The 287110-nt window shown below is 35.8% G+C and overlaps 25 protein-coding genes, 5 long non-coding RNA genes, 1 other non-coding gene and 5 pseudogenes across 60 annotated transcripts; 8 read left to right on the top strand and 28 right to left on the bottom strand.

Moving 5' to 3' along the window:
• Positions 1 to 1971: 1971 nt before the first annotated feature.
• On the bottom strand, positions 1972 to 3634 carry LOC122309787 (actin-depolymerizing factor 5-like). The gene is made up of 3 exons (XM_043123442.1): positions 3481 to 3634; positions 3104 to 3363; positions 1972 to 2306 (listed from the first exon to the last, which is right to left on the bottom strand). The coding sequence occupies exons 1-3, from the start codon at positions 3586 to 3588 to the stop codon at positions 2156 to 2158; spliced, it is 519 nt and encodes a 172-aa protein (XP_042979376.1). The 5' UTR covers positions 3589 to 3634; the 3' UTR covers positions 1972 to 2155.
• A 1548-nt stretch (positions 3635 to 5182) lies between these two features.
• On the bottom strand, positions 5183 to 10494 carry LOC122309788. Of its 11 annotated transcripts, none has more exons than XR_006242524.1 (8): positions 9779 to 10238; positions 8717 to 8801; positions 7421 to 7603; positions 7164 to 7324; positions 6990 to 7074; positions 6368 to 6471; positions 6216 to 6279; positions 5183 to 6048 (listed from the first exon to the last, which is right to left on the bottom strand). It is a non-coding gene; the product is annotated as an uncharacterized LOC122309788 (long non-coding RNA). The 11 variants fall into 11 exon arrangements; XR_006242525.1 differs by having other exon boundaries at positions 7164 to 7309; XR_006242521.1 differs by lacking the exons at positions 6990 to 7074; positions 7164 to 7324 and adding an exon at positions 10245 to 10494 and having other exon boundaries at positions 9779 to 10076.
• A 381-nt stretch (positions 10495 to 10875) lies between these two features.
• LOC122309786 (CTL-like protein DDB_G0274487) lies at positions 10876 to 14377 on the bottom strand. Its single transcript, XM_043123441.1, has 3 exons — positions 13130 to 14377; positions 12022 to 12367; positions 10876 to 11300 (listed from the first exon to the last, which is right to left on the bottom strand). The coding sequence occupies exons 1-3, from the start codon at positions 14185 to 14187 to the stop codon at positions 11043 to 11045; spliced, it is 1662 nt and encodes a 553-aa protein (XP_042979375.1). The 5' UTR covers positions 14188 to 14377; the 3' UTR covers positions 10876 to 11042.
• A 1673-nt stretch (positions 14378 to 16050) lies between these two features.
• Positions 16051 to 18050, top strand: LOC122311361 (protein HIGH ARSENIC CONTENT 1, mitochondrial). Its single transcript, XM_043125910.1, has 6 exons — positions 16051 to 16250; positions 16444 to 16521; positions 16632 to 16705; positions 16961 to 17031; positions 17493 to 17546; positions 17723 to 18050. The coding sequence occupies exons 1-6, from the start codon at positions 16234 to 16236 to the stop codon at positions 17837 to 17839; spliced, it is 411 nt and encodes a 136-aa protein (XP_042981844.1). The 5' UTR covers positions 16051 to 16233; the 3' UTR covers positions 17840 to 18050.
• Positions 18034 to 23007, bottom strand: LOC122311360 (peptidyl-prolyl cis-trans isomerase CYP21-1-like). Of its 2 annotated transcripts, none has more exons than XM_043125909.1 (7): positions 22708 to 23007; positions 21545 to 21623; positions 19715 to 19762; positions 19521 to 19544; positions 19335 to 19421; positions 19055 to 19130; positions 18034 to 18526 (listed from the first exon to the last, which is right to left on the bottom strand). In XM_043125909.1, exons 1-7 carry the CDS (start codon positions 22822 to 22824, stop codon positions 18364 to 18366), a joined length of 594 nt encoding a protein of 197 aa, XP_042981843.1. In that variant the 5' UTR covers positions 22825 to 23007; the 3' UTR covers positions 18034 to 18363. The 2 variants fall into 2 exon arrangements, with proteins under 2 accessions (XP_042981843.1, XP_042981842.1); XM_043125908.1 differs by having other exon boundaries at positions 19239 to 19421; positions 22708 to 23005.
• Positions 23008 to 46330: 23323 nt separating this feature from the next.
• On the top strand, positions 46331 to 50747 carry LOC122310001 (protein NUCLEAR FUSION DEFECTIVE 4-like). The gene is made up of 3 exons (XM_043123886.1): positions 46331 to 46746; positions 47228 to 48048; positions 49824 to 50747. The coding sequence occupies exons 1-3, from the start codon at positions 46411 to 46413 to the stop codon at positions 50311 to 50313; spliced, it is 1647 nt and encodes a 548-aa protein (XP_042979820.1). The 5' UTR covers positions 46331 to 46410; the 3' UTR covers positions 50314 to 50747.
• An 832-nt stretch (positions 50748 to 51579) lies between these two features.
• On the top strand, positions 51580 to 60748 carry LOC122310061 (endo-1,4-beta-xylanase 5-like). The gene is made up of 9 exons (XM_043123946.1): positions 51580 to 51947; positions 52058 to 52092; positions 52269 to 52416; positions 54298 to 54470; positions 54610 to 54711; positions 54923 to 55007; positions 59614 to 59673; positions 59726 to 59931; positions 60097 to 60748. Exons 1-9 carry the CDS (start codon positions 51827 to 51829, stop codon positions 60430 to 60432), a joined length of 1266 nt encoding a protein of 421 aa, XP_042979880.1. The 5' UTR covers positions 51580 to 51826; the 3' UTR covers positions 60433 to 60748.
• TRNAE-CUC lies at positions 52528 to 52600 on the bottom strand. Its single transcript has one exon. It is a non-coding gene; the product is annotated as a tRNA-Glu (tRNA).
• Positions 60749 to 62213: 1465 nt separating the features above from the next.
• Positions 62214 to 64860, bottom strand: LOC122311841 (thaumatin-like protein 1). The gene is made up of 3 exons (XM_043126578.1): positions 64501 to 64860; positions 63687 to 64356; positions 62214 to 62849 (listed from the first exon to the last, which is right to left on the bottom strand). The coding sequence occupies exons 1-3, from the start codon at positions 64574 to 64576 to the stop codon at positions 62549 to 62551; spliced, it is 1047 nt and encodes a 348-aa protein (XP_042982512.1). The 5' UTR covers positions 64577 to 64860; the 3' UTR covers positions 62214 to 62548.
• A 5473-nt stretch (positions 64861 to 70333) lies between these two features.
• Positions 70334 to 73637, bottom strand: LOC122309954 (thaumatin-like protein 1b). 4 transcript variants are annotated; one of them, XR_006242573.1, is made up of 5 exons: positions 73384 to 73637; positions 72563 to 73256; positions 71185 to 71997; positions 70800 to 70894; positions 70334 to 70704 (listed from the first exon to the last, which is right to left on the bottom strand). XR_006242573.1 is itself a non-coding variant. In XM_043123774.1 (4 exons), exons 1-4 carry the CDS (start codon positions 73445 to 73447, stop codon positions 70697 to 70699), a joined length of 861 nt encoding a protein of 286 aa, XP_042979708.1. In that variant the 5' UTR covers positions 73448 to 73633; the 3' UTR covers positions 70334 to 70696. The 4 variants fall into 4 exon arrangements, 2 of the variants coding, with proteins under 2 accessions (XP_042979708.1, XP_042979707.1); XR_006242572.1 differs by lacking the exon at positions 71185 to 71997 and having other exon boundaries at positions 70334 to 70558; positions 70592 to 70704; positions 73384 to 73633; XM_043123774.1 differs by lacking the exon at positions 71185 to 71997 and having other exon boundaries at positions 73384 to 73633.
• A 526-nt stretch (positions 73638 to 74163) lies between these two features.
• On the bottom strand, positions 74164 to 76962 carry LOC122309952 (uncharacterized protein At2g29880-like). Of its 6 annotated transcripts, XM_043123770.1 has the most exons (4): positions 76710 to 76954; positions 75083 to 75416; positions 74923 to 74995; positions 74164 to 74856 (listed from the first exon to the last, which is right to left on the bottom strand). In XM_043123770.1, exons 1-4 carry the CDS (start codon positions 76805 to 76807, stop codon positions 74363 to 74365), a joined length of 999 nt encoding a protein of 332 aa, XP_042979704.1. In that variant the 5' UTR covers positions 76808 to 76954; the 3' UTR covers positions 74164 to 74362. The 6 variants fall into 6 exon arrangements, with proteins under 6 accessions (XP_042979704.1, XP_042979702.1, XP_042979701.1 ...); XM_043123768.1 differs by having other exon boundaries at positions 74164 to 74995; positions 75083 to 75423; positions 76720 to 76962; XM_043123767.1 differs by having other exon boundaries at positions 74164 to 74995; positions 76710 to 76961.
• Positions 76963 to 80540: 3578 nt separating this feature from the next.
• Positions 80541 to 85031, top strand: LOC122310664 (auxin transporter-like protein 5). Its single transcript, XM_043124756.1, has 8 exons — positions 80541 to 80887; positions 81004 to 81189; positions 81299 to 81411; positions 81548 to 81731; positions 82150 to 82247; positions 83104 to 83311; positions 83449 to 83706; positions 84425 to 85031. Exons 1-8 carry the CDS (start codon positions 80726 to 80728, stop codon positions 84683 to 84685), a joined length of 1470 nt encoding a protein of 489 aa, XP_042980690.1. The 5' UTR covers positions 80541 to 80725; the 3' UTR covers positions 84686 to 85031.
• Positions 85032 to 89152: 4121 nt separating this feature from the next.
• On the bottom strand, positions 89153 to 90194 carry LOC122310665 (glycine-rich protein 2-like). The gene has a single exon (XM_043124757.1). It carries the CDS (start codon positions 90099 to 90101, stop codon positions 89496 to 89498), a length of 606 nt encoding a protein of 201 aa, XP_042980691.1. The 5' UTR covers positions 90102 to 90194; the 3' UTR covers positions 89153 to 89495.
• Positions 90195 to 125228: 35034 nt separating this feature from the next.
• Positions 125229 to 127630, bottom strand: LOC122309598. The gene has a single exon (XM_043123123.1). It carries the CDS (start codon positions 127356 to 127358, stop codon positions 125376 to 125378), a length of 1983 nt encoding a protein of 660 aa, XP_042979057.1. The 5' UTR covers positions 127359 to 127630; the 3' UTR covers positions 125229 to 125375.
• Positions 127631 to 134456: 6826 nt separating this feature from the next.
• LOC122311576 lies at positions 134457 to 136238 on the top strand. Its single transcript, XR_006242815.1, has 2 exons — positions 134457 to 135825; positions 135997 to 136238. It is a non-coding gene; the product is annotated as an uncharacterized LOC122311576 (long non-coding RNA).
• Positions 136239 to 138407: 2169 nt separating this feature from the next.
• On the bottom strand, positions 138408 to 139258 carry LOC122309237 (chaperone protein dnaJ 11, chloroplastic-like). The gene has a single exon (XM_043122633.1). It carries the CDS (start codon positions 139183 to 139185, stop codon positions 138655 to 138657), a length of 531 nt encoding a protein of 176 aa, XP_042978567.1. The 5' UTR covers positions 139186 to 139258; the 3' UTR covers positions 138408 to 138654.
• Positions 139259 to 148115: 8857 nt separating this feature from the next.
• On the top strand, positions 148116 to 160067 carry LOC122310857. 2 transcript variants are annotated; one of them, XR_006242693.1, is made up of 5 exons: positions 148116 to 148490; positions 156129 to 156262; positions 156626 to 156825; positions 157637 to 157772; positions 157861 to 160067. It is a non-coding gene; the product is annotated as an uncharacterized LOC122310857 (long non-coding RNA). The 2 variants fall into 2 exon arrangements; XR_006242694.1 differs by lacking the exon at positions 156129 to 156262.
• A 331-nt stretch (positions 160068 to 160398) lies between these two features.
• On the bottom strand, positions 160399 to 161750 carry LOC122310856 (PI-PLC X-box domain-containing protein DDB_G0293730). Its single transcript, XM_043125059.1, has one exon. It carries the CDS (start codon positions 161574 to 161576, stop codon positions 160620 to 160622), a length of 957 nt encoding a protein of 318 aa, XP_042980993.1. The 5' UTR covers positions 161577 to 161750; the 3' UTR covers positions 160399 to 160619.
• A 3451-nt stretch (positions 161751 to 165201) lies between these two features.
• On the bottom strand, positions 165202 to 167130 carry LOC122310060 (annotated as a pseudogene).
• A 4532-nt stretch (positions 167131 to 171662) lies between these two features.
• On the bottom strand, positions 171663 to 173844 carry LOC122311099 (pentatricopeptide repeat-containing protein At2g21090-like). Its single transcript, XM_043125485.1, has one exon. The coding sequence runs from the start codon at positions 173694 to 173696 to the stop codon at positions 171843 to 171845; it is 1854 nt and encodes a 617-aa protein (XP_042981419.1). The 5' UTR covers positions 173697 to 173844; the 3' UTR covers positions 171663 to 171842.
• An 8886-nt stretch (positions 173845 to 182730) lies between these two features.
• On the top strand, positions 182731 to 188006 carry LOC122309247 (translocase of chloroplast 120, chloroplastic-like). Of its 5 annotated transcripts, none has more exons than XR_006242389.1 (4): positions 182731 to 182907; positions 183246 to 186938; positions 187505 to 187622; positions 187789 to 188006. XR_006242389.1 is itself a non-coding variant. In XM_043122643.1 (2 exons), the coding sequence occupies exon 2, from the start codon at positions 183276 to 183278 to the stop codon at positions 186855 to 186857; it is 3582 nt and encodes a 1193-aa protein (XP_042978577.1). In that variant the 5' UTR covers positions 182731 to 182907; positions 183246 to 183275; the 3' UTR covers positions 186858 to 187266. The 5 variants fall into 5 exon arrangements, 1 of the variants encoding a protein (XP_042978577.1); XR_006242387.1 differs by having other exon boundaries at positions 187748 to 188006; XR_006242388.1 differs by having other exon boundaries at positions 187744 to 188006.
• Positions 188007 to 189668: 1662 nt separating this feature from the next.
• LOC122311563 lies at positions 189669 to 191567 on the bottom strand (annotated as a pseudogene).
• A 235-nt stretch (positions 191568 to 191802) lies between these two features.
• On the bottom strand, positions 191803 to 193107 carry LOC122311564 (dirigent protein 23-like). Its single transcript, XM_043126157.1, has one exon. The coding sequence runs from the start codon at positions 192480 to 192482 to the stop codon at positions 191925 to 191927; it is 558 nt and encodes a 185-aa protein (XP_042982091.1). The 5' UTR covers positions 192483 to 193107; the 3' UTR covers positions 191803 to 191924.
• A 448-nt stretch (positions 193108 to 193555) lies between these two features.
• LOC122311557 (probable amidase At4g34880) lies at positions 193556 to 196360 on the bottom strand. The gene is made up of 5 exons (XM_043126153.1): positions 195707 to 196360; positions 195164 to 195375; positions 194722 to 194958; positions 194399 to 194594; positions 193556 to 193971 (listed from the first exon to the last, which is right to left on the bottom strand). The coding sequence occupies exons 1-5, from the start codon at positions 196271 to 196273 to the stop codon at positions 193624 to 193626; spliced, it is 1560 nt and encodes a 519-aa protein (XP_042982087.1). The 5' UTR covers positions 196274 to 196360; the 3' UTR covers positions 193556 to 193623.
• Positions 196361 to 202776: 6416 nt separating this feature from the next.
• LOC122311553 (probable amidase At4g34880) lies at positions 202777 to 205277 on the bottom strand. Of its 4 annotated transcripts, none has more exons than XM_043126144.1 (5): positions 204657 to 205275; positions 204228 to 204487; positions 203799 to 204035; positions 203476 to 203671; positions 202777 to 203268 (listed from the first exon to the last, which is right to left on the bottom strand). In XM_043126144.1, the coding sequence occupies exons 1-5, from the start codon at positions 205221 to 205223 to the stop codon at positions 202921 to 202923; spliced, it is 1608 nt and encodes a 535-aa protein (XP_042982078.1). In that variant the 5' UTR covers positions 205224 to 205275; the 3' UTR covers positions 202777 to 202920. The 4 variants fall into 4 exon arrangements, with proteins under 4 accessions (XP_042982078.1, XP_042982079.1, XP_042982080.1 ...); XM_043126145.1 differs by having other exon boundaries at positions 204228 to 204439; positions 204657 to 205273; XM_043126146.1 differs by having other exon boundaries at positions 203144 to 203314; positions 204657 to 205277.
• A 10747-nt stretch (positions 205278 to 216024) lies between these two features.
• Positions 216025 to 218636, bottom strand: LOC122311556 (probable amidase At4g34880). 2 transcript variants are annotated; one of them, XM_043126151.1, is made up of 5 exons: positions 218014 to 218636; positions 217469 to 217680; positions 217028 to 217264; positions 216705 to 216900; positions 216025 to 216496 (listed from the first exon to the last, which is right to left on the bottom strand). In XM_043126151.1, exons 1-5 carry the CDS (start codon positions 218578 to 218580, stop codon positions 216149 to 216151), a joined length of 1560 nt encoding a protein of 519 aa, XP_042982085.1. In that variant the 5' UTR covers positions 218581 to 218636; the 3' UTR covers positions 216025 to 216148. The 2 variants fall into 2 exon arrangements, with proteins under 2 accessions (XP_042982085.1, XP_042982086.1); XM_043126152.1 differs by having other exon boundaries at positions 216352 to 216542.
• A 3181-nt stretch (positions 218637 to 221817) lies between these two features.
• Positions 221818 to 224605, bottom strand: LOC122311561 (annotated as a pseudogene).
• Positions 223527 to 227429, bottom strand: LOC122310059 (probable amidase At4g34880). The gene is made up of 2 exons (XM_043123945.1): positions 227416 to 227429; positions 223527 to 223878 (listed from the first exon to the last, which is right to left on the bottom strand). Exons 1-2 carry the CDS (start codon positions 227427 to 227429, stop codon positions 223527 to 223529), a joined length of 366 nt encoding a protein of 121 aa, XP_042979879.1.
• On the bottom strand, positions 226008 to 230403 carry LOC122310058 (annotated as a pseudogene).
• Positions 230404 to 240515: 10112 nt separating this feature from the next.
• LOC122311555 (probable amidase At4g34880) lies at positions 240516 to 243131 on the bottom strand. The gene is made up of 5 exons (XM_043126150.1): positions 242472 to 243131; positions 241926 to 242137; positions 241472 to 241708; positions 241149 to 241344; positions 240516 to 240939 (listed from the first exon to the last, which is right to left on the bottom strand). Exons 1-5 carry the CDS (start codon positions 243036 to 243038, stop codon positions 240592 to 240594), a joined length of 1560 nt encoding a protein of 519 aa, XP_042982084.1. The 5' UTR covers positions 243039 to 243131; the 3' UTR covers positions 240516 to 240591.
• Positions 243132 to 246857: 3726 nt separating this feature from the next.
• On the bottom strand, positions 246858 to 249220 carry LOC122311554 (probable amidase At4g34880). The gene is made up of 5 exons (XM_043126149.1): positions 248556 to 249220; positions 248235 to 248449; positions 247865 to 248107; positions 247563 to 247761; positions 246858 to 247354 (listed from the first exon to the last, which is right to left on the bottom strand). The coding sequence occupies exons 1-5, from the start codon at positions 249069 to 249071 to the stop codon at positions 246962 to 246964; spliced, it is 1566 nt and encodes a 521-aa protein (XP_042982083.1). The 5' UTR covers positions 249072 to 249220; the 3' UTR covers positions 246858 to 246961.
• Positions 249221 to 249578: 358 nt separating this feature from the next.
• LOC122311558 lies at positions 249579 to 273071 on the bottom strand (annotated as a pseudogene).
• LOC122311565 lies at positions 252917 to 255182 on the bottom strand. The gene is made up of 3 exons (XR_006242809.1): positions 255057 to 255182; positions 253092 to 253140; positions 252917 to 252969 (listed from the first exon to the last, which is right to left on the bottom strand). It is a non-coding gene; the product is annotated as an uncharacterized LOC122311565 (long non-coding RNA).
• Positions 268005 to 270430, bottom strand: LOC122311562. Its single transcript, XM_043126155.1, has 3 exons — positions 270096 to 270430; positions 269308 to 269761; positions 268005 to 268570 (listed from the first exon to the last, which is right to left on the bottom strand). Exons 1-3 carry the CDS (start codon positions 270244 to 270246, stop codon positions 268219 to 268221), a joined length of 957 nt encoding a protein of 318 aa, XP_042982089.1. The 5' UTR covers positions 270247 to 270430; the 3' UTR covers positions 268005 to 268218.
• A 240-nt stretch (positions 273072 to 273311) lies between the features above and the next one.
• Positions 273312 to 276881, bottom strand: LOC122311560 (eukaryotic translation initiation factor 4B3-like). Its single transcript, XM_043126154.1, has 2 exons — positions 275680 to 276881; positions 273312 to 273617 (listed from the first exon to the last, which is right to left on the bottom strand). The coding sequence occupies exons 1-2, from the start codon at positions 276783 to 276785 to the stop codon at positions 273548 to 273550; spliced, it is 1176 nt and encodes a 391-aa protein (XP_042982088.1). The 5' UTR covers positions 276786 to 276881; the 3' UTR covers positions 273312 to 273547.
• A 2517-nt stretch (positions 276882 to 279398) lies between these two features.
• On the top strand, positions 279399 to 280558 carry LOC122309065. Of its 2 annotated transcripts, none has more exons than XR_006242328.1 (3): positions 279399 to 279741; positions 279863 to 280163; positions 280265 to 280558. It is a non-coding gene; the product is annotated as an uncharacterized LOC122309065 (long non-coding RNA). The 2 variants fall into 2 exon arrangements; XR_006242327.1 differs by having other exon boundaries at positions 279429 to 279741; positions 279863 to 279997.
• The last annotated feature ends 6552 nt before the right edge of the window (positions 280559 to 287110 follow it).

The raw sequence follows: 287110 nt of genomic DNA, 5'->3' as shown, positions 1-287110 counted from the left end.
AGATTAGGGTGTAACCGGTCCGGTTTTATACAAATTTTAAAACCGAATCGGTATACACTGATTTTACATTTTCAAAAACCGATCCCGGACCGGTTACTCTCCTAAACCAGTACTTCCAATTCGGTTTGATGAGCTTTTCTGATTTTAATCAAGTGTATATAAAAATTCTATATATATTTAAGTTTAAAATTTTATGTTATAAATTATAATGTAATATTATTTCATATATAATTATATATAGTATATATAAAAATTTCATATATAATTATATATTATATATAAAAGTTATATATACATATATATAATATTTTATATAATATTAAAAATTATATATATATATATATTTTAAAAACTAGTCCGGTGAAAAAAGTCAAGAATAGATTCTAGATTGAATTTAACCGATTTTTAAAACGTTAGAACTGACTCCGGACTTGACCGATTCAAAACTGAGCCAACCGGTTTGGTCCAGTCCAGTTCTCCAATTTTTCAGTTTAAACTTTCACCTCTAATTAAGATGAGTTAAGTTTAGTTCAATAATTAAATACAATCTGAGATTTTTGCTCACACTGCACAACTTTGAGTACCTTTGTATCAACTAATGTTAGAGGAGAAACGTGGGAGTGGGAGAAGTTAAAATACTTAAAAATAATCTTGTTTCATACATGATTAAGGGAAGGTGTGGTAAGTGGGATGAGACACAAAATTCTTATTTCAACATTACAAATGTTTTAAATTTCTACATAAAATATAAGAAACTCAAATCTCAAAACAATAATAGTTTTAAAATATAATATTTTAAACTTTCATCTAATACAAATAATTCTCATCTTACTATCGAAACCTATCCTAAGTAATATAGAATCAATATAAAAAATCATTACATCTATAAATAGATTTTATAAAAATAAACTCATATATTAATATAATTTTATAATGATATATTAAATCTACTTTACATTTAAAGAAATTTTATAATCTCACGTATTTCATCGTCAAATCCCGTCAAATATTTATGATTTACTTTTATAAAATTCTTCTATCAGTTAGGCATTTCTTATTAGGATGTTATAAAGACAACATCTACACCTCACCTCATGTTGATCGCGAGAGGTTGAATTCCACATGGTACATCAAATAATACTATAACACATGTAAACGATTATTGCAACATAATTGATCAACTTAAACTGACATGCTTGACTACTCAAGTCAAAAGGGCTCGTGTAATTATACCTTAAATCATATCCAATTTATTACATTTTCTGTTCTCTTTGTTTCAATTCAAAGGCTCCAGTTACTAGGGCTTTCTAAATGATCCAACGGTTGAGAATGGAGCTAGGTCATGCACATGAACGTGAGTAAAGTGGAATTCAACTGGTTCTACGAAAATTGGAAACGAAGATTACAATTTGGAGTTAAGTCTAAGACAGTAGTAGGCTCGAGTTCATGTAATTATTTTATAAAAATTTTATATATAGTCATTTTTTCATATTTTTTTATATATTTTATTAAAAAATTTATTAGGAAGCAGTTACTATTAATGTTACACACCACATATTTATAAGTTTTTATAGGATATAAAGATGTTTTTTATAGAATATATAGATATTTTTTATAGGATGTGTAGTGTATAATAGTGAATAGTGGCTGCTTTCAATATTTTTTCTTTTATTAATTTGATAGGTTATTTTAATTTTTAAATATAAAATAATCATTTTAATGATTAATAAAACGTATAAAAATTACGTAAAATTAATTATATATAATAAAATTTATTATTTTATATAATAAATGTTTGACCAAGTCAAAGCCAGACGTTTTTACGTACTTATCAGGTTAATTGTCCCATCACAATCGTGACTGTTTTGACAAGGGATCCTACTAGTGGTAGTAAAAGCCGATGCATGAGGCCCATTTAGCATTCAAATGTCACATTGATTCGCCTATTTGACCTTTCAATTATAAAAGGGATGGCATCAAAAGGTGCTTTTGTCATTAAATAAATAACACACGAAGACATACTAAATATTATTACAAATTAGAGGATGAGGTTACATTAGTCCCAATTATCGAGAAAGTAACAAGGCTCGTGATCATATGGTTGGAGTTATTAAATATATAAAAAGCAAAGATGCCACAAAAATTTGGGCATCATCTATTTGGCCCTGTCCTTGATGACATCAAACCCCATCTCGGTTGGGTCGGTTGCTTGGACTTCATAGTGGATGCCATCCAGCACTCTCCTCAGCCCATCTTTGGAAGTTGCATACAGCATTTTTGCTCTTATTCTTGATGCTGTTGGTGACCTGAAAAACCCCCCCAAAAAATAAGTCATGATTCATTAGCAATTTCTTCTAATGCAAATCGTTTCATTCAAATCCAGTGGTTGCAAACTTGTATACTGTTTCATCCTTTTATGCAAAAATTATAATAATAAAGAAAAATAACACAAGAGAAGTGAAGGAGAAATTGTTCTTTTAATTGGTTTGGAGTGAGATAGATTTTGCTAAACTTTAAGAGTCTAAGTAGAGATAGAGATATGAAATAGACAATATTTATTGGACATTGTACTACAATATTTGCAGTTAGTATGATTTTTTAGATAATATCAAATGCTCAATAATTATTGTAAGACTCAATTCATGTACGTAACTTTATTTCATTAACCCTGCACAATAAAAAGGTGTTCTTTTTTTTTTTTAATTTTTCTTTTCTTTTAGTATAAAATACCTAATAATGGGAAATTACCTAAAGCAATTAGGAGATATCTAATAAAAATTATATCATAATTGATATATGCCAAAGGCCGCCAGTACAATTCCTAGGATTCCACTAATTTATCATATTAATCTCATAATTTTAAGTACAATGATTAAAAAAACGTACTAGTTTGGCAGGCTGGTGGGTTGGTTGTACCATATATTTTGCTTATAAATGTAGCAATCAAGATTCCGTGCCGACGTTTCCATACTTACTCTATGTTTTTTTTATTTTTTATTTAAACGAATAGAAATAAAGTAAACTTAGATTAAATATTTATATATAACAAGTACTGTGATCCAGAGCATTGATCATATAGAAAAATAAAAATCAGGAGACGGACCATGCTATGAAGAAGATCTTGCTCTTCCGGCAGTTATCAACCGTGACAAAGTCGAAATCAAACACGGCATATCGGCAATCATCGTCTGGCAAGGATGCAGCAAGCTCATCATAGCCTTCACCGGGGCCGCCAACCTTGTCGACGGTGACCAGCCTTGACCCCTCATCGATCTTGAACACTATGAACCTATGCACCTTCTTCCATTTCATCTCCATGAACGAGCTCTTGCACTCCTCAGTCACCCACATTCCAGTCGTCGCCTGCCATTATCATATACCCAGACAGCAACAACAAATTATCAGCTAAAACATATTCTCATGAAAACCTTTTCATTGGCAAAAAGAATGAAAGAAAAAAGTGTAAACAAGAGATTATACCATCTTGAATGCCATCGCCATGGTGAATATTGTGGTTAAAGGTGGTCTGATGTTAAGGGTGCGGTACTCAAGTCTTCTTATATAAAGATTGGAACTTTGAAATGACATCGATATTCGTTTATATTACAAGTTTGACCATATACTAGATCTAAGGATGTGTATAGCTGATGTCAATGACTAAGGTGAGTTTGAGTGTTGAGAAGAGTTGTGAATAGTAATAAAAAGTAGGTGAAAAATAATAATAAAATAATAAATAGTAATAAAAAATAGGTAAAAAATAATAAATAGTAATAAAAGTAAGTGGAAAGTAATAATAAAGTAATAAATAGTAGTAAGAAGTGTTGAGAGTACTCTCAATACCCAAACACAGACTTAAGTTGTCCTCGTTTCAGTAGATCATTTGGTTTGTCCTTGTAGTTTTCAGTGAATTTACCGAAGTAAGGAAATGGAAACTGTAAATGAATTGGCTTAATGTATGTACATTCCATTGTATTTATGATTGTCCCTTTGAATTTAAATATCTTATAATAAATTAAAATGGATATGATGGATATGCATGCCACGTCAAAAGTCTTTTAATGTAGAAGACATTCTTGCTTCATAAAAATAGAGTATATTAATAAAATTTAAATACCGTCGCCTTCTTAAAAAAGACGACATGCACCTATATAAATCATAGATGTTCGTGTTGCCAACAAGTTAAAATATTGAAAGAAAGTGATGCAATTGACAATGAGATTCATGGCAAAAATCTACACGCCAAGGACTGTTATCGCTGGTTTTGAACCATCTTTTAATGAGTGTATAATATAAAGTGAGAATAGGAAATGAGCATTGTAAGGTGGGGAAAGAAAGTGATGGTATGCAGAAGAGTAGGAAGTAAAACAATGACAGTACTGCAAGAAAAGAAAAGAAAAATGGGCGCATCATTGATTCACCTCCTCGATCGAAAAAACACCATTTTTGACGTGTATACAAGCTAAAATCTCATACGGTGGTCCCATCTCGGATCGCACACCCACATCTCTCCACTTCTATATCTTTGTGTTCCTCAAAAGTCTTTGCGTAAAAGCAAAGGAGAAAGGAGGATGAGGGAGTAAAAGATTAAAGAAAGGAAAAGCTTCTCGGTAAAAACGAGTCAATGAATGTGCCACCAATCACCATTAATTAGGCCCATTCAGGTTCTTTTCCCATCTTCGTTTATCTTTATTTATTTTAATACCCAAAAATAATCTAAAGCAGATATAACTTTCTAGATTTCATTCTCCTATAAGGTTGAGATTTCCAACAAATTTGTCTGAGAAACTGTAGTAGATAGGGGTAACATCCCAACACTTATTCCATAAAATAATGAGCAGATAGCTAACCATTGTTGAAGATAAAGATGAGTGGTTGGACATGAGTAAGTGAGAGAGAGATCACAAACGCTAAATTCCATCATAATAGCAAGAAAGAGAATGTACATGGAGAGTCATGTCCCTCATGTGCGGTGGCTAGCCCCTTGACAAAATGCTCAATTAGGCCCACACCTTGTTGGCATGGCTCATTTGTTTCCATAATCGGAGTTTAGAATACGCACAAAAACGGTGACTAGAAATTGTTGTCATGGATGATTTGTACATTGCTCTGGGATCAAAACCCAGAATCCCGCCGGTAGCTCCTAGCTTCTTTCTAATGGAATTACTCATATTGGTAGTGCAGATTGATCCACATAAAGTTGAAAAAGATGCATTTCTGAGTACCATAATTGATATTACATGATAGGCAAACTGGCCCGCCCTAATAGTTGAGTATTATTCTTTCCTAAGGAATGGATGATTGAGATAATCTGACTCTGACTTGCAGCAATATTCATCGAGCATCATTTTCTTTATTTTGGGGGCAAATTGGAATAGGTGATAAGCATCAAAATGTTTTTGGTGCAGTTTAGTCAACCAGATTTTAGAGTGGCAACTTAATCGCGCATTTGGAGTATCCTGCGAGCTTGATAGTAGATTGTATCAGCCTTTTCTGATTAGCTGTATTAAGAAGACAGCATCTCACATCGACAATCAGCCAAATATTTCTGTGGGTGCTTTACTGCATGGGATTCCTCTTGACTTCACAGTCTTTGGTACCTCACGTACGCGGTAGGCAGCATGAGTCACAGGCGACTGATCAGGGCTAACCGTTGTGCATATATTGACTGGCAAACCAACACTAAACGGAGCCAAAACCTCGAAGCATTGCCTTATCACATAGGTTGGATTGCGAAATTAGTCCTAACTAATAAGATAGTGGACCAACTAAAACCATTAATTCATGAATAAAAAAAACAGCCATCATCCCTTATTGATTTTTTTTTTTAAAAGCCTTTTTTTTTTTTTTTTTTTGGAGAGAGAGAGAGAGAGAGAGAGGTCCGGAAAAGAATGCATGTAAGATAAACTATTAATGTTAAAAACAAACAAGGCATCGCTCACTCCTAAGACTTAGAATTCGGATCAGAGATTAATCTTGCCTTCACAGAGTCAGCAGCAGTAACCATTTTCATCTTTACTTGTCCACGTTTGGTTGCTCATTTTCATCCTTCTTTTGTTGTGCCTGGTAACCACAACAATTAAAAATGAGTTGAAAAAAAAAAAAAAAACATAAAATTTATACAGTAAACACATGTTGACTCTTGGTGACATGAAAACAAAAACAGGTATATTTAGTCACCCATGCAGGTTTTATCGTGTAAAGTTTTATAAACTCACCTCATACTTCCAAAGATGCCCGCATTTCTCGTACTGAAGGATCATTGGGGTCAACTCCAAGTAGCTGTAAGATAAATACTGTCAGGAAAATGGTAGCATATGCAGAACTGACTATTCTATAAGTTCGTCGGCACGGGCTCAAGTAAACATACTGAAGAAGGGATAGATGACACAAAAGCCTAATCCTCCAACACCTTGCTTTCAAGAGACTGGGTCAATTTTGCCTTCACATTTTCCTGCAAGGACATTTCAGGAGCTGCATGCAGCAAAATTAGGGTAATTGATCAGTTCAAATGAATAGTTTAATAGTAAATAACTAAATTCATAACAGGATCTCTGTCAAGGTTCAAAACCTCATAAAGTCAAATGCCAAATCAACTGGATCAAAAAAAGAAAACTAGCTTGACTAGTGTTCTTAGTCCTACACACCACCTTGCCTTTTTGGTAAATATTAACGTCAACTTCAAAGTTATTTAAGCCTGAGTTAAGATGAAAACTACAACAGCAAGCAAGACCATTAATGCACCTCTTAATATTTGCAAGCATACAACTAGAAAAAAAGAAAAGAAAAAGAGAGTATTGCTTCATTTTTTGGGTGCAGTCAAGTGTCTTAGACTAGTATTTGTAATTTTGTACATAATTCTTAGAATGCAGCAATCCATGCAAGTCTCAGATATAAAAGGAATATAAAAAAGTTGTGTGATAGACAGTGGACAATCACTTTTATGTCTTCACAGTCAATTGCATGTGTGCATAATGTAGAGAGTGCTTTACCAAAACTAAAGGGGAGCAAACTTGGAATATCAACCCAAGTCTTCGAAGAACCAGAGGATGATATGGTCAAGTTCCTTTCAAACTACTGAGAAAACACAGAAATGTTCCACATGTGAAAAATGAAAGAAAGAAAGAACGAAACCTCAATACACCACCCTAAATAAATGCAATTACCTAAGGCCATCTCCTGATCATCAATAATTGCCTCTGTCATCTCAGCATCACCCATGGAGTGCTCAGATCCAGAGATATTCAGACATAGTAAGAGTCTGCTCTAGCAAGGGATTCTCATCATCCCATCACCATGTCATTTGTCAAAGCTAAGTCATATTAAACTATCTTTGTATTACCTGATGATCACAAATAACATCCAAGCAAACAAGTCCATAAAACATGCATGTGTTCAGATGGAAGTTGAGAGTGATACCAACCATGCATCGGTAACTTTTCTTGGTTCACACAGACACACACAAATGGCAAAGGCAGAAGTTGAAATGAAGACACTGATCATCTCATCAACAGTTTCCTTGTTTTCTTTAGGGAGTGTAATGTTAACACATTCTGTCATGGTTGCATATTCTGCACTGGATGATGATTCCTCTCCCTTCTTCTTCCTACATGACACAATCAATTTGACCTTTCAATTAGTAAGGCCCGCCATCTAGAGAGATAGAAAGGGAAAGGGAAAGGACTGAAAGCGCTTGTCCAGCCTATTTATATTAACCAATTCCGATTTTCCTTCTTTCAATAGAGCTACTTCTAGTCGAATACTTTCATAAAGACCTTTCTATTCTAGAAGATTCTTCAATAGCTCTTTTTGCAGCAGCTTCTTGCCTCGCCGTCTCTCCTCTTCTAAATAAACTCTAAGGGCAAGAGCTAGCTCAGGATCTAGATGGGATCAACACCAAAATCAAAACTGGGAGCACCACCAGCTACACCAAATCCACCTGTTCCTTCCCCATCTCCAGTGAAAACAGGTGTACTACCATCTAAGTCATACATGAAACACTGAGCTTTGTTCTTTGAGTAATATTACCCAAATTAAGAACAACAAGTGTGCAAAGGAAGAACAGAAACAGAAATTTATACCCTCATCTATACAATTTGCTGCAAATTAAAATTGGTGGAGTAATAAAGTCACACATTGGACTTGGCAACTGTGGGGCAGATTGTTCAGACTCCTACTACCCCTTTCCACTCCCATTCTTTCTTCTTTGTTTCTTCCTTTCTGTTGATGCCATTGTTCTTCAAAATGACTTCGCAAACTTTATTTATTCTGGTATGCATTGCCTTTGGCTTCTTAAATCATTTTCCATTCTCAATATGTTTTTTTAATAATATATTGTAATATTAAAACTTCAGTCCATAATTCTAGGTTATTCCAATCATGAGGCTAAAAACTAAAATGTGATGCAAAAAGTTAAAACAAAACAAGATCACATCTAGTAAGCACATCAGAGAAGGCATTTGGACCAGGAGGAACATGAACTATATAACTGCCGTCATTATTGTTAACAGCAGCAGGAAGGGCTCCCAACTTCTCGGGCTTCCCATTATCCTCTTCACCAAAGACAATGATATCAAGAGCTACACTATTCCTTTTCAATTTCTTTCCATTCATCTCCAACACTTTCTTGTCATATTTGAGTGGACTGAATATGGGTCAGAAAGGAAAGGGTTAAATTCATAAATAAGAATGAGCAAACACTCAAAGCTCCACTATTTACCTTCTAGCAAAAACAATAATCCTCTATTGCCGATGCTTGTTTTGGCAATGCTTAAGAACCAACTGAGCTACCAGGACTCCAGCAGCTATGTCCCCCCCCCCCCCCCCCCCAAAAAAAAAAAAAAAAACCAACAACCAAAAACAATTTCAGGACCTACACAAAAGGAAGTCAAAATTTATAAAAGATAGAATGATGCACTTCAACATGATAAAAGCAGAAAAGCAGCTGGAAGCCTTTCAATTGATTAATTTATCACCGCTTTGCGTTCACAATGTTCTGCAGAATCCAATATAACCAAGGTCTGCTCGAAAAGAAAAAAGAGGGGAAATAAACAAGTGTCTTCTGATGGGTCATCAAGTATCTGACACTGCAAGAACAAAAACTTTTCCCCATCTAATCTATAATGTCTGAAACCAGAGTCATAATTTAAAACTGAGTGTTCCCTTGCAAGTATTAAACATAGTAGCAAGCTATTGAATATCTATAACTCGTTCTAAACATGCTATCTTTAGAAACTGAAATTTGGACAGTTTATTACCTTCTAATACCAAAGGACAGATCCTCCACGCTCAATTTTATGATCTAACTATGAATAACCAGCACACATCAAAATTCCATGCTTGAAATCGGTCTCACACTAAACCAATAACTAATCAGTTATGACAAACGTTTTTAAATGTAATTGTTCTTAATTTTGCATCAACAGTCAATCCCGATATTGTCCCATAATTTTTCACCACACAAATTCTGCAATTATACGTCCCCAAAAAAATACTCAAAAAATATCCTAGTCCAGATGAAAAAACCAATCACAGAGCATATCGAAACATCGACATGCACGCAAACAATACTAAATATTTCTTACTCGCATTTAACGAGCTCAAAATCTAAATTTGCCTCAACAGGCAAATCCCAGATAATGTCACGAACTTTGATCATACTAAATCCCATAACTAGTGTATATCAGATTCTATTGACGCCACAAAAATATCTCATTCTATTACCAAACCCAAAACGAAGAAAACCAATCATGGACTCATAGAGGACGTAGGAATAGAATACCATGCATGCAAGCCAAAATCTTGCCAAGATCAGAGGTGGGAGTGGCCAATACACGAACCCCTATGCCCGCCATTGTCAAAATCCCCACTGTATTTTCCGGATTAGAGTAATCTACGGCTTCCCATCAGTTTAAGTTTTGACACAAACGGTGATTTCACCTATTAAATCTAAGTGCGCGTGCGATGGGAGGTTTTGCACCAGAAACGAGATTGACAGAGTCGGATTGGGCTTGGAAACGGGACGGAGAGTAATCGCCGTTCTGCATCCATTCTGAATTATCCATGTATATCATTGTCACCTCGTTTTAATCAAAAAAGAAATGTAAAGACAGGTTTAACCATTGCAAACACATGATCTGACATAAACAATAATTTTCTCTGAATTTTCTTGTTTTTTTTTTTTTTTTTTTTTTTGGGACTTGGGTTGAGGAAGAAGGAGGAGTTGAAGGGATTTTCTCAAGGCTAACCTCAAGGACCTTCGCCGGCGAACTTGTGTGCAAGTGGACAAGTAGAGAGAGACGAGAGTCGGAGACAGAGCAGAGCTCGCTTTGTTATCGACGCTGCACGTGGACGGTACCTTCAGCCATCAAGGCCACTATTCTTCTTTTAGGGGGCTAAAAAAGCCGCCCCCAACAAGTTTAAGATTTGTCGTTTTAACTAGAATTGCAAAATGATTTCTTGAAGGCCACCTTTGTTTCCCAGTGGCGCGTAATCCGACTAAATAAATCTTCAAACAATCTTATAAATGTCTGTTTTTTTTTTGTTTAATATATATATTTTGCTGACATATTACGCCGTAAAGCATATTTATTTACAGAAAATGATATAACTTTCTCACTTGTTAAACTAATAACATTGTCCCAAGAAGCTCTTGCCATGGATAATTCATCGTATCAGAAGATTATTAGAACAAGAGTACAAATGTCTTATTTCGTCTCATTTTTAGATCTCATAGTCCCATGCGTATTAAACATGAACCTTAAGAGTGCTCGAGGATGGAACATATGTTTCATCCTTAAAGAATCTGAGTGAAATGCAAATGCCCAGCTCGAACGCCTGTTAAATAGCACAAATCCATGGATTTCACTGTTCAAGTTGTTACCTGAAAATAAAAATCCACCTCTTTATTGAAGAAATCTCAAAATTGTATAAGGTAACACTGGAGGGTATGGCACAATTTTGCCGACTGGAATGTTTATAACTTAATTAATTACACAACAAATGACTGATCAAGCACGACAGGTAACCTAAATTCAGGGGGTCGTTTATACAACCAGAGTTGGGGCAAGTGATTGTCTATGGTTTCTACTAATGGGTAGTTGAACATAAACTTCGTGAACCTCCCGTTTACAAACATCTCCGCTGTCCCTGTCCATGGCATAACAAACATACACGGTATCAATCACATTCTCCAGCACATGAACAAAGAAGCTCAGCACCACAATTAGTAGCACCCAAGCCAGAGCAGCCACATAGTATGCTTCCGCCTTGAGATGGCTCACAGCCTTTAGTATAGCACAGACCTGCTTATGCACATCCATTAACCTCAAACATTAGAAGCAGAAAGGGGGGCAAAAAGTTAAAAAACAAAAAAACAAAAACAAAAACAAAAACAGGCTTCAAAGTTCAAACAAATGTAAAAGTGCAGTGAGTTACAAAGAATAACAAAGGGAAAAGAAACCATCCATGTTGGTCTGATGATACTGGAAGCATCTCAAATTACTAGCGTCAGATGTTGGCAACTCAACCTAGCCATATTTTGGTAAGGTAGAGTGGCAGTGTAACTGTCGTCTTTCTGATTATATTCTATGCATACTAGTTATAAAGGTATGCTGATACAAAAATACTCTACTTTGAAATCCAAGGTACAGTATAGGAAAATACCAAACTCTACACCAACAGTAGCCAGCAACCACCCCTCACGCAGGTGCGGCCTGGTTTGATTCCATTTTTGTCAGTCTCTTGTCTTTTTTATGGGCCAGACACACATACACCAAAAGAGAAGGTTACACTTGAAATGATTATTGTCATCAAAGTGCTAAGGAGACATATGAGTAAAAGAACTGGAGATATATGCAGGGTAACCTGGCCTGTTAAGATGCAACAAGTGCAAAACAGAGATAGCTTCCTCATATTATCGAGATCCAGTTATAAAATAATAATAATAATAAAAAGATTGAAAATCTACTTGAACCAGCAATTAAGGGCAAGAGAAAAGATTAGGGAGTTGGTAAGACTACGTACCACAATTGCATATATTGCTGAGAGGACAAAAACAATTCCAGCCAATAGACGGGTGGAGATGGTCTCAACAAATACAGCTGACAGAAGATTCCGTTTTAGAAGCTCATATGTCATTCTCGCAGATGTGCAGTAAGTTTCCCCAGTTATTGCCACGAAATTGATAGTAAACTTGTTAAGAAAATCAATTGCTGACAGGAAAACATTGGCACAGCAACGTAGTATAAGGTTCACTATCCCTGGAACGTCTTCTTGTCTTGCGGTATCAACAGTAGCACGCACCACTCGCACAACACCAATAAGTAGACCAGATAAACATATTGTGCCCAAGGAGGGGCCAAATGCATTTCTGCAAATGTTTGCGACAAAAATATGAGAAAGGAAACCATATCAATCACTGTTGAGATTTCTCTGATTTGGAAAACATTCATCAAGGTATAGTTAATTCTTTCTTCTTCATTTTTTTTTTCTTTTTTGGCATCCTTTTTTAACTTTTCCTTGCACTAGCAGACCTGGAAACGTGCTGAAAGATTTGGTCATACAACTAGAAATGAGGGGAAAAAACGAATGACATGAGAAGCAATGCCTGTTTTCAAAAAGTGATTACATAAACTTATTACCATATATGAAAGCACTTGATTGACCACATGATAAACGAAATGATTAATAAATGGAGATTGATTGACTGATTGAGCTAGAAGTGCATAGTTAAGACCAAAAAATCGCTGACTTAATCTGCAATAGACATAATGAAATTCCAAAATTCTACATCTCAAAGGCCCGAGCTGGACATCTTCAAAATTAAGAGAATTAGGAAGCTATGCCTTCTCTGAGGAAATGATCTCCATATTAAACTTGTTTCTAGCTCATCCATTTTTTAGATCACGATTCACCACCACCACGCAGTATTTGTGTTTACTGACACCATATTCTGAACAACAATCCCAGTCTCCAACAACTGATCTTCTAATTTCATTCCCCCCTCAGGTATAATACGAATCTAACCACAGAATATCTCAGCGTATAGAAATGCAGTCACGCCACAAAAGACTAATTATAAGAAAAGAAATATTTCGGCCAAACAGAGAATGATATAACGATGGAATTTCACCTCAAAGAACTTCTTATACTTCGCCTAGGTGTCTCATCCTCCTTGGAGAAATACCACTGCGAAACAGTCCCACTAATCACATAAACCTGCACTTCCACCATGACCGCCGCGGACCAGAACATCGCAAGTATCGCCAGCGCATAGTACGCGGGCACCCAACCATCTTGCTTCCATACACAAGTGTACTCTCCACTGGTTTCCCTCGGCACAATCTTCCCATTCTGCCTCGCAAACACCAAGAAAACCACAATCGGCACGTAATAGACCACTAACCCGAGTGTCAAACACGGTAGGACCCAAACCAAGCCCAGGTTATTCCACAGCGCGTCCGAGGCAACCCCAATTATGCTCACGGTAAGCTCGATTCGGTGCCAGTGGACCACGAAGATCCAGACAATCACGCCTATGACCAGGAAGACGAAAACAAGGACCAGAATCCGATAGGCCAAAGGGAACGCGTCACTGCAAGAGGAGCTAACCGTGCAGGCGACGAACCAGTAGACGTTTAAGAAGATGGGGATGACAATAAAGAAAGGAAGGGACGCGTAGACGATTTGTTTGGTGTAATGTTTGAGTAACAGAAGCAAAAGCAAGCAAATGGGTATGCTCAAAATGAAGGTAACCACGAGGCTCCATATCAAACTTTCCAATATACTGGAAGATAAAAATGAATACAAGCGAAACCAATTGGGGTGTGTCTCTGAGAGTGAGCTTTCGATACAAGAGGTGGAGTTGGAATCGTAAGAGAAGGAGGAGAGGTCGTAGTAGTAGGTGTTGCTGTGGAAGATGGAGAAGATGCCGAAGGCAAAGGTGGAGAGGACGAAGAGGAGAAAGAGGAGGAGGAAAGGGAGGTCCTTGAAGGGCCTGGGCCCGTAGTTGTAGGAAATCTGAAGGAACTGTGTCGGGTCCGGTTCCGGTTCTATTGGTTTTTCGTCGAGTAGAGGAGGAGGAGGAGGAGAAGAAGAAGGAAAGGGGTGTTTGGAGAGGAGAGGACGGGTGGGAGAGGAGGAAGAATCGTAGAGAGATATGGGTTTTTCGGGTTCCTCTACGCTACCCATTACACACACAGATGATCATAGGAAGCAACGCTGCTGTGTGTTTGACCTATATATGCGAGTGAGTAGCAAGAGAAGATGAAAGCTTAGTTGGGTTTGGCGCTTGGTGCGTGCAACTGTACAGCATAGCAACTCTGATTTCTGGATCAGACCAAAAAGCACCAAGGCTTTGTTGGTTTGGCGATTTTATGTGTATGAGAATCATTTTGTGGGTCTCAAAAGTCTATCCAAAATTAATCAAACGTTCATTCTCAGATTGATGTATGAAACAAAATATATATGCAAATCGGAATGATTCAAAAGGCTGCACCAAAAACACAAGTTATTAAGAAGACGTTTCTTTTTAACAATTAATAATCATTGTTTTAGCAGTTTTGATGTGAGCTTTTGATCCAAAGGGAATCTGAGTTGGATGTTGGGGCATCAATAACCGAGCTGCACCAATTTCATTGTTTAATTGTATTGTGCAGCCCAATAACAAAGGCTGTGTGCATAATGCGCTTTTAGAGTAATAGTATGCTCAAACAAAAGGGCAAGTCAAAATCCCAACTCAGACGCACATTCCAACCTCATCATGACAGCTTTTTCAAAAAAATAAAAACCATAGCGTATCAACATGCAGATTGCGGTGGGGGCTTTTGGAATCACACATGATTATGTGTTAGTTTGGTCGGTCGGTCCACGAATGATAATTGTAGAATCAACCTCCATTGTTTTTTCGATCCACCGATAAGTTTTACTCCCTCTTTTTATTGCTATAGGAAGGTACACGACCCCCTCCCTATATGCAATTTGGATGAGTTTCTTCCTGTCCCTGACCAAACCATCAAGTGTGGTGGTGCAATGTTCTTTAGGTTACTTTCAAATGATTTAGCATTGACTAGATTTTGGATTTGAGTTTGAATATAGATTCACTTTAAACTATTAGTATTAACCATTTTGAGAATTTATTAAATTTTCTTATTAGAACAGGGATCGATGCTATAGCTTAAACCCAACTTGAGAAAATGTCTATAATTTACTACTGTTTGAATCCCTCTTGTCCAATTTTTAAAGAATAATTACTTACAGTCTTCTTCTCGTATTATTTTCTTAAAACACATCTATTCTAGATATACAGTAATTGAAAGGAAAAATAATAGTATAATTCTTAAATCGTATATTTTATTTCTTTTTTTTAATTTTTGTTTCTTAATGATTATCGATAAATTTATATTTTTTTATTTTAATAATTAAGAATGTTTAAAAAAAATCATTTACACTTACGTGCATATTTGAAATGCACAATTGAAGGTCCGTGTACGATAGGAAAGACAGTTCGAGGCTCTACTCGTAGGAATGTGTGAGGGCCCATAGTCAGCAGAAGGGATAGTGGGCTAGCTACACCTTAGGATCCAATGTTAAGCTTATAGCCTATTTAGGAATATATCTTTGGACATTTGAAAGTCAAGCCCAGATTAGATCATATCATGACTTTGCATCGCAAAATAGAAAGTATCATTTAAATGGATAATCGACGGGAATAGAAACTAAGAAGGGATTACCATGAATATGGTAGTACTGGATCCCTTTCTTTTTTTTTTCTTTGGCATTTCATTTTGCGAGTAAAATGCATATATCACAAACAGAATTTTCACTGATCAATTACAACAACAGATGCAGGTGATCTGGAAGAACTGGGTTATCCTAGAAAGATATGGATTTGTTAGATTGTGGTACCCATTACACACGCAGGAAAAAAATAAAAAAATAAATAAAAAATTACGACTTTTCAGAGTCAACCCTTATCAGATCTTGATCATTGCTTCCATATAATGTACATTTGTCAAGGTTCAATGATCCAATTATATTGCTAAAAAACTAAAACTTGTATATAAAATGATTATGCTCTCCAACTTGTTTAAAAATGGGCTTTTTCTCAGGTTCATTCTGTATAACCTACTATCACCAAGGGATCATCTTTATATTCCTTGAAAATGTATTCCTTGAAAGCCTGAGACCTTGCACAGTTCTTGGAGAGGAAACCTGCCCTTTTGTTCAAAAGCACTCATGGATGCCACCAAGGGGTAAGATTCTCACCATGTCGATTCTTTCTTCTCTTTTCTATGTTTTTTTTACTCCTCTTCAAATATTCTTTTCAATAATGGCCGATGATAACAATCCGAAGTTCCCATATTCCTTTAAAATAGCAACAGGACAAACTTTGGTTGTAAGCTTGTGAAAGTCTTGAGTTAGGCTTGTCTTGTTTATCTTTTGTAGGCCTGAAGATGTTGCGACTGTAGATGTGCATGCGGCCAAAGATCTTCTGGGTTCAGGTCACAATTATTTAGATGTGAGGTGGGATTATCATCATCATTTTGACATCATAAGATGCAAAAATGGCATACAATGTTTGATAAGGATTTACGATAATAACGTGTCGAAGCATATTAATATAATTCTGACAGGACGGTCGAGGAGTTCAACAAGAGCCACATAGAAAAGGCACTGAATGTCCCTTACATGTTCATCACCCAACAAGGTAATACTGAATTTTGTTCATCACAGTATTCAATGTTCATACTGTCCAGTTTTATATGCAGAAAAATATCGCCTCGACCTTAAAACAGCATAGATATTAGAAAGGCTACTTGAAAAAATTTCTTAAACTTTAGCAGCTGTGAACTTGAAAGTCAGGCAAAATCATTGCACCCAGATTTTCTGCATACCATGAGACTATTTCTCTTCCAATATTTTAATTACATTGCTTGAGCTTCTTGGTGCTATGGATAAACAGGTAGAGTTAAAAACCCCCACTTTCTCGCACAAGTAGAGGACATTTGCCAGAAGGATGATCATTTAGTCGTGGTAACCTATTCCTTGCCCTTTTTTTTTCTTTTTTGTTCATTATTTTCCAAGCGGGTGGGATGTGGTATATATGATGTGATTCATGTGAATATGTTCATAGTTTGAATAAGTTTTTTTTTTTTTTTAAAAAAGAAAAACAAAAACAAAAATTCTATTTGCAAGTCTGTTTATTGACACACTAACACATTAATATAGAAGTCTGAAATATCAATTAGAATATAAAAATGTGTTTTGAATTTTTTTTATGAATATTCTTGTTCTCAGTAAATGATGTGTTTATACAAGTAGCATGATTATATATATATATATATATACATAAAATAAAATACGTCGCATTAATATACAATAAAAGATGACAACATAGAAAATACAAGACCTGGTTGAGGCTAATTAGGAGGGAAACTCAAGGAACACCCCCCCAATATAGGTTTTTAACTATTAGTTTTCTTACTGTTATGAAGGGTTGCAATAGCGGAGGCAGATCACTGCGTGCTAGTGTTGATCTTCTTAAGGCTGTAAGTTTGTTTCAAAGCTCTTTGGTGCTAAAATTATAGTTTTAAATTCTTGTGCAAGTGGGTAACTTTGAATTCTTTTGAAAGCCAAATAGGCTAGCTATTTAGTTTAACTCTTTATGTTTATCGTTTAAAGAAAAAACTGAACAAAATGCAACATAAAAATTCGGCGGCTGCAGGGCTACGAGCATGTGACCAATATGGGAGGGGGTTATTCAGCATGGGTGGACAGTGGCCTTGCCGGCGGTGACAAACCAGCAGAGGAGCTCAAAACGGCTTGCAAGTTCCGCCCTTGAAAGGGTTATTATATGATAGTGTGCTGAAGTCAAAACCTAGGTGTGAATCTGTGATTAACCGACCAAGTATAATGGATCTGGAAAAGTTGTAGGAAAACAAGAGGGGAAAAGAATGAAGTTGGGACGATTTAGAATGATTGTATGCAGATTTTTACTGTATAATAAGATCCGGTTCCTGTCTTGGAGAATAAAGATTCCAAAATATTCTTTCCTTCTGCTTCTCTTTCGTTGGCATGTAAAACATTTCTATATACAGTTGCTTTCAAACCAATTCAAAACAGCAGTCTGATGTACAGAGTAAAATGGAAACAAGTTCAGTTCTTGATTCCTCTACAACAAGCATGCTATGTTAACAAGAGTTGCCTAATACAATATTTTCCAAGAGGACCTAAGGCTATCGGATCTGGGAGGACCAGGCAAATTTCATGGATGTTACAAGGGGAAGAGAATGTGAATGATATATGTGAACCAAGTTTGCAAACTTGAAACAGAAAAACTCGCTTTTGTTCCTGAAGAGAGGGGACTTAACTTTCCTCATCCCACTTGCTCTTGGGTATCTCTCCAGACTCAGCAATTACAACCTTCTTTCTAGGCTTCCCACTGTAGGTTCCCGCCCCACCTTCAATTGCAAACACAATGTCCATGCCTTGAATAACCTTGCCAAAGACAACATGTTCCCCATCCAACCTGGATGCACATGTATAAAAGCACACATTATATGCATGAATCTGCTTTGGGCGTATGATATGCATTATCAGTCACAGACCCAGTGAGGAAAAAGATCTTTTAGATCTCATTCCTGTTTTTTCACTTCCCTGTTTGTTGCAACTACCTAATATCTCTAAGATCTTAAGCTTTTTTTACTATTCCTCTCTAGATTGTATATATCTTATTTATATTATAGAATATGTTATATAATTTGTTTTGCTGGAGTTGATATATTAAGAAGATTGTCTATCTAATATGAAGACTCACTTTTGGCAACCACAGCTGCCCCCAGTTTCATCAAACAACAAAACCCGCAGAAACAATTAGATCTAGATGGTAATATTGTTAATCCAGAAAAAACAAAGTGAGTTTTGGATGGTCCTAGAAAATATATATGCATGACTATCAGAAAGGATTTAAAAAAAGCTGTTTCTGAAACCAAAAACTGTTTAGGATTTCTACATTTTTCTTAATATTCAACACAGCAAAACCTAGATAATAGCTTACCAGCTCGTTTTAACCGTAGTGATAAAAAATTGAGCGCCATTTGAATTAGGCCCGGAATTTACCATGGAAACAACGCCTACAACAATAAACATCATTTCAGAGAAAGGATGGTAAGAACAAACCAGCCACAAGTCATACATAAACTATTACAGCCCAACCACTAAAAGGTTTTGAAGTTAAAAACCTGCATGTGAATGTTTTATCTTGAAATTCTCATCTGCAAAGGTGACACCATATATAGATTCATACCCCCTACCATCACCATAAATGATATCCCCACCTTGAATCATGAACCCAGAGACTATACGATGAAATGGTGTTCCTTTGTAGTAGAGCTTCTTTCCACTGGCACCCTTACCTTTCTCCCCTACATTAAAGGTGAGCAAGTTGGTATAATCATAAACCAAGAACAACAGCAACCATCAGGTTCACTACCACATAACATAAGTAAGAATACCCCAAGTACCTGTGCACAAAGCCCTAAAGTTTTCTGCCAAAAGAAAAGGCAAGAAATCGAGCATTAGGCAATTCAATTAACATGTCATAGCATGTAAAGGGTAAAAAATAATTAATACAATTTACGAATTGGCCACTAGTTGAGATGATTTAGGCAACTAAAATACAGGATGTACCAGATTAGACACAAGCTCGAGAACATACCAACGGTTTTTGGTACAACTTGGCCATATAATCCAATCACGATTCTACCTGTAATAATACATAAGTAGATTGGCAGTTGAACATATAAAAGGCAAAAGAAAGATAATACATTGGGGTATTATATAATTTCCAACACTAGAGTTTAGGGTTTAGACGACAGATCTTTTCCATCTAATAGCTTATTGTGAGAACTTGGATTGGTCCAGCAGCATAAAAGTTATCATATTTCCAAAATTTAGATTTTAACGATAAAAGCAGCAAGTCCCAGTTTTGAAAGAACTGAGATTGTAAATTACTTCATTATGCCCAAATGAAGCTGTGCACTGATATCCGTTAGGAATATTGTACATGAGCACTGCTACATAGCAGCCCCACACCCAACACACCAGTGTAAAATAATAGAGGATAAAATAGTAAATTTACATTTTTTAATGGTGTGAAAAAGTGTGAGGCTGCTGTGTAGATTTATTCTATTGCACATACCTAAGCCTCTTTTGTGGTCTCCAGACCACCAAATAATAGACCATGTCCTTGGAAGTACCATTTAGAAAGACTCTTAAGAATCAATCATAAGCCATCAGTATTTTGATTCAAATGCCAAATAAAGCACATGTGATTGGCAATTGATCACTGGAAGACTCGAGGGGGAAAAGAAAAAGAAAAAGAAAAATTTGAGGAAAATTCATAAAAATGAAAAAAAAAATGAAGACGAAGATTTTGCAGCACAGTATCATGGAAGACTCCAACGGAGTGTTTTCATTACCACAATCATATGTACACAAAAGTAACACAAGAGGTTAAGGAGGAGTGATGAATTGGGATTGAACTTTATTAACAACTAGGGCTACAAATGAACAGAGAAACTTGTGAACAGCTCGAGCTCGGCTCGTGTATACTCGATTTGAACGCGGTTCATTTAATAAATGAGATGTTCGTAAACACTTATATAGGTTCGAATATTAAACAAGCAAAACTCGTATAAACTCAGCTCGTCTCAGTTTAGACTCGTGAACAAAACTCGTATAAGCTTGGCTTGACTTGTTTGAGCATTTGAAGCTCGTAATATGTTTTATATACATGTGTGTTATATATATTACATTTTAGTTATATTTTATACTTAATTATATATTATTAATTTATTTATAGTTTACCTTATTTAATATAGATATGTTATGTTCCCAAAATGTGCATAGGATAATTTGTATAATAATATATCATACAACTACAACTATTGATTTATTATCTTATCTTTATGTATTAGATAGTTTAGTTTATTACATTTATCTTGTGTATTATTCTTTTAATTTATAACTATAAGTTATTTTTAGAAAAAAAAAAAAAAGTTATACCATAAGAACTTTGAATCAAAATTATTAGGTTGAATAGTTAAATGGTTTGAGTTTTTTTTTTTTTGTAAAATTTAAAAGTTTTTTATTAATCAAAAGATAAGATTAGAAATTTCAAAATAAAAAATCGAGTTCGAGCTCGAGTAGCTTGACCTTGAGTTGTTTGTTTATTTTTAGTCAAACTCGAGTCGAATTCGAACAACATTAATGGTTAACAAACCGAGTTCAAGCAAGGATATTCGAGTTTTATTCAAATTCGAGCCGAGTTCAAGCGAGTAAATATGTCAATTGAGCTTGAGTACCCTTGCTTGAATTCAACTCGATTCGGTTCATTTGCAAGCCTATTAACAAAATAATGCTATTGCTCCTTTACTTTCAGTTATGATGAACTAAGAAGGACATATCCATCTGTAGATGTATAATCAAGAGCAGCCATGTCCTTGTTGCTACAGTTAAAATCACAGCTTTAATGTGAAAGCTGTACCTTGACGCTGTTTATCAATATTAACATCCAAGTAAACTCTGTGGGTAATTTCAGGCACCTCTTCTGCTTTCTCTTCAACCTACACATTATAGGAAGCAATTTAATACATTTATTAATATTGCCATTAGACAACGATAATGGTACATAGCAGTCACCCAAGGAATCCACATATCAAAAGGTAACAAAAGGCATGAGAAAATAATGTCAAAAGTGTAGCAAAAATAATTTTTTTTATGCTCAAGTAGACAGGTAAAGTCGCTACTCCTCATAGATGAGTTACCAGATGTGAAAAGTTTTTTTTTTTTTCCCAAAAGTGACAGACTCCCGGGACCTCATCAGGAGGTAGTAGCTACAAAAATAGACCACGAAGTTATAATCTGGCCCTTTTTAACCAATCACCCTTAACCTCATTCCAGTCTTATGTACACGGATAACTAGGAACCATATTTCACAAATCCATTTATCACTCTCCGTATAGAACGATATAACACCAAATCTTTGAAAAGAAAGTAGGTCCAACGGTTCTGATGAAAATTATAATCCTACCAGAATCCTCATTGAATGCCTCAGCAATGCATCTTCTCATGACATTACCCAAACGAAATAGACTCTTTCTCGCCCTGATTTCAAGTTGTAGTGCATTATGGCAATGCCACAGAAACAATTGAAGTCTATGACGAACTCTTCCTTCCGTACATTTTGTAAATTGTCAAGTTGATCAGAAACTACTACTTTTAATAATTCTTAGCAATTACCCCATACTTACCCTCAATCTTTCGCGATTCAACTATATTCTACCCATTTTTACCAAACCTAAGTCTTGAAATCCTCTAACCCACATATTCCACCTTAACCCAAACGCCCTTCGCATTACTTTCGAGTATATTGAAATGTTAAATGAAAAATGCATTCACATGTGAGATTACAACACTAAATAAGTTTGGGTGCCTCCCACTCCTCCTCAAACCCATAACGGAAAGTCGAAACCACTTCATCCATACATTCAGGTAACATAAACCACAACCAAACAACAACCCATCATGACAAATCCAATCCCAGGTCAGTTTCGCAGCAGATACAGTTCAATACTCAATCCCACTCCCACAATCAGATCTACACAGACGAAAAGAGATGAGTTGGTAAGCAAACAAGAACAAGCGTACCTGCTTGGTCTTGGTTTTGGTCTTGGGCTTCGAGAACGCTAAGATGAGGAAAAAAAAGAGGACGAGGTAGAGGAGGAGGCACCGTGGCTGGACCAAAACCGATATCGTTCGACACATCGTTTTTGCACCCCCTTTATCCTTCTCTGAGTTCTCTCAGTGTGTCTCGGATCAACGACTATACCCACTGGTTTCGTGATCCTCCATGTAAGATAACACAGACACCACTCGCTCTCGCGTGCGCTCTCTCTCTCTCTCTCTCTCTGCCTACAAGGACCAAAATGCACCACTGTCCTGTCAGTATAAAAAAGCTATAATAAACTTAAGAAAAGTAAACTTGAAAAAAAAAATTAAAAATAAATATTATGCGTGACGGTTGAGAATATTATCCGTCCGTTCTAGAATAATTTTCAATATTTTTTATTATTATTTATTATTAATTTTTATCTATTTTTTTATTATTATTCACAATTCTTTTCAACATTCATTCTGTAGAGAGAGAAGCTCTCAACCGGACGGTACCATTTTTGTTTTCACACCAACGAATCAGAAAGAGCCACGTAGCATCTCACCAAATTTAGAGTTGAACCTACATACAGGTGATTTGCTCTTATTCTCTCTCCCTCTCATTCTTTCTTTCCCTCTCCCTTCGAATCAACGAATGTTGCCCCAAACATTTGTCTCCCTCTCCCTTTGAATCGACGAATGGATGCCCCAAAAAAAGAGATCAGATCCCAAATGTGATCTAACTGAATGGATGAACGAACGTTCCTAACATAAAAGTGAAAACAGATCCCAAACATGATCTACCATCTCCCTCTGATCTGTGAATACCGACGATAAGAGAAACAAAAGAACCTTACATTAAATCTTGAAATGATAAGACTTCATGTTTGTCTAAATATGATTTTTCATGGATGATTGTGATCTGCAATAGAAATTATGACTTAGAGAGTTTCAGATTGCATCTTTGTTGTAATTAGTGGTATTGCAATTAGGTCTTCGCTCTTCGAATTTAGCGCACACACAATGGTTGCTCTAAAGCATTAGGTAGTTTTAGATCTGTAAAGGTGAAGAAGAAATTGGGGGAAGAAGAGAATAAGTTTTTTGGAGAAGAAGGTTTACAGGGTTCCAATCGAAGAAGTGATTTGCGATAAAAATTGACTATGGGGTTCCAGTCGAAGAAGTGCATCGTAAATATGAAGGTCTATGGGTTTTTCTCTGGTGGGTGTAAAAGGGAAACTTACACCCGACCAGCTTAAAGGTTTTTCTACTGGAAGGGAAAAAATGCCTTCGGGATTTCCCACCCATTTTCTATAGCGGATGCCTTTTTCAGATTAATTTTATCTAGGAAAAATTTAATTGTAAATACAATTACGTACTAATTTATACATCAATTTTATGTGATTAGTTAAAAAATAAATTTTATTAAAAATAATGCTAATTTAAATTTTGAATATAAAAAAATTAATATTGATACGCTGATTAGTATGTAATTTTACTTATACGTAGTAAAACTCTTTTATCTAATCCGACCGTAATAATGATTAATGAAAATATTTATTTATTTTTACCTTCAATCATTTGATGTTCTGTTCAAAAAATATTATAAAAAATTATTTTACTGATTTTACATTAATACATCATATTATAAAATCAAAATATTTAATATATCATATAAAATTATCTCACTCTGCAAGTTCATGACAAATATATTTTTTTAAAGAACATCATTCTTATTCCCAGTGTAATAAATAATTTATCTTTTTTGAGAAAAAATGTCATATATAATTAATCATGTTCATACGTGTTTATGGCAACCAATTCGTATGATATCTCGAGTACCATGGTAACTTTATTTCGGTAAATATTTATTTTTTAAATAAAATGTTAGGTATTTTCACATAAGTATATTTTCGCAAACACAACATTTGCTACCTTCATATTTAATGTATTTAACGTGTTTTGGTAACTAATAATGATAATGAGAGTTGTTTATGAGCGCGAGAGAGGCCCAAGTAGACAAACAGATGGCCCTATCCGAAATGAGATATTAAAGTAGGCTTGAAACCTAGAAATTGTCAATCCAGTACAATACTGGCAAAGCCTGGCCCAGCGAAAACAGCGTTAAATCGGTGAAAGAGAATGAACAAAATAAATGAATTGTTGCATGTAGATTTGCAAATGATTTTTCTAGTTTCTTCATTTTTCCTATCATTGGGCAATTAACCAAACCCTCCCCCCCCCCCCCCCCCCCGCCCCCCGGGCAGGGCAAAAGGGCGGCGGAGTCTTTCTTTTTTTTTAAATCAAAAGAAAATCTCGTTTATTTATCTATCAAATGTTGCACTAGTACAATTTAACTCCATACAAACTTGTAAAGAAATAAATTCTAAACACTCATCTATCCAATTTGATCATGCTCAACTAATAAAGCTTTTTTTGCTATCGGATTATTGATTAGAGGTTTTTCCTATTTTTAACTCTTGTTTAATTTTTCTTCATTCATTTTTCTATTTGGTTGTAGAGAGCTAGTTTTATAAATCTTATTTTTACGACAAATACCATACAACCATGCCGTACATGCTCTCTCGACTCTCACTGCACCCTTTTGCCATCAGTTTTTTATCTCTTTTGTCAGTTTTTACTCTGATTTTGTTGCATCTTAATTTCTATTTAGTTGTTGAGAAAATGTCGGAGAGATTTTTGTTTGGATGCTAAGAAAATGTGGGATCAATTTCTGTTTGAGTGAGGTTAGTCTATAATTTTGATGTAGTCCTTTCGAACCTCACAGTTGTAACGCTCTAATGGAAGGCCCAATTCACATAGCTTATACTCCAAAATGACTAGTCAATGATACAATTAGAACCATATTAAAACCTTATAAAGAGCAAAAACTTCTCTTTCCAAAATAATATAGGATCACATACACCACCTACTCTTATCCTTATCATATGTGGTATCACAATCTATCCACCTTTAATAGGTTTAATTAATCTGCCATTTTTATTAGAAGATTCTAAACTCTTTATTTCTATTAAAATATGTACTATTTAGGAAATGATTTTTGCATTGCATAAAAATATTAGAGCATCTCAAAATAAATTATTGTATCATGAAATATGTGACTAGAGCCTAAACTTTTATGTGAGATGTTATGATATATTTATACAAACTTTATGTGCATTATAATTACATGAAATGTTATATGGGTTATATGATAGTATGGTACTGTTACTAATTTTTATATTGTGATACCCTATATGATAAGGATAAAGGTAAGTAGTATATGGGATCTCACATTACTTAAAAAGAAGAAGTTCTTACATTTTATAAAGTTTCAATATAGTTCCAATTGTATCATTAACTAGTCATTTTGAAGTATATATTATGTGGTTTGAGTATTTGATTGAAGCGTTATAACGATATCCCTGCAATACTAGAGTATAGTATTAATTTTTAAAGAACAAAGTAATATTTCTCCTTCAAGTTTAAGAAGGTGTTTCTCCGCTTAGAATTCATTGGCATGAGAATTCTTCCAGGAACGTCAGAATCAACTAGGCTCTTTTTAGAGCAAAAGTTACTCTATGAATTGGTGAAGGTCTAAATGCCAAAATAAAACAATAAAAATTTTATATAGGTTATGTAATATGTGTGGCAATACATTTCATTCACTGTTTGTTTTTTATTTTAATTACTAATGAATTTACTATGTGATTAAGTGTTATGAAGACCTTGTGGCTCAATCTCATTCCCTAAAGCTCTAAATTAGCATTAAAGGCACGTGAGGAACATGTGCCATGAACCTAAAGGGAGATGCTGAGCTACTAGATGTAATACATGTGTTGCAGATATGTTATACCGTATATATACTCTCTTATCTGATGTAACCCTAAGCGTGAGACCTCATTTGTGTATCGGCAGAAATCAGAGAGGCAGAGAGGAGAGGAAAGGGCGATTCTCTAGGGTTTTTCTAGGGTTTGTTTTTCAGAGAAGAAATCCGTGCGATTTCTATGTAAGAGATGAGAGGGTTCTATAATACTATGAACTAAGGTTTCTCTGTGATTTATTGATTTATCAATAAATATCTCTGAGGCCATTCCTGCCTTGGATGTAGACCGATAGGGTCGAACCACGTATCTCGGTGTGTTTTTTCCTTGCTTTCTTATTTTTATTGTTCATATCTGTTTCTTATAATCTTCTGATATATCTATTCTTGTTTATCTTGTTGATTCGTGCTTTATATTTGATATGAAATGTGTTGTATATTACTAGTTGGATCTGTCTTGGTATACTGTTGGTTTTGTGAACATAGCTGATGTGACGCCCCCAAATTTCCGTTTGGGATCGGACGGACATTTAAAGCGTTGAGACATGCAACACAAGGTTACCTACTCCCGTTCATGACATATAAGATGCAATGTTCCTAACATGCATCTAACAATATGCAATATTCACAGCAGATAAATTTTTTCTTTAGCAATACTATGCACCAAATTGAAAATATCTCAAATGCTTAAAACATACTTCATACATAAAAACCCATTGAACAACTAAGATCAGAACACTAGTCCAAAATGGTTATGATCCAAAAAGTACTAGAGATGCAACTCAATCGTACAAGTAGTAATTTACGTTAATTACTATATTAACATTGATGTCACAACGTCGCTTAGTCAACTGTGTCTAGTTGATCAGCTCCTGATTCTCTTTCAGGTCCTGTAACAAGATCTACCATTCGGGGGAAATGGTAATTGGGACTACCAAAGTGAGATTTGATTACAAATCTCAGTAAGTTAACAAAAAACTTATACACAAGCTAATGATGCATGGATGACAGTAAAAGCATAAATGCATAATCAAATTCATAAGTAATTAAAGTATAACTTAGCGTACAACATAGCATAATTGACATAACTTAAATTGAAACATGAACTGAACTTGACTTGACATGAACTTGATTTGAAACTTGACTTAGCATGAACTTGCTCTGAAACTTGAATTAACATGAACATGATATGAAACTTAACTTATCATGAACTTGTTCTGAAACTTGACTTAACATGAACGTGATATGAAACTTGACTTATCATGAACTTGTTCTGAAACTTGACTTAACATGAAAAATACATACTCCACAGTTGTTGTGGCCCCATGTATTATACGTGTAAATACATACTCCACAGTTGTTGTGGTCCCATGTATTCTATACAAACTTGACTTAACATGAAAAATACATACTCCACAGTTGTTGTGGCCCCATATATTCTACGTGTAAATACATACTCCACAGTTGTTGTCGCCCTATGTATTCTACGTGTAAATACATACTTCACAGTTGTTGTGGCCCCATGTATTCTACACAAACTTGACTTAACATGAAAAATACATACTCCACAGTTGTTGTGGCCCCATGTATTCTACGTGTAAATACATACTTCACAGTTGTTGTGGCCCCATGTATTCTACGGAAACTTATTCTTTAACTGCTTAAATACACACTCCACAGTTGTTGTGGCCCCATGTATTCTATGTGTCACAATTGTTGTGTCTCATGTAGTGTATGCATCACAATTGTTGTGACCCCATACATAAGTAATCAAGATGAAATGTGACTGGAATACGAAAGGACTGAAACCTTGACGTAACATAACGTGATTTCAACATAACTTGAAATACATGACCAACTTGAGATAGAAATATTTCGTAACATGGCATAACATATAATAGACAACATATTTAACATGACATACTTGCAACAGTGAATATTACATGACTTGACATACATGTAATAGATGGCATACTTAGCATGATGTACTTGTAATGTACAGCAATACATGACAGAATATATTATATAACAGATAAAAACTGATGACAGAATAAATTCTGTATAACAAATAATTACGTGATGACTTGACATGTCATGACATATATTATAACACACATACATATACTGTAGTTCATTTACTTAGCACACATACACAATAGACTGCTAGTAAGTTAAAAACTAACTTACCTCGATTTCCGCGTTTCTTATAAAACCTTAAGCGCGATCACGAGGAACTGTAATTAGTGATTTTAAAAGTTAGCACTAAATCACTAATAAATTGAAATATGAAAAATACTAACTTAAAGAGTAAAATTTCTATTTTACGCTCTGCATGTAGGAAAATGACCGTTTTACCCATAACTTAAGGATTTTGCATACTAACTCCAAAAGTCACCAAAATTTACATGCCTCATGTAAATTTTATCCTCAATTCATATATCAATTTAGAAAAATTTAAAACTAATCACAACTATTGAAACTCCATAGGGCCGAAATTCTCATATGCTATTTCTATTGATTTTTGTTTCCAACTTGTTTTGATCAACCTTTTGATCTATGACTTATAAATATGTGATTTTTAAACCAAACCATCACATGGTTTAAAAAGATGTCCTAAAACATATATAAGCTTCTAATTTAAGATCACATGGTTAAAAATTAACCAAAACATAAATTTAGCCAAGAACATCCACACTTTAGCTTATTTGAATATCTCTTTACATAAAATTTCATATCTTTGAAACTAATATCAAATATATTCAAAATAATAATATAACATGTATATAAGATGCTTAGGATCCTCCAATAAAATTATCAAAGTCATTGGAATAGGTTTAGACCACCAAAGAGTTAAACTTTCTCAAAACAGAAACTGTTTTTCCTCTTCCAGTTTCTAAGTTTTTAAATCTAAGAAAATATATCATCAAAAGCTTTAGTCATGTAACAAAGCCTCAATGAAAACTCTTAAACACATGCTAAGAACACTCCATAAAATTTTCAGACCAAGATATATCCATTAGATTGGTCAAAAACTCCAAAACATAATATACTTTCTAGATTCACGCCCAGAATGACCTTTCCATGGTTAAAAATACTTTTGACTGACCAAATGACCATGGAATGATACAAAAAATATATCTACGGAAACTAAACTCAAAGAGAAACAACTTTTATGTAGGAGTTATCGTGTAAAAATACTTACAAATGGTTGAAAATCTCCACACAAAAAGACCCATAAATCTGTCCGAGAGCTCTTTTGCGTTTCTCTCTAACAATGGGATGAAGAAATTATTAAAGTGAAGTAAAAGTGTCTTGCACGACTCAAGACTTCTGTAGGGGGATTATTTGGACCTTAATGATCATTGAGTGGAGGTATACGTGTGACATGAAGTGAAGGATAGTGGGGGGACAAGGACAAAAACTATGGGGCATGGTGCTTGATGGGGTGGGTTCCTCCATACTATTGAGTGCAGCTTGTGGCAATGAATGATCTGCCAAGTGGGGGAGGAAACTTCTCCAAGAAGCCTTGCCAAGGTGGCCAAATTCATGGGCCTTAGTGGGCCTCAATTTGGTTGATCAGATAAAAAAGATTTTGCTTAGATGTTATGATCTCACACCTTGATTTCCTTCACAATTTCATCTAATGGTTTCTTTTTGTGCCAAGTATCTAATACTATTAATTATGTGTGGTTAAGATCTTGCCAAGTGTCCAAATAAAATTTCGCTAACCTAATTTGGACATTACACACTGTGATTTTGAAAACACTGCGCTTAGTATGTTTACCGAGATTACTATTCACTCCAAAAATAAACGTAATAAACTTAGTACTGAAAAATTTTAAATATTCAATTAAGTCTAGTGGTGTAGATTATAATGTATTCTGACACTTCTAACTATCTCAAATAATTAAAATCGTATTTCTGACACCAAAATGAGTGATAACACTAACTATGTTGACAAGTTAAAACTTATGCGATTAGTCGATTCGTGAAAACTTATGGGGTCTTCACGAGGTTTCTAAAGCTAATAGAAATTTCACAATTAAATTTATAGCGGGCTGTTACAGTTGATATATATTGTGACTGCTATAATCTTGAGCATTCTGTTTTGAGTCACAAACAAAAAGATATACTTGTTGTTTTTCTGTAAACAAATCTTATATATAGAATTGTTAAAACAGTGGATTTCATTATTAATAAATCTTGGCAATTTTTGTAACTATAAAACATAAGTTTTATAACAGGTTCTTCAATGTTTCTCCTTTTATTTGTTTGTGTGAAATATGCCTCAAAGTCATCGAAATGAGATCAATTCCTATTCATGAGCAATAAAAGAAAAGAGGAGAGGATAGAGGATAATGCGCGTGGGGAGAGGGGAAAGAAATTAAAAAAAGGTTGATTCAATACATTAGCATAAATAATAAATCATGTAAATTTATATTTGTCAATATCTTATTGGCCGGTGTAAAAGGAAGGGATCAGACACCCGACCGGTCGTGAACATTTCTCAAAAAACTTTACCTTTATCCCGCTATCAGTAGCATTTATCGGTACCCGTAGCCGGCTCTAAGGCTCTTTCAAATTTGATCATCAATACCATCATTTTGATTAAAACTAATAAAACTTGCCAAATCCATTAATTATCATACAATACTTCTACAGACAGTCGTCAATTACAAGCGAGGTGCAGTCGGCCAGGCCACGTCAGATAATTAAAAAAAAAAAGAAAAAAGAAAAAACATAAACGGAGGCAAAAGTTAAAAATAAAACAGAGCTGCATTCAAAACAAAAAACAAAACAGAGCTGGATTCCCGCTTCTGCTTTGTTTTGCAATGTCCCTCACAGAAGTTTCATGGCGTCGTGGTGCTCTGATCTGAAGTTTGGGTCTTTGTGGTCACAGAAGCTTCGTGGCGTTGTCTTCTTCTTGAGCTCGTGTTCAGTGTTGTGGTGTCGTCTTCTATTCAAGCTCGTCCTTGGCACCGAGATATTCAAGTCTTGAAGTGGATTTGTGCAGGTATTTTCGTGGGCCACAGATCTTCGTGTGGGTTGTCTTCAAGAGGTTGTTGGTTGGCTGTTTGGTTGGTTTCTTCTTCTTCGTGGGGGTAAACCTCTCTTATGGTAAAGCTTTTTTCTTCTTCTTCGTTGGTGAGCTGTTTGGTTGGAGCTCTTGTTTTGGAAAGTTGGTTCCTTTGAGTGATTTGCTTGGACTTGGTTAGGAAACATGATTCTGCCATTGTAGCCTCTTAGTTGACCAGATTTTATTTTATTTTCAATACTTTGGAACCCAAAAAAGAATAGAAAATATGCAGTTAATGTTGACTCACCCATCTTTATTTTCTAATCAGAGAAAAATGATGTGCTAATAGCAATCACATTTCGACTACTTTTACTGAAGTGGGAAATTTTTTTTGGCATGCCATATTCTTGTTCACACTCGGCAATCACAACTTGAAATATATTTACTTGTATTTTGCATGAAAATTTCAAGAAGCAGAGAAATTATCTTCTTTTTGCTACTCATGCCCTAAACTTTCAACAAATGTGGTTCTTTTTTCTTAGTTTTGTTTCATATTGTTTTAGTTCATTGTTGAGCTAATTTATTGTACTGTGTTGCAGAAGCATGGAAGTCTCTAAATAAGGATTCCTTTTTTTGTTAATTTATCTGCAAACTACTACAAGTTGCCAGCCTCGAAATTACATTATTCTTGCACTCCAAAAACAGGAAATGGAATGGTGGCAAATCTTTTCTAGAAGTCTTTTATGGAGTAGTACTACTGCTACAAGAGAACATGCATTTTCATTCAAGTTTATCATCTGCACTACCTCCATAGTTTTTCTCATAAGCTTGTTTGTGTGGTGAATGAAAACAATGTCAAAAAATCCAGTTTATATAATGAAGGCTTTGGTTGAGCATATAGGAAGGCAGTTGCTATCATTTTCACAACTCTATTTTAAAATTGAACTCTGTTTTACCTTTTTCATTTAATTAAAAAGATCATTATTTATTGAATCATTTATTGTGCGGGTACATATAAGTTCACTGTCATATGTTGATAGAATCCAACACATTTTACTTCGATGATGCAGGGAAGATGGCTGTAGTGTGAAAGGGTAAATTGCATGGTCTTTATTGGATAACTGTGAGTGTGCAGCTGGATTCACTTCCAGATTTGGTCTTTATAGTTTATTTAACAACTGGATCATAATTGGCACAATTATATGTTCAATTGTTTAATGTAATTTAGCTTCAATGGAAAGTAGCCATAGTTTGTATAAAATGTCGAGTCATGTGGTTTTGTATGTTCATCTTGGAAAATTGTAAAGCAATTGACGTGCATATATGAGAAATGTAAGAAGGTGGTTTTATTGACCCATTTCTGGAATGTTTTTATTCAACTAAAACCATATTTGTACAATATAGGAATTGGGACAACATGCTTCCAAGTGCACGACAATTTGCACGTCAACTAAACTACCGAGTTCTCAATTTAGCCATATAGCACAACCATGATAGTCCAATTTTATTTGATGGTGCAAAGAATCTCAATTGTACAAGTTGGGGAAGAACAACCAACATACCCATGCCATTTCCGTTCTTCATCACCATCCATGACAGGGTTATCAAGATAAATCTAAATAACACCATCTGGAAAAGGTAATCAACATTCCTAAGACAGATCAATAAAATTCTAATATAATTGCATTCTACAAAGCTTAACAAACATCAAATCCAACTATTACATTGCATTTACATTACATTCTAAATAACCTTCTAACACTTGAACTACAAACACCAACTACACCACTAACAAGTCACTAAGTAACAAAAAAAACCAATTACAAAAGCCCAATACACACGGAGTAACGTGCGACCAAGAATTTCAGCAAAAATGTAAGGGTGTTGGAGTGTCTCAGTGAAAATTGCATCCCCCTTGAAAAGGGCAGTGATTTGATGAACTTCTAGGCCTTGGGATTGTCAATGAATTCAATATCAGCTTGGCAATCACGCTGCCAAGAACATTAATAATCAGTTTCAGCTGGTTGAGGCACTTTGTTCCTGTGAAGATTGGTTTCTGACCAAGAATTTCAGCAGAAATGCATCCCACAGACCAAGACCAATAGTCCTCAGAGCATATTGAGTAAGATGCATAGAGGAGAATGCAAGAGGAAAACTAGGAAGCACTCAAGTATTGCTTGTTTGCATCATATTGGACACTAGCATTACTACTAGACGAAGCCACTCTAGGAGCAGAGGAGCACTTGTTAATTAGTCTCCCTGAAAAAAAAAAAAAAAAAAAAAAAAAAAAACAAGTGAATCACAAAAAAATCTGGTCGTTACAATGAAACTAGGAACAAGAACAGTAAAAATAGCACACCTTTATAAACAAGGCTGAATTGTGGAATTATGTTTGCGGTCTCACTTTCTCTTCGGTTTTTTTTCCCTTACTTTATACTAAAAATGATAACTTTTAACTTTTTCCCACCAAGAAAACATTCTCAGATTACAAATATGAAAAGCATTCGAGACACGAACCATTCTTGAAGCCAGTTTTTCGGCAACGAAGCTCAGGATTTTATGCAATCCACGAATCACTGGATCTGAAGCAAATTCACCCACCCTCCAAAAATGACTTTCTTTTTCATTAAAAAAAAAAACCGAAAAAAAATCTGGGAAAGAAAAAGATGGACCTTTTAGGAACTGGTGATGAGCTTGGATGCAAATAGATCAGATGGGTCTGAGAATTAGGAATGGTGGAATGGGGTGAGAGAGAGGCAAGGAAAAGATGAAAAAGAAGACGAGATGGGTTTGTAAGAAGGGTTTAGGGGAAGGAAATAGTAGAGAGTACCGTAGTGGTGTGAAGAGCCATTGAGGGAGAGGAGAGGAGAGGAGAGAAGCGCAGCTCAGTTATGGGTCTTCCTTTGCTGTTTTTCAGACTTGAGAGAAGAGAGCAGAGATGGAGGGAATTATCAGGGGGAAATGGATTTTGAGTGGCGTGGTCTGGAAACGAAAGGATGAAAGCAGCTGATATTGAAACGGTGCGTATTCAACTTTTGCCACATCATCAGCCGTTTGTGCGCCGTTTGCACCGTGCGACTGCATTTAGCATTTTTCATTATCATATTGCTGATAAATATTATTGAGCTGAGTGTTCTTCTCTTTTGAAATAATTAACTTTTTTTCATTTTTAAACTATTAAGAGCATCTTTAATGGATTATTTAAAGTTAAAGGACAATTTTAATAAATGTAAGATGAATTTAACTTTTAGCTATTTCATTCACATAAGTTTCTACATTTGAATAATTATTTTTTCATTATATAATAATAAAATAATATATTATAAATTTGATTTTGACTATTCACGTCAATTCTCCATATTGGATTATCCATATATTTATTATATAGTAATGAGTAATTAGTAATTAAAAAATTATTTAATTTTCTTAATTATTAATTTATTTAATTTTATCATATTTTACTATTCTACCTATCATATGTTAATTAGTAATTATATTCTAATTAAATTAGGAATTAGGAGTAATATAAAGTAAGAAAATAAATATTTGTTCCTTAAACCATAACAATTTAATTTTATATTTACCAATACTGTAGTTAAAAGTTAAATAGTTAGAGTTTAACTAATTCATTACAAGCCTCTTTTCATCTCTAAAAGTTAAAAGTTACTTTATTGTTATTTATGCATAATTCATTAACAATGCTCTTAGCCCTTAGGGAATGTTTGGAGAATTGGAAGAAATGATAAATCTATTAATAATAATAAAATAGCTTGAGTTAAAATGTTTTATTGAGTTTTTAAAAATGAAATAAAAAAAGTTAAATAAAAATGTCATGAAGTTAAAATACTATTATAATATTTTTTTTAATATAATTTTTATTTTGATAACTGTAAAATTATTTTATTTTTTTATGTTTAGTTTAAAAATTAATAAAATTGTAGTGATAAGATAATAATTAGATGAAAGAATTAAATATTTGAAATTAAAAATTAATATCTTCTTTTGAATAATGTTTTAAAAAAATTATAAAAAAAATTGAGATTGGTTAAGATTTATTTTTTAAACAACCATTAGGTTTGGATTAAGAGGTAATCTCATATAATCTCAACTCATCTTATTTTATCATTATAACTTTTTTAAATTTTCACACAAAATATAATAAACAATTCAATTTTTTTAAATCTCAAAACAATAATAACAATACTTTATTTTACTTTTATCTTTTCTAAAACTATCTCATCTCATCTCCTAATCTAAACTGGAGATGATTTCACCTCATTTCAACTCATTTTATCTTATTATTATAATTTTTTTAAATTTTTATACAAAATATAATAAACAATTTAACTTTTTTAAATTTTAAAATAATAATAATAATAATATTTTATTTTATTTTACCTAAAACTATCTTCTTTTACCTTTTTCTTATTCTAAATCAAATCAGGCCTGTATATCGTTCACAAAACGATAAAACAGAAGTAACACGACAGTTATTGAGTTGACATTAGACAAAATCAGTGATCGAACAAGTTAATAATAAAGTTTATATCATTCACAAAACAATAAAATAGAAGTAATACGACAGTAGATTTTTTTTTTAAGTCGTTATTGAGTTGACCTTTGAGAAGGGTGATACAGCAAGCTAATAACAAAATCTGAAATAATTAAGTAGAGAGGTACGTAGGTCTTAAGAGCTACGCTTACATATATACACACACATATATATATATATAAATATATATTTATATGTATGCAGGGCCCATATATATTGTCTCATCCTTTACTCTGTAGCATTTCCATTCTGTTACTATAATTCTCTTTTAAAACATTTTATTCATATTTAAAAAGCTTCAATATCTTTCATTCTCTATTATTTTTATATTTTATTAAAATAATTTTTTATTTTTTATTTCTTTATCTTTAACTACTCTCTATAATATATATATATAAAGTGATTTAAGAGGTAAATAGTAACCTTTTAAATATAGAGAGTCACTATTCACATTCTAAACATTTTCTTTAAAATAAGATACCGAATAAAATATATATTTAGTGAAAATTCTAAATATAATCTCTAAAATTTAAGAAAAATAATGCTGGAACTGGATGGGAATTCTATTAGCACTAATCATATTGTGCCCAAATAAATGACGGCCACAAGTTTATTCTCATAAAAAAATATCTATCTTATCTCTATGCTGCAACCGGGTATTTCGATAATTAATGTTTTTAAAAAATATAAATTAAATTCTTCCAACAGTAAAGACTTGATAAATTACATACATGCTTAATTAGCATGAACCTAGCTACCAATTTATAACGACAATACTTCTTGGTCAATTATTAAATCTTGTCTTTTGATTAGATCTCAATCAAGATTATATTATTACTACTAAAGAAGAACAAAAAAATGTAAAACGTGAAAAAATCTTGTATGCAGGAAGTACCCGCCTTCAGATCCAGATCTCGCATAAAGGGAAAAAATAGGAACTGAAAAGAGCATACCAACACGACACTGCGAAGAGTAACAAATTTATTTGAATGATGAGATGAGATGGTTTTAGATAAAAGTTAAATAAAATATTATCAAAATATTATTTTTTAATATTATTATTATTTGAAAATTTGAAAAAATTAAAGTAAAATTTAAGAAAGTTGAATTGTTTATTATATTTTGTATTAAATTTTGATAAAATTATAATAATAAGATAAGATGAGATATAAGTGATAGAGTGTTTTTCAATCTAAATGACCTCTAAAAATGAACCAAGATACACCCATCAGTAAATGGAAGTCTTTCTTCAACACTTTACCTTTGAGATTCGTTTGATCAATGGCCAAAACGAGTGTTGGGGGGTTTTTCCCCATGCCCATAACACCTAGAAGTCGAGCCCAGTATCTAGAGACAGGTACCCATCAGGCCATTAAGTGGTGGCCTGATCAAGGGCTCTTGACCCATATAAGTCGGTTTTGAGACTTCAGGGTAGAGGACAGTCCACTATTCTTGGATTACGAGAAAGCTGCCTCGGCGAAAAGAGAAGAAGAACACGCCATCTCGACGGGACTGAATCTAAGACGAAACAAGTGATCACACCGCATTAAATCCATTTATCAAAGGGTCACGCAACATTAATTGGGTATGGTGAATGGGACTTCGGGAGGATATCCCTCCCTCTAGCTTCATGGCATGGCTACCTGGCCTTCGAGATAAGGTATAAAAGGGAATCCCCAGCTATCGAATGGGGCTCACACTCTACGCATTCCATACATATTCTGAATTTTTTGTTTCTTCCTACTCTCCTGCATACTTTCTAAGTATTTTATTGATTTAGGTATCAGAGACTCCCTCGGCCACCTCCTACCAATATCTTTTCTGTGTTCACAAGCTGCGAAGAACGAAAACCCACATTGTTGATAGCTCGGCCCATAGGTGTACGAAATACAATGTCAACATCGAGAATTGAAAACCCTTGCCTCCACTATGTCAGAACAGACCAAATGCAAAATAAGTAAAAAGCAAATCTTACCACTGGTCCATTGCTATCACTAAAATAACAACCCTCCAAGACCCCACCCTCCACCTCTCCCATTGACCATCAACAAATTATCATCACTCAGAAATATCAATTTAGGTGGAAGAAGAGGAACATACACAGAAGGCTTCCAAACCCAAGTTCTAAAAAAAAAAAAAAAAAATCATTGATAAAATGGTAACGCAACCACCAGGTTATAGATTGCCCAATGTTCTCTTCATTCTTGACCCTTTCCAAAAGCTTTCCCAAAAACGGAAGCAAGCTTTTACTCATGTTATCAGCATCCACGAATTGTATGCTCTTAGTATGATACAAATAATCCAGCAATGCAGCTTGGGCTTCTTTTCTCATGGCACGATGAACTTTACCAATATTTTTGCTATTCGTAGAAAAAGCTTCACCCAAGTCTTCACATATTTCAATTTGAAGAGTTACTTTTGTTTTATAATACTTAGGGTTTTGGGCAAAGAAGAAAGCCATTGTTGGCCAAAATGAGGCTTTTAATGATCCAATGAGACTTTTCACTTATACATAAAGAAACCAATTTGAGAATAGATAGTATTCTCTATTCTAGAGATTCAATGGCAGCCATATCTATAAAACTCTGGTGCAGAACAATAAAGTCCCAAACTCCCAGATAAGGGTTTTCAACAAAATTAATTGAAAATGACCAGAAGCTTCTTCAGGTTCGAGGCTTGAAAAGTACAGAATTAAGGAGAAAATGAAATCCAGAGTTCGTATTCAAGAAAAAACATAAAGAGAAAATCTCGACGGTATTGTCCAGTTGTGACGGCGACATACTTGATTTGATGCGGCGGCAATCTGATTCTTGGGTAGACTGTGGCCGTATAGATTTTATAGCATTTATTTGGGACTCGTTTCTCTTCTGAGTTTAGACCTTCGTCAGTTTAATAAGATGAAATCATATTTATTGTGTTTAGTATAAAACTTAATACGTGGATTATTTTGATTAGGGGCTGTTAAACGCCTCATTTTAACCCGACCGTCACAAAGAGTAACTGATAACCAAATCCAAGGCCAAAAACGTACATAAACGATGAAAACAGCGTCAAAAACGTATAAAATCAGGAAACAGGGGGACGGAAACGGAAAGCAAAAATCGACCAGGCAAGGGCAGAAACGTACATGTGCAATCAAAGATGGGTAGAAACGTAAACAAACGAGACCAAAGTAGGACAAATAAGGGCTGAAAGGTAAAAAATTGAGACACAGAGGGACAAAAACGGAAAGAAAAGATACCTGGAAAAATAATATTCAATTCTGGATAGTCAGTCCCTTTTATAATAGGACCAGTAGATATATCCAGGGCCCATATATCTTGTCCCATCCTGATCTCCATGTGTACTTATCATTGTTTGCCCGAATAAATGACGACCACAAGTTTACTCTCATAAAAAATATCTATCTTATCTCTATGCTGTAACCGGGTATTTCCATAATTAATGTTTTAAAAAAAATATTAATTAAATCCTTGATAAATTACATGCATGCTTGATTAATTAGCATGAACCAACCTACCTATATATAGGATAGGTTTAGGGAAATTAAGGTATGGTAATTGTGTCGCATTTTGGCATATTAATTCCTGGAAGAAATTACTCTAATCTTGCAGTAATTAAATTGATCCTTATATGATCACGTTGTTGACTGGCCGGAATGCATGTGGTAGCTACAAGCTGGGCAAGCATCTATCTCACATAAAATGGCACACATGCTTGTCAGCTAGGCCTAGCTAGCTGTGGGCCATGTGGGAGTCGACTCCAGGATTACTCAAGATTAAGCAAGGCTTTCTTGAACATGTTTACCCAAAAAAGCACATGGTTATCCGAACTAGCTTATTCTTTTTTTGGAAGCTATACAACCACGCTAGGAAATTAATGAATATTTCTTACCAAGTACTTGGTACTGCAACTTGTGGCACCCCGGCCATGATCGATATTCCCGACCTCATGATGAATCCACCATGCAACACATTTTCCTTCGCTTTTTATTAATATGAAACGGGTCTAATTGAGTACTGCATCTAATATAATTTGAACACCAATTTTTATTTGAGGTGGAATCGTGTAATGATACAATGACATGATGGCCCATATATGCAGATGGATGATCAAACAATATCGATCATGCAACAGGAATGTGACAAATTTGCGTCGGCCACATGGTGCGCATGATATATGTGGAGAAATATATATAGTAGGGTCATGCTGCGACATGCCTGCCTGCATGCAACCTAGATCAGTCATCCTCCATACTGCACCGACCAGAAGAAATATCTGCACACAAGAACAAGAAATATTTGTATTAATATAGATATTGTCGCATACAACATTGGAAAATTGCTTTTGAATTTTTTCCGTTTGAACCTAATTTTTGTGGTCCCTGGGAATTTATCGGCTTGGATTTCTGATCAGACTAGCGTGCAAATCTTAGACCGATCGAATAATCTTTGGATACCTTTGGTCACCAATTATTTTGTTTTGTTCTTCATTAATACCGTAATTCTAACGGACGTGCATGCATAGAATTGTAAAACCACGTACGTGTGTACGTTGAGACCAAAACTGATCTCTCTCCCTCTCTCACCCAATCTGATCAGATCAATTAGAAAAGTACAAGTCGCATTTGGGAAATTGGAAGCCGTGCATAGCCGGCTGGAAAAACGCGCGTCGAACAGTCTTAAATCGATTCATGAACTTGTGCAGCACTAGCTAGCATGTACACTAATTCGAACCGTCCACAAGGAAATGGTGGTCGTTGTCAACCAGCCAGCAATTTTCAGGATTGGATGTTCGATATGATACAGCCCTTTTGACGATTTGCATATATTGCTGCCCATACGGTAATTAAGTAGCCATTAATGCTGATTTCAAGACGGTAGGGCCCCCCTAGGTAAATCCTTGAAAAAACGATGCAAGTTGGGCTACCATCGGAGAAGACGTACAGGACAACTTGCAGATCGATTGATCATTACAGCGTAGCTAGCTGTCATAATTTGTACCCATCACGCAGAAGATTATTATTATTTTTTAATTAATTTTAAAAAATTTAATACACCACATTATTATTTTATTATCATTCTATTATATAAAATAATATTTATATATATATATATATATATATTATATTTTACATATCTAAAATATAGAAGGACGTTGCTACGTCCACAGAAAATTTCTACAGAAATCTTCTACCGATCAGTGCATTTCTCTTTTTTTTTTTTTTCAATTTTTCTTTCAACATTTTTTTAAACTATTTAAATATTTTTTAAAAATAAAAAAAATTACATATTCATTTAAAAACACTTACTTAATCACTAAGCAAAAAAAAAAAATTAAAAAAAAATCAAAACAGTTTTCGGTAAAAAATTTCGGTAATCCCTTTCTGTGGGATTAGTGTTTTCCAATATAGAATATATCATTACTCCTTACCTTTTTCTTTGATTTGTTTTGAAAACCAAATTGGTTTTTTGGGAATCAATTAACGAATGATTCCCTGCAAGATTGATAACTATGTCTGCTTTTCAGATAAGATCGTGGCTTCTTTTCCCGTCGCTGGCCCATAGCTTTTTCATCTTTGTCGTATGTTCGCTACGACAGGTTGTATACTGACCGTACCTACCACGATTATTGTACGGTCTTATTGCAATTGGCCTTACCTTCTGAAGAGCCATTTTCCTGTCCCTCGATGTTGATGGGATCCAAATGCAACACGCTAACAAATTCTGTAAAAGAAAATTTATTGAGGATTTATCTTCGATTCGTGAGGTATATCTTATAATAAAAATAATCTTAAATTTATGGGTAAAATATTTATCTTTAAATAATAATAGTTGTTATATACTTTGTATGTATCAAGTGACATTATTCACTGTCTATAGCTACTTAACTATTATTTTATTAAAATTTAATATGCAAACTATTTTTTTCATGATATATATGATACTCTATAATAGCATAAGAGTATATTTTTTTTTCTCTAATACAACTTCTTAAGTTAGGATAAAACAAGGATAGATTGCATCAATAATAACACTCGTGTAACATAATTAATGTACGTGGTATATTACACATATCAGAGTTTATAGTTCGAGATTTTAATCTTTTTAATTTCAAGGATAGGGCTATTATGTTGTCCAACGTTTATTGCTAGCTGTGCTGTCTAGTTATTAAAAAAAAATTCCATTTTTTTCATTTTTTTTAAATTTAAATATTTTTAAAAAATTAAAAAATACTGATATATTTAAAATTATTTTCTTAATTATAAAATAAATATATATATTTTTTCCCGAAATATACTCTTGAACGGTACCGTGGACAACAGCATTTTTCTAATTTCAAATATATCCACCGTATTAATAGCTTTACCTAAATTATGCTATTAATGATGCGCCAAGTACTGAGTAAAGTAGCTATTTATAATTAGATTGATGATATGAGTTGAAACAGTGACAGCATGACACGACTCGCATAACATCATTTTGATGTGGTGGCAAATATCAATTGGTCATAAAAAAGAAAAAATTAATCCATTAACCTTTTAACACATCCGCCACATCGATTAGTGATGATCGTGATTATTACAATATTGATGTTATAAATACCAATGGCTCTAATTCTCATAGTTAATTAAAAGATAAATATTAGTATGCCGTTTGTTTCATTATTTTAAATATTTATGTATTTAATTTGTTTAATTTTTTTATTTAATATTTTAAAAAGTAAGTTTTAATATATTGATATATTTTTTAATTTTTAAAAATATTTAAATATGTTTAAAAATATAACAAAAATTAAAAGTAAAATTTATATCAATAGACACATTCAACAATCAACACTGAGCGATATACTGGCACCATCCTAACTCAAATAGTCAAATATTGATAGGAAACGATGGTGATATTCTTTTATCATCTGATTTGATTTTTACCGACACTAATTAGGTGGGATCAAAAGTAAAGTGGTATGAATTTTTATTGGAACATGTTTATCCATAATTTTTAGTTAATTTTCTGCGTAAACATTCTTTAATTTAAATGTCTTTATTTATAAAAAAAATCAATGTTTCTGAAAAAAAAAATTATTATTTTGTATGAACTTGGATGCCATTAGGTAAGTTAGAGTATTGACATTGGTTTAGCTAAACTTACTTTTTAATTTGATTAATATAAACACTTTTTTGTATTTATCTATTCCATTTAAATTCAATCTCTATTTTGGATTAGTCATTTATTCTTTATATAATAATAAAATATTATTAAATTAATAATTTTTTTATTTAATTTATTTTATCACATTTTGTAATTCTACCAATTAAATATTAATAATAATTATATTATAATGAAATTAATATTAGAAAAAAATATTATTAAATGTTAATAATAATTATATTTTAAATTTTAAATGTTAATTATATTTTAATTAATTTAATTTATTTGTTTGAAATAAAAAGTTAATATTTTAATATTTAATGAATAAATAATGATATTTTATTTTTAATTAAATATTATAGTAAAAATTTAAATTATTTTAGATTTGTACAGAATTTTAAAATTTGATCAAGATACTCATGATGCCCTTATGCGCGGACGCGTGTGATAATGACATGGCTAACTTGAATGCAATGCAATCTAACGGCCATGAAACGTGCCGTCATCGATCACGCGCCCGGAGGATAGCGCTTGACAAATGCCACTAAATGAGCAGTTAACTTGTCGTGTCTCTGCTACAACACGCGGGATGCCTCTTCTCAACTTTATTGCACTTTCGGTTTCCGGTGTGCTTCCTAACCTTTCAGCTCAAAAACTTTTCTCGGAAATTGTGAACTTTTCAAGAGAGAATATTTTATGTGTATATATATTTGGGTGGTGATTGTGTGCCGCGTACTAATACAATTTTTTTAACATATTTTAAAAATTAAAAAAAATACCTCAATACATTATAAATTATTTTTTTAATTATAAAATAAAATTAAAAATTAAATATATAAACAGTCAAAATAAAAAGACAAACTCAAATGACATTCTTGTATTTTTCCATAAATTTTAGACAATGACATCCGCCCTTTTTTTTTCTCTTTTTCATTTAATAGGGAATTTCATAATAAATCATTTTTGCATGATATTTTTTTAAAAATTAACCAAACAAAGTAATCACATAGTTTAATTAAAAATTTTTTTTAATTTTATAAAAATATCTTATATTTTAATATAAAATTATAAATTTAATATTCTCTTTATAATTTACAATATGTATATCACACATAAGTACACGAAAAGGAACCTTTTTCTTTAGACAATATTTTTTAAACTCAAAAGAGTAAAATATTGTTAATTGTTATAAAATTGAATCTATTTTAATTAAATTACGTGATTACATTGGTTAATTGAATTTATTTTCTTTTAAATTATCTAAAAATGTCATGTTTTGAAATTTTTAATTCAAATTCAAAAAAAAAAAAATAATAGTTGTATAGTAAAAGAATTGTAAGGGTATTATTACCCATATATTTTCTCAAAAACCCGAACTTTTTAATTTCCGTTGATTTAATATCTATCCAAATTCATTTGATTTACGCTAGACATTCTACATCTTCAATTGAAGAAATATGCATACCAAGATCAGAAGTCACAAGGCCTGATCTCCAAATAGGAGAATCAGGTTAGAACCCACACTCCATATGTCAAAAAATTGAAGAAATGCACAACGTTGCTGGCAGCTGCTAATCTATTTAGGATAGATAGAATGTTGTCACGGTCATCATGGTAGCGTCCAACGTTTAGATATGGAGGTTGTTTGCAATTGAATGACCATGATACCACGAGGTAAGGGTTGAGCATCCATGCAATCGTTCCAAAATATTTATATTTAAAATTTGAAAAGAAAAAAATATGTATGAAGCAAAATTTAAGTATATTTCCTAGTAAAGTATATTTCCTCGTTCCATTTTATTTCAACATTTTAATCTATTTCAGTCATTCTAAAACATGTTGGTTTAAGTGACACGAGAAGCACACATGTTCATTGTAGTAAAGTGCTAGTTCTTCGTCTTATAGATCGTCTCGACTTAAGCATTCGGCGATACAACGTTGTTGTTAGGAGAGGAGGAAGGGATTCCCTTCTAGGATCGGGCTTGTGTCTGTAAGGAATCTAGGCCTTGAACCAGACGCTTTTGGCCTTGCCCGATATCGTGAGGAGAATGCCCTAGCCGAAGTGACGCACAAGAGCCATGTCGACATGTAACACGAGTCAAGGATTTCTACGGAGTTCCTATTGCAGACAAGAGAATGCCCTATTAAATGCAGCAGTACGACAATCTGAATAGACAAGACTCCGATCAGGAGATTATAAATCACATAAAGTTAACTACTCTTAAAACGCTACATATTCTTACTTCCTTTCCAACGTTTAATGTATTCTGATTTTAGCATTGGAGGAGTCACAAACACATACGACCATCACACTCCTCTTTTACATGCATTCGGAGCTATTCGAGACTTGTGGTTGCAAAACACGTTTTAACAAGAAGGAAAAACACAAAAAAGCTCGACAATAATGATTAATAAGTCTTGGTAAAAGTTTATTTTTCAAGGGGACCTAAAAGTTTTGTCTGAAACTGCTAATTTTAAAAAATGCCTGACAAAATCTTATCTTATTGACAGTAGTGCCAGACTCGATAACACTGTTAAAAATAAGTTTTCTTACGTATAAATACAATTACGTATTAATTTATATACTAACACTAATTTATTCATATTTAAAATTTAAATTAACATTGTTTTCAATAAAATCTACTTTTTGACCAATTACATCACATTAATACACAGATTAATACATAATTATACTTGTAACTATACTTTTCCGCTAAAAATATATGCAAACTGGCTGTATTAGGCAGTCATTAAATTACTCTTAGAACATAAATTGTTTCTTAAAAAACTCCTAAATTCCTATTTGTAAACCTATTGAATCTGATTATAGAAAACACAATCAAATAAATTAATTTATTAATTAAATTGGGAATTATGGAACCGTATGAACCAAAAACTGAATTGCAAGAACTGCACAAATTCTTGGTCTCGACTCTCGTCAAAAAATGCATTGACCCCACCGCACCATAGAGATGCAACGGCGTTCGTCAAAAACAAATTAAAGTTGATGCCGGTGGTGACTTTTTAGGATTCCAGATATTTAAATTCCCAAAAATTCAACCATAAATATCGTAATGTTGCCTCTGCTTCAAACCCAAGCTCACCCAACTTTCAATCCTCTCTCTCTCTTTCTCTCTCTCTCTCTGAGACTGGTAGCTGAATGGGCTTCTTCGAGCGCTCTTCCCCTGTTTCCTCAACCGCCCTCAAATGGCTAGGCTTTGTAGCTGCCGTCTGGGTCCAATGCATCTCCGGCAACAACTACACCTTCTCCAACTACTCCGATGCCCTCAAGTCCCTAATGAATCTCACCCAGGTTGAGCTCAACAATCTGTCCGTGGCCAAGGATGTTGGCAAGGCTTTTGGGCTTCTTGCCGGCCTAGCTTCCGATAAATTCCCCACCTGGTTAATTCTGGTTATTGGGGCCGTCGAAGGGCTTGTCGGATATGGTGCGCAATGGCTTGTTGTCAGTGAGAAGATCACTCTTTCTTATTGGCAGGTAACATGTTAGAAGCAATAACCAAAATTGACTCTGTTTGCTTCTAGGGAAAACGTAGCGCTAGAAAAACAAACCGAATTTCGAACGAATTCTCTCGAGCATATTGAATGAATTATCTCGAGCAGAGCATGGTACTGCAAGTGGTATTGCACAACTTGGAAGCCACGGCTAGCAAAAAACATTACCATCTTTTGCTCCCTCACATTTGCAAACATTCACATTACATGATTACCGGTCGATTAGATATTGACATATTTAATTATCTGTATTTTAGAAAATAAATTAATGAACATCAAATGCATTAAAAACACGACTGTGAATTTTGTTCTTCCATTATTTTCGCTTACGTTTCTCTGTAAACAAACAAAACCAAAACCAAACAATATCAAGAAAAAACCAAGCGAATTGGAAAATCCATAAGGGCCTCCACGGCAACACCCTAGTCAAAACTGATTCTGCTAATGTTTTTGCGCGGCAACAGATGTGCATATTTCTGTGCATGGGAGGCAACAGCACGACGTGGATGAACACGGCGGTGTTAGTGACCTGCATAAGGAACTTCCGCAAGAACCGAGGGCCAGTCTCAGGCATACTCAAGGGCTACGTGGGCCTCAGCACCGCCATATTCACCGACCTATGTGCCGCTCTCTTCTACGACGATGCCGCCTCCTTCCTGCTCATGCTAGCCGTCGTCCCCTTAGGAGTCTGCGTCATCGCCGCCTTTTTCCTCCACGAATCCCCTCCCGTGGCCACATCCGCCGAAGAGCAGGAGGAGTCCCGTTACTTCTGGGTCTTCAACATCGTGGCCGTCGTCGTCGCGGTCTACCTCCTGGCCTACGACTTCATACCCAGCCCCAACACGGTGTTCTCTCAGGTCTTCGTGGCCGTACTATTGGTTCTCTTGACCTCCCCGCTGGGAATCCCGGTTTACTATTTCTTCAAGAACCGGTCAGGACAGGGTACGGACATCGAGGGACAGGTTCGAGAACATCTGTTGGTAAAGGAGGAGAAGGAAGCGACTGAGAGTCAGGATAAGGTGGAGAAGGTGGCGAACGAGGAGAAGACGATGCCAGTGATCGGAGAGGAGCACACGATTTTCGAGGCATTGAGGACCGCTGATTTCTGGGTAATGTTTATATCGTTTCTGTGTGGAGTGGGAACTGGCTTGGCGGTGATGAACAATATGGGACAGATTGGGTTGGCCCTTGGCTACACCGACGTGTCCATTTTCGTTTCGCTCACTAGCATTTGGGGGTTCTTCGGCCGAATCATTTCGGGTACCGTTTCGGAGCATTTCGTCAAGTAAGTACTACCCACCTACTTCGATGTGTTTTTTTCGTTTTGTTTTGTTAAATATATAGATTTTTTAAAGTATTTGGTGGGAGTGGCTTGAATGAGCTTGTCGTTACTTTGAAACAATATTGTGAATAGGCAGGGGCATTTTATATAGTTGGTGGTAACAGGTAAGTTTTCCAATTTCATTTATCTTCCTATGATTTATTTATTTATTTTTTCTAATCAAGAATATTATAGATATATAAAACAATTACAGGATATGAGAGATAACAGAGAGAGGCTCTAACATTCATGAAATATCTAAAGGACCGTTCTTATATATATTTAATGGAATATCTCGTATCCGATATTTACATTAAATACTCTTCTAACATGTTGGGCTTAGTGTTTTCGTTTCCGTGCCACGAACACTTCAAAAGGTTTTCATTCAAGTTTACTATGTAACAAGTTCCAAATTATAAGTGAAAATCACGGGGGCTAAGCTCATCTATACCTAGTAATTATTGGTAGGAGGATCTAACCTATTTGGATGGAATAAAGATATATATGATGTAATTTATTGTGCTGCAAATTGCTCATGTTGAATGGTATATTTTTTCATGTCGGCAGACTTGACTTCTTATTTTCTACTTACAGACGTGCAACTGGGTTAGCTCCCCCTTGTTTGTTGGCTAGATCTAAGCCTTAACTTCTGGACAGGGACGCACTTGTCCTTGGTTTTAACTGCATGGTATTACTGGTCAGGACCATCTTTTTCACCTTGGGTTTTAATATCTTGGCTTGTCTTTAAAGCGGTACTTTGAGGAGTCGTTGTACGAAGTCGTCCCTACTTGCCCTGAATAAGTACGAAGTCGTTATTCCAAGTCGTCCCTAATAGTCTAGGACACCTTTTTCAAAAGGATAATGCTTTATCAGAGAGGCCACCGATGAATTTTTTTTTTTTTTTTTTAATTTTTTAATTTTTACAAATTAGCGATTAAGAAAATGTTTTTAAATGATATTGTTATTATTGTGAATGTTTAAATATATATATATATATTTAAAAATAAGATATTAAAAAAAATGCATTTTGTCTGTTCAATGGCCTTTATATATGGATGTAGCAGCTCCCTTTTCAAATTATAGAGTTGAATTTACACACTACACTTTCTTTTTTTTAAAATTTGTTTTGGTTTTATTATTCTTAAACTAATTGAATTTTTTTACTCATTATCAATACACTGCACATTTAGTAAAAGAAAAAAATTAAAAATTAAAAAGTTATGTGCAGTGTGTAGTATAATTTTTCTTGAATTTAATCTCATAATGGGTTTGTCCATGCATAATGAATTTAGTTGAAGTTTTGAATATCAACTTTAAACAAACTTTTTCATGAACTTTCTAGTAATTTATCTCTTCCATTCTTTATGTTTTGATTCCATTTTATTGATATCTTTCAAAATTTTACTCTTCATCTAGATTTTATCATCTTCAACCACACATATTCTTGTAGCATATTTATATTAAGTGGTAGACATAAATCTACTTAAAAAGACATATAGGCATATAAAACTGCATAAAATGCGCTATATCAGCAAGTTGTGTTGGGGACAACAAAATTTAACATGAAGAACAATATTTTTTTTTCTTAGAAAAACTCTTCCGTTACACCCTCTTTCACGGGCGGAAATTAGCACACCATGTATATGTAGCTCCAAACACCTTACACCTTAGTTATAAATTTGAGCAGTGACTGAATAAACTTTTTCATGAACCTGTTTTGTCCGAATCCTTTCTTGCAGGAAAGCTGGTACACCAAGACCTCTTTGGAATGCAGCTTCTCAGATTGTAATGGCTGTTGGTTACGTTCTTATGGCCTTGGCTGTGCCTGGTTCGCTATACATTGGTTCAATCGTTGTTGGGATTTGCTACGGAGTCCGTCTGGCCATAACGGTCACGGTTGCATCCGAACTATTTGGCCTAAAGTATTATGGTCTCATCTACAACATTCTAATCCTCAACCTTCCTCTTGGGTCCTTTCTCTTTTCCGGGCTTCTTGCGGGCATATTATACGACATGGAGGCTACTGCCACTACTGGAGGTGGCAATACCTGTGTTGGAGCACATTGTTACAGGCTAGTGTTTGTGGTGATGGCTGTTGCTTGCATTGTTGGGTTTGGTTTAGACATTTTGTTGTCAGTTCGGTGCAAAGCTGTTTATGACAAGATTTTTGCCCGCAATAGGTCGAAGAAGTCCTTGTCCAATTCCCGAAGACGATCTGTTAAAGATTGAAAGGGCAAGAATTTGGAAGATTGTTAGGGCTTGTTTCTTCCCTACCTTTTTTTTTTCGTTGAAAGGCAAGCAATAATTCGCGCTGTCATTCTTTTGAAGCAAGATTATATCCCTACAGTTTGGTATGTGTCCCTTGCATGTCTGTAATTTCATTTTTAGGTTGTGTTAGGTCAACATTCGATCATTGAGAGTTCGGGCTCAATGGGTTCCTTTGGATACATTGGGCAGCGCAGAGCATGATCATAGTAATAATGGGCACTCCTCATTTTCTAGTAGCCCATAGTTGGGAGGATTTCTTACGATGTCTTATACGTGCAAGTGCAAAAAAGCTCCACGATGTTACTTACCAAGATCCGGGTATTAATTGGGCCCTGGTGGGGTGGGTCTTCTCAATCTTGAACTCTTATATCGGTTGAGCCTTTCTTCTTTCCGAATATTTTGTCAGTATTTATCCTTTTTTTTTTCAATGGATTTTATTGAATATCGAAAGAGCGTATTCGGAATAATTCTATAAGGGTACTTACTGTTCTTTTAAACAATAAGAGGGTGACATTTTTACAGTGCCTAGAAACTTAAAATCTGAACTGGAACAAATTTCATTTAATTTGAAATCTGTGACCGACAAACCTACAACATGGAGAACTAGATTTTGGGTTTTTTGTTTTTGGTTCAACATTTGTTTGGGGAGGGGTGTTGGCTAGCATAGGTCCAAAATGGTCGGTCCCTCCTACATTCCCGTATGATGTAGGCGTGAGAAGTTGAGTTATGGAAAGGTCTCAAGCAACTCGCCTGAGAATCTGAGACGCTGGCACGTACAGGCCATGGAGGGCTATTCCTATACTTTGGAAGGAAACATGCTTTCACGAGCATCCTTGCTTGGAGGTAATCTGTCCATGCCAATTCTCAACATTATAATGTCCATAATGGTTGTTAGTACAATTATATGGCAAAATTGGGGCCGCTTTTAAAGCCACACTGCTAAAAATAAAGAAACAGATTGGTATTTGGTAGGACTGGACACTTAGGTCGGCCATCTTATAATTAGGCATAAATACACCATCTACGTACGGATACGCTTTATTATGTATAGTTCTCCAAATACACCATCAACGTACTGGGGACTGCAGATTTGGTAAAGATCGACAAAGCCAAAATAATGATGAAGAAGATCATACAGATACTATTCATTAAATAAAAACGGAATATCCACCTGTTTCGTACGCAGTTGGGGCTGTTTTTAGTCACTTAACAGTTTGACCGGTTAGAAGATTTTTTCTATATAGATAGCAAGCGGTATAGGGAATTAGGAAGGGAGTAGGACACTGAAAATGCTAATTGCCACACACACAAGAAGCACGGCACGGGGTTCCTCAGAGCCTGCCACACTTCCCTTGTGAAACACTGAAACCGAACTCCCCAATCCTCAACTGGTACACTCTTCCTTTGCCTTGCTCTTGTAAATTGTAACCTCCGTTATTTAGGAAAGTCACTTAAACCACTCCATTCAAATTCCATGAATGCTAATACTGTCAGACCGCTTCAATTTCTAAGCAGAAACAGCGCAGGGGTTGCTCTTGCTTTTAGTCTCTGGGCTTGCCTCCTCGTCTTAGGCCCTCTCTTGGTTGCTTCATATGGTTGGTCCTCTCTCAAGAGTCACGATCCATTGCTTTTTATTGGTTGAAAATATCATAATTTTATTTTGGGTTCTCACTGAAATTCCCTTTCTGTGTATTCTGTACAACAGATGGGCCTTTATACAATCACACTGCTTATACCGAGGTAGGTATAAATATTGAACAAGACAAATTCCCAGTAAAATATTCATTTGCGTATTTGTTTGATACCCAAAAAACAAACTCCTAGGTTTTAAGGTTGGGTTGGGTGTAGGACTTTGGTGGTGTTTTTTTTTTCCACCCTTTTCGACGATGTTAACTACATGTTTCGTTGTTTGGCAGTGTAAAAGCCAGCCAGAGAAGGCGCTTTACAAGGGAGGGATTCTCAAAAGTCATGCCGTAAACCGCATTGGCGTTTCTGCAAGTAATGCTAATTCGCAGGCATTGATATTGAACGATCTCAGCCACGGCACAATTTATTCTTTCTCCAGTTGAGTTTTCCTTTCTCTCTATTTACCTTAAGTGCATGATTTAGAAGGATATTTGCATTAGTTTGTGTTTGGACCTTCTTTCCCAAAAGAAGAGTTCGGGCTGAAAAAGGTTCCGTTGCCGGGACTCGAACCCGGGTCTCTCGGGTGAGAGCCGAGTATCCTAACCAACTAGACTACAACGGATTGTTGAGATACGTCTTCTTCCGAAATTTTACATTACTGTTGTTTTTCTGGTCTCTTTATTCTCTACAGCTGTATGCCTTCATAAATACCATATTTATTTAGGGAAGTGATATCCGTACTATCCCATTCCTACCTATTTATTACTCAAATCTATGTGGCTTTATTTTTTTCTTCTTCAGCTTTGCCTTATGCCCTTATGTGATGGAGAGGAGGCTCAACCTGGTTCACCATGGAAAGGAGCGGTGTGAAAATGTTAGGGTCTCAGATTATAGTTATGAATTTTAAAAATCTCTGATAGTCGGATATAAAACTTATGACAGAAGGAAGAGAGAGTAGAGGGGCAGAAGATAGAATAGAAGGAAAAAAAAAAAAAAAAACAAACCACGTAAACTTGGATAGTAAACAAGTAGTAGTGAGGTAGCAAGGGTATCATTACCCATTTATTTATGGGAAGATTCTGCAGCATTGTTACAATGCGGGCTCTGACTTTTCAAACAGTATGCAACACAGTCACACGACAAAGCTCAGCTTACTAATTCTGAAAGATAAAATCGAATTGATTGATTCGATCTGGTTATATGATCAGCTTGGTTGATTGAACGGGATTTTTTTATAAATCGCTTCAGTCCTGATTAACATGTTTTGTGAATCCAATTAAATCGAACAAAACCGAATTATACATATATATTTTTTATATTATATATTATATGCTATCTATATAATACATATTATAAAATTAAAATTTATAACATATAATTTTAATCTTATTATTTATGCTTCGTTGATATAAACTCTTAAGCACGTATATTTATATTAAGTTATTATTTACCCTTGTATATATATTAAGTTTCATATTTATATATACAGCACGGTATACGTATAATATATATATATATATATGTATATTGTATAGTAGTTAGTGACTTTTACATATTATTTTTCAAACTTATCATAAGTACTTTTATGCATATATTAGGCTTTTATCCCTTGGATACGTTGTTATATCCATGTTTTTTTAATAGGTTTTTTAGGCATTGTTATATGCATGCATTAGACTAATTAGTGTATTTTGGCTAATTGTTTTTAGATTTTATTTGATTATATGCATGATATTTTGGGCTCTAAATTTTATATTTTGGCTAAAAAATTATATATTTGGGTAAAAAAACCAACCAACCAACCCAACGAAAATCCCAAAACTAAATTATTACCGTAAAATCAAACCGAATCGAGAACATCAAGATAACCAAAAGTACCACTTCCCTTGGTGAATTGGTTGGTTCCGATTTTGATAATTTCATTACCAATGAATCTGTTTGCTTTGTCAGTATTCCCAAAATTGAATCAAACCAAACCAAAAAAAAAAATGAAAAAAATCAAAATTACTGGTTCCCTTGCAGTTCCAATTCTGATAATTTCAAAATCGAATAAATCGGTTCGGTTAGTTAGTAAATCCAAAATAAGATCGAATCGAACTTATTACACCCTTACCTATGGAGCACATTCCTTGAGTCTGATAAATGTCAAATTACAGCAGCAGCTGTCGCAAGGGAAAAAGCTAGTAGAGAAGGTCAGGGAATGACCTTGATTTAAACAATTAGGAAGAGTTGAAATCATTGCTTATTCCAAAAGCCTAAACTGAATATGTAGATTATCACACACTGGTAGATAACTATATTATCTTTGGTGCTTAATAGGTTGGGTTAAGATCAAAGGTGCAGACTCGGCTCCCATAAGGGCAAGCCTGAAAACAGAGAATACGACCTATTACTGTATTGGGACTGTTTTGGCCCAGCGTGGATGCTGGTCATTTCTCAAGGGTAGATTTGTTTTGAGCTCACCATCTAATTTCTGTGTCCTGTTCCTTCAGGTAAATGTCCATTGAACAAGTTGTAACACTGCTCACAAGTTTTCTCTATTGGGTAGTAGCAAGTGCAACGTTAAGATAATTAAAGTGTAAAATCTGGTACCTCATGCAATCAACGTTTCTCTTTGTTTTGGTTCTACAGAATCCGGACAATAGAAATGTCAGTATAGAAATTGCAAGTACTTCAGTACAGCCATTTACCGAGGAACAATGGAGAACAAGGCAGCAGTACATGATTAACAGTGTGAGCAACTAAACAGAGCATTATTAGCTTACTTCATTAACCATTCCCTGTCATGTCTCACCAATTTTCCTTTATCAGTTATAAATTGATTTACTCGATTGATATGTTGTTGAAGCATAAAATGTGCCGATAGACTTTTGACTATAAAAAGGGTTCTCATTGATAGAATTAATTATGCTATCAATATTTATGGGTAACATCTATTTTGCAGCAAAGGAAGCGTACGGTAACAATCCATGTCTCAGATGGACATGGAGAAGGGTTGCGAGGGGCAACTATTGACATAAAGCAAGTGTCAAAAGACTAGGGGTGCTACCCCCCCGTATGGGGCGGATGGGGAAAATCCCCCCTGTCCCCCACCTCCGGTGTGCGGGGGCGGGGTACCCCGTCCCGCATGACGGGGTACGGGGTGGGGGGGCAGTCCGTCCGGCCCCCCGCACCTCCCTTCTGGGCCATTTTGGGCCCAGAAATCTCAGCAATGGGCCAAAATGGCCCACAAGTATGTATTTTTGGCCCAAAAATACCTTGTAGGCCATTTTCATTTTTTAGCCCATAAAATTATAAGTAAAAAAGAAAAAAAAATTTAAAACCCAGATTAAAAGAAAGAAAAAAGTGTTATGTCTAAGAGTCTAATACGTAATAAACTAATAATAATAACTAAGCTATTACAAAATTAAAAGGCTAAACAATTACAAAATTACAAACATAAAAGTGTCCAAAAGACATTGTATCAACATTACAAATTATTGAATACAAAATTTTTACAAATCATTAAAAATTGATCATTCTAAAGAGGCTTGTCAGCTGTGGCTTGTCTTTGAGTCAATGGGTGTGACAGTTGGGGCGGCCCGGGCTTGAGCACATTTTTATGTTACAGAGGTGTTAGACGTCTCATGTGTTACTACAAAAATTAATATTAAAATTAATAACGATGAAATGGAAATGAATATAAAAAAATTAAAATAATAAAATAAAAAATAATTACCAGGTAGTCCAAATCCAGACTGATCACCACCCTCATCGGTCTCCTTAAAATCTAAAATATCCGGAACATGAATATCCTTTCCTATCGTCCAACTCTGTGTGCATATCAATGCCTCTACAGTTGTAGGAGACAATGAACTAGAGAAAGGATCCAATATACGACCTCCGGTACTAAAGGCTGACTCTGACGCAACGGTGCTAATAGGGATGGCCAAAATACAGCGGGCAATCTCAGAAATGATGGGATATTTCTTTGAGGCATTCTTCCACCATCCTAATATATCGAAATGATCATCATCATCTTGGACCATATCCGCTGACAAATAGTTGTCTAACTCAGAAACGACCTCCGTAGATTGATGGACTAGTGTGGGATTCTGTGCGAGGGTCTTAGTCCACGGCATTCTGCGCTTCTTTGTAGGAGGCCCAGTCACGGTGTCTGTAGAAGGAGTTGGGGTCGGTGTATGTGTCTTCGATGTAGTACCACCCTTAATTGCCATAAACTCGTCATACAATTTTTTCAGAGTATCTCGGGCCAATTCACCAATAATGTCAGTCCATACCTGATCGTGAACAAGTCCCAACCCATATAACAAGCCTGAAACTTTCAGACGGGAATCAAGAATAACAGCCACATATAAGAAAATATTCATTCTAGTCAAATCTTCCCAATACTTGTCATATTTTAGCATCATGGAACTTGCCATCCCCCTCATCCTTTCATTGGAACCCCTACGCATATCTTCTAATTCTTCTTTTACCCTACATATTTGTTGACAAAACCCATGGGATGTAGGGTACAAAGAACCAGATATATTCAAAGTGACATCATAAAATAATCCAAGAAAATCAACGAAAGTAGAAACTACCACCCAATTATCATCATTAGGCTTTCGTGATCCCCCGTGCTCATCAAAGTATTTGACATATTGGATGTCTTCATCACCCAATAATTGAAAGACTGCCTTATATTCCTGGGCCGCCTCCAACATCAAGAAAGTTGAGTTTCATCTGGTAGGAATATCAGTACAAATACCCTTCTTCGATGTTATGCCCGCAGCTTTTGCAGCAACTTTGAATTTCTCCAATCTAGAAGGAGAAGACCTCACCCATTTCACAGCCATTCTAACTCGTGCAACTGAGTCATCAACATCTTTCAACCCCTCAGTCACAATTAAATTTAAAATATGTGTAGCACATCTAACATGCAAGTATTCACCACCTAAGAATGTCTTATTTGCATCTTTAAGATAATTCTTTAGATATCTCAATGCGACATCATTAGACGACGCATTATCAACTGACACAGACAAAACCTTTTCCAACCCCCACTCCTTTATTGCGGCCTCCAATGCATTCCCAATCGTCTCACCCTTATGATTAGTTATTTGACAAAATTTAATAATCTTTTTGTGCAGAACCCAATCAGCATCAACAAAATGCACAGTCAACGACATGTAATTCATATTTTGGATAGAAGTCCAAGTATCGGTAGTGAGGCAAACTACCAAACCCGCGAGTTGGCCCCTCAAAACATCTTTATCATGAAGGTACATCTTCTTAATATCTTTTGCCACGGTGTGACGAGAAGGAAGTACAAATCTGGGTTCCAACTCTTGGACAAATTCTTGGAACCCTTTACCCTCCACAAACTGAAAAGACAGCTCATCCATGATAATCATACGAGCTAACTTCCTTCTACACTCATCGGGGTTATACTTCGTACACCCCTTCAATGTTGGCCCTCCGGCCCCACTACTCCCATCAGCCATTTTAAAATCTAGTCTAGATTGGCCCTTCTCTACTAAAGATTTTAAAATTGGACTCTTCTTGCATTGTTCCTCTAGATGAACCTTCAGCTGGGATGTACCATGTTTCCTATAGTGACATCTATACATTTTCCCACAGTGATTACATTTAGCTTGTGGGTTGTTGGGGTCCCCACCCTCTAGTTTGGTAAGGTGTTGCCAAACTATAGATACAGGTTTCTTACCCTGTGTGGGCTTCGAAGCAGGGCAAGGTGTACTCGTTATAGGGGTAGGAGTAGGGTTAGTTTCTGGGATAGGGGTGTTGACTGGGGAAGGCGAGCTATCACTGAAATTCGAAGATATTTCTGATTTTCCAACAAAACAAAAAAAAATTCAAAGTGCAATCCAACACAATCAGCAAAAACTACATACATAACTATTATTGATGTATTAAGTACTTTTTATATATAATGATGATAATATGAATGGCTACACTATAATAAGTTTTTACACCTCATATAAGCAATTCCAAATAATTTAATTAGGAAGAGTCGAAGAGAGATACTTCATATTTTTAATAGGCATTATTTTAATAGGCCACTTTAATAGGCATTATTTTAATAGGCCACTTTAATAGACATTTTTTAATAGGCATTATATTCTTCTCTCTTTTCTCTTCTTTACCCTTTTTTAATCACCCAAAAATTATCATTGTCTTCATCACCCAATGATATCATTCAATTAAATGATATGTACTTAAATGATTGAATAAAAAAAGACATTCATGAAGGCCATATTTGATTTTATATAATTTTTAAATTGATTTTTTTTGAATTTTCATTATCTAATAGTTATAATTATTCAAAACTTTTAAATAAAACAAAAAGTGCTTGATAATATGCTTCATAGTTTTGTTCTCTCATTTTTACTTTTCATATATTTAATTTTATAAAATTATTTCTTAATAGTTACTGACATTAATATTAGTATATTGGTATATTTTTTAATTTTTTAAAATCTTGAAAGATGTTTAAAAAATATGAAAAATAAAAAAGATCAAAAAGTGCAAATTTGCCAAAAACTTAATTTCATACTTTCAAGAGCAAAAACCCTAGCCAAGAAAAGAAAGATGCCAAAAACCCTAATAAATCATACCGTGCATCCATGATGATTACTATCTCAAACAAGTTTCACAACTCCATAAATTTATATATATGTATATAAATATATATATATATATATATATGTATATGATTAATAAATATATATATATATTAGTATAAATAATTAGGGTTTCGGATTGGGGATTGGAACCCCAATCCGAAACCCTAAATTGATTTAGGTTGAAACCCCTAAATCAAAATTAGGGTTTCGGATTGGGACCCTAAATTCATTTAGGGTCCCAATCTGAAACCCTAACCCCTAAATTGATTTAGGGGTTTCAAATCTTGAAACCCCTAAATCAATTTAGGAGTTAGGATTTCAATGAAATTTACAACAAAAATGGGCAATCCGAAACATCCAAAATGCTTGAAATCCGAAACAATCACACAATTTGACAAATCAACGAATCCACAGCACACAATCCACAAATCCCATCCTCCATCTCTGATTCAACCCCATCCTTCCTCCAATCTCCGATCAAAACTCAAAATATATATATATATAATTTAACGGAGAAAAATTAAGAAAATAATATTGTGCGTCCGGCGTGCGTCCGGGAGGAGGGACTGCGTGCGGCACGGCGACTTAGGCTCGGAGGGGAGGGGATTGGGGGTTTCGGAGGGGAGGGGAGGGGAGGGGAGGGGAGGGAGTCGGGAGAAGGCTGGGTTTTGAACGCCCAGGGGGGGTGGGTGTTAAGGGTAAGGGGTATAACTTAAGTGAAACAGCGCCGTTTTGTCAATGACAAAACGGCGCTGTTTCACTTAAGTTATACTTAAACTTATATATATATAATATATAATATATATTATACATGATGCGGGGCGGGGCGGGGGAAAAACAGACCGGGGGGGGTCCGTCCCCGTCCCCCGCCTCCACTGGGGTTAGCCTTTCCGGGCCGGGGGGCCCCACCCCGGCCCTGACGGTGCGGATGACCCGCCCCGCCCTATGCGGGGGCAGGCCGAACGGGGCGGGGCAACGGGTAACGGGGCCTCGCTGCCCACCCCTACAAAAGACTTCCCATTAGGATCTGCAATAGCTCAGACCATTCTCGGAAATTTGCCGTATCAATTAAGATATTAATCCACTTCTGTAGCTTATTGATTATGTTCATCTAACAGAAAAACCCTCCGTTGATTTGTACATCTCAAGGCTGAGAGAACTCGAACGTGATGGTGTTTCAATGGATGGAATTGGGCTAGAGGGTCACTTTGATGTACCGAACTCTCCTCTAATGAGAGCTACCATAGACAGATTGGCCACACTTGGGCTCCCCATATGGCTTACAGAGGTGGATATTAGCAACACTTTCGATAAAGAACAACAGGTGAGCAAGTCTGTCTAATTCGTTAGCCTTTCTTGTTTTTGTTAAGGATAATTTTGATGCGGCTATACTTGCATGCTAGCTCTATACTTCAGTGTTTTTAAGCAATTGAAGAAACATCAATTACCTTTTCCATCATTGAATTTGGATTTATTTTTCCGTGTACAGGCTATTTACCTTGTGGAAGTATTGAGAGAAGGCTTTTCACATCCTTCTGTGAACGGGATAATGCTTTGGACGGCGCTCCATCCTAATGGGTGTTACCGAATGTGCTTGACAGATAATAATTTTCAAAATCTCCCGGCTGGAGATGTGGTTGACAAGCTTCTGAAAGAGTGGCAAACTGGGGAGATCGAGGGTGAGACAGATGTGCATGGTTCTTATAGCTTTCATGGCTTCTTAGGAGAGTACCAAATAAGTGTCAAATATGGAAATAGGACTGCAAATTCAACGATCTCACTCTGTCGAGGTGATGAAACTAAACATTATAACATTCAGATATAACTCTTGTATGCCCAGTACTCGCACCAACCCTGTATTCATGATAGAAATTGGTTTAGAAAACCTGTAGTTTCTGGGGATATAAAAAACTGTTATCGGCTATTGCATTTATGCGCAAATTATTCAATATACACTAGTTTCCTATTATTGTATAAACGGTGCCTTTTTCTGGCTGAGTAAGCAGAAAAATGTCCTCTCAAGGTGTTCAATCAACAATCCAACATAAACAGAGCATACCTGCCATTTGGACTTTTCAAGATGCATTCTTGTATCTCGAGACTTCTGCCTCTTTAAACTTCAATTAATTTAACTGCATATAGGGTACCTTTCACATTTGATTGATACAGATTGCAATGGACTTTCTTGTGAAACTCCATATTGTTCTAGACGCTGTCCAGTAGAAAATTATTGAGCAAACTTAGTAATGGGATTTTCTATTCAGCTTGATTTGTGTCTATGATGAAGATTGCAAGTGGGAAGGACCCACAAGGCAATGCAATCCTGCCTAACGGATTTGCATAATGAAACTTATTGTTCACTTAACTTATTGTTGCACTGTAATTGAGAATCCGAAGTTATTATCATTATTTTTTTTTTCTCGGCATCCGAAGTTATTATTTTGTCTATGACACCTGCTAAATATTGAACTAATATCACTTATTCCACCAACAAATCTGATCATCTCCATGATCTATTTTATGTTTCTCTAAATTGACGTATAATAGTCTCCAAGAACAAATTAGAATACTAGTAGTGTACTCAATAAAACTATATTTTATGTCTTGGTTAAAGTTTAATTAGATTGCATAAAAATTTATTGTATTGGACTCAACAAATCTACAGTATTTTTAATTTTAATCATTTTCACTAGCCAAATATTGTTTTTAACTTTAAAAATGACTATTGTAAAACAAGACAGTTAAAAAGTTTTATCCGTTGGAATAATATGAACGTTAAAAATTGTTTAAAAAATGTTTAATTTTTTAATGACAACTAAATATTCAAATTATAATCGAAATTAAAATTAATGAAAATGTGAAAATTAATATTTTAATAAAATAATGATAGATTTAAAGAGTTTATTATTTAAGATTATTAAAAATGACTGGCTAAATTAAATTTATAAAAGTGAATTTTTTAATTAAATTTTCGCCACCAAACTTTAACTGCCAATAATAATACTCTTCCCTTATCATGTCAGAAAACTGTTCTCATGTTTAATGGAGGTAATGGAGGCTGGCCATCCATGCCAGCTCATTGATTTAGAAAATCTTCTTGGGAGGCAAAGTTCAATGGCGTAATTGCATCGCAATTTAGAATCCGTATACCAACTTCTTATGGACATATCAACAAACGAATGATTCCAGTTTTTGACTTTATGGTTGTTTAACTACCAATATGTCGGGATTGTTCTGCCTTTCCTCCCCGACTCAACAATTGATTTGAAGTCATCTTCTTTGAGATTACGAAAAAGAATAAAAAGAAAAAAAATTACAATTTTAACATCATTGTCTTCCCATTCTTGATTCTTCAACCTACAATTTCACCAAACTGAACTGATGATCTGCCGCCAGCTTATAGTCTTCGAGAAATTCCTTCTTCAATAGCGGAAAGACAAAAGGGTAAGCGCAGCAAATACTTGCAACGCCCGCAAGGCCACAAAGTGATCCCTCTCAGACACGCACTGTCTTTTAATAGTCATCTCTCTCCCTTGCTTTCTCATTTCTTTACAACACAAAAATACATTACATACCCAACATATACCAAAACCAAAATCCAGCCCAAAATCGGAAATTTGTTCTCGGTTCTCATTTATTGCTTTTGCACTCCACTACGACGCAGAACCTTAAAAAGCTTGAGTCCGAGGTAAAAGCCAATGAAAATCTCAAAAATAAATATAAAAACAAACACTTTAAGTTATAATACACCGAATTTTTTTTTTTTAAAAAAGGGGGGGGGCCGAGGAGTGGATGGTTGGTTTACAATCTGCAGGAATCTACCAGCTTTCCAGGCAAAAGGCCAAAAAGCCCCAGTAGCCGCAAAGGCTGCAAGTCTTAACTGAAACGCACTCACAACACAGCAAAAAGGCCGTGATTTGAGGAAAGACATTAGGGAAGGGCTACAAATTATGGAATGCGAGAGCAAGCGACAAAGTTGCAAAGGCTATCAATGCAGACTGTACTGTTGAGGGAGAGTGTGTTCTTGATGAGTCTCCCATGGCCAAACCTGCCAACCATGACCCATCTGTCATCAAGGCTTCTCCGGCTCCTGACCCTGATTCTGATCCTGACCCAGGAACCGAATATCCTGAACCGCTTTCTGATCCTGAACCGGACCCTGAACCCGAAACAGAATATCCTGACCCGGATCCCTGCGGTGTGGTTGACGTCATTGGTGTTGGATCTTTCGTAGATTTCTGACTGCAAACCAGAGATTATTTCAGAAAACTCTAATCTAATCACGTTTTAATAATTATAATTTTTTCTAATATTCATATAAAATAAAATAAACAATTCAATTTTTTAAAAATTCAATACAAAAATAAAATAAAAAATCTAATTTTTTAAAATCTCAATATTCAAATAATATTTTATTAAATTTTTAACTTTAATCTCAACTCAACTTTTAATAACTATTTTAATTACATGAATTAAATTATTTCATCTTATATAATTATTATAATTTTTTTTAATTTTTATATTAAATATAATAAATAATTTAACCTTCAAATATTAAAATAAAATTAATATTAAAATATTTATTAATCTTCAACCAAAATTTCATCTATGCAACAATCGAGAACTTGTCAGCGAGGTTCTTGGGATAAGGACCATAGTGAATTTTTTTAAGTATTCACATTGAAAGAAACTCAACAACCTAAATTAAAGCCCAGATAAATCTCCTATATAACAACGAACTTAGAATACATGACAAACGGAAGAAAGCAAATCACTAAAAGGGTAATCTTTGCCATTATGGCATTAACACTATGCATCCCCCACCAAACCCAATCGAAAAAAGCCAAAAGACCGAACAAAGAGAAAGGAAATCAGATCCTGAGGTTGGGGAGGCATTGCCAACTAACTCCACCAGCTCCATATAACACACAAATCTACTTTCAGGAGTAACGGAGTTGCATACTAAACATATAATTGGAGATTAAAGTTAAGTAGACTTAAATAAAAACAACTCCAGAAAAAGGAAAAACAGAAGCTTGAGAAACACAGAAAACTTAGCAGAATGACAACATCTTATACCTGGGGGAGGAAGGGCAAAATGTCACAGTATAATCCGCACCGGAACACGTGAACGTACTCGTAGCGTCATCGTAGGCGTAGCTATACGATCTCGGACAAGCAGCCTTAAACATCTCAGAGTACACCGACGGCCTGCACGTGGCGGGTGTAGCATAAGAGCCGCTGCAACAGTACTCGGGGCTTCCAAACGCCTCGCACGCACTCTTGCACGCGTCCCCGCTTCCGACCCTCAGCTCCGATGGGCATTGTTGGTTCAGATCCGTGACGCAACCGGTGGAAGCGCAGACACCAGCCCCGCCGGTGCCTTCCACTATCATGGGAAGGTTGTATCCGTCCACCAAGCTAACGTCATAGAAGTCCTGCCCACCCGAACCAAGCGTGAACTCTGCGAGGGTGGCGGGTGGGGCGGCTCCCAGTCCGTTGCACTCGACTTGGCCGGAGCCACAGTCGCCCGTGAGGCACGACCCTGACCCGGATCCGTCGAAGTTGCACGCTGTCCGAGCCCAGAACCGACCAGACCAGCCGGTGGGAGCTTGGAAGGAACGTGAAGTTTCCTTTGGGAGCTCGAATCCGGTGCTATCGAGTCTAGGGCTGCCTGCATTAGCGAGAATGCCAGGCCATACAGTGTAGTCACATCTGTTCACAAAAGTGAATGTAGCAGCCGAAATACCTGGCAAGCAGGCAAACACACACACGTCGTAAATCTCGTTAGTGCAAAACTATATATAAAAATGTGAATGTGACACAGATCCAGTTGACAGAATGGAGAACCCATGAAGCAAGCAAAAGTGTTGTTTTCGATTTTTATGTATACCTCTAGTAGTGAGAAGTAGAACAAGAAGGCCCAGAATACTGGAAGTGGAGGAGGAGCAGCAAGGGAAGGGATACATGCTGTATTAACCGTTTGATTTGTTTTCCTTTTTGTCTATCAGTTTGGTTGGTTGGTTGGCCTTTGGGAAAAAGCTAGGAAGGTGGGTGTGTCTCAGGTTGTGGAAGTGGGTTAGACGGTGAGAGGATGATAGCGATGGTGCTAAGAGTTCTTGGAGTGACAAAGTAGAGATCAGTTAATGGTTGAGGATTCTTCAAGGGCCTGGACCGAGGTAGAATAGCCTGAGACTCTATGAGTAGGAGGGAGGGAGGGTTATCAATTGGTCGGTAAATTCAGGAAAGAAATCCAAATCGTCATGTTTATATCACAATTGCCTCTAATCTCTGTTTCTCTCTCTGTCTCTCTCCCTCGATGAATAGTTGGATTAATAATTTTAAAGTTTTGTTACGAATAAATAAGAGTACTAATATATATTAATATTAATTTTTTTATATTTAAAATTTAAATTAATATTATTTTTAATAAAATTTATTTTTTAAATAATCATAATAAATTATTATACATATTAATTCATAATTATACTTACAACTAAATTTTTTCATAATTTTATTATATCTCCCTCACATATTATTGTATGTTATAATTTAATTTAAAATTTAAGATAATATACACATATTTAAATATCAACAAATATTATTTCCATTAATCAATTCTGACTCAGTAATATAATATACTCCATTTTGCTAAGTGTCATTCTTTATTAATCTTTAGATAGATTTTTTTTTAAGAACAAAATTTAATGAAAATATGACATCCATGAATAAGAAATATAATATATTTAATTTTTGATATGACAGTTAATGCTCAATCAGCCTTATTGTTTTTTGGCTAGATGCTCATGTATCAACCTTGCTATTATGTTTTATTGTTTGTAACAAAATTATTTCCTTCAAGTTCACGCGAGAAATAAAATAGAGATAAATACACATATTAATATATATTATAATATCTACATCTCCTAAATTCTTATAAATATTAATTGGTTCGAAAAGTGATATAGTCACAAAAAATTTTTATAAATTGACATGATTTTTATATAATACATTAGATTTATTTTATAATAAAAATAATTTATAATTTAATATATCGTATTAATTTAATTTATTTTTATAAAATATTTTCTAATTATAGCATTTATTAAATATCAACATCTTTTGTTTTAAAGAGAATAAACTAATTAAATCGGAAATATTCCTTTCCATTGAAAGCTAGTGGATGATATTGTCTCATTCCTTGGATTTATGATCCTATTTAATTTAATATAAATAAGATTCCATCTCAGACCCATAATGAACATAAACAATTTTGGAAAGTGAAGTAGCAGATGCCGACGAATTTATTCACGAAGCTGCTCATCCAGACATCCTGTAACATAAACAGTAAACATCCATTCTGTGTAGGGCAGTGGGCATCCTCAACACACAGGAAAAGTCAAAAAGTAACCAAGCTTTAATTAAGAAATTCATTATTGTTACAAATATGGTACCCATCAATGGTACCCCACATGATATACACACTTTCCTGCTTGTTTAAATATAATAAGATCAACGTGTCTATTTCTTTTCAAAATTAAAATAAATAAATAAATAAAATCACGGCACCGTAGTGATGAAAAATGCCATTGTGGTGACCGTTGATGCATGGCATTGTGGTAAAAAATCAGGAGCGAATTAAGTCGCTGACAGCTGCGGGTTTGGGACGCAATTATGAGGGAAAAGCATTGGATTCCAGATATTGCGCTCTTCTTTTCATGGTTTTGAACTATTGGTCTGCCTCTAACTTGAATATTTTGATTGTTGAATTTCTTGGTTTTGAGGCGGAAAAAATTAAACTAAAATTATTCAGACTCTGACGCACTTGTCTTCTGCCTTGAGAGAAACAAACTACTTTCCCAGTAATATTAGACAGTCACTTTTGTACACTTGGACTCCACTCGTATGATTAATTAAATTAATTTTTTTTAATATATAGCTAATTATATTATTATAATATATAAAAAAATACATAAAAATATTATATATAAAATTTTTAAATTTTAATTCTCTTCTTATCATTTCCTTACTTTCCTATATAATTTACAATTATTTTTATTTTTTTACACAATTTATATTAATTTTAATTTTAAAAATATAGAATAATAATAAATATCCTCTAGCATGTACGTCACGCTCTCTTTTTATTAATCATATTTTCGAGTTTAAAAAAAAAAATTTATACTCTGTAATTATATTTAACAATACTTGATAATATATTTCACATTTAAGTGAATAATTACTTTTGGACTCCATCTTCATTTATGTACCATTAAAATTAAAATAACAATTTTATATACAGTCATTTTTATATATTATTTTGTGCACTCAAGTTATGTAATTAGTTATGTATTAAAAAAATTAATCCAATTAATCATATCAGTAGAGTATACAAAAAGTATATAAAAATAACTATACATAATATTAGTCAAATAAAATAAAAAATCGACAGAGGGAGAAAGACACCATGGCCGAGGTATTTGTTAGAGTTTTGCTATATATAAGCACAGTCGCGAACTAATCTTTATATCAATATTGATTCATTCATACTTAAAATTTAAATTAATATTGTTTTTAATAAAATTTACTTTTTAACCAATCTCATTGCTGAAACAAATGGTCTGTTTGGTTGCTGAGAAATGGGTGCATGGGATTCTTTTTTTTTATAAGTATAGGTATAGCTTTGTTGAATTGCTTTTGGAGACGATGCAGTTTTTTTTTTCCTCTAACTTCTTGGTGACTAAACAGAATTCGCGTTGTTGTTTCTCTAACTTACTATCATTGCCTTACTTATTGGAAGCTCTATTCAGGAGATGGATCATTTTGATCTTGGTTGAGGTGAGTGTGTGTGTTCTTACGATCCTCTACGTATTACACAAAGTTTGTTTGTACTTATGTTGAACGTATATGAATGTCTCTATGGCTAGCTGAAGGGACTTGAGAGATATTCTTCTTATGGGTGTAAAAAAGAATTGATATACATGTAAACCAGATTGAACAGGATAGAACTGGTGGGTTTGGTTAGGTACCTAGTTTGGTTTGATTTTTTACTAGTTTTATTTTTCTTAAAATCGTTTAAAATCAATCCGGTTCCTTTTTTTTATTTTTAACCATATCGGATTAGTTTATATATATTTTAATTTTTTATATTATATATAATTTTTATATATAAAATAGTTTAGTATTATATGATAAATTATTAATTAATATAATATTAAAGTTTAAAATCTTATATCACTATAGTTTATTGTATTAATAGTTATACTAATATTATATAATACATATTAATAGTTATATTAATACTATATCACTATATATTATAATATACATTAATATATCACTATAGTTTATAATACAATAATAATATATATTATTATATATTATCACTATAGTATTATATACTATAATATACTATATTATATAATATAGTATAATAAAACCAGACCGAACCGGTAAAACCTAACAAACTGGTTTAGGGGGGTAACTAGTACTAAATCGATTATTGAAAATATAAAATTAGACAAAACTAGACCAGTTACACCTCTAATTTTTATGCACAAAAAAAGGGAAAAACATATCTAGAAAATGCAGCTTTGAAGGGAAAAACATATCTAGAAAATGTCATTTAAAAAAAAAAAGGGTTGACCTGACTTGAGTCGAATCGGTCATTTGGGAGTCGAGCCCAGACACAGACTGGGTTGATTGGGTTGCAAGCCTAATAAATACATCAATTTTTTAAATTCAAGAAAAAATGCTACTCATCATTTATATATCACAAATCAATATATAATTTGTCATTTTTATCTTTCTATTTAAATACATATATTATATTTAAATAAAATAAAAAATCATATATTGATTTGTAGTGCTGGAATAATAAGTAGATTTTTTCTGAACGAAATCATATTTAAACAAGACTTTAATAAGTGATTGGCCCATATCACTAATTTTATGTTATAACAAAATTCGAAAGTTATATTATAAATTATAAAATTAATTTATGTTATATCATAAGCAAATCGTATATTAAGATTTATTAGATAAATTTTTTATTTTATCAAATCTTATATTAATTTTACTAGTATTGTTTTAATGATATTCATCAATATATATATTTTTTACTTCTATGTTGGAACCAGTTTTATCAGTAAATCTATAATACTACATGGAATACCGCCTGTGTAGATTCGTCTCTTAACCTAATAACCAAAAACAAAACTGACTTTTCATTTTCCGCCATTGAAGATTTAAAAAAATAAATAAAGAGAAAATTGAAAAGCAGAAGGAAGCATTATTCCCTCAAGTCAAGGGCCTCCACTGCTTTCCACCGTTTCGAGCCAAGAGATATATGATCCATTGCCAAACCCTTTACATCATTAGGGGGTCCACAGCACATGATTGCAGAGGCCATTCAAACCATTCTCCTAGGAATTTTTTTTTTTTTTTGAAGAAGTGAACGATTAATTTATAGCCTATTATAGAGAATCAAATTTTAAGGTAAAAAATATAAAATTAAAAAAAAAAATTAGAATTGAAAAATGGAAGTGACCCATCCAATATGCTTTTGCTTTTGCTTTTGAGGCTTTGTGTAAAAAGTGAAGTGAAATTGTTGCTTTTTCAAGAACAAAGTTAGCTTTACAAGTAATAAATGAAGGTAAAATTGTAGACAAATTAATTGCTTTTTGGATGAAATATGGAGATGGTAGGTAGGGTTAAATGGCTTGAAATGATGCATCGTGCAGCTAGCAGGACGTACTAGACAAGTGAGGCCTTCCTGCCAACATGTGACGTGCCTCCCATGTTCTTCTGTATTGTATTCATATGAGGGGGACAGCCTGTTCTTCGTATAACTTCCCACTTGTTCTAAAAATTTATATAAGTTTATATACAAGTTAGAAACACGAGGACATAAATAATCACCTTTAATATCAATGACCTCGTGTGTCAATATATGTATAATTAAATTTTTATTTAAATTTATTGAAACTTGTAATGTATATAATGTATCAACTTTCACAATTTATGAGAAACCATATTTGCAATATAAAATGTGTAAACGTTATGTATTTATTTTGATAAAACTAACTAAATAACAGATTTATATAAAAAAAATTTATTTTTTTAATAATGAACACTACTCTTTTTTCAACAAAATATATTACGTTTACACAACAATTCATGATTATATCTAATATTATTTTATCACTATTTGACCATAAAAATAGTGCTGAAAAATTTCACAGGCCCAAACAAAAGAACCCTGTTTACTTACATAAAATTTTTCATCTAATCTCATTTAATTATTATAACTTTTTTAAATTCATATATAAAATAAAATAAACAATTCAATTTTTTCAAATCTAAAAATAAAAATAACATTAAAAAATATATTATAGTAATATTTTATAAAATTTTCAATTTTTGTCTCAACTAATCTCATCTCATCTGCAAAAATAAATGAGATAACAATACTTATCCGAATAAAGAATAATTAAGAAAAACCTAGAGACTTCTCATACATTTATTTTAGAGAAGTAATCGAGTCAAGCACGATCGGTAGAGAGATCTAAGGGTTCTGTAACTTCTGTTCAGATACTGGTCAACGTTCTTTTTATAACCCTTCTTTAAACGGAGGATAGCTATGTAAAATCTGAAACCGAAATTTCAAAATATATATATGTATATATATATATATATATATATAAAATGACCTTCTCACATTGGCCTTTATAAAATAATTGAACGAACATCATTATTCAGTGAAGAAAGATACCTTACCACAGTTCAAGGCTTCTAACTACAATAATTTTCTTTATATAAAATGGTGGAATGGTGCTGGTATATATAAGATGTGGACAACCCCTATTATGGGCTATACAATCAAGCAAAGGAAGCTATATACAAAACTTTTTTAGCCATTTTGAGAAACCCTCCCTCCCCATACGGCCAATCTGTATCTTAGCCGCATGCCCCATACGGCCAATCTGCATCTTAGCCGCGTGATCTATTTACCCAACAACTGGAAGGAGTGGAAGACAAGCAGAAAGATTGCACGACAGAGAAGATGACACCACTTCTTTGGCGTGGTACTATCTGCCTGGAAAAAGCTCAGGCAGGCCAATGTTAGTTAAAGAGGTTGTATAAGGAGCCAAAAGAGGAAAATTGCCGCGATAAATTGCATTTGGACCAGACCTGAGGATGAAGCGTGTTGGCTTGCCATGTACATTGTGGTCTTGTTCACTAGTGGTAGCTGTGCCCCATCCTTTCGAGCTCCGAGCAACTTTTGGCTGCACATTTCCATACAAGATCCACATATGTTGAAATGAGAAGTTATACTCAAATGTAATATGTTCACCACATACTCAAAAGAAAGCAACCATGTGACCGGCAACCCGCTCGATACAACAGCTAAATGAATACGACTACATATTAAAATATATCCTTAGAGAAGGAAAATGCCCAGTTGTAAATTGACCACTGTTCAAAGCTTCTTCATTACCTGGAGTTTCTATGCAGCAGAAGCTTTTTAGAGTGTACTAAAGAATATAAGAGAGAAATTCAAACATTACAGAATTACCTCTATGGAAAATGTAAACATGCCAACTGTCCTCGTAATTCACTAGATTGACTACCATAGTTGTTGTAAGATTAAGCACAGCATTTGTTATGGTATTCAATTCTGTTAAAGAGATCAAATTCAAGCGAAGTTGAGTACATCCAATCCAAAGAATTGACCTTAAGTAGCTGATTGAGAGTAATCAGCATAGTGTTCATATATATACTCGCAGATGCCCACCTAAATGGAAAAACATTGTGCCATCTCACAAGCAATCAATTTTAGGATTCAGTTTCCAGATGATGAAATCAATTTAAATTTGCTGACAGATCCAACTTCACTGCTTCTTTTGGGTACTAATTCAGGTCTGCCTACATTGCAAGAAACTAATCCTGGTAATCTTTCTACAGGTTTTTTTAAGCCTAAACTGCATGAAACCACTTCAACACATAGGACACCCTTCCCGCTAAGTGTTCCAGTGTTTGTTTTATTACAACCTTATTTTCATGCTTCAAGAAAAAACACAGTTATAACTTTTTTTTATTGGCCTGGGTGTCCCGGAGCAGAGTTGAGGAAAAAAAAAAAACACAGTGATAACAAGGTGTTGAGATTGTCAATCTAAGCTTCTTAATTGAGTGACAAGTATTTCATTAGCACAGGGTCACCACCACATATGTATTTATATTATTCCTAATCTCAGCTGCTTAATTCATATGAGCCATATCTCTAACACAAGGTTTTACCAATTTCTTTTTCAATTTTTACCTTTAAAACAGGAAAATAAAAAAAAAAGAACAAAAAAAGCAAACCGGGATGGCGCACAAGCTGATGCATCTGCACAAAGGGGCAGGAAATATATATAAATAAATGATGTGAGATGCTATCATGCCCTTAAGCTTGATGATAAACAACAAAGAGAAAAAAAAAATATATATATTAATTGAGATATAATAAGTGGCCAATCGATACTTTATTATAAGAAAAGGATGGTTTTCTGCGAAGCCTTAAGTCAATAGTCATGGCCATTAAATATAATAATAAAGATAAAAGTCTAATGATTATGGACCAATCAGAAAGTAGGAAAATTAAATAATAAAAACATAATATTATTTGGTATTAAAGAGTGTCATTTATCAAGGACCTCCATGAAAGCCACCGAAAAGCTAGGAATTTCAGGTCCATCAAATTATTTGGTCCCATGGACCAAAGTGTGGAAAACAACTTCACGTTGATAAGGTCCACTCCAAACTGCTTAATAAAGATTCTCCACTTGGCGAAATTTCTGGAGCTTGCTACAGTGGCAATCATGCTTTCTAACGAAATGACTCTACTGACCCTAGATTTGGATAAGATGTTCATAAAAATAAATTGATATAATAAGGTTGATTGGTAATTTTACCTGGTATAAGGTGACGGGCAAAATATGATCATATAATCAGCGGAAGCGCAGGTGTAGGTACTAGTTTTGTCATCGTACGCGTAGCTATACGCGCGTGGGCAAGCGTACTTAAAAAACAACGAATAAATAGACGGCCCGCACGTATCGGGCGTAGAGTATGCCTCACTGCAACAAAATCTCGGATCAGCAAAGGTCTCGCACGCGCTCCTGCAAGCCACTGTACCCCTCCCGTTCTCACGCGCCACCCTTAAGGCCGACGGGCAAGCCCCGTTTAGGTCCACCAAGCACCCGGTGGCGCTGCATCCTCCGCCGGTACCTCCCCTGGGCACAACGAGCATCGGGAGGTTGTACCCATCGACCAAGCTGACGTCGTAGAAGTCTAACCCTCCATCCCCGTTCAGCGTGAACTCCGCAAGCGTCGCCGGTGGCTTAGCGCCACTCCCGGTGCACTCGACCTTCCCGGACCCGCAGTCCGCGGTCGTGCAAGAGAACTTCCCGGTGGAGTCCTCGCCGCATAGAGTCCGACCCCAAATCCGACCAGACCAATGCTTGGGTATGGATACGGTCTTGGATTTTCCACTCCTGAGTGAAAATCCGGTGGTGGGGAGCTGAGGCGTATTGGCGCCGGATAGAAACCCAGGCCATATCGTGCGCCGGCACTTGTTGACTATCTTGAATGAAGCAGAGTGTATCTCTGTGAGGACCAAAATTGAGAAAGAAAAAGAAAAAGGAAAACCGAACGGAGTGCGTTAGAATGGAATTGTGAGATTCAAATAAATCAATTGGTTCTTACATGGTGAGTGGGAAGTTTGCGTGATTACCTGAGAGAAAAGAGAAGGCGAGGAGAGTGAGAATGGTGCCGTAGAGGAGCAGACGACGATCCATCGAAGTGAAGATGATGAAGTAGAAGGTCAGGAAGTAAAGGTCAAAACTTTGAAGAAGAAGCAGAAGTAGTAGTAGTAGTGGTGCTGGTGGAGATTGAGTTGGGGAGGCGCAAAGAACTTTACTTTTCTTGCGAAGAGGAAAGGGGCAGCTCACTGTGCTGCTTCTTTTGCTTTTTTTTAATCAGTTTCTTTTAAAAAATCCTTTATTATCAAGTTTTTTTTTTTTTTTTTGGGTGTTTTCAGGGAATTTTAATTTATTATTTTTTGGGAATAAAACGGGGGGCTGTTGTACATGTAAACATCCTTAAAGAATAAAATTCCCCCCAACTTTATTAATAAACCAGAATAATTCTTTGTAAACACTCTTGAAGTTTAGATAAGATTTCTCCTAATTTCACAGACCAAACAAAAAAGCATACAAGCATTCTGAAAATTCAATTTAATTTAATTTTCACAAATGGGAGGGAGTACAAGGTTATATATAAACAAAGTTATTTATTATTTTTTGCATACATATAAATAATTTGATGTCACTACAATGAAATCAATCGTGATGCTTCAAAAGCTTACTAACAAATTTCTTTTCCATTTCAAAACAAACATAAAACATGTAATATATATATATAAAAGGAACAGAATGCAATTCTTTTGGGCATTTTTACTTTGTATGTTCTTGTTTTCCCACTCCTTTAAGGCACCAACACCTTAAACATGATCTGTTAAAAAAATATTTTTAATATCGATTCAGTTATATCAATCCCCCAAGGAGCAAAGCTTCGGTAGATTCGTAGAAAAACATAGCAACTTCTACAACAGAGGAAAATACAATCTCTTGAAACGTTGTATCCATTTTTCTTTTCTTCTTTTTTTCATTTTTTTTTTTTTTTTGAGAATAGCTATTTCATTTAGGAGGCAACTATGCTTGCCATAGAGACCTCAACCAGGTTAAACGCCGGGGCCCTTTTATTGTCATGAATGCAATTGCATTTTTGTCATCCCTAAGAACATTAACAGCCTTCGTAAACTCAGTGTCATCCAACTCTTCCAATTGCTGCAAATCTTCCAGGCACTTCTGATACAATGTGTTTTCATTCGATGCATTCCTTTGCATAGCTTTGAACTTGGCTGCCGAGAAAATCTCGTACAAGGCATTTTCAATCGTCTCCCCAGCTTTATAGGCATAGCATGCTCTTTTCTTACGACCTAGTGCTGTCATAGCAAAAGACTTGCGCTTCTTGTGTTGCATATCATTTACGTGAATGATTGAATCTGAATCAAGGGTGCCATCAACTACTTGAGTGGGTAGGTTACTGGGCTCTGAAGAACGCACGGTTTCTGTGTTGCTATTTCCCTCTTCAGTTGCCACAGGTACTCCACTTGGTAATTGGTATTTGCCGTTAGATCTCTCTCCTGCACCAGATGTGTCAACGATAGCTAGAACACTTACATGGTAGGGAGAAATAAAAGGGAACTTACCTTCAAAAATAACTGTCATTTGTTTATACAGAGGAAAGCTCTTTCGTCGAAATGGTCGTGCTTCGCTTCGTACCTGGAAATTATAAACCTAACAATGTATCCACGCTTCAAAGAAATTTTATGTGTTGCATAATTAAAATGGAAATCAAAATCTTCTTACCGCAATATAGTTATCCCAAACTTTATCATCAGCTACAACCATATGTCGAGTTTCATCCCAGCCAAACCCATCGTGACCAAGCAAGGTTTTTACCACACCATAATCTTTCTTCATAACATTGTAACGGTTCTTAATCTGGTTCTCTTCTAAATTCAAATCGAATTTCTTGTTGAAGTCACGTGTCACAGATCTAATTACTTCATTTTTAAATTCATTGTAAGCAGTCCTCCCACAATTGTGCTGCCCGATAAGAAGCTCAACCAAATAGGCATCACGAGAAGGCGTCCACTCTGCCTTGGCTCGACCTGTGACTCCATCGAGTCCAGCAGACATCCTGCCTTCTACCAAGGAACAAGTAAAGATAGTGGCTATGGACGACAAAGATTGATGAAGCAAAGAACAAATATCAAAAGAATGAATTCTAGCCCGAAAATGTTGGGCCTACGCCGTAAACTACATGTAGGTTTTCCGAATCAAGTTTCTCTTCAAAAGAATGTAAGAAAACCAAAAGCTTCTCCACATGCAGAACTTGTGGTAAGCAATTCTCAAAGAAGTCCATTGAGAAAAGCATAACCATAAGCATAAATAAAAGATGAACGCATTGGTATACTATTTCTGGCTTAATCCTGTACGCTCTTCTAAAATAAGATTTATGTCAAAACCAAATATCTAACCTTGATAAGCCTAAACTGATGACGAAAGAGTTAACATCAATATCTGCTTCAGTCACTGCCCTTTCGGCTTTCAGGAAAAAAGGGAATCTAGCGAAGCTCAATTTTCTCAATCAAAAAGATTTTTTTAATGTCATTTTATCAATCAAAAGTATTGACAAATTTGTAATCACCTATTTTCCACAGAATTCCTCAAATCCCCATCTGATGGATATAATTTTTCCCCAAAAAAGGAGGTGTCAGATTTGCATTCTAAAACTACCCTAATCTCTTTGGATCAATACTATCTTGCTTTCCTCTTAAACATGAGATCAAATTTACTTGCTGCTAGTAAACTTCTGCCACCTCAGCTTTCCTGATTATAAATCACACAAGCTTTTCTTATTATACCATCGCACAAAACTTACTCCGATAGCGAGTCTTTACAATTCAAACCCCATATAAATTTGAAAGGGATTGCTTAGGCTAGTTATTTTCCATATGTAAATTATGTTTTGCACAACGTGTTCAATCATGTTCCGGCAAGTGTCCCACAACTCCGAAAGCTCCAACCATTAATAGTACCATTAAAAAAATCTTCCATATAACAACCAAACACTCATCAATGATGAAAAAGATACCTTTGCGATTTTTTCGCAGATATACGAAAACAAAAATGAAATTAAGATTACATAGGGGTGAGACCTAAACGCATAAATATCATTCTCAGTTCCAGTGATTAAAAATTAGCTACTGTCAAACCCAGTAAAATTCCATCCCACCCACTGTTTGGCTAGTGAGAAAACCCATTAGAAAGCATACAAAATTGAGTCTTTATATTGGTTGTAGTTAAGAGTGGGATGGGACAAAAAAACAGACAGACACAGCCAAATATTAAATTTTCGACACTTTCTGGGTAACCAAACAGAGCATAACATTTTACTTATGCTAAGATACAAGAGATCTACAGCTTGTACCTGTACTCACTTGGACTAACAGTGATCGGAGATCGGTGACCGGGAAACCGCGAGGAGATGACGGGCCAACTTGCGCAAAGTGCTTGCGACAAGGGCATGAAGCTAAGATATGGGCGAAAAATGAAAAAGACAAAATGGAAAACAAATAGATACGACGTTTCGCGGGACCATTTTAACGTTATAAATTGGTCACAGGCTGCTCTCGAATCACACTTTGCCACTTCGGGAGATTTACCTGATGGATGATCCTAGCCGTCCGAGAAACTTCTTTCGTATTTGCGAAAGAAATAAATGTTTATAAGACAGGTGTGGTCACATCTAATAAAATGTTTATAGGTTATAATTTGAATTAAAATAAGAATTTTAAAAATTTTATTAGAAATCAACCAATATGAATGGTTTGCTTATGATTTAAGTAATACGAATAGTCTGTTTTATAAATCGATTTGATTTGAGAATAGAATAATTTTTTTAAAATATATATATAAATAAAACATAAGGAACAATTTTTTAGGTAATAATTATGTTCCTCAGAATTTAAACTTGGGATGTTCACTGTTTCTACATTTCAATAGACAACTATCATTGTTATGATCCTTTTCCTGTCAATTTATGATTGTGTCAACAAATTGTTTTTACTTTAGGCTTGAATCAAAGTTTCAAACTTTAGCCTAGTGTATGAATGGGCCCATCTTGTTTTGGATTTTCTGTAGCGTGTCAAGGTACACAGGTCCAATTCATAAATGGGCCAGTTGAGAGTGAATTTTTAATTTCTTTTAGAGTCCTAGCCATGGCCCATCATTTTTAGCCATATCAACATGTTTCTGTTTCAGAAATTTTGTAAAGCATTCCCATACAGTACTTTCTGCCCTTTTTCGTGTTTTGCATCGTCCAAATGCAGCTTTAATGGTTTTCTTTGGACCAGAAAATTGCTCTCAGCATGGTGGCCATAAAGGCGAAAGCAGCATGATGATGTTTGTGGATAAATTGCTCCCAAGTCAATTATACTGCATCACCAAAAATGGGCTCCCAAATCTTTATTAATGGAGTTGACAACCATGGATTGATGCGCGCATTGTGCAGGACCAAGGACCCACGTTTTGTATTTGCAATTCAAGTCAATACTGGGTTTCATTCCCATTATGCCACCGTAAAGAAAGTTGTTTCCTGATCAACACCAAACAAAAGTTGCACGAAATTAAACTGCTCGATCCGCATGATACGAGTCAAAGAACAGCAAAAGTTTGAACCAGTGTGGAACATTAATCATTGCCAAGTTAATCTGTATCAACGACTCTAAACAGATGATCTTTCACTAGATTTAGCTAGCTAAAAGCCTAAAAATAAAGGAGTGAGAGCAAGATAATGAGCAATTAAATTAGATGTCTGAATTCATTTGGTATTCAAATCATTGAGAGTGGATTTGAGTCTGATAAGTGATGAGCAGTATGATGCTCTTTCTGCTCCGAAGATAACAAGCTATTAACGTCAACATAGTTCTTGAATACCCACTCCAACTCAAAAAATATAATAATTTTTGTGGGGAATTATTGTTCATCATGGGATGAGTTAGCGTGATCCATGACAGATGTTCCACCTGCCGCAAGGGGGGCTGGCGTGCAAGAAACCTCTACCACGCTGGATCATTAGTTGCAGCTTGTCTCTGTATTTTTAATAAGTATGAATAGTAACCTTTGGTTTTTAGTACTTGGAAGTAAGCCTATGTCCCAATTTTATGATTTGGTTTTACATCCAATAATTCTTTATTGGCTATATTCTATTACAAAAGATGATTCCATCTGAAAAATCACAGGAAGTAAACCAATTTCCTCAACAGATCAATATGTCAAATATTCCTCAAGTGAATATCGATATATGCGTGTGTGTGTGTGTGTGTTCCTCACGATTTAAAACATGAATTTCAAACAAAAAAGCAAATCTGTTATAAAGAAAACCTGGACGGAACAACTTCAAGAACAGGGAACACAAAAACTTAAAAAGGAAGACAAGTATAAAGGTACTGTTTCATTCAGGGTGAACAAGGTGACCACTAACAACTTCAATGCCCTTAAGAAGCACGAACTTATAAAGCCATATTGCCGAGACAAATCCACTTTTCCCCCCCCCTTCGATGCTGACACACTTCTACCAACATTAGAGTCATTAAACTTTTTTTATGCTACAATAAGATCATCAAGGAGTAACAGCAGTAAAAAAAAATTTAAAAAAAAAAAATGTATATCAGTAGCTATAAGTTTATCTGATCTCACCATAGTCGATCAAGGGCGGGAAAAAGCTAATGTTATTTAAAAATTAAACATGCATGGTGCAATGGGGCTGCTGCAAGCAGAAAATGTGGTCAAGGAGACACGAGCTACAGTGAATGTTTCTGGTCCCGGAGACTAGAAAGCGTGACAATACAAGTAGGAGACGTAGGCCGCGTCCAACAAAACCCATGAATATGTTCCACTGCACCAAAACAAAAGCCTTTTAGAACCTGAACTCATGCTTTTCTCATAATATGATTATCAGTTATAGGTAGAGAGTTGTTTTCTTAATTTACAAGAAGACAAAGTCATGATTATGGTTTATCATCATGACATGAAATATATGGTCAATATAATCTTCCTATAGCTAGGCGACTTATTGCTCAAATTCAAAAAAGAAGACCCAGCTAGCGAGACAAAAATATCAATAAAAGATGGAATTAGAGACGTGTACCTGTTTGGCTGTCTAGAACTACTTTTATTGACATCGGTGCCCCCCTTCCCCATGTTTGAATTTAATTGTTCATGTTCTTAATTAGCATCTACTCTTTCACGTAATTTAATTAATTAACGAACGTTTTGCAGTACCACTTAGTATTTTGAACTATGAAAAAACTGACATGTTGTATTATAATTAGACTTCCAAAAACTCTGCCATTTCCAAGGGCACGGGTGTAACATCAACTGATCTAGCTATAAGCAGCTTCTTGGATTAATGTCCACATGACATCATGATCATCATCATGTTAATTTGTCTCTTAACAGAGTTGATGATCAGTAACTCCTCCATGTGAATAATAAATTAAATTATCTGAGAAAATTAATAATATAGTTGTGAATGTGGTTTTGGATGGGGGGTGGGGGGATTCTCGAGTCCACAAAGCTCAGGCCATGTGATAAAAGCAGCTTTCTTCTTTCTTGTAAAGCCAACACGCCCGTTTGGGTGCAATCATGTGGTCTACTTCGTTATAATTTCATTCACATCTTCCTTAGCTCCTCCCCCACTTTTTATTTTTATTTTGTTAATCTCCAGCTCGTTCTAGCTTCTACATAATTATTTGTTTAGAAACTGTTTGATAATTTGTACGTAGCTAGCTTCGTTCACTCTCATACATATACTATCTTTCCATCAACATATATGTATATATATATATCTTCCATGTAAATGGGATAAAAGTGAGTGATATTAGAAGCATGAGTAAGTGAAATAAATGTATGCATAGATGAGACAAGTACGTTACGGGGTAATTATATATGGCTTTGGCAGAAGAATGAATGTGGTAATGCTACGTATATCAGCTCGGGAAACGGGGAGACCCGCTCGTGCGACCGGAAGAACCCAGCCTCAGCTAGTACTCACCCTCCCTATTTATTTAATTATTCTTATCATAAATTAATCGTAATTAATTAAACTTTTTTAATTATTATAAGCTGAGCATCAACTTTTGTTTTCCTTAAATTACAGAAAAGGGCTCGAGGACCAGCGGATTTCCTCAAAGCTACCACCACGAAACAAAAAGTGGATTCTCTTCTCTTAAATAGCTTTCAAACACAGCCCCTTGGGAGCCCATCGCATGTCTTGTGTGTCGGTATATATATACCACCATAGCATTACCCTCTCTCCATCCCCTCTAATATCTCATACCTCAGTACTCCTTCATTGCATTGCAGAACACTCCTCACCATTGAAGACAAAGAAGATAGAACAGCAGTAGAGTCACAGAGAGAGAGAGAGAGAGAGTAAGGGGGATGAATATGGCATCAGATAAGGTGGTGGAGACTGTGATAGTAGGCAGCTATGTTGAAATGGAGACTGAAGGGAAGCCCAAGGATGTGAAAACCAAGCTATCTAAATTCTTTTGGCACGGTGGATCTGTATATGATGCATGGTTTAGCTGTGCTTCAAACCAGGTTCATTATCTTGCTTTCCCTTCGTCTTACCAAGACTGGCCCATTTCTGCGTTCTTGTTCTTGGCTTGGTAGTTCTCCCTAATGGTTTCGGGGGTCTGTTTCTTTCTTTGTTTCAGGTGGCTCAAGTTCTACTTACCTTGCCATACTCATTTTCCCAGCTGGGAATGCTCTCCGGCATACTTTTTCAGCTCTTCTATGGATTGTTGGGTAGCTGGACAGCATATCTCATTAGCGTACTCTACGTAGAATACAGAACCAGAAAAGAAAGAGAAAAAGTTGATTTCAGGAACCATGTCATCCAGGTTTCACTCGATCTTCAACAACTTGATAGAGAAAAGACAATTTATTCCCTCTTATTTAGCAATATGTTTATCGGCTTCTCACATGGGTTCCACGTTCTTAATCATGTAGTGGTTTGAGGTTCTTGATGGACTCCTGGGAAAACACTGGAGGAACGTGGGCTTGGCATTTAACTGCACTTTCCTTCTGTTTGGATCTGTCATTCAACTCATTGCCTGTGCGAGGTATACTTCTGACCAAAGCTTTTTAACTATATCTCAATTTTATATCTTCAAGTTTTCCTAATAAAGTAATAAACAAGTGCCACAAATCTGATCATCAATTTCTGCAAATTAACTGCGAATCTTTTTAATGTTTCAGCAACATCTATTACATAAATGATAATCTAGACAAGAGGACTTGGACTTACATCTTCGGAGCTTGCTGTGCCACGACTGTCTTTATCCCTTCCTTCCACAACTACAGAATTTGGTCCTTTTTAGGCCTCATAATGACCACCTACACTGCTTGGTACCTCACCATTGCCTCCCTCCTCCATGGCCAGGTAATCATTTCATTTCCAATTTAATGACAATCTTAACAACTCCATAAGATCAAACAGTTAACAAATTCGTATATAGAACTGTATGAATCATGAAGTTAAAAGTACTCAAGCCATTATGACTAATTGATTAATTTATGTACTCTCTTACAAGTTAGATAACAATGCTGCACTATGATACATACTTCATGATTAAAGAAGTCTTCCCTAGTGAAAGAGAACTAAGAAATAAAAAATGACAACATGTATTAATTATTCAACTCGTGTTACAGTACTTGACAGGTACATGAGTACTCTTCAAAAGCACAAAACTTTTGGAGCCATCAGCGTGTTCTTAGGCTTCTGGTTTATATTGTTATTTGTTGGCCTTTTAGTTTTACTCCTAATAATTAATGGTTTATGCGTGGTGACTTGTATATAGGTTGAGGGTGTTAAGCATTCGGGTCCAACCAAGCTGGTGCTGTACTTCACAGGGTCCACCAACATTCTCTACACATTCGGGGGACATGCTGTTACTGTGTAAGACAAAACCTGATTAAAGAAATGGTGTCTTTCACGTTTTTTAGGAATCTGCTCATGTAGCTTGCTCCTCATTTGCAATTTGCTTTTGACCTAGTCATAGATTGGGGAAGAAATAAAATAAACTAAACTATGCAACATTAAGGGTTTGAAACTTTTACGTCATTTTGAAAGTGACTAAACCTACATTTCGTTGGACATGATCTGACCACGGGATTTAGTGACCCATCTGAAAAAACTTTATTTACCTCCCGAATATTCTCAATTATCAAAAATATTTTTTATTCTAAATTGCACTTCTTTGGCGTGGGAGACAAAAAGTCTTTCTTCTTGGGACCCCCTCTCTCTTTCTTTTTCAGGTAAAAAGCCAATACCCTTTTCGCTCTTTGGCTTTTATCATGAGAAGAGGGTCTTTCAAGAATGATACATACAATCTTTAAATTTACAAGTTTTTACGAAAATCTTGACTTGTCATTTAGACTTCATTTATCGATCCCTAACATTACTCCGAAGTTAATAAGAGAAACTCAGATCAGCTCCAAAATAATAAGCTTAATATTAAAGTTTCCCAAAATTTTTGTTCATATTTATATATAACAGCAAAAAGAAAATCTCTATGGTCCCTACGTCAATGTGACTTTGCAGATCTGTCAAGTAGATGACAATGTTCTATAAATCTGTAGGATTATCTTAGCCCAGGTACACCTTTCCCATATTTGGAGGATATTGTTTTACGACATAGCCTAAGGTTGAACAATACTGTCTGAATAAAAAATTATGACCTATAAATTATACTTTGATTTTGTTTTTGCTTTTGTGCTCCTTTCGCGTGTACTGAGAAATGTTGGTGGGTCAGGGAAATCATGCATGCAATGTGGAAGCCTCAGAAGTTCAAGGCCATATACTTGTTTGCTACACTGTATGTCCTGACACTGACGCTTCCCTCCGCATCAGCAGTGTATTGGGCATTTGGAGACAGGCTCCTCAATCACTCCAACGCTTTTGCTCTGCTCCCAAGATCACCCTTCAGAGATATGGCGGTCATTTTAATGCTCATACATCAGGCATGCCCTCCATCCTCATGTTCATATGCATATTCATATGTATTACATGATTAATTTACACCTCCTTTTAATCAAGTTTTTATTTTTTAAGTTTTTAGAAGAACTATAATGATATTTTTTTAATCTGATTTTTGCAGTTTATAACATTTGGGTTTGCATGCACGCCCTTATACTTTGTATGGGAGAAGGCCATAGGTATGCATGAGTGCAAGAGTCTATGCAAGCGTGCAGCAGCCAGATTGCCTGTTGTCGTCCCCATATGGTTCCTGGCCATTATCTTCCCATTCTTTGGCCCCATCAACTCCGCCGTTGGATCACTTCTCGTTAGCTTCACAGTCTACATCATCCCCGCTATGGCCCACATTTTCACCTTCAAATCAGCCGCTGCCCGAGAGGTACCCTACCTTATAATCTTGCTCTGCATATGCACCATAACATTCTGTCCACCCAGTTGAAACATCTGAGGAAGTACTTTTTCAGGTTCGGCTAAGCGTCAGATGTTTGACTGAACAGTGAAACAATTCAATTGATAGTTAATACTCAATGTTTGTTATTATCATTTAAGAAAGCAAAGGGTAAAGATTAAGGAACACAGATCGGTAGCGTATGGTCACCGTCTAGCAGACCAGTCCCGGGCCGTTTTCCGAAACCGAAACTGTTTGGATTTTAATGCTCTTTACTTATCTCCAAGTTGCGTTTACTAAATGCACGAAAGAAAGTAATAGATAATTATTCTGGACAAACAATGCACAAAGGCACGGGATTCGTGCTGACCACTACGATCCAGAATATCTGTTCGTACCTGATTCCCCATGTCAGGGAAGCATCCGAAAAACCTCCACCTCTGCATCTCGTCTCTTATTATATCTACGTGCACACCCTTTCTTACAGTAGTAGCATTTGCCTTTTACTGCAGTATTAGCCGTTAGTATAAAGTAAATGTGGATTTGGTTTACTGTTATATCTTAAGCCAAAAATAATAATCAAATTTTAGAAGGTACAGCATGAAGAGCTGCTCGAAAGCTTGATGAAAAGTATTCTTTTTTTTTGGGTATGTGTTTATAAATTAATAGAATGCAGTGTAACAGTTTGTTATAAATGGTTGTGATGCAGAATGCAGTGGAGCAGCCACCAAAGTACATGGGCCGATGGGTTGGGGCTTACACGATGAATGTGTTTGTGGTGGTATGGGTGCTAGTGGTTGGGTTTGGGTTCGGTGGATGGGCGAGCGTGACGAACTTCGTACGCCAGATTGACACTTTTGGGCTATTCACAAAGTGTTATCAATGCCCTCCTCCACCTCTACCACCAACACCTCGCCTTGATCTCAATGCCACAGCACCTTCTCCTGTTCACTACCATCCCCACCCCTAAACTCGCCATGCCTCAGCCATTGATTTGTACCCCGTACCCTGTAGTTTGCTGATCAGTTTCCTCCAGTTGCTTTCACAATATTTCAGCTAGCCTAGTTATCTCGTTGCATCTTTGCCCGTTGGAACAACATGACAACAGAGAAAGGAGATAAATGTGGAGTTGAATTAGACCCAGAAAATATGTATTCGGCCAATAGCCATTTCCATCAATTAAAGCATATACCTTGTTCTACTATGTGTATCTTTCTGTCTCTTTTTTATTTAGTTTAGGGTCTTTGCTATGCCTTTCACAAAAAGAAGAATGAGTTGTATGCAATATTGAAGTATTCGGAATTTCCTACTTCTAAGACCCGTGCAGCCATATGCTTGCTACTCTTTCAAAATATAAACATAAAGTACTGATATTCATCTAATATCTCTCGTTATTTACCATATGTACGATCACCAGCAAGGGGACTGAGTGCCTATAAGATTGCAGTGTTGGTTTTTCCCAACAATACATGCATATAGAATAACCCCGAAAGAAAACACCCTAATGATTCTTTAGTACTTATTTTAAGCCTTGTATCTTGCGGAATGCAGTGTCCAACAACGTAACGTACAAGTTACCTCCTTTCCTTGAATGCATGGGTGAACAATCGGCCAATAGCAAGCAGATAATGGTGGTCCTGGCCCTCCAGGGTTATTCTTTTGACAGAGCTATGTTGTGAAGCGTAAATATCATAAGGCTGCATCCACTGCTCCTTGTTCGAGTTACGTACCTCAATGCTAATGCAGATCACGAACAAGCTAGAACTGGCTTTACGAAGAAGAGTATTGGAAAGACAAGTAGGGGCGGCGGCATTAATTCAATGCTGATCACTTTTATTCTTTTCTAAATCAAAAATTCTATGCGTAGTAATTTTTGTGCGCTCTTTTGTGGACTCAAATGATGTGATTGATTGAATATTAAAAAAAAATTAATACAACCAATCACATTAGTAGAGCGCAAAAAGAATACGCAAAAGAGAAGTATCTTAAGCATCACTCAGTTCTGCAGATATTACTAGAGACCAATCGTTTCATGGCTTCAGTTTTCCATTTAAAATTTTTGTAGCGAATCCCTGGTGCTCTCCCCGGCTTTGGCCTTCTGACTGATCAGGGCACAGACGTTTAGATCATGAAAATGATATCTCAAGAAATAAAGTTCATAAAAGCAGAGGAAAGAGCATTGTTTAAAGCTTCCGTGGATAAGAGACGCGAGTTGATGACAAAAGAATAGCCAGACATACCCCAATAATTAAAGAAAATGGAAAGCAGGAAAGTGATGACATACGGATTGGAGGGTATTGCTAAAATGTAAAGTGATAAGGCTGCTAGCTAGACATTGATGGAATATTGTGAGGGAATCTAATAATCTGCAATATTCCAACAAAGCCTTCTCGCACAAACTGGCAAATTAAGTTGCCCACAGTGTCCCGAAATGAAAAACCATGCAACTTTTGCAAGAGCATGCGAAGCCAGATGGGAAAAAATAAAGTCACCTATCTTTTCAGTTAATAAGCCCTTTTTCTGTCTGGTACCCCGTCTTTATTCTCTGCACAAGAAAATAATGATGTGAATGAGGGCGACATGCTTGGAAGTTGGAAGCTCAAAATCCACAATGTTTAGAACAATTTACCACAGAAAGTTGTATATGTAAGATGCATTTCTCAACTGTACCTAACTGCTATAAGTGATCCGATATTAGTTTCTTTTGCTTTTCTGTTGCTGATATTGATTGTAGACGACACAAATGTTGCCTTTCCCCTGAAAAGATCAATGGCTAACAATATATTGAGAGTATTAAGCAGAACCAGCATAATCTTTGACGGAATAATTACTCCCACTCAAACGTGTTTGTTGCCTAATTCATAATCCTTCAATAAAAAGTTATTTCTATATCGTAAAATCAGTATTATCTCATCACTCAAGTTTTGTGGGAGTAAACACCTACGGGCTACTGTACAATGCTCAACCAAATCATCTACAAAACCCAATTATCCAAATCATTTGCATATCTTTGAAGCATAGCAAATCAGATAATCAGCCACCAAACAACCTTTGACCTTTCTTGGAAGCTCATTGAAAACCAGAAACTTCTTAGAGTTACCCTTTGCTCCCCAACTTGGCTAGATGAACAATAATCCGGTTTGTCTCCCCATGTCTCTACCTTTAATTAACTTTATCTGTACAACTAATTTCCTTGACAAGAAATTAAAATCTGTTCCAGAAAACCAAGAACCGACGAACTTAGCTTTTCCCCGGCAACCAATTGATTCATACCATGGAATCGTATTCAATCTCTTTGTTATACAACTGCAAGGCTGAAGCGCAATCCATCCAAAATAGCTTTAATTTCAACCATATTATTGGAGCCAAAACCATAAGAAGTAGAGAATGCAGCCAAAAACTTGCCACTTTCATTAGATACCTTCATCTCCAATTCAACAATCTCATGTGAGCACAGACAACCTCGAATATTTGTCCTGTCTGAAACATCAGACACAAACACGTACAGTGGACACGTACGTGTGTGTGCACATGTAATTAGGCAAATATCTCATCCCTAAAGATCATTAGCATTTAGCGGTGAAGTTTAGCGACATCAATTCCTTTCTCCTTCCAGCCTTCCCCTGAGCCTAGTCCTGCAGTAACTATGTACAGCACTGATGTAATTAAAAGCCAGTGGCAATGTTGAAGGTTTTTTTTTTTTAATTTGTTATTTTCCATAAGAATGTCCCACAATGCCAACACTGTGTTCAGTGTTGTGTTCCTCTAGCATTTTAAGTCTTATATCTAAAAGGTTTCTCAAAAATAAGAAAATGGGTTCACCCTTGATTTTGACTGAAAGCAATTAATTAAATATTTTAACTCACCTCGTATTAGAACGAAAGTAATTTGAGTTACTCGCATATGGTGCGACTCATTTTTATTAATGGTTTTTCTGGGAGAGAAATAAAAACTATTTATTAGAACAATCACGTAACACAAAAGAAATGCTACTTGGAATGGCATTAAACTGGGTCCAGAGTTAAGAGGTGTAGTCTTGAAAAGTAAGAAAAGTGGGACTGGACAGCGAGAATAAGGAAGCCCGGACCCATGAACATAAATGTTGGGTCCTCGTCTCACACGTCCATCCGGCCTTTATTGATAGGGACCAAAGGTCCAAAACTTACCGTGTCGGCCGAGCTGAGTGAAAAAGAATGAAACTACCCTTGTTGGATCAGCTGGATGTTCTTAAAAAGGATTTCTGCTTTTATAACTGGAGCAGGTAATGACTTGTCTACAAGTTCCGTACATTCAAAAACACAGACCTAGGACCCACGCAGAAAATTCCTTTTTTTTTTTTTAAATAGAAAAATTGTGGACCTATTTTTCCAAAACAAAATACAAAAATTTGCGTAACTTTTTAATTGTGGTCCAATTTTTCAGAAAAGAAAAAATACACAAACCTTACATAACTAAGGCTGTATCTAACGTTAACATTTGATTAATCACTCGACAGTATACAGCTAGAACAAGGCAGTGATTACGAAACTTGACAGATTATTTTATGACATTCGTAGTAACATCATATTCTTTATCTACCCCAAAATTTAATCACATATCCACCAGTTATCCCGACTTAATTGCATACCAGCTTTAACCTAGCTAGCTGTCCTCATTCTCTTTCTTGGGACTGTACTGCCATCTTTCAAGGATTGCCGCTTGACTCGTTTCCATGTGCTCAGCTAACTCTTACCAACATCGTTTGAACAAGTCATACCTCTAAAATGGACGTAAAGCATCGGTGGGGAGCGATCGAATTGAATTTCGCAATCATAAAATTTCTCAATCATAATTAATGTGTGTTTGAGGCTTTGAGCCCTTACCCTCAAAGTCTCAAAATATTTGAAGGTCAAAACGTAGAAAATCAAGGCTGAGGAAGGTGATCAAAGCAGCATTTTCTCTTTCATTTTCCCTCTTTTTTTCTTTTTACAAGTTACCCTATTCCTTTTTCTTGTCATCCTGTTTCTTCTAACTTACTTTTGCCGAACACGTCATTTTATACCAAACAAGGTACAAGAACAAAGAACCACAAAAATGATTCCTCCTTAGGGATGTTCGTAGCTAACATTATTAATGTGGTGATGGACCAATTGGGCTCAACTTTTTCCTAAAGTGAAAAAAATAAAGCTCTTTCACCACCGCAAATCCCCCCCCCCCCCCCCCCCCCCCCCCCCCCCCCCCACCAAACAACCATCGTATAAAAAGAAAAGACATTATGTTCTAATTTCACCAATCAGACACTTCAATTGAAAGGTGATAGCTTTACTTCCCCAGAAGCCAATAAAATAGAAGGGACTGAAGATGTCCACCTAAAAATGTTCAATCTTCAGATCTACTGTATGCTTATATTGCCCACAATATAATAACAAACCAGAAACAAGATCTTGAGAAGCACTAGTGAATCTAAAAGCAGCAGTATTCATATAATGTGTATAGAAACTCAAATCAGAGAGAGTTAACACGAAACTGAGCATCTACTTCACCACTTCGCAGCCTCTACTCTGTCGCAGCCAAAACACACTATCACTGACAATAAAAAACATCAAAATAGAAGCAGCAACCCATCTGAGAAACTAATCAAATACTAATAAATCCAAACAGACTACTAATAAGAGCGACCCAGAAACATAAACACCAAACCAAAAGTGGGTCACCAAGAAACCACCCCGAAAGGGCAACTCCTATAATAAACCAGATAAAGCATTAAAATGTGTTCAGAAGAACACAATTACCCCAGCAGATCAACGAGCACCGTTAGGACACTCCCTAGCGAAATGCCCAGACTCGCCACAGTTGTAGCAATTCCCACCGCCACCGCCACCTCCTCCACCTGCTCCACCTCCACTCTGATAACAGTCCCTCGCAAAGTGCCCACTTTCGCCACACTTGTAGCAACTCCCGCCGCCGCCTCCACCACCGTACCCACCGCCATAACCACCACCCCCATAACCGCCGCCGCCGCCGCCTCTACCACCTGATCTCCCACTACCGTACCCCCCACCCCCACCGTATCCACCACCTCCCCCACCGTACCCACCGCCACCATATCCCCCGCCTCCTCCGCCACGTCCACTTCTCCCGCCGCCTCCGGCTCCGCCCCCGCCTCCGCGGCTGCCCTGCACAGGACCCTCAGATGGGCCGGTGACATCAACAGCCTTGGTGCGGCCGTCGTTACCCGACTCGATCTGGTACTCCACGGCCTCCCCTTCACCCAGACTCCGAAATCCCTCGGATCGGATCGAGGACTGGTGCACGAACACCTCCTCCCCGCCATCGTCCGGGGTTATGAACCCGAACCCCTTCTGGTCATTGAACCACTTCACCGTCCCGCTCAGCCTCTCGCCCATTTCCTTCGACACCACCGAACAAACCCTAAAAGAATCACACACCAACAACAAACCCTAGAAAACTTCAAGGGTGTGTGATTTTTGGCGTTACGGTTGTGGGAGTACTTATATACAAAGCCGGGGGAATCGTAATTTTCGGTGTGAGTGCCACGTCATCAGAATAATGTTATTCCACGCAAATTTTTTAAATTTTAAATTGGGTTAATTGTAAACTTCTGAAAATTCAAGTATTAATTTTGCAATTGTCAGTCAACAAACTCGTAATTCAAGGCCGCCTTTTTTTTTTTTTTTTTTTAATAAAAGTGATACTTGCATTTAAAAAAATAAAAATTCTATGTATATATATATATTTATATATTTTTTATACATTCTGTTAATGTAATTAATAACGTCATTTAACTGATTTAATTAAATATATAAATAAAATACGTAAAAATGATTATATAATTAGAATTTTTCTTAAATATATATGTTAATCTCAAGGTAGAAAATTAATGCGAGACCATGTACCAAAATTTGATTTGCTAAAATTCGTTATCAATATGCATCCCTAACTATAAAAGATTGACACATAATACATTAATGATAGATGACAATCCTATTGTTAATTTTATAAAAGAAGATCTACATATACTTAATTACGAATTCCATAAGATTTAGGTATAAATTTTGAAAAAATTAAAAATTCGTATATTTTATCATTAAAAAGTGCAAATTCAGATATTAAATTTGCAATTAACCATTTTCAATTACGCTTATGGTAATGAATATCTGTTTAAATAGTATATATGGGAAGTCACTTCATATAACAAAATATTAAATATCCTGAAATATAGATAACATCATATTCTTCTTCCATTAAAGCTTATATTATTAAAATTGTTATATAAATATTAATTTCTAATTAAATAATTTACTATCACCTATTTACTTTGGATTTGGAATTCTATTTTATTTCAAATTTTAAGATTTATAACACGAGATAAAATAATTATAACTTTATATATTCATCAAGTATTTAATACTGTTTGAAAATTTTACTTAAATAGCTATTAACACTATAAGACCTACTATATTTATCTCCCTAACATTAAATCTTAAATATCAAATAATAACACTACATCATATGAACTCATTCATACTTCTCATCTAATAACTACTCCTAAATTTAAAATGTTTTGTTTTCGTGAACAAGGAAGATAAAAATTTAGTTTTCGATCTAATAACTACTCCTAAATTTAAAATGTTTTGTTTTCGTGAACAAGGAAGATGAAAATTTAGTTTACGTTTAGACAGTGAGGTTGTTGCAGATATTCTATAAAAAAAATATTAAATTATAGTAAATAGTAATAAAAAATAATAAAAAATATGTAAAATATAATAATAAAATATTAAATAATAGTAGCCTTGACTAGACTACGTTAATGTTTTGACTGTTTATTAAAGGTTTTTAAGCCTTCACTTAGTTAAATACATGAAATAAGATAAATATTTTATACACTAATTTAAGAGAATAATAATTATTAAATAAGATGAAATGATATAATTTGCGTACCCAGACGAGATATTGGAGACTTTTGTTCCCTTGCTTTTGGGGAATCCAAGCGACGGCCAGTACTTCCTCGATGCGATCCAACGGTTTGGATGAATTTGTACTGAACGAATTTCAGACCGTTCGATTGGATGTGGTGAGACGATTAGTTTTGATGTTAATTGGACACGTGTTAGTACTTTTTTTAATTTATTTATTTATTGATGAGGTCTTTTGGGAATGGTCAAAAGGTCACTTGACGGTCAAACACATGTGGGGTGATGGGACGTAGATATCAATGTGTTGTCCCTCCCATCAAAAAGATTTGCAGCTCCTTCCCTCGCCCTTCTAAATAATTGAAGTGTTTCAATTATATTTAAAAATAAATAAAATTGTTTAAGTTAACTTACATCCGACATTTACTATTCTTGATGCCTTGGATTTTTTTAATTGAAATTTTATTTTTCTTAATTCTTTATATAATTATTTTATAAATCAAATATATTTTTATATATTATTTTATAGAATATCTTTTATATAAGATATGATTATATAATAAATTATAAAAGAAAAATTATATGTATATCATTACTCTCTTTTATTTATTTAAACTTAAGTGATAAAAAAAAAAAACCCCAAAACTCCCATTTAAATCATTAGAACCGTTTTAGAGCAATCCGGTTGTTTTTAAGGAAATACCAACCACTAGTTGTAAGCTGCGACGTCATCAATTCTACATAATTAACATGAGGACATCACATTTCCGAACACCCTCTTGACAGTTCTTTTGGAACAAAAATCTCATCTTGAAACTCAACCCAGTCACAGGAATGCAGGGACGCCCCCTTCACAAACTTTAAATCCGTCGAACGCTCCAATCCAGTGTCATTAGCCAATTGAATGCCCCAATGTTATCACACCCACCATCTGCTGAGTAGGCAAACTGTATGCTCAAATCAGCAGTACTGAAAAGGGCATTGTCCAAGAAAAGCTTGCTTAACAGCAGGAACTACAATCAGTACATGCTTAAACCTAGGCCATCATCACTCACAAGTAGTTTGAAAACAGCATTACTAGTTTGTTTTATGTAATTCTATGATGTGTTTGCATATATTTGTTTTCACAAAGTGAGTTAATTATGAACATGGTAACAAAATATAGAAAAACTGATTTTCCAATGGCTATGGTTTGTTTTATGTGATTCAATACTCAAGTGAAAATAAAAACTGCAATGGATACGGTTTATTGAACCTACCATTATGAACATGGAACCAAATTAATTGGCATGACTGTGGATCAAAAGAATAATGGTACCTATCCTATAAATTAAAGAGAAAAGAAAAATTTAGATATCAAAAAATTTATACTCCAACAATTCGATAAACTGTGTTCTCAAAAACATTACCAACCAAGAAACAAGCCAATACTATCTGAGATAACTTGAGACTACCAAAAGCACAAACCCACTAACTGAGATCACACAAGAGATGAGGGTTGAGCGAAGGAGATGGCCCAGAGATGAGAGTCTGTGTCATTGTATCTCCTACCATGCAGTCCCATATGTTTTGTTGAATCCAAGGTTTCAAGTTTCGTATAATTATAAATCTACATATGGATTTTGATGATAACAAATAAATTCAAAAAATAAATGAGTCTCAAACTCAAGTTGTCCACACAATGGAATCAAGCACATCAAAGAACTAAGCATGAGCAAGAGGGGAACGAGTTCACATTAAAGTCATAGAGTAATGTTGTAAATCTCTTAAAAATTTAAAATTAAGATTAAGACTCAAAATTAATATTTTATTGTTGAACCCAATGTTTCAAGTTTTGTGTAATTATATATCTACACATGGATTTTGATGATAACAAATGAATTCAAAGAATAAAGGAGTCTCAAGCTCAAGTTGTCTACACAATGAAGTCAAGCACATCAAGGAAACAAGCATGAGCAAGAAGGGAACAACTTCACATTAAAGTCATAGAGTAATGTTGTAAATCTCTTAAATTCGAAATTAGGATTAAGGCTCAAAATTAATATTTTATCATAAAGCATTAAAATACATTTTCAACATGTACATGAATTTTTTTGAAAATTAAATTTGAAAATTTTGAAAGATGATTGATTGTCATCTTTCACATGTGCATGTTTTATTTGAATATTTTCAAAAGTGATTGATGCTTTTTTTGACTTATACAAAAGGTAGATGATTTTGTTTGAAAAATTTGAAAAGTAAAGTGTGCTCCTTTTATCATATGCAAAAAGTAAAAGATTAGGTTTGAATCTTTTGAAAAGTAAAGTGTGCTCCTTTTGTCATATGCCAAAAGTAAAAGATTAGGTTTGAAGTTTTTGAAAAATGAATGATGTTGTCTTTGACAATTGAAAAAGAAGAACCTTTTATTTGAATTTTTTGAAAAAGTGAATGATGTTGTCTTTGACATGTGAATCTTTTTAAATTTGAATATGAAGTCTCATATGCCTATAAATAGATCATTTGAGAGTTTCACATTTACAACATCCAGAGCATACAACATTCATTCAAAGTTTTTATTCTCTCTTCTCTAAGCATTGAGTCTTAATTTTTGTTCATTTTGAGAGATATAGTTTGTGCTGTATTGTTCTTATTTCACTCATTGATGAGTGTTTTCTGATAACCTACCCACTATCAGCTCTTGTATCAGAAAAAGGGTGTGTATAACCCTTGTGCGTGTAGAAAGTGTTCTACACGGGAAATAGTTGAATCACCACGTGTAAGGTGATTGCAAGTGTAGAAGGTGTTCTACACGGATCCTTTGTAGCGGTGTTGTTCAAAGATGTAATAGGTTTCTACTCCACCTGAAGGAGATTGAATAGTAAATTCGGGAATCTTCAAGGAGTAGCTTGAGGCGAGGACGTAGGCAGTGGGGCCGAACCTCGTTAACATACTGAGTTTGCTTCTCTCTTACCTTTACTCTTTACATTTATTATTATTTCATATTTTGTTTATATTTTATATTATATATTTGATTTATAAGTGTTATTTTTTTAATACAACTCAATTCACCCCCCCTCTTCTGTTAGTCATCTGGGCAACAATTGGTATCAGAGCTAAGAGCTCTATTATAAGATTAACTATCTTTTGAGTTAAGATCTTATGGGTAACATTTCAGCTTCATTTGGTGAAGGTCAATCTAGCAGTCGGCATCCACTCTTTTGTGGAGATAATTACTCATTCTGGAAAGTTAGAATGAGAATATTTCTTCAGACTCAAGATTTAGAAATTTGGAAATGTATTGTAAATGGACCTTATATTTCAACAAAAGTGGTTGATGGAGTAAAGGTCAAAAAGGAAGAAGAAGAGTTTGATCGTGAAGACGATAGACTTTATACTTTGAATTTAACTGTTATGAATTTATTATTTAATGCTCTCAATGGAAATGAATTTAACAGAATAATGACTTGTGCTACGGCAAAAGAAATTTGGGATAACTTGGAAGTTACTTATGAAGGAATTTCGCAAGTCAAGGAATCAAAATTTTATATTCTTACTCATGAATATAAAATGTTTAAGATGAATGATGATGAATCTATTTATAGTATGCACATTCGTTTTACTAACATCATAAACAGTTTGACAGCTCTTGGCAAAATTTATTCCAAGGTGGAGATAGTAAGAAAAATTCTCAACTCTCTACCAAAACGCTGGGAATCAAAAGTGACAGCGATTCTTGAAGCTAGAGACCTCAAGAAGCTCGAAGTGAATAAACTCATCGGGTCACTTATCACCCATGAGTACACATTGAAAAGAGGAGAAGAAGAAGAAAAGCCAAAGAAAAGCTTGGCACTTAAAGCTGTTCCTCATGAAAGTGAAAGTGATGAAGATGAGGAAAATGAAGACAAAGATGAAGAAGTTGTGATGATAACAAGAAGAATTCAGAGGTTCTTAAAGAAAAATAAAATTCCTCCGAGGAAATCTTTCAAAAAAGTTTTTCAAGAAAGATTCAAGTAAAAATGACACTTTAATTTGTTATAAATGTAATAAGCCTGGTCATATCAAGCCAGATTGTCCTCTGCTAAAGAAAGATCGAAACAAGGGCAAGAAAGTAATGAAAGCTATATGGGATGATGATTCAAGTAACTCAGATAGTGAAGCAAGCAATGGAGAATCAGCAAATATTTGTCTTATGGCTAAAGATGACATTGAGGTAACAAATCTTGATAATATTGAAGATCATTCATATGAAGAATTGCAAAATGTTTTAGAAGAGGTTTATGAGGAATTTGAAAAATTGGGTATTAAATATACTGCTTTGAAAAAGAAAAATTTTTCTTTAACAAATGAAATTGATATTTTAAGAAAAGAAAATATCATTTTGAAAGATGAAAATCTTGAATTGAATAAGAAGAAAATTGATTTAGAAAATATTATTGAAAACTTTACGAATGGAAAAAGAAATTTTGAAAAACTTCTTGGTAGTCAAATATGTGTTTTTGACAAGGCAGGCTTGTGATATATGCCAAAACAAAAATACAAATCTTATAAAAATTTCTTTGATAATCCTTCTATATCAAAGACCAATAATCAAAATTATTTTCATAAAAATAATTTTCTCAAAAAAAGATATTATTATAATCATTCAAGTTCTTCATATATGTCACATGCTATTTGCAATTTCTGTAATAGAAATGGTCATAATTATCATACTTGTCCTATTAGAAGAAATCATACAATGACTGTTAGGGCCATATGGGTACCTAAAAATCTTGTTTCTTCTAATACTAATAAATAAAGGACCCAAAGAACTTGGGTACCAAGAAAAATCATTTTAATTGTTTTTATAGGTATGCATGAAGTCTTCCACAAGCAAAAATAAATAGTTTTTAGATAGTGGATGTTCAAGACACATGACAGGAGACAAGACTAAGTTCTTTGATCTTAGATCTAAAGAAGAAGGACACGTGACATTTAGAGACAACTCGAAAAGGAAGATTGTGGAAATAGGTAAAATTGGTAATGAATCTTCTCTCATAATTGAAGATGTTCTACTTGTTGAAGGTCTAAAATATAATCTTTTGAGTATAAGTCAATTATGTGATAAAAGATTTACAGTTACTTTCAAAATGGATAAGTGCATTATTTTGAATGAGAATATTTCTTCAGACTCAAGGTCGAGAAAATTGGAAATGTATTGTAAATGGACCTTATATTCCAACAAAAGTGGTTGATGGAGTAAATGTCAAAAAGGAAGAAGAAGAGTTTGATCGTGAAGACGATAGACTTTATACTTTGAATTTAACTGCTATGAATTTATTATTTAATGCTCTCAATGGAAATGAGTTTAACTGAATAATGACTTGTGCTACAGCAAAAGAAATTTGGGATAACTTGGAAGTTACTTATGAAGAAACTTCGCAAGTCAAGGAATCAAAAATTTATATTCTTACTCATGAATATAAAATGTTTAAGATGAATGATGATGAATCTATTTCTAGTATGCACATTCGTTTTACTAACATCATAAACAGCTTGACAGTTCTTGGCAAAGTTTATTTCAAGGTGGAGATAGTAAGAAAAATTCTCAACTCTCTACCAAAACGCTGGGAATCAAAAGTGACAGCGATTCTTGAAACTAGAGACCTCAAGAAGCTCGAAGTCAATGAACTCATCGGGTCACTTATCACCCATGAGTACACATTGAAAAGAGGAGAAGAAGAAGGAAAGCCAAAGAAGAGTTTAGCACTTAAAGCTGTTCCTCATGAAAGTGAAAGTGATGAAGATGAGGAAAATGAAGATAAAGATGAAGAAGTTGCGATGATAACAAGAAGAATTCAGAGGTTCTTGAAGAAAAATAGAACTCCTCCAAGGAAATCTTTCAAAAAGTTTTCCAAAAAAGATTCAGATAAAAATGACACTTTAATTTGTTATAAATGCAATAAACCTGGTCATATCAAATCAGATTGTCCTCTGCTAAAGAAATATCGAAACAAGGGCAATAAAGTAATGAAAGCTACATGGGATGATGATTCAAGTAGTTCAGATAGTGAAGTAAGCAATAGAGAATCAGCAAATCTTTGTCTTATGGCTAAAGATGACATTGAGGTAACAAATTTTGATAATATTGAAAATCTTTCATATGAAGAATTGCAAAATGTTTTAGAAGAGGTATATGAGGAATTTGAAAAATTGGGTATCAAGTATACTGCTTTGAAAAAAAAAATTCTTCTTTAACAAACGAAATTGAAATTTTAAGAAAAGAAAGTATCATTTTGAAAGATGAAAATCTTGAATTAAATAAGAAGAAAATCGATTTAGAAAATATTGTTGAAAATTTTACGAATGGAAAAAGAAATTTTGAAAAACTTCTTGGTAGTCAAAGATGTGTTTTTGACAAGGCGGGTTTGAGATATATGCCAAAACAAAAGTACAAACCTTATAAAAATTTCTTTGATAATCATTCTACATCAAAGACTAATATTCAAAATTTTTTTCATAAAAATAATTTTGTCAAAAAAGGATATTATTATAATCATTCAAGTTTTTCATATATGTCACATGCTATTTGCAATTTTTGTAATAGAAATGGTCATAATTATCATACTTGTCCTCTTAGAAGAAATCATACAATGACTATTAGGGCCATATGGGTACCTAAAAATCTTGTTTCTTCTAATACTAATAAATAAAGGACTCAAAGAACTTGGGTACCAAGAAAAATCATTTTAATTGTTTTTATAGGTATGCATGAAGTCTTCCACAAGCAAAAACAAATGGTTTTTAGATAGTGAATGTTCAAGACACATGATGAGAGACAAGACTAAGTTCTTTGATCTTAGATCTAAAGAAGAAGGACACGTGACATTTGAAGACAACTCGAAAGGGAAGATTGTGAGAATAGGTAAAATTGGTAATGAATCTTCTCTCATAATTGAAGATGTTCTACTTGTTGAAGGTCTAAAACATAATCTTTTTAGCATAAGTCAATTATGTGATAAACGATTTACAGTTACTTTCAAAATGGATAAGTGCATTATTTTGAATGATCATGATTGTAATATTTGTTTTATTGCTTTTAGAAACAATAATGTTTATACAATCGATTTTGAAGAAATTACCTTACAAGATGCTATTTGCTTTTCAGTTCAAAATGAAACTAGTTGGTTATGGCATAGAAGATTAGGTCATGCCAACATGGAACTTATTTCCAAACTTTCAAAAAATGATCTAGTGAGAGGTTTACTAAAAACAAATTTTCTTAAAGACAAAATTTGTGATGCGTGTCAATTTGGTAAACAAACAAAAACTTCTTTTAAAACTAAGAAACATATTTTCACTACTAGACCATGGCAACTGATACACATGGATCTTTTTGGACCAAATAGAGTTGCAAGTCTAGGAGGAAAATATTATGAATTTGTTATTGTTGATGATTTCTCTAGATATACTTGGGTCATCTTTCTTGCTCATAAAGATGAGGCACATAATGTCTTTACCAAGTTATACAAGAGAATTCAAAATGAAAAGGGCTATACTATTTCAAGTATCCGAAATGATAGGGAAAAGAGTTTGTTAATAAAAATATTGAAACATTTTGTGATGAAAATGGTTTTGTGCATAATTTTTCTGCTCCTCGAACTCCTCAACAAAATGGGGTAATAGAGAGGAAAAATAGATCTCTTCAAGAGATAGCAAAAATAATGCTCAATGAGAACAATTTGCCTAGTTATTTTTGGGCCGAAGCGATAAGTACTGCATGTTATGTTATAAATAGAGTTATGCTAAGGTCTAAGTTAGATAAAACCCCCTATGAGCTTTGAAATGAGAAAAAACTCAACATTGGTTACTTTCATGTATTTGGATGCAAATGTTTTATTTTGAATGACAGGGATAATTTAGGCAAATTTGATGCAAAATCTGATGAATGTATCTTTATCGGGTATTCTACTAATAGTAAAGCTTATAAAGTATTCAATAAAAAGACTTTGACTGTACAAGAATCTATGCATGTAGTATTTGATGAATCTAATTCTTCACTCTCCAAGAAATCTATTGATGAAGAAACAGGAGGTATAAATAACACGGAAAGTCTAAATCTCAACAAAGAGAATACAATAAAGGAAGTTCAACATGGATCCATCAGGAAAGATCATCAAAATTTAATACAAGACGCAACCAAACAGTGAAAATTTGTGAAAGATCATCCAGTGGAACAAATTTTGGGAGAACCTTCACGAGGTGTAAGTACTCGATCATCTCTTAGAAATATTTGCAATCATACTGTTTTTCTATCTCAGATTGAACCCAAAAATATTGATGAAGCACTTCTTGATGAATCTTGGATTCTAGCTATGCAAGAAGAGTTGAATCAATTTGAAAGAAATGATGTTTGGACACTTATTCCTAGACCCAAAAATCATACTATTATTGTAACAAAATGGGGTTTTAGAAACAAGAAAGATGAGTCTGGAATCATTACTAGAGATAAGGCTCGACTTGTAGCCCAAGGTTTTAATCAAGAAGAATGAATCGATTATGATGAGACATATGCACCAGTCGCAAAATTAGAAGCTATTCGAATGCTACTTGCATATGCTTGTTATAAAGATTTCAAACTTTTTCAAATGGATGTTAAAAGTGTTTTCTTAAATGGTTTTATAAATGAAGAGGTATATGTTGAGCAACCTTCAGGTTTTGAAAATCATATTTCCCCAAATCATGTTTTCAAACTCACAAAAGCACTGTATGGACTCAAACAAGCTTCTAGAGCTTGGTACGAGAGACTCAGTGGTTTCTTGATTGAAAAAGGTTTTTCAAGAGGAAAAATCGATACAACTCTTTTCGTTAAATATGAAAATAATGATATTCTTTTGATTCAGATTTATGTTGATGATATAATATTCGGTGCTACTAATGAAAATATGTGTCAAGTTTTTGCTAAGACTATGCAGGAAGAATTTGAGATGAGCATGATGGGAGAACTTACATTCTTTCTCGGATTGCAAATTAAGCAAGCAAAAAGTAAGACATTCATCAATCAATCAAAATATATTAAGGAATTACTGAAGAAGTTTGGGATGGAAAGTGTTAAGGAAATTGGAACACCAATGAGTCCATCAACTAAACTTGATAAAGATGAATCCGGTAAACCAGTTGACTCGAAAATATATCGAGGTATGATTGGTAGCTTATTATATTTAACAGCCAGTAGACCAGATATTATGTTTAGTGTGTGCTTATGTGCACACTTTCAATCATCTCCAAAAGAATCACATTTAATTGCAGTTAAGCGCATTCTTAGATATCTTAGTGGTACAATTAACTTAGGGTTATGGTACCCTAAGCACAAATCTTTTGATCTAATCAGCTACACAGATGCAGATTATGCTGGCTGTAAAATAGATCGAAAAAGCACTAGTGGAGCATGTCATTTCTTAGGTCATACACTAGTTTCCTGGTTTAGTAAAAAATAAAATTATGTTGCACTATCTACTGCTGAGGCAGAATATGTTGCTGCGGGTAGTTGTTATGCTCAAGTTCTCTACATGAAGCAACAACTCGAAGATTTTAAACTCATGTATAATCACATTCCAATCAAATGTGATAATACAAGTGTTATAAATCTTTCAAAGAACCCAATACAACATTCTAGAACTAAGCATATTGAAATAAGATATCATTTTCTTCGAGATCATGTGCAGAAAGGTGATATAGTACTAGAGTTCACAAACACACACGATCAGTTAGCAGATATTTTCACAAAACCTTTACCAGAAGATAGATTATGTATGATCAGAAGAGAAATAGGTATGATGCATACTATGAATATCTCTTAAAAGATAGACCAGAGTCAATAAAAATAGAGATAGATTTTTTAAATACTTTTACATAAACTTGAGATTCTTAGCCTCATGTTTGAGACGCTCATTCTCTTCATACAATATCATGTCATTCTTATCCATGGGAACCGGCAAGCGGAATGAAGAATCTAATAAAGATTTCAATTGTTTATTCTTCTTCCGAATGATTCTTTCCCTTGTGTGAGACTCTTGAACAATTTGTTGAAATACAACAATTTGTTTTTTGAGCTTTTCAACTTCATGATTTCTAACTTGTAGCCGCTGGGAAAAAGCAACAATAGAGGAAGAATAGTGAGTCCCAAGACTCACCAAGTCATAGATAGCATCAGAATCTGACTTATTAGCCAAATTACTATTTTCTTGCTGCAACATGGCACTAATGGCAGTTGCAGAAAGGACAGGAGGTTGAGGCGCAGAATGTCTCATGGATGGATCTAGAGAAATGTTAGAAGAATGAGCTATTGAGAAAAGAATAGAAAACTTAAAACGAGAATGTTGAAGGAATGCAGATGAGTTATAGAGATGAGAAGAAAACTTGATGCGGATTGGATGAACTTTAAGACTAATTTTATAGAGATAGCATAAAGAACCAGACGAGCTATCATCCAAGTCATGTGATTTTTTTTTTCCCCGATCGGTGAAAATGACATTTTTTAGAAACTCGGAACCTTCAATCTCGTTTGTCAACAACATCAGGCGTTTTTTTCAAATCTCCAGCCACACTTGTCGGGTCACGGACGGATCTAATTTTTTTTCAACTATATACAGTATCTACTAATGCACCGTTTTCTTCAGTCGATTTACTTGTTGCGGATCCTTTTTAATGATGCCAAAAGGGGGAGAAGTGTTAGACTGGAACATTAACATTGTTTGAATTGCTAAACTTGTTATATATGCTTGGAATTATATTCATACTTTTGCTTGAAAAAACTAACGCACATTCTCAGGGGGAGCTTAAGTATTAATACAGGCTTCAGGTTCTATCAAGTATTTGTCATCATCAAAAAGGGGGAGATTGTTGAACCCAAGGTTTCAAGTTTTGTGTAATTATATATCTACACATGGATTTTGATGATAACAAATGAATTCAAAGAATAAAGGAGTCTTAAGCTCAAGTTGTCTACACAATGAAGTCAAGCACATCAAGGAAACAAGCATGAGCAAGAAGGGAACAACTTCACATTAAAGTCATAGAGTAATGTTGTAAATCTCTTAAATTCGAAATTAGGATTAAGACTAAAAATTAATATTTTATCATAAAGCATTAAAATACATTTTCAACATGTGCATGAATTTTATTGAAAATTAAATTTGAAAATTTTGAAAGATGATTGATTGTCATCTTTCACATGTGCATGCCTTGATTAAAGGGTTGAATTTTGAAAATATTAAAGATGATTGATTGTCATCTTTCACATGTGCATGTTTTATTTGAATATTTTTAAAAGTGATTGATGTTTTTTTTTTACTTATACAAAAGGTAGATGATTTTGTTTGAAAAATTTGAAAAGTAAAGTGTGCTCCTTTTATCATATGCAAAAAGTAAAAGATTAGGTTTGAATCTTTTGAAAAGTAAAGTGTGCTCCTTTTGTCATATGCCAAAAGTAAAAGATTAGGTTTGAAGCTTTTGAAAAATAAATAATGTTGTCTTTGACAATTGAGAAAGAAGAACCTTTTATTTGAATTTTTTGAAAAAGTGAATGATGTTGTCTTTGACATGTGAATCTTTTTAAATTTGAATATGAAGTCTCATATGCCTATAAATAGATCATTTGAGAGCTTCACATTTACAACATCCAGAGCATACAACATTCATTCAAAGTTTTTATTCTCTCTTCTCTAAGCATTGAGTCTTAATTTTTGTTCATTTTGAGAGACATAGTTTGTGCTGTATTGTTCTTATTTCACTCATTGAGGAGTATTTTCTGATAACCTACCCACTATCAGCTCTTGTATCAGAAAAAGGGTGTGTATAACCCTTGTGCGTGTAGAAAGTGTTCTACACGGGAAATAGTTGAATTACCACGTGGAAGGTGATTGCAAGTGTAGAGGGTGTTCTACACGAATCCTTTGTAGCGGTGTTGTTCAAATGTGTAATAGATTTCTATCTCCACCTGAAGGAGATTGAATAGTAAATTCGGGAATCTTCAAGGAGTAGCTTGAGGCGAGGACGTAGGCAGTGGGGCCGAACCTCATTAACATACTGAGTTTGCTTCTCTCTTACCCTTACTCTTTACATTTATTGTTATTTTATATTTTGTTTATATTTTATATTATATATTTGATTTATAAGTGTTATTTTTTTAATACAACTCAATTCACCCCCCCTCTTGTGTTAGTCATCTGGGCAACATTTATCATAAAGTATTAAAATTCATTTTCCACATGTGCATGAATATTTTGATAATTAAATTTGAAAATTTTGAAAGATGATTGATTGTCATCTTCACATGTGCATTATATAATTAAAAGTTTGAACTTTGAAAATATTAAAAATGATTGATTGTCATATTTCACATGTGCATGTTTTATTTGAATATTTTCAAAAGTGCTTGATGCTTTTTTTGACTTATGCAAAAAGTAGATGATTTGTTTGAAAAATTTGAAAAGTAAAGTGTGCTCATTTTGTCGTATGCAAAAAGTAAAAATATTATGTTTGAAATTTTTGAAAAGTAAAGTGTACTCCTTTTGTCATATGTCAAAAGTAAAATATTAGTTTTGAATTTTTTAAAAAATGAATAATGTTGTATTTGATAATTGAAAAAAAAAAGAACCTTTTATTTGAATGTTTTGAAAAAAGTTAATGATGTTATATTTGACATGTGAATCTTTTTAAATTTAAATATTAAGTCTCATATGCCTATAAATAGATCATTTGAGAGCTTCAAATTTAAAACATCAAGAGCATATAACATTCATTCAAAGTTTTTATTATTTTTTCTTTAAACATTGAGCTTTAATCATTGTTCATTTTGAGAGAGATATAATTTGCGTTGTATTGTTCTTATTTCACTTATTGAATAGTGTTTTCTGATAATCTACCTACTATCAGCTCTTGTATCAGTAAAAGTATGTGTATAATCTCTGTGCGTGTAGAAAGTGTTTTACATAGGAAATAGTTGAATCACCACGTGTAAGGTGATTGCAAGTGTAGAGGGTATTCTACACAGATCTTTTGTAGCAGTATTGTTCAAAGGTATAATAGGTTTTTATCTCTACATGAAAGAGGTTGAATAGTGAATTTTGAGATTTTCAAGGGGTAGCTTGAGGCCAGAACGTAAGCAGTGGGGCCGAACCTCATTAACATACTGAGTTTACTTCTCTCTTACCCTTACTCTTTATATTTATTGTTGTTTCGTATTTTATTTATATTTTATATTGTATATTTGATTTATAATTGTTATTTTTTTAAATACAACTCAATTCACCTCCCCTCTTGTGTTAGTCATCTGGATAACAATTGGTATCAGAGTAAGGGTTCTGTTATAAGATTAAATATCTTTTGAGTTAAAATCTTATGGCTAACATTGTACCTTCATTTGGTTAAGGTCAATATAACAGTCGGCCTCCACTCTTTTGTAGAGACAATTACTCATTCTGAAAAGTTAGAATGAGAATATTCTTTCAGGCTCAATGTCGATAAATCTGGAAATGCATTGTAATGAACCTTATATTCCAACAAAAGTAATTGATGGAGTAAAGGTCAAAAAGGAAGAAAAAACGTTTGATCATGAAAATGATAGACTTTATACTTTGAATTTAACTGCTATGAATTTATTATTTAATGCTCTCAATGGAAATGAGTTTAATAAAATAATGACTTGCACTATGACAAATGAAATTTGGGATAATTTTGAAGTTACTTATGAAGGAACTTCGCAAGTTAAGGAATCAAAAATTTATATTCTTACTCATGAATATGAACTGTTTAAGATGAATGATGATGAATCTATTTCAAGTATGCACACCAGTTTTACTCATATCATAAACATCTTGACAGCTCTTGGCAAAATTTATTCCAAAGTGGAGATAGTAAGAAAAATTCTCAATTCTCTACCAAAATGTTGGGAATTAAAAGTGACAGCGATTCTTGAAACTAGAGACCTCAAGAAACTCGAAATGAATGAACTCATCGAGTCATTTATCACCCATGAGTACACATTGAAAAGAGGAGAAGAAGAAAGAAAGCCAAAAAAGACTTTGGCAGTTAAAACTGTTCCTAATGAAAGTGAAAGTGACAAAAATGAAGAAAATGACGACAAAGATGAAAAAGTTACGATGATAACAAGAAGAATTCAGATGTTCTTAAAGAAAAATAAAACTCATCTGAGAAAATTCTGTAAAAAGTATTTCAAGAAAGATTCAAGTAAAAATGACACTTTAATTTGTTATAAATGCAATAAGTCTGATCATATCAAGTCAGATTGTCCTCTTCTAAAGAAAAATCGAAATAAGGGTAAGAAAACAATGAAAAATATATGGGATGATGATTCGAGTAGCTCAGATAGTGAAACAAGTAATAAAAAATCAGCAAATCTTTATCTTATGACTAAATATGATATTGAGATAACAAATTTTGATAATATTGAAAATCTTTCATATGAAAAATTGTAAAATATTTTAAAAGAGGTATATAAGGAACTTAAAAAATTAGGTATCAAGTATACTGTTTTGAAAAGGAAAATTTTTTTTTTAACAAACGAAATTAATATTTTAGAGAGAAGAAAGTATCGTTTTGAAAGATGAAAATCTTGAGTTGAAGAAGAAAAAAAACTGATTTAAAAAATATTGTTGAAAATGGAAAAATAAAATTTGAAAAACTTATTGGTAGTCAAAAATGTGTTTTTGACAAAGCAAGATTGGAATATATGGCAAAACAAAAATACAAAATTTATAAAAACTTCTTTGATAATCATTATACATCAAAATCCAATATTTAAAATTCTTTTCATACAAATAATTTTGTCAAAAAAAGATATTATTATACTCACTCAATTCTTCATATATGTCACATATTATTTGCAACTTTTGTAATAGAAATTGTCATAATTATCATGATTGTCCTATTAGAAGAAAGCATACAATAACTATTAAAGCCATATGGGTACCTAAAAATCTTATTTCTTCTAATACTAATAAATAAATAACTCAAAGAACTTGGATATTAACAAAAATCATTTTAATTGTTTTCATAGGTATGCATGAAGTTCTCCATAAACAAAAACAAATAGTTTTTAGATAGTGGATGTTTAAGACACATGACGGGAGACAAGACTAAGTTTTTTGATCTTAGATCTAAAGAGGAAGGATATGTGATATTTGGAGACAACTCGAAAGGAAAGATTGTGGGAATATATAAAATTGGTAATAATCTTCTCTCATAACTGAAGATTTTCTACTTGTTGAAGGTCTAAAATATAATCTTTTGAGTATAAGTCAATTATGTAATAAATGATTTACAGTTACTTTCAAAATGGATAAGTGCATTATTTTGAATGATCATGATTGTAATATTTGTTTTATTACTTTTAGAAGCAACAATGTTTATACAATCAATTTTTAAGAAATTATCTTACAAAATGTTATTTGTTTTTCAGTTCAAAATGAAATTAGTTGGTTGTGGCATAGAAGACTAGGTCATACCAATATGAAACTTATTTCTAAACTTTTAAAAATGATCTTGTAAAAGGTTTACCAAAAATAAATTTTTTTAAAAACAAAATTTATTATGCATGCCAATTTGGTAAACAAACAAAAACTTATTTTGAAACCAAGAAATATATTTTCACTACAAGACCATTACAACTGATGCACATGGATCTTTTTGGACCAAATAGAATTGCAAGTCTAGGATAAAAATATTATGCATTTGTTATTGTTGATGATTTCTCTAAATATACTTAGGTCATCTTTCTTACTCATAAAGATGAGGCACATAATGCCTTTATCAAGTTATGTAAGAAAATTCAAAATGAAAATAGTTCTATTATTTCAAGTATTCGAAGTGATAAGGGAAAATAGTTTATTAATAAAAATATTGAAACATTTTATAATGAAAATAGTTTTGTTCATAATTTTTTTGCTCCTCGAACTCCTCAACAAAATGGGATACTAGAGAGGAAAAATATATCTCTTCAAGATATGACAAGAACAATGCTCAATGAAAACAACTTGCCTAATTATTTTTGGGCTGAAACGGTAAGTACTGCATGTTATGTTATAAATAAAGTTATGTTAAGGTCTAAATTAGATAAAACCCCATATGAGTTTTGGAATGAGAAAAAGTCCAACATTAGTCACTTTTATGTATTTGGATGCAAATATTTTATTTTGAATGACAGAAATAATTTAGACTAGTTTGATGTAAAATCTGATTAAGGTATTTTTTTCGGGTATTCTACTAATAGTAAATCTTATAGAGTATTTAATAAAAAGATTTTGACTGTACAATAATCTATGCATATAGTATTTGATGAATCTAATTCTATACTCTTCAAGAAATCTATTGATGAAGAAACATGAGATATAAATAATACGGAAAGTCTCAATCTCAATAAAGAGAAAACAATAGAAGAATTTTAACATGGAAACATCAAGAAGATAATCAAAATTTAATACAAAATGCAACTAAATAGTGGAAATTTATGAAAGATCATCCAGCGGAACAAATTTTGTAAAAACCTTCACGAGGTGTAAGTACTCGATCATCTCTTAAAAATATTTGCAATCATACTGCTTTTCTATCTCAGATTGAACCCAAAAATATTGATAAAATATTTCTTGATGAATCTTAGATTTTAGCTATGCAAGAAGAGTTAAATTAATTTGAAAGAAATGATATTTTGACACTTGTTCCTAGACCCAAAAATCATACTATTATTGGAACAAAATGGATTTTTAGAAATAAGAAAGATGAGTTCAGAGTCATTACTAGAAATAAGGCTCGACTTATAGCCTAATGTTTCAATCAAGAAGAATGAATCAATTATGATGAGACATATGCACCGGTCACTAGATTAGAAGTTATTCGAATGCTACTTGCATATGCTTGTTATAAAGATTTCAAATTTTTTCAAATGGATGTTAAAAGTGTTTTTTTAAATGATTTTATAAATGAAGAGGTATATGTTGAACAATTTCTAAGTTTTGAAAATTATATTTCTCTAAACCATGTTTTCAAACTCAAAAAAGCACTATATAGACTCAAACAAGCTTATAGAGGTACGAGAGACTCAATGGTTTCTTAATTGAAAAAGGTTTTTCAAAAGGAAAAATTGATACAATTCTTTTCATTAAATATGAAAATGATGATATTCTTTTGATTCAAATTTATGTTGATGATATAATATTCGGTGTTACTAATGAAAATATGTGCCAAATTTTTGCTAAAACTATGCAGAAAGAATTTGAAATGAGTATGATGAGAGAACTTACATTCTTTCTCGAATTTCAAATTTAGTGTGTGCTTATGTGCTCGCTTTCAATCATCTCAAAAAAAAATCTCATTTAATTGCCGTTAAGCGCATTCTTAAATATTTTAGTGGTACAATTAATTTAGGATTATGGTACACTAAACACACATTTTTCGATCTAATCATGTACACAAATGCTGATTATGCTGGTTGTAAAATAGATCAGAAAAGCACTAGTGGAGCATGCCGTTTCTAAGGTCATGCACTAGTTTCCTGATTTAGTAAAAGATAAAATTCTATTGCACTATCTAATGTTGAGGCAAAATATATTACTGCAGGTAGTTGTGATCAAGTTCTTTACATGAAGCAACAACTTGAAAATTATAAACTCATGTATAATCACATTCCAATCAAATGTGATGATACAAGTGCTATAAATATTTCAAAAAACCCAATACAACATTCTAAAACTAAGTATATTGAAATAAGATATCATTTTCTTCAAGATTATGTGTAGAAAGGCGATATAGTATTAGAGTTCACAAGCACACGATCAGTTAGCAGATATTTTCACAAAACCTTTACCAGATGATAGATTATGTATGATTAGAAGAGAAATAGGTATGATGCATGCTATGAATATCTCCTAAAAAATATACCAGAGTCAATAAAAATAGAGAGAGATTTTTTAAATACTTTTACATAAACTTGAGATTTTTAGCCTCATGTTTGAGATGCTCATTTTTTTCATACAATATTATATCATCCATATCCATGGGAACTGACAAACGGAATGTAGAATTTAATAAAGATTTCAACTGTTTATTCTTCTGCCAAATGATTCATTCATTTGTGTGAGACTTTTGAACAATTTGTTGAAGTATAACAATTTGTTCTTTAAGTTTTTCAACATCATGGTTTCTGACTTGTAGCTGCTAGAAAAAAACAACAATAGAGAAGGAGTAGCGAGTCCTAAGACTCACCAACTTGTAGATAGTATTGGAATCTGACTTATTAGCCAAATTATTATTTTTTTACTGCAACATGGCACCAATGGCAGCTGCAGAAAGAAAAGGAGGTTGAAGTACAGAATACCTCATGGATGGATGTAGAGAAATGCTAGAAGAATGAGCTATTGAGAAAAGAATTGAAAGCTTAAAACGAGAATGTTGAAGGAATACAGATGAGTTATAAAAATAAGAATAATATTTGATACGAATTGGATGAACCTTAAAACTGATTTTTATAGGATATCAGATGAGTGAAAATCATTTTTTTTTTTACTCAACCCTTAATCTTATTTGTCAACAACATTAGGCGATTGTTCAAATCTCCAGCCATACTTGTCGGATCACAGACAGTTCTAATTTTTCAACTATCTATAGTTTTTCTTACTAGCACATCGTTTTTTTTTTTTTTAGTCCATTTACTTGCTGCGGATCCTTTTTAATGATGCCAAAATGGGGAGAAATTTTAAACTAGAATATTAACATTATCTGAAGTGCTAAACTTGTTATATATATGTTTGGAATTATATTTATATTTTTAGTTGAAAAACTAACGCACATTCTCAATGGGAGCTTAAGTATTAATACATGCTTTAGGTTCTATCAAGTATTTGTCATCATCAGAAAGTGAGAGATTGTTGAACTTAAGGTTTCAAGTTTCGTGTAATTATAAATCTACACATAAATTTTGATGATAACAAATAAATTCAAACAATAAAGGAGTCTCAAGCTTAAGTTATCCACACAATAGAATCAAGCACATCAAAGAACCAAGTATGAGCAAGAAGGAAACAAGTTCACATTAAAGTAATAGAGTAATGTTGTAAATCTCTTAAAAATTCAAAATTAGGATTAAGGATCAAAATTAATATTTTATCATAAAACATTAAAATACATTTTCCACATGTGCATGAATATTTTGAAAATTAAATTTGAAAATTTTGAAAGATGATTGATTGTCATCTTTCACATGTGCATTATATGATTAAATGTTTGAATTTTGAAAATATTAAAAATGATTGATTGCCATTTTTCACATGTGCATATTTTATTTGAATATTTTCAAAAGTGATTGATGCTATTTTTGAGTTATGTAAAAGGTAGATGATTTGGTTGAAAATTTTGAAAAGTAAAATGTACTCCTTTTGTCATATGCAAAAAGTCAAAATATTATGTTTGAAATTTTTGAAAAGTAAAGTGTGCTCCTTTTGTCATATATCAAATGTAAAATATTAGGTTTGAATTTTTTAAAAAATGAATGATGTTATCTTTGACAATTGAAAAAAAAACATTTTATTTGAATTTTTTTGAAAAAAGTGAATGAAGTTGTCTTTGAAATGTGAATTTTTTTAAATTTGAATATGAAATCTCATATGCCTATAAATAGATCATTTGAGAGCTTCACATTTACAACATCAAGAACATATAAAATTCATTCAAAGTTTTCATTCTCTCTTTTCTAAGCATTGAGCCTTAATCCTTGTTTATTTTGAGAGAGATATAATTTGCGTTGTATTGTTCTTATTTCACTCATTGAGGAGTGCTTTCTAATAACTTACCCACTATCAACTCTTGTATCAGTAAAAAGGTATGTATAATCTTTGTGCGTGTAGAAAATGTTATACACAGAAAATAGTTGAATCACCATGTGTAAGGTGATTGCAAGTGTACAGGGTGTTCTACACGGATCTTTTGTAGCGGTGTTGTTCAAAAGTGTAATAGATTTCTATCTCCACCTGAAAGAGGTTGAATAGTAAATTTGAGAATCCTGAAAGGGTAGCTTGAGACGAGAACGTAGGCAGTGGAGCCGAATCTCGTTAACATACTGAGTTTGCTTCTCTCTTACCCTTACTCTTTATATTTACTGTTGTTTCGTATTTTGTTTATATTTTATATTGTATATTTGATTTATAATTGTTATTTTTTTAAATACAACTCAATTCACTCCTCCTCTTATGTTAGTCATCTGGGCAACATGTTTTTCAATGAGCCGCTTACATGGTGGTCTATTATTGTTGAATTTTTTTTATTACAAGACAGATGGACTGGTTTTAAGCTTTTCTCTTAAATCATTAGTTAAGAAAAAGATAAAATTGTAACATAATTAGATAGCTAGCATTCACTGTCCTTAATAAGGGTGGTCGGAATACTTTACATGAGTGGGAGTGCGAGGTGTTGAGATGGGTGGATCAAATCTCATCAATTTGGGAATGTCAATTCCACTTATGGAACGTATGTAGTTGGGGATCAAATCTGATAAATTTAAGGTGTGTTGGCACAACCTAACTAGCAAGTGGCCTTCACACCAATGGTAATTTTTCCTTGGACGCTGCTATTCAACCGTCCAACATTTATTGTTTGAGTGATACTACTCATAATTTTAATTTTCATTATTACATAATGTTAGATTAGATAATTAAAAACTATTTATTATATTTTACTTATGAACCTATCATCTAATGTCATATTATGGGATGATAAAAAAATAGATTATCAACATATTTTTTTTTCTTATTATTAGGTGTGCTCACTATGTAATTGTACTTTTTTTGAATTTTTTTAAATATTTTTCACAAATGATAGTGCTATTACGCCTCTCAATTTGTTCACTTGGTATGCCCTTGTGCAAATTGTATATTTTTTTCACTTTTTATTTCAAAATTTTTTTAAACATGTTTAAATATTTTAAAAAAATACTAATATACTAAAAGTCACTTTATTAACCATTACGTAACAAAAATATTAAAAATAGAATAAAATATATAAGCTGTTAAATTGAGAGAACAAATTCATGTGGCACAGTATCATTTTCCAATAGGCAAAATGCGGAGATAAACTAGCATTTTCTTTTTCCCTTATATTGTTATATCCACTGAGGAGGATGACATGATGGGGCATATGTAGATAGAATGAATATATAATTGTATTTAGCATTCCCACACACCAGTGCACCATATGCTATTATTCTTTTTTTTATCTTTTTCCATAATAAGTATGTGGTGTATGGATGATAAGGACAATAACTTAATTAGTTTAATAAAAATAAATAAATTAATTAAAAATTAAAAATATATAAGGTGAGTGGTGTGACATGATGAGTAGTATTCCTCATGTAGATATTTAGTTATGAGAAGCACTAAATGGGGTGAAATAGAAAATTGGAAAAAAAAAATTAGAGTTGGAGACATAGTTTTAAATTTCATTCCGTTCTGATCAGAATTTTCTGTTTTGGTGTAGTATCTAATATACTATACTTTCTCGTTTCATTTCACTCCAAATTTTGACCCGTCACAGTCTGTTTCAGTCATTGTGGTCAAATTATGGTCATTTAAGCCGAAATTAGCATTTCGGGCCCTATTCCATTTCAAACTATTTTTGTAATTTTCTTGTACTTAGAATACATTTTTATAAATTTTAAATTTATTTGGTATTTAATTAATTATAGAATATAAAATATATTTATATAATTTTAGTTTTTTTTGTAACATTAAATATGTCCCCTCGTTTTTTTTTAATATAAGTATTTTTAATAATTTATCTATTTATTTTTTTCTTTGGTTTTGCGTCTTAACTCAAGTTTGTATTTTTTCAATGAATATTCAATCTAGAAATCTTTTATTCTTTTATATATATATACACATATACATAATACACAATTATATATATATATATATATATCCATTTATTCTATTAGTTGTTAGTTTATATATACATATAAATATTTATATATAATTAATCCAAAAACAATATATCAGAATGCATCAATACTTAAATATTCCATTCCAGCATTTAAACTTGAAGGATCAAACCGAGCTTAAATTGGCGAGGGAACAGCCGAGTTTCTAGTGAAAAAAAATGAGGAAATATGGGTCTTGCCGTTTAGGTGGATTGGTCTTGAGAGAAGCTAAACTAAACAGATATAAGTATTATGATCGATCCTTTATCAGTACTTATTTGAATCATTTTTAAAAAGATTCTGCATAACATGATATTTAAAAAAAAAAAAAAATCTCTTGGAATTCTAGTTAGGAGGAAAATATATATATATGAAAAAAATAATTTTTATAAGAGAAATTTTATTTACAGTCTTTAAGTGGAGACTACATATGTAGGTCCTTTATTAAATAAGAAAAAATATTATTTTAGAAAGGATATTTTTATAAGAGCAATGCTACATGCAGTCTCCATTCGGAGACTGCAATGTAATCATATGTAATTTTATCTTTAAAATTTTTTAAAATTATTAAAATATCATTCCTAAAATGATATTTTTTTTCTTTTAATAAAGGGCCTGCACATGCAGTATCCACTTAAAGATTACAAATAGTATTTTTTTTATAATTTTAAATATTTTTAAAAATAAAATTGCCTAAACCTATATTGGAGTTTCCATTTAGAGACTGTACATAGTATTACTCTTTTTATAATATTAGGATGTGCAAATATAAGTACTCCATTTTAAAATAATGGACAAATCTAAAACCCAAGTGAAATAACTCAATCTTTAACGGTGGGTCTCGTCTTTTTTAATAAAAATGCCTAAAACTTATCCATTCTAAAACTATATATAATATTATCTATGTAATGAAAAATGATAAATTTATAATATATAAATTATGTTTTAAAATATACGGTATTTTTATAAAAAATTTATAAAAATAATAAAACTTTACAAAAATATATATTTTTTTTAAATATAATTATAGAAAATATATTGTGAATTTTTAAAAATGACATTATTTTAGAAAAAAATATCTTTGTTTTAAAACATAATTATAAAATATATAGTCAAAAGGGTTGGGCCGATATCATTGGTATAATTACATGCGCAGACATTTTTTTTTTAAGTAATATTAATATAATTCACGGAATGTGTAAATATATCGTAATTTTATGAAAAAAAAAAGGTTGTACTTTTAAAAATTAATTTTTTTATATAAATCTTATATTTACTTACATATTTTTTCTTGGTGGGTATAGGCGTACGACTTCATGACCAAGGTCCATAAAGATTAGAAAAGGCAAACTCTGTACCATAAAGGCGTTGTCTCCGAGCTATTGCGCTTCAGCGCTTGTCCTTCCTTTGTCTTTATTTATTTTTTTAAAATTTTTAATTATTATTATTTTTTTTGTTTTTTTTATTTTTTTAACCCAGTTTGTTTGTTTTTACTTCTTCTCTCTTCTCAATTTTATGTTCCGGCAGAAAACCCATAAAATGCCTAAGTTCCTCCTGGAAAGGAAAAAGGAAAAGAACGATTTACCATATCCTGATTTCACAAAGGAACTCGAACCACCTTAGAGACTGTTCGTCCAATAATTGAAATTCGGTGCATAGCCCTGAAAAAGGGGTCCTGACTCCTCACATAACCCATGTACCACCAAAGACCTCTCTCTTTGTTTTCTAGGGAAATGGACAAGTATATTGAACAAATTACGATTCCTAATTTCATCCCAAAACCTCATTACCCAAACCAAATCCTCTCTATTGTTCTGAGAACACCTCTTGCTCCTCATTCTCTCTCGTCAATGTCCCAGTATAGCTCGTGAAGGGTCCGCACAGAATGAGACTGTCAAATACACACGTATATACATATAGCTTCTAGTTTATAGTGTCATTGACTGCACACGTAGAATTTTAATTCCTGAAATTAAGAACTCGAGTCTCTCTGTCTCACTCCCTGTTGGGTCTAAAGGATCTGACATATCTCTTAGCAACACAACACATTTCTGGATGGGCAGAAACCATAGAAGACCCAATTGACGAGGGGATTCTTGGCCCTTGGGCTGATTGTGCAGTACTTTCAAATAAGAATGCATAGGCCTGGCCCCATTCAGTCCTATGTTTCAAGAACATTGTCAATCGGCCATGCCATTAATTTCAGTGCATATTTATTTATTTATTTATATGGTACGTACTGGCTGAAAGTTCTGGCGGTTTTGAAAAAACCACGGGACATCAGCAGCACAAAACTAAGATCATGGGTCGCTAACTTGCTATTATGAAGTCATCACACACGCACGTAACCATTGTAATCATTCGTAAGAGAAAATAAAGTCAAAACGGAATCAATCGCAGATTTGATAATGTGTGTATTCTACGGAACTGAAAATGATTTTATTCAAATGAAAGTTAATACACAATGTTGCAATGTGGTAATCGTTCAAAATAATATAATATATATATATAATAAAATATTAAATATTAGGATGGTTGGATCCTTTCGGTTCCAAAGTCAAAAACATGGATTCCAAATTTTTCTCGAGGGAACCCTTATCGACTCAAGACTGGTTAAAAATTCAAAATAAATAAATAAAAAAAAAAGTCACAAACTAATGTCAGACCGTCAGATCATCAAATCAAACTACCACCACTACAAAATATAAAGACCGAGCTCCACACAAAAAGGTCAACCACCATTATGACCATTAGCATAATTTAAGCTTTTTTTCATTAATCATACAACAGGACTTGATGTTGATCAAGATCTACAGTTCCAAACAGAGGAACTCTTTCTTGAGTACCTCGATTGAAAATGTTAGAGAATAACATTAACGACCCTTCCAAGTTTATGCTTAATTCTCATTTAGGAGTGAAAAAACCTTACTCGAAATTTAGGAAACTTAATTAGAGATAAACTCGTAAAAAAAATAGAAGGAAATAAAGTATCTTAAAAACTACAGAAAATCCCTTTATCTCAAATATGAAAACTTACTGATTCTTGAAAAGTAAGAAAAATCTATAAATAAAAAATTCTTAGTCGCCGTCAGTCCCCTGAAACCAGTTCAATAGAACTTGTCATTCAACTAAAATTTGCCGACAGCGACATGCATTCATTCATATCTGTTGCATTGAACTTTGAAATTCTTGGACATACGTAATAATTATTATTAGTATCTTTTTTTCAAGTCCTCATGACATGACCCATATATCTTCTCAGTTTATAAGGTAGCAGTAAGCTGTACTAACTGAAAATTTCACTTCATTGAAATTTCTTAGGCTCCCATGCTTATCAACTGCATGCTGCATTACGCTAATTTCATTTGGTCTCCTCCAGTTTTTGTCTAAACTCGATCTAACTGCTGCCTTATGCATGCATTATTCTATATTGATCTCCTGTTAATTTTATTCTTCATGTCTACCTATATTGCTTGGACATGCTTTCTGCCCCTGCACTCTGGGCAAGATTCAGCAACAATGCAGAAGGTGTACTTACAGAACCATCAAGATTAAAGGGTAAAAATATTTAAGAGAAGAGGCCGACTGGTTATGAACGTACAACTGCTTCCACAGCCAGTGTTTCATGTTTCCAAATGAGCCAAACGTATGGATGACAAGTTGTACCTACCGATAGGTAAAGAATATACTCTTACTATAAGACGGAAGATCAAGAAGCTGTATTGGCAGAATCACTCTTTCCATACTTATGGATTGCACACAATTAGGGATTTCTTGATTTTAGGCATATGTTATGATAGCATTTTTTTCTTTTCATGTAACTTTCCATAATTAGTCTCATTGTACACTTATATATTTTGTAAAGCAGAATACCAAAATCAATAGACTGTATTATTCAAACACGTCCCTTTTTTTTTTTTTTTTCTTAAGATGGTATCAGGCTAAACACTGTCTTGCACCATCATGACAGATTCATCCAATCCAACCCCTCCTTCCCTCCCTTCCCCTTACGTTCTTCACCCCCTAGATTCACCAAACTTAATCATTTGTCAATGGACTTCTCACTGGCGATAACTATCCCAAATGGCAAAAAGCCATGACCCGAGCCCTCAATGCCAAAAACAAACTTAGTTTTGTTGATGGTACCCTCAATCCTCCTGCTCCCAACACACCCGAATACACCCAATGGAACCAAACGAAGGACATGGTCCTTACTTGGATCCTCAACTCTATTAGCCCCTCTCTTGCCAATTCTCTTGAATATCATACCAATCCACGTAATGTTTGGGTTGATCTTTCCTCTCGTATCTGTCATGGCAATAATGCCAGAATTTACCAACTCAAGCGGACTCTCTCTTCTCTACACCAAACCACAAATTCAGTCCATGACTACTACAATCAAATAAAACAAATTTGGGATAAACTCAGTCATCTCCAACAGAGCACTGACCTCAAAGCTTTATAGCAGCAAGCCAATGATGAATGGGTGTTTCAGTTTCTTCTCGGCCTCAACGATTCCTTCGCTTCCCTCCGTACTCAAATCTTGGCCATGGATCCCTTGCCATCCATCAGTAGAGTCTTCTCTATTTTGTTTCAAGAAGAGCAACAAAGGCTACTTCACCTTCATTCCTCTTCATTGGAAACCATGGCCATGGTTGTCCGATCTAGTGAGCATCCGAAACCCATATTCAAGTGCACAGCTTATGGCAAAGATGGACACACCAGAGACCGTTGCTGGACCTCATGGGTTATCCCCCTAGCCGCAACCCGAGACCCAAATCCCAGCCATCTATTCTAGGTCAGCCACCATCCAACATAAACTAGGTCGCCGTGGCTCTGCTGGACTCCAGTCCAGTTCCTGGCTTGTCATTGGAGCTCTACCAAAAACTTCTTGACTTGCTTGAGCCAACTCCCTCTCCGATTGAGTCCTCTCTCAACTTTGTTGGTAATCTCTTCTCCCTTTCCCTTAATTTCCCTCTCAATCGGCGCCTCCATTGGGTGGTAGACAGTGGTGCCAGCCACCATATTTGCCACCACAAGGAAGCTTTCACCAATCTCCAACCCCTTACAACCCCCCATTGTATACGACTTCCCATAGGTCAAGATGTCCTTGCTGAAGGTCTCGACACTTGCATTCTATCCCCATCTCTAACCCTCGCTCAAGTTTATTTTGTTCCCCTTTTAAACTTCAATTTATTATTTGTTTTCCAAATTGTCCTTCCTAATTCTTGCATTGTTACTTTCTCTTCTAATAATTGCTTATTTCAGGACCCACATTCAATGAAGCCGATTGGAGCGGATGAACTATGCAATGGACTTTACATGTACCGTCCTGACCCCCCATGGTTTTTGCTACTCAATCCACTACCAATAAGACTTTATGGCATCAACGTCTAGGTCATCCCTCCAGTTTTATTATTCATAATATTTTAGATTCTTCTTATATTCTTTTTGATTGTGATGTTTGTGCTCGTTCTAAGCACACTAGATTACATTTTTCAACTGTTGCTACTAAAAGTCTTTTTGCTTTTAATCGAATTTTTTGTGATATTTGGGGTGGCTATCATACTTCTTCTTTATCAGACGCCCATTATTTTCTTACCATAATAGATGATTTTTCCCGTACTACTTAGATATATTTAATGTGTTTTAAATCTGAAGCTTACACTCATTTAACGCATTTTTTCGCTCTTGTCAAAAATCAATTTAACACCAATGTTAAAATCATTCGCACCGATAATGGGCAATAATTTCTCTCTCATCACTTTCAAACTTATCTTCTTAACTATGACATTATTCATGAACGTATCTGTGTTGAAACTGCTCAACAAAATGGTGTTGTGGAGTGTAAACATCGACACCTTCTTAATGTTGCTTGTAGTCTTCGTTTTCAAGCACACTTACCCCTTCCTTTTTTGGGGAGATTGTGTTCTCACTGCTGCTTACCTCATCAATCGCACTCCTAGTCGTACTCTTCAGAACAAATCACATTTTGAGGTTCTCTTCAACAAAACACCCAACTACGATCACCTTCGTGTGTTTGGGTGCCTTTGTTATGCATAAACTCTTCGTGCTCACCGTGATAAATTCTCTCATTGTGCTACTAAATGTGTCTTTCTCGACTATCCTAGCACTCACAAAGTATACAAACTTTATAATCTTGATACACGTTCCATTTTCTATTCTCGTGATGTCACCTTTCATGAACAACAATTTCTTTTCCAGGATACTTCAGACACCTCTTCCTCTTCTTCTTCATCTTCAATTATTCCTCTTCCCGTTCCTAAACTCATTTTACCTACTCCTCCCACACCTCTAAATCCTCCTCAAAATCTATCCTCCTCATCTTCACCTTCCCAAACTCCACCCTCTTCCCCTCCACATGTCTCTCGTCCTCGCCGCCACACTACACGGCCTCTCTATCTCACTGACTACATATGTCCCACTTTACCTACAGAGCCCACATCGTCTTTACTTGCTACACCGGCTTCAGGTATTGCTCATCCTTTATTTGCCTTTTTTTTTCATATTCTCGATTTTTTTTCTCACATATTACTTATTTAAATGCTCTCACCTCTTGTGTTGAACCCTCATGCTATTCTGATGCTCTCAAACATCCTCATTGGCGCGAGGCAATGTCTGTTGAGCTTCAAGCTTTAGAAACTAACTTCACTTGGACCCTTGATCATCTTCCCCCTGGAAAAAAAACCCATTGGCTGTAAATGGGTTTTCAAAACCAAACTCAAAGCTAATGGATCCATTGAGAGATACAAAGTCTGACTGGTTGCTAAGGGCTATACTCAAGTTGAAGGCCTTGACTACCATGAAACATTTGCTCCGGTAGCCAAAATGACCACTGTCCGTTGCTTATTAGCTGTTGCTGCTACAAAAAATTGGATTATTCATCAGCTTAATGTTAACAATGCCTTCTTGCACGGCGACCTTGATGAAGAAGTTGTTAACAATGCCTTCTTGCACGACGACCTTGATGAAGAAGTCTACATGCATCCCCCTCTCGGCTATTGCACTAAGGAGGAGACCCGTGTTTGTCGACTCAGAAAGTCCCTATATGGCCTCAAGCAAGCCTCCTGCAATTGGTTTTCCAAACTAACTACTGTGCTTCTTGATGCAGGTTTCCGTCAATCTCAGGCTGATCACTCCTTATTTACTCTTGTCACTCACACCAGCATCATTACTGTTCTTGTCTATGTTGATGACATCTTAGTTGCTGGCAATGCTCTTTCCCAAATTGAGTTTTTCAAGACTCTTCTCACCACTCACTTCAAAACTAAGGACATTGGCTCCTTGAAGTTCTTTCTTGGTCTCGAAGTTGCACGCTCTTTTGTAGGCATTTTCCTGAATCAGCGCAAGTATGCTCTTGATATACTTTCTGACAGTGGCAACCTTGGTGCTCGGACCGCCTCTTTTCCGATGGAACAACATTTGAAGCTTTCCAATTGTGACGCCTCTAAATCTCCACATATGGACACGGGAAAATTGAGACGTCTGGATGGTGACGTCATGGGTCACCACCCTATCGCCAAGTGCCAAGTGTGTGTATAAACAACAAATGTGCACGAAGAAACACGCAACGGATAGCAAAGTCATAAACTAAGTACCGAAATTTTCATTATTTAATACAAACTCGTTCAAAATATACATAATAAAATATTACAAGATACAAGTATTGTTCAAAGCCAACTACAAAGCATAAACTTCAACTCAAAATTTTGGCGAAGCCGCATCCTCGGGCTCAACCTCCTACTCCTCCTCGATCTCTGCATCAAAATTTACGGTATCGAAAATGGTGCCGCAGGTAAGTAAGATCCAAATACCACTAGATAAAAGCATATTAAAACTCAAACAATATGCATGAAAGAATGCAAACGCACCCGTTCCATGAAAACCACATTTTTTCCATGCACGCCAAAATCTCATTTGGCCCAAAAACAAAACTTTTAAAACCAATCCTCGTCATTATCCCAGATAATAGCCTAAATCAATAAACCACCATTTTTAAAGAAAATGGATCACATAGCCTCAAACCAAATCTCACCATTTTCCTAGAAAATGGCCCGTAACCAAAACCATAAAACCGATCCAATTATTGCATGCACCATGATCTCCCCTAGGGATCATCCGCACACTCTGCCTCTGTGCCACACCACAGGTAACGTCTACGCGTGTGACACCTAAACGAGTGATGCTCAGTACTCGCGCCCAGCGCGTCTCTGGCCAGGTCATCCTCTAGTCCCTGCTACTCTAGGGACCACGGAGTCGACACAACAGCGTTACCGTATCGTGAGATCCGGTCGTCGCCCTGAGACAGCCCAGGGTATGTCACTCAGTATTATCCACTCCTGAGTGACCAGAGGAGCTCCACCGAGATAATACCACATCCCAGCTTGGGGTCGTGATACACACGCACCCGAAAATCCATTTACGCCAACAAAATATGATTTTTCTCAATTAAATAAAATGCACGTGAATGCACCATGTAAATGCAATCTCAAGGCACAAACCAACCAACCAATCACAAATCAACAAAACCAAATAACTCCGTTCTCAATCCATCCAACCCTCGAACTCCTCGGATTCAGTCTGGAATCAACCAACTAGCAGTCAAATAATTATTGTAAGAGAAAAATATATTTAAATCTAAAAGCAGAGTTTGAAAAATACTTACAGCACTATAAGGTATTTTTTGAAAGCTTACGACGTTGCAAACGGCAGAGAAAAAGTAATGTAACAGTGTATTTTACAATGTGGCCGTGGGTAGTAAATTACCCACTTTCGAACGGGGACAAACCAAGATACGAAATTGATAGGGAATGACCTTGAGAGGTTTATGAAGCTAAAGGAAGTGAGTTTTGACCGTGGGTGGCGGTGGAAGCGGAAAAAGGCCAAATCGGAGTTGAACTCGTGAGAGCTGCTCCGGCAACGGATTGAGGTCGAAAATGGGTGGGTTATGACAGCAAGAGGTAGGAGAAGAAGTGGTGAAGAGATGGTGCCGGAGGTGAAACCATGCAGCTCAAAACCATGCAGAAAGAAGGGGCTGTAGGAGGTGATCGGCGGCACGGATGGAGCTGGAAATTGGTGGGGGTGATCACTGGCCAGAGGGGGACCGAACGACGGCGGCTATGTCGGCCACGTTGCCGGCAAGTGGTGGGTCTGGGTGGTGAACAGGTCGGCCACGGGAGAGAGGAGAGAGGGAGTCCGTGCGTGCGCGGGGAAGAAGGAAAGAGAAGAAGAAAAGAAAGAAAGAAGGAAAAGAAGAAAATGAAAAAGAAAAAAGGAAAAAGGAAAAAAGAAAAAAGGAAAAAGAAAAGATGAGGAAAAGAAATGAGGTTCATTTCTCACTTCCGGAATCTAAAAACTGATCTGCCGAAAACGATTTTAAAACCATAAAACGACTATAATAAATTAAACACTACATCAAATAAAATAAAACCAATTTAAAATACAATAATTTAAAATAAAAGAGCTAATATATTAATTAAATTAAAAATAACTCTTTCAGTGAAAATACACGTAAAAACGGATCATCACACCAATGAAGATGGATCTCTCCTTCCGGACCCTAGCATTTATCGTCGTCTCGTTGGGTGTCTCATATACTTGACCATCACTCGACCTGATATTGTTTATGTTGTCAACATTCTTAGTCAGTTTATGCATGCCCTCGTGTTCCTCATATGACTGCTGCCACGCATGTTCTCCGTTACATCAAAGGGAGCCCTGGCCAAGGCATCTTTTTTTCTTCTTCCAACACCACTCAAGTGACGGCTTATATTGATTCTAATTGGGCCAGCTGTCCCACCACCCGTTGTTCCACCACAGGTTACTTCATCCAGCTTGACACTAGTTCAATCTCATGGCGTGCAAAAAAACAGACTACCGTTGCTCGTTCTTCTGTTGAAGCTGAATACCACGTTACGGCTGTCACCACCTGTGAACTCACCTGGCTTAAGCAACTTCTCATTGATTTTGGCATTCTTATCCCGAGCCTTTCCACCTCTACTGTGACAATCAATCTGCACTTCACATTGCTCACAATCCAGTATTCCATGAACGCACTAAACACATTGAGATATATTGCCACCTCATTCGCGACAAAATTCGCTCCAGCCTCCTCAAAGTAATTCACACTTCTTTATATGAGCAAATTGCAGATATCTTCACCAAAGCTTTAGGTCAGGATCTTTTTCATCATTTCTCTTACAAGTTTGGCATTACGGATCTCCATGCACCAACTTGAAGGGAAGTATTGACAGAATCACTCTTTCCATATTTATGGATTGCACACAATAGGGATTTCTTGATTTTAGACATATGTTACGATAGCATTTTTTTTCCTTTTATTTAACTTTCCATAATTAGTCTTATTGTACACTTATATATTTTATAAAGCAGAATACCAAAATCAATAGACTATATTATTCAAACACGTCCCCTTTTTTTCTTAACACTGCAAGCCAATCAAGCTAGCGCTGGAAAAAAAAAAAAATGCTTTATCCAATGTCAATCATGATTCGTGACAATATACGGGATGCCTTTCCAACTATCCGACTAACAAATGCTTTAAATTGATGGTGTTCCAACTGCTTAACGTACAAGTCAAGCTCAACGAATTTTAAAAAAAAGTCAAGCCTGGTTGAGCTCGACTTTACATGACCGTAACGTTCCTATACATCCACGTTAAAGAATATAGAAATATTATGAAATCATTACGGGAGTGGCCGCGTGGCACTTCCGCTCTCAAAAGAGCATTAGATTAAGACATCTATATAGCCTCATGCAAGCTCGATCCATCCACATCCAAACCATTTTCAAAAGAGCTCAATCATGTTCCATCTTCTCGCAAATGCAGCAGTCGTACTCATTCCCTTGTTCATAACTTCCTGCGAAACCATCATGACTTATTTTGTCCCGAGGGATAATGTTTGAGAGAGTTGTTTCTTTCGAACATTGTTGTACTGTTTTTTAATACCCAAGACCAAAAAGAACGTGGATGAACCCAAGTACGTACGTACGTAGCCGAGTTCCATTCAACAACAGCTCAGTTACGATGCTAGCAGACACAAATCACACCATTGCATGGCCCATAGACGATAGAATATCTGTTACTTATGCACTACACAATTTATAATTCCACAATTTGCATCCATCTACGGGAAGAATTATAATATATGTTACCCGGAATGTAAGTGGGAATTTGTCGTGAACACGAAAATATAAATGATTGGGGTCACTGAACTTATAAAATTGAAGTTAGAATCTGCAAGGAAGCTTGTGAAAATTTTTGCCCTAAAATTTTATATGCCTCAATTATTATAGTTCTGATTAGGATACTGCCATTTCCAAGTGCCCAGGAAAATGATGATGCAGCAAGAGAAGTGGAAAGTGAAGCAGCCCCCCACCCTGGAGTAGGCTGGCATCTATCATTTTGGTATAATAATGGTAGCAAGCCGGCAACGTTGTCCGGGTACGTGGTACGTACAGTGAAGGTATGAGTAGCAAGGGCTGCAGTTTTGTCGGTCGTTTTGGAGGAGTGTAATTACATACCAACATTATGAAGATTAATTACTTAAGAAGCTAGGTTTCAGCAACAGCAACAAAAAAAAAAAAAAAAAAGAAGAAGAAGGGAAGAAATATGTACTACACAGTAACGGGAAATTCTTCTAAGCAATTTGCCACAACAGTAATGACCACAGCAGAGCTAATTTATATACATCTTATGAGAAGGACAACAGCAAAATGCAACCGGTTTTTTGTTGGATTTTTTCCTAGAAACATTGTACAATTGGATTAAACTAATGGAATCCTCTTGAACCCCTGGACTGATAGAGTTCCAACCTACTTTTGGCTTCCGGTAATAATTCTTCAATTTCAGGTTCTTCAACAAGATGCGCCTGCTTTGATGACCACTCAAGCACAATAAGCACCTCTTCTTGAGCAAGTGTCTCACTGTCCGGGACATGTAATGCAATGTAGCATAGAAGAATCAACGCAGGAATTTGGACCATTTGTTCCCCAAAGTAAACCAATTGAATCAAGTGCTTAGCTCCTCCAGCATCTATGATTGCTTTGCAGTGATAATCATGGAGGAAATTGTCAGTGCATGCAAACTTAGTAAGTGCAATGGAGGCTTCCATACAAATCTCAGGTTCTCTTTCATCAAGCAGCCTCGCCAATGGCCCAATGATTCTTGTTTCCGTTGCTCTGAAAGTCCTTGCCAAGTTTCCAATTGATTTGATGCAGGGTACAAGGAGGTCCGAGTTGGCTGCCTCTATAATTTTAAGTAACTGTTCTAATACAGCCTTAGCAGCAGGGGAAGTGGGCTTGAAAGCGGAGCGCCTCAACTCAGCATTTTGCTCAGCCACAGCTGTGATCTCCGTCAATGCCCTGGCTGAATAGGATTGAACATCATCAGTTCCTTTTTCTAACAACACAGCGAAGCATAAAAGCGCTCTTGATTCAGTGATGTTCCGACAAATGGATACATTGCCCTTGGACAACAGCCATAGGGCTCTGGCTGCCATTGCCTTCATCTCGGCCTTAGTAGCCGGATCTTCAAATTCCCTCCCCTTAATGCTAGATCCCGCTAGCGAAACATGCTGCTGCTGGTGATTGGATTGTTGTTTTGCATTGCCATGATTGGACTTAGCAATAGCATGGTCAAGATGATGACGTTGCGATGCTTGTGGCTTCGAGTGGTCAGGAGTCTGGCTTTTCATGGCCATGGTGTTGGTAACCACATTGTGCATAAGGCTCGAGTTTTGGAGGTTATCCGCTGGGTGAGCAATTCGAGCAGTGGATGCTTTATCATAGTCTTCACTTTCCGTTTTATCATTTGGACTTGGACCATTACTAGCCATGAAAACCGAATGTATAGACATTTGTTGTTTGCTGGGAATGGCATACTTACTATGCTCTTGAATGGTCTCAAACGCAAGATGACTAACCAGCAACCGAATTGCATTGTTCTGCGCAAAATGGTCCTGGCATTTGGGGTGATGATGTGCTAGTTCCGAGATTGCCCAAGCCACCACAATTTGAACCTTCATGTGCCCTTCTTTAAGGATTTTCACAAACGCAGAGCAAACACCAGCATTCACAATGTGCTCGACGCTTTCCGGGTCACGACCCAGTAAGCCAATGGCTCTGGCAGCATTTTCTTGACCTTCCATGTGTCCTTCTTTGGCCAATTTTAGAAGCCCTCCGATCCCACCTTCCTCAATAATAAGCTTGCCGTATCGATCATTATCCCGGGCCAATGACACCAAGGAGGCAGCCGCATCCGAGCGGTCGTCTAACGAGGATCCATTGTGTAGGATCGCAATCTGTTCCCAGATAAGGCAAAGAATTGGCTCATTGGATGCTATTGGAGGAAGACCCAGATATTCATCGTCGCGATCATCGGCAGAGACGGACACTCGGAGGAGCCATGACACGTCTCCGATTGAATTCTCGAGCTGGATGGACGTTTTCCTAAACGCTGCAGCGGGAATAATGGTGAAGAGCCGTTTCATGATGCCATTGGCTCGACACTTAATAACGAGCGTAAGGGCTTTATCGAGGACCAATTCTGTATCATCAATGATGCGACGCGTTGGACGCTCATAGAGGTCGTTGCTGGCTCGTGCTGCCTGTCGTAATAGGCCTGCTAGCTTCTCGGTCTTGGCCTTCAACTCCGAGCAATCTTGTTTGAAAGATTGCGCCTCGTCGGCGATCTTGGTCACCTGGTCTGCCAATTGTATCGGTCTTGCCAGGATCTCCTTGACTATGTCCGCCATGTCCTGAGCGAACCCAACTCCGAAACGCCTTAAAATCTGATCAAACACCCCAAAAAAATTAACCCAGTGCTGAAAAAATCTCTCGGAGAGAAAAAAGGAGAGAGACGGATTTGTTATAAATGGTGAGTGGACATTTCCTTTATCTAAATGAACTTGCTGGGGTTGTTTTCATGTTTATGACATCAAAATCTAAACAGACATGACAGCTTAGATGGCTATGTTTTTGTATTTTTTTCATGGGAACGAGCTCAAGGTCTTGGGGCCCGGGGGGGGGGGGGGGGGGGGGGGGGGATTTGATTTGGTTTCATCTACGTGGGTGATGTGAGACGGTGGTGGGGCTAATGATAATGGCGGTTTTGGACATGATGTAGCCTGTGTGCGGAGGAGGAGATTTTAGGGATGATGGTTCAACGGTTTTTTCTCGCACTAAAAAAGCTACCATTATTCTCTCCGTTACAGATAGGTCATGGGAAATCGTTTGGTCTAAACTCCAGTACAAGAGGAAAGAAAAGCATCAGCATCCCTTCGATATTATATATTCCATTAACTTAGGTGCTATACAATCTGAGATCAGTAATTACTAATTAAAGGCGATGCTTAAGTTCCGGAGTAAACAAAATTACGCAAGGTTCTACGCGCCTCGGAAGAATGTGCATGGGAATATAATTCAAACACTTTGCATGATGGTGTGCTTACGTTCTCTGGTGCAAGACCAGCAGTAAATAAGTACGCAAAGCTGTGTCGATCAGTATTTTTGATTTGCAAGAATATCGTCCGTACCAGTTGTTCGGAAAAAAAGAAAAAAAAAACCTTGTACTGATCACCCGTTCTTTTCAAACAATCAATCCATAGCAGTAAAGAAGCTGAAACCGAATTAAGAATCAGGAAACAATACATACAACAAGGAGCTGCAAACAAAAACGACAATGTCGTCTGTGAAAATGACCATACGTACGTACGTGCATTCGAGTGAGAAAATTATTGTCTGCCGAGCCAAAGTTGTTATCAGTCTACGTGGGTTATCCACCGTGAAAACTTCTTTAAGCTCATCATTTTCTCGAAAACGGGCACTTGGAGATCGCTCAAAGGCAGAACATGTTTTGCAGAAAATGTTTGGTGGTTAAAGTACTCTAATCATATGTAAGAGTCTCATATATAATTAATTATATGAGCGAGGGTCAGTTTCTTGCTTTGTCATGCATGGTAGCTGAAACTAAATAAGCACGTACATCCTATTTGTAGGCCTATAGATTGAAGAAGATCATGATTCCATTATATAAATATAGTAGTGACACAAGCCAATTTCATCAAAGTGTAGTCACGTCCTTCACATAATGGCATCACCGGAATACAAATTTAAGAGCTAGGTGATCATGGTGGTTAATAATTAATTAAAACTTTAGGGATTTAATCTCAAGGTAAGAGATCAAAACATGACTTTTACGCCCTAATTTGATTAATATGCTAATACGATTTATGGTAAAAAAAATATTTTGTAATAAATTCCAAACCATATGTTATATATTTATATTTATATATAAATGATATTGATAATCAACTCCTTGAATTTAAAAAAAAAATGTTTTAGTTACAAAAAAATTCCATAATAGTAAATACATGATCTGAAGAGTTTTGATGTTGTACGTTAGATTGTAAAGTTATTTTTATTGTAGAGTAAATATAACGTACTACATCAAGATACCTCAGTTTGTGAATTTATTTTTAATTATGAGATTTTTTTATGACTGTAACACTACACAAACTGAGGAGTTTTGATGTGATACGTTAGATTATAAAATTATTTTTATTGTAAAGTAAATATAATGTATTACATTAAGACACCTCAATTTGTGAACTTATTTTTATGAGTTTTTTTTTATGACTATAGTAGTTTTCATAAAAAATTAACCACATTGTTATAGATAATAATTTGTTTGGAATTTTAAAGGTTTAAAATGCTTTCTTTATACAAATTGTTGTACGTGATCACATAAGATAATGTGGCATGATGGGTTGCTTGTCTTGCTATTTTTCTTTTTCATTATTTAATTGATTGGTAGCTAGCTAGCTTGTCGTCTTGGAGTTGTTTAATACATACAACCTAATTAGATTAATTTCACACAAAAAATGATACATGCATGCATATCACATTAATTTATAAAAAGTCGCAATGCAGTTGATGAGGTCGGGGAAATGAATATTAATAATTTAATATCAACAAAATGAACAACAGAAGATTTTTGCCGGTGTATGTACATGTCGCTTTTCACTGGCTAGTTAAAACACAGAGAGAGAGAGAGAGAGAGAGAGAGAGAGAGAGAGAGAGAGAGAGAGAGAGAGAGAGAGAGAGAGAGAGAGAGAGAGAGAGAGAGAGAGAGAGAGAGAGGTTTTTTTTTTTTTCTTGAAAGTTAGCATTCATTCCTGAAGAATGATGAATTGCATGCTGAGAGCAAAAAATTAGAAAGCTGGGAGGCCATCAATATCGTATCCAAGTGATCTGAATTCTTTTTGGAAGGTACGTATATACATACGTACTGCCATTTTCCCACTTGGTAATTTTGGAGGTAACATGAACATGACTTTTTATAAAGTCTTTCGAACAGTGCCCAGCTTCAGATTGGCCTCGATAAATTAAGTAAAGGGTATTAATACGATATATACTAAATAACAAGGTGTAATTTTTTACAGATCGATCACTTTATATATCATGAGTACGTGCAGTACGTGTCCAAAATTATCATGATGAGTGCGCTAGCTATGTAGCTGGGAGGACGGAAAATCAAAGATCTTGAACACAAGTCACGGGCAACACCAGCACAAAAGAATGAAATGCAGATGTGACGAATGAATGAAGATGGAAATTTTGACTTTGCACACGGCACCGGGTCATTTTGATCAGACTTTTGTGTGGTAATTGCACTGTTTGCCTCTCCGCATGCAAGGACCCCCCCTTATTGGAAAGTGCAGTGAATATTCCATGACAAAAAAAAAAAAATGCAAGACCTACACACACACACGTCATGATGATGTACGGGCCGGGTACCATTCAGCCATGCATTAATGCCCGATCATCGATCCCCACCAGTGCTACCTAATGTACAATCGAGTAAGGCCGGTCCATTGAAATCCAGTCGACGTCCTCTGTCCTGGACGGACCATTCCATTACTCCACTTCTTTTTTCTCCCTGGATTCCTTTTTTCCCAGGGTTCTCACCGGCCACGTACGTACAGGAGGAAAGTGTAGAATTGTTTTTGCATCTATAGTTATTCTCTAATCCCAAACAAGCTGGAAAATTATGAACGAGAAAGCTGGGAATTAAAAAGGAACACAAGTGTTTGGCAATTACGCATTTGGCATTGGTACTGATTGCGAGTGATCGGAATTGTCAATGCTAGGTATCCAAATTGACTACTCCAAAGTCCAAACGGTTTGCTAGACAGCTCAATGTTTCCTTTTTTTTTTTTTTTTTTTTTTTTTCCAATTTGTGATATTGGGTGTTTTTACTTCAATACTTACACACTACTCTCTCTCGTGATCATGTCCTTTTGGCAGTGTGTTTTATCCTCTCCATCGATGTTTTAGAAAGAACTTGAACAAGTACATACACCGATATACGAACTTACTTTAGAAGGAAGTAACATGAAGGAAAAAGACAACAATGGCAACCATTTAACTTAAGTTTTTAACACCTCGATCCCGATGCATTATGCATACGGCGATCCTCTATTTTCCAGCTTGCTTTCAAATTCAACATTATGATATATATTGACGTCTCAACATTTTATCATTTCTATATTCAAATGCAAGTTGAATATCTTAAGTTCTACTAAAGTCGTGATTTACTGAGAGTTAAAGGCGATATTGAAGGTAATTGGTCTAGCGAATAATGAATCTGACTCAGATCCTCATCATGACCCCGTTGGATTAGCTATAGGGTTTTGAGAAAGCTTAATTATATGCAACACATGGTGATTTGTATTCATGATTCAAATCTCAAAATAATAATAATATTTAAAAATAACATTTTAAATTTTCATCTCAATTTAAAATTCTCATCTTACTCAACTTGTCTTTAGTACAGCTCGCATGATAATTCTACAGTATTAGCTATTCAACAAAATTTAGGTACAGTTTTCCATTGCACAGATCAGGGGCAGTACGTAGTACCCCTACATTAATTACCAGAATAAGGTTTTTTTTTTTTAAAAAAATAAAAAATAAAAAAAAGGAATATGAATTTGTAATATATATGATCGATCGGTTAATTGTATATATTACATTTTGGACAGTTATATGTAGTTTCGAATAAAACAAAGCAAAATATATATACACATATATATAGTACCAAAGCTATCTAAATTTAGACATGATTTATTAATTACCATCCTGCATGCACGTACATGCATGACTCGTATACATGGAGTTTGGTATCTCAGTTCAAAACCAGCATGCATGGTGCAGCGCGCATGCACTGTGCAGTAAACGTCTCACGTGATTCTAGCGTTAGCCCTACATTAATGTAGTACGTACTTACTAATGGATGGTGTCTTGTAGTGTGTGTATATTATATATATATATATATATATATAGTTCCTTAAATATGAATTTGTCTTAATAAATATATATATCTATCGATCCCTTTAATTTTCTCTAGTGGCGCACCGGATTATAAACAGTTCATTTTTATTTTTATTTGTCTTTTTATCAATTACTAAATGATATAAATGAGATATAGAAAAAAAAGTATTTCAAGTCTTTAAATTAAATCGTAAGTATTTATTAACATGGCCTTTTATTTTATATTAAAAGTTAAATCATCTTGGAAAATAAAAACAAGACTCATGTTCATTAATAAAATCTTTGAAAAAAACCAAAAACATCGAAAAACTGTTTTTTTTTTTTTTTAAATGGAAACATAAAACATCAACACTAACTTAATATAATAAATATGATTTTTTTTTTGAATTTTTTGTTTAGCTTAAAACATAAAACACAGCCATAAGAAGCTGTCTAATAATGGCATCGAAAGGCTACATTACAATATCCTTGAATCAATAAAACTATTTTGAATCACCAAATGTACCGCTCCGATTGACTGCTCACAATTTTTTTTACTTAATAATTAAAGAAGTGATTTTTAATATATTTATGTATTTTTTAAAAAAATATTTAAATTTATTTTAAAAAATTTTAAAAATATATAAAATATATAAAATTCAAAATGGGCTAGCTGGCATGCCCATTTACTCATCCTCGAATATCCTCCAAATTAACTGTCACGCCCGGGCGTGGTTCAACCAAAGCATGCTCCTGCCCATCTTACCCAATTCCTTGGTGGGCTACTAGCCCAAGTCATGCAGATCAATCTTGAATATGGGCCAGACCACCACAATCTACCATAGTAGGCCCTGACATGCCTTGCCGCATCATTAATGTATTCCAGAAATTCTTGTATTTATAAGTTTTACATAGATAAGTGATATATAAAAATTTTATAAAAAAAATAGATTTTACTAATAAAAAAAATTATTTTTTTGTTAGAGCTTATATAAAACTTGTCCATTTGAAAATGATATAAATCATTTTTCTCTAAATAAAATAGAGAATAGGGAGTTCGTTGTATCAGGTCAACCCAAAAGTTTAATGGCCATGATCCATATTAAAAATTCTTGGCAATTTTTAATGTAGTTCGATGGAATCATAGAAAATTGTTCCCGTGCATGAACGGAATCTAAATTTTTTTCCGCTTGTCGGGATCCCCATTCGGGATTCCCGTTCGTGGGAGTAGCATTTATGTTTTTAATTAGGAGCGGCAAAATTTTATTGGCACTGTAAACGACCAGTCAATGAAGGGGACGGTTTCGAGTCCGTGCCTCCTAGAGGAATGCGAATCATTAAATTTAGGAAAAATCTTTTTTAAAGTGAAATTGGTATATTAATATTGATAGGTAAGGTATATATTTAATAAAATAATATGAATTAAAAATAAAAATAATTTTTATGAAATATAAAATTTTCTTTTTCTTTTAAAAAATTTTTAATATATTATCAGCACACAAATTGATACACGAACCTGCTTTTATATGACAAAACTCATAAATTTAAAAGTCCTCCCTACACTAATATGTGTCGACACATCGTTGAATATGAGCTAGAAGAGGTCCATTGGGTGGCATATCGAAAATTGTAAGAAAAATTTACTGTGTATCAATAAATACACTCATTTAATATAAATGATAAAAAAATAAATTTTATTAAAAATAATATTAATTTAAATTTTAAATATAAAGATATTAATATTAATATATGTAAATTAACTCTTAAATTTATTTATAGGTTATAAAACTCAAAATTGCTGGGGCTTACGCGTAGCCTCAATTCTTTATGTTGTCAAGGGGACCAGAGGTGGTCGTTTCCCAACATATGACGTGTCGACTGTCTGATCCCTCGCACTTGGCCCGGTTGAGGATGGCAATGTCAGTCTGTATTTATCACAAAATAAAAAAATTTAACTTCCATTATTATTATTATTATTATTATTAAACGAAAATAAATAAAAGGAAATTCTTCGGGAACACAATTATTTAGCTGCAACAACAGCAGTAAAATGGAAATTAAAAGAATTATTAATGTTTTATTATTTTTATAATTGTAATGACTTTCATAATAGGGAATATGATGAGTTAATAAGTAGAATCGTACATTAAATATATTGTGAAAATAACAAATATTAATATAAGAGGGAGACTGTTAGTTGGCATTTAGTAAAGCAGCGACAAGATAGTGGTTGAACAAAAAACAAGCCTTTCGGTCAGTTTAATAATCTAATAATACTAATGCTATTTTGGGCCTCGCTGATCCTCTACCATGTGAGACGTCACTTCCAACGTTTGAGACAGATTCTTCTGAACAACGTAAGGCAGTGGGTGCTCATTTTGAGACTTCAGCACCCAGATTGGCCTGCAGGCCTAGCGGTTGATGCCTCTTGCCCTGTCTTGCTGACAAAACTCACCGACCAACTCCAGAGTTCCCAGAAATAGTTTAAAATTTGAGAAATTCTACAGGCAACCGCCAACGCGTCCCCGCTGCGGCCTCATTTGTTTTTTTTTGTGACGTGGCGTTTAATTAAATGTAATAAATAAATGATAAAAAGAAAATTTCTGTAAGCGGGAAACCAGACGTGAGAAGCTAAAAATGAAAATTAGAGAGAGAAAATGTGATGCGAAAACTGAAGGGAAACGAAAAACAGAGAGAGAAAATGTTATGCAAAATCTGAAGAGAGAGAAAAAAACCAGAGATCTGAATCTGTATCTTCTTCATTGGGGATATTCTTCTTCACGAGGCGTCTAGCATTTAGTAAAAACCAGAGCTGCGTCTTCTTCGTCCAGCTGCGTTTTCTTCGTCATTTCAAAAAGCTTTCTCCCGAGCTGCGAAGAGCGAGAGAGAGAGAGAGAGAGAGAGAGAGAGAGAGAGAGAGAGAGAGAGAGAGAGAGAGTAAAAACCAGTTTAGAGAGTTAAAAGCTTTTTATCTTCTTCTTCGTGCATCTAGCTTCTCCCGAGCTTTGTCTCCAAGGGTCCTTATCTTCTGTTTCTGGTAGGTGTTATCTTGCCCACTTGGAACTGATTGTAAATGGGTTTTAGTTTTGGAAAATGTTGTTGGGTGCTGATGATTTTGTAGCATTAAGATTTCTGTGAACTCGAAATGGCCATGGTGTTGTTCGTGTAAGATTTTTTCAACACGATGTACTTTGCAAGTAACTGTAAACATACTGAAAATTTTCAAGTATGTGCACTAATATTTTCCCCCATTGTTGAACAAAAGAAATTGTATAATACCATCTAGAATATAATCCCAAGAAAAAGGACACGCGAATAAGCAACTTGGTAATATTTGGGTGCTGGGCATAAGGATTTGTATTCAGATTGGTCCACATCCATGCTTTGAACTGTCAACTTGCCCAAATCTGAGAGTATGCAACAAATTTCACCTTTATGATACTTTTGGTTCTTAATATTTTATTAGCCTCCTTTCAGGTTTGATGCTATTGTGTAAGCAGATGCTTTCGAGAATTTGAAGCCTGCTCATGATATTTTCTTAAGTTGCATCAAAGATTCTGAATGTGCTCAAGTGCTGCCCAGTGAAGTATACTGAGAGATTCTGCAGATTATTGTCTTTTGAGACATGTTTTCTAAACAATTATTTTTATTGGCTTCAAACATAGGTTGTATTGAATATTCTGATTTAATTTTTTCATCTCAATAATTTGCCAATTTTTCTTTTTTTCACCTTACTGCTGAATGAGTGTTTGTCAGCATAATTGTCCAGTGACTGAATTGATCATTGTAGCTTTTCTGTGACCAATCACTCTTATATTATTGAAATAATTTTATGCCTATATTTTCCTAGTGTATTGTCATTGAAGATGCATTAGCTGGAGTTCAAGCTGCCAAAGCTGGTCAAATGAAGTAAATTTTTTCATATTATGTGTTTCCTGCATTAAAATCGAGTACAAATAAATGTAAACATATTGAGCTTGGGTTGGTTTCCCATGTGCTTAATCATTGTTGGTATACCTTGGAACCATTATATTATATGATTATTTGGTAGAAATGGTAATCTCTTTTTGGTGCTTGTAGATTTATAGCCGTGACAACTACATTGTCTGCAGAAACTTTAAAGGCTGCCAGTCCATCACTTACCCGGAATGAGATAGGAAGTGTTTCACTGCATGATATTCTTAGGGGTGGCTCAGATGGCTATAGTATGTAGTCCTGAGAGTATGATGCAAATGTCAATTTGTACCATTATTAATGTAGAATGCTGAAGCTACAGTTGTTTCATGTTTTAAGAACTATAAGTAAGATCAATTTTCTTGTAATTGGTGTCATATATTTTGGAATTCTTTGGGATTCAATTGCTCCTTTACTGCTTAGTGCTTCTTTTACGCCAATAAATTGGTTTAGTAATCTTGGATTTGTTCCCGTATACTTGGGCATTGCCTACACTTTTGATCAATAATAATTTGTTTATCGATAAAAAAAAAAAAAAGGATTCTTGGATTTGTTGGTTTAATAAGATGGCAAAACAAAAGCTCATGTTTAGTAATTATAATGTCATTCTCCGAGCGCTGTCTCTCTAAATTTGCGTAATTGTTTGCGCACAATTACTCACAAAGGCATGCCATTGCAGATGAGAAGAAGCAGGGTAATCAGTTTCTATTTCCCTCTACATAAACCATGGTGTTGTTCTTCTTTCCTTCTAGGCCTTTTACTTGTTTTCAAAAAAAGTTGAGGTAACAGAGTTAGAAATGTAATTGCTATTGATGTGAAAACAAAACATGGACTCTCTGTATTCCTCCAAAAAATCGCCACCCAATTAGATGATAATATTCTAGCAAACCTCAATTGAAAAAACAAACAACAAAGGAAGAAAGAAAAGAAATCCAAATGGTTACAACTGTGCCTTAAAAGAACTAATGGTAAATACCTTCCAATAATTTACTTTTTGCTAAGTGCCCTCCAATGCAGAGATCAATGTAGAGCTCAAGAGCTACCAATTACAGTTCCATCCACCAAAAAAAAATTAGAGTTTTAACTTTTGAGTTCTAACCCATTGACAAACTTTTATTGGCCATAAGAAAGTGCCCAAAATACTCTTACAAGAAATTGGTGGAAAAACGAACCCACAACTTCCATTGGCGAAGCCAGTAGTTCAAACACAAGAAAAAATCTTACACGAACAACACCATGGCCATTTCGAGTTTACAGAAATCTTAATGCTACAAAATCATCAGCACCCAACAACATTTTCCAAAACTAAAACCCATTTACAATCAGTTCCAAGTGGGCAAGATAACACCTACCAGAAACAGAAAATAAGGACCCTTGGAGACAGCTCGGGAGAAGCTAGATGCACGAAGAAGATAAAAAGCTTTTAACTCTCTAAACTGGTTTTTACTCTCTCTCTCTCTCTCTCTCTCTCTCTCTCTCTCTCTCTCTCTCTCTCTCTCTCTCTCTCTCTCTTCGCAGCTCGGGAGAAAGCTTTTTGAAATGACGAAGAAAACGCAACTGGACGAAGAAGACGCAGCTCTGGTTTTTACTAAATGCTAGACGCCTCGTGAAGAAGAAGATCCCCAACTAGAAGATACAGATTCATATCTCTGGTTTTTTTTCTCTCTCTCTCTTCAGATTTCGCATAACATTTTCTCTCTTTGCTTTTCATTTCTCTTCGGTTTTCGCATCACATTTTCTCTCTCTGGTTTTCCTTTTTAGCTTCTCACGTTTGGTTTCCCGCTTATGTAAAGTTTCTTTTTATCATTTATTTATTACATTTAATTAAACGCCACGTCACAAAAAAAAACAAATGAGGCCGCGGCGGGGACGCATTGGCGGTTGCCTATAGAATTTCTCTTAAAATTTAAGCAGTAACCAGAAGGTTAACATCGTCTCTGACACCATCCACATTATTCATTGAAGAATCAAGTGCTCCTGGCCCTCTGACAACATTTTATTTAATAAGATTTTATATATCATATTATTATTTTTTTACATCTTATTAAATCAAATATAACATATATATTATTATTAAATAATTATTTATTACATATTTTTTAATATTAAATAATAATAAATACCTAACACATAATATATTATAAAATATAAGTGAAATGGTGATCAGTATATATCACCATTCTTATATTTATCCTGCAAACGAGTTTCATCACCTAATGAATTCTCCATTTTTATTTGTGAACTTTGGATTTCTCAACATTCCATCTCGACTTCAGCGTTGGATCATCTTAGGAACATATTGCGATTAGCGTGGGTTCTTGTATTTTTTGTTTGAAAAGCACTATTTTTAAATTTACTATATTTAGCAAAATATTTACATATAATAATTTAATTTAAAAAATAAATTTATTTAAATAATGTGATGGCGTAGAATAACTTTACTTGTTACTTTACTTTTTAAGTGGATAAAAGAAATCCAGAAAAATAATAAATGTAAGAGCCATAAACGACTGATCAAACAAGAAAAGGGACCAGCGGAAAGAAATACTAGGTAATATATTACACGTGAAAACATTTTCCAGTACCATCTCTCGTACGTAAACAATAGGAATGCCCATTCGAAAAAAGAGAAACGGCATCGTTTTAATCTGTTCTCTGCTCTGTTTTCGATCACAGAAAGTGAAGAACAGGGGATGATATGCATACATAGTTTTTTTTTTTTTTTTTTTTTCACTTTTTTTCTGTAAAACTCTATATGTATACATCGTTCTTAATTTAATTTAGCTACCAACACTGGTCAGTCTCCCAGTTCCTCCTAGTACGGCCCGGAAACCCAGCCATGGCCGCCGCCGCCGCCGCCGACGAGAGTGGCGAAGAACCGTAGGGCCTTCGTTGGTTCCCATAAATTTCTCTGTCGTAACAAGCACGTTTGACGGGGTCGGACAGCGTGGAATAAGCTGCATGGATCTTCTTGAAATCGTTGGCCGATGCTTCCTTCTGGTTGATGGCCACCACGTCAGGGTGACACATTCTCGCCAACCTCCTATATGCCGTCTTGATCTCGTGGCAACTTGCGCTCATGGGGATCCCAAGAACCTCGTACAATGACGCAGCGGAGGCCATTTGATCAACAGGAAAATTAAGGTGAGGTCTCTGAGCTTGACCTGTCTCTGTTGCTGCGCTGCAAGCAGCAGCTACGGTTTTGTGCGTACGAAATCTAAGAAAATATGGCTTTGCTAGAGGTTGGTGTTTGCTTGAGAGGGCGAGTGGAAGTGGGTGTTGGAGAAAGGAGGTTGAAGATGAGGAGGCGAGCATTGAGAAAGCTTGTGTGGAGAGTTTGAAGCCAGGAGTGAATAGTGGAGGGAGGAGGGGAACGGGGCTTTATGTAGAAAAAGAAAAAGAAACAGGGTGAAATGTGGGCGCGGTTAAGTGTTGTAGATTTTGAAAGGCTTATCCATTGGACGCTGAGTCAGCTGACTGTTTATATGGATAGGCTTACCCTTATATTTCTTAGATGATAGGGCCCACTTTACCTTTTGCAGTCCATAAATGCAGGAACCTAATTACAAATTCCTCAATTGATGATAATGTTTAATTAAATTCATAAACGATCCAATGAAACTTTTTTTACAATTCAACATAATTGACTTGGGCCTTATCTTATCGGGGGAACAGAACTTCAGTTAATCAGTGTTCTGGTTCTTCCATGGCCGTTTGATGAAGCTGAATGGACAGCCGAACCAACAGTAAACAGCCTTGGACAGCTCCTCTTTTTCCCAGAAAATAAAATATCGAAAAGAAAGAGGAGGATGGCGAATGGGTGGATCTGGAGGCGTGTACTAAGAAGCCCATTTGGATGACATTTGTCGACAATGGAATTGACATTTTCTTAGATTTTTTACGGGAAAACTACAGTTTAAGCCCTACATACGATCTGGTCTATTTAAATGTTTTAGTACAAATAAATTTACTGTTTTGACGTGATAGATAAATTTTAAAATTATTTTTATTATAGAATAAATTTAATATATATGTTCGTTTGTGAATTATTCTGACGTGAATTTCTTATAATTATAACATTTCACTTAATTTAATTGGGAAATGATGTTTTGCTTTTGTATTTATATATTTTTGTTATTTTATTTTATTTTATTTTTAAAAAGTTGGCAACCACATATTTAAGAGTGGTCCCTCTCCAATTATATTAAAATCACTCTTATTTGTGACGGAAAAATACCTTGATAACAAGACTAACTTCTCCCAACACAGCAAAACACCTAACAAACATACATAAAACTAAAAAATAACTATAAAATAAAACCCTACAGCCCAACAATTAAGAGACATGAATAACTGCCAATCTCACCCAATTTATTCTATACAAACCACATAAATCACGAGGCAATAAACTTGCATTTCTAATTATATTATTCTCTTCCAACGCACCGTTTTTAGTCAAAAAATCAGTGATTTTATTTCTCTCTCTAAAATATTGTTTAATAGAATAATCAAATTAAACTAACAAAGAGGACAATTCATTCCAAAAATACCAAACAGTATAGGACCTATATATTTTTGTTATCATAAACGAAAATGATGGAAAATGTAGGAGATAGGAATAGTGTAAATAACAAAGACCAAACAGGGCGGTGTTTGTCATCACAGGGAGCTGTCAACAGCTCACATGGGACCTTCAAATCCTTTTGTGCAACTCAATGGAAAATGGACAATAGCCATAGGAAACTCAGGCATCCCAAGAAAAGCAAAAGGAACCAAGGTATGCTTGGCTATTGCATGGGTGCATGCCATCAATAATCTGAAAGAGTTGAACACATATCCAATATCCATAGAGAATGGGAATGGGAACTAAACAAAGCTGTAAATGAGGCATCTAGTGGTAGTGGTGGCGCACAAGCAACACGTGCCTATACCTATACACGTACATGGTGGGGAAAGTAGTTTATACACGGTGTAAGTCATGGGCACAGTAGACAAGGGACACGTGGTGGCGGGTGGCAACAAAAGAGTTACGAGTTAATAATAAAAGAAGAAAATACATAAACTGAAAGAGACGAGAATTAAAAAACAGAAAGGTGGCCGGAGAGTGGAAGACAGATAAGTGTGACTGTTAGATGTGTAAGTATTATATAATTATTTTAAAAAATAATAAAATTTATTATTAAAAAATTAATTTATTTTCATATTAATTTTATATTTATTTTTTTAAATAATTATATAATATTTACAAACTCATAATTATAATTATTTTTTCTGGTTATCATATATCTTATACTGTTTTACCCACGTTAAAGAAAGATTCTGTTGCTATGGCATTCGGTTTAATATTTTTTTAATAAATCAATGATCATTCGTTGGAAGTTCATGACTTCCAAAGTTTGATGATTTTTGTCAATTATCTATTATTTGTTATAAACTATCTTGAATTGTATGACCATATTTATCTAGTCGTCAAATGCATAGTACATAGTGCTAGCATAGTGAACTAGCATAGTCCCATTTGTACGCCTATATATATCGTTGAATTCTTTAAGGAATTCATAAGTTTGATAATAGATCAATAAGAGAATCTCCTCTCTCGCTCTCTCTCAATCTTGAAACTCTCTCTTTATTTTGATTGATTCACAACACGTTATCAGCACGATGCGATTTTTCCCACTGCCCTCAGGCATGGTCAATTGGGTTTAGACTTCTCAACTGAGAAATCTCCCAGACCCTTGCTTCGCATCTCAGCAAATTCAACACAGAGAGCCCGATTCATTACTCGGCGCAGAGTGTCCGTTTCGGTTCAGCAACTCCAACGGCAACTAATTGACTATATGAGCTTGTCGGCCAGTCAGTACTCGGTGCTGGATGCAGAACGGATCGAGAAGGTGGAGCCAAATCGATAAGGAGTAGATCCGGTCACATCCTCCTCAGATCCGAGTAAAAGCTGCCGTGGCTCCTGTGCCGACGGTTCCTGACGCGCTGACGAAGGATGCATCGGCCGGATCGGAGGACCGACATCAGATTGGAGAACCGGTGGTGTCTCCGACGGCGATCCAAAGGCAATTCTAAGACCTGCAAAGGTTGCATATTGCTACCAACCACGAGCTCGTCGTTGAGGAAAATTCCTCTCCTCGGTCCTGCGAAATCGAGTGCGAAACCCCGTCGTGGGAGCCGTCAATGCCTGCTTCTGTGCAATACAAAGTGAAATTTATGTGCAGCTACGGCGGCAAAAGCCAGCCAGGCCCTACGACAACCAGCTCGCCTATGTTGGTGGCGAGACCAAGATCCTAGCCGTCGATCGTACTGTCAAATTCTCTACCATCAAATCCAAGCTCTCCTCCTTGATACCTGACGCCGATGCTGTTTGCTTTAAGGATCAGCTCCCTGGTGAAGATCTAGACGCTTTGATCTCAGTCACCAATGATGAGGATCTCGAGCACATTATGCTCGAATACGACCGCTTGTACCGGGCATCCGCTAAGCCCGCCAGGCTAAGATCGATGCGGTCCACAACCCCTTTTATTACGTTCTCATTCTTGGACTCCCTCTGTGTTTTATGTACTCTTGGATCTGCAGGTTCTTTAACACACTTTTTCCTAGACCACTTGTTTGCGATGTGCACGGTGACAAGAAAATCCGACGGGTGATGGTGGAAGAGCATGAAATACATGAACAAATTTTCTCTCTCCCGAGCCATCAAAACCGGAAACACGTGGAAGATGGTAGCAGTATTGCAAAATATTATTCAAGCATAGCATGCTAACTAGTCAAAGAAAGAAAACTATAGTAAATTCATAATTCATAGATCGATGCTACTATTTTTGTCTTCACATGTTTAGTAGGGGTCCATTAGGTTGATAAGATGAGCCAACCAACTATCTTTACAATAAAATAAAATAAATATAATAGATTGGTGGGTGGACTTTTTGGCCCTATGATGGTTGATGCCCGCCTGCACTCCTGCAGCCTGCTACTGTATGCTTTCTTTATCTTATTTGATTATTTGTTTATAAATAAAATTTTGTATTAAGATAGAAAGCATGGAGACAGACTGATCAACAAGGAAGAGGGGATGTGAGGAATCATTCAGTACGTTGCGTGTGTATGGTTTTGAGTATCTCATAGTTTAAATGATTGATATTTGTACTAAAAGCTCATTATGATTTATGCACCTGGAGTTGTATAATTGAAATTGTGAAAAGAATATATATTTGAATGAACGTCTCGAATGTGCTCCTGAAGTAGCAATATGAAATGCAAACGTTCACAATATATTCTAAATTTGTATCAGGTCTTTCAGTGATTGAGCAAAATAATGAGCTTTTGATAAGAATCATTAGTCACATCTTACTAGATCTACATCATTCTCTGAAGTGAATGATAATAAATTTATATCATTCTATTCCCTGAAGTGAAAAGAATGATACGTTTCATTCAAAGAAACTAAGAGATTGGACGTGATAATGAATATCTTTTCGGGCCAGAAGCTCGTATTGGAAAAGCTGTAAGCTTTCTCTTTGAGATGATATTATACAAATTATTGAATCAAATATTATGATACATCAAAAGGTGATATGATTCAAAATATTTATATCTTTTAATGGTTATCTTGATCATCCAAAATCAATTACGATAAGTCGAATGATTTTCATATGGACGTCCATAAAAGAACCAGAAGATTCTTTTACTATAAAGTCTTACCACCAGAAGTGGAAAGAAAAATTTGCCAGAAGCAAATAAGATGAAATAATTCGACGTTATTTTGATTATCATATGTGAACCAGAAGTTCAGATGATAATTAAATTTTGGATGTAATAAGATAAAAATGTCTCATATTCTAGCTGCTAAAATCCCAGCGAGGATTGAAGTCCCTGTAGGACAATTAAGAAATTCAGCAGTCTAAAGACATGTTTAAAGGCATGTGAGATGTATTGATACAAAAGATAGAGCATCTCAAAAGAGAAAAGCACAAATAATTTGGTGCTCCTGAAGAGGCCATACCCACAGAACAAGCAATAAAGTCCATCCAAATTTTCTGTATAAAATTCTCCTATATAAACTCTTGAAGAGTGCCTCCTGAAGAGGTTTTTCATGAAAATGTCTTCCCTTGAAGAGGGACAGGTATATGAAAATAACGAGATCTCGTTACATTTCATGAATAATTGAGAAATTATAGATAGAAATAAAATCGTTGTCGACAACGTATTTTCATATGAGATGACAATTGACATTACCAGAAGTAATGATGAAAGTGAATTAAGAACCGTCGAAGAATACGACGTAAAATATTGGCCAAATTTGAAAGAAACAATTCCTGCAGAATTGATTCACTAGTAAAATATGATGCATCGGGACTTATAGTCCAAACACATAAAGCGGTGATGCTTGTTGAATGTCAGTGGGTATTTATAGAAAGGCAATAAAAATGTGATATATAAATCACGAGTTAGTTTCTAAATTCCTGCATAATTGATATCACTAAGTAAAATGTGATAAATATGGACTTGAAGTCCAAACACCTAAAGAGGTGATTTTTGTTAAATATCAGTGGATATTTATATACATGATATAAAAAGCTTGAACCTTTTAATATGAAAATGTGATATAGAAATTACAAATTAGTTTCTCGAAGAAACAATATAGATATGATTTTAAAGTGGTTGAAATCATATTGAGATTTTTATTAGCTTGAAAGTTACCGAAAGTTTGGATATGCATGATTAACTGCATATTTATATGGATCATGATATATATATAAATCCCTGAAGGATAGAAAATGTCTGAAACTTCTAATATGAATACATTTGGAAATATGTATTCTATCAAGTTTCAAAGATCCTTATATGATCTAAAGCAATCCAAACGCAAATGGAAATAAGCTATTATTGCAGTTTATATATATGATTGAGGCTCTAGAAGAGCTCATGAAACTACACATATTTGAAATATAAATCTGAAACCCTTGCGGCTTTAAGGGGAAGCTGGATGATGTTATTAGTCATGAAATACCATCTTTTAATACAATTAGTATTTCAGATTCATATTATGGGTTTGATATGAAGTGTGCATTATTAAAGAAGAAATAAAAGGGAGCACACAGAACATCTACCAAAAGATAGAAACACAAATATGAATATTTGTGAAATATTATTTTATTATCTTGAAGCAAGAATTACAGAAATTTGAGGCACTTTGCCTCATTCTTCAAACGCTCTTATTCTTCAAGAATCTGCATGGCATCCATATCTAAAGGGGTGGGCAATCGAAAAGAAGATTTAAGCAAGGATTTTAAATTCTTATTCTCTTTCTTTATTGATTCTATTTTCATGTTGGACTCCAGAAAAAGTCGCTGAAGTATAGCAATATTCTCGTGGAGATTGTCAACTCCACAAGTTCTGGATTGCAGTCGCTGAGAAAATGCGACAATGGATGATGAGTATCGGGTACCGAGACTCACAAGCTCATAGATAGCTTCATTATCTGACCTACGAGTCAGATCATTATATTGCATGATAGCACCTGTGGTAGAAGCAGGAACAGCTGATGAACGAGGTGCAGAATACCTCATATATTGACCCTGAGAAGATTGCTGAGCCATTGCAGAGAGAGATTGCAGGATAAGAATGCAGAAAGAGATTGCAGAGTAAAAATGCAGTATGATTTTCAGAAAAGTGAAGAAGATGAGATGCGAATGAAGATGAGCTGAATATCTCATTTATAGAGAAAATTATGATACAACATCTCTCGTGAAGCAAGAAAAAAGAGATAGAATATAGCTTCATAGCTCTGCGGCGTCTGACAGCACGCTTGACACCTACAGAAGAGTTGAAAATCCGCGGTGCTTGTCTGATCTTAAAAGGCTGGCCACCGTTTTTTTTTTATTGAAAAATGAGGTTAGCGGTTTAATGTTGATGAATTCTCCACTAACTGTGTTATTTATAAGAACTTCATAAGAGTACAACTACAGAAGAGTAGTGATGAGCAGAAAGATCTAGTTGTGATTATTTTATCAACATGGATCAAGTTCACAGTTAGTTGGATGTACAGATGCAAGTTAATTGGATCTTCAAACCTTGCAAGAAGATCATTGCAATTCATGAGAAGAAAGTTGAAATTGATATCAAGAAGGTACGGTCAAGTAAAAATCTGGCAGATTTATTCACTAAAGCATTACCAATTGCAACATTTAAGAAAATTATGCAGAACATTGGAATGCGGAGGTTTGAAGACCTGTTATCATACACTTTTTAGGGGAAGTAATGTCTTGAAGACTTGTGCTGATTGTACTCTTTTTCCTTCGCTAAGGTTTTATCCCACTGGGTTTTCCTTTGCAAGGTTTTAATGAGACAATCTTAAAGCACTCGGCGATACACATGAATATTGTACTCTTTTTCCTTCGCCATTGGTTTTTTTCCCACAGGATTTTTCCTTGGCAAGGTTTTAACGAGGCATATTCTTTAAATATAGTCATCCAAAGGGGAAGTGTTATAAACTATCTTAAATTGTATGACCACATTTATCTAGTCGTCAAATGTATAGTGCATAGTATTAGCATAGTACTAGTATAGTGAGCTAGCATAGTTCCCTTTGTACGCCTATATATATCGTTGAATTATTTAAAGAATTCATAAGTTTGATAACAGATCAATAAGAGAATCTCCTCTCTCGCTCTTTCTCAATCTTGAAACTCTCTCTTTATTTTGATTGATTCACAACATTATTATTATTATTATTATTATTCGCCAAAAAATAAAATACTTATAGTTTTTATAACTGTTTTCCTACTCTATATATGACATTTTATGGATACTTAATTTTGTTTGGGTAATGAGACAAGAAGAGAAATTTTTAAACTTTTTTATAATTTTCTTCTTAAATATCACTCAAATATAAAACAATTTTTAACTTCAAATCTTCATTTTTTTTATATAATCATTACCTAATCATTACAGTTTTTACAAACTTAAAAATAAAATATAAAAATCAATATAGATTTTTTAAAGTTAAAAACAAAATTGTATTCAAACGACTTTTTAACTTTATAATATTTCTCTTTTATTTTTCAAAATTCAATAAAATATTTTAAATTAAATTATTTTACTATTATTCACAAATAATTTTATTATTATATACATAATTTTCAGATACAAAAATTTTGTGTACAATCATTTTTATGTATTTTTTTATGCACTTTATTGATGTGATTGGTTGTGTATTAAAAAAAATTAATCTAGTCAATCATATCAATAGATTGTACAGGAAGTATGCAAAAATGACTGTATTCAATATTACTATTTTCAATAATCCAAATATCAAAGAGTTCTATTTCTAAGCAGTAGAGCTTATGTTCAGCATTTAACATCTCTCAATTAAAATATGACACGTAAGAAGATTTATATTATTCACACTAAAATTGGTCTCATCTGATTAAAGTTAATTTATGACAGGAGAACGTGAGAAGTGAAAACATAGAAACTTCATCTTCTTCTTCAAACTAGTCTGTCGCTGCACCAAATCCAGATCACCACCGCACCAAACCAAGTATGTTGCCTCCTCAATCGAAAAAGGTCGTTGCACCACCAAACTCCGTAGCACCCACCAAGCTCATTTTCCCCCCACGAAACTCCGTCGCCCACCAAACCGAAACCCATTTGAAAAAAAAAATACTTGTTGATGAAGAGCATTCCATCATAGAAGCTGCCTAAGCATAGCAAAGATTTCGAGGCATAACATTCTTAGCTAACTCTCCTCCACCCATTCCTCAACTCTTCAAAGACATTCTATTGATTTTTTACATCACTTAACTCACCAACTCCACCAACAAAACAATTTTTTTTATGAATTTTACTAGGTACAAACGAATTTTGTGAACCAAATTGCGTACCGATAATTTTTTTATTTAAAAAAATAAATTTTTAAAGAAGAATAAAATTTTCTATCTCATGAAAATTATTTTCGTCTTTAATTTATATTATTTTATTAAATATATATCTTACATATTAATATTAATATGAGAATTAGTGCATGAATTTACTTACAAGAAGATTTTTTTTCTTTTGTCAATATCAAAACGGCAAAACAAAGTTGTATTGATTATGGTAACTTTGGTTGAAGACAAGTAGAGAATATTATGGCAACTTTATCGACTTAATAAATGAAAACATCGCCTTTACAGAGATTTAACAATTGTTTTTTTTTTTTTTGGTCATTCTCGTACCAATTGAAAAACTTTTTCCGATTTCGATGTTAAAAGTTGGAAAGGCACACATGCTCTCCCATCTGCGCTTCTAGACCGTCCACGACAAGGGGTCGAATGACTCGAATCCCATGCACCAAGTCTGGAAAATGCCGAGCAAGAAGTATACGAGGATGGAGTCGTGGCGACACTCGACCCCTACTAGAAACAAGTCTTCCGAAAACCCACCCGATTCGCGCTCGTGGCTTCCCTCCACCATTCCTTCCAGCCCTTCTTTTTCTACACCCGCGACCGTCGTCCCAAATGCCACTGGTTCTACTAATTTAACGCCACCCGGGAGCTCGGGTTCTCCTCCTCCAAGACCATGACATCCTTTGGTTCTACTCTTTTACTTTGGTCCGGTTTATATAATTAGAGGTAAGAATCCGGAATTTTTGTTTTGTGTTTTTCCTTTGTTGTTTGAGGTAATCCAGTATTCCAGTTTGTGCATTATTGTTATGATGAGATGTGATGGGTTGAGATAATTTGTGAATAGTAATGAGATTGTTGAGATGAGATGATTTTTAAAAAATTTGTGTGTTTGAATCAAGAAGTGAGATGAGATGGTTTTAATTTTTGGAGATTTGATAGATGTGTGTTTCACCAATTATTGCATAGTATTTGAAATATATATATATTTTTTTCTCATCAAGTAAGCTTCATTAAAATATAACAAGTAAAAAAGGTACAAATTGTTCTGAAAAGTACATAAATAAAATTATATATGAGGTTCTTTGCCACTATAAAAAGGTAAAATGAAAGGGGAAATAGTGGAGAGTGGTAAGCTTCCAAATTGAAGAGTGGAGGCTGCCCATTGTGTAAGGTTGTACGCACATCGATTATGAGACCAAGCTTCAAAAGAGGTAGCAAGAAGTTGATGTCGTTAGTGACCGCTTGCATTTCCCAATCTGAACCTTGCTGATCCTTTTGGATTGCACTTATGGTCTGCTTTGAGTCTCCTTTGATGTGTATGGTTCTCAGGCTGAGCTTGATGGCTTCTTTGATTCCTGACAAAGCTGCAGATGCTTTGCCCACATTCGGGTTTTTGTTGTGGATGAAACTGGTGGGGGTGAATATGGATTGCATAGTATTTGTAATGATTTTATTTTTATTTATAAATATATTTATAAATAATAATAGTAATTTATAAATTGCCTACTCAAATTTAAGTTTTTATAATATGTTTCATAATAATGTTATAAGATGACAATATTTTTATTAACTTTCATTAATTTAATAAAATATCAAATCAAAATATTTTTTTATAAAAATATTGTGTTGAGGAGAATGACAGGCATAGATAGAGATGAGCTCGGGTGTCAAAACACGAACTTTTTCTCCTTTTCTGTTGGAAAAGTTGATATTTTCTTTCTTCTGAGAATGTGACGGTTTTTGTTGTTTTGTGAAAACAATTTCAAACCAACTTTCAACATCTCAATTTGACCATTTGGATGAGAGATGATTTCTCTGTATAGAGTGAGATGGGTTTCATCTCACCTCTGTATTGAGAAACACTCTCAACCGTCTCATCTTATTATTATAATTTTCTAAAATTTTCACACAAAATACAATAAACAAATCAACATTTTCAAATCCCAAAAGAATAATAATATTAAAAAGTAATATTCTAACAATATTTTATTGAATTTTTAACTTTCATCTAAAGCCATCTCATCTAATCTCATTATTATTTTTTTGATAAGTAAAATAATTATATTATCAAAAGAAGGCAAAAGCCTGATACAATGTTTAGTGACCAGATCTATGATCAATGGATATAAGGAATTCATGTAACCCCAAACCATTGAAATCAACCGCTATGGTCCAAGTACAAAGAATTCGAAGAAAAAAACTTTCAAATCCTCCATCAATCTCTCTTTGTCCTTGAACGTCCTGTCATTGCGCTCTCGCCATAAATACCACATGATGCATATAGGGATCATCTTCCACACTGCTTTTATCTGTTGATTTCCTCTTAGATTTTTCCAACTGGCCAATACCTCGACCACCATCTCCGGCATAACCCAAGCCAAGTCCATTCTGCCAATAACCTCATTCCATAACCTTCTCGCTATCTCACAGTGTATTAAGAGATGGTTCACTGATTCACCTCCCTTCCTACACATGCAACACCAATCTGCGATGATTATCTTGCACTTCCTCAAATTATCAGTTGTAAGAATCTTACCCAATGCTGCAGTCCACACAAAGAATGCTGCTTTTGGTGGCGCCTTATGTCTCCATATCTTTCGCCATGGAAACTGAATAGGTGTCTCTTGGGTAAGAGACTTATAGAAAGAGCGCACCGAACAATTACCTTTAACTGTAGGTATCCACCATAAACTATCTTGTGAATTACCCGGTTTAATAGAATACAAAAGGCTATAAAAGGCTTCAATACTGCTCATCTCCCAATCTTGTGCCGCCCTATTGAAGTTGATGTTCCATTGAATTTGCTTCCCTGATTTTTACAATACAGCAGCTACTGAGACATCAATATCTCTTGCAATTCTGAATAATGAAGGAAAAGATTCCTTTAGAGCCACATGATCATACCAAGTGTCATACCAAAACTCAATACGGGTTCCTCCTCCTAAACGGATTCGGGTATAACGAGTGAAGACCTCTCACCTTTTTCTTATATGTATCCACAAACTCACTCCATGTGCTTCTCTCACTTCTTTTGTACACCAACCCCTCCCATAGGTCCCCATATTTGCTTTCTATTACCGTCTTCCACAAGGCATAAAGTTCCTTGTGGTATTTCCACAACCATTTACCTAGTAATGCCCGATTGAAGATTCTCATATCTCTAATGCCCGAGCCCCCATTCGAGATAGGGCTACATACCTTTTCCCACTTAACAAGGTGAAATTTTTGTTCTGCGCCTAGTCCACCCCAGAAGAAATCCCTTTGAAGTTTCTCCAACCGAAGAGCAACATTTGCTGGAATAGGAAACAGTGACAAAAAATAGGTGGGTAGATTAGAAATAGTACTCTTGATTAGTGTAATCCGTCAACCTTTTGACAAATATAATCTCTTCCATCCGGCTAGCCGACGTTCCACTTTCTCAATAACTGAGTCCCATAGTGAAGCCGCTCTCGAGGCCGCCCCCAGTGGAAGTCCCAGATAAGTCATGGGTAAAGATGCAGTCGTGCATCCCAATGTACTAGCCAACTGTTTAATATGTCGAAACGTCCAATAGGCACCATCTCGGATTTTTCCAAATTGACTTTCAGTCCAAAGGTTACTTCAAAACAAAGGAGAAGGGCCTTTAAAATTTGAATCTGGTTAGGATTTGCTTCGCAAAAGAAAAGAGTATCATCTGCGAATAACAAGTGAGATACATTACAAGTCCCCTATTCGGAGAGCCAATCTTAAAACCAGCTAGAAACCCATTCTTAACCAAGGCTGATGACATTCTGCTCAGTGCCTCCATCACAATAACAAAGAATAAAGGGGATAATGGATCTCCTTGTCTCAAGCCTCGTGTATTATGAAAAAAACCAGTTGGGCTTCCGTTTATCAAGACGGAGAATTTCACAGTTGATATACACCACCTAATCCATGAACACCATCTCTCTCCAAACCCACATTTCTCCAAAAGATCAAGAAGGAACTCCTAGTTGACATGATCATACACCTTCTCTATATTTAGCTTGCAATAATCCCTACCTCGCCAGTTTTCAACCGATTGTCTAGGCATTCATTTGCAATAAGAACCGCATCTAGAATTTGTCTATCCTTAACAAAAACATTCTGAGGTTTCAAAATAAGCTTTCCCACTACCTCACTCAGACGATTCCCTGGCACCTTGGAAACAATCTTGTAAACCTCATTTACTAAGCTAATAAGCCGAAACTCCTTAATCTCTTCGGCCCCTACCTTCTTTGGAATTAGTGCGAGAAAAGTAGCATTAAGGCTTTTTTTTAACTTTCCCGCTGAGTAGAACTCCTGGAACACCTTCATGAGGTCATCTTTTAATATAGCTCAGCAAGTTTGAAAGAAACCCATCGAGAAACCGTCAGGGCCCGGCGCTTTGTCTTTTACCATTTTCCTCACAACTTCAAAAACCTTAAACTCCTCAAAGGCCTCTCCAGTCGGTCTACATCATTATGTTCAATGGAATCAAAACCAAGCCCTTCCAGTTTAGGCCGCCAACCCACCTGTTCAGAAAGTAATTGCTCAAAAAAGTCAACTACATGGTGGTTTATCACTGACTCATCCTGACACTCCACTCCATCAATTTTCAGCATTTCAATGTTGTTGTATCTTCTATGTGAGTTGGCTATTCTATGGAAGAACTTGGTACTTCGGTCTCCTTCCTTCAACCATAACGCTCTTGACTTCTGACGCCATGATGTCTCTTCAAGAACTACTATTATTTCCAGATCTGCTTCCAACTCCTTTTTTACAGCTATTTCTTCTTATGTTAAGGGCCGGTTTTCTTGTATTCATTCCAAACCTTGGATCTCCAGCTCCTTGTTTTTTTTACGCTCCCCTATATCTCCAAAAGAATGTCTGTTCCACAGTTTTAAATCTTTTTTTAGAGCTTTTAATTTACCCGCAAAAATGAGACTAGGGGTTCCTTGTATCTGATATGAAGTCCACCATTGTCTGACCTTTTCCTCAAAGCCATCAGCCTTCAACCACATATTTTTGAATTTGAAGGACCTACGCCTCCTTTGGACCCCTCCACAATCCAACAAAATAGGCCAATGATCCGAACTCAAACGAGGCAATCTCTTTTACCACACATCTGGGAAATGACATTCTCACTCTAGTGAGATTAGAAATATGTCTAGTCTAGACCATGTATGATTATTAGACTAGGTACATGCACCCCCCACTAGTGGTAAATCCATTAGATTCAAATAAAAAATACACTCCGAAAATTCTGTCATAGCTAACCTCATTCTTCTATTCCCAAAACACTCAGTTGGGAATCTAGTTATATTGAAGTCTCCACCTATACATCATGGAAGGTCCCACCAGCTATGTACTCCAGCCAATTCTTCCCATAACAATCTTCTCTCATGATCTAGGTTAGGACCATATACTCCTGCAAAAGCCTACATAAAATCATCTGCCACGCTTCTAAAAGAGCAAGCCACCGAGTATACTCCTACAAACTCCTCTATTTTCTCCATCACTCTTCTATCCCACATTACTAGAATACCACCTGATGCCCCTTTGGCTGCCAAGTATACCCAATCTACATATGTGCAGCTCCATATACTTCGCACCATGTTTCTATTAATAAGTTTCAGCTTTGTCTCCTGTAAACACACTATGTCCGCCTTCCACTCGCGCAGCAAATGTCTTATTTGTAGACGCTTATTGTCTTCATTTAACCTGCGAACATTCCACGATACAATTTTTGGTTTCACTTGGAATATGCCAAACCCTTCCCTTTGGTCCTTTCCTTACTAACACTTCCTTCCGAATTCATGGACCAATTCAACCTCCTCAACTCTCTCTGCTTTTTTGACTCTGCTTTTCTATGTTGATGATGGCCTATTTCAATTACTGTAAGTAGAGCCATAAACTGTTCTTCATAGCCTTCACACCTCAATCCCACCAAATGCTGAATATCCTTTACCGTATTAAAGACCCAATCTAAAATCTTGGGTTGCTCTGGACTCAAGAAATTTAAGGTTACCGGCTCACTCTCTTCATCTTGCACTGTCCCTGTTTCCTCAGCTATCTGTATAGGAACCAAGCTGTTTTTGGACTGCATCCATCTCTTGAACTCCCTCTCTATGAAAAGTGTCTTCAACCAACGGGACTTCTTCCACCCCAATGATATATCTGAACAACCCTGAGAATGCCTTAAGAGCATTTCATCATCAGTGCACCCCAACTCCTCACTATCAGAGCCCAACGAATACCCATCCTCTTTTGCCAATAGCCTAGCAGTCTCGAAACACATATTGGAGTGGTTATCCAACACCTCCACTGTCGGAAAGGTCATCAATCCTCCCGTCGGTGAGGTCTGTCCCATTTCTGGCAGAAGAGAATAACCCAAGTGTCTTGGAGGAAGATTTGGGATTTCTATCAAGGATTTCCGGCTAGCCCACTCAAGCGTTCCGTCGTCGGAGAGCTCCACCGTCATCATTGGTGGTTTCTGACTTACCTCCGATGAGGTACCTTGCGCGGGCGACCGTTGCACCTGCTCCGACGATGGAGCACGAGGCTCGGTTCTCTCTCGAGCCGTATTCCTTTAGGGGTTGGGTACCGGCACAAGGGCCGTGGCTTGGGGGCCTGGGCTTCTTTCGGATGGGCCCTGAGGGTGTGGCCCATCACTTCTCCCGGTTGGTTGAGCCTGAATCAGGCTTGTGGGCCTTGGGCTGGGGCCTGGTTGTTGAGTGCCTGAGCGAGCCCCTTTCGGAAAGGCCATGAGGGTATGTCTGGGCCTTGGGTTGGGGCCCAATCTTTGGCCCAGGTTTTTGTCTCCATTTAAACCCATTATCTAATTTTTCCTTCCCCTTTCCTTTACCCGTGGGCCTCTGTTCTTGGCTCGGCCCCTTCCAGCCCCTCTCACTTATATCCCCTACCTTATTTCGCCCGACCACCTTTCTCATTTCAGTCATCTCCCACTGCAGTTGCCATACCTGCCTCTTCAACTCTTCTATTTTCCTCCCCACGTCTCTGTCACCCACACTGTTTGCTTCTAAAAAATGTACACCATGAGTGGCTCGAGGCCATCTCCTGTCAGTGTTTTCAACGCCACCTCCCATTCTGTCTTGGACTAGCACCTCCTTGTACGACCTCAAAGCTGTCTTCCATGGCTGAGCGCCTCCACGCATGCCGGCAGCCCTTCCTTGCCCTTCCATAACAGACTCCTCCAACACATCTCTCATTCTCCTCCATCCACTTCCCCCTTCCCCTTCTGGAATGATAATGGAGCTTTTTTTTCCATCCTCCCGGTATACAGACACCATAATGAATCTTCCCCTACCATTGACACATCTCTGAGCAAGAAAACGTCGATGCCCCTCCCTGATGGTGCTATAGACTTCCTTTTGCTCACCCCTTAGGCATACTTCTAGTGTCTTACGCAGCCACTGTACAGTGTTTTCTTCTACCCATAGCTCTTGTTCATTCTTCCATTTTCGCTCAATAATACGTAGTTGTCTGCCTACCTTAGCAAGAATAAACAATTTTGATTCGATCCCAAGTTCTCTCAAGAATCCCATTGAAAACCAGAATCTTAAACCATCACCTTAACTCCCCATGGAAGTTACTGTAATGGTGATTTACGCAAGAAAAGAATTTTCTCTCAAAGTGTATGGAGTCTAATCTCATTATCCAAACAACCTTTAAGTTAATAGGAATAAATAGATTTAATCATTTGTATTTATTTGACACTACTTCTCACATGTGAGCTAGACTTGCCTCAGTAAGTGGACCCAATCACGTGAAATATTTAATTAATTGAATGGAGTGTAGAGTTTTGGTTCATAGTCAAGAACTCTCTACCATGTGAAATTGGGATAAGGGTGATTTCACGCAGTTGAACCCTATAAACCTTAAAAAATGCACAATGCCATGCTTTTGTGTTCTTTCAACTGCTATATGTGATTCTGATGCAGTGAGGATTATAAATTTGTGGGGATAATCAAATGTTTCCTTAATCTGTTACCTCTGTCAGTGTGGTTACTGAGGGTGTGGTTACTGAGGTACTAAGGACCTTGCTGTACAAGTGGTCAAACTAGTTTCTTACTATTCACAAACCATTTTACTATTATTCACAGATTATCTCATCTCATCTCACTATCCAAATCAGGCCTTAGTTGTCATATAAACAGCTTATGCGTAGTGTTTCCATAGGCTGCTCTAACTTACTTTGAGGGAAATATTTTTTGTTACGCAGTTCCTTCAAATGTTGAAATTTTCTTGTTGCCCTGGCCTTTAAGAAAAATAAAAAAACTAAAAACAAAAGAATTTCTTAGCTTTACCTTTTTGTCTTGACATGGTTAATTTGGCTTTTATCTTGATGGCGACTCAATGCAGGTAGACTTCTACATTGTTTTTAGAGAAGTTGAAATTTGTAAAGACTATTCATTCAAAGAGTGACTCAATGGTGGGTCGATCTTTTGTGAAAGCAAAACAGACTTGATTGTAAATCTGGTTAGGGTGGAGGTCAGGTGTGTGCTTTTTTATTCAGCTTCATTCTATCCTCATGCAGATGCTAACAAGAGTTATAATGGGCCACATGTACTTCTTGATTGTTGAGGGATGGCAAGAAGTTTGACTTAATTTTGTGTAATCCCTAAATTTTTTGAAACCATGAGATGGAAGTAGGAAGAAATCCTACACTTCTTGTGGTGAAACTCCAGAGGAGATGATTTTTCCTGGTGGAGAAAAGGCTTTTATAACTCAATTCTGTTGAAGATAGTGCTGTTTGATGCAGTCCCTTTAGTATTAACCTTGTCTAGTTAAACCCTTCTTATTAAACAGGCATGTGTCAAATAAATTCGTTCTGAAAATCTTTTACTTTGTTTTTTTAGGTGGTACACTTCAATGGTTGGGAGAAAATCAAATCACATACGCCTTATATCAATGCTCTCGGAGGTTGGAGTCACAATAGTAAAGACTACTGAATTTGTCCAAGGCCATACAGATCAATGGGGGCTTGCTTGGTCATTTTCCCTCCATTGTATCAACAGCATCAGCTCATGTGGCTTAGAAGAATATCTTCATGCTTAAGGTCTGGATATCTATATTTCTATTTATCCAGACAATTTCCTAATTTTCCTAAACAAATTTGTTTGTCTGGGTTTAGTAAAATTGCAGTTTGGATGATCCTCGTAATGGCCATTTGGTATTCACTTGAATGGTGGCTTTGCTGCATTTGATGATTCTCGTAATGGCCATATAATTTATCAGCCTTAGCTCCCTGTTTTTGCGAATCAAAAGTCCTGGTGGTTTCCTCTCTATGTTAGCCCAAGAATGTCGTCCAATCTCAGGTTTTCTGTATTTTTAGCTAGGTTCCTACGATCACTTGAAAACAACTTATGTTACCTCTGTCAATAGGAAAATGAATATTATTTCCTTACTTCACAGGTAAATTTAAAAGGAAGATACCTGTACCATATCTGCATTTACAATCAGCCAAGCAAAAGATTTAAAATAGTTTGAAGCTGAGTCATGCATTGGCAGACTTTGTATATTGATTATGTGCACATACGTATTTATACTGGCATTTGAGGTTTTAAATGCATTAATTTATGTCTATGGTCTGTTTTCGTATTTTATGTTTTTCTTCCTATTATTTTTACATCTCATGCTGTGTTCTTCTCAAATTCTTAGGGCCTTCAACGCCTATTCAGTGCAATCCATGTATTGCAATTGACAGATTCTTACCTTGTACTAGTGGTGCATCCTGTGAATTGAATGCCTCATTTTTACAGATGGCATATTTTTATGACTGCTGATCTATCATAGCATCTGAAACAAGTTTTGTGATATTGCTGTGGGCTTACATTGTGAAATCTCATTTTAATAAATCACTGAATCAGATGATCACTGTGGTGCAATCCTGAAGAATGAAGTACTATCTATTGATGAAGCTACAAGTTGTTGACTTGAACCAGAGATGTCTAATGGTTCAAGTTGTTTGCAACCTCCTTCAAATAACTTAGGTTTTGCATTTCGGTATGCAGCGATGCTTACCTTCTTTTTTGGCTTGATTAATGAGTTTGATCGTGGAATCACATCAAAGTTTACTTGCTCTTGTAAACAGGTTTTTCAGCAAAACCCGGGGACAGCACTGGTGAAAGGACCATTACAGCATAGACATAACCCAGTCTCAGGTTCCTCTCCCTCTGGCTTTAACACTTCTCATATCTCATTTTTATCTTTGACAAAAGGCTCTTATTGTAGCATTCTGATAATTTTCTATAGTCTTTCAATTCTTAAAAGAATTCTGGAAATATTCTTTTTAACTTATCTATTCTCAAAAAATCCTTCCTTCTACAGATATGGCCCTGTGCATGCTTTTTCTGATCTTATTTTGCCTTTTTATTTTTTCCTCACATTTACAGCCAACGTTCTTTTTTGTCTCCCCCTCCCCTAAATCTTGTGACACCTTGAAGCTCAGCTTTGTTAAGTAATTATTGGTCATTGCCAAAGGTCTTTAGATGGAATAGCATCTCCTTCTCTCATTAATAAGGGGCGCAAGGTTCAGTAATGGGTTCGATTTCTTTTGGGTGCTGAGGCGTATATACCTATCAATTCATCACGAACCTTCAGAAATCCTTTTTCCTTGTAACATGCAAACCACATCTGCAGGAAGATCAACAGCTGGTTTTTCTTTATTCGTTTTTTAAAATTGTAATAGAGTTATAAGTTTATCATTATTATACACTACAACATGCATACATTCAGATGAAGAGAATGCCTGCTCAAAGACCACATATTATAAATAGAAATCAAGCTAATTAACAAAAAGAGAAAAAATACAAATAGAATCATCTTGAGATGTCTCCATCTCTAAGATAGTTGGAGGGCTTCCAATAGGCCGCCTGATCTTTCTTCTTCCTTCTCTTGAAATGTTTGGACGCAGCCTTTGGCACTTTAGCCCTTGCCTTTGTGGTGGCTGGGTAACAAGTATTCTTAATGGGAATTGGAGATAGCTCATACTCCATTTTCTTCTTGTGCTTCAATTTCAGAAGATTAATGATCACTGTTGGATGCAGTGGTGCTGATCTTCTTCTTGACGTTGGAAGTGACTATCTTGAGCTTGCTTATGTTGCCCAATCTATGTCCAACTCCATCCCGAAGCAGAGATTTCTTGGTGTTATGAAACCCAAATCAAAGTCCAAGTCCATGGGACTGTAAGCCCGTGTGACCAAAGATATTGAGCCCTGTGTGAAATCGAAAGCCGAGTTGTTGGGGAACTTGCAGAGAAGCTCTTTTGACATCAATGTCTCCAAGTACTCCACTTGCTAGTGGCCACCACTAGCTATGTTTTAACGTTTCAGGCCATGAGTCTTCTTCACTGTTGTTCATTCTACTTCGACTAAAGTTAGCAACTTGTCTTGCTTATACTAAGGCCTCGTTTGGTAATATAGATGAGATGAGATAAGATGAAAGTTAAAAGTTGAATAAAATATTGTTAGAATATAATTTTTTAATATAATTTTTGTTTTGAGATTTGAAAAGTTGAATTTTTTTTTGTATTTTGTTTGGGAGTTTGGAAAAATTATAATAATTAGATAAGATGAGATTGTTTGTGAAAACAAACCAGGCTTAGAGCTATTAATTCTGGGTTGGCCTCAACAGTTATGACATAGTAAGCTCTTTTTTATTTCATCATCCTGAATTTTGGTTCACGTCCAATCTTTCTGACTACAAGTACGTGGCAACTTTTATTTAATTAAAGACTTGAAGGAAGTTATTAAAAGGCAGCTTAATAGATTCTGTAAAGTCACATACAACAAGAGGTGGTATATGCTGTTATCCAATATTGAGAATTGATCTGCATTGCTTAGATCTTTGACTTCATGTACTTCCAATTTTTTTTTTCCGGAAAAAAAATGAGATCTTTGTGTTGTAGGCTATGTTCTTGCAGGTTACGACCATGAAGTTGCTCTATCTCAAGCAAAAGGATGTTTGAGCAGCGATGCTTCAGTTGCACCTTTTTTCATTCTCCTTGTTTGTCCTTTTTGTCGTCACCACGTTTGGAGCTACATCTTTGATTTTCTAATTGACTATTACCTTTTCATGTTTCCAGTTTCCTTTCCCCTTACCACACTGTACTCAATATGAACATTACGCTTTCATGGTTAACATTAGCCCATTCATTGGGATTTGATTGGTTTATCATTCTCAAGAACAGAAGATCTGTCTCTCCCATCTGTCTTGTGGTGATCAGTTCTTTGAGCCTGAGATAACTGACAAAGATGTCTCGATCAATAAAGTTTGATGCACAAGGGCTCCATTCATCAAGCAAATAAACCTGACCACCAAATGTCTCGTTTTGATAGATCAAACCGACAAGATTGATCGATGGTAATAAATAAAACAGCTAATTTAGTGGAAATTAGTCTTATATTTCAATTATCTGAAACAAACACTCCAATTTACAACCTAAGCTTAGGTCCTGCTTACCAATCTGCTTATATGCGTTGTCTTCTCTGGTAAACAGAAGAAAACAAATGCAATATTGGTTTTTCGAGGTCATCCACATTAGACGAAATTTCTCCAGTAAAATCTAGAACGAATTGGCAAATGTTGGAGCAGATCAACATGATAAATCGTTACCGCGAGGCTTCGTTCATTCAAACCAAAACAAATCACTCCCAATTTATGATTGATATTATTCAGCCCTTAATTTGTACATCATACATTACATTACAAACAAACAAATTAACAGCAGATCCATTTAACAGTAACGCACCAGTTTCCATGGATGAAGAACATGATAGTACTATGCAAGGACATTGTAATATGCTATTGAACAAGACAAGGAGGTAAAAAAATTGCACAACCGAGAAAATTTTAGGCTTTCCCTTCGATCCTTGCATGTGTAAGCCCAACGCATGCATCGACAAAATCCTCATCAATGAAATCCGTGGAGAAGATCTGCAATCGATCCGCGCAACTCCTGGAGACGCACTGAGTAATAAACAACCTTGCATACTTGTGAATCCGTCCTGTCACGGGCTTAACACACAAGACTGGGTTATCAGCCTGTGGGGTGACTGTATTCTCCACCCTGTAAAAGAATTTCCTCGATGAAACCGGTGGTTGCTCGCTCAAATGCTTCAAGTTGCTCTCGAACTTTGTCGATGGCAAATCCGTGTCAATCCAATTATCCTTCAAATAACCAGCACTCCATAAGGGGCTCCCAGGCTTGGGGTGAGGTGAATTCCTCGGCTTCCATACACAGATAATTCTCTTTGGCAACAGTTCTGCAATTGTTTTTCCAAACACATGGTCATCCTGATGAATCAGAAACTCCCCAAGCTGATCCTCCAGGTACTTACCAAAGTCAGCAGGGTCTTGGTGCCCAAACTCGGTGCGAATCTCCAAGATTATGATCTCTGACTGTGTCTCCGACAAGAACTTCTTGATATCTTTGATGACAGTGTCAATACTATATGTGACAAGGATTCCATGGCACACGCGGCGATCCTCCTGAACTCGGATATCAAGAACCCTGGTGCCTCTCACAAGTTGGTGATAGATGGACAAAGACTGGCATTGCGCAAAAGGGCGAGAAACGAATGGGAAGCCGATCTTGTTGGTAGCAGAATCATGGGTTCCAGGCCATACTATCTGATTCACACGAAGCTTCTCTGGGTTGAGGCCAGACATCCAGTTCTTTCTATCTGGAGGCCTGTAGTCACTGCCGGGAAATTCATGACCACAGCCTCCTTGAAGATCACACAGACTTTTCTTCTCCGTCGAGATCGCCTTTCGTCGCTTCACTTGTTTGGAAACCTGGGAACCCATCTCAATGCAAAAGAAGAAAAAGAAGTCAAGTTCTTTCTTTTTTCTCCTGGTTTGTGTTTCCTTTTCTTTCTTTTTATTTCTGATCTGCAAAGAAAAAAATTAGGTTTATGGGTTTTAATATCAAGCATTGTAACGTCAGATGGGATTTTATAATGGTATAATGAGACTTCTTCAAATACAGATAGATTACTTCCTATTCTACTCCAACTTTCTCAGTTTTATCATCATATATTTTTATTTTTATTTTTTTTCATTTTTCTGGTTTGTGATAGGACGTGAGAATGTCTTTGTTCTGGTGGGCCGGCTTTTCATTGCATTATCGGTGGAGAGTTATAATCGAGAGTGCTCTCCATTTTTGTATGGCTGTCCAACCTTCAATGAGGTTTTGTCTGGTTTTGATTGATAATATCCAGCCTTGAGATCATCTTGATTCATAAGGTATTTTTCCATCTTTGATTCCTAACATTTTTAATCATTATCTATGGCTACAATTCTATCACACCGCTCTTTACCATTTCGTCTATCCTATGTTTAGTAATGACAGACAATATCTTGATTTGTTATTTTAAATCGATAAATGATATCTGTAGTTTTAGGATGTGTAACAGTATAAACTTCATGATAGATAAATTTGAAACTCATATAAAAAATTATTTTTTTAATAACATATCATTTTTTTAAGAGAATAAGAGGTACTTATACACTTAAAATTATATATAATTCTATTATTACTCTTATAAATATATATTTGATGAATGAAAAAATAAACATTCGGGTTAGAGATAATTTATTTACATGTGTCTACTTTCCATAAACGTTTCCAAAGTTTAAACAATATTACATGTCTTAGCGAATTCAATACTACTTTCTGCATTTAGAATATAATTTAGGATTTGATTTGCCATGGTGCATGCTGATACTAAATTGGGAGCAACTCCAATTCTCATGTGGATGTAACAATTTGGTTAAAATGCAAAAAATTATTAATTATCATTATTTTAGTATTATATTTTTATCCTTTCTGATTGTAATATATTCAAAATATATGTAACTAAAGGCTGATAATAATATTTTTCAAAATAATAATCCTATAATACAACTTTTCACCAATAATAATAATAATAATTAAGGTTACAAGGCGAAATAATGTCTTATGGTCACAAAAATGAAAAAAAAAAAGAACCCCCAAACTGAGAACGACAAATCCAGCATTACATATGGGTCCTACTCGTTGGTAGTTGAGCTACCTCACAATTAAATCACTTGAACATATCCATTATTGAAGGAAGTTTTGCTCAATCATAGCGTCTAATCATAATAATAAAGCTTGTTAAATAAAACAATAGGAAAAAGTGGGCAAGCGATGATATCAATGGTCCCTCTTGTTCATAGACCATGACCACTCAGTGTTTAGCCTCTGGCAGTAAAACCAAATGCAAGACTCTCCCATAACCATTAGTTGTTGTTGGCATGTTGCCACCCGATTAATCATCTCATGTATAATATTCTTTTCCTGCCCACAAAGATCGAGCAATCAAAGTCTTAAAAGATAGATTATTAACATTAGTTTAAAGATTAAAATTAAGAGTTAATCACAGTCACGAACCATTAAAACCTTTGTGCACCATGAAACTTCATGGGGCCTACCATGTGCATTCACAATCTGTGGTTCAAAACGTCGAGTACTTGCTGTCTCCTCCAGATAGCGATACCCTGAAAAAGCCAAATAGATGGGGAAGAAGATAAAGGGGAAAAGATGTGTGGTCTGAGGCGCCCCCAAATTCACCCAGATGACTTCATATATAAGCAGTTAACTCTAATTCTCTTGGGTTTTCTTATTGCTTCTGGATTCAGTTAACAGCACATAAGAGATGTAGCATCCACAGCCCACAGGGATGATACGGTATTTTGATGCCATATAAACAGATTGGGATATTTCTCATTTCAAAAATACCAACCTATTTATCTATATATAATTACATATATTGGTCATGTATTTGTATGATTACTGATCATTACTCAGAAACCCGGCAGGCACGAAATCAAATAAATCAGCAGCATACATATATATGAGATAGCTGAAATATTGAACAAGCACTGCAAGATGCCAAGAACAATGGCATGCTGAACTTTCAAGCAATGAAACAGGTTATTCTCTTGCATTTAATATGATAACATTGACAAGATGCAAAAATAATTCATGATCTGGTCCCTAGCTAGATCATGACTTCATTTAAGTACATGCATATTGCTGAAGAAATTCCATTATCACTTTTATACCTTGAATTATACTAGGTCAAATTAATGAACTCTTCAGGATAATAACAGAAAAATAAGTCTATTTTTTTTAAAATTTTTGATAATATTAATAGCAATAAAATATATCCGTAGTGATTTACAAGTATTGCACATTAAATTAATACAGATGCAAAATGCTAGTTAGCCCCACTCAAAGTTTCTGATGGTGCATCTTTTTTAAAACTTACAAAAAGTTTTTTTAAAAGATGTCCATATTTTTTAGAGTAATGCTACGTATAATCATGTTTACGTACTTTCTGCATATTCTATTGATATGATTGACTGTATCAATTTTTATACAGTTAATCACATTAGTGAAGTATGCAAAACTAGTGTCTACATATAAAATGTTTATTTTTTTTAATACCAAAGGATATTCATTCAATAAACTTCAAGAAATTACATTAGACTATTAGAGCATCGAGAGTCACATGCTGCCTTATGAAATTATCAGGCGGAGTCCCACCACATGCAATAACATGATCATTCATCACGGCCCATATAATGGCATGCTAGCTAGCCAATTAATTAGTTTGTGGGCAACTCCATTACTCCTCTCTACCCACGTGAATAGCCTTGAAACTATGAAAGCTTCTTAGAAAAAGCTTGAATATCACTAAACACATTTCCAATGGTCCACAAATTTGGAATATATCTAGGAATCGATAACATAGAAATTTTCAATTTTATTTACAACAAAATTATGAAGTTTTCTAAATGTGATATTTTTCGATATTTGCTAACCATATAAATTATTAAAATCTCAAAATTATCTAAAAATATGTATAATTTATTAATATAGGAGTAGATGATGTGACTTTCTCTTGTTATCGAAAATTATATATGTTATAGATATATAGCCCATTATATATGAACATTGCAATAAATTGAATATCACGTCCCACGCCATTCAATTGACTTCGTGTTCTTTCTTCACATTGTCATAATCAAGTAGTTTCCTTTCTCATCCCGTAACTTGGAAATTAGGAGGGATGATAGCATCATAAACAGTCGCCAAAGAAGGCAATATCAAAGCCTCCGGATAACAACACAACGATCCTACAGTCGCCAAAGGTAGTACGTCAAGTCTCTTAACTATTGCTGCAATGATTGGAACGTTTGAGTGTATCCAACCAAAGCCACGTGCTAGCGTTAAACAGGTTGGCATGTAGAGATGGCCTTATGTGCAATGCTAGTAGCCTTACAGAATAAACCCGGAGACTCCCCGTCTCTTTCAACCTGGAAACCCCAAGTCGTAAAAGCCTCGACGTCTAGAGTACGAAACTATCGCATTCATATTATAATGAGTGGTCCAAACACAGATTCATTGAAATTCATAAAATTACCAATTTCATTTTATTGGATTGTTAATGAGTGAAAATAATTATACAACAGGAAATAAAAGAAGATATTCCTCGGAGAAAAAGTCTCTTAGGTGCATCATTGTGGCGATTCAACTGTATTAGAGAATCTGATCCGAAGGAATGAACAAAAATGTTACAAGTTCTGCAATTTACCGGATAATTTCTGTCTCCAATGTCCCAAGAAAGTAAAAGCCCACCCAGCAGAGATAAAAATTGATGAAGTTTTAACTTTAGGTATTAAGTAATGAAGGATCTTATTCCATCTGTCCAGCTAAATGTTCTAAAACTGAATATTTTTCTCCTTTCAGAGGGTGCAATCTATCTGATACAGTGAAATTTCGCATGCACTTCTTTTCCAATCTCTATCCAACTGACTGCTCGTTCTTTCATAAAATGTCTCTCATCCATAAGTTTTCTCAACTTCTCTACCAGCTCCCAAATTTCCAAGCACGGCATATGTACTTCAAAGTAAAAACATAGGCAGCAGAGGATCGAGGCTCCAACTCAATAAGGTGTTCAGCCGCTTTTCTTCCCGACTCAATATTTCCATGAATTTGACAAAGACCAAGTAAGGCATTCAAAACTCGATCACCAGGCTTACAAGGCATCTTCTCGAGTTGTTCCATCAACTCGTCAAAACGTCCAGCCCGACCCAAGATATCAACTAAGCATGCATAATGATCTTGATCAGGAATGATGCAATGATCACAAGTCATTGAATTGAACAACTTAAGCCCTTCTTGCACAAGACCTGAATGACTACAAGCATTGAGAGTGACAACAAAGGTGGTTCTATCTGGCTTCACTCCTGATTGTGTTCCACAACACAACATCTCGCTTATCACCCATTAGATTGAAAACCCACTTGCCAATTTCCAAACTCCCACATTTTGAATACATGTCAATGAGAGAGCTCACAACAATAGTGTTAGGTCTAAAATTATTTCGTATCAAACAGGCGTGCATCTGTTTGCCATGCTTAAGTGAAGCTAAACTGGCACAAGCACAAAGGCAACTACTGAATGTAAATTGATCAGGTTTAATTTGAAGCATCATCATTTTTGTAAACAGCTCAAGCGCTTCATACCCTAGGCCATTTCTTGCATAGCCAGCAATCAGAGCTGTCCATGATACAGGGTTTTTCTCAGGCATTCGATCAAACATTTCGCTAGCTGAGTGCATGTCCCCCCATTTAGCATATCCTGATACGAGGGTGGTCCAAGCAAGGACATCCCTTGCACTCATGTCATCAAATACTCTCCTCGAGTATCCCATCTCCCCAAACTTTGCATAAGCATCAAGAACTGAACTTGAAATCACCACATTTGGCGTAAAACCAGCAATCAAAACCTGCCCATGAACCTGCCTAGTAAGCTCCAATTCTTTCAACTTCACGCAAACTGTCAAAACACCGGCAAACTGAATTCGTTATACCCAATTGACTGTCTCCGCAGCTCCCTATAAAACCTCACAGCCTCATCACAGCACCCACTCCGTGCAAAAGCTATCACCATAGTGTTCCATGACACAATATCCTTCTCCGGCATTTTATCAAACAACTTCTTAGCTGGATTAATCATCCCCATTTTAGCATACCCAGAAAGCATTTTATTCCACGTGTACAAGTTCCTTGCAGACATTTTATCAAACCACTTGCGTGCCTCCACTTCATCACCGCACCCGAAGTACACAGGGATCAACTGGTTCGACAAAAACGTTGTAGGGTGCTTGAGTCCGGTGAGCTTCAAATGGAGGTGAACCCATTTGGCATGTCTAAGAGACTTGAAGTCCGCGCACGGTTGCAAGAGATAGGAGAGAGTTTCGGATTGGGGAATGTGTGGAAAAACGAAGATGTATGCAAAATGATTAAATAAGAAATTCCATTGATGTTTGTTTCATTCAGTTTTCATGGAAGTGCAAAAGAACAAATATATAAATAATTTGAAGACAGTGAAAAGAGGAACAAACTCGAAAAAAAAAAAACAAAAAAAGTAGGCAGAAGAATGTGTTGGAAGAGGATGGATGCGTTGCAGGGGAAGTAAATAAGAGAAATGATAACTGTACTCATGGCGCGTAAGCGTTGCCTATTATTATTTTTTAAATAATAAATGTGAGATTTATATAAAAAATTTAATTTTTTAATAATAAATCTTATTCTTTATTAAAAAGAGTTTGTGATATTTTGTCAAATTATATATAATATTATTTAATAAATAAACATAATTTGTGCTTGGAAAATAAAATTGAATAGAATTTATATCAATTTCAGCTTGAGGTCATCAAAAGAATATATAATTATAATACTTAGATATTATTATTATTATTAGGATAATGCTACAGCCACCGCCGTAGCATCCCGTTCGACGTCGTTTTTCCATGTTGTCATTCTTATTTGTTTTTCTCAACTTTGTTTCATCAAAATTCATTTTCCCGCGTTAGAGCCATCTCGACTTTCCCATTTCCTCAAAATCCATTTCCCTTTCACGGAAAATCTCTCCGACAGCCTTCCTCCTAGCAAGGTTCCTCCAAACCCTCGGTGCCGTCAAGCACCCCCCACTGTTGATCTGCATTTCCTCTCCCCTCCAAAACATGATTTGATAACGTTCATTTCTGGCATTCATTTCCAATTTCCAAATAGATAAAATATCAAAATGGATTAGCATGGAAGGTGTACAATGATGATAAACATATAAACGATAGCTATACCCAAAGAAAGTCACTATGATTACAAACAAAAAAACATCAGGCTTCTTGAAATAGAAGCTTAAAAGACAAATCCACAAACGCGGAACTAGATATATTTGAATACTTCAGACATACAATAAATTAACTATTATTTATTTTCTCAACTTCAAGAAACCATTTCCTCTCCTAATCGTAGACCGTATTGATTATTCCTAAATGCAAGGGTTATCGTGGGGAAAAAAAGTAATTTACCGGCCAAAATGCAGTGCTCAACGGAGATGGAAATGACTGGTTTGATGGAGAAACAGAGGGAACCAAACGAATTTGACAAAGCAACTGCAAAGCTCAGGGGAAATGCAAAATGCAATTTTGCAGGAGTGATGAAAAATCTGGGGTTTACGAAGTGCTGGGGTTTGTGGGAAGCTTGACAGCGCTAGAAATTTGCCGGTCGGAGGTAAGGGCCGGTTTGAAGGGAGATGAAGTGGGGGTGGTGTTGGGGGGAGATGAAGTGGTTCAGTCAACAAGAAAATGGAGGAAATAAAACAAAAGAGAAAAAGTATCCCACGACGTTAAACGGGAAACGAAAACGGGACACCATAACAGTGTCTCTAGCATTTTCCTTATTATTATGGTTATATGGGGGCAAGAATTGAGCAGGTTTCTCTTGATTAGTTGTAAAAGTTTATTTATTTGTTTAATGCAACTAAATTCGATATATATATTGAGAAAGTAAATTATCTAAATTTAGAATTGGATTTCCGCCATATTGCGTTTTAATGCAAATGGTTAAGCAAAAAAATTAAAAAACGCCTAGATACATTATGGAAGTTCTTGGCCAAAATTTTTTTTCTCAAAATGATAAATTAGCATTGCTACAACTCGACATATAAAAGGGAAAACTGTTGCAAGTATAAATAGATTTTAAAAAAATAAAGAGATTCTATAAAAGTCAATTCATAAATTGTGTAGTTTTATGTGATATGTTAGACCTATTTTATAATAAAAATAATTTTTTAATCTAACATACCACATCAAGTTATATTACTTTATAAGTTTGTTTTATATAATTTTTTGTGGTTAAATAATTTCTATATAAGAGCATTTCTATCCTCTTCCCTAAACATACATTATCTCCATATTATGGGGAAAAAATTTGGGAAAACCTCAAAAACTCTCTCCCATATGGATCCCTAAATTAGGGATTTAATTTAGGGGGAATCCCAGTACATCTCCAATCGACTCACTTGCTTTCTTTCTTGTTGTTGGTCCCATGTGAAAATCTCTCTCGAGTCACGATTGCCCTCGTTCATATCGGCTCTCTCTCGCACTGTTTGCCACCATCTACTGTAGCCTCTCTTCATCGGCCAGAATATATATAAATCTTTGTCCTTCTCTCTCGCACAAATGCACTTCTTGAATCGGTTTCCTCTGTGGCGGGATTCTGTCATTTTCTCTCACATAAATTGAATGCACACTCAAATCCCAAACTGTCATAGCTTTCATTCAAGACATTGCATAGTTTTGATTTGTTAATTGTACGAATTTGGATCTTTGGGCACTCAAAATTGAAAATTCTACATTGTTTTCTACTGCTCTAGGGTTTGAATTTGGATCTTGGTTTTTCCTCATGTCAGCAATTCAAGTTGATATGGTTTAATTTGGATCACTATCATGAACTGCATTATTTTGGTTTGAGCAAATTGTTTGTTGGTTTAAATCCATTCATACACTGTTTAGCAGTCATTCAAGGTGATATGTTGGTTTGCATTCTAGATTGTTTCAACTTAAAGATATTTATGGATTCTCTCTACTGCTTTATAATTGATTTCATTATTATTTTTTTCATGACATTTTTTTTATGGATTCTCTCTACCACTTTAATTGATTTCACTATCTCTGTTTTCATTCACGACAACCATTCGAGATGATATTACCTAGTTTTGACTAAATGAACTGCTATTGGTTTCAATTCATTCATAGATTGTTTGACAGTTATTCGAGGTGATATGTTGGTTTGCATTTAAGATTGTTTTAGCTTAAAGATGTTTATGGATTCTCTCTATTGCTTTATAATTGATTTCATTATATTTGTTTTCGTTATCCTTCTTTATGGATTCTCTCTACTGCTTTAATTTATTTCACTATATTTGTTTTCATTCATAGCAACCATTCGAGCAAATATTACCTAGTTTGTACTATCAGTTTGAATTCTTTGTTGGTTTCAATTCATTCATAAATTGTTTGATAGTCATTTGAGATGATATGTTGGTTTGCATTCTAGATTGTTTCAAATTAATGATGTTTATGAATTCTCTCTACTGCTTTATAATTAATTTCATTATCTTTGTTTTCATTATCTTTCTTTATGGATTCTCTCTATTGTTTTATAATTGATTTCACTATATTTGTTTTTAGTTATAGACTGTTTCAAGCTGATAGAAACTAATTCATTTCATTATCTTTGTTTTCTGGGTTGTAGACAACAACTAGACAACATATTTCTTTCCTCTTAGATTGTAAAAGGGAAACTAAGAAAAGAATGAAAAATCTTCCATTTTTTTCCCTCACCCACCTTGATCGACTTGGACTAATTTATACTAATGTTGCATGAGATGTTTATAGCCATGATTATCCACAATCTGTTGCCTCTTTTATTTCTTGATATGTGGATGATGCTATATAAAGATTGGTGCATTGATCATCACCTTACATCTATCAAAATTTTTTCTAATACTCTTTTGCTTTGTTGTTTTCTTTCTCAGTACTTATGCAGGCACCTTCAATCAAGTTACTTCATTATTCTTGACATATATTGCTTCTTTCCTTGGTGTTTAGTTCTACATTTGTCCTTTGCAGCTTTTGGTATTGATTTAAGCCCATTCTATAGGGCTGCATGTCTAATGTAAAGTTGTGATGGTGGTTCTAATTACTCCATGGGAGGAGATTAATTAACAAGTGTTTAATGGGGCTTGGTCGATATGGCATGGTAATCCGAACTTGAATGACCACCAAGTATTTTGTGATATTTTTTATAAAAGGCAACCGGGATTTAAGGTTTTTGTAGCCATTCGAGATTTGGCTCTTGTCTTAAGCATGCTGTAAATAAAAAAAAAAAAAACTATTATGAGCCCTATGGAACACACATTCGTTATGGAAGCAGATGAGAATGCCCTTATTCATTTATCCTATTTTAGTTTCTTTACTATCACTATCTATTTCTTAAGCGACTAGGATTTATTCATATGGTGTTCATTAATTTGACACTCAACCATTTAACATTACTTTCTTACTTTCTCATTTTTGTTTTGATCATAATTTTCTTATCTTCTCATTTTTTTTTTTTTTTATGTTCTTATTCATTTTGCATGTTGTTTAGTAGTGGATTAGAACATTTTATTTTAATCCATATGTTGCTTATCTCATTTCTCTCTTCTTTTTTTTTTGGAAATTGAAGAAGCTTGATATACACGTTGTGAATTACCGATGTGGATGAATTATTTTTTTTGTTCCTTTAGAACATTCTATTTTAATTCATATATTGCTCACTCATTTCTGTTTTGATGGTTAATTTGCATACTGCTCAGTATTGTCTAGAGTACGAAAGTATCGCATCCAGACTATAATGAGTGGTCCAAACACATATTCATTGAAATTCATAAAACTCATTACCAATTTCATTTTATTGGATTGTTAATGAGTAAAAATAATGATACAACAGGCAAAAAAGAAGAAGACGATATTTCTCGGAGAAAAAGTCTCAAGGTGCATCATTGTGGCGATTCAACTGTATTAGAGAATCTGATCCAAAGGAATGAACAAAAATGTTACAAGTTCTGAAATTTACCGGAAATATAATTTCTGTCTCCCAGGTCCCAAGAAAGTAAAAACCCACCCAGCAGAGATAAAAATTGATGAAGTTTTAACTTTCGGTATTAAGTAATGAAGGATCTTCTTCCATCTGTCCAGCTAAATGTTCTAAAACTGAATATATTACTTCTTTCAGAGGGTGCAATCTATCTGATACAGTGAAAGCATGCACTTCATTTCCAATCTCTATCCAACTGACTGCTCGTTCTTTCCTAACATGTCTCTCATCCATAAGTTTTCTCAACTTCTCTACCAGCTCCCATCTTCCAAGCACAGCATATATACTTGAAAGTAAAACATAGGCAGCAGAGGATTGAGGCTCCAACTCGATAAGATGTTCAGCTGCTTTTCTTCCCAACTCGATATTTCCATGAATTCGACAAACACCAAGTAAGGCATTCAAAACTCGATCACCAGGCTTACAAGGCATCTTCTCGAGTTGTTCCATCAACTCGTCAAAACGTCCAGCCCGACCCAAGATATCAACTAAGCATGCATAATGTTCTTGATCAGGAATGATGCCATGATCACAAGTCATTGAATTGAACAACTTAAGCCCTTCTTGCACAACACCTGAATGACTACAAGCATTGAGAGTGACAACAAGGGTGGTCCTATCTGGCTTCACTCCTGATCTTATCAAATCATCAAACATTTTCATTGCCTCTTCACCATGACCATGCTGAGCTAAGGCAGAAATCATTGTGTTCCACAATACAACATCTCGCTTATCCCCCATTAGATTGAAAACCCACTTGCCAATTTCCAAACTCCCACATTTTGAATACATGTCAATGAGAGAGCTCACAACAATAGTGTTAGGTCTAAAATTAGTTCGTATCAAACAGGCGTGCATCTGTTTGCCATGCTTAAGTGAAGCTAAACTGGCACAAGCACAAAGGCAACTACTGAATGTAAATTGATCAGGTTTAACTCGAAGCATCATCATTTTTGTAAACAGCTCAAGCGCTTCATACCCTAGGCCATTTCTTGTATAGCCGGCAATCAGAGCTGTCCATGATACAGGGTTTTTCTCAGGCATTCGATCAAACATTTCGCTAGCTGATTGCATGTCCCCTCGTTTAGCATATCCTGAAACGAGGGTGGTCCAAGCAAGGACGTCCCTTACACTCATGTCATCAAATACTCTCCTCGAGTCTCCCATCTCCCCACACTTTGCATAAGCATCAAGAACTGAACTTGAAATCACCACATTTGACGTAAAACCAGCAATCAAAACCTGCCCATGAACCTGCCTGGTAAGCTCCAATTCCTTCAACTTCACGCAAACTGTCAGAACACCGGCAAAACTGAATTCGTTATACCCAATTGACTGTCTCCGCAGCTCCCTATAAAACTTCACAGCCTCATCACAGCACCCACTCCGTGCAAAAGCTATCACCATAGTGTTCCATGACACAATATCCTTCTCCGGCATTTTATCAAACAACTTCTTAGCCGGCTTAATCATCCCCATTTTAGCATACCCAGAAAGCATATTATTCCACGTGTACAAGTTCCTCACAGACATTTTATCAAACACCTTGCGTGCCTCCACTTCATCACCGCACCTGAAATACACAGCAATCAGCTGGTTCGACAAAAACGTTGTGGGGTGCTTGAGTCCGGTGAGCTTCAAATGGAGGTGAACCCATTTGGCATGTCTAAGAGACTTGGAGTCCGCGCACCGTTGCAAGAGATAGGAGAGAGTTCCGGAGGGAAAGCGGATGCCTTTGCCGGTCAAGAGCTCTAGGGAAGAGATTGCTTGGGAGAGATGACCTTCTGAGGCGAGGTTGAGGAGGGATTGGACAACGCAGGGAGTATTGGAGGCCGGATGTTTTTTGTTGGGTCGGGTGTGAAATGTTACTCGGGGGAGCCTAAGAGTTGGGGGGGAGAGGGAGGGCATTGCATAACGTCTTCATCTATGTATTGCTGGGTTGATTGTGGTGGTCTTGGAGACTTGAGAGGTCAGCCCCTGCTCCGCCGAGCATTGGCCATGGCGGCCGTGATAGGAATGACAAACCTTCATGGGCCTAGTTTCAGATACCAGGCTTACCAGCAGTTAGTTGGATGGGCTTCACAGGCGGCCTTGTCCAGTAAAACCCAATCCTATCATCCAATGTTGGCAAAAGCAGGAGTGTAATTTTGGGGAGTTTCACCAAACGGTAGATGATCAACTTCTGTCCGTTTGATCATTATGTAAGCACCAATTTAGTTTTAGTTAATTGTTGAGTTATAGTTTATGTTTAATAAAAACTTATTTATTTTACAAATAAATTTTATTTTTAATATTTTATTATAATTTTGTGTTCATCAAAATCGTAATACTTCTCTCTTTCATTTTCATTTGAGTGTAATTGATTTTTTTTTTCTATTTATTATTATTATTATTATTATTATTATTATTATTTTAAGTAGTTTGAAGAATGAATGTGTTGGAAGAGGGTGCATGGGTTGCAGGGGAAGTAAATAAACATAATTTGTGCTTGGAAAGCAAAATCTAATAAAATTTATGAAAATTTCTATTTATCATCTCCTACATCACATATTAATATATGATTTATTATTTTTATATTTCTAATTAAATATACATATATTGATGTGTAATTATGCATATTTAAATAAAAGAATATAAATAATAAATTACATATTAATATATAGTGTAGAGATGATGAGTAATATTTTTCAAAACTTATATCTGCTTCACAGCTTGAGGTCAACAATAAATAAATTTATATAATTAATTATTATATTTGGATATATTATTATTATTATTATTATTATTATTATTATTATTATATGGACTAGGGAATTGAGCAGGTTTCTCTTGATTAGTTGTAAAAGTAAATTTAGATATAATTAACTGAATTCGATATGTACACTGAAAACGCCTAGACATATTCAAGACGTTTCTTGGGCAAACAAATCTTCTCAAAACGATAAATTACAGGTGGCATTGCTGCAACTCGAGACATATTCAATCCCCAAAAATAGTTATTATAAGGATAGTTGTTACGAGTATAAAAATTTTTAAAAAAAAAATTATAAATTGACGAGATTTTATATAATATGTTAGATCTATTTTATAATAAAAATAATTTTTTAATTTTTTGTATTACGTTAAACTATATTAATTTATAAATTTATTTTTATAAAATTTTTTTATAGACTAAAATATTTATACATAGAGAAATGTTTGGAGTCCTAATTTTGGATCTCGAACATTTCTATCGCTTTTTTTTTTTTATTTACTTAGTAATTAAATAAATATTTTTTAATGATATTATATATTTTTTCAAATGTTTAAGAATATAAAAAAAGGCATTTAGTGAGACATTTTATCGGAGAGAAAAGCTACACTCACCAAATAATGGGTCAAGTTACCGTTAGCTTGCCTCTTCTAGCTTTCTCTTATGAGTTACTTTCTCCTCTTAATAGTCTTTCATAGGATCTTTCCTTACCTACCTTCCGTTTTCTTCCTTTCCTCATCATAACTTCACAAACACAGACCTTTTTTCATCAACTACTATCTCCACCAACCGTAAAACAAGTCAACCACCAACCACTCTGTCGCTTAACTTTCAACACAACCATAAAACAAGACCCACCAAACTTGAATCTCCTCATATCCTAAAGAGAAGCTCTCTCATGGGATGACATCATCCTTGAATCAGAACCAAAAACAGAAAATTCAAGATCCAGCCACACTCTTGTAGGTAAACTGATATCCTCAAAATCACTAAACAAATTCACTTTCCACACTATTATAAAAGCAGTATAGAGCTTCATAAAGGGCCTCATCATCTAAGATTTAGATGTCAATACCTACCTCTTCACTTTTCTATCTCATAATGATAAAAATCATGTCTTCTCCCAAAGGCCTTCAAGGGATATTACATGACCTTAAAAGAATGGAGTCCAGGCCTCAGATTGAAAGAAATAGATTTCAAATTCTTGGCATTCTGGATGCAAATTCATGATCTACCACTAAAAAAGATGAACTGGCAAAATGCTGAAAAAATTGGTAAAGTAATGGGAAGACTATTGGAAATAGACTCCCATCACTGAGGCTACTTTTACTGTAAAACAATATATAAGAATTAGGGTTGAAATAGACACAACGAAACCGCTCATTGATGGATTTGTGACGCATAGAGTACGTAGAATTTTAACAAAAATCTCATTCAAGTATAAGCGTCTGTCAGAATACTGCTATATGTGTGGATGCCTAGGCCACCTATTACAAGCATGTCCCAGTTATATGGACAAACATCACTGAGGTGCCATACGATCTAGGCTTGAGGGCAAAAGTGCAAGATACTAGAAGATTTTTCAAGGTAGAAGTTCCTATGGGGTCAACTGAAAAATTTGAACCAAATCTCTTTGCACGCCCAGCCTATCTTCCTGCCATCAAAATTAGAGAACAAAGCTTTCCTGAGAAAAAAAGAGGGTAATCAGACTGAATATAAAGTAAAAGGAAAAGGGAAGATGTTTGAAACATCAACAGCAGTCAAAGAAATTTTTCCCAGTTGAAAGATCACTGGTAGCAGCTCTTTGAGTAGCAGTTTAGATACTGTTCAACTTCATCATGAAGCAATTTCATGCAGCATAAATTTTCCATGCATAAAAGATAATATATGTGGAGATAGATTAAGGTACTAGACAAATTTTCCTGTTGATCTTAATGAAAGTCGGCATGAAAATATATCTATTAAATCCCTACACAAGCCCAACCAACAATCAATCGCACCTATTAGTCCAATCGGTTCCCCATTGCCATCAAATAACATTTTCTCCTTTGAATACATGGACCACTCAACCAAAAAAGCACCCAGAAACCAACAAAAAATCCAGCATCCTTTGACACAAATAGCCTTCTCTTCAAACCCAAAATTAAATGTGCAGAAAACCACAAGCAAAATACCAAAATGCCCCTATTGTCATCATAAAACATCTTCTAAACAATATCCAAACCTATATGGGCCAAGCAATCCAACATCCATTTCAACCAAGCCCAACACACATTCAACCCAATAACCAAAACATCACACTCCTTGTCAACCCATCCAGTAGAGCATGTTTATCATTTAACCAAATCACTCAAGACAAACCCATTGGAACAGACCAGGACATTTAGAACAAAACCCAGCAAATATCTTCATAAGGCCCAAACCACTCAGACCAAATAAACCCATGCATGCATGTAAACACATTGACCAAATCACAAACTAGCCTTCTAGTGAAACCCATTCCAGCGAAACCGACCAACTCCATTGCCACACTCACCACCAACATGAATGAAACACCAATCGACTTCAATGCAATAGCAGACTCTGAAATACCAACTGAACTCCATTCCGAGAATAGATCTCAAAACAACGTGACTATCTTGTCCTCAAGCACACCAGACCATCTAAATCTGGTAACTCCAAAAAAAACAAAAAGAGAAAGTTTGCATCAATTGAAGAGCTCGGTGACAGGGATATTTCCATTAAAAAATGTTCTTTTAGTTCCATAATAAAAATTGTTGATGAAGACAAAGACCCAATCTAGCAGATTTAATTCTCCCATAAAGATGACAACACAACAGAGCAATTGAAAACAGTGAAGGAAGGAGGAAAAAAATGAGAGCAGCAGTCAAATTCTTGAAAAACAATAGATTCAGTCTGTATAAGAAACCAAAGCAAGAACAAATGGGTAACATCTCTACAGCCCAGACTTTGAATTTATTTCCTTTAAATTCAATGACCAATGTGGTAGGGTCCACACTACCACCAACTTATCCATGAAGCTACTTGCATGGAATTGTTGAGGCTTAGGCTGGCCACATGCAATGAGAAGTTTGAGGGCCAGCATTAGGACCCAAAATCCAGATGCAATTTTTCTCTCGGAGACTTTAGTTCAGCATGTTAATACTGCATCTATTTTATATAGGCTTGGCTTTTCCCACTTTGTACACTGTCCACCTTCTGGGAAATGAGGTGGCTTCTTGATTATATGGCGAGACGGTGTAGAAGTTGATGTTATAAATATTTCCTGTAATATAATATCTTTGTTGGTCTATTCGAATCTAAGTCATAATCATTGGTTATTGAACCTTGTGTACTGCCCAGCCCAACTTTAAAAAAGAATCAATTTCTAGGATAAACTCAATTCTATAACTGAGTCTTACCGAGGTCCCATTTTCGCAATAGGAGACTTCAATTTTGTCCCGAATCAAGCTGAAAAAATTGAGGGTAGACCAGTAACAAGCACCTCAAATCACTCGGGTCTTCAACATTATATGGATATTCATGGAATGATAGATCTAGGATTTTCTAGTCCAAAATTCACCTAGTCTAATAATAGACATGATCCCCACAATATTCGGGAAAGATTGGATCTAGGTATCACGAATCTTCAATTGAACAATCTTTTTTCAAATGCCTCCATTAATATTCTTACTAGATCTGCCTCTTATCACTCTCTCATGATTCTTGACACTTCAAGTATGCACAATTCTTCAAAGTCCTTTAAATTTGAGGAATTATGGACTAGAGATCCCTCCAATGTTGAAATAGTCAAAAAAACCTGAAATATGAAAGTCAACGGTACCTCAGCTTATGTTCTTATGAAGAAGTTGAAAGCAACAAAGCATGCCTTTAAACAATAGAATAAAGACTGTTTCGGCCATATTCAAACTGAGATAAAAAATACCAACTCGGCCTTTGCATTGATTCAAAGTCAAGACCCAAATCTAGATAACAACAATAGGGAAGAAAACTTGAAAGAAAACCGTAATGAACTCTTGAGAAGAGAAGAATCCATTTGGCGCAAAAAATTTAGGGTTACTTGGCTTACCACAACGGATCTTGACACAAAATTTTTTCACACATCAATTTCAGTTAGGAGGAGAAAAAATAGAATTGATTGTCTCAAAATTGGACCTCATCAATGGATCTCGGACCAAGAAAACATTAAGCAAATCTTCCAAGATTATTTCAAAAATATTTTCAAAACATCAAATCCTGGATGTCCAAATAACCTTGAAAACCTCTTCCCTAAAAAAATTTCAGATATGGAAAATGAATTTCCGTATGAGGAAGAAATTATGAATGCAATTGGCCAAACTCCTCCCACCAAAGCTTCAAGACTTGATAGTTTTACAGGACTTTTCTACAAGTTCTATTGGGAAGTTATAAAGGAATATATTCTAGCGGCAATCACCAATTCTTTTTCTCAAGGGAAGCTTCTTAAATAATGGAATCATACCAACATTGCCCTTATTCCAAAAAATGATAGCCCAAATGCTCTTAACCAATACCGACCAATAAGTCTTTCCAATGTCTGTTATAAAATTCTTGCAAAAATTCTTGCGAACAGACTCAAAATCATTTTGCCAAAAATCATATCCCCATTTCAAATAGCTTTTGTCCCTGGAAGACTTATTCAAGAAATTTTTATTTCTTTAAAGAAGAAGAGGGGTAGGCAAGGTTTAACGGCTATTAAGATTGACATGGAAAAGGCATTTGATTACATGGAATCACATTTATCATATCAATCTTTAAAGCTCTAGGGTTCAATCAAATTTGGGTAAATTGGATCAAAGAATGCATATCAACGGTCACATACTCAATCCTCATAAATGGAATCCCCACTAGGTTTCTTCGCCCATCTCGTGGAATTCGGCAATGGGACCATCTTTCCCCTTTCTTTTTTATAATTGGGAGTGAAGTTTTGTCAAGACTGATACTTAGAGAAGAATTGTCTAATAATCTTTAGGGTATCGGCTACTCTAGAAGAGGTCCATCAATCTCACACCTCCTTTTCGCTGATGACTAATGTCCCGATTCTCTTTGGAGAGGCAACTCCTCAAAATGTCGAAACCTTTGATAATTGTCTTGACACTTACACATCTTTGTCAAGCCAAAGAATCAGCCATAAAAAATCTTCAATCCACTTTAGCACAAACACTCCAAATCAAACCCTTTGTGAAATAAAAGAGATTCTGAATTATAAAATATCCCCGCCAAAATTGAGATATTTTGGACTCCCACTCTACCTAGGGTAGGGAAAAATAATTCTTTCAGGAGATTAAGCAAAAAGTTCAAAATAGACTTCAAGGTTGAAAAACTAAGATCTATCTCAAGCAGGAAGAACAACCCTAATAAGATCAGTGGCAAATGCTATACCTTCATACACTATGTCCACCATTTGGATGCTTGTCACTGTTACAAAACAAATGGACAATTCCTGTCGCAACTTCTGGTGGAGATATGATAATCAGAATAATCATAAATTCATTCCAAAAGCTTGGAGTTCAATATGCATGCCAAAATCATGGAGTGGTTTGGGTATAAAAAAGTTCTCTGTCTTCAACAAAGCACTCATCTTAAAATTTGCTTGGTCTCTGATGACAAACACAAGAATTCTTTGAAAAAATTTCTTAACAGCAAATACCTGAAAACCATCCACTTTGCTGAAGTAAGATCTAAGCCTTCCGATTCTTAGTTCTGGAAAAGTCTTTTAAAGCAAAGAGACTTTGTAAAAAACAGTAGATGTTTCCAAATCAACAATGGAACAAATACAATAGTGTGGACTGACCCATGGATTTCTAAATTACCGAATCTAACACCACTCCTTAATCCAAATATCAACAATATTGATTTAGAAATGAAAGTAGTTGAATTAACTCTAGAGGTGCCAAGAAGATGGAATATTCTTTTACTCCAGGCCCTCTTCACCCCTGAATCAGTCAATGCCATACAAAGAATCTCTCTTTCTACTGTGAACTACACCTCTATGGAAGACAAGCTCAAATGGATTCATCACTCGATTGAAATTTTCTCTGTTAAATCAGCATACTCTGCCCTTGTGTGTCCTTAGAATCAAACTCAATTGCAACTCCCTGATGAAGATTGGAAAAATTTGTGGAAGATTAAAATTCAAGATCGTTTAAAACATTTCATCTGGAAACTAAAACACCAAATTCTTCCTACCAAATCCATTCTTAAAAGATTCATCCCAATTGAAGACAATCAAGAACTTTGTCCCTTGTGCAAAATGGAGGAAGAGAATTTAACTCACTTATTCTTTAACTATCATTTCTCTCCTATTCTTTGGAGACATTCAAGATGGCCTATTAATATTGAAACCTTCGCACATCATTCCATCTATCATTGGATTTCAATTATCATAGATCCCACAAGAAAGCTAGGAATAACCCAGGAAGATTCACACCCTTTTCAAATCTTTGCGGTTCTAGCTATGGATAACATATGGTTCATTAGGAACCAAACCACTCATGGTGCCCAATGTCCCTCCATTCTTGAGTTTCTCACTACATTCACAAAAAAATTCAAGAAACATCTAGCAGCCTGGAACATGAAAGAATCCCAACATGAACCCCTTGGGCAACACCCACCAAACAGAGTTTTCTCTCTCTCATTCGATGTTGTTGTCAGAAAAAATGAAAGGTTCATAGCAACTATATGCAAGTTAGAAATGGGCACTCCAGTATTTGCATAAGCAGATTTCATCCATAATACAAATCCCAATGTAGGAGAAGCATCGGCAGCATTAATGGCAATTACTGAGGCAACAAACAGAGGACTCAAGAGAATAATTATAGAAGGAGATTCGGCACAAGCAGTTTCAATTATCAACAACCCAAATGCTGCAACAGATTAGAAAATGCAGACAACCACTAGAGATATTCACTACAAGCTTCAAGATTTTGATAAGTGGATTGTAAAAAAAAAAAAAAAAACTCATTGGTCTCAAAATCGATGAGAACATGGATTGGCACAATGGGCAGCTTCTCACAATTTATACAAAAGCATACCCCTAAACCAGATTCTACAATGTCTTCTAGACTTTCCAAGCGGTAAAGATCCCCCTATTGTTGTATAATTATGTCTATACTTCTCTTTATATTATGTTTATGGAAGGAATGAAACTTGCTTAAAAAAAAAAAAAAGTTAGCGTCAGCTTCAAATGTCAAAACAATACCCATAACCTCAATTACTGCAAAAAGAGTATTAAAATAAAAAAAAAAAAGAAAGAAGAAAGAAAGAAAGAAAAGGATACAACTACAACTTGCTAACTGTATGATATGTTTTTTGACCTTTTGGTTACATGTATTTTTTTAACATTTTTAAATATATATTTTTAAAAAATCACAATATTATTAAAAAAGAATAAATTATCTTAATATAACATGGCTCTTGGTATAAGTGGGATTGCGTATATTATATGAATAAATAAACTATTAAATAAGACCTCGATCATATCATTAATTTAATTATTTTTTAATAAATAGTGGAACATTTCCCGTCGCATAAACGACTAAACAAGTTTTGGTATTATTAATCGCATCTCATCTAATGATGTTAACCAATATAGACCTCGTCCTTCCCTCCTTTTATCTTTTCAGAATTCTGAAAAAAAAAAAGAATTGTTCTGATCAATCGGACGGGTTAGATTTGCTCACGTGACAACATTAAACATCTCGATGATTATCATGAATCTCGTTTAGTGCTTCTATCAATGATTCTGTTTAGCTATTGAAAATTTTTAAATGAGAATTTTAAATTTTAAAATTAAATATTAAAATATTATATTTTAATAATATTATTATTTTTTTAAAATTTAAAAAAATTTTAAAAAAATTAAATTATTTATTATATTTTATATAAAAATTTAAAAAAATTATAATAATAAGATAAAAATTTTATATTTAAAATAAAAAATTTCCATGAGGAAACAGTAACTTACTACACACGAACCGTTGTGATAGGTCTCCGCAAACAAATCCCCCCCACGTGACTCTCAGAAAACAATCAACCTTTTGCGCCTGGCATCCACGTCAGCATGATTTGGCGTCTTTGACGATGATTCCAACGTATCACTCTCCACCGTCCGATCAAAAGCCTAAAAAGCCATCGACCAAATCTTTTATCTGCAAAATTCGTCTCAAGGTAGTAGATATGGAGAAAGACCATAGGAAAGACGGCTCTTCCTCTCCCTCTCATTGCTACTGTTGTTAAGATCCTGTTTCTCTTCCTATTCCTCCTCTCTCTATAATTCGCCCACTTCTCTCTCTAGACCTGTCTTTCCGTGGCACCGTAGAATAGCTGGTAATCTTGCTTTGTTGTTATTTGCCAATATCTAGATTTTTTAAATTCTACATTTTTTGTTTGCTAAACCCTAATAATGGCCATGCAAAATCTCTCCGAGGATCTGATTTTTATATTCTGATATTTGATAAATTGTGACAACACCAGAAAGATCTGTTATATGTGGACCTGATTTGGGATTTAAAATGTTACCCTTTATCTTTTATCCGATGTTGGAGTTTTTATTTTATTTTCTTGTACGGTACTCTAACTGATAGTTTGTATGATATATCGTTTCTGTTTGCTTATTAATCTGCTCGGTTAAATGGTTTTTGTTTTTTGGCTTTTGGTGAATCTAGGGTTCTGAAGCAACGTTCGAGGATTTTGTGATGGAAAATGGGGTTGGTATTGTTGATGGTTCCCTAACGGGCGAGAAGAAAAGTGTGGAAGTTGGGGTTTCTGAGGAGAGAATAGTGGAGAGGGCTGTGGTGGACTCTGCTGAATCGAAGGATTTGGATGATGAAGAGGGTTTGGAGGAGGCAATGAGTACCCCAAAGATTTCCGAGGAGGAGGTGGCAGAATCCGATTCCGGGAATGGTGGGTCTGGTGGTGGAAGTGGGGACGTTGAGGTGATTGGTGAGTTGGATTTGGGCGTGTTTGATGGTAATTCAAATGCTGGACATGAGGATGATGAGTTTGAGGAGGCGAGTGATGTTCTAAGTATGGAGGCGAGTGAGGTTCCAAGTGAGGTTCTAAGTGTGGAGGCACCAGTGAATGTTGAAGATAAGTTAAATTTGGTGGTGAGTGGGCAGGTTGTTGATGGAGCTGTGGTGGTGGATGGGGTTGTTGAGGTAGGGACTGAAAAGGAGGTGGAGACTGATGAATTGAATGGTTCAAGGGATGATGTGGTTTGTGATAGTGGAGAGAATGGCGGAGAGGGTGCATCTGAAGTTGGTTCTGGTGGAGAGAAGCATGTGTTGAAGGGTGATGGTGAATTGGATTTAAGATCCGGTCTAGCAATTGAAAACTCTGAAAATAAGGATCTTGTTAATTTGAATTTGGAGCAAAATCCCGTAGATGAAAAATCTGAAAATGGGGGCGATAAGGTGGGGGGAGTTGCCGTTGAATCTCTTCAAGAAACTGAATCGAATGGGGAGATTCTTAATGAAGATGGTAATGGTGAGGAGCTGAAGGATGATACCTTGGGTACTGAATGTCAAGACAGCGAGTATGGGGATTTTAAAGATGCTACTGCTGTTATTGCTCCAGGTTGTGAGGATGATTATAGTGGCATCACCAATTGCAATGGGAAAGCAAAAGATGCCGAAGCTGAAATTGATTTTGGGTGTCATGTAGAAACTTGTAAACCAAAAGAAACTTCAGCTGATCAGCACACTCTCTTGGAGGGAAATTCAGCAGTGTCTGAAATTGGAAGATCTTCTGTTGAGTTGTCTAAAGCAGAGAATTCTAAAAGAAGGGATTTTACAGCAGAGGATAGTGAGGGTTCTCAACTTCCGCATGCTGATGAAAATGATCATGAAGTTTCCAACAAGCATGCTGTGGTTGAGGTGACTCCAGTGAAGGAAGAAAATGCCGGGCAAGATAAGCAAAGAGCTCAAGCTAATGGAGAACCGGAGATACAGCCAGTACCAGAGCTTGCCTCTTCATCTGGAAGGTATACAAATCCAGCTCCTGCACGTCCTGCTGGCCTCGGACGTGCTGCCCCACTATTGGAACCTGCACCCCGCATGGTTCAGCAGCCTCGTGTGAATGGATCTGTTTCTCATACGCAAACGCAACAAATTGAGGACCCCATTAATGGGGAGGCTGAGGAATATGATGAGACTCGTGAAAAGCTGCAGATGATAAGGGTGAAATTTTTACGGCTTGCTCATAGGCTTGGACAGACACCCCATAATGTTGTTGTGGCACAGGTATTGTATAGACTGGGGTTAGCTGAGCAGCTGCGAGGGAGAAATGGGGGTCGTGTGGGTGCCTTTAGCTTTGACCGTGCAAGTGCAATGGCAGAGCAACTTGAGGCAGCAGGGCAGGAACCACTGGACTTCTCATGCACAATTATGGTTCTTGGGAAGACTGGAGTTGGTAAAAGTGCGACCATCAATTCGATATTTGACGAATTTAAGTTTGGCACTGATGCTTTTCAACTGGGTACAAAGACGGTGCAGGATGTTGTGGGAACGGTGCAAGGAATAAAGGTACGGGTCATTGACACTCCGGGACTTCTCCCTTCCTTGTCGGACCAGCGCCAAAATGAAAAGATCCTCCAGTCTGTCAAGCGATTTATTCAGAAAACTCCTCCAGATATTGTATTGTATCTTGATCGGTTGGACATGCAGAGCAGGGATCTTAGTGATATGCCACTCTTGCATACCATCACTGACATATTTGGACCATCTATATGGTTCAATGCAATTGTGGTTTTGACTCATGCAGCGTCTGCTCCACCTGATGGCCCTAATGGTACTGCTTCTAGTTATGACATGTTTGTGACCCAACGTTCTCACGTTGTCCAGCAAGCCATTAGACAGGCAGCTGGAGATATGCGGCTTATGAATCCTGTTTCATTAGTGGAGAACCATTCCGCATGCAGAACAAATCGGGCTGGGCAGAGAGTACTGCCAAATGGTCAGGTTTGGAAACCTCATTTGTTACTTCTCTCGTTTGCATCAAAGATTCTGGCTGAAGCAAACACACTCTTAAAGTTGCAAGATAGTACCACCACTGGAAAACCTTTTCCAAATCGAACAAGAGCACCTCCTTTACCTTTCCTTCTCTCATCCCTTCTTCAATCAAGGCCACAGTTGAAGCTACCTGAGGAGCAGTTTGGTGGCGAGGATGATATAGATGATGATCTGGATGAATCTTCAGATTCTGATGAGGAATCAGAATTTGATCAATTGCCACCATTTAAACGTTTGACAAAGTCCCAAGAGGCAAGGCTCTCTAAAGCTCAGAAGAAGGCATATTTTGATGAGTTGGAATATAGAGAGAAGCTTTTTATGAAGAAACAGTTGAAGGAAGAGAAACAGAGACGGAAGATGATGAAGAAGATGGCTTCTTCGGCAAAGGACCTGCCTAGTGACGTAAGCGAGAATGTAGAAGAAGAAAGTGGTAGTGCAGCATCTGTGCCAATTCCCTTGCCAGATTATGCCTTACCTGCTTCTTTTGATTCTGATAATCCTAGTCATCGGTATCGCCATCTTGATTCATCCAACCAGTGGCTTGTAAGGCCTGTTTTAGACACCCATGGTTGGGATCACGATGTTGGTTATGAGGGCATTAACGTAGAAAGATTGTTTGTGGTTAAAGACAAAGTACCTTTGTCTTTATCTGGACAGGTTTCAAAGGATAAGAAGGATGCCAATGTCCAACTTGAAGTAGCCAGTTCGATAAAGCATGGGGAAGGGAAAGCAACTTCATTAGGTTTTGATATGCAGACCGTTGGAAAGGATTTAGCTTATACTTTACGTAGTGAGACAAGGTTTTGCAATTTTAGGAAGAACAAGGCAACTGCTGGTCTCTCGCTTACTCTATTGGGTGATGCCTTATCAGCTGGATTGAAAGTTGAAGACAAACTGATCGCTAATAAACGATTCCGGTTGGGCATTACTGGTGGTGTGATGGCAGCTCGTGGTGATGTTGCTTATGGTGGTAGTTTGGAGGCCCAGTTGAGAGATAAGGATCACCCTCTTGGTCGTTCTTTGTCTACTCTTGGGCTTTCTGTCATGGATTGGCATGGTGACCTTGCTATTGGTTGTAATGTACAGTCCCAGATCCCTATAGGACGAACTTCAAACTTGATTGCTCGTGTCAATCTGAACAACAGGGGGGCAGGACAAGCCAGCATTCGTTTGAACAGCTCGGAACAGATTCAACTAGCTTTGGTCGGCCTCATACCTCTTCTCAGAAAACTACACGGTCACCTTCAACAATTGCAGTCTAGTGAATGATGAATTAGGTTATACTGAAGCAGCTTCATCTTCGCAGGAGATAAATTTTAATCGGCCACCTCTTAATGGTCATCATCAGAAGTGAGTGATACCAAGCTGCTTATTTCATCTTTTCTAAACCCAAAAGAAAGTACTTTTCTTGATTATATTGATTTTAGCTGCTTTGTTAGATATCCGCATTTGGTGAATTTTGCCCTCTTTAAGCTACTGGACCAAGTATTGCGGCTTGTTCAATTAATGCTTTTGTTTAAATCATCTCTCAAGTGGTGTGAAAATCATTTCTATGCACCAAGTGTGTAATAACTTGGCCTTTCTCATTCCCTTTGTTCCATGGATATCATTTTTACCTTCTCTTCGAGTAGAGGATACAAATTTCATTCAATGCTAATGATATGTTCATTTGTTTAAATGATTAACTGTTTCTTCTTTGGGCTAAGAGAAATCTTGTTACTTGAAGTGGACATCTTGTGGCTTTGTGATAATCTAATTATGCTACGCCAGGTCAAACAATACTATCCTTCAGACTCCAGGCGTTTTAGATGTTTATAGTCGTCGTGTCTTCAATTAAATCATATCTTATTTATTTGGCCTTCTTGCTTATGTTTCTTTTCCCATGATGAATGCCGTTGGTGGCGTGAACAATCCAGCCAACAAAAAGATACAGAGGGTGGTAATGATATTGCCTCTTTGATTTTGAATGCCCACCATCCTTGAGGATGGTGCAGCAATTCGAAAGGAACTCCAGAGAAAATGGCTCTTTTCAAGGTAATTCCCCCTAAATTTCATTATTTCCTGTAACTTCTTGCTTAGAAGGAAAAAAAAATAGTGATCCCATAATGAGAACACAAACGCCCCCTACTCCTTTGTTTCATGTACATGGGCTAAGGCAGTCTTCTTTCTTCTATCGAATGCATAACTCATTGGTGATAAGCATGAGGGAATCACTGGAATGCTAGTCGTCTGGGAGATTCTCATCAGAATAAATTATCCCATTGAAGCGGCTAACTCATGCTTATTGTCTGGATCTGTACATCTTGTCCTACAACTTGTAATATTGTATATTATAAACAAAATTCTTTTGGTTTTTATCCACCCCCAAGAGAGTTTATAAACAAATACAGATATTTGGTATCGTCCTCATTAAATATATATCTAGGACCAAAAAATTGATTAAAAATCTCGCTATCAATCTCTTGGCCTGAAAAAAAGAAAAAGAAAAAGAAAAAAAAGTAATCTTTCAGGACGAACAGAAAATGAAAATCAATGCGTAGATGTCTTTGGTTTGTTATTCTCTTAAATCTTGGACTGACCGGTAGACTTGGCCGATGCTCTTACACCATCTGTTATTCATGTGCCAACGCCTCAGTTTTGCTTATGATGCAGCTGATGGCCCTTGTCCTCGGGCTTGTGTTTTTTTCATGAACTAATAATTAAAACTGCTCTTGTGGCTGTCAACTTCTAAACAATTAGAAAAGGCCGTTAGGTACTCACCACTCACCAAGTGCCAAAGTAGTAATGTCTCATCCTTCAATAATACGCATTATTGAATCTTAGGTAAGGCTTGAAGCGACTTTGTCCTGTTTGGATACAGAAATAATTTCATCTCATCTTATTTTATTAGTAAATATTTTTTTAAAATTTTTAAACAAATTATAATAAACAATTTAATTTTTTCAAATTTTAAAATAATAATAATGTTAAAAAATAATATTTTATTTAACTTTCATCTAAAACTATTCTATCTCACCTCACTATCCAAACTATACCTAGGGGACTGACGATGTTACTGTGCTGCCCATATTTATTACTGGATAAAAAATCTTCTATTGATTGTATAAGTATTTTTAAAAAAAAAAAAATACAAATTTATTAAAAAACATTTCCTTCACTTAAAAAAAAAAGAAAAAAAAAAAAAACCCCCACAACTGAGAGACTTTGTTGATAGCATTTCTCAGTGGGAATATCACATTCAAATTTTTACCATTTTCTCATTATGGGATAATGTGGTTTTAGATAAGAGCAATCTTATATCTACTTACACTTTTACTTACAAGATTTATTTATTAGTTTTCTTTTTAAATTCAAATTTTAAATTTCATGATTTTCAACCTATCAATAACTGACATGTGGAGAAGTAAGTTTTTTTTTATAAATTTTTTTAAAGTAAATTTAGTATTTTTTATTAGATAACCGAAGATTATTTATTATATTTCACTTATAAATCTATTATCTGATATTATTTCATAGAATGACGAGAGAATGATGAAAAAAATAATGATGAATATAATTTTTCTTTCCTAATATCTTTTACTAGCCCTGCAATGGAAGCAGCTTGCGTGTCCGAGTGTCAGACAGTCAAAATGTTAGATGTGGTAGTTGTATATGGAGGGAGGCCATGCTGCGTGGCTAGGCTAGCTTGATGAATTATGTTTCTCACAGCTTGAACCTTTTCCTCTATAATGGTTGAAATTATGCCATTTTTACAACAAAACACCGAAGCTATTAATCATCATGCTATAGTTTGTCGTCGAAATACCGATAAAAAAACCATGGTTTACAGCATTTGGATCGATTGATTTCAAGCCACCCAAGGGCTTAACCGCATCTCTCTCTCATTTCATTTTTTTTGCCTTTTGAATGCGTAGGCCAAAACTCCTTTAGATTATGCAGGGCTTTTCTAGTAGGATAGTATCAATTGTCAGGCTGGAAAGAATAGTAAAATTAAGGTTAAAAAAACAAAGAATTCATTCTAGCCATTAAAATTTTGGCCATTTCTACGGACTGAGTCATTGACTGGTACGTATAGCTAAAATCTTTACTGCTCAAGTGACTATTAATATTACTGCTCAATAATGTATTACAAAAACATTGTAATTGAGAACACCGTTACCGGAGGCAACGTTAAGAAAATGCCTCTTTGCCATCACAAATCCACGTGCAAATCGGAAAACACCAGTCCCTCCAATGATTGGCATCTCTGCTGGCGGATTCAAAGCAACATTTCTGCCCAAAATGGTAAGGCTGCTAGCATTGAATTTCCCGGTTGTGAAAACAAAGTTGACGGCCACAAGTAGACCTAGTTCTTGTTGATCAGCCGAGCCATAGAGCCCCTGAGCCCGACCCACGAGCCTGGACGTGCCTTCAGGGCCTTCTGTAAGTGGGTCATCAAAAATGAATACTGCTCCAAATAGGGTAGGTGATGTGTTAGTGATTGATGCTCAGGCAACTTCCACTGTGCTTATGTTCTTCCCTGATAGTGTGTCATGAACGTAAAAATGGAGCCGGGTCACCTTTTCTTTGCCATAATGGAGTTTTTGGAGCCATTCACCAACTTCTTTGGACGACTCTCCAAAGGTGCTTTGCAACAATGGCATGGCCATGAATAGTGTGAAAAGCAATAGAACTAGAGCTAGCTTTGCCATCTCACTCTTGACTACTCCCAACAAAAATGTAGGCCCGAGGCTTTTTATAGTGGCAGAATCAACATCATTTTCTGTATTATAACCCTTCTCTTGGTCATACATGCTATGTCTTTTATCCACGAGCCGGAGGATTTTCAGACTCAACTTTCTTAATAATGCAGCTGACGTCTCTTGTCATTTGGCGTGTGTTGTCAAGGAATAGGGCATTAGGGAGTCTTCAATTACTAGGTGCCGAAGATCAACTGTTACCAATTATGTCGTATCCTCGATCCATCTATTTGACATTTTCTTGAGCGCATTATTGAGCTACTGAATTCTAGCAGACATTGAATTACAAGAGTAGAACTTATTTCAAATTTTTGTGATTTTAGCAAACACTGAAAAAATCAGAGAGAAGCCTATCTATCAGAAAGATGGATATAGAGGCTATGGTGGAGCACAGACCAAGAGGGGGCACCACTCCAATATATATGTATGTACAATGGAAGCTGGGTTGTCCAATTCCTTCTTCTCACAGCTACCTCCTAAGTGCCCTTTCCTCTATAATGGTCCATCACTTCACTTTTACAACAGGTTGATGGTAGCATCCGCTTGCTTTCACACGAGAAAGTGCTCTAATTATTTAATAATGAAACGGTGAAGATATATATATATCAATCATGTTATAGTTTGCCTTTAGCCCAGCAAGCTTGGGCTTGATGCTGACCCAGCTTGTTAGCTGGATGCCATGAGTTATTTATCAAACTGGAGTGCTAAAAAGTGAGGAGTTTGGGCTCTCAAAATTCGCGGATTGAAGTCTGTCTAATATAACAATACAGATGTGGAATTTGTGAAGAATTTTTCATTTGTGAAAGAGTTCGCATGCAACCTGTTTTAAATGTGTCAAATTACCGAATCAAAATCTTAAAACGGAAAAATCAAATCCAAAAGAAAACAAATTTATTTGACCAATGCAGTTTATGCACCTCCATAGTAAGCCCCAGTGGACCTAGCTCCTGCTAACCTGCTGACCCATAAAGCCCGGCCCCGAGCTCGGCCCACGAGCCTGTAGGTAGGTTCAGGGCCTTCTGTTCGTGGAATCGTGGGTCATAAAAAGTGAAACCTTCTCTTCGGTATCCTTGAGTTTTTGGAACGTTGTATCAACTTCTTTGTGCTCTTCACGGCTTCTGCCCAATAGTAGTCAGGTGCATGGCTCGTCTCCCATTTCGCCAACCAAGTACCAACGTATTGCAATTTTCGAAGGGCAAAACTTTCAAAGAATCCATGCATTTCAGGCTAACCCTAAGAAACGACCTGGATCTCCTGTTTTAACTCAGTGATCAACATCTCTTGGAAATCTTCTCCTAATTTTAGAGTTTAAAATTGCATTAAAAAAACTGAAATATAAGTGAACCAACCAATATTTATTGTTATATGCGAAATATTAAATGCACAACAAATATTATTGAGTTGGATTTTTAGAGTTCATCAAAATGGACAGCCAATGAAACCAATAGATCATTTGCATGTTGATGCATTTTTTGTCAACTAATTAATTTCCGTAGAAATTAGCTAATATATATCGAATTACAAAGCACTAACGAACGAACGTAATAATTATTGGTGTGGCCACATAATAACGGACTTTTACTAATGCTTATACACACTAGTGAACAACTGTCACGTTATACCCTACAATAGCATCACCCGTCGGGGGGTCAAACCAATGTGTCTGAGCAATGGCATACCCACGTGCCAAACGGAAAAGCCCGGTTCCACCCACGATTGGCATCTCTCGAACTGGGTGCAGACCTGCATTCCTTCCAAGAAGGCTAATACAACTGCCATTGTAGATGCCATCTGTGAATCCAAAGTTCATGGCCATGATGAGACCCAGTTCCTGCTTTCCTGCTGATCCGTATAGTCCTTGAGCCCTGCCCACCAGCTTTGAATTTGGATCGGTTGTCTCGGTCAAGGGATCATCTGCCATCATGACAAGGCCGAAAAGAGTCGGAGATTTCGCTGTGTCTGTAGCTTGAGCCACCCTAACAGCGCTGGGATTCTTGCCACTGAGCGTGTCATGGAAGTAGAATTGGAGGGATGTCACTGTCTCCTTTCGGGATTCGAGCCTTGTGGCCCAGCTCTCTACCTTCAAGCTTTGTGCACAAGGGAGTATAGCTGCCACCAGGGAGAAGAGAACCACTACGACGCCTAGTTTAGTCATCTGATCTCTTTCCTTTTTGTCAAGCAAAGTTAAGTTTTGTGAAACGAAGTTAGGAAGAGGAGGGTTATATATTATGGCTTTGGAAGTCTCTCTATATATATATATAGGACACGTGAAAGATTCACAGGTCGTTCAACTACAATAGACCGGAGAAGAAAGTTTGGACCACTTTTTCAGGGGTCCACTTGTTTAATTTCGGGCGGTGCCAGTGTCTTTTACAACGTCTCTCTCTTAATTTTCAAGTTTTAGGAAGGAATTGGATACGTGGACAAACTGATTCAAAGCCCAGGAGATGCTCGCACAATGAAAACAAGAAATGCAGTTGTTTTGTTCCGTACGTTGTCTATAAGCTGGTACATATACATGTATTTCGTTCACCTAACCCTTGAGTAATGCTATGTTTCCTAGGGGGAAGTCTTTTTTGTTCCCAGAATCATGGAAGTCTTTCCCACTTTGTCTGCATATGGCATGTGTTTCAAGATCATTAGTTTCCCTTATAATCTGGGACAATCACTCAGCCACTTTGAGGTTGACCAATTGCGCATGCTTTTCAATGGATAGATTATGTTGGTTTGCTATAATTTGAGAGAAACATGGCACTGTCCCATATCCGCCAGCATGATGATAATTATGTTCTTTTGAAATATTCAATTTTTTTTTTTTAAAGGGTAAAATTTATTCTAACTCTGTTTGATCTTCGGACAACTGCTAGTTGCTTGCCTAATTTGATTCTAAAGTTCTCTAAATATGTTCTTTTCGATTATAATAGCTCTAAATATTAGATATAGATCAGAAAATAAGACAGTTAGAATAAAAAACATAAAATGTACAACAATAAATTATCTAAACTTTTAAAATCTTAAATTATCCAATATTTATTTGTGTGTAACCTTCATATATAAACGGGCAGTTTATTCATTCAGATCACTACGGCCTGAATTTTTGTTCTTTGAAGAAGGGGTACGAAAATAAAACAACAACATAACAATGGTAAACAAAACATCGAGTATTTATTTAAGGTTAATATCATTTTTTTTTTTTTTTTTTTGTGCAGCAAATCAATACCAGCTTCATGATCTTACCGATATTCATTCATAGGAGGAGGGGTAAAACATAGAATAAACAGTACCGTTACATGGCCTTAAAGTTTAGGAGGCTTCCGGATCTTTGTCGCTTGCTCAAAGCCATATGCGATCTCAATCAGCTTTGGCTCCGAACCCTTTAGTCCTCCAAAAACAAGGCCGAAAGGATGGCCATCAGAGCCAAATCCTGCGGGGACAATTACTCCTGGGAAACCCCCAATTGCAAGGATACGAGAAACACTACTCGTAGGAGTCACTAAGGCATCTAGCTTATTCTTTATCATCAACTTCACGAAACCTTCTCTATTCAGTCTTTCCATATATGATAATGCTTCCTCCTCTGCTTTTCCAATCCCATTTGTTGCTTCTGCCTTTATAAAAAGTTCTTGCCCATATTCAAGCTTCTCCTGCATTAACGGCACTCAAGTAATAACTGGTTTTCATATTGGAAAATGATAAAATGCTCCATGAGTTTGCCTCCTCATTTTGACCGTCTATGTATTTAATTTTTTTTGCTAAATAGTTAATGAAGTAACTTTTGATGTCTTGGTGAATTTTTATTATTCTTTAAAAATATTTAAAGATGGTCAAAAAATTTGAAAAAAAGAAAAATAAATTAAAATGTGCAAGTTGTACTAGTGATGTGAACCGCACCCTTTCCTATTATGAGCCTGAGATTTTATTTTCGGCATTCATCGAGAATGAATGTAATCACTTGAGCTTAGAGTAATATCTACTAATTCCATGATAGTTTAATACTTGCCTATATCTTTAACAGAAGAAAATATGGATCATGATGCCGAGATTAAGAGAACCGAAGGTCACTACACTCACCAATTTTGGGTTCTTCTTGTTGAAGGCAATTGCATCAGCCAAGGAACGCACTGGGGAAGCCACTAGCTCCTTTAGGTATTCATTCACGGATATTTTGAACTCTGCCAACAATGCAGTGTCTTCAGCCCTCCAGGAAATGCCATGGTCGGCAAGATTGGGTATTTCCAGATTGTCTAACAGCACTGCACCTCGCTTCCTATATTTGCATAAAAGTATTTGTGTTTTTTAGCGTACAAATGGTGTTGCCTGTCTCTATCTCAACTGATCTCTAAGATCATTAAAATTGACACAAAGCAAACGGAATGGAAATCGTCCTTGGTTACCTCAAAGTGTTGAGATGTCGTTCCACAATTGCTAGAGTATCATTGCCCATCCTAAGAAAGAAGGGATTTCTCACTATCCCCAGTCTCTTTCCTCGGAGTCCGTCAGTCTTGAGAAATTGTGCATAGCCACCTTTCGGAATGTACCTTGATGTTTCAATTGTCGCCTTGTCATTGGAGTCAATGCCTGCGATGACATCAAGAACAAAAACAGCATCTGACACTGTCCTGCAAATGGGCCTGCATTATCAAACACAAAACCAGTCCTCGTTATGAGAAATAATCAGAGGTAGGAGGTTCTGTTATTGGATTATAAATACAAAAGATTTAAGAGAATGCAATCATAAGAATGATTGGAGAATAGAGAATAATTAGACTACGAATTTAAGGCGTAAAATTGTAGATTTTTTTGCGCCCTCAACTCTATAGGCACATGATAACGTACCCCACGCTGTCCTGTCTTGGGGATATTGGTATGACTCCTGCTCTACTAGTGAGACCAACCGTCGGTTTGAAGCCCACCACCAAGTTATGATTGGACGGACATAAAATAGAGCCATCAGTCTCGGTCCCTATCGACACTGCTACCATATTTGCTGCGACGGATATTGCTGATCCACTGCTTGATCCACAAGGATCACCCCCTGTATAGGGATTCTGCAAGCCATCGCAAATCATGGATTTTGAGATGTCCCGTTGAGAATTCTTGTGCCAAACTTTATGTTGCAATTGAGATTGAGATGATCAATTAGGTTTGTACAAACTCAGTATTAATTACGGGAAAAAGAAAGAGAAAAATAGAAACTTGCTCCCTCTTTTGTGCTTTGATTTGTGGATGTGCTATGATGAGAATAAAGTCACTCTTGTTCAAGTTTCTCTTCTAACTTTTCGTACAAGATCTTAGCCATGATTTGTCAAAGGAAATCGTACATACTCGAATAGAAATCTATGTCAAAAACCATGACATATCTTAATATTCTAAACCAACCTTCCCTTGGCCACCTCTGCCGCTCCAACCACTGGGTGCATTATCCGATCTGAAATTAGACCACTCGCTCAAGCTGGCCTTCCCCAATATTATAGCCCCAGCTTCTCTCAACTTGGTCACCACGCCGGCGTCCCGTGGCACAACCGAGCCGAGCAATGCGTACGAGCCAGCCGTGGTGTTCATCTTATCCTTGGTTGCCATGTTGTCTTTGATCAGAATTGGAACACCGTGCAGCGGAGAGAGTGAAATGGCTGCTTTGGTAGAGCGCTCGTGATCAGCCTTATCAGCTTGGGACAGTGCGTCTGGGTTCACCTCTAAGACACCCTTAAGCATGGGGTTGATTCTGTCGATTTCTTTAAGGTAGAACTCAACAAGTCTCCTGGAGGTGAATTGGTTTCGCTTGAAACCAAGCTGGATTTGCTGCACGGTGATTTCTCGGAATGAGAAACCATGGAACTTCAGGATTTGTACCCCTACCCTGAATACTAGTGTGGCTGCAAGAATCAGGAATAGGGTTGAGAAGAGAGAAAAACTTAGATAGCTTGGGGGTGACTCCGTGATACCCATGGAATTCTTGGAGTACCACCATTGACCAAACGAATTATTGTTGGAACTTGGAAATATTTATTTATCTTAAAGGAAAACACTTCTCATCAGCCACTCTACAGCATCAGCCAAGACACACCGTACGTGGCCTTTTTTTTGTTTTGTTTTTTTATTTTTCACCTTCTCCCTATCGCGCCCTCTCTTATCCATTTCACACTCATTGAGCCCCCGTTGCGCATCCTCTGCCCCACCCCCACCTCGCGTCGCCCATCTTCTCACCCACCTCCCGCGTCGCCCATTCTCTGCAAAGTTGTCCCCTCACCGTCGACCCTCCCTCTGCCCAGCACCCCCGCCGCTTTCGACCCTCCTCCCCTCTGTCAGTTATTCTCTTCGACTTCGTGCTTGCTCTAAGGAATTTATGAAAATACTCTTCTTCAAAAAGAATTATATGAAATTCTAGGGTTTGTGACAAATTCTATTAAAGTGTAGGATTTACTCCATCTCTTTCTTTTTTTCAACGTGATTCTAGGGTTTAGGTATACATTTTCAAGTCTGATGTCATTTTTATTCTCGTTTGGATATGATTTTATATATGATGATACTTTGAAGTTGTTCAGGATTGTACATTGATAAGTTAGGATTGTTGAATTTTGCGATTTTCATATATTGAGTACATATCGGTGTTGAGTATAGAATCATAGATTACTAGAGAACTCGGTTTATATAAATAAATGCAAGCTTTGTTGAAGTCTGCCTGAGATTATAATTCTTTTTACTCAAATTGGGTAATAACTCTAAACACTTGAAAGAAAGTACCTAATAAAATTGTGTTTTTTTTCCTTGGTATGTTAAATAAATCAGCATTTGCGATTAAGTTGTGTTGGATGTGAGTATGGTAACTTGGATGTCGTGGGTTACCGTATCTCGTAGTTTTCCAATTTAATGTGCTGTATTAAAGAACATGAAACATTTTCTACTAAACTAGTTTAGTGACTGAGCTTATCGGCAATTTCCTCATACTGTACATTATTCTTTCCTAGTTCATTTATGTGATTACCTAACTGTCATGATTTATGGGCTGATTGTTTCTGCAAGCTGTGCATAGATGAGTCATCACCATACATATATCTGTTTTGAATGGATGTCAATATTTTTGGGTTTTGCATCTTCTTCATGAAATCTATACCAAGAGAGTAGACCGAATAGTGTAAATCTTTTTTTTTGTTTTTTCAACCACTTTTTATATATCTTTAAACAATTTTAAAAGATTAAAAAAATATCAATTCACTAATAATCACTTCATTAATCATTAAGTAAAAATGAAAAATAAAATCGGTCAAAATTGTTGATCTATTTTTTTGGTTCAAGAAGCATTTTTCAAAATAAATTTTGTATATTAAAAGAAGGAAAATGCTTTAGCTCCCGATAATTTTTTTTAATTAATAATTTAGAAAGTATTTTTTTTAATGATTTTAATTTTGTTCTTTTAAAAATATTAAAGGGGATTAGAAAAATATATGAAAAAAAGAAATACACTAATAAGAGGAATTATCAGTGGCTGTAGTTCTATCCTTAAAAGAAAGGTGGAATGGTGGATCCTTTATTGGGCTACCCAGGCTCATGGCATAGAGGAATTGCGGTTTGCAAATAAAATTGAAAAGTCACATGCTGAGTTTCGAACCCGTGCGAGACGTATGGTTAATTAGGAAGCTGCGTGATCGTTGCACAGAGTCTGAGTTTTGTATCATTTTGTAACGGGAACAGATATGTAACAGATTTCTAAAGCATCCTTCCTAGACCTTATGTCTTGCAAATTAAAGAATGTAAGAATGCAGTTTCAAAATTCTCTCCCAAAAGTTTTCAATTTGTCAAAAACTTGTTATTAGAATTTCCTCATTCTGTAGAGGGCATATTTCTAATTTCTTAGTTAAATAGTAAAATTTGAAGATATTTGAGTCTAATTTCATGCATGCATAACACAATTTGACAATAGATTCTCTTTGGATTTTATTATATCTTGAAGACAAATTCTCTTGTAACTCATGTGCATATCATTATTGGTGATGAAAAATATTATCTTAAGAAAAGCAACACTATAACTCGTCTTGAAACAAAATTTTCTCTTACTATTTTCTTCTTTTGCAACACTTTGCACCAACAATTTTAAGACAATATTCGATTGCAAATGGCTCATAGTTTGAGAGAGTTCGGTATGGATTTTTTAAAACTCAAATGTCTTGATGGAGCCAATTTTTGACGCTGGCAAAAGAATATGCATTTCCTCCTTGCCAGTCTCAAAGTGATGTATGTTCTAATCACTTCTAGGCCTTTCTGCAAATGAGAACGGGACAATCACTCAAAGTTGAATAAGGATCAAATGGAAACAAGATGACTACATCTGCAAAGGACACATTTGTAATGTAATGTCTGACACATTGTTGACGTTTACCCGAACAAAGCAACCGCCAATGATCTATGAGATGCACTTGGGGCTAAGTTTCTTTTAGATGATGCTACAAGTAAGAAATGTTTTGCTACAAAAATTTTCAATTATAACATGATAGATTCTTGACCTGTTGTTGAATAATTCAATGAGATTATGCACATTTTTAATCAATTCTCTCAACATGATATTAAAATGGATGAATCCATACTAGTTTAATCTATTATTAATAAACTTCCTCAATCATGGATAAACTACAAAAGAAGTTTGAAATGAAGAAGAGAAGAAATGTCTCAGAAAGAATTAGGCCAATATTTTCATATAGAAGAAGAGATAAGGTGTAGAGACAGTAATGAAGAGCATGACTCTTTGACCTCCAACATGCATGTGGTAGAGGGAAGGAAGACCCACAAACCCAAATAACCCAATGAATTCGGTTCTGAAAATCAAAAGAGAAAGAATAATTTTGAAAAGAAATAAAGTCACTTCCAAAGTGAGAATCAGGAAAATAAGGGAGTAAGTTTCTTCTATTGTGGCAAATAATGCCATTGCAAAAGAGAATGTATTTTTGAAAAATAAAAATAAACGACGAGACTTTTGAGGCTATGATTTCTTAGACCAACACGCTTAAAGTAAATAACTTCTGGTAGATTGAATCAAGAGCAATAATGCATGTATGTAAAGATAGGAGCCTATTCAAGAGGTACAAACCAATAGAAGGGCCATGTTCTTTACATGGGGAACTCATTTACTGTCGTAATTGGAGGCAAAGAGACTATAAAAATGGAGTTTATTTTTGAAAATTTCTCACTCTTAAGGATGTGTATCATGTACCAGAAGTTAGAAATAATCTTGTATCTAGTAGTTTTCTGAATAAGTTTGGGTTTATATTGATTTTTCGTGTTAGATAAATTTGTGCTAACATAAAGGTATAATATCGTAGGGAAAAGATATTTGAGTGAAGGCATGTCCAAACTCGATATTAATAATTATGCTTACATGCTTAATTTATATTATTTTTGGCATTATTATTTAGAACACATTGATGCTACAAATCTAAATTATATGGTTAATTTAGATTTAACTTCTGAATATTCACTATTATTTATCCAAACAAATAAAAAAAATTGTGACTTCTATATATGATTTTTCTATATAATGCTATGTTTATATAATGCATTCAAAGAATTAAGTTAATTGGATAGTTGTATAAAGCATTTTAAGGTATTTGAAAAATATTTTTAATCATGGTATTGAGTATAGTGGGTTTCCTTCAGTTATAGAAGGAGGTTTCCTTCGGTTGTATAAGGAATATAGATGCTAGTTGGGAACTGAGTATTATGATCACAAATCAACCAGTTGGTGGATATTTTACCCTTGGTGGAGTATTAATCTCTTAGGATCAAAGAAGTAAGTATACATAACTTAATCATGATAGCTGAGTTTATAGCATTGACTTCTTGTAACTAAAAGATAGTGGTTAAGAAATTATTGATAGAGATATTGGATTTGGCTAAAATCAATACCACCAAGATTTTTGCATTGTGACGGTTAGACTATACTATTACAGGCCTAAGCCATATATATATAATGGCAAGTTAGGCATATCAAGGCAATTACTCACAGATGAAGTAATTCCGATTGATTTTATGATATATTGGTATATCTATTAACTAAAGAATTTACAAGAGAATTGAGGTGGGACATCATGTGTTTAAAGCTTAAACAATAAAACCACCAATAATGGAAACTTAACTCAACTCTTGAACATATCATGACTTGAGTTCAATGAGCAAAGTACATTATATGCTCATGATTTGCAAGCACTATGATACTAAAATAAGCGCTTGGTACTGCAATGAAATTACCATCCTAGGTGTAAAGTGTTTGGAATTATAATGACAATGAGAGGTTGAGCAATAAGCTCTTAATAGATTTATAACATGGTTTTGTTAAAGTGTTTAGTTATATAACACTTAAATAGGTCTATCTATATGAGTGTTGAAGGTGGTACCGTCTCCTATGCGAATTAGGTTTTGTCTCCACAGTTCTCATGAACCAAGATATAGACACAAGGTTAATACAAGTATAAGCTTTTATGAACTACTCAAAGAAAAGAAAATTTATATGTAAGATATATTTGACTAGTCATATAGAATTGTTAGTTCAAAGCATGTCTATTATGTCATCCTGATTAACTTTGAAGTGTTTTCACTATGTGAAAGTTTTAAGTTCAAAAGACACATTCATTTATGTATAAGTTTTTCTCTTCTAATCAATATGTATTTTGAAAATGGTGGGAAGTTGTTGGAAATATTTTCAAAAATAAAATATACTATATTTATTTTTAGTAATATTTTGGAATTATGAATTATTTTGGAAAGAAAGGAATTATGGAAAGTCTATAAGCGGCTTATACTTGTAATAAAATGGGTCTATTTTACAAGTTAAAAGTAGATGTTTTGGTTAGTGGTGTAAGGTATTAATTTGAAAAAGTGTTTTATGCCACAAGTTTCCTGGGGTAATAGTGACTTTTTATTACGAGATTAGCCGTGAGAAAAAATTTATTTCACCGTGGGAATAATGATAACATTTAGTAGTAAATTCCCACAAAACTGTTTCGTGGCAAATGATATTCCAGCAGAACGTGTTATCGGAAATGTCTATTTGCGAAGAACACTTGTTTGTGGGAAATACTCACTCTGGCACAATAGTATTTTCCGCGAGTACTCGGTAAATGTTTAAAGATTTCACAAAAACAAAATTGTAAAAGCAAGAAAATGATACTGAGAATAAACAAAATCAAAAGAAATGGTCTAATAAAAGTTAAAAAAACATATATATTTGAACTCTGGAGATCCAAATTTACACTCATAACAATTTTAAAAAAATATATAAAATTATGTTAACATGTTCACAAGAAAAACTCATAATGAGATCCAAGAGCGAGAAAGAGTTTAGTGCTCTGACACTATTGAGAATATTCAAATACAAACACTTCATAAGAAAAACTACCACTTGGAGATAACGTACAATAAATCTTTGATGATTGCATTGCGCGCCGCCCTTGGCAGAAACACTTGGAATGATGTTTGGTCAACAAAATTTCATTAGCCCACAAGTGAAAGGAATGAGTTATCACCCATGAGACTTGGACAAAATTTCATAACCCGTAGATGAGAGGGTACAATTTGGTTTTGGAGGGAGTTCGAAGCACTTGCTTTTGTTTCAGTTCTGCATATGCACGAGCATAAAATTAAAAAGGGTCTTTCTTTAATAATGTGACTAATAACATTCTAAAAAAGGTTAAGCTTGTATTACCATGTAATGGAAATTAATATTAACAAAGTGGGAGGATACATGTCAACCCCAACCAAGAATAATACAAAAAAATGAGACATGGCATTATGAACTAAAATAAGTCCAACTATAAACTCTTACAAGTGCATGTAGAATATATATAAAATAAAATATATGCGTGTCTTCTACTTTCCTTTCCTGCAATCAGATAATAAGGCACAAAAATTAAACCACATCAACCACATCTTCTAGTGCGTTATGTTGATCATGAATGTTGGCCCGACGAGATATGCATTCGCATCATTAACGGCACCACCACCACTGCCAAAACTTTTGTACGCCGGCATGCTGACATGCTTTTCAATGGATCGATTATGCTGGTTTGCTATAATTTTTTGAGAGAAACATGGCAAGGTCCCATATCCGACGCCAGCATGATGATAATTATGTTCTTTTGAAATATTCAAAATTTATTTATTTTTTTAAAAGGGTAAAACAAAGTAAATGTGTCACCAACTTATTCTGTTTGATCTTCGGACAAGTACTGCTAGTCGCTTGCCTAGTTTGATTCTAAAGTTCCCTAAATATGTCCTTTTCGATTATAAATTGTATAGGCTCAACAATAACGCCGTCTTAAAACATTGTGTATGTTATAAATAAGTCAACAATATTGCATTACGTCTATGTTTAAACGCGCAGTTTGATCATTCCGATCACTAGGGCCTGAATTTTTGTTCTTTGAAAGAGAGGTACGTACGAAAATAAAACGAAAACATAACAATGGTAAAGATGACATCGAGCATTTATTTAAGGTTAATATCATTTTTTATTTTTATTTTTGCAGCATATCGATAACAGCTTCATCATTTTGCTGATATTCATACGAAGGGTAGAGCATAGAATAAATGCTAGCTGTTACATGGCCTTAAAGTTTAGGAGGCTTCCGGATCTTTGTCGCTTGTTCAAAGCCATATGCGATCTCAATCAGCTTTGGCTCCGAACCCTTTAGTCCTCCAAAAACAAGACCAAAAGGTTGGCCATCAGAGTCAAATCCTGCGGGGACAATTACTCCTGGGAAACCCCCAATTGCAAGGGTGGGGGAAACACTAGCCGTAGGAGTCACTAAGGCATCTAGCTTATTCTTTGTCATCAACTTCTCGAAACCTTCTCTATTCAGTCTATTCATAAATGATAATGCTTCCTTCTCCGCTTTCCTAATCCCTTTTGTTGCTTCTGCGTTTATAAAAAGTTCTTGCCCATATTCAAGCTTCTCCTGCATTAACGGCACTCAAGTAATAGCTGGTTGTCATATCATGAGCCTGAGATTTTAGTTTCGGTATTCATCGAGAAGAATGTAATCACTTGAGCTTAGAATAATACCTACTAATTCCATGATAATTTACTACTTGCTATAGCTTTAACAAAAGAAAATGTGGATCATGATGCCTAGATTATGAGAACTAGAGGTCACTACACTCACCAATTTTGGGTTTTTCTTGTTGAAGGCAATTGCATCAGCCAAGGAACGCACTGGGGAAGCCACTAGCTCCTTTAGGTATTCATTCAAGGATATTCTGAACTCAGCCAACATTGCGGTGTTTTCAGCGCTCCCGGAATTGCCATAGGCGGCAAGATTGGGTATTTCCAGATTGTCTAACAGCACTGCACCTCGCTTCCTATATTTGCATAAAAGTATTTGTGTTTTTTAGCATACAAATGGTGTTGCCTGTCTCTATCTCAACTAATCTCTAAGATCATTAAAATTGACACAAAGCAAACGGAACAGAAATCGTTCTTGGTTACCTCAAAGTGTTGAGATGTTTTTCAATAATTGCTATAGTATCATTGCCGATCCCAAGATAGAAGGGATTTATCACTATCCCCAGTCTCTTTCCTCGGAGCCCGTCAGCCTTGAGAAATTGTGCATAGCCACCTTTCGGAATGTACCGCGATGTTTCAATTGTCGCCTTGTCATTGTAGTCAATGCCTGCGATGACATCAAGAACATAAACAGCATCTGACACTGTCCTGCAAATGGGCCTGCATTATCAAACACAAAACCAGTCCTCGTTATGAGAAATAATCAGAGGTAGGTTATGTTATTGGAATATAAACGTAGAAGTGTGAAAGATTAAGCAAATGTGATCATAAGAAGATTGGAGGATAGAGAATAATTAGACTATAAAATTTAGGCCCCTCAGCCACATATACAAATGAATCATGATAACTTACCCCACGCTGTCCTGTCTTGGGGATATTGGTATGACTCCTGCTCTACTAGTGAGACCAACCGTCGGTTTGAAGCCCACCACCAAGTTATTGTTGGACGGACATAAAATAGAGCCATCAGTCTCGGTCCCTATCGACACTGCTCCCATATTTGCTGCGACGGATATTGCTGATCCGCTGCTTGATCCACAAGGATCACCCCCTGTATAGGGATTCTGCAAGCCATCGCAAATCATGGATTTTGAGATGTCCCGTTGAGAATTCTTGTGCCAAAATTTATGTTGCAATTGAGATTGAGATGATCAATTAGGTTTGTACAAACTCAATATTAATTGAGATGATCTTAGCCATGAATTGTCAAAGGAAAATCGTACATACTCGAATAGAAATCTATGTCAAAAACCATGACATATCTTAATATTCTAAACCAACCTTCCCTTGGCCACCTCTGCCGTTCCAACCACTGGGTGCATTATTCGATCTGAAATGAGACCACTCGCTCAAGCTGGCCTTCCCCAATATAATAGCCCCAGCTTTTCTCAACTTGGTCACCACGCCGGCGTCCCGTGGTACAACCGAGCCGAGCAATGCGTACGAGCCAGCCGTGGTGTTCATCTTATCCTTGGTTGCAATGTTGTCTTTGATCAGAATTGGAACACCGTGCAGCGGAGAGAGTGAAATGGCTGCTTTAGTAGAGCGCTCGTGGTCAGCCTTATCAGCTTGGGACAGTGCGTCTGGGTTCAACTCTAAGACACCCTTAAGCAAGGGGTTGATTCTGTCGATTTCTTTAAGGTAGAACTCAACCAGTCTCCTGGAGGTGAATTGGTTTCGCTTGAAACCGAGCTGGATTTGCTGCACCGTGATTTCTCGGAATGAGAAACCATGGAACTTTGGGGTTTGGAGCCCGTTCCCGGATGTTAGTGTGGCTAGAAGAATCAGGAGTAGGGCTGAGAAGAGAGAGAAGCTTAGATAGCATAGGGGTGACTTGCCGATAGCCATGGAATTAGCTTGCTCACTGAATCAATCCCAGGGTACGCACCCTCTTATTAATCAATCAAAAACTGTATGCAGTCAGTATATTCTTTGATGGGTTAGGTAACCTTTTTTTTTTTTTTTAAAAATATAAGATAATTATTTTAATGAATCACATCAATACAACATATGAAAATAACTATATATAACACAATTTATTTTATACTATTATCACCAAAGATAGTATTAGGTTTACTTATTAGTTATTACTACTCATTTGTTATTTATAAGGAATTAAGAATTTTTTATTTTTTTTATCATCTTCTTTTAAGTATTTTTTTTAACATCTATAACCATTAAGAAAAAATTTAAAAATATATATAATTTTACTAATAATCACTTTTTTAACTATTAAATAAAACAAAAAATTAAAAAAAATAAAATATAAAAAAATAATAAATAAATAGTAGAAGGATAATACCTATCATTTTCCTACCACCAATAATCCATTCAATTCAAGCACTTTATAAAGTGTTCGATTCGGGCCACAAGTTTAATTTTTAGTGCGTTTTACTGATTATGAATGTTGGCCCAACAAGATAAATATTCGCATCATTAGCAGTAAGGGTGTCAAATCGTGTTAACGGGTTATGTTCGTGTCGTATTAAATCGTGTTAACGGGTCATATAGGTCAACCCTAACTCGACCCGTTAAATTTATCGTGTCAAAATCTCAAACCCTAACATGACCCATTAACATAACGGGTCGTGTCGTGTCAACCCGTTTTGACCCATTAATAAATATTACGAAATATGTTTTTTTTATAAGTAAACAAATAAATTAAGAAAATATTACAAAATAGGTTAATACGACACAATACAACTTATTTTAAACTATTTATATAAATAGGTTGAATAGGTCTGAAATTAACCTTTTTAACATGATTAAATTTAGCATAATTTTATATAAATGTTAAAATTACAATATCTATAAAAATTATAAAACTAATTATAAGTCTAAAACTACAATCCAAATAATAAAACTATCGAAATTGAAATTCTAACAATTTTATTTTTAGATATAAGGGTATAATTATAACTTTAATTTTCTTAACGTGTCATAACGGGTTATAACGGGTTAAAACGGATTAACCCATTATCAACCCGTTAAGCAATCGTGTCTTAACGGGTCAACCCGTTTTGACCCGAACCCATTAAGGTTAAACCCTGATCTGCTATTATCGTATCGTATTCGTGTTGAATTAACGAATCGTGTAACATATTACCACCCCTAATTAGCAGCCACCACCACTCTGTAACTAAAGTTTAGTTCGAAGTAGACCCAAAGCTGGTCTTTCTTCAGAAGCCCACCACAAAGCACGACTCACGAACAATGGAAACAGCTAGACAAGTAGCTTATACTTTTCGTAACTTCTCGAATCTCTCTCTTATTAATTTTGGTTTTTAAGATGCCAGCTCACCATTCTTTGGCCACAGTTTGGATAGATTTTATAATTTCAATTTAAATTAGACCTGGCATTGGTTCAGCTAGATTCAAAGTCTCGAATCCACAACCTTCGTCTTGACCTATAATTAGCATTTCATTTGCAATTATACAATTTAGGGTTCTCAAGTTAAAATTCCCATATCCATGAGACGTGATCAGTGAATAAAACATGAAATTAATAATATGGTAAAAAACACAAGAAATTTGATGGAGGGGAGCAGCAGGGCATCATCCATCACATCTATCAATATATAACAACGGGACCAGTTTTAATGTAATAATGGTACACAATGCACATTGTGGTGATCCACTCATAGCAACGGGCCCTCTTCCTTTCCTCTTTTATCATTCAACATATTCATACATTTGTGAACCTGGAATTTTAGATCTGTTTACTTAAAAAGGCCAAACTTAATAACTTTTTATTAAAGAAAAATATTATATTTATCTACTTTACAATAAAAATAATTTAAACTTGCGTTAGTTTTGAAGCTCATATGTTTTATTAAGATGGTTTGGATACTTCATCGACAAAAGTGATATAGGTACAAAAGATTTCATAAAATTAAGTTTGTAAAAACTAATGTAGATTTTTATGATATGTTAAATTTAATTTGTAATAAAAATAACTTTACAATTTGATGTATAATTTTAAGTTATGTTAATTTATAAATTTATTTTTTTTTTAAAAAATTATGAATAAAATATTTCTGCAATCTACCGGTTATAATTCTTTGAACTTTTATTAGTTACTTGCTGATTAGTTAGTTATTTTCTTTTTTCTATTGTCAGATTCTCTTTCAATTTCCTTTTTAATTATTTTTCATTGTGTCCCAAGAAATGGACTGAGACAGTAGATCGAATAGTGTAAATCTTATTTTTATTTTTTATTTTTTTTATTTTTAAACATTATTTTTTATCTATTTTTAAAAAATAAAAAAAATATTAATTTACTAATAATCACTTTCTTAATCATTAAGTAAAATTAAAAACATAAAATAAAAATACAATCAATCAAAATTATGGGTCTATTATTTCGGTTCAAGATTGTCTCAAAATTGTTGGTCAACAAAATTTCATTAGCCGACTAGTGAAAGGAATAAGTTATCTTACTCCTATCACCCATGACACTTGGACCAAATTTCATATAGAACTGTTATGGATAGTCTGCCAGCGTAACCGTCGTGCAATCGACTCCACATTATCCGATTTAATCATTAAAAAAAAAATAGAAAGCAAAATGAAATGAAATTGATAGATGCAGACAGAGCTTTGCCTGTGAGTTCTCTTCGTCTTTGTGGAAGGAACTTTTTTTCATTTTGTGCAACCGAGTGGTGGGTCTCTTCGATCTATTTACCGTGGTTTCTCTTTGTGGGTTGGAGGTTGTCGTTGTCTTTGTGGAGCTTGTCTATGTGTGTGATAGAGTTGCTCTTTGTGGGTTAGAGCTTCAGTGCGTCTTTGTGGAGTTTCTCCTCGTGCGTAACCAGAGTCTCTCCTTGCTTCTACATTACTCATCTGAATTGAGTTGAAATATAGAGCTCTTTCTGATTAAATCTGTGCAATATGTTAATGTTTCCTAAACATGAAAAGAGTCAGAATTCTGCCACTTTTCCTCTTCTTTTGCATAATTTCTTTAACCTCAAGTTTTACTGAGCAAAGAATTGAATTTTGGGCCAAGCTACAATTTCCTCATAAAATGAAAAATTTATCCGGAAAAAAGAGACCCACCATCAATCTTTTCCTTTTGAGAGTCGTTTTCCATAGATAAGTCTTTAATGAATTCTTTAAGGTAAAGTTTTGTTGTCTCGACTCAGAATTTGATTTGGCTTAAGTTAGCACATTGAATTCTTAAGTTTTGGTGTATGATTAACAGTGGATTGAGCATTAGTGATAGTGACTGTTGAGATTGACAGCGCCTGTTGAGATCTTGAATAAGCTCATAGAAATGGGAGATGGGGGAAAATGAAGAGAGGGAGAGAAGAAAAGTTTTAAGAGAATGAAGGGGAGAAGGAGATGGGGAAATTGAAGGGAGGGGGAGAAGGAAAGTCTCGGCTGGAGAATGACATAGGGAAAATGAAAATGAAAATGGTTCGTTTTGTCTCTTTGAATGAAATGGTTCGTTTTTATCTTTGTCCACATTGGCACTAACTACGTAGAGCTTTTGTTGGGGATCTCGGTCTAGTTCCCAAACATTAGGGTCCATAGGTCTCACATCGCCTTATGATGACTGTATGTTCCTCATCGTCTTGTCTAGTCTCGGCTAGAATATGGCAATGAAGGGTTCCTAGGTTGATGGAGATCTAGTATTTGAGTGATAGAAGTGATAATGATGATGTAGTAGTAGGATAATCTACGTGATGATTTGGTGCATTTGATGCAATGTGGAACGATTTGATGGTTGCCATTGATGTTGAAGCCACTTGGATGATGCTTAGGGTGGGTATGGTGAAGTGTAGTTAGGGTTTTGGGTGGTAGCTAAAGGGGATTACGAAATTGGGAAGTGATATATTAGGGTTGGAGTCTAGGATGGGTTGCTAGGGTTTGGAAGGTGTTTGAAAGAGTTTAGGATTGCTCTTTGACTTTAGGGATTGGCTAAGGTAAAATAAAGAATGTAGGATTGGGATATGGTAAGAGGATGAAGTTGGATGATGTTTGAATAAGTCTAGTGTTGTTCCTAGAGTGTAGGGATTTGGAGATGATAGGATTTGAATATGGCAAGTGGATGAGGATCTTTGGTAGGATTTGAAAAGATGAAGATGATTGAGAGAGAATTCCTAAGTTGTAGGAATCTATCAAGGAAAGATAGGATTTCGATTTTGACAAGTGGAGAGGAACTTGGTCAACTTGAGTAATTTTAGGAATTGAGTGAGTTTAGGGATTGGGTTTCCTAAAATGTTGAGATTGGAATTTGAGTTTGAATTTGGAAAAGTGGTTGGCCGAAGATGAAGATGAAAGAATATGATGAGATTTGGAAGATGAGATGAGGATTCCTAAAATGTAGGAATTACTTTGTGGGAATCTAGGTGGTTTTGGATAGGGTTTATGAGAACAGATGAAGGGTGACTATGGTTGCCAACTGTGATTATCCGTTTTTACATGTATTTTTACTGAAAGAGTATTTTTAATTTAATTAATATATATGTTCTTTATTTTAAATTATCGTATTTTAATTTTTTTTATTTTATTTGATGTGGTGTTTAATTTATTTTAGTCGTTTTATGTTTTTAAAATCATTTTCGGCGGATCTATTTTTGGATTCCGGAAGTGAGGATTAGATTTCATTTCTTTTCCCTCATCTTTTCTTTTCTTTTCTCTTTTTTCTTTTTCCCTTTTTTCTTTTTCTTTCTTCTTTCTTTCTTTTTCTTCTTCTTTTTCTCTTCTTCTCGTGCGCGCGCAGCAGCTCCCTTTCTCCCTCCCGTCGCCGTCAGCCTTCTTCACCTAGACCCGCCGCCGCTGGCCGACGTGGCCAACACCACCCCCACCGTTCGGTCCCCGTCCGGCCGGTGAACACCCCCACCAAAAATCACCTCCATCCGAGCCGCTGTTAGCCCCCTACAGCCCATTCTTTCTGCACGGTTTTGAGTCGTTTCCAGCGCCGTTGCTCCACCTCCGGCCACCACCTCTTCACAGCTTCTTCCCCTACCTCTTGCTGTCCTAACCCACCCAATTCCGGCCCCGATCCGTTGCCGGAGCAGCTCCCACGAGCTCAACTCTGTTCAACCCCTTTTAGCACTTCCACCGCTGTTTCCACTGCCACCCACAGTCAAAGCTCACTTCCTTTAGCTTCATAAACATTTCAAGGCCATTCCCTATTAATTTCGTGTCTTGGTTTGTCCCCATTCGAAAGTGGGTAATTTCCTACCCAAGGCCACAGTGTAAAATACACTATTACGTTGCTTTTTTTCCGCCATTTGCAACTCCGCGAGCTTTAAAAAAAATACCTTATAGCGCTGTAAGTATTTTTTCAAACTCTACTTTTAGATTTAAATATATTTTACTCTTACAATAATTATTTATCTGTTGGTTGGTTGATTCCGGACTGAGTCCGAGGAGTTCAGAGGTCGGATGGATGAGGACGGAGTTGCTTGATTTGGTTGTTTGTGATTGGTTGGTTAATTGTGCCTTGAGGTTGCATTTACATAGTGCATTCACGTGCATTTTATTTAATTGAGAAAAATCATATTTTGTTGGCGTAAATGGATTTTCGGGTGCGTGTGTATCACGACCCCAAGCCGGGATGAGGTATTATCTCAGTGGAGCTCCTCTGGTCACTCGGGAGTGAATAATACTGAGTGACATCTCCTGAGTTGTCGCTGGGCGACAGCCGGATCGCACGAGACGGTAACGCTGTCGTGTCAACTTTATGGTCCCTAGAGTGGCAGGGACTAGAGGATGGCCTGGTCCAGGGACGCGTTGGACGCGAGTACTGAACATCGCTCGTTTAGGTGTCACACGCGTAGACGTTACCTAAAGTGTGGCAAGGAGCCAGAGTGTGCGGATGATCCCTAGGGGAGATCATGGTGCATGCAATAAATGGATCGATTTTATGGTTTTGGTTACGGGCCATTTTCTGGAAAAATGACGAGATTTGTTTTGAGGCTATGTGATCCATTTTCTGGGAAAATGGTGGTTTTGATTTGGGCCATTATCTGGGATAATGGCGAGGACTGGTTTTAAAGGTTATGTTTTTGGGCCAAATGGGATTTTGGCATGTGTGGAAAAAATGTAGTTTTTTTATGGGACATGTGTATTTGCATTTTTTTATACATATTGTTTGAGTTTTAATATGTTTTTATCTAGTGGCATTTGGATCTTACTTACCTGCGGCACCATTTTTGGTACCGTAGATTTTGGTGCAGAGTTCGAGGAGGAGGAGGAGGCTGAGCCCGAGGAGGTGGCTCCGCCAGAGTTCTGAGTTGGAGTTATGCTTTGTAGTTGGTTTTGAAACATATTTGTGGTTTGTAATATTTTAATATGTATGTTTTGAACAGCTTTGTATTAAACTAAGAAAAATTCTGGTACTTAGTTATGAGACTTTTGCTATTCGCTGCGTGTTTCTTTTTACACATTTGTTGCTTATACACACACTTGGCACTCGTCGATAGAGTGGTGACCCGTGTTGTTATCATCCGGACGTCTCGATTTCCCTGTGTCCGTATGTGGAGATTTGGGGGCGTCACACCAATTAAGGCAAGAGATGTGTATGGAATGATAGAAGCTATGAGAATTTCGGCTAGGGTTAATTTGGATGGATGAAGGATTATTGGAAAACTAGATCTAGGCTATGGCATGTGAAAATTATAGATCTATGGATGTGGAAATGTGTTGGGCAGATTTATGATTGAGAGATGGAAATTTGGCTTTGGAAAAATGGAGGCTTAAGATATGTTTGATATGAGAGAAAATGTAAGAAAAAATATGAACAACTAGAAAATATAAGAACATAAAAGTATTTTTGAATTTTTGAATAGAGAATGGAAATATGAAAAAAATTGATAAGTGGATGATATGAAAATTGAATGGAAGATAAACAAGAACAAAGATAGATAATTAAATGAACAAAGGAAAATACTCATAAGATTGATAAATAATTCACCACCGATTCACGAATTACACGGTGATGAAAAAGATAAATGAATTACTACCTATTCACGAATTGCAATGTGATGATCCTCTCATTGGGATTCATGAATTGCACCCAAAAGAGCGCAAGTGCAAAAACAACGAAAGTGTTCACAAGAACACACCAAACCGTTCCACAAAGGAAAATATGCCAAATGATAAAAAATGCAAATGAAATGCCTAAGGGTCCTATTTATAAAACTCACAAAAACTTACAATTTAGAAACCTCCAAAAGATCCCTAGCAAAATAAATTAAATAAATAAAGAAAATAAATAAAATAAGTATAATGGATTAAGGTCCTATGGTGGCCATGGCATGCAAGGCCCATGGTGGGCTAGGGTGGTGCATGGCCCATGGCTGGGCTAGTCCTGGTCTGGTCCGATGGCTGACTGTATGGCATGGCATGGCGCCATGTGTTGGTCTAGTGGTGGGCACGACATGGCGATGTGCATGGCCTGCTAATGGTGGCCATGGCATGGTGCCAAGCCTAAACTTGATGGTAGGCACAGGGTGGTGCCATGTTGCTGTTGTGGGGCCCAGTCAGGTGGCTTGGGTATTGGTCTTGCATAGCCCTGGTTGGTGGCCTAGGTGATAAGCATGCATGATCCAAGCTGATGGTCTGGGCGCTGGGGCTGCAAGGCACAGGCTGAAACCATGCGCTGGATGGCATGCCTGGTAGACATACCACTGGCCTTGCTTGCAAGACAGGGGTTAGAGCTGTGCGCTGGATGGTGTAAGCATGCCATGGCTGTGGGAGTGTTGATGGGCTGCTGGGCATGCTGATGATGCTGATGGTGTTGATGGTGCTGGCCATGCTAATGGCCTATGGGAATGTCAGTGCATGTCAATAGTAGTGTCAATGGACTGTCAGGGCTGAGCCATAGCCTAATCAAATGGAAAGACATGAGCCATCTTCCAATTGACCCATGCCATTTCTGCAATCTTCTTAGGGTCTGCACTAGACTCTAAAGAAGTCCTTCAAAACTTGGCTTGACCCCATATGTGGCCCAATCTCAATTGTCCATGCATGTCTAGGACCTTGTCTTAGGGTGATTTTTGTTGGAGTCTCGACAGCTTCCCCCAAGGGACTGTAGCAAGAGTTTTCCAATTTCATAATACGTAGATGCGAGGATATAATTTTGTTTTAGAGGAAGAAGCACCTGCTCTTGTCCCAATTTTGCATATGTAGGGACATAAAATTAAAAAGGGCATTTCTTTAATAATGTGACTAATAACACTCTAAAAAAGGTTAAGCTTGTATTACCATGTAATGGAAATTAATATTAACAAAGTGGGAGGATACGTGTCAACCCCAACCAAGAATAATACAAAAAAATGAGACACGGCATTATGATAAGTCCAACTGTAAACTGTTACAAGTGCATGTAGAATAAATATCTTTTACTATATATAATAGGGATGTTATCTATTGCTGATCAACAATTATGGCTCGGAGTTATCTATTGCAGTTGAGATCCGACAATTATGGTGATAGGAGTTATCTATTGCGGTGTTATATAATATGCATGTCTCATACTTTCCTTTGCAATAGATAGTAAGGCACAAAAATTAAACCATGTCAATCAAAACTTAAAAAAAAAAAAAAATAATAAAATGGAGGACTAACCCAACTAAGAGTATTTACATTGATTTTATCAATGCCATCTTCAAAATTTGATGAAAAATACAAATTTTTATAAATCTAAAATCTTCATATCCATAATTTCACTTGGATTAGCTATTGGATTAATCAAAATAATAATATAATATTATTTTTTTAATAATAATATAATTTTTTTTTTCATATTTTGCAATTATATGGATATATATTTATATGGATATATATATTTTTGCCTTTTATTAACTTATATGAATATGCAGTAAATGCACTAAAGGAGTTAACTTATTAATATGCAGTAAATGCAGTAAAGCATTTGATGAATTAAAATGCAGTAAAACATTGAATTAAAATGCAGTAAAACAGTTGATGTATAATATGCAGTAAATGCAGTAAAACATTTGATGAATTAAAATGCAGTAAAGCAGTTGATAAATTAAAATATAGTAAAATATTCCGATGATGAGTATACAGTAACCCTTCATATTTGAAGGAAATGGGGCAAATACTGTAAGTCAAAACTTTTCATTATTTGATTTGACTAATCCAATGCAGCTCTTTCCCACCCATAATTATCATTTTATGTATTTAACTTGACTTTTGATGAAATTAATGCTAATACTATAAGAAGATACAAATAAATGCAATAGTAGAGAGTGACTTACCTGGAAGTTATCGAGTACCATCACTATAGCAATAGACTAGCCCAAACATTTTGAAATAAGATACTGAATCAGTAGGAGGCTATCGTGGCTATCTTCTACTGCTTATTAAATTGACAAAGAAGAAAGCCACATCTTCTACCCAACATAATTGTGGCGTCTATTGACCGCCGCAAAAAACTTACAATTTAAAATTATCCAAAAAAAAAAAAAAAAAATTGACGCCGCAAAGATACCAATGCGGAATCTTGTATTTATATACATCATATTAGCAGCATAGATATTTTGTACCATCCCGCCGACAGCACATAGAACACGCACTTTGAACACACCCTTTAATTTTTTAGTGCATTTTGTTGATCATGGATGTTGACCAGACAAGATATATACTTGCATCAGAGCCCCGCTACTATGCTACTAGGGGTGTACAAATAAGCCGGTCTTCCGACCCGGCCGATTTAGCCGACCCGAACCGACCAAAAATGCCCGAACCGTTTCTATGTTCTTCGGAAGCAGGGATGGCCGTACCCGTTTTCCATTTTATCGGGCATTACCCGTTACCCGTTCTAAGTGACTTCTCGAGTTTCTGGATAGAAGGGACTTCTTGACTTTGCTGTTTGGTCTCTTCCGGATACAAGGGACTCAGTCGACAGGGGCATGTACAGCACGCCTCTATCGTGCCGCATGAAGACGTAGTCGTGGCTGAGCGCGATCCGGCGACGGCAGGCGACTGGTCTGAAGGACTCAACCATGTGGTGGAGCCGCTTGCGGGCGCCGGAGGAGGATCTGGCGGCTTGGGCCCAGGATAGGTCGAACCCATCGGAGAAGAACTTGCCGTGGGTGGTGGTCGACTGAAGCGGCTTGGGATTTGACTTGGGAGAGAACCGAGATGAGGGAGTCGACTGAAGCAGTGCTCGCCGTCGTCGGTGAGTGTTAGGAAGAAGATTTCATGGGCCGATTTCATCTGCAAAGCTTCCGCCTATGAGGTATGACCATCTGCAAAGTTTTTTCCGGTTAATCGGCTAATTTTCGAAACTTTTCGGTTCGGTTAATCGGTTAATCTCACCGGCTCGGAAGGCATCTTATCGGAAGGCTGTGTTTTCGGGTCGGGTCGGAATAGTGACTTTTCGATTCGGGCCGGGTCGAATGAACAGGCCTATATGCTACCCACCGCTGGGCGTGCCGCCTAGACCAAAAATAGTTATTTATTTATATTTTTTAATTATATTTAAATATTTTTAAAAAATAAAAAAATACATCAATATATTAAAAATCACTTATTTAACCATTAAGTAAAAGATTGCGTATGTTATAAATAAGTCAGCAATGTTGCATTACGTCTATGTTTAAACGGGCTGTTTATTCATTTCGATCACTAGGAAACGAAAACATAACAATGGTAAAGATGACATCGAGTATTCATTTAAGTTTAATATCATTTTTTATTTTTATTCTTGCAAAATATCGATAACAACTTCATGATTTTGCTGATATTCATACAAAGGGTGAAGCATAGAATTAAATGCTAGCTGTTACATGGCCTTAAAGTTTAGGAGGCTTCCGGATCTTTGTCGCTTGTTCAAAGCCATATGCGATCTCAATCAGCTTTGGCTCCGAACCCTTTAGTCCTCCAAAAACAAGGCCAAAAGGATGGCCATCAGAGCGAAATCCTGCGGGGACAATTACTCCTGGGAAACCCCCAATTGCAAGGATGCGGGAAACGCTATTCGTAGGAGTCACTAAGGCATCTAGCTTATTCTTTATCATCAACTTCTCGAAACCTTCTCTATTCAGTCTTTCCATAAATGATAATGCTTCTTTCTCTGCTTTCCTAATCCCTTTCGTTGCTTCTGCGTTTATAAAAAATTCTTGCCCATATTCAAGCTTCTCCTGCATTAACGGCACTCAAGTAATAGCTGGTTGTCATATCATGAGCCTGAGATTTTAGTTTCGGTATTCATCGAGGAGATTGTAATCACTTGAGCTTAGAATAATACCTACTAATTCCATGATAATTTACTACTTGCCTATAGCTTTAACAAAAGAAAATGTGGATCATGATGCCTAGATTATGAGAACTAGAGGTCACTACACTCACCAATTTTGGGTTTTTCTTGTTGAAGGCAATTGCATCAGCCAAGGAACGCACTGGGGAAGCCACTAGCTCCTTTAGGTATTCATTCAAGGATATTCTGAACTCAGCCAACAATGCAATGGTTTCAGCGCTCCCGGAAATGTCATAGGCGGCAAGATCGGGTATTTCCAGATTGTCTAACAGCACTGCACCTCGCTTCCTATATTTGCATAAAATTATTTGTGTCTTTTAGCATACAAATGGTGTTGCCTGTCTCTATCTCAACTAATCTCTATGATCATTAAAATTGACACAAAGCAAACGGAACAGAAATCGTCCTTGGTTACCTCAAAGTGTTGATATGTTTTTCAACAATTGCTGTAGTATCATTGCCGATCCCAAGATAGAAGGGATTTCTCACTATCCCCAGTCTCTTTCCTCGGAGCCCGTCAGCCTTGAGAAATTGTGCATAGCCACCTTTCGGAATGTACCGTGATGTTTTAATTGTCACCTTGTCATTGTAGTCAATGCCTGCGATGATATCAAGAACATAAACAGCATCTGACACTGTCCTGCAAATGGGCCTGCATTATCAAACATAAAACCAGTCCTCGTTATGAGAAACATTGGAATATAAACGTAGAAGTGTGAAAGATTAAGCAAATGTAATCGTAAGAAGATTAGAGGATAGAGAATAATTAGACTATAAAATTTAGGCCTTAAAATTGTCGATTTTTTTTTTTTTTTGCCCCCTCAACCCCATATACACATGAATCATGATAACTTACCCCACGCTGTCCTGTCTTGGGGATATTGGTATGACTCCTGCTCTACTAGTGAGACCAACCGTCGGTTTGAAGCCCACCACCAAGTTATTGTTGGACGGACATAAAATAGAGCCATCAGTCTCGGTCCCTATCGACACTGCTACCATATTTGCTGCGACGGATATTGCTGATCCACTGCTTGATCCACAAGGGTCATCCCCTGTATAGGGATTCTGCAAGCCATCGCAAATCATGGATTTTGAGATGTCCCATTGACAATTCTTGTGCCAAACTTTATGTTGCAATTGAGATTGAGACGATCAATTAGGTTTGTACAAACTCAGTATTAATTACGGGAAAAAGAAAGAGAAAAATAGAAACTTGCTGCCCTCTATTGTGCTTTGATTTGTGGATGTGCTGTGATGAGAATAAAGTCCCTCTTGTTCAAGTTTCTCTTCTAAGTTTTCGTACAAGATCTTAGCCATGAATTGTCAAAGGAAAATCGTACATACTCGAATAGAAATCTATGTCAAAAAACATGACATATCTTTATATTCTAAACCAACCTTCCCTTGGCCACCTCTGCCGCTCCAACCACTGGGTGCATTATTCGATCTGAAATGAGACCACTCGCTCAAGCTGGCCTTCCCCAATATAATAGCCCCAGCTTTTCTCAACTTGGTCACCACGCCGGCGTCCCGTGGCACAACCGAGCCGAGCAATGCGTACGAGCCAGCCGTGGTGTTCATCTTATCCTTGGTTGCAATGTTGTCTTTGATCAGAATTGGAACACCGTGCAGCGGAGAGAGTGAAATGGGTGCTTTAGTATAGCGCTCGTGGTCAGCCTTATCAGCTTGGGACCGTGCGTCTGGGTTCACCTCTAAGACACCCTTAAGAACGGGGTTGATTCTGCTGATTTCTTTAAGGTAGAACTCAACGAGTCCCCTGGAGGTGAATTGGTTTCGCTTGAAACCGACCTGGATTTGCTGCACGGTGATTTCTCGGAATGACAAACCGTGGAAATTCGGGGTTTGGAGCCCGGTCCCGGATGCTAGTGTGGCTAGAAGAATCAGGAGTAGGGCTGAGAAGAGAGACAAACTTAGATAGCATAGGGGTGACTTGCCGGTACCCATGGAATTAGCTGGCTCACTGAATCAATCCCAGGTACGTACCCTCTTATTAATCAATCAAAAACTTTCAGTATATTCTTTGATAACTCTTTTTTTTTTTAAATATAAGATAATTATTTTAATCCAATAAAATATATAAAAATAATAATATATAACAGAATTCATTTTATACTATTACCACCAATAATGCATACAATACAACAAGCCATTTAAACTGTTTGATTCGGGCCACAAGTTTAGTTTTTAGTGCGTTTTATTGATTATGAATGTTGCCCCGACAGGGTAAATATTCGCATCATCAGCAGCCACCACCACTGCCGAAACCTTTTTACTAAAGTTTAGTTCGAAGTAGACCCAAACCTGGTCTTCCATCAGAAGCCCACCTCAAAGCACCACTCACGAACAATGGAAACAGCTAGACGAATCAGGAGTTAGCAAGGCACCTAGCTTATACTTTTCGTAACTACTCGAATCTCTCTTACTAATTTTGGATTTTAAGATGCCAGCTCACCATTCCATGGCCCCTCTTTGGATAGATTTTTATAATTTCAATGTAAATTAGACCTGGCATTGGTTCAACTTGGGTTCAGCTAGTTTGAAAGTCTCGAATCCACAACCTTTATCTTGACCTATAATTATCATTTCATTTGCAATTATAGAATTTAGGGTTCATTCCCATATCCATGAGACACGTGATCAGTGGATAAAACATGAAATTAGTAATATGGTCAAAGACAGGGTTGTACATCCAAAGATTTGATGGGAAAATAATATCCCAAACACAAGAACTTGACGGAGGGAGGGGAGCAGCAGGGCATGATTCATCACATCTATCAACATATATAAAATAATAGATTTATATGGCCCCCACAAAACAAGCGTCTATGATCTAGTAAGTGTGAATTATGTGTGACAGGTTGTACAGTGTATTAAAGTGTGTCAGGGAATCTTTGCTATGAAATAAAAAACAACGGGACCAGTTTTCATGTAATAATAGTACACAATAAACATTGTGACGATCCACTCATAGCAACTGGCCCTCTGCCTTTTCTCTTTATTATTCAATATATACATACATTTGTGAACTTGAAATTTTAGATTTGTTTATTTAAAAGGACAAACTTAATAACTTTTTACTAAAGAAAAATATAATATTTATATACTTTCTAATAAAAATAATTTTACGATCTAACGTACCATATCAAATATGTCAACTCATGAATACACTTTTATGAAATTTTCTTATAAAATCATTTCTCTTCACGAAATATAACTCTAACTTGCATTGGATTTGAAGCTCATGCGTTTTATTAAGATGGTTTGGATAGTTTATTCGACCTAAGTGATATAGGTATAAAAATTCCATACAATTAAGTTTGTAAGCTTTTTTTTTTTTTTTATGATATATTAGATCTAATTCATAATAAAAATAATTTTATAATTCGACGTATAATTTTAAATTATGTTAATTTATAAATTTATTTTTATAAAATAATTTTATGACTAAAATATTTTGCTATCTACTGGTTTGAATTCTTTGAACTTTTGTTAGTTACTTGCTTATTAGTTAGTTAGACGAGTCTCTCACCCTTTTTTTCTTTTTTTGTACTGTCAGATTCTCTTTTCATTTCCTTTTTGTTTTTTATTTTTTCACTACATTCCAAGAAAATTATCCTCCAAACTACAATAAATAAACTTTGAATAAAGTTAGGGATCAAGCTACCGCTCCCATTTTTTTCTTAGTAATTAAGAAATTATTGTTTTATATTATTGTGAATTTTTATATTTTTTTAAATATTTAAAAGTATTAAAAAATGATTAAAAAAATAAAAAATTTAACCTAACAGAAGCTCCTAGCGGTAGCTCTAGAAGGACCATAAACTTTTCCAGTTAAGAGCTCAACCAAATAGGTAGCAGCCAACACCGAGGACATGTGCTCTGCCTCTATCTCCCATTAAAAAACAGAGAAATCTCAACCATTGTATCCATGATACCCCTCCATATCTGCCTCTGTTATTTTAATAGCTCCTTGTACGCTAAAATATGGTAGTGTAATTGAAAGCAATGGGCATATCATCTGCCTTCCCCTCTGCAATTACAATCATTGAACTATATCATGCTTAGCTTCTGGTGTGAAATCTGATTAACCGTACTCATGCTTCTCAGTTCTCATGGGAAAAACTATGCAGTCAAGAACAAACTGAAAGCCTTGTCAAGCAACGATGCTTTTGTTTTTCACTGTATTTTTTCCTGGCTCCGACACAACCAATACTCCTATGCTGCCAGAACAAATTTCCTGCATGGCCATCCAGTGGTCCGTTTTAAATGTGTTGAACATTGAATCCAGTTGTTGTAAGCATAACGCCAAATGGATTTTCGTTTCATAAAAGCATTAATATCCTGTTCAGATATTTTATACTTTGTAACCGAGAGAGGGGATGCTAGGATGCAAAATTTTGTTTGTGTTTATGTCATGGATTTTGTGAGTTGGGAATTGAAAATTTTGGGGCTTAGCTCTCTCTCTCTCTCTCTCTCTCTCTCTCTCTCTCTCTCTCTCTCTCTCTCTCTCTATATATATATATATATATCTGTTAACAGTACTGAAATTCATCCTTCTTGTTTGACATTCATGTTTAGTAGCTACTGATCGTGGTCCGACGCCTATGAAATTCTTGTTTTTTCAAAGCTATTAAACATTTAGAATTTGGCATTTGAGATTACTGTTTGCTTCTCTGTTTTTAAAGCTATTTGCATGTGAACCATTTAACTTAGATGGATGAAATATGGGATCAGGAACTGACTACTACAAAAGTATTGACACCACTACGAAAGTAAACTTAATTGAAGATGTATCATTTTCTTTTGGTAGAAAAAGATATGCAAAATAATTTTAATTGAAGACGTATCATTTTCTTTGGGTAGAAAAAGATATGCAAAATAATCCACACCAACAAGAAAGCACACTCAAGTTAGAGATGCATGAATCATAACCTTCATCGATACCCAAAAGAAAAAGATGAGGTGATTCTAATTGGAAGTTGTGCACTGGTAACATGTGGTATTTCTATGATTACCTTGCACTTCATCTTTTGATCAATGAAGAACTTTTCCCTCATATTCAGCATATTTAAAGGTTCCATAAAGCCACCCCAAATAATTTGCTATCGATGTACTTTGATTGCAGGGGCAGAAGAGCTGGCCCCTTGTTAGTCACTATCTTTGCTGCAAATAGAAGGCATGTTAGCAAAACAGAGCTAGCCCTTTTTTTCGACGGTGACTTTGGGTCAATAGAGTTCTTTACACAGTCAGACTAATAGAACACTTCAACAGTTGTACACAATGACACCAAATGACTTTACACTGCCAAATAGAACTTCGCGGTTCATGTCAAATGATTTGGAAAGGGGAGGCCTCCGCACCATGGTGGCTTGCTCAAAATCATAAGCTATCTCAATCAGCCTTGGTTCAAAACCCTTTAGGCCTCCAAAACAAATCCCAAGTGGCATTCCATCACCATCATAACCAGCAGGGACTGTAATTCCCGGATGGCCTCCTATTGCTAACATGGCAATGGAACCGGTACATGGGATCACCATTGCATCCAATTCATTATCCATCATCAGTTTCTCAAATCCATCTCGTGATAGGTTCTGCATCAACACAATAGCCTGCCTTTCTTTCTCTCCAAAACCACTTGTCTTGTCTGATGCAATAAAAGTGGCCTAACCATACTCTTCAGTCTTCTCCTGCATTAAACACGTGAAGCATTAAACATAATTAGCAAAGAATACAAAATCCAATTTTCAGAGTTTAAGCTGATTGGAGTGGATCAAATATGTTGAATTAAGCAATCAGGGCAGTGACATGTATCCGATATAGGACTTCCACTTCTCACACTTACATTCCAACATCAACTTTGTTGAATTAAAAACAATACCAGAATCATCTACTCACCAGTTCAGGATTATTTTTGTTGAAGGCAATAATGTCAGAGAGTGACCTCGCTGGAGAAGAGATGTGCTCTTTCAGGTAATCATTTAAGGACACCTTGAACTCAGCCAGCATTGCCGTCAATTCACCACTTCGTTTGGGATCAAGAATTATATCAACATTTTCTATCATACGACTGTCCACTACAGTTGCACCCCTTTCTCTAGAATACAAAAGATTGAATCCACAAAGTAAGTACTTGTTCATCATGCATATTTCAATCCTGAAAACGCAGAATTACTTGCTTTGAATAATTAATTTTGCACCTCATCGTGTTCAAATGACGCTCAAAATCTTGAATAACTGAAGATCCATTCAAGAACCCCAAAATTGGATTCCTAACAACCCCCAATCTCTTTCCCCTGAGCCCATTTGGGTCGAGAAATTGTTTGTAGCCACCTACGGGTATGAATTTAGCCGCTTCTTTTGTTGCTTCATAATCTTGCGGATCAAAACCCACAATGACGTCAAGCACATAAACTGCATCAGACACTGTCCTGCTTATGGGCCTATGATTTGAGAGTTATTAAAACGCTTAATCATCACTGCACAATCCATAAGATTATCATTCTTGCACAAATATGAGCAACTAGGACGATAAACAAGTCTTGCAAACTTATAAAAGTAGGATCTTACCCAATTGTGTCATGGCGGGGCAAAATGGGAACAATTCCGGCTCGACTGGCGAGTCCAACGGTAGGTTTTAGCCCCACAGCGGAGTTATGATCAGCTGGACAGAGGAGGGAGCCGTGAGTTTCACTCCCAAGTGACACTGCCACCATGTTTGCTGCCACTGAAATGGCCGATCCGCTGCTTGAACCACAAGGATTCCCAGATCGAACGTACGGATTCTACACGATTTATAGCCATAGAATTCCTAATAATTTGGCGAAACAAAAATACCAGCGCATAATTATTCAAAAAGAAGAAGTTCAGAGAGAGAGAGAGAGAGCTGACCGTCAAGGCGCTCTGGCACACCAACCATTAGGAATGCGACCCAGAGAACGAAAAGAATACCACTCGGTGAGACTGGCCGTCCCTAGAATGACAGCCCCGGCTCGTCTCAGCCTCTCAACCACGCCCGCATCCCGTGGCACCACCGAGCCCAGCAGCGCATACGAGCCGGCCGTGGTGTTCAGCTTGTCCTTCGTGGCGATCGTATCCTTCAAGAGCACCGGGATTCCGTGCAGCGATGAAAGGTCCCCGGAAGTACCAAATCTCGCCCTCTCCTGGTCGGCCTCGTCGGCTTGATCCCTGGCGTCAGGATTGACCTCCACCACGCTGCGAAGCAAGGGATTCAGCGTCTGGATCCTGTCGAAGTAAAAGTTAACCAGCTGGCTGGACGTGAGCTTGTTTTCCGCGAAGCCCCGTTGGATTTCTTCGATCGAGAAATCCCACCGTTAATTGTACGGAAGAGGAATATATAAAAAAATTGAATTATTAAGCCCTAATTATTATAATTGTTCATCGTAATATTTTTGTTTTTGAAAAAAAATTAATCTTTCGGTCAACCTTAAAACATCAATAAAAAATTATTGATACGAGATTCTTTTACCAGTTGGAACCAATTCATAATATTACTCGCACATCTCATGCTCCTTTAATTATATTTCATTGCAATTCATAATATTTTCTGCATATTTTATCCTTGAAACCCTTTAATATAATTTGTTGGGTTAAAAGTTTCGGTTTTCTGTGCCAAAGAACATATTCCTTGCAATTGATATATAAATTTGTAGATAAGAGGTATCGATACAAGTTCTTCAAGTTTGAACAGAGATTGTTGGAAAGCTTTCGAGGTTTAAATGAAGGAGGCTTCCTGATCTTAGTCGCTTGGTCAGAGCCGTATGCAATCTCAATCAGCTTCGGCTCTTACCCTCTTAGAGCATTTGGAATGTTTAGATCTAAAATTTAGTTAGAATGTTATCTTTTGATCATAACAATGACTTCTAACTAGATTAGTTCACATTGAATAAGCTATCTTAGAGTTCAAACAATAATTTAATATTATATATTTTAATAATATTCGATAAATTTTTTCTACCCAATATTTACATTTAGAATTGTAGTTGAAGCCAACAAATATGCCAACAACTTATTATACCAACCAATCACCACCTACAATTCTTGAATTAACTAATTTTTGCCAACTCTTCTTCTTTTACCAACTTTTTTAGTTGTAACTAATAGTTAAGGATCAAATCCTACAAATAGACCCATCCTCTAACTACACCTATCAAAAACCAAACTTTCTTACTCCAATTCTTCTATTCTTCTTCCCTCAATTTGTTATGGATCCTTCTTCAATTTTTCATAATGACTATTCTGATTATGAGTTAGATATGATGCAAGCAATTGCAATGATATCCAAGAGAAAATCTTCTACACCTCGTCGTACTCCTCAATGTCGTAGGTTCATCAGACATGATTTGTTCGAAAGTCATCAACGCTTTTGGAATGATTACTTTGCTGAAATACCAATATATCCGCTGGTCCTATCTTTTTAGGAGGAGGTTTTGAATGAGTCGTGATTTTTTTTTATACATACATGCTGCAGTAATCTCCTACGATGATTATTTTGTCCAAAAGAGAAATGCCGATGGGAGGTTTGAATTGTCTTCTCTTTAGAAGATGGATGCGGTGATTAGAATGCTAGCATATGTGGTCACCGCAGATCTAATGGACAAATACATTAGAATCAGAGAAAGTATCGTACGATAAAGCATGAAGAATTTTATTAAGGTAATTGTCTCAATTTTTGGGGGTGAGTATTTGAGATCTTCAAATAACAGTGATATAGTGAGATTACTAGATATCAGACAAAAACGTCGATTCCCAAGTATGTTGGGTAGCATTGATTATATGCATTGGAAATGAAATCCAAATTGAGACGAGGATGTTATCCTCCTCAACAATGAAAGATGCACCTCTTCTTTTTTTGAATGATGCATCTTTCCACCAGTAGGGGTTGCTTGTACAACAACATTAAAATATTGCATTGGGATGCTATTACAACCTACTCCTCCACTTTGTAAGAGAGTGGTGAAGGGATCATTATTAAAATGTGTGTCTATCTTTAAAAAACATTAAGTTAGAGAAGTTGCTCAATATTCAAGTCCAATAAAGCAATTGGACAGATATAGAGTATCTCAGCATCATATTGCAGTATCTCAACATCATATTGCAGAAACAAAGAAAAAAAAATGAATAATGAAAACTAAGAGAATAAGAAGTACAGGAGTTATTTTGTGATCCAAAAATTTGAAAACGGCAAACATCCATTTAGGCAAATTGTGGCACAGAACAATTGATATAGCTGTATTTTTTTTCCTACTTGCTAAAGAAACTCATAAAATTCAAATTTTTTAATTGATTGTGCTTGATTTAAATGAATCTGTCTTACAAGAGATGTAATCAGTGGGGTATCTATTTTGTCCATGTCACTATCAGATCAAGATGTGTATATATATATGATAATGGTTAAAACAGTTGTAAGGTCTACACCATTAATCAATGGGGTATCTATCTTGTCCATGTAACTATTTGATCAAGATGTATATATATATACTATAACGGTTAAAAAAATTTGCAAGGCATGCACCATTAATGACATTATTAAAGAATAAGCAAAGAAAAAAACCAACATTTTGTATTTGTTGGAGGAGTACTGACTCTAGTGTGTATCTTTGAATTTGCGATGTTCCTCCTCTTCTGCAGGATTGTCTTGCTTGACCCACCATCATCTTCTTCCCAATTTAATTTTTTTAATTGCTAATTGGATATTACATGTAATTGGTAACCTAGCTAGCTGAGAACTCAAAATCATGTAGATGAAGTTATATATTGGTGATCTGTAGGGTCCATAGAAATTATAGCAACAGTAGAAGCGCATATTTCCTGCAACACATTCCAATTTAGAATCCTTTCATTTATGGAACAGCAATCTAGAAGGACATGAATACTACCCTACAGACAACAATCTATTTCATCATGCAACATTCATACTTAAAAAGTTCGCATCATGATGTAAACATCAAGCTCCTATATGCCTACATTCAAGGTTTGGAACCATCAAGCTGGCAACAAATATTACCCTCACGAACAAACAATATGCCAAAACAGATAAACAATAGACAAACAATATGCCAAAACAGAGATGGTAGTGAATCAATACCCAATATCAAATGCAATACACCATACCATTTCAGATAATCAAATGCAATACACCATACACCATATCCAATAACAATATGCCAAAACAGAAATTCATACACCATACCATTTTATCCTAAAAAAATAAAAAATAGCAAAGCATTTACCCAAATCAGACAACGGTAGTGGCAGATGCCGTATAGGGTAGAGCCAAGCCGATTCAATAATTATTTGTTCTTGCAACACAAAAGAGGAGGTGATTTAATCACTCAATGAAGAGAAAATGAGAATCAGATAACAGGGAGAGAAGAGCGAGGAAAATGACGACACAAAGAATGCACAGAGAAGAGGGAGAGAAGAGTGAGGAAGAGAGACTTATGTTGGCAAGAAGGAAGACGACGACAAAGAAGGTGACCGTTGGAGAGAAGGGGACACTTGCAGGTTGGGAAGAGCGAGGTACGTATGCAAGAATGGGGCTGAAGAAGACTGAGATGGAGAGAATAGGGCTTGCGGGTTGAAGAAGAAAAGAATAACGGAGAGAAAGGGAATTGCCTAGGTTGAAGAAAAGAAGGGAGTTTCGGGAGAAAGAAAGAAAAGAAAGATGAAATGGGGGATTTTGGAGATGAAGACAGAAAAACTGGGGAAAAGATTGAGGGGGAGATAGAGAAATAAAAAATATGATTTTGGTCCATGTACAGTATCTCTAGCATCTCGCTAGACATGGAGAAGAGCTAAGAAATATTGTAGCACAAATGTCAAATTTGGGAAGTTTAGCTAGGCCAATGTAGATGTTTTTTCTCACATTTAGTTTTAATTTGGACTTGCATTGGCAAATGGTTAGGTCATTGCCAATGCTCTTAGTTCTCCAAACGATATGCCAAAAGGCACCCCTTCACTATCATATCCTGCTGGGACATTGATGGCCAGAAATTCCCCAATTGCAAGAATGGGAGCAGCGTCAGCACTAGGAGTCACCAATGCATCTAACCTGTTGTCTCTCATCACGTTCTCAAATCCATCTCTGGAAATTTTTGCCATGTTAAGCAATACCTCCTTCTCTTTATTGCCAATTCCATTTATGATTTGGACTGCTAGAAAGATGTCTTGGCCAAATTCCTTGATCATTTCCTGCAATTATTCCATATATGCAAGTTGAATAGGCATAAAATGAATGAGCTCCACCCCCACGTCCTGAACATGCAAAGACAAGAGAGAGGAATGGGCCTTTTGCTGATATTCTTACCAAATTCAAGAACTTCTCGTTAAAGAAAATCACATCGGCCAAGGTTCTCACTGGGGAAACTACCAAATCTTTGAGATAAGCATTTAGGGAGAGTTTGAATTCAGCCAACAACGTTGTTGCTTCCCCAGTCAATGTGGCATTCAATATAACATCAATGTTGGCTATTTCTAGGTGGTCTATCAACATTGCACCTCCTTGCCTTGATAGCTAAAAAAAAGCTTATGACGTTTCAAAACGACATGGCTAACCTCGAGTGATTTATATGTATATTAACACTAGTTTCTTGGAATTTGCTGACCTTAGAGTTTGGAAATGATTCTCGAAAGCCATAACCTGCCCAGAGCCACTACTGGAAATAAAGAAGGGATTCCTCACTATTCCCAATCTCTTCCCTTTGAGCCCACAAGCTTTCAGAAATTGGTTATAGCCACCTCGTGGAATGTACTTTGATGCGTCCCTCGTTGCTTCATCATAGTAGTCGAAACCTACAATGGCATCAAGAACATAGACAGCATCCGATATTGTCTTACCAATGGGCCTGTTCAATTCAAAACAGGGGAGCTCCATGAACATGAACACGATGGCAATAAAGATTGCTGCACAAAAACTAGGATGAAATAATAGAATGGTTGCCGCCATGAACATCACCTACCCAATAGTGTCCTGCCTAGGAGAGATCGGATGACTCTTGCTCGACTGGTGAGGCCAACGGTTGGTTTGATGCCTACTACTGAGTTAAAACTAGCTGGACATAGGATTGAGCCGTCCATCTCGATCCCAAAAGCCACTGCTACCAGATTCGCAGCCACTGATATTGCTGAACCACTACTTGATCCACAAGGATCTGCCGATAACACGTACATAAGGATTCTGCAAACAAAATTGCAAAAGATTGAAAATTTCCTTGTCACAATATTCACGCGTGTAAAAACTTGTTTACTACATCAAATCTGTCATAGACCAAAAATATATTCAACTTCAAAGATGATCAAGTAAAAGGCTCGCAGCCGCCGGACACGTACGCATAGCATATTCTTCATATCTGGTCATAACAGCACACAACAGGTTGTTGATTGACTGTTTCTTAAATTATAGAGGTCCGAGGTTGGTTTTTAAATTATGTGTCTGATTTTTAAATTTCTGGTTAAGCTATTAGTTGTTCTAGTTAGGATCCAAGACAATTGTTTTATGTTATCATTATTTTGTCTTGACTATTTCTTACTCGAATTATAACCCTTAATGTGTTGAACATTTTAAGTACATATCTTTATTATATTAATGTGACATTTTGCATCTTAAAAAATAGAAGATGAGAGATTTAGGCAATGAAATAATTAATTAGCATGGTGAAATAGATAGAAAAAGAAATACTGGCATACTGCTCTTCATTCTAATATTGTTATCCTTGGTCACATTAGTTAATATGTGATTTTTTATTTAGTTGATGAGTTTTGATACACATAATTTGGTGTTATAACACACTATTTATAGTGAAACTCATTACAATTTAAGAAGGATTCAAAATGCCAATAATTTTTTAGCATGGTTGATGTGGAAAGCTTCCACTTCAATGATGTGTTGGGTGTGTAAAAAATAATATTTATAAATTGCATTATATCATATGGTGTGTAGAAAGGATGAAGAATTCTTGTATACAAATAATGCTACTTGCACATCAAATTAATGGCCAATTATACATGTAAAGTATTTGGAGATGCATCATGTCAACAAGTCATTTAATAATATAAAGAGAAATACTTTCAAATTTGACATACCACGTTAAGATATATCAATTCATAAATTTAATTTTATAAAATTTTGTAGCAATTATGTAATGTTAGACAAGCACTCCACCTACACAGTAACATATATAATTGGTTTGAAGAGAAGTTGAAAACATACCTTGCCCCTATCACCCCTAGCACTCCAACCGTTGGGTGCATTGAGCGACCTAAATTAGCCCACTCGCTCAAGCTAGCCTTCCCCAGGATGACGGCCCCGGCTTTTCTCAACTTGGCTACCACGCCTGCATCTCGAGGCACACCCGAGCCGAGCAGCGCCAACGAACCAGTTGTGGTATTCAGTTTGTCCTTCGTTCCGATGTTATCCTTGAGCAAAACGGGAATACTGTGCAACCCAGAGAGTGGGCAAGGTGCTTTCGCCTTGTGCTCGTGGTCAGCCTTATCGGCTTGGTACACAGCATCTGGGTTCACCTTTATGACCCCCTTGAGGACTGGGTTGAGTCTCTGGATTTCTCCGAGGTAGAACTCGACCAGTCGCCTGGAGGTGAGTTGGTTTTGCTTGAAAGCAAGTTGGAGGTCACGAATGGTTGCTTCTCTGATAGAGAAGCCATAGCCTGCACTTACAACGGGTGACCCAGATGATAATATGGGGTCTCGACAGTTTGTCCTAGGGTGATTTTTGTTGGGGTCTCGACAGCTTCACCCGGCGACTGTAGCAAGAGTTTTCCAATTTCATAATCCGTAGATGCGAGGGTACAATTTGGTTTTAGAGGAAGAAGCACCTGCTCTTGTCCCAATTTTGCATATGTAGGGACATAAAATTTAAAAAGGCATTTCTTTAATAATGTGATTAATAACACTCTAAAAAAGGTTAAGATTGTATTACCATTTATTGGAAATTAATATTAACAAAGTGGGAGGATACGTTAACCCCAACCAAGAATAATACAAAAAATGAGACATGGCATTATGAACTAAAATAAGTCCAACTGTACTCTTACAAGTGCATGTAGAATATATATCTTTTACTGTATCTAATAGCGGTGTTATCTATTGCTGATGTGCCATTAGAACCGACAATTATGGTGATAGGAGTTATCTATTTCAGTTGAGATAGCACCGAAAAGAAGCCACTAAATCAGAAAAAAGTGAAAATGCCAAGCGGTGGAATGAAAAATCACTTCAATTCTCAGTTGCAGTTTTACAGTCCATCAGAATACAGATTATATATAATTTCAGAATGCCAATATAATTTTACAGATAATTTCTATCTTAATTTTACACTTGCAATAGGTACACTAACTAATTATTCATTTGGACACACTTTCTTTACAAAGTGTCAAGCGGTGCCAACCGAATAATAGTGGCATCGAATGACAAGCGGTGCAAACGCGTAGAGGCAACCGAACACAATGGCAAGCAGTTTTCAGCATTTCAAAAACAAACCGGAAGCGTTCTTTCACTCTTTTCTGAAAATTGCTTCTCTTTTTTACACTTTGTTCTTCGCTCTCTCTCTCCCTCTCAAATAAAGTGAGGCCAGGCCCCCGTATTCTCTGCATTAAACTGTTTCTCGGGTGTGGAGGTGCTGAAGTTCAAAGAAAAATTAAATAGGTCAGTCTAGCTGCCTTTTGTGTGTTTCTGGTATATATAGTTTATCTAAGCATTACACATGTTTGTTCATAGTCCTAAGAATTGAAGTAATTGATATCATAAATTTATCATAAAACTTAAAAGATTCATAAAACTTAAGGGTTACAATTAAAACTTAAAGTCCCAATGATTGATGTGCAGACTCGAAAGAACGAAAAACTATAGACAGATTTGGAATATGAATCTGTTTCCTCAGCACAAAAAGAAAATAAAAAATGTAAACGAAATGAGTACAAGGTTATATGTAAATCATTTAGAAAAAAATGTTCGCCATTTCCTTACCCCAAATACTAAAAGATGAAGACTAACCTATATTTAATATATAAATCCAGGGCAGGGATATTAATGGTGTACACATATAGGACTGTAAATGAACCAGTCGGTTCGATAGCTCGCTCGGTTAAACTCGAATCAAATTCGACTCGTAAAAAAAATAACTCGTTCGTTAAAGTAGATACTCGCTCGATTTGTAAATGACACATACTCGACAAAACTCGACTCGACCCGACTAAGGCTCGTTTGTTTATGCTCGAGTCGACTCGTTAACTCGACTTGATTAAAACTCATTCATATATTGATAAATATATACATACACCTATGCATGTATATATGTATTAGTTAATAATATAAGCATACAATTTTTATAATTAAATATATAATATGTATTCTAATTACTTATATCTATATGGTAAATATACTTCATATGTATATTTTATAATTTGTATAATAATTAATTGATAAAATTTAATAATTTCATATATCAATATGTTGGAACTATATATGAAATAGATATATTTTATTATATTAAGTGTATGTATTAATAATATATGTAGGCATATAATATATTGTTATTTTGGATAAATATCAACTAGTTAGATATTAATTATTTATAAATTTTTTAAAATTTTATAATTTAATAGAGGTTCTACTTGTTAGTTGTATAAATTTAATATTAGTTCTTTTTTATTTATTTATTTAATTTATTAATTATTAAATCTTATTCAAAAAAGAAAAAAAAATTCAAACTCGAGCTCGAACTCGTTTGTGAGACGAGCTCGAGCTCGAACTCGAGATTTTAGCTTATCGAGTCGAGCTCGAACAAAGAATTAAAAAAAATCTTGAGCTCGGACTAGCTCGAGTATTTTGAGTCAAGCCGAGCTCGACAAGCCAAAACTCAGCTTGGCTCAATTCGATTACAACCCACATAATATGCTAAGAGAAGAGGGCCAAAAATAACAGGCCATGTTATAATACATCACGGGCAATCTCCTTCACATGCAGTAACAGAGTTCAAAAGGGAAAAAAACTAAAGGAGAATACAAGTAACATCTGAGTCCCTATCTATGCACTTTTTGGATTGTTTGTTCTGGGCTTACTTACCAAAAAATTATTAGAATGCATTGGATTATATATCCGTTTCTTCACGATTTAAGGAAATTGTAAATTTATGACAAATTTTAAGAATTTCCAAAATTTTAATGTTTCCCAAACATGCTTTAATACTTGCATGGATTTTTATAACTAGTTATTTGGGCCAGGTATAAGCGTATGTATGTGTGGCTATTCTTTTATGGGAAACAAGTACAGATGATGTGTGGCTATTTAAAAAAAGAGTATCGGGAAATCCTTAAAGAGAGAGAGAGAGAGAGAGAGAGAGAGAGAGAGAGAGAGAGAGAGAGAGAGAGAGATTATCTGGGAAACAAGTATAGATGATGTTTTGGTTGTTTGAAAAAAAAACCCAAATGCATGTCATGCCTCAATAATCACCAGAAGGACCCTTTGGAGACACTGATGATATCTTTCTAATAATATCCTAAAACGGACAAAACAAAATCTTTTAAGAAATGACAGACTATATAACATACCAAGTAAGAAACTAAAATATAAAAATTTCAGATGTAAGAAACAGATAGGCCTATTTCCATTACGAAGCTTCAACAACCCAAACGTACACCAAACTGAACTAAATCCAACAACATCGAAGCCATAAGAATGCCCAGAAAGATTAGAACTGATTTATTTACCTTAAAATACTTCTCATCTGTCAAAACACTGAGACAAGCTGCTCCACCTCGCTCACAAGCTCGGCCAATTTCAACCTATCATGAGAAACCTTCAGATCGATTGACGTAAAATATACATTTTTAAAAAGAAAAATAAATAAATACAACCTAAATTCTGGAAATTCAGAAAAGGTCCCAAGTTTTAGAGAACTCATACTCCTCTTAACTAATCATTTTGTATAGGCTTGCAATTACAATCAAAGAGAAACCAAAAGCCATTTTAACAACCTTAACTGACCTTCAACTCAAATACAAAGGAAGATGATCATAAATCTCAAGCTACATCATCCAAGAGGAGAAAAATCAAGAAAAAATATTAATTGAACAATTGTGTCTCATATCAATTGTATCTATATTACATTATCTTAAATTGAACAACCATATATATATATATATATATATATATATATATATATTACATTTTTAATATTGTAAATTGACCGTGAAATATTTATTAGTAAAATGAACTCTTTTATATATGCATGCTCCATTTTATATATATTTGATATACATTTTATTAATAATTGTGGTAGGGATTATGTATATTAATGAACTATTTAGAATTATAAAATTTAGCCTAAATAACGGTTCATGCATTGCGCGGGTTATAGGCTCGTATATATAATATGCGTGTCTTCTAATTTTCTTTCTTGCAATAGATAATAAGGCACAAAAATTAAACCACATCAATCAAAACTTTTTAAATAAAAAAAATGAAAATGCAAGACTAACCCAACTAAGAAGATACAAATAAATGCAATAGTAGAGAGCTGCAATAGACTAGCCCAACATTTTGAAATAAGATGCTGAATCAGTATAGCAATAGACTATAGCAATAACTATAGCAATATAGTTATCAAGGACCATCACTATAGCAATAGACTAGCCCAAACATTTTGAAATAAGATGTTGAATCAGTAGGAGGATATCGATGGCTATCTTCTATTGTTTATTAAATTGACAAGAATAAAGCCACATCTTCTACCCAACATAAACATGAACTCACTCTCTGTATACCAAAATGGGATCTCCATATACGACTGAAAGCAATAGAAAATGATAAAAAAAAGTTAAGAAGTGTATGCAATAAGGTTCAAATTAAAGCCATGATACCAAAACTTGAGGTTGCAAAGCAAGAGAGAGAAGAGTGAGAGAAAGGGTACCGGGGTAGATGGGAAAAAAAAGGGTGGGTGGAGTTAAGTTTAAATTGTTAGTTTTTGCAAGGTTAATTGTCGCGGCAAATATACCTACGAGTACATCAGTTCAGCAGCATAGATGTTTGTACCATCACCACCTATAGCGCATAGAACACACACTTCAATTTTCTAGTGCGTTTTGTTGATCATGGATGTTGACCCGACAAGATATATACTTGCATCGCAGCCCTGCTACTGTGCCGCCCAGGTGTAACTGCTGGGCGTGCCGCTAGGTCAAAAATAGTTTATTTATTTATTTTTTATTTATATTTTTTTAATTATATTTAAATATTTTTTTTAAAAAAATCGATACATTAAAAATTATTTAGTTAATCATTAAGTAAAATAAAAATATATATATATTTTTTGATCAGCCGTCAACCGGAATGGTAGAACCTGGGCGGTAGACTTGTGCCTGTCATTCGCAAGATTAACTGTCAGTGGCACCACAACCACTGCCAAAAATTTTGTAGGCCAGCATGCTTTTCAATGGATAGATTATGCTGGTTTGCGATAATATAATGAAAAACGCTTGTTGCAAGCGCTGGGTGTAGACGGTGCGAATTAAATGTCGACATTGTAAGCCTTTTATTTTTATTTTTTTAAAAAAACATGTGATACAAGGAATAAACACAGTAAAGAAAGAACATCTATTTTCAAAGTATTTTTTCCATCTCTCCCATTTTCTGGATCTTCTCCCATCTCTCGGTCTCGAGCCTTCTCTTAATTTTTCAATTTAACTAAAGCAAACCAAACAATAGAGTTATTTTTCCATCTGCACCCTTAACATCAAGCATGGCCATGTGATTTCCAATATTGTTACATATCTAGAAGCTTTAAAAACATCTTGATGCTGCTCAATTCTTCCTAACAAAATAGACTTTCTTGATGGTCAAGTTCTCAGCAAAAACTCCTAAATCAAAGACATTTTTCTGAGAATGGTTTCTGCAAGTATAGGAAAGACAAAAAGAATGGTAAAAATAGTTGAGTACCGATTGCCGAATATCTTGTTTAGCAAAATATTTGCTATCAATGATTTACCATCTAAAGGTTGGTGTACAGAAATATTTGCTCTACCTATTGGTGTTCTGAAATTTGGAAGATGAAGAGAAATGGGTGTAGAGAAATGAAAGAAATGGGTGTACCGAAAACAAATAAGGAAAAAAAAAAAAAGTAAAAAACGAAAAAGGAAGAAAGAGAATGAGAAAGGTTAGTAGTTTTTGTCTTTTTTTATATCTTTTTTATTTCACATAAGTCTCACGTACAATTTGATTGTCTGCCGCTTGCACACTTTATTTGTACCTAGTAAAACTATTACATTATTTTTTAATATTTTAAAAAAATAAAAAAATTCATAATAATATTAAACAAATTTTTCTTAATCACTGAGGAAAAAAAAAAAACTTTTAATTTTTCTTAATATTAAAACACTTTGAGCAGTAACTCCCACCGGATCCCTAGCTTTATTCTATTATAATTTGAGAGAAACAGGCACTATCCCATATGCCGCCAGCATGGATAATTATGTTCTTTTGAAATATTCAAAATTTAATTTTTTAAAGGGTAAAAGTAAAACAAAGTTAATGTGTCACCAACTTATTCTGTTTGATCTTCGGATAACTGCTAGTCGCTTGCCTTATTATTATTATTATTTTTTTGAAACAATACCTCAGGTATTTCATTCATGAATCTTCAACATTACAGAGTTTTTCTGTAACCAAACTGCTGTCAATAAAATCTGGCATCTCTTCTATTAACATAGTCTTTTCTAACAGACTTAAAGCTTTGTTGGCTAAACAATGAGCCACTCTATTACTTTCTCTATATGTAAACTGTAAATGCCAATCAGCATTCTTATTGAAATAAAACTTAATATCTTCTATCAAAGACCCGAAATCAGACATCTCCTCTTCATCCCTCTGTACAGCCATGATGACATTCTTGGCATCACCTTCAAAAGTTGCATCGTGAATATACAGCTCAAAACACAACTCCACAGCCAATCTCAAAGCATAGCACTCAGCCACCACAGGATTTTCAACATTCCTTATCTGATCACAAACAGCAACCAGTCCCTCTCCCTCATTATCTCTGATTATAATGCCCACTCCCATTCTTCTTCCTTTGGTGTCTAGAAATGCATCCCAATGTACTTTGACCCGGCCATAAACTGGTTTCTTCCATGTTGATAGCTCCCTTGCCTCACTTTGCTCTTGTTTATGATTGTTCTAAAAGGATTGAGCTTTCTTAAACTCCAGGAGAGAGTCAGTAGTTGTTCTCATAACCATTTTTGGACATAAAGTTTTCTTTTCAAAGATAAACACATTCCTTCTCATCCACACTTTCCTAAATAATACTACCATCTGTTCCAATTCATCAATGTTTAGTTTCTGCATAAGGCTCTCCCATAACTTCAAAAAGTCAGTCTCAATTCTATTCCATTTCTGTACCCTGCTGCCATCTTCTGTCTATATATCATTTGCAGCAGAACATTCCCAAAGCATGTGCATATTTGTTTCCACCTCCTTGCTGCATAAAGGGCAAATGTTCTCATCTACCACCTTCCTTTTGAGCAAGTTATCTTTTGTAGGCAACAGATTGTTACCAGCCTTCCATAGGAAAACTTTTGTTGCATTTGGCACTGTGAGGTTCCATATACTTCTCCACCTTTCATCTATTTGTACCTCCCTTGAGCATTCACCAACTCTCCTCCTTATTCTTTCCTTTTGCAAGAAGTAGGCACTGCCAACTGTAAAAACTCCCTTTTTTGAGGGGCCCCATATCAATTTATCATGTGCAAATCCTCTGCTCAGAGGTATTTTCAGAATTTGAATAGCTTCCTCGTGTATGAAGTTAGTTTTGATTTTGGCTTCATCCCACTCCCCTTTTTGCTTGTCAATCAGCCCCTTTACTTTGGCATCTTCCTGCAAAATAGAAACTGGTGACTGTATAGTATAAGATGAAGGACATGGTAACCACTTTGACCCCCATATGTTTATTTTACTGCCATCTCCTACTCTCCACCTTATTCCTTCTTTTACAAGAGCTCTAGCATTCCAAGTACTTCTCCAAATTGACGATGGTTTTGAGCCCAAGTTAGCCTCTAAGAAGCTTGAATGCCTATAATATTTGTCTTTGAAAACCACAGCTACCAAGAAAGATGGGCTTTTTAGTAGTCTCCATCCCTGCTTTGCAAGTAGGGCCATATTAAACATCTCCAAATCCCTAAAACCTAAGCCTTCTTTCCCCTTCTGATCTCCCAACTTCTCCCATTTCCTCCAATGAATACATTTTCCTTCCTGTTGTTTACCCCACCAGAATCTTGAATACAGCATGTTAATCTCTTGGCACAGCTTCTTTGGGAGTTGAAAAACTGACATAGTATATGTAGGAATAGCCTGTAGTACTGCTTTGATCATGATTTCTTTTCCAGCTTGGGATAAGAAATTATTCTTCCAGCTTGTAATCTTTTTCCATATCCCTTCCTTCAAAATTCTGAAAGTTTTAAAGCTTGATCTACCAACCATAGTAGGGAGGCTAAGGTACTTATCATAATTACCACAAACCAGTGAGTTGCTAGCCTCTTTAATCATCTTTTTGTCCTCCTCCTTTTTATTGCTACTGAAGAAAATAGAGGTCTTTTCTTTGTTTAAAAACTAACCCGAGGCCCTCTCATACTTCTTTAAAACTTCTTGTAAGTTAAACCAGTCAGCTAATTTGACTCTACCAAAAAGAATGCAATCATCTGCAAACAGCAGATGACTGATACTTATACTCCCTCGTGCCACTTGTACTCCTTTTGTTAGCTTCTGGATCTCATAGTCATTTAAAAGATTGCTCAAGCCTTCAGCACATAGGATAAAAAGATAGGGTGATAAAGGGCCACCCTGTCTCAACCCCTTCCCTGGCCAAAACTTAATCCCTGGCTGCCCATTAATCAACACTGAAAAAGATACAGTTCTTACACAACTCATAATCAACTTCACCCATCTTTCATGAAACCCCAACTTTGTCATTACAACTTCTAAGAAAACCCACTCCACACGGTCATATGCTTTTGACATGTCCAACTTTATGGCCATGCTTCCCACCCTCCCTTTTTTTCTAGATTTCATGGAATGCAGTAACTCATAGGCCACCATTATGTTATCATTTATCAATCTTCCAGGTAAGAAAGCACTCTGTGTTGGGGAGATTATAGCTGAAAGGGTTTTTTTGAACCTATTGGATATAGTTTTGGACACTATTTTATATATCACATTACACAAACTTATTGGTCTGTACTCACTGGCTTTTTTTGGCTCTTTACATTTAGGAATTAAGGCTATGTGAGTATAATTGAGGGCAGGGTCCATAGGTTTACCATTTAAAAAAAACAAAGCAGTGCTACATACCTCCTCTGAAACAACCTTCCAATGGTTCTGGTAAAAACATGGACCAAAACCATCTGGACCCGGGGCTTTTAGAGGGGTCATTTGCTTTAAAGCTTTTTCAACCTCCATCCTAGAGAAAGGCTGCAACAAATAGTCATTCATCTTTGGTGAAACTCTTTTCCCCAGACCCCTCAAACACTCCTTAATATCTGCACAGCTTGGTTCTAAAGATAGGAACAGATTCTGAAAATAGCCTCGAAATGTTTCTTCCACTTCCTTGTAACCTTCCCTTCTTCTATTTCCCTCATCATATACTGAACCTATGTAATTTTTTCTTCTTCTTTCATTGGCACATGCATGGAAACATTTTGAATTCTTATCACCATACCTATACCAATTGCATTTTGCCTTTTGCTTCCATCTCAGGTTCTCTTTTTCAAATAACAGGTTTAAATCTTCTTTTACTTTTTTAATCTCACCAATATTATATCTATTTTCTTCATTTTGCAACCTTTGTAACATTCTTGTTTTTTCTTCAATCTCCTTATCTCCCCTTTTCCTTTTCTTTTTACTCCACTTGTGTAAAGCTTCCCCACTCTTCTGTAATAGAGTCACCACAGAACTGACTTGCCTTCCTCCACCTTCTTTTTTCTTTCATACCTCTTTTAAAACCTTCTCACAATCTTCTTCCAGTGTCCAACTAACTTCATACTTAAAACCTCTCCTTCTCCCCCAACTTCTTTTTTGCTGTTTCAGAATATGCATCAATAAGGGTTTGTGATCTGAGGTTCTAGCTGCCAAGACCTCCACCCATGATTCCTTATATGCCTTAATCCAAGCAGGATTAGCTACTGCTCTATCCAATCTTTCCTTTGTGAAAGAGTCACCTTGATGGGAGTTACTCCAAGTAAACTTTTCCCTTTGCCAACCGAGATCACATAGATTGCCCTCATGCATCAACTCCCTGAATTTTTCCATTTGGCCTTATGGCCTTTCTTTCCCTTCCCATTTTTCATCATTAGTGAGAATCTCATTAAAGTCCCCCACTATGCACCATCCAGTTTCATAATGGGGCTTGAAAGATTTCAGAAGATTCCAAGATTCCTATCTTTTTATAGTTTCGGGGTCCCCATAGAAGCAGGTCATCAACCGTCTCTTCTCTTCTTCATAATCTAACCAAATGTTTATATGCCTTTGTGCGTAGTTAACAACTTCAACTCTAACATGAGAATTCCAAAACAAGACCATTCCCCTTCCTTTCCCCACTGTCTCTACCACAAATGCTAGTCGCTTGCCTAGTTTGATTATAAAGTTCCCTAAATATGTCCTTTTCGATTATAAATTGTCTAGACTCAACAATAACGCCGTCTTAAAACATTGTGTATGTTATAAATAAGTCACCAATATTGCATTACGTCTATGTTTAAACGGGCTGTTTATTCATTCCGATTACTAGGGCCTGAATTTTTGTTCTTTGAAAGAGGGGTACGAAAATAAAACGAAAACATAACAATGGTAAAGATGACATCGATAACAACTTCATGATTTTGCTGATATTCATACGAAGGGGGAAGCATAGAATTAAATGCTAGCTGTGACATGGCCTTAAAGTTTAGGAGGCTTCCGGATCTTTGTCGCTTGTTCAAAGCCATATGCGATCTCAATCAGCTTTGGTTCCGAACCCTTTAGTCCTCCAAAAACAAGGCCAAAAGGTTGGCCATCAGAGTCAAATCCTGCGGGGACAATTACTCCTGGGAAACCCCCAATTGCAAGGATACTACAAACACTATACGTAGGAGTCACTAAGGCGTCTAGCTTATTCTGTATCATCAACTTCACGAAACCTTCTCTATTCAGTCTTTCCATGTATGATAATGCTTTCTTCTCTGCTTTCCCAATCCCTTTTGTTGCTTCTGCTTTTATAAAAAGTTCTTGCCCATATTCAAGCTTCTCCTGCATTAACGGCATTCAAGTAATAACTGGTTGTCATATCATGAGCCTGAGATTTTAGTTTCGGCATTCATCGAGAATTGATGTAATCACTTGAGCTTAGAATAATATCTACTAATTCCATGATAATTTAATACTTGCCTATATCTTTAACAGAAGAAAATATGGCTCATGATGCCTAGATTAAGAGAACCGGAGCTCACTACACTCACCAATTTTGGGTTCTTCTTGTTGAAGGCAATTGCATCGGCCAAGGAACGCACTGGGGAAGCCACTAGCTCCTTTAGGTATTCATTCAAGGATATTCTGAACTCAGCCAACAATGCAACGGTTTCAGCGCTCCCGGAAATGTCATAGGCAGCAAGATTGGGTATTTCCAGATTGTCTAACAGCACTGCACCTCGATTCCTATATTTGCATAAAAGTATTTGTGTTTTTTAGCATACAAATGGTGTTGCCTGTCTCTATCTCAACTCATCTCTAAGATCATTAAAATTGACACAAAGCAAACGGAACAGAAATCGTCCTTGGTTACCTCAAAGTGTTGAGATGTTTTTCAACAATTGCTGTGGTATCATTGCCCATCCCAAGATAGAAGGGATTTCTCACTATCCCCAGTCTCTTTCCTCGGAGCCCGTCAGGCTTGAGAAATTGTGCATAGCCACCTTTCGGAATGTGCCGTGATGTTTCAATTGTCGCCTTGTCATTGTAGTCAATGCCTGCGATGACATCAAGAACATAAACAGCATCTGACACTGTCCTGCAAATGGGCCTGCATTATCAAACACAAAACCAGTCCTCGTTATGAGAAATAATCAGAGGTAGGTTATGTTATTGGAATATAAACGTAGAAGTGTGAAAGATTAAGCAAATGTAATCATATGAAGATTGGAGGATAGAGAATAATTAGACTACAAAATTTAGGCCTTAAAATTGTAGATTTTTTTTGGCCCCTCAGCCCCATATACAAATGAATCATGATAACTTACCCCACGCTGTCCTGTCTTGGGGATATTGGTATGACTCCTGCTCTACTAGTGAGACCAACCGTCGGTTTGAAGCCCACCACCAAGTTATTGTTGGACGGACATAAAATAGAGCCATCAGTCTCGGTCCCTATCGACACTGCTCCCATATTTGCTGCGACGGATATTGCTGATCCACTGCTTGATCCACAAGGATAACCCCCTGTATAGGGATTCTGCAAGCCATCGCAAATCATGGATTTTGAGATGTCCCGTTGAGAATTCTTGTGCCAAACTTTATGTTGCAATTGAGATTGAGATGATCAATTAGGTTTGTACAAACTCAATATTAATTACGGGAAAAAGAAAGAGAAAAATAGAAACTTGCTGCCCTCTATTGTGCTTTGATTTGTGCATGTGCTGTGATGAGAATAGAAGTCCCTTTTGTTAAAGTTTCTCTTCTAACTTTTCGTACCAGATCTTAGCCATGACTTGTCAAAGGAAAATCTTACATACTCGAATAGAAATCCATCAACAAAACCATGACATATCTTAATATTCTAAACCAACCTTCCCTTGGCCACCTCTGCCGCTCCAACCACTGGGTGCATTATCCGACCTGAAATTAGACCACTCGCTCAAGCTTGCCTTACCCAATATAATAGCCCCAGCTTTTCTCAACTTGGTCACCACGCCGGCGTCCCGTGGCACAACCGAGCCGAGCAACGCGTACGAGCCAGCCGTGGTGTTCATCTTATCCTTGGTTGCAATGTTGTCTTTGATCAGAATAGGAACACCGTGCAGCGGAGAGAGTGAAATGGGTGCTTTAGTATAGCGCTCGTGGTCAGCCTTATCAGCTTGGGACCGTGCGTCTGGGTTCACCTCTAAGACACCCTTAAGAACGGGGTTGATTCTGCTGATTTCTTTAAGGTAGAACTCAACGAGTCCCCTGGAGGTGAATTGGTTTCGCTTGAAACCGACCTGGATTTGCTGCACGGTGATTTCTCGGAATGAGAAACCATGGAACTTTAGGGTTTGGAGCCCGGCCCCGGATGTTAGTGTGGCTAGAAGAATCAGGAGTAGGGCTGAGAAGAGAGAGAAGTTTAGATAGCATAGGGGTGACTTGTCGGTACCCATGCACTTAGGTGGCTCACTGCATCAATTGCTTTTCTCTGGGAAGAGGATAAAGGAATCAAGGATCCAAGCCACAGGGGGCACAGGCGACAACCTGCGTACTTACCATTTATAAGCAAGGGTGTACAGCACCGGTCTAATACGAAGACCACGCAATAAGTCAAAATGGATTGACGAATTATGATAAGATTGTTCAATAGATTGATAACAAGTGAATTCATTTTGATACATTATATGGTAATATTTTTAAAATTTTAATTTTGATATTTTTCTTATTTGAATTGTAATTTTAAACTTATATTTAGTTTTATAATTTTTATAGATATTATAATTTTAATATTTATATAAAATTATACCAAATTTAATCAAGTTAAACTAGTTAATTTCAAGTCTATTTAATCTATTTGCATAAATGTATTGAAATGGATTGACATGACACAACTTGTTATTTTAATAGGTCATATTAATATTTGATATTTTGACACGATAAACTTAATAAGTCGGATTTAGGTTTACTTATATAGTATAATATATATACTTTGACACGATACAACACGACATCAACACGATCTGTTAACATGATTTGATACTCCTATTTATAAAGTTATTTAAATAAAAAATTTATGTTCGGATTGGTTAATTTTTTTAACCAATCTCAACTGCATCAATCAAAAAATCTCATCTCAACTTATCATTATAACTTTTTAAAATCTTCATACAAAATATAATAAATAATTTAATTTTTTTAAATCTCAATACAAAATTAATATTAAAAAATTATATTATAATAATATTTTATTTTTTACTATTTAAAATATCACATTTTATCTGTATAATCAAACGGAAGCTTAATGGCTAAAATTTATCTATCGATTAATTATGTACATGAGATTAGTAGCATAGATATTTTGTAGCATAACCACCAATAGTGCATAGAACAAGCACCTATACTGCTTGGAATAAATATTAGGAGCAGCCTCTGTTTGGAAACACCAGAAAACACATCCTACATGGCACATTATAAATGACGAAATAGTCCCTAACTGCCCAACTGAACGTTCTGTCATTTTCATTTCATTAACCTGTTTGAATCGCTGAACAGAGCTTGAGCCTCCCACCAAACCGTTTGCTCTGTATCACCAACAGATCTCCCTCATCGTTTCATACACTCTTATCGTTTCGTCCCACTCTCAGCCCAGTTTGTTTGGTGTTGTTTTTTTTTTTTGTATTTGTACTTTTATTTTCTTTTTTGATTTTTTTTATGGCTTGTGCTCCCCACCTAAAGCGATTCCGATCTTCTTTTTTTTCTTTTTCTCTCTTTGTATGATCTGTTTCTTCTAAACTTGTGGACTTCTTATTTCTGTAGTTTATTTCAGCGTGACGATGTGGTTTATTTTCAGTGGTTTATTTCAGAGAGCAAGTGCAACCATAGCACCACATCTGGTCACCATCAACGGTAGCCAAGCACACCGCAAAAGACCACGCAAACCACCGTGCCAGTCTCTGAAAACCACTGGAGGGAGTGCTCTGTTTTTGCTCTCTGAAACAGAAGATTTTTCTCCTCACTGTGAGCCACAGAGCTCCTCCAAAATAGTGTCACTAGTTTGCATTAAATGAGCTCGCGGGGAGGGACGGTGATGGGCAGATGGATGAGCTTCACGAGGTGGTACTAAATAGAGGGACGATATCTCGGGGTGGTGTTGGGCAGAGGTCAAACGTAAGGTGGGTTGCTTTGTGACAGAGGAGGGGTGGTCTTCGCGGTCTGTCACTCTGGTTTGCCCTATTCAATGATTTCCTGGAGAGTGGCGGCTCTGGGTAGATGGAGGAGAATCGCTCGATGTCGCAAGGCAGAGAGACGATGTCGCCAGTAGCATTGGACAGAGGAAGGTGATGCGTAGGTGAGGATAGAGGGATTTCACGGGAGGAATTCAAATGGGAAGAAAATGAAAACACCAACTTTTATTTTCAAAAACGCATATTTTGGTTAAAAAAAGAAAAAGAATAAGAAAAACACATGTAAAGTGTGGACTGTGTGCAACTGCGTAGCAGTTGCTGATCCGTAAAAAGCTCTACTGCTTGATTCACAAATTTAGGCTAGATTTCAGAAACAGAGATCTGTTTGTACGGTAAGACTCTTCGTAATCAAATGCTGACAGATGCTAAAAGAGAGTGTTTCAGTGTTTTCACAAAAGACAAATTAACGTCTTTTTTCTTTCGCTTTTCAGACGAACGCAACTTTTTCAATTTACAGAGGATCAGTAATTTCGAACGCACCCACGCCTCACAGTGCATCCAAGGCATGCTCCAAGGCAGACCGCAGCTTAATTTTCTAGTGCGTTTTGTTGATCATGAATGTTGGCCCAACAAGATATATATTCGCCACATTAACCACCACCACCACCACCACTGCTTTGTACTAAAGTTTGGTTTGAACTAGACCCAAACCTGGTCCTTCTTCAGAAGCCCACCTCAAACCACGAATCCATCTCTTACTAATCTTGGTTTTTAAGATGCCAGCTCACCATTCCTTGCCCACACTTTGGAAAGATTTTTTAATTAATTTCAATTTAAATTACAATAGTTCTATTTGTAAATTTTTTTCTATTAACACACCACACAGGTTGCTGAGATAGAAATTTCTCACATTAATTTATACAAAAAAAGAGTAATGCTACTCATCATCTTAATTTTTATCATCCTCTTATCATCCCATAAAGTGACATTAGATAATTTGAGATTATTTATTATATTTCACTTATAAACTTATCATCTAATAGCACATAATGTGATTGTGAAAGGATGATAGGAATTATGATGATAAATAAATTTTTTTCATAAAAAAATATTGATACTTTTGACTCTTTCTATAAATGTAATAATTTTGTAATAAATGGTTGCTATAAACTAGGATTGCAAATAGCATACCTCTTTAATTTAATTTAGTGATTAGGCTTTTAATTTTGTTTTTGTTTTGTTTATTTGCTTGGATGGCTGTCTCCCATATGGGGGATCTTAGGCGGTAGGCTTAGTTGCTACCCCCTTGAGCAGCAGGACCGCCTTAGTGGCCACCCCTTTGAGCCGCTCCTAATTCCATCTCTACATTTCCAATTTTGTATCTGTTTTAACACTTGGAAAGTATTATCAGTCCAAGCAGAATGGTTGTCATGAAGAGTTCATATTCAACATAAAATTAGAGAAATACGACGGAAAGCTACGCCTGTATTCTTACCAAATTTGGGTTTTTGTTGTTGAAGGCTAGGACATGCTAAACATCACTTGTCGTAAAAGGTAAAATTAATGGAAAAATATGAATTTAATAAGTTACTTTATATTCTAATGCTGTCTTCAAGTTAGAGTTAGACACCCTTTTAATTAATGGACCGAACACGTGAACTATTTAACTTAGATGGATGAAATATGGGATCAGGAACTGAACTACTACAAAAGTATTGACACCACTACAAAGGTAAACTTAATTGAAGACGTATCATTTTCTTTTAGTAGAAAAAGATATGCAAAATAATCCGAACCAACAAGAAAGCAAACTCAAGTTAGAGATACATGAATATAACCTTCATCTATACCAAAAAGAAAAAGATGAGGTGATTCTAATTGGAAGCTGTGCACTGGCAACATGCGGTATTTCTATGATTACGTTGCACTCCATCTTTTGATCAATGTAGAACTTTTCCCTCATATTCAGCAAATTTAAAGGTTGCATGCAGCCACCCCAAAATAATTTGCCATCGATGTACTTTGATTGCAAGGGCAGAAGAGCTGGCCCCTTGTTAGTCACTATATTTGCTGCAAAGAGAAGGCATGTTAGCAAAACAGAGTTTTTCGACGGTGACTTTGGGTCAATAGCGTTCTTTACAGAGTCAGACTAATAGAATACTTCAACAGTAGTACAAAATGACACCAAATGACTATACACTGCCAAATAGAACTTCGCGGTTCATGTCAAATGATTTGGAAAGGGGAGGCCTCCGCACCATGGTGGCTTGCTCAAAATCGTAAGCCATCTCAATCAGCTTTGGTTCAAAACCCTTTAGGCCTCCAAAACAAATCCCAAGTGGCATTCCATCACCATCATAACCAGCAGGGACTGTAATTCCCGGATAGCCTCCTATTGCTAACACGGCAATGGCACCGGTACCTGGTGTCACCATTGCATCCAATTCATTATCCATCATCAATTTCTCAAACCCATTTCGTGATAGGTTCTGCATCAACTCAATAGCCTGCCTTTCTCTCTCTCCAAAACCACTTGTCTTCTCTGATGCAATAAAAGTGGCCTGGCCATACTCTTCAGTCTTCTCCTGCATTAAACACATGAAGCATTAAACATAATTAGCAAAGAATACAAAATCCAAGTTTCAGAGTTTAAGCTTATTGGAGTGGATCAAATATGTTGAATTAAGCAATCAGGGCAGTGACATGTATCCGATATAGAACTTCCACTTCTCACACTTACATTCCAACATCAACTTTGTTGAATTAAAAGCAATACCAGAATCATCTACTCACCAGTTCAGGATTATTTTTGTTGAAGGCAATAATGTCAGAGAGTGACCTCACTGGAGAAGAGATGAGCTCTTTCAGGTAATCATTTAAGGAAACCTTGAACTCAGCCAGCATTGCCGTCAATTCACCACTTCGTTTGGGATCAAGAATTATATCAACATTTTCTATCTTGAGACTGTCGACTACAGTTGCACCCCTTTCTCTAGAATACAAAAGATTGAATCCACAAAATAAGTACTTGTTCAGCATGTATATTTGAATCCTGAAAACGCAGAATTACTTGCTTTGAATAATTAATTTTGCACCTCATCGTGTTCAAATGACGCTCAAAATCTTGAATAACTGAAGATCCATTCAAGAACTCCAAAAATGGATTCCTAACAACCCCCAATCTCTTTCCTCTGAGCCCATTTGGGTCGAGAAATTGTTTGTAGCCACCTACGGGTATGAATTTAGCCGCTTCTTTTGTTGCTTCATAATCTTGCGGATCAAAACCCACAATGACGTCAAGCACATAAACTGCATCAGACACTGTCCTGCTTATTGGCCTATGATTTGAGAGTTATTAAAACGCTTAATCATCACTGCACAATCCATAAGATTATCATTCTTGCACAAATATGAGCAACTAGGACGATAAACAAGTCTTGCATACTTATAAAAGTAGGATCTTACCCAATTGTGTCATGGCGGGGCAAAATGGGAACAACTCCGGCTCGACTGGCGAGTCCAACAGTAGGTTTTAGCCCCACAACGGAGTTATGATCAGCTGGACAGAGGAGGGAGCCGTGAGTTTCACTCCCAAGTGACACTGCCACCATGTTTGCTGCCACTGAAATGGCCGATCCGCTGCTAGAACCACAAGGATTCCCAGATCGAACGTACGGATTCTACACGATTTATAGCCATAGAATTCCTAATAATTTGGCGAAACAAAAATACCAGCGCATAATTATTCAAAAAGAAGAAGTTTAGAGAGAGAGAGAGAGAGCTGACCGCGCCTTGACCAGCTCTGGCACACCAACCATTAGGAATGCGACCCAGAGAACGAAAAGAATACCACTCGGTGAGACTGGCCTTCCCTAGAATGACAGCCCCGGCTCGTCTCAGCCTCTCAACCACGCCCGCATCCCGTGGCACCACCGAGCCCAGCAGCGCATACGAGCCGGCCGTAGTGTTCAGCTTGTCCTTCGTGGCGATCGTGTCCTTCAAGAGCACCGGGATTCCGTGCAGCGACGAAAGGTCCCCGGAAGTACCGAATCTCGCCCTCTCCCGGTCGGCCTCGTCGGCTTGATCCCTGGCGTCAGGATTGACCTCCACCACGCTGTGAAGCAAGGGATTCAGCGTCTGGATCCTGTGCAAGTAAAAGTCAACCAGCTGACTGGACGTGAGCTTGTTTTCCGCGAAGCCCCGTTGGATTTCTTCGATCGTCGCCTCCTCGATCGAGAAATCCTCACCGTTAATTGTACGGAAGAGGAATATACCGGCGATGATCCACACCTTGAGTGTCATCTGTAACTCTTCGACCACCGTAACCAAAAATTAAATTAAAACAACTTACAGAAGATTATCACACTTTCTTTTAAGGGATCACACACCCTCTACGAAATAAAAAATTGAATTATTAAGCCCTAATTATTATAATCGTTCTTTGTAATATTTTTGTTTTTGAAAAAAAATTAATCTTTCGGTCAACCTTAGAACATCAATAAAAAATTATTGATACGAGATTCTTTTACCAGTTGGAACCAATTCATTATATTACTCGCACATCTCATGCTCCTTTAATCAACTATCCAGTTTTTTAATTAGATGGGAAACATTCGAGATCATTACATTTCATTGCAATTCATAATATTTTCTGCATATTTTATCCTTGAAACCCTTTATTATAATTTGTTGGGTTAAAAGTTTCGGTTTTCTGTGCCAAAGAACATATTCCTTGCAATTGATATATAAATTTGTAGATTAGTGGTATTGATACAAGTTCTTCAACTTTGAACAGAGATTGTTGGAAAGCTTTCAAGGTTGAAATGAAGGAGGCTTCCTGATCGTAGTCGCTTGCTCAAAGCCGTATGCAATCTCAATCAGCTTTGGCTCTGACCCTCTTAGAGCATACGCATCGATCTCGCTAAAATTCCTCAGAAGCCAAAATATGAACTTTGTAGCCATTAAACGTGCTCCATTGGATTTGCTAAAATAGAATAGTTGAAGCTTTCGGTTACAATAAGTCCATCACTTTCTTCATATATGGCAACATTGGCAATGTACTATTTAACATCAAAACATTATTTTATTCTAAAATTACATCTCTTCAATTGAAACAAATTATTTTCCCGGTGAAACCGTTGTCTCCAAAACCCTTCTCACTTTCTCTCCCTTTCTCCATCGCTGAACATCCCCCTTCGTTTTTTTTCTCCTCGTTTCTTTCTTCCCTTCTCTTCCCTTTTCACTTTCTCTCCCTTTCTCCCAGTTGGGAATCTGGTGCGATGAGAAAGAGCACTCGATTTGCAAGAGAAAATCGATTTTAATCAACTAGCCTTATACTTAGGGTTCTATTGTGCTTCATAGAAGGTAATCAACTCTTATTCTCTTGTTTTTTTAATTTTTTTGATTTGTAATTTTATTGTTTGATTTTGGCTTTCGCTTGATCTATGGCGGTTTGCATCATGTTTAGTTTTCTTTAGAGTCAAGTTGGTGCTTGATCTGTGGCGGTCTGCATCATGTTTGGTTTGTTCATGATTTACATGATAATGGGTCGATTTGCCCAGCGATGGTGCGGATTGAATTGACATTAGTAGGGTCAAATCAAATACTGAAACTTATTTGCTCGACTAATTCAACAAGAACGATGTGTATGAAAATCATAATAAAACAAAGCTTCAGAACTCATAGTGACCAAGAAAAAATCATCAGATAAACCATGGGTTTAAACAGCTCACAATGATAAGAAATCTCTATTCCAAAGTTGTATTTTGAAGCAAATATGAAACACAAGAAACGTCATATTTTTTTTTTTTTTCAATCCAGTTAAATAACTCAAGTATATATACCTAAGTTTGTGGAAGGGAGGTAACATATATTGGGTATACAGACATGGTTTACTTGGCAAAGTTTCTCCATTCTCTTTAATCTTCAGTGCAGTAAGATAGATTCGTTCCTCCACTTCTACTCCATTTGCACTAGGCAAAAACACTTGTGAATTAATAGAATTATTTGGAGATTTTTCTAATGCTTTTTTGTTTCTGCAATTACTCCGTGAATTAAATTTGCCATAGATTTGTTTGGTATTTTTTTGGGCAAGTATATATCAAGCTTTTCATTCTCTGTTTTGGCATATTGTTATTGGGTTTGTTGTATGGTGTATTGCATTTTTTTCTCTGAAATGGTATGGTGTATTATATTTTATATTGGGTATTGATTATTTACCATCTCTGTTTTGGCATATTATTTGTTGATTTTGGCATATTAATGGTCTGTCTACACCACTCTATATAATGCCAGTTTGATGGTTCAAAACAATAGACATAGGCATCATTCCCCTGCACATTAAGTATTCCCAACTCTATTTAGTTATGGATTATCTAAAATAGACATAGACATAGGCTCCTTGTAACCAACTATATTTACTTAAGGATTATTCAATTATAGACATAGGCTCCTTATACATTAGAGTCAGACATAGGCATCATTCCCTTGCACATTAGACATAGCCAACTTGATTTTTAGTTATGGTTTTTTTTTTTTTTTTTTTTTTTGCAATTAATTATTCCCAACCAGGTCTACCAAAGAAAAAAAAAATCCTAGATCACAAATGTAGTTCTGGTACAGCACTCGCCAACCCATTAAAAAACAAATAGAAGTTGCTCTAATGCTAACATGTTTATGGTAAAACTAGTGCCTCTTGTCCAAATTTCTAGAAAAGCAACCTATTTAAGAGTGGAAGCCATTTTCAAGATGCTTCCAGGTATCATTAACTAGTATATTTCCAATTTCCAATTTCCCAAAAAAGCTGTAACAAAAGTTTAACTAGTATATTTTCTCAATTCTACACCATTTTCTTCATAGGCAAGTATACACCATTTAGATAATTGGCTTCTACAACCCACGTGAAAGAGTAATATAGTAGAATGAGGATTAATCTGATCTTTAATTTTATTAGTTATTTCATTTGACTTGAGTAATATAGCAAGTACAGCACAAAATACATCCCATATAAGAAATTCACCAAAACATGTATGTAAAAGCATATCTGTGAAAGGTTTAGATTGGACCGCTGAATAAAAAATGACATTAAAACAGTTTTTTTGGCAAGTGAAATGAGATCAGTGAGAAAAGATGACTTTCAAACATTTTCTTCCTTTAAAAGTTTTCACCGTTGCTGCTGCAAAAGCTTGTGCTACTTCCCATTTGTTGGCTTCAACCACAATTGTAAATGTAATCTTAGGTAGAAGAAATGTTGGTATGGTTGTATATGTGACTGTTGGGTAAATGATTGACAAAATATATTTATTGAATAATTAGGTTGAGGGAAAAAATAATTTAAAAATAATAATTTTATTTTTTAATAAAGTTATTCATTAATATATGAAGTGTATTTGTAAAATATTAAAAAAAATTATAAAAAATTATTAAAATAATTAATATTATATTATTATTTGGAGTTTAAGATAGCTAGTCTAAGAGCATTGGCAATGGCCTAGCCATCGCCAAGTCTAAAATAGAACTCCAATATGGTCTTTTGGCTATAATATGGACTTCTAGATAGATTAGTCCACATTAGACTAGTTATCTTAAAGTCTAAATAATAATATAATATTATTTATTTTAATAATATATTTTTTTTTAATATTTTACAAATGCACCTCATATATTAATTAATAACTTTATTAAAAAATAAAATTATTATTTTTCAACTATTTTTTTCCTCAACCTAATTATTCAATAAATATGTTTTACCAATCATTCACCCAACAATCACATATACAAACATACCAACATTTCTTTAAATTACATACCAACGGTCCACAAAATTACATACCAACAGTCCACAAATTACATATCAATAGTCTACAAACATGCCAACATCTCTTCAAATTACATACCAACAGTCTACAAATTACATACAGTTCACAAAATTATGTTTTCTTGAGTGATGCATTGGAAAAACATCAGTCTTTAATAAAGAAACAAAAGACAATTTCTGAAATTTGCTTTCAATCACAGCCTAATAAACCTTTAACAATATACCTGCATAGGAATAGATCAATCATAACCACCGAAACAATTTATATTAAAAATTTACTACAGAAGGGCAGATGTGGGTAACTTACCAAGACAAAGGAACAAAAGATGAAGGCCAATATGGTCGGTCTCATGCACTCATATATACTTTGTCCTCACCAAGTTCCTAAAACAACAAAACATAAAAGAAATACATGCTACTACAAACTGTAATAAAAGATTATGAAAAAAAATTGCAATATGACTAGCAGCAGCCCATCCATGAATATAATTTAAATGGAAACAAACCTATTACATAAACATTTGCATGATTCCTGTTTTGACATCTAAGCAGATACTGTAGAGAAAGTCCCAAATGAAATTATTTTAAATATCAAACAATGACCCGAAAGTTGTTAATAACAGAGAAAAAGAGAGAGTAAAGCAGAGCACTCCAATGAAATCTGAAATACAACCTTTAAGAAAGATAACATCAGATTCTCCAATAAATTTCTAACTAGTCAGTTAAATAGCTAAAGAACTTAAAAGAATAATGGATCTCTATTTTAGATGAAAAATATTTCCATTTAGGCAAAGTGTGGCATGGCATATTACCAAAACAGTTCAGTTTCTAGTACAAAATAAAATGTTGCATCCATACCACAGTCCATTAATTTAATTGCTAACCAACCACAGTCCATACCAAAATCAAATGTTGCATCCATACCCCAGTCCATTAATTTACATCATATAAAATGTAAAGAAGTATAAGTGGACCAAAACAATTTGTATGTTAACATATGTAAACTGAGTTTTACATAAGCCAATGAACTTTTCCTGACCTTGACTGCCATCTCTAGATAATGATCAAGAAGCATGAACAGGATACTTGTGCCATGGAATTTCAAAATCACCAAAGAAAATAAAGATTGTAGAGTGCACCCCGGATACTTGGTCAAAATCACCAAGGATAATTGTGCTTTGTTTTCTTCACTTTTCACCCACCCTGTTTCTATTTTAGTGAAATGTGGGATGCAATATTTAGGAGTTTCAATCTCTGGGTTAACATCCATATCCCCAGAGTACTCTAAGCCTCAAAATGTGAAAATAGAAACGCAAGTCTTACTTCTAAGCATATTGAAATAGAGTAGTGAATTGAAAATATTGTAGGAAAAATGAAAAAAAAAAAAAACATGTTACTGGGTCAAACATTAGCACTCAATTATAGTTAGAGAAATTTTTGCATAGTGTGTTTCTTCTGGTAAATGAGTTAGCATCATTTTGAATTGAATCTTAGTCATCTTCAATTAAGTATTAGTCCAATATTGGCAACCATCCAAGGCGAGTTTCTCACACAAACACATTCATTCAAATATTAGTTTTGAGATCATCCAAGCCAGGCCATCCCAAATCATTTATGCTTTGCTTTCAGAACCTTGTGAGCACAAAAAAGATAAAGCATAAACTCATGAATAACTGACTCTTATGTTCTGCCTAGCCTCAATTATCATGTAAATACTTGTCAAAAAATAAATTATCACGTAAATGGTATAAAAAGTTTATGCCTGCTAAATATTTCATGTGTCATATCAGCAAATGAGAGTTCTATATAAACTCTGCGTCAAGCATGTGGATTTGACCCGTAGAGATCAAATCCTAAAGGAAAAGTAGAGAAAATATATTTCATAAACTGTCCCCAATTTTTTTTTTTTTTTTGGGTGGGGGGGGGGGGGAGAGAGAACAGCTTTCCAATTTCCTACTTTGGCAAGATAATATTAAGCATAGTATTTTGTTTAAAATGTCAACCATATGGCTTCATGTTTAAATTCGATACATAGAAAAGCCAATAAAATCTTTCGGCGTGTTGATTTTAGTATGAAAGTGAGATGATAATATCATGGTTTAGATAAGACATAATTGGACCCAGTTGAGCAGTTTGATACAAAATTCGAGCAAAGAAAAGGTGATATAGACAAATAAATTTAAGAAACAGCAAATCATTGAAGCAAGAGAAGCCTTTTAGTGAGAAGCTAAATACATGAGAACCCCAGGGGGAGCACCTTAAGTGTGAATGCTCGTCCATCAGGAAAGAGAACAGTCAGGAGTTTTTTATCTGCTTTGACCTCCTCACTATAAATTGTTGAAATAAAGTATGCAAATGTAATTGAAGTTTTCCATTTCCAAGATGGGTAAAAGCGTGAGAAGGGAGCCAGAAAACTGAATAGACACAAAACTGGAAATTTGAAAAATAATAAATAAATAAACAAAACCAACCTGCCTGAATTTTGTTGTGGTAGATTTGTGTAGGAAATGGCACAAACATTGGACGATGATTCATTGGCAAGGAAATGGGTTCAACACATCAATGGCCTTTGCAAAGCAAAATACACGGCGGTTCAATCACTGGATGAAGAGAAAATAGGAGAAAATAGAAAGAGAAAAGGGAGAGGAAAGTCTTGTGGAGAATGCACAGAGAAGAGGAAGAGAGGAGCGAGGAAGAGAGATTACCGTTTGGGTTGGAAGATGATGGCAACGTGGACGATCGATGGAGAGATTCTTGCAACGGAGAGAAGTGGGGTTTGCCTGGGTCGAAGAAGAGAGTGAATTTTGGGAGAAGAAAGAAATGGAGAGGTTTTGTTCAGAAGAAGAAGAGAGTAGGGGTGGCAATTTGTTACACGACCCGTTAACCCAACACGAACACGACACGATAATAGCGGGTTAGGGTTTAGTCTTAATGGATTCGGGTCAAAACGGGTTGACCCGTTAAGACACGATTGCTTAACAGGTTGATAATGGGTCAACCCGTTTTGACACGTTATAACTCGTTATGACACGTTAAGAAAGTTAAAATTACAATTATACCCTTCTACCTAAAAGTAAAATTGTTAGAATTTTAATTTCAATATTTTTATTGTTTAGATTGTAATTTTGGACTTGTAGTTAGTTTTATAATTTTTATAGATATTGTGATTTTAACATTTATAGAAAATTATGTTAAATTTAATCAAGTTAAGCAGGTTAATTTTATGCATATTTAACTCATTTACATAAACAGTTTGAAACAGGTTTTATTGTTTTGTGTCAACCTATTTAGTAATATTCACTAATGGGTCAAAACGGGTTGACACGACACGACACGTTATGTTAATGAGTCGTGTTAGGGTTTGAGATTTTAACACGATAAGCTTAACGAGTCGGGTTAGGGTTTACCTATATAGTATAATATATATGCTTTGACACGATACGAACACGACCCGTTAACACGATTTGACACCCCTAGAAGAGAGTGAGTTTCGGAGAAAGAAATGGGGAGGTTTTGTTCAGAAGAAAGAGAAAAAGCGAGGGAAAGAGAGAGGGAAGGAAATGAAATAATAAAATATACTTTGGGCTCAGAACAGTGGCTCGTCAGGTTTGGAAATGTTCTAAGATTTACTGTAGCACAAATGTCAAGCTTTACAAGTATAGCTAGACCAATATGGATGTATTTTTTCACATTTAGTTAAAATTTGGACTTAGCAATGGCCATTGCCAGTGCTCTAATATGGATTAATCTAACTAAAAGTCTATATTATAGCTAAAAGAGCACATTGGAGTTTCATTTTAGACTTGGCAATGGCTAATGCTCTAAGAGCATTGAATGGCTAAATCTAAAATTTAGCTAGAATCTCATCTTTTGGTCATAACAATGACTTATAGTTAGATTAATCCACATTAGACTAGCTATCTTAAAGTCTAAATAATAATATAATATTATATATTTTAATAATATTTGATAAATTTTTTTAAATACTTTATAAATACACTTCATATATTAATTAATAACTTTATTAAAAAATAAAATTTTTATTTTTCAATTATTTTTTTCCTCAACCGAATTATTCAATAAATATAGTTTGTCAACCATTTACCTAGTAATCACATATATAAATATACCAACATTTCTTCTACCCAACATTTACATTTACAATTGTGGTTGAAGCCAACAAACATGCCAACAACTTATTATACCAACCAATCACCATCTATAATTCTTGAATTAACTAATTTTTGCTAACCCTTCTTCTTTTACCAACTTTTTTAGTTGTAACTAATAGTTGAGGATCAAACCCTATAAATAGATCCATCCTCTAATTACACTCATTAAAAAACAAACTTTCTTCCTCAAATTCTTCTATTTTTCTTCCCTCAATTTGCTATAGATCCCTCATCAATTTTTTATGATGATTATTTTGATCATGAGTTGGATATAATGCAAGCAATTGTAATGATATCCAAGGGAACATCTTCTACACCTCATCGTACTCCTCAACATAGTAGGTTTATCAAACGTGATTCATTGAAGGTCATCAACGTCTTTGAAATAATTACTTTGCTTAAACACCAATATATGCGCCCTATCTTTTTAGGAGAAGGTTTCAAATGAGTTATGATCTCTCTTTATGCATACATGCTGCAGTAGTCTCCCACGATTATTATTTTGTCCAAAAGAGAGATGCTAGTGGGAGGCTTAGATTGTCTGCCCTTCAGAAGATGGTTGCAGCGATTAGGATGCTAGCATATGGGGTCACCGCAGATCTAATAAACGAGTACATCAGAATTGGAGAAAGTATCGTACGGTAAAGCATGAAGAAATTTGTGAAGGCAGTTGTCTCAATTTTTGGGGATGAGTATTTGAGATCTTCAAACAACAGTGATATAGTGAGGTTACTAGATGCCGGACAAAGACGTCGATTCCTAAGTATGTTGGGTAGCATTATTTGTATGCATTAAAAATAGAGGTTATCCAGACTGAGATGAGGAAGTTATCCTCCTCAACAGTGAAAGATGCACCTCTTTGAACTTTTTTTAATGATGCCTCTTTTCACTGTCATTGGGGATTGCTTGGACAACATCATTACAATTTTACTTTGGGGTGGTATTACAACCTCCCCCTCCACTTTGTAAAAGAGTGGTGAAGAAGTGGTCATTATCAAAATGTGTGTCTATCCTTAAAAATAATTAAGTCAGAGAAGTTGTTCAATATTCAAGTCCAATAAAACAATTGGACAAATATAGAGTATCTGAGCATCATATTGCAGTATTATATAGTATCTCAATATCATATTGCAATATCTCAACATCATATTGCAAAAACAAAGGAAAATTAAATAATGAAAACCAAAGGAATAAGAAATACAATGGTTATTTTGTAATCTAAAAATTTGAAAATAGCAAACATCCATTCACGCAAAGTGTGGCACAGAACAATTGATATGGTTGTATTTTTTTTTCCCTACTTGCTAAAGAAACCCATAAAGTTCAAATTTTAATTGATTGGACTTGATTTAAATGAAACTGTCTTGCAAGAGATGTAATCGGTCGGGTATCTATCTTGTCCATGTAACTATTTGATCAAGATGTATGTATATATATGATAATGGTTAAAAAATTTGCAAGGTCTGCACCATTAATGACATTATTAAAGAATAGGCAAAGACAAAAACCAACATTGAATAAATCATTTTGTATATGCTGGAGTATAGACTCTAATGTGTGTATCTTTGAATTTGCGATGTTCCTCCTCTTGACTGGAGAATTGTCCTACTTGACCCACCATCATCTTCTTCCCAATTTAGTTTTTTTAATTGCTAATTGGATATTATATGTAATTGGTAACCTAGCTAGCTGAAAACTCAAAATCATGTAGATGAAGTTATATATTGGTGATCTAAAGGGCCCATAGAAATTATAGTGGCAGTAGCAGTGCATATTTCCTACAACTCATTCCAATTTAGAATCATTTCATTTATGGAATAGGTAATCTAGAAGGACATGAATACCACCCTGTAGACAACAATCTATTTCATCATGTAGCATTCATGCTTAAAAAGTTGCACATCATGATGTAAACATCAAGCTCCTATATGCCTACATCCAAGGTTTTGAACCATCAAGCTGGCAACAAATAATATCCTCACAGACAAACAATATGCCAAAACAAAAATAGTAGAGAATCAATACCCAATATCAAATGCAATACACCATACCCTTTTAGATAATCAAATGCAATACACCATACCGAATAACAATATGCCAAAATAGAGAATTAAACGCAATATCAATAGTTAAAATAAAATACCAAGCAAATATGTGAATGGAATTCATACACGATACCATTTCATCCTTAAAAAAAAAGAAAGCAAAGCATTTACCCAAATCGCACAATAGTAGTGGCATATTTGTAGTGGCAGGTGTCGTATAGGGTAGAGCTAAGCCGATTCAACAATTATTTGCCCTTCCAACACAAAATAGGAGGTGATTTAATCACTCGATGAAAAGAAAATGAGAATCGGAGAAGAGCAAGGAAGAGAGACTTACGTTGGAGAGAATAAAGATGATGGCAACGAAGGCAACCGTCGGAGGGAAGTGGATGTTTGCGGGTTGGGGAAGAGCGAGGTAGGTATGTAAGAATGGGGCTGAAGAAATCCAAAACAGAGAGAATGGGGCTTGCGGGTTGAAGAAGAAAAGAATAACGAATAGAAAGGGGATTTCCTAGGTCAAAGAAGAGAAGGGAATTTTGGGAGAAAGAAAGAAAAGAAAGATGAAATTGGGGATTTTGGGGATGAAGATAGAGAAAAACCGAGGGAAAGAGTGAGCGGGAGGTAGAGAAATAATAAAATATGATTTTGGTCCGTGTACAGTACCTCACCATACATGGAGAGGAGCTAAGAAATACTGTAGCACAAATGTCAAACTTGAGAAGTTTAGCTAGACCAATGTAGATGTTTTTTACTCACATTTAGTTTTAATTTGAACTTGCATTGGCAAATGGCCTAGCAAATGGCTAGGCAATGCTCTTAGTCCTTGAAACGATATGCCAAAAGGCACCCCTTCACTATCATATCCTGCTGGGACATTGATGGCCGGAAATCCCCCAATTGCAAGAATGGAAGCAACGTCCGCACTAGGAGTCACCAATGCATCTAACCTGTTGTCTCTCATCACCTTATCAAATCCATCTCTGGAAAGTTTTGCCATGTTAAGCAATACCTACTTCTCTTTATTGCCAATTCCATTTGTGATTTGGGCTGCCAGAAAGATGTCTTGGCCAAATTCCTTGATCATTTCCTGCAATTATTCCATATATACCAGTTGAATAGTCATAAAATGAATGAGCTCCACTCCCACGTCCTGAACATGCAAAGACAAGAGAGATGAAGAGGCCTTTTGCTGATATTCTTACCAAATTCGAGAACTTCTCGTTAAAGAAAATCACATCGGCCAAGGTTCTCACTGGGGAAACTACCAAATCTTTGAGATATGCATTCAGGGAGAGTTTGAATTCAGCCAGCAATGTTCTTGCTTCCCCAGTCAGTGTGGCATTCAATATAACATCAATGTTGGCTATTTCCAGGTGGTCTATCAACACTGCACATCCTTGCCTTGATAGCAGAAAAAAGCTTATGACGTTTCAAAACGACATGGCTGGCCTCGAGTGATTTATATGTATATTAACACTAGTTTCTTGGAAATTGTTGACCTTAGAGTTTGGAAATGATGCTCGAAAGCCTTAACCTGCCCAGATCCACTACCGGAAATGAAGAAGGGATTCCTCACCATTCCCAATCTCTTTCCTTTGAGCCCACAAGCTTTCAGAAATTGGTTATAGCCACCTCGTGGAATGTACTTTGATGCGTCCGTCGTTGATTCATCATAGTAGTCGAAACCTGCAATGGCATCAAGAACATAGACAGCATCTGATACTGTCCTGCCGATGGGCCTGTTCAATTCAAAACAGGAGAGCTCCATGAACATGAACACGATGGCAATGAAGATTGCCGCACAAAAACTAAGACGGAATAATAGAATGGCTGCAGCCATGAACATCATCTACCCAATAGTGTCCTGTCTAGGTAAGATCGGGATGACTTTTGCACGACTGGTGAGGCCAACGGTTGGTTTGATGCCTACTACTGAGTTACTGGCTAGACATAGGATTGAGCCGTCCGTCTCGGTCCCAAGTGCCACTGCTACCAGATTCACAGCCACTGATATTGCTGAACCACTACTTGATCCACAAGGATCTGCCGATAACACGTACATAAGGATTCTGCAAACAAAATTGCAAAAGATTGAAAATTTCCTTGTCACAATATTCACTCGTGTAAAAACTTGTTTACTACATCAAATCTGACATGGACCAAAAATATATTCAGCTTTAAAGATGATCAAGTAAAAGGCTCGCGGCCGCCGGACAGATATGCATGGCATAATTCTTCATATCTAGTCATAACAGCACACAACATGCAGGTTGTTGATTGACTTTTTTTAAATTATAGGTCCGAGGTTGGTTTTTAAATTGGACGGTGCTAGAGGCACCGCTGGTGGCTGGTGGCTCTGGAGCCACCGCTAGGCAAATTTTTTTTTTTTTAAATCATTTTTAAAATTTTAAATATTTTAAAAAAATATAAAAAATTTATAATAATATTAAATAATTTTTTCTTAATTATTAAAAAAAAAAAAAAGCTAGTGGTAGACCCAGCAGGAGCCACCAGTGGTAGCCAAAGCATTATCCTTTTAAATTACGTGTCGAGTTTTAAATTTCTATTTAAGCTATTAGTTGTTCTGGTTAGGATCTAAGACAATTGTTTTATATTATCATTATTTTGTCTTGACGTACTCTTTCTTACTCGAATGATAATCCTTAATGTGTCGAACATTTTAAATACATATCTTTATTATATTAACGTGACATTTTGCATCTTAAAATAAATAAATAAAAAAAAAAAGACGTACAAGAGATTTAGACAATGAAATAATTAATTAGCATGGTGAAATAGATAGAAAAATAAATACCGGCATAGTACTGCTCTTCATTCTAATATTGTTATCCTTGGTCACATTACTTAATGAGTGATTTTTTATTTAGTTGATGAGTTTTGATACACATAATTTGATGTGTTAACACACTATTTATAGTGAAACTCATTATAATTTAAAAAGAAATCAAAATGCTAATAATTTTTTAGCATGGTTAATGTAGAAAGCTTCCACTTCAATGATGTGTTGGGTGTGTAAAAAATAATATTTATAAATAGATTTTCTCTTAGTTAATTTACATGAAAAAACTATTTAATTTATTGCATTATATCATATGGTGTATAATAAGGATGAAGAATTCTTGTATACAAATAATGCTACTTGCACATCAAATTAATGGCCATGTACGTGTAAAGGATTTGGAGATGCATCATGTCAACAAGTCATTTAATAATATAAAAAGAAAAACTTAAAAAATTGATATAGATACGTCAATTTGTAAATTTAATTTTATAAAATTTTGTAGCAATTTTGTAACGTTAGACAAGCACTCCACCTACATAGTAACATATATAATTGGTTTGACCAGAAGTTGAAAACATACCTTGCCCCTGTCACCTCTAGCACTCCAACCGTTGGGTGCATTAAGCGACCTAAAATTAGCCCACTCGCTCAAGCTAGCCTTCCCCAGGACGACGGCCCCGGCTTTTCTCAACTTGGCTACCACACCTGCATCTCGAGGCACAACTGAGCCGAGCAGCACCAACGAACCAGCCGTGGTATTCAGTTTGTCCTTCGTTCCGATGTTATCCTTGAGCAAAACGGGAATACCATGCAACCCAGAGAGTGAACAAGCCTTGCGTTCACTGTCAGCCTTATTGGCTTGGTACATAGCATCTGGGTTCACCTCTATGATGCCCTTGAGGACCGGGTTGAATCTCTGGATTTTTCCGAGGTAGAATTCGACCAGTCGCTTGGAGGTGAGTTGGTTTTGCTTGAAAGAGAGTTAGAGGTCATGAAAGGTTGCTTCTCTGATAAAGAAGCCATAGCCTGCACTTACGATGGGTGACCCAGATGATAATATGACCAACAGAATCAGAAGCAGTACTTATTACATAATAAAGAGGATGTTGCATGTCGTTTAGATAAAGGATAGTTCATTTATTGTATTTTGATTATTTGCCTTTTTATATCTTTTCTTTATTCTAGGTAAATATATTTGATTGTAATATTAGGAATAATTTTCTGTTAGTTTGTTAGTACACAGTGCTTATATTAGGTGTACTGTTCTGTACAAAGACACACGAATATACCTGAAAAAGTTCCTCCCAAACTCTGCTCTACAACCTATCTTCTTCCTCTATTCATTTTTTGTTCCTCACATGGTATCACGAGCCTAAGCGCTACCTCCATGGAAGAACCCCTTGAAAGCTTGGCTGATTCTCCTTCTATCCATTCCTCTAGCCATTCTAACCCTAACCCAAACACCCCTCGCACCATCGATATGGCCCAATTCCCAAATTTGAGCGATCTTGGAAACCCTTTTCGGCAAGATAACGACAACAATCCAGCAATTATCTTAGTCACCGATTCGCTCACAACCAATAACTATATTACTTGGTTGAGTGCTATGCGACGGGCTGTGCTAAAAACAAATTGTGGTTTATTTCTAGAAATATACCCAAACCAATCGACCCAATGGATCCCCTTCTTGAGCTCTAGGAGCGTTGAAACAACATGGTGGTGTCGTGGATCCATAACTCCATCAGTTCTTCAATCAAGTCGAGTGTGGTGTTCGTCGATGATGCGCGCGACATATGGCTTGATCTTCAAGCCCGATTCTCTCATCAGAATGGCCCACCGATTTTCCAGTTAAAGAAGACCCTAGCCAGTTTTAATCAAGGCACAAACTCTGTAAGTATCTACTATGGTAAGCTCAAAACTCTTTGAGATGAGCTTTCAATTTATGATCCAATTCCTGTATGTACTTGTGGAATTGCAAAAACGCTCTTGGATAGATATCAACGTGATTGTGTATTTCAGTTTCTTATGGGTCTACATGATACCTATTCGAATGTCCGTGACCAGATTATGCTCTTAGACCCTCTCCCACTCGTGAACAAAATTTTCTCCCTTATTCAACGACAGGAGCGACAACATCAACTCATTTCCCATAACCCTTCTCCTGATTCCATGGCTTTAGCCATCAACAGGAATTTTATTAGAACCAGCAATCAGACCAAAAATACTCCTAAGAAAGACCGTGCCTACTACACACATTGTAAAATTTCTGGTCACACATTTTAAACATGTTTTAAAGCTGGAAATGTAGAGCCTCCTATTTGTTCTCACTACAATTTGTCTGGTCACACCACGGAGAGGTGCTACAAACTGCATGGCTATCCACCGGGCTATAAGTTCTCCAACAAAAACACCACTTCCACTGCTCTTGCTACACAAAACACATTGTCCCTTGCTTCTAACCATGACACGGTTAGTGATGAAAGAGTGGGTTAACTCAAGCTCAGTACCAGCAACTATTAGCTCTGCTTCAGTCAAGGGAACCTTCTGCTACTGTTCAGCCTCCTTCCCATCCAATTCAGTCCAATCTCACATTTGCAACCCTGCCTAACATGCAACCTAATCTTTCTGGTATTTCTCTTTGCCTCTCTACATGCACACACACTCCACTTCACTCCACCAATATCCCTTGGATCATTGACACGGGTGCAACAGACCACATGGTCTGCTGCACCTCACTACTCACAACCATCACTACCCATGTTAATTATTCTGTTAAAATGCCGAATGGCACTGAGGCCCTTGTCACTCACGTTGGTTCTGTCCAACTCACTCCATCCATTTGTCTACATGAAGTTCTATGCATACCATCTTTCCATTTTAATTTAATTTCTGCAAAGAAAATGACCACTGCCCTCACTTGTTGTCTAGTTTTTTTGTTTGATTGGTTCCTTATTCGGGACCTTTTATCTTGGACAATGATTGGGAATGGTGAAGTAAGGAGTGACCTCTATCGCTTCTTGAGTACTGAGGTCTCTCATTCCGCTTTAGTCAATAAACTTTTGACCTTCTCCACTGCTACATTCACTGGTTCGGCCTCCTTTTTACACAATACAGTTGTTACTGACCTATGGCATTGTCGCCTAGGTCATCCTTCTTTTCCATGTATTAATCTTATTACAGATCCAATTGTAAAGAAAGATGTCTCATCTATTAATACAAAACCTTGTTGCATTTGTCCATCAGCTAAGCTACATCGTTTGCCTTTTCCTCACAGCCAACATAAGACTTATAAACCTTTTGAAATGGTACACTATGACCTGTGGGGGCCTTGCTCAACCGTTGCCTATGATGGTTCCAAATTTTTTTCTAACCATAATTGATGACTACACAAGAAGCACCTAGTTGTATCTTCTCCACAATAAATCAAAAACCAGAAAATGCATCACTTCTTTTTCTAACTTAGTTGAAAATCAATTTGACCTCAAAATCAAAATTTTACGAAGTGACAATGGAAGTAAATTTCAAATGATAGATTTTTTTAACAATAAAGGTATTATACATAAAAAAAAAGTTGTATTACCACCCCACAACAAAATGGCATTGTGGAAAGAAAACACCAACATTTACTTAATGTCGCTAGAGTTCTAAAATACAAGCTGGCCTTCCACTTGAATATTGGAATGATTGTGTTTTGACAATCGCTTACTTAATGAATAGAACCCCCCACTCATCTTCTTCAAAACAAAACTCCATATGAACTTTTGTTTAATTCAAAACCGGTGTATGCACACCTGAAAATTTTTAGTTCACTTTGTTTTGCAACCACACTTCCTCATGGACGGAAAAAGTTTGAACTCCAAGGTCGCATGTGTATCTGTCTTTGCTATCCCTTTAGCATCAAGGGATATAAACTTCTTGACCTTAACACCAAATCCATTTTTATTTCTCGTGATGTTATCTTCCATAAGACAATTTTTCCATTCCACTCCCTTACTCCTAACATTTCCCCATCTTCACATAATGAATTTTTTTTTACCAAACCACTTCTAGATTTAATTGATTTCCCACAAACAGCTTCCCCACCTCATTCCCTCCCATTACCAAATAATTCTGGACAGCCCACTTCACCTCCAAAAAGCACAGCTTCCACCTCACACACTTCTCCCTCCCCTCTTTCCACCAATATCCCTCCCCCCCCCCCCCCCCCCCCTCCTCTTCGCAGGTCAACTAGGGTAAGGAAAGCTCCTCAATATCTTCAAGAATTCCATTGTCAATAGGCATCACTTCCTGCTTCCCCACCATTGCTGTCCAAGCTAGAAGATACTGTTTCAGGTAATAATTATTCCTTCTCACTTTCTCAGCTCTAAAGAGCAGAGAGAAAAGCCCATAGGAGAGTTCCTTCTAGTAGCCATGGAGTAATGGGATGTTGTGTATCTCTTCCTGAGTTGATGAGGTTTGGTTTTGGATTAGAAATGGTGCGATCGATGTATGTACACTTATATGTATAGTCCTAATTGCAGGCATGCATTAGTAGCTAATCACATTATAAAACTTAACAAACAATAAAACTTGGGATAGTCTATTTGTTTTAGGAACAAATTAATTAATACGTAACACGAATATATAACAAAGTCAATAGGAAAAACTCATTAAAAAAAGAAAAATTTTATTCTCAAAACGATCATATATATAATATTAATATGCTTACATTACATAATTTGAATTATTAAAATTTAAATATTATAAATTAAATCTTACTATTTAAGTGACGTGGATGATACGTTCTATGCACTGATCTGAAAATAGAATAATTGTTAAAAAAAAATGTTGAATAGGAAAAACAAACACATTTAAATAATTAAAAAAAAAAAGGATTCTTGCCATCTTCAAATTGCAAGATGAACTTGTATATCATTCCATCAATATTCGAAAATATGTTGGTTCGGTTACACCTATGAAAAGAATTAATGAGCGTTTATCCTTTGTCCCACTTCAGAAATCATAGTCTTTTGCCGTCCAACTTCCGGCAAGTTTGTTCATATTCGTTTGGATAAATTCTCCTTTTTAAGTGCTTCTCTCTGGGTTTGGGCTGTTTGGCTACTGCTTTGTAAATGGAATCATGTCTAGCTAGCTATATACTTAAAATTTTCGTGATGTATGGATTTCCACATAATTAATTGCGACTATCATCTTACAAATTTCTCGCTACCTTACTTGGTGGGAGACAAAATAGAACTGACTTATGATCACAACTGAATTATTGTACGTTATTGGTCACAAAAAATAACTGACTTTCACGAATCCCCACTCGACTGTCGACAGAGGAAAGTTGATGAAATGATGATCGGTCACAAAATTTTAGTTAATTTGGTTCTACTTTTGGAATTTTGGTTGTTGTCGATCGACTCAACGACTTTGATGATTTAGGTCCAATGATATGAAATCAATCATTCTCGGCATTCTCACTGGCTTCGGTCAGAATCAAGTTGGATCTACTCATCAAATTGGGAAATATATTTGACGTGGTAATTAGAGTGATATTGGAATTCAAGACCTTCGGATTTCATATTAATATTTTATCAAAATACCGCCACTACATGCATGATCGAGAACTAAAGATGTATCCCCTGAAATCAGCACAAACACGTAATCCTTTTCTTCTTCTTGAGATGAATCAGAAGACAAGCTGATATATACAATTAAACTTCAGAATTAGCCGTCCCTTGGTCTTTACATTAAAGGAGTAAAAGCTAGCAAACATAACAGCAAGCTAAACAAGATTAATCAGCAAGAAATCCACGACCAGAAAACCATCCCATGCATTTCTGACAGCATAAACCTCTTGATTAGTTGCATATATATAGTTACGATGAGTGCTATAGTCACAAAGAGATTATATAAAGATAATCTCATAAACTGAAGTGGCTTCACGTGATCCATCAGATCTGCTTTACTATAAAAGTAATTTGATAATCTGACAAATCACATCAGCTTGTGATATTACTTTGATACAATCACTTTGTGATTATAGTATTTCTCTATATGGTTTGCTGCAGAATTTTCTTTTTTTACTTTTAATCGTATCATGCATGCTAGCTGATCAGTAAATGCCTAAACACCATGGTGTACGTACTCTACAAGGGAATCCCCTGTATCCTTATTGAAGAAAATGCACCTTAGATTGGCAAACCCTCTAGCCATCCTGAACTGCTCTCCCCGCCCGCCGACCACTGAAAACTCCCTTTCAATCTTCGCCACTGGATTCCTAGAAAGCAAACTGATGGAGCTGCTGTTGAACATTGTGATTCTATATATATTTTATTTGGTTTTCTTTTTTGGTAATATTTGCCTGTGACTTGAATGATTAATTAAATTTCTAAATCTCGTACTCAGCAGTACTAGTACTTACAACAATGGTGATTCATAAGCCAATAAGGAAAATAATAGTAATTACTCGGAATAGATATCAAGAATCTTCCGACTCGAGAAGCCCAAATTACAGAAATAAAAATCATAACCTACACATAATATATATATAGATATATATATTATATTCCCCTGAACACAATTAAGTCTCTATATTCTATATATAATGCGAAGCGACGACTGATCATCACTTGCAAGGGGTGAAATTGCAGGTGACATTGCCATAACCGGAATTGGCTCTGCTTAATCGCAGAGCAGTGAGAAGGACATTTCGAGGAGATCCCATCAAGGCCCAGTTCATGCGTTGGACTACACCAATTGTATTGTAAGGAAATTGAAGACTGTTATAAGAGTTAAGAAAAGCAGTGACTCCTTCCCTAAGAAGAACCCTATACGCCTCTCCTCTCCCTTGCAGGCCTTGCCACAATGTCACGTCTGTCCCATATCTTCTACCTGCTAGCAAACCGAAAACAACAGCAACCTTTGTGTCCGGGTTCACAGCCCTCCAGAAGCATCTGTACTCCGGCGTTGTCCAGCTTCTGGGGAACCACAAAAACCACTATAATGAGTTAACAAGCATGCAACATTTTGATCCTATTCAGAGGTGAAGGAAATTGCAGCTAATTAACTTGGAAGAAAAGAAATCTGTTTTCACAGATATCGCATGTATGTTGGAACAACTTTTAGAGAGTCATAACTTCATAAAATGGGAGAAAAAAACTCGTCATTATGAAGAACGAACTCTTGGGCAGGAGCAATTTCTTGCCCAACTCATAAAAACAATTGTGACAAGTTCCTCGTGAAGCTGTAAAGTGATGGATGGATTAATTCGTGGCTTCTTTTTGTGAACGCCCATTTCATATATCACATGACTTGTAGGAATGATGACACTAGCATTGGCGATATATATGGGATGCTAACACGTGCATCACAAGCATGTGTAGCGACTCTTGCTCTTGGAAGCCTGACGCACATGTTACTTCAATGGCGTGAAGGAGGGCAAGACACCTAGACCGAAACCCTTGGGCCTAAAGTCTTGGCTCATTTGGTGTTCAGACTTCAGATAGCTAAGGGAAAATTAGGCAGGATGGTCCCAGAGCATTAAAATAGTGATGGGGGCAGGTGAAGATTTATAAATCGAATCGGAAAAAAGTGTTCCAAGAATTCAAATCTTGAACTCAACTCGTGAGACGAGAATGACAATGACAGGTAGAGTGGTTTAGTGCAACATTCTACTGCCTAAACAATCAATTAGCCTTGATGTGATCCAACTTACTCATGTGGACAAGCCGAAGCTTCCAAGAATGGCATCGGTGGCATTGGTGGCAGGGGTGGCAATGGAGGAAGTGGAGGCAGTCCAGGCATAGGTGGAAGCCTGAAAGGTGGAGGAGGCCTTACAGCTGGTGTTACCGGTGAGGGCAGTACCGGGTTTGCTGACCTTGGGCAGAATGACATGGGCTGAGCAGGCTGAGAAAGCAATGGATCCACAGCATACATCTCCATGTCAAACATCCTAAACACAAGTCTAAGATATTGAGCAGGACCAGCAGCTGCACCACAATCCACTGAACCTTGTCCACTACTACTGCCCGAAACCTGGGCATAACAACCGCTTAAGTCCGGGGCACCATCAAACTTCATTACATAGTTTCCCAACCAATTTGTAGTCTCTTCCCTTGACATTGTGACCGCCCCTTCACTGTCAGCACAGGAGATTGTAACTTTAATTCCTGCCGGAAGCAAACTATCATTAGTGTTGAAGACCGTACCGCTTGTCGTATTTGAGTTAATAATTTTTTGAACAAATCATGTTGATCTAACAGTAAAAAAAAAAGAAAAAAAAAAAAGAAGCTCATAAATCACATGTGATTAATGACAAGCATGCCCTAGTATATACCATTCATGATTTTTGCTTAGTTAAACTGAAAAAGGGTATGTGGAGGAAATTCACTGCCAAACATTAGATATATTGTAGTATAATATGCGAGAATATCTGGGTAAATTCCAAAAGAAAAAGAAACACAAAAATGAATAATGCAGTCCGTACGTGGTTGTGGATCTCACCATAAATGGGGTAATCAAAGAGGGATCTCTGGCCATCTTTGCATTGGTCACAGAAGACAGTGCCAGTGACCATAGTATCTGCCCGAGCTCCATAAATGGCTGCAGCAAGAATGATGAAACCCGTAAAAAGGAGTTTCTCTCGCAAATCCATGAAAATGGAAGCTGCGCAAGGAGAAAACCAAAGGAAAAGATCGAGTGAAAAGGAGAAGGGATGGGTGTTATCAAAACGTGACCAACACCAACAGCAGTCAGAAGTTAATAAAGAGTAGTAGTAGTAGTGTGTGGGACAGATGCTTATATTGAACTCTCAACTGCCAATATTTATGACCTGTGGGAAAGAAAATAGAGAAATTTTTATGAGGCTAAACTAAATTCTACCATTACGGAACTTCATTTAAGAATGTTGGTAGTGTTAGCCTCGCCTATATAAATTATCGACGTGGATGTTCTGAAATTTCAAAACATAGACACAGTGAAGGAAAGAATAAGGTTTGTCTTTTGCGAGTCGGAGAGCTATGTCACAACGATTTTAGATTTTGGTTGTCATTGTCAATGCTTTTTGTTTCCTCTTTTCCCATTTAAAGCATTGAACCTATTACCCGCAAGGTCCTGCAAGCAAGAGAAACGGTTCAAGCAATATTATCGTCTCAATTTTAATTTTTCACAACGCCAAAATGCCCACCAAGTAAAAGCTGTAGTCTAATTATAGACTTCTCGTCCACTCCAGTTGCCATTGAGAGTGGCCCAGGCCACCTCTGTGGTGGTGTTCCGGCCTGGGCAACGGGAGTGGTTACGCCACCTCAGAGCCACCAACCAAATACGCTTTGTCCTATACATGCAAAACTCTTTCTGTTGTGACCACTAAGTGTTTTATTTCTTTCTATAATGGACCAATGGATTAGGGACCCTAGAGTTAATTAGTACAAATCTATGAATGCCTTGGTAGGGTGTGAAACCTCGAAATAATTTCTCACTACTTTGTGGACCGTATTTATCACATGACAGGCGCCAGCCATGCTCAGTTAATAATGTCAGCAGACAAATACTCATATGAAAGAGATCAGATGGGGGGATAGAGTGAAGCTTCTCACCTAACTCCCTTCAAGTCAGGAGTGCTTATTTTCAGAAGTTCTAGAAGTGGGCAGCTGATCTGTACCCGTTGTGGTTTGAGCTTTTTAGCGGTGGGAGGGTATTAGTTGGCCGTCTAAGTGGCGAGACGCATTGATGAAGATATAGAGATGAAAGACATGCTCTCATCTGCAAATCCAGGCCGGGCCAGACAAACAATTCTTTCCCCCCATAACTTCTTTCTTTTCAACTGCATTGCACATGCTTGTATATACTTCTTTTTCTTTCTTGTCAGATATACCAGTAGTCATTTATTTGATGGACCTTCCTCGTGCCCTTGTTGTAGACAAAAGTCTGCATCCGAGATAAGTTTGGCGTTTCTCTATCCATGCCAATGGTATTTGCATCCCTCTTTAATGAAAGATATTCGAGATCGAGTCCTCATCTCTCTACATCCTTTAAAAAAAAATGTCAAAAAAATGTCCTCCATTCCATATAAAAATAAAATAAAAACAAGGTTTGAGATTGCTGGTTAAAACAATAGCAGCAACTCTAAGGCTTTCTTTTTTATTGGTCTCATATCTGTAGTACCCATCACCATTTTGGGATATCATACATTGTTTATCCATGTCCAAAGGTCAAATTCCCAAAGTTAATAACTATCCAAAAACACTCCTTTTATAGTAGACCATGTTCTATCTTGGAATTTGGATATTAGAGAGACCAAAATTACGGCTTCTTTTAACTTTGTTCCTAATAGTAATCTCAGTTGTGGAAAAGCGCTTGTAAGTTGCCTTCTTCTCCGCTAGTATGAGGGGGACCTGACCTTCCCTTACTTGCATTAGCCGTTCGTGTGCCCCTCCCCGCAGTTTCTCCAGCCTAACTCCATCAATCTGCTGCATCTTGAACACCTTAACTACATAGCCTAATCCCATAAGAAAGAACAAAAGGCTTCCGAAAATGCCTAGCCAGATCCAAGTCATGCCAACGTATTACCTGCAATCCTATCCTATCTAGTCTCAACAAGCCTGTTATCTCCTTTGGGGCCAGCTAAAAATCTGTCGTATGTCCCTTGACACTTTCTTTGGCAAGGAAATCAGCAACTTGGTTTATTTCTCTATGTATGTATTAACCATTATGTTCAACTCCTTTGCAATGTAAGCAATTCTCTCCCAGTCTTCTAGCACAGCCCAATGAACATCACCCTGTCCATTCCACCAGTTAACCAACAATTGGGATTCAGTTTCAACCTCGACGTTAGACTGCTGCAGCATATTACATATTCGCTAACCATCAAGCAATGCCTTTGACTCAGCCATTGTGTTGGTACCGCTTCCATAATAAGCCATAAAACCACCCAAGATTCCCCCTCTAGAATCACAAACTACTCCACAACCACATGCACCAGGATTTCCAAACCACATCCATCAATGTTCAACTTGACAAAACCCAACGGTGGACTGGAACATCTCAGAAGTTCAGAACCTTAGTTATTTTTGTTTTCAAATCCAAGTACTTCCATATAAGGATGCCCTCGTCAGGACGTCATAGTTGTCTTTTGTAACAACCAGCTATAGCCCCTTGGTTCTTAATTTTGATTCATCTTACAATTGCAGATTTCCCGGACTTGATCAACCCTATTAATTATTGTGTATTGACGTTAATTAGAATACTTTCATAATTTTCTTAAGTATCAACAAAATAAAATGGATCCATATCTTTTTTGAAAAAACAAAAAACAAAAAAAAAAAAAAAACCGAAAAAACAAAAACAAAAAGTTGGAGGTCTTGTAAAGCAGCGGATCCGAAGTACCACGAGCAGCTACCAGAAAACGCAAAGATAACTGAATGTTATTATAACAAACCTAAGACATCGTCAGCATAATTAAGAGAAAATTAGGAAGAAAAAAAGCAAACAAACAAGGCATTGTTAGCATAACCTTGCCATCTGTGAAACATCCAAGAAATATTGTACCACAGTAACTTCGCCCACAGCGGACCTCGTAGCAAAGAAAATGCCCAATTTCTTAAAAATACAGTATGAAGTATTCCTCAAACTCAGCTAAAACGTATATATATCTCAATTTATACGCCACCGTCTCAAAACAACAGACATTTCCACTCACACTCAAGAGGAGAAAAACTCAAATATTGTAACAATAATGAGAATAACAAAAATGGCTGAGTTGCAACACGTACTACAAATTATAAGCAGAACTAGCCTCACTACCTTAAAGCCTACCAAAATTGTCTTCAAACTGTTCAACGGTAATGACATTCATTGCAGAACACCTATAAAAAATAGACAATAAGAAAACTGAATAAAAATCTAAGAAAACAAGCCCTCCCATTAATCAAGAGCTTCTGGAGTTTTCTACGCCTTTGTTATATTTCAGCATCGCATATAAGCTCTCCTGATTTTTCCTCACCAGGAATGTTCTCAATTTTTTCAGCACTGCAAGGAAAAGAAAAGAAAATAATCATTTAGTTAAACAAATGTATTGCAAAAATAGTTGTTCAAATCTTAACTTTTTTTTTTTTAATGGGAGAACCATCCCACAGCAGAGCCCTTAGGACTCACCCATGGAACATAAACCCCCAGGAAGACTAGCACAGCAACCCACCACCATGGCATCCCACTTAAATCGCAGTTTGATCTCAGGGAGAATCAAACCTGTGACATGGGGCACATGCACACAACTTTGCCCTTACCACTTGGGCAACCCATGGGTGGGTTTCAAATCTTAACTTGCATACTTCAGAAGTAGTAATATGTCCGCCACTTAATAAATTATGTTTTAGGGAAAAAAAAAAGAGCGGTAAAGGGAAGAAATATTGCATATTTCCATAGGTATTGCAACGACAGTTGTCCGAGACCTTCCCTAGACCTTTTTTCCTTTAGCTTCAAATCAGAAAACAATTACACATCAATCTGAAATTTTCAGAATGATTACATAACACTACAAACCTTTTAGTGTATACAAAAACCCACCTACATAACAGACGGATCATCATTGAAGGAGACTCAGAAATAGTTCATCAGGCACTTTGTCAGGCCTCTAGAAGCACAATCTATGCCATCCTAGAAGCACACCTTGACTGGAACTTGTGACCTAGCAAAATGGACCGCATCCCCTCCATGGGTAGGAATCACTACCTTTTATTTGCCACCTCCCCAGCCCCCCCCCCCCCCCCCCCCCCTCTCTCTCTCTCTTCTCCCTCCTCTCTCTCTTTTTCCTTCTTTCACAGTAGAAAAGATCCACCCTTGCAATATTTCCTAATTTTTATAAATAATACATCTTGCTTAAAAAAAAAAATCATGAAGCTCTAAGGTCCTATAAATATAAGTCCCAATTCAGCTAAAATTTGAACACAATATCGACTCCGTAGGCATGTGTGTATAAATTTAACAATCACTATTAACAGAATTACCAAAGAGCCAAAAACATAAACGTTAACTGAAAAGAAAAGCACCATCTTGACCAGAGCAATGCACAAAGAAGATACCAGCAGTAGCTCCAAAAATGAATTGATATATTGAAAGCAATGAAGACACTTGTTTTTCCATATTACTATGGGACCATATAGCCTAGAACATTTGCCAAAGATCTACATAATTCATGCCAGTATACCTCATGTGGTACCCCATAGAGGTTATAGACAACAAGCAGTAGTGAACTATAACCATTTGCACGGTCAAAATGAAATGCATACCTAAGAGAGCAGATGTAAGAATAAGGGCCAAAGTTTAGCCTGAAATAGATTCTCACTCTTTTTGTGAGTCAGTTAGTGTGTTTTTTTTTTTTTGGGGGGGGGGGGGAGGAATAAGGAATGAATTTATAATATACATGGATCCCAACTGTTGATACCGGAAATCAATCACTAACATCAAAGTGGCAGCAGGAATAATCAATTTGCATAAATGTCAAATACAGTAGATGAGAGGTTGACGTTAAGCATAATCAAATCACAAAGACAAACGACACCATTTTGTGCACCAAATAGAGTATCTTATCCCTTGACTCACTTTGGTTCACCAAAACCCTAGGATCCGTTCGTGGTTGCCTAGAGCTGTTATCCAGAAACCAAACCGTTGTCACTAAAACAAGTTTAAAATGCTAGAACCAACTTGGCACAGTTGTGAGAAAATATGTTACCCAAGAACTCCTATAATGAGCAAAAGTATAACCAAGAAACATGGTAAGTTGGTAACGGAGAATGATCAAATGGGTAAAGTAATACAAAGCCAGCAATATGAGTGAATACGAAACCAATAAATGGAATGACAGACAGCAAATTAGTTCCCAACCGAGCAATAAAATAATCTTAATCTAAAAAAAAATGGTAAACAGCCCCTAGTGAAAAACATAGCCCATCCACATCAAGAACAACAACTGAAAACAACAGGCATCATCAGAAACCAAATAGCAAGCAAGCTTTTTTTTTTTTGGGGGGGGGGGGGGGGGGGTGGTGGGGATTCAGTGAATAGACCAGTAAGACAGCTGACTGAAACAAACCTGTGAGGACGACTTTCAACCGATCCTGGTCTCCTCCAAATTCGATTATCCTCCACCCCCGCTGCCCGACCGTTGCCAAGCCCAAAAGCTCTCTTTCCAAACGAGGAAGATCCGTCCGCCTTCTCTGCCACCTCCTTCATCTTCGTGGCCTCCAGCTGCTCGTCAATCTTCTTCCAATCCTTCCCTTTCTCTGCCAGAACATCCTCCCTCGGCCTTGCCTCCCCAAACGGATTTGAACCCCGTGAGGGCTTTGAAACCATCCCCGCCGCCTCTTGCTTGTCCCCATTACCCGCAAGTAGACTCCTCGGCTGCAAATTAAGCCTGGGCCTTTCAGTTCCAGCCCCTCCTACACTACTCACCTCTTTCTTGTTCTTCGCCCAATTATCCGAATCAGCACCACCATCGGATGCGAACCCCACCTTTCTTTCCCCGCCAGATCTCCGTCCGTCCGCCGATGGCACAAAGGCTTTATTCGATCCCCAGTTGTCCGTATCATCCGCTCGAGATTGCGAATTGAAAAACCCTCCACCTCTCTCCCTCCTCTCAAAACCATTACTACCAACGGTCGACTTCTTCTCCGCTGCCCAATTGTCAATCTCGTCGGCCCGAGAAGGCGCAGATTCCCTATCCCTATTAAATGAACCATTTCTGCGGGGCTCATCAGAAACCCTAGATGAACCCCACCGAGAATTGGAAGAGTCGTCGCCGCTGGAGTACCGATTGTTATTGTAAGAGCCGTTTGAGCCGTAGGATCTGAATCCTCCGCCGAGCCGGTTGCGGTCGAGCTCCTCGGCGGAGCGCTCACGCGGACCAGTAGGGAGAGCCAGGAACTCCTCGGGGGTGAGTCCCTGAGGTTGTTGTTGTTGATAGCTCGGCTGGGTTGGCTTGGCTGTGAACTCAGCGAGGGAGATGGTCTGGCTCTTCTTCTTCTTCGACTTGGAGGCGGCCGCGGCGGACAGGGACGGAAAATCGGCGAGAGGCTCGGTTGGAATTCCGGAGATGGGCTGGTTTTCGTTCTGTTGTAGTTGGTGGAGCTCGGCCTCGTGTTGCTCGGAGTCAAGCGCCCAGGCACCGGGCTTGGCCCAAGGAGACACTGTTGCCGCCATAGCTGTTCTTCCTATGCCTTGCCTCTCTCTCGCTGTAGATTTCCTGTCTCTCGCTGGCCGTTGGGTTGCGTTCGTTGGCAGCGAAGCGAAAGGGGGTTATTTTTATACGTAGGGAAATGTGATTGGATCGTGTGGTGGAAGATGAGTTTTAATAGAATGAGTGGACGGTGGCGATATCGATTGTAGATGGCCTGTTCAGAAAGGAAACGTGGCGATATTCGTCTGTTTTGGGCCTTCGGCTTTGTAACGTATAATCTTTATAAAAGTGTTTGGTCTGATTAGGGCTTTACAAAAACAGTTTTTCTACACTTATTCGGCAAATGTAAATGAGGTGCAGTCGGCTGACGTGGTATCACATCAGCCGGTAAAAAAAAAAAGGAAAAACGAAGTAAAATGTGAAAAAACCATCAAAAGCTTGTTTCCCGCTTCTGGTGTGCAATTGAGAACGAAGAGAAGAACTGAAGCTCTCATTTACTTGGCCGGCTTGTTCAGTCATTGGTCGTGGGTGCAAATCGTTTCTTGCTAGGTTGGACATCTGGTTTGGGTGGGTTAGCTTCAGGCTGGTCTGCGTTTGGTGGGTTAAGTTCGGGCCGGTCTGCTTTGGGTGGGCTGAGTTTGGGTCAGATCCGTGGGCCATCACCTCGGGTCAAATTCGTGGGCCAGCATTTTGGGTCAGCGACAGTGGGTCAGTGACATGGGTTGGCATTTCATGGGTCGGTCTGCGTTTCGTGGGTCATCTTCACACTTCACCGTCGGCACCACCACGGCCAAGTTTTGGTTCCACCATCGATCTATCTGATTTTGCTTCAATAAGTGTTTTATTTGCATGATATATAATTTGATATATATGTGCTTGGTTTCGTTGCATTTGCATGAACATGATAAATATAAACGTGGCTCTGTTTCGTGGCATTTGCATGAACATGGTAAAGTGAGAATGTTGTTTGTTTGAAAATGTATGAAAATGTTGTTTACAGTTGTGGTTGGTTTTTGGTCTGGTTTATTTCATGTAACAAGCCGATGCTAACTAAGGTTATAGAGACTTTGAGAAGAAAAGGAAACAAAAACAAAAGCTCACTTGGGAGTGTTTACAAAGATATTAATAATGTAAACACGTGATATGGTTTTACTGCAAGTTCAATGCTTTATTATATCAGTGATGGAATGGGAGTCTTATATTAATTTAGTTGATAAAATGAAGATAACCCAATAGGCTGGAAAGGAGGTACATAATATTGTTCCTAAACAAATCCATTTTTTGTTTTTTAATTATGCTGACTGAATTAAAATAAAACCAATGAAGAGCATCTAAAATTAGAAACTTTTAGAATCATATATTGCTGCAAAAAGTTCCTCAGCTGCAAGTTATTTGTGTCATCAACTTGATTCCTTATTTCTCATATTGGTAAATAAGAAAGTGTTTAAGTTGCACTATATAGAAGAGTTTGGTGCTTTCGGATTGGCATATTATTGGATCTATGTATTGGGAAACCTTTTCCTTGGATTGCCATATCATTGGATCTTTTGCTAAAGAAGAGTTTGAATGGAATGACTGTATTTTCAATTTTTCCTTGTAGTTCTATATATGTTTCTCCTTCTCCTTTATCTTGTTTCCATTTCATTGGAGTGAGGGGACTATGTCTTGGTCAGTTAGATGATTGGAAGATTTAATGGAGCTGATGCAAAAGATTGTATACTAGTATAGTATTTTTAACCCTAAATAATATATAGTGCTTAAATGGGACGAGATAAATGCACTAATTGCATAATGCTTATGGTTGAGGATTTTAAAATTGGTTTGATAAGTCTACTGAAACAGTTGCAAAGAAATTTGATTATATAATGACCATGCAAATGGACCCGGCATTATGAAGTCCCCTTTCAATGTGGCTCAAAGTTCATATTTACTTTTTTGAGATAGGTTTTTAAGAGAAAATTGTTGGCATTTGTGTTTCACATAAGGGGAAAAAAATGACTAATATCATGAAAATTGAGAATTTCATGTATTGTTTTTGTTGCTCATATTTTTTTCCTTTAAAGTGAAAAAGAAAATAAAATCATGGCTTCCAACATTCAGGTTTTAACTCAAAACCAAAGATGTGGAAATTGATTAGTATATAATGTTATCATTTTATTGCACTTCAACTACTTCACTCTGATTTAAGCTATAAAATTAACAAACTTACAAATGAACCAAGCAAGCATACTTTATTTGATGAAATCAAATATTCCTATAAATGGAAACCAGATTTATTTTTTTCCTTTATTTTTAGCAATAAAAAAAAGATTCATTATGCTTGCTTCACAACGTTTTTTTCAACATGTGTCAATAAAAGTGAATAACTTGTACAGAGTATGGGAAAAGTGAAAGAAAATGCATCTACGTATACACCATCTAACTCAAATCAGCCAACCTCAGTACGTTGTTTCAAGATTAAAAAACCTAATGCAACTCAATTATTTAGTTCTTGCAATTTAGTTCTAAATTAATTATAACTTATATTATTTATATGTTTTTTTTTTTTATGTTCAGCAAAACGCTGGTTATCTATTTCAATATGGAATGGGACCTCCAAGGCCATTTATCACTACTAGCTCTGCGAGCAGCGTAATATTTGGTGAAGAAGATAGACCCAATTGTTTCGAAACTGAAGCAGCATGTACTTCCAATAGAGTTGACGAAGAATTTCTGTTGGATAGAGAAGATGATGTTGTAACTCAATTTCTATAATTAAATTTTGTCCTATTTAACATCTCCTTTCCAAAAAAAGGTTTGGAATTTGCTTTTACGACAAGTGATACTACAGTTGGTGGATCGCAACAAGTCAAAAGTCCATTTATTGTCAGAGGGAAAGGAAGACCTTCATCTCTTAGAAGAGCATCTAGGATGGAGATAGACATTCGGAAGCTTAAAGCCAAATAAAAGAAAACACAAGTTGGAGGAAAATGCAAACAGGTGCGTATACTTGTATTAATTTGGCAAAGTTTAATCGTATATACTTTTTGGGTTCATACGTGGTTTAGATCAAGCAATTTGGAATTTTTATTCACGTCGAGCTTTTTTTCTTAATTGTTAGCGAGATGAAAGGGATACAGAATCCATGGGCACGCCCATGACTTTATTTGATGATAGAGATACAGCAGTCATGCTCACTCGAAGGAATTTATTTGGGCCATCAGAAGTAGACCTCACCCATCCTGTTCAAGTGAAGGTATCAGAAAAACTGCAGAATTTTATTGTACGTGTTTATTGGTTTTTTCAATTTTGTATTGTGATTTGAAAGTTTATGGTGGATATAGCAAGTTCTAGACAATTCAGTAGATTTTAACAGTAGTGGAACCACGCAATCTCATCCCATTATTGGTAGTCAAGAAAGTGTAAGATTTTTGGATTTTTTTAATTTTAATATCACTTGTAATATTTCCATGAGAAGGAAATTGGCTAATTTTTTTTTCAAATATTTTTTGATTGGATGCAGCACAACCGGAGCTCTTTGGGTGGAGATGGGTCACAAGAGTTTGAGTAAACTGGTTCCTATGTGGAGATGAGATATTTGTGTCAATCATGTAATTACGTATGTGGATGGAATTTGAGAGATTTTTTGTGTATTTCAATCCATATGTGTGTGGCAAGAAGGAGGAGATTTGCCAATAGGCTTGAATTTTAATTTGTGTTATTTGATGTGGGTTAAACAGTGGATATTTGATTATAATAATTATGTAAATACAACAGGTTATGAATAACTTGATGATTATTTAGAGGAGGTTATGTCAATTTTATTTTTTTTTGCAAATGAGTTCATATTTATGGAAATTAAATTGCAAATGAAAAAGTGTAACTGCTTATGGTGGATAAACAGGTTATAGCATAATGGATGAAGAAATATTGGTTTGGTGCTTAATTGAAAAGAAATTCTTTCTAGAAATGGTAATATTTATGAAAATAAACAGGTTATGAAACCTTGTAATATTACTGGTCAATAAATAGGTTATGGAGGAGTGTCATTTTATTTGTTTAGTTGAAATAAGGTTATACTAAAACATTATTTGTCACCTATACATGCCCAAAAGCTATACGAAAACTTGTAAGATAATTAGGGAAAATTTCCAGTTGGGAAAATTTCCAGTTATTCTGCGTACACGGGAATTCAAGTGCAGGAACCAGCGCCTTATTTATTTGGGTTGCTTACCTATACATGAAGCTCGTGCCTCCGTTTGATACATGGATGGCATCATGTACACAGCTGGACAATTGGGCATGTACACAGCTAGTATTTGTAACAGCCCGCTAGAAATTCAATTATGAAATTTCTATTAACTTTAGGAACCTCGTAAAAACCCCATAAGTTTTCACGAATCCATTAGTCGTATAGGTTTTTGTCTAACTACATAGTTAGTGTTATTATTTACTATGGTATCAGAGGTGTGTTTTTGATTATTGGAGATAGTTCGAAGTGTCAAAATGTATTATGGTTTGTGCCATTAGACTCGGAGGGTTATTTAAAGTCTTATGGCGCAATAACATTTTTTCATATTTTCAGACAAAATGTCTGTTCAAAACTATAGATATTATTAGATAAAAAGAAATATCTTGAGGTAATTTTCATGAATATTATTGGGCAAAAATATTTTGAGTTGATTTTTATAGATATTATTAGATAAAAATATCTTAAGTTGATTTTTTGTAAATACTATTGGATAGAATATTATGAGATAATCTTTTATAGATATTTTTGGTAGGAGAAAACTACACTCAACTCTCAACTCCAGCCTCATGTCTTCCATATCTCATCCATAAGTATCTCCAGCCACATCTCCCCACGAAATTATCTTCATTTACACTTTCCATTGAAAGAATATCAAACACTCTCTCTCGGACAGCTTTTAGGAGGTATTTTGCACGCCAATTTCGAAGCTGTTGTAAGTGTTTTATCATAAAGTCTCCTTCATATAAGTTGTTCCTTTTTTAGTCTAGTTTACATGGATATCTTATTTGCCCCATTTGAAGATCATTTGGTCAGTCAAATATTGTATAAACTATAGAAAGGTCATTCTGGGAGGTAAACTGGAGAATATGTTATAGTTTGGAGTTTTTGACCAAGCTAATGGATAGATATTGGTCCGAAATTTTTATGGAGTATTGTTAACATGTATATATGACTATTAGTTGAGGATTTTTGCATGATTAAAGGTTTTGATGAAAGATTTTCTTAGATTTAGAAACTTAGAAACTGGAAAAGGAAAAACAGTTTCTGTTTTGAGAAAGTTTAACTTTTTGGTGGTCTAAACCTATTCTAATGACTTTGATAATTTTATTGGAGGATCCTAAACATCTTATATACATGTTATATTATTATTTTAAAAATATTTGATGTTAGTTTCAAATATATGAAATTTTATTCAAAGAGATATTCAGATAAGCCAAAGTGTGGATATTCTTGGCTAAATTTATGTTTTAGTTAATTTCTAACCATGTGATCTTGAATTAGAAGCTTGTATATGTTTTAGGACATCTTTTTAAACCATGTAATGGTTTGGTTTGAAGATCATATATTTATAAGTCATAGATCAAGAGATTTATCAAAACTAGTTGAGGAAAAAGTTTTTGTTTTTGGACTAAGTGTAAAACCAAAAACTCCAAATGTTATTTTGTGATTTTGGTGACTTTAGTTTGATGATTTAAATCATGGTTGATGTTAGGATGATATTATGAATATGTTAGAAGTAAGATTTGATTTTTGAAATTCTTGGAGATGTTTTGATTTAAGGTCAAAACTTGTGATTCAAGTGCTTGGATCTTTTTACAAAAAAGTTTGGTGTTGATTATTAGCTTTTTCTAAATGGATGTTTTAAGTATGGTTTTGAACTTAGGATTGGAATATGTTTGTTGCAAAATTTTGGTTTAAGCATGAGTTTTGAAGTTGGAAGGAATTGCAACAAAAATAAAGGGAAATGGCCTATGGATGTTTCGACCATAGTGTGTTCTTCATAGTTGTGTTTTGTTTTAAATTTTTCTGAGTTGATATTTAAGTTTAGGACAAAATTTATATAAGGAATGTAAATTTTAGAAACTTTTGGAGTTAGTATGCAAAATCCTTAAGTTATGGGTAAAACAGTCATTTTTCCACATGTAGAGAGTAAAATGAAAATTTTACTTTTTAAGTTATTATTTTCCATATTTCAAATATTTAGTGATTTAGTTCTAACTTTTAGAATCACTAATTATAATTCCTCGTGGTCGCACTTGAAGTTTTATAAGAAACGCAGAGATGGAGGTAAGTTAGCTTTTAACTTACTAGCAGTCTACTGTGTATGTGTGCTAAGTAAAAGAACTACAGTGTATGTATGTATGTTATCATATATGTCATGCCATGCCAAGTTATCACGTAACTGTCTATTATACAGAATTTATTCTGTCGTCAATTTTTATCTGTTACATAATATATTCTGTCATGTATTACTGTACCTTACAAGTACGTCATGCTAAGTATGTCATCTATTACATGTATGTCAAGTCATGTAATATTCACTGTTGCAAGTATGTCATGTTAAATATGTTGTCTATTATATGTTATGCAATGTTACGAAATATTTCTATCTCAAGTTGGTCATGTATTTCAAGTTATATTCAAGTCACGTTATGTTATGTCAGGGCTTCAGTCATTTTATATTTTAGTCACGTTTCATATTGAGTTTGTGTAGAATACATAGGGTCACAACAACTGTGGAGTATGTATTTACACGTAGAATACATGGGGCCACAACAACTGTGGAGTATGTATTTTTCATGTTAAGTCAAGTTTGTGTAGAATATATGGGGCCACAACAACTGTGGAGTATGTATTTAAGCAGTTAAAGAATAAGTTTCCGTAAAATACATGGGGCCACAACAACTGTAGAGTATGTATTTACACGTAGAATACATGGGGCCACAACAACTGTGGAGTATGTATTTTTCATGTTAAGTCAAGTTTGTGTAGAATACATGGGGCCACAACGACTGTGGAGTATGTATTTACACGTAAAATACATGGGGCCACAACAACTGCGGAGTATGTATTTTTCATGATAAGTCAAGTTTCAGATCAAGTTCACGTCAAGTCAAGTTCAGTTCATGTTTCAATTTAAGTTATGTCAATTATGCTATGTTGTATGCCAAGTTATGCTTTAATTACTTATGAATTTGATTATGCATTTATACTTTTACTGTCATCCATGCATCATTAGCTTGTGTGGAAGTTTTTTGTTAACTTACTGAGATTTGTAATCAAATCTCATTTTGGTAGTCCCAACTACCATTCCCCCCGAATGGTAGATCTTGTTACAGGACCTGAAGAAGAATCAGGAGCTGATCAACTAGACACAATTGACTAAGCGACGGTGCGACATCAATATTAATATAGTAGTTAACGTAAATTACTAATTGTATAATGAAGTTGCATCTTTAGTATTTTTTGGATCATAACCATTTTGGACTAGTGTTGTGATCTATTCAATGGGTCTTTATGTATGAAGTATGTTTTAAGCATTTGGGATATTTTCAATTTGGTGTATAGTATTGCTAAAGAAAAAAATTATCCGCTGCGAATATTGCATAATGTTAGATGCATGTTAGGAACATTGCATCTTATATGTCATGAACGGGGACAGGTAACCTTGTGTTGCATGTCTCGACGCTTCAAATGTCCGTCCGATCCCAAACGGAATTTGGGGGCGTCACAGTATTTGCTACGGGTTGCAGGTTTAAATCTGTGTGCACAGCAAGTAAAGGAGATACCAGAATTTGATTTCTCATTCAAAGGCCAAAAATGTTTTACAGAAATTGCTCAGTACAAAAACAATAAGAATAAACAGCTGGATCACCTCCAGTACTCCAATAATGTTCTTGCAGTTACAACTCATAAGTCACAGGTTCAAAAATTCCTCACTACAATAATGTAGTGAGGCCCAAAACATTATTGTTAATACATCAAAATGATCAATATTCATAAACAATCTAGATGTTCTCCATACATAAACAGAAGCAGGAGTACTCATCAACTGATACTAGTGGTTAAACAAATACAATTGGAGCTACATCAGTCGTAGGATTGGCCGAGAGTCATACACAGACACTGGATACATCAAAATTACACCACAAACTATTACTAAAAAAACCATGTCAATATTAATACATTGAAGACTCCCTTCTACTTCTTCTCCAATACTTTGAATTTGACTTATTCGATGCGTAGCCGCTCATTAGGTATCCTGTCGTGCCTCCGTTCAGCTAACTCTAACATCATTTTATAGCAACTGTTCTGCTCACTTTGAATATCAATCCACTCAAAAAAGTTACATTATTTTTTCATCTTATAGTTTGGACAATTGAAAAATCTTCTACCAAAAGAGTTTGTTTTTCCAGAAATCTTTAACTTCGCTTGGGAGCCACAATAGCAAAGTGGTCTCTCCAAACTTGACCCGAAATAAAAAGCAGAACTCATTTGCTATCATGAATATTGTTGTAAAACGACCCCACAGATATGTTATAAGTATATATATATTATAAGACAGTATATATATACATGGGAGAAGAAATAGACACTGCAGCTATGACATATTATAAACAGGTCAAGAACTAAAAATCAAACAGTATATATGTGCATGAGATAAGAAATATAAACTGCAGCTATATGCCATGAAAACAATTAATTCAAACAGGTTTTTTCAAATCCCAAACAGGTTAAACAAAAAGATCTACAAAAATACCAATACACAAGTGTTTCTATTTTATCAAATCCCAATATGCATAAACAGAAAGATCTACAGAAATACCAATACACAAATATTTCTACCAATACACAAATATTTCTGTTTTATCAAATCCGAATATGTATAAACAGAAAGATCTACAGAAATACCACTACACAAATGTTTCTGTTTTATCAAATCCCAATATGCATAAACACAAAGATCTACAAAAATACCAATACACAAATGTTTTTGTTTTATCAAATCCCAATATGCATAAACACAAATATCTACACAAATACCAATACACAAAAATAATGTTTTATCAAATCCCAATATTCATAAACAGAAACATATGAAGAAATAGGAATACACACATAATGTTTATCAAATTCCAATATTGACCCAAACAGAAACATATGAAGAAACACCATCTAGCACAAATAATGTTTATCAAATCCCAATATTGACCCAAACTTTATAATATGAAGAAATATTAATAATAACCACACAAATAATGTTTATCAAATCCCAATATTGACCCAAACAGAAACACATGAAGAAATACCAATAATAACCACACATTGTTTATCAAATCCCAAAATTGACCCAAACTTTATAATATGAAGAAATATTAATAATAACCACACAAATAATGTTTATCAAATCCCAATATTGACCCAAACATAAACATATGAAGAAATATTATAAACACAAATAATGTTTATCAAATCCCAATATTGACCCAAACTTTATAATATGAAGAAATACTAATAATAACCACACAAATAATGTTGATCAAATCCAAATATTGACCCAAACAGAAACATATGAATTAATACCAATAATAACCACACAAATAATGTTTATCAAATCCCAATATTGACCCAAACATAAACATATGAATTAATACCAATAATAACCACACAAATAATGTTTATCAAATCCCAATATTGACTCAAATTTTATAATATGAAGAAATACTAATAATAACCACACAAATAATGTTTATCAAATCCAAATATTGACCCAAACAGAAACATATGAATTAATACCAATAATAACCACACAAATAATGTTTATCAAATCCCAATATTGACCAAAACATAAACATATGAATTAATACCAATAATAACCACACAAATAATGTTTATCAAATCTCAATATTAACCCAAATAGAAACATATGAATTAATACCAATAATAACCACACAAATTACAATGCCAATAATACCAATCGCAAAAACTATAGAAATACCAAAATACAGAAATACATAAATACAATAATGCACAAATACAATAATATAAAAATAGCAAATAACCTGGACAGTTTCTGGATCAAGGTTTAGGGTTATATCTAGGCTGCTCAGAGCATTTTGGTTTCGGTCTAGGGTGAAGAGTTAGGGTTTCGCGTTCGATTTGAGTTAGGGTTTTGCAAATGGTTAGGGTTAGGGTTAGATCTAGGCTGGTTAGGGTTAGGGTTTTGCAAATGGTTAGGGTTAGGGTTAGATCTTTCGTGATTAGGGCTAGGGTTTTGCAAATGGGTATCTTCGGTCACAGCTGACACTTCTCAGTCCGCCGAACTCAAGCTATCCT

Source organism: Carya illinoinensis, chromosome 5 (genome assembly GCF_018687715.1).
Source record: "Carya illinoinensis cultivar Pawnee chromosome 5, C.illinoinensisPawnee_v1, whole genome shotgun sequence".
Taxonomy (NCBI): Eukaryota; Viridiplantae; Streptophyta; class Magnoliopsida; order Fagales; family Juglandaceae; genus Carya; species Carya illinoinensis.
This window is presented reverse-complemented; position numbering and strand designations above follow the sequence as displayed.

What these genes read in the sequence shown, in the direction of transcription:
- LOC122309787 (XM_043123442.1), bottom strand. Translation starts at nt 3,588, where the DNA reads ATGTCATTTCAAAGTTCCAATCTTTATATAAGAAGACTTGAGTACCGC. An exon ending in TGGCGATGGCATTCAAGATG is followed by an intron (nt 3,364 to 3,480) that starts GTATAATCTCTT and finishes TGATAATGGCAG; the next exon opens with GCGACGACTGGAATGTGGGT. An exon ending in AAGATCTTCTTCATAGCATG is followed by an intron (nt 2,307 to 3,103) that starts GTCCGTCTCCTG and finishes GGGGTTTTTCAG; the next exon opens with GTCACCAACAGCATCAAGAA.
- LOC122309786 (XM_043123441.1), bottom strand. Translation starts at nt 14,187, where the DNA reads ATGGGTAGCGTAGAGGAACCCGAAAAACCCATATCTCTCTACGATTCT. An exon ending in AGTATAAGAAGTTCTTTGAG is followed by an intron (nt 12,368 to 13,129) that starts GTGAAATTCCAT and finishes AAACATTTGCAG; the next exon opens with AAATGCATTTGGCCCCTCCT. An exon ending in CAGCAATATATGCAATTGTG is followed by an intron (nt 11,301 to 12,021) that starts GTACGTAGTCTT and finishes GTGCATAAGCAG; the next exon opens with GTCTGTGCTATACTAAAGGC.
- LOC122311361 (XM_043125910.1), top strand. An exon ending in CACAATTATTTAGATGTGAG is followed by an intron (nt 16,522 to 16,631) that starts GTGGGATTATCA and finishes TAATTCTGACAG; the next exon opens with GACGGTCGAGGAGTTCAACA. An exon ending in AGGATGATCATTTAGTCGTG is followed by an intron (nt 17,032 to 17,492) that starts GTAACCTATTCC and finishes ACTGTTATGAAG; the next exon opens with GGTTGCAATAGCGGAGGCAG.
- LOC122311360 (XM_043125908.1), bottom strand. Translation starts at nt 22,824, where the DNA reads ATGTGTCGAACGATATCGGTTTTGGTCCAGCCACGGTGCCTCCTCCTC. An exon ending in CCAAAACCAAGACCAAGCAG is followed by an intron (nt 21,624 to 22,707) that starts GTACGCTTGTTC and finishes TATAATGTGTAG; the next exon opens with GTTGAAGAGAAAGCAGAAGA. An exon ending in GATAAAACATTCACATGCAG is followed by an intron (nt 19,131 to 19,238) that starts GTTTTTAACTTC and finishes TTATTGTTGTAG; the next exon opens with GCGTTGTTTCCATGGTAAAT.
- LOC122310001 (XM_043123886.1), top strand. Translation starts at nt 46,411, where the DNA reads ATGGGCTTCTTCGAGCGCTCTTCCCCTGTTTCCTCAACCGCCCTCAAA. An exon ending in TCACTCTTTCTTATTGGCAG is followed by an intron (nt 46,747 to 47,227) that starts GTAACATGTTAG and finishes GCGCGGCAACAG; the next exon opens with ATGTGCATATTTCTGTGCAT. An exon ending in GTTTCGGAGCATTTCGTCAA is followed by an intron (nt 48,049 to 49,823) that starts GTAAGTACTACC and finishes CCTTTCTTGCAG; the next exon opens with GAAAGCTGGTACACCAAGAC.
- LOC122310061 (XM_043123946.1), top strand. Translation starts at nt 51,827, where the DNA reads ATGAATGCTAATACTGTCAGACCGCTTCAATTTCTAAGCAGAAACAGC. An exon ending in ATCACACTGCTTATACCGAG is followed by an intron (nt 52,093 to 52,268) that starts GTAGGTATAAAT and finishes GTTGTTTGGCAG; the next exon opens with TGTAAAAGCCAGCCAGAGAA. An exon ending in TCTGTGTCCTGTTCCTTCAG is followed by an intron (nt 54,471 to 54,609) that starts GTAAATGTCCAT and finishes TTGGTTCTACAG; the next exon opens with AATCCGGACAATAGAAATGT.
- LOC122311841 (XM_043126578.1), bottom strand. Translation starts at nt 64,576, where the DNA reads ATGTATCCCTTCCCTTGCTGCTCCTCCTCCACTTCCAGTATTCTGGGC. An exon ending in TCTACTTCTCACTACTAGAG is followed by an intron (nt 64,357 to 64,500) that starts GTATACATAAAA and finishes CCTGCTTGCCAG; the next exon opens with GTATTTCGGCTGCTACATTC. An exon ending in TTTTGCCCTTCCTCCCCCAG is followed by an intron (nt 62,850 to 63,686) that starts GTATAAGATGTT and finishes TCTGGTTTGCAG; the next exon opens with TCAGAAATCTACGAAAGATC.
- LOC122309954 (XM_043123773.1), bottom strand. Translation starts at nt 73,447, where the DNA reads ATGGATCGTCGTCTGCTCCTCTACGGCACCATTCTCACTCTCCTCGCC. An exon ending in CGCCTTCTCTTTTCTCTCAG is followed by an intron (nt 73,257 to 73,383) that starts GTAATCACGCAA and finishes TGGTCCTCACAG; the next exon opens with AGATACACTCTGCTTCATTC. An exon ending in TGCCCGTCACCTTATACCAG is followed by an intron (nt 70,895 to 72,562) that starts GTAAAATTACCA and finishes GGAAATGTGCAG; the next exon opens with CCAAAAGTTGCTCGGAGCTC.
- LOC122309952 (XM_043123767.1), bottom strand. Translation starts at nt 76,807, where the DNA reads ATGCCCTTGTCGCAAGCACTTTGCGCAAGTTGGCCCGTCATCTCCTCG. An exon ending in GTTAGTCCAAGTGAGTACAG is followed by an intron (nt 75,417 to 76,709) that starts GTACAAGCTGTA and finishes GGTAGAAGGCAG; the next exon opens with GATGTCTGCTGGACTCGATG. An exon ending in TTTGGGATAACTATATTGCG is followed by an intron (nt 74,996 to 75,082) that starts GTAAGAAGATTT and finishes TATAATTTCCAG; the next exon opens with GTACGAAGCGAAGCACGACC.
- LOC122310664 (XM_043124756.1), top strand. Translation starts at nt 80,726, where the DNA reads ATGAATATGGCATCAGATAAGGTGGTGGAGACTGTGATAGTAGGCAGC. An exon ending in CCTCCCTCCTCCATGGCCAG is followed by an intron (nt 81,732 to 82,149) that starts GTAATCATTTCA and finishes ACTTGTATATAG; the next exon opens with GTTGAGGGTGTTAAGCATTC. An exon ending in TTTTAATGCTCATACATCAG is followed by an intron (nt 83,312 to 83,448) that starts GCATGCCCTCCA and finishes TGATTTTTGCAG; the next exon opens with TTTATAACATTTGGGTTTGC.
- LOC122310665 (XM_043124757.1), bottom strand. Translation starts at nt 90,101, where the DNA reads ATGGGCGAGAGGCTGAGCGGGACGGTGAAGTGGTTCAATGACCAGAAG.
- LOC122309598 (XM_043123123.1), bottom strand. Translation starts at nt 127,358, where the DNA reads ATGGCGGACATAGTCAAGGAGATCCTGGCAAGACCGATACAATTGGCA.
- LOC122309237 (XM_043122633.1), bottom strand. Translation starts at nt 139,185, where the DNA reads ATGCTCGCCTCCTCATCTTCAACCTCCTTTCTCCAACACCCACTTCCA.
- LOC122310856 (XM_043125059.1), bottom strand. Translation starts at nt 161,576, where the DNA reads ATGGGTTCCCAGGTTTCCAAACAAGTGAAGCGACGAAAGGCGATCTCG.
- LOC122311099 (XM_043125485.1), bottom strand. Translation starts at nt 173,696, where the DNA reads ATGCCCTCCCTCTCCCCCCCAACTCTTAGGCTCCCCCGAGTAACATTT.
- LOC122309247 (XM_043122643.1), top strand. Translation starts at nt 183,276, where the DNA reads ATGGAAAATGGGGTTGGTATTGTTGATGGTTCCCTAACGGGCGAGAAG.
- LOC122311564 (XM_043126157.1), bottom strand. Translation starts at nt 192,482, where the DNA reads ATGACTAAACTAGGCGTCGTAGTGGTTCTCTTCTCCCTGGTGGCAGCT.
- LOC122311557 (XM_043126153.1), bottom strand. Translation starts at nt 196,273, where the DNA reads ATGGGTATCACGGAGTCACCCCCAAGCTATCTAAGTTTTTCTCTCTTC. An exon ending in CCAAGACAGGACAGCGTGGG is followed by an intron (nt 194,959 to 195,163) that starts GTACGTTATCAT and finishes TTGATAATGCAG; the next exon opens with GCCCATTTGCAGGACAGTGT. An exon ending in ACAAGAAGAACCCAAAATTG is followed by an intron (nt 193,972 to 194,398) that starts GTGAGTGTAGTG and finishes CCGTTAATGCAG; the next exon opens with GAGAAGCTTGAATATGGGCA.
- LOC122311553 (XM_043126144.1), bottom strand. Translation starts at nt 205,223, where the DNA reads ATGGCTATCGGCAAGTCACCCCTATGCTATCTAAGCTTCTCTCTCTTC. An exon ending in CCAAGACAGGACAGCGTGGG is followed by an intron (nt 204,036 to 204,227) that starts GTAAGTTATCAT and finishes TTGATAATGCAG; the next exon opens with GCCCATTTGCAGGACAGTGT. An exon ending in AAACATCTCAACACTTTGAG is followed by an intron (nt 203,672 to 203,798) that starts GTAACCAAGAAC and finishes ATGCAAATATAG; the next exon opens with GAAGCGAGGTGCAGTGCTGT.
- LOC122311556 (XM_043126151.1), bottom strand. Translation starts at nt 218,580, where the DNA reads ATGGGTACCGGCAAGTCACCCCTATGCTATCTAAGTTTGTCTCTCTTC. An exon ending in GCAGAGGTGGCCAAGGGAAG is followed by an intron (nt 217,681 to 218,013) that starts GTTGGTTTAGAA and finishes GATGGCTTGCAG; the next exon opens with AATCCCTATACAGGGGATGA. An exon ending in AAACATATCAACACTTTGAG is followed by an intron (nt 216,901 to 217,027) that starts GTAACCAAGGAC and finishes ATGCAAATATAG; the next exon opens with GAAGCGAGGTGCAGTGCTGT.
- LOC122311555 (XM_043126150.1), bottom strand. Translation starts at nt 243,038, where the DNA reads ATGGGTACCGACAAGTCACCCCTATGCTATCTAAACTTCTCTCTCTTC. An exon ending in GCAGAGGTGGCCAAGGGAAG is followed by an intron (nt 242,138 to 242,471) that starts GTTGGTTTAGAA and finishes GATGGCTTGCAG; the next exon opens with AATCCCTATACAGGGGGTTA. An exon ending in ACAAGAAGAACCCAAAATTG is followed by an intron (nt 240,940 to 241,148) that starts GTGAGTGTAGTG and finishes CCGTTAATGCAG; the next exon opens with GAGAAGCTTGAATATGGGCA.
- LOC122311554 (XM_043126149.1), bottom strand. Translation starts at nt 249,071, where the DNA reads ATGACACTCAAGGTGTGGATCATCGCCGGTATATTCCTCTTCCGTACA. An exon ending in CCAGAGCTGGTCAAGGCGCG is followed by an intron (nt 248,450 to 248,555) that starts GTCAGCTCTCTC and finishes TAAATCGTGTAG; the next exon opens with AATCCGTACGTTCGATCTGG. An exon ending in CGTCATTTGAACACGATGAG is followed by an intron (nt 247,762 to 247,864) that starts GTGCAAAATTAA and finishes TTTGTATTCTAG; the next exon opens with AGAAAGGGGTGCAACTGTAG.
- LOC122311562 (XM_043126155.1), bottom strand. Translation starts at nt 270,246, where the DNA reads ATGGATTTGCGAGAGAAACTCCTTTTTACGGGTTTCATCATTCTTGCT. An exon ending in CTTTGATTACCCCATTTATG is followed by an intron (nt 269,762 to 270,095) that starts GTGAGATCCACA and finishes TGCTTCCGGCAG; the next exon opens with GAATTAAAGTTACAATCTCC. An exon ending in GCTTCGGCTTGTCCACATGA is followed by an intron (nt 268,571 to 269,307) that starts GTAAGTTGGATC and finishes GTGGTTCCCCAG; the next exon opens with AAGCTGGACAACGCCGGAGT.
- LOC122311560 (XM_043126154.1), bottom strand. Translation starts at nt 276,785, where the DNA reads ATGGCGGCAACAGTGTCTCCTTGGGCCAAGCCCGGTGCCTGGGCGCTT. An exon ending in GTTGAAAGTCGTCCTCACAG is followed by an intron (nt 273,618 to 275,679) that starts GTTTGTTTCAGT and finishes TTTTCCTTGCAG; the next exon opens with TGCTGAAAAAATTGAGAACA.